The sequence below is a fragment of the Bombus terrestris genome, chromosome 9 (assembly GCF_910591885.1).
Source record: "Bombus terrestris chromosome 9, iyBomTerr1.2, whole genome shotgun sequence".
Taxonomy (NCBI): domain Eukaryota; kingdom Metazoa; phylum Arthropoda; class Insecta; order Hymenoptera; family Apidae; genus Bombus; species Bombus terrestris.
Genome location: NC_063277.1, coordinates 9,493,172 through 9,723,817, shown reverse-complemented (window position 1 = coordinate 9,723,817; position 230,646 = coordinate 9,493,172). Strand labels below are relative to the sequence as shown.

Genomic DNA, 230,646 nt, shown 5'->3' with positions numbered 1-230,646 from the left:
CATAATTTTACACAATGCATTTATATCTAATAAAGGTAATGAACGAATATAATATATATATACCGCATATGCATATACGATAAACGACTATTAGCAATATGGCGAAAAATGTTTATTACAAATGTTACTAAAATTCATAACGCATCAATTTTAGATTCTCCTGTATATTTTAATGATTTACAACATTTTAATTTCATTGAAGAGTAAAACGTTTTTATATTTTTACAAATATTTTCATACTAATTACGCGATAATTTTTGTGCTATTTCTAAAGGGTTTGGTGAATGTAAAAAGTTAATTGTGTAAGCGTAGGTAGTAGTTTAAAAAGCCTCGTTTTAAGTAAATCCGACGGTCGTCTTGAATTCTCGAGTCTCATTAGGCGGCCGTTTTTCTTTACAATGGAAAATCGGCGAGACTTACAAGCAAGTTACGAAGCCCAAGAGCCTCAGTCGCCGACTGTTCCGCAAACTTCATTTTGTGTCGCGTGGGAAAAAGTATGTGAGATCGTAGAATGCGAGTCACGATATTCCCTCAGGATTCAACGACAGTTTCGTCTGGAGTATCTACGGTCGGCGACGAACGAAAAAGAGATCGGAACTTCCCTTTTTTCCTTATTGTCTCGTGGATGCGAGAACTTACAAAACGCTAACTGAAAGAATTTCTGACGATACTTGAAACGCTTATCGCTTGTTATTTTCAAGTATACAACGATTCGTCCAATCTGTGTAAACACGATTTATTATACATTTAATTAAAAAGAACAAATTTGTTATAGGTATGATATCAGTTTATTATTTATTTATCAATTATTTATCAATTCTATATTTGTACGGATAAAATTTTATTGTAGGAGGATATATGTAATTTTCTTAAAAACTAACGAGAAATTTAAATTTTCTTTAGTTTTAAACAATTGTAAAACTATGGAAGTAAATACCTAATCGTTCTTCTTGTCTTTCTATCTTCCTTCTATTTTTACATAATGTTAGTTTGAAATAGAGTTAGCCAATTATTACAACACCATAATGTAGCGTTCACTACATCACTATTTCACTAGAATCAAATTGATCTGACTGCGTGACGTTTGAAACCCTACATTAAATTTAGCATCACGATAATGCGACTTCCAATTTTCAGTATGAAAAAATAATAAGATTTCATATATATATTTTCAATTTGTTATACGAAATAAATGTTAATAATTGGATATTTAAGATTTGAAATTTATAATATTTATATTTAAATATTTAAATATTTAAAAGCTATAATTAATTTTCACATAATGTAATATTTACACACAGGTATTTCTAATCTGTTATTCTATTAGTATCCTACTCAATATAAAATCCTTGCAATCTGACCAATTTGGTGAAAATTTATTATGCATATTATTTATCGTCAATCATACCTCCGTTGATCAATTTTTTCCTCTCGCCGGATCATCCGTTTACGTTTACTTAAATCATCACGTAATTCCTCGTAATGTGTACACAAGACGGCGTCTTTTTTCGTATATAGGTATATCAGTCTGTGCACACGTTTTCGCGTGCAACCTGAACGTTTTCCGTGAAAACGGAAAATCCGCGTAGTTCCGTGGAACTACGATGGAAGCCCTAAGAGCCTCGAAGTCTGAGGAACCGTTCCGCAAACTTCGTTTCGCCTCACGGGGGTAGGGAATGCCGCGAAAAGTGTGCAAGATCGGCGAATCCGAGTCACGATATTCTCAGGGGAAGTCGCGGCGAGGTCTCGATTATGTACGTCTGTGCCATCGCGATGAAGAAAATGAGATTTCACTTGATTCCTTTTTCATTGAAATTCTAGCCAGATACACGCCCATTCTGATTCATAATCTCATAGTCATTACATCTTACTATCGTGCGTTATTACGTTTTGGTTTATTCGTTAACAATATATAGATCATTTTCTATTTTTTCTGTACATTGTTTTTAGAACTCTCTCTTCCTGGAAAGATTAATTGATGTTAATGTTAATTAATTATGTTAAGGTTAATTGATTAAATGATTATTTATTGAAATGTAAAATTTTGATATACGAAGACATTAAGACACATAAGTCGTGTTTTTATTCTATTGCCAAAGGAGTGTCAAAGAATATATTTCGCGCAATCTTTTCTCCTATCAAAGATCTCGTAAATATACCATTTTCTAAACGTTGTACTATTTGCCTTATTAATTATCGTAAGTTTATTGCATCAACTTAAAAAAACATTTGCCTTACCACGTTTAAAATAAATCTTGCAATTACTCTCCGTTTATGTTACTTCATTTTTCACGGAAAAACGAGGTAAAAAATCTGCGAGAACGAAAACATGCAGTACCTACATGCCACAACGAAACAAAGCAGGAAATGTACGGAGAGTTACTACTTGTAAGATGTCAAGACAATTGTTTGCCATGTTACCAACAATCACAAATCCTGATGATAATTAGTATGTTATACGTAAAAAAGAAAGAGATCATTCTAGAAATTTTCCAGAAAACTCCGCACAAAACCACGATTAAGAACTCTGTTATGAAGGTTTTGTGGATTAAAAGAATAACATTGTCGTGACACATTCGAAGTTAAGAACAAGAAAGTATAATGTGAGGTAAAAGTGCACAGTTGACATACCAGAGAAAGAGAAAGAGAGAGAGAGAGAGAGAGAGAAAGTCTATTCATCTTCGCCGGCCGTTTTGTGATCCGTATAAAAATAAGAGGATTCGCTGGAAGATTGTTCGTGAAAATAAATGCATCCGCGTAGAACGTCGTTGCGTTTTAATTACCTTGCGCGGAATTTTTTTCGTCTGGTGATAAATGTACGAAACGTTCCTTTTGAAATAATTTTAACGAGGAAACTTCGCCACTACTTCTGCTCGTACGCCTAACATAAACAATTAATGTCTGTGTACGCATATTTTGCTTGCATATTTCCCCACTCTCTTTACACGAGAACGCACTAAAACGCCATCCATGAAAGCTTCCATTTAATTTCGCTAGTGTAGAAGTTAATTCCCGGCTGGGTCTGTTATTGTATCGCTCGTTATTTCGATTTCTTCTCTAAATATTTCATGTGTTCGCGTATAGTCTCTCTAAATTTTCGCTGAAAGTTCTAAAATAATCGAAAAATGGAATGTGAGCGATGGAAATATTAATTATGAAGAGAATATAAATTAATTACATAATTTTAAATAGAGCATTAGTTTGGAAGTGGAAAAAAGTAAATTATTCTGTTTATAAGGCGCATTTTTCTTTAAGACGAGAAATATATTGAATTAATTAATTTAGGAGAATTTAAGAATTGTAAGCACTTAGCATTTCAATTTAGCCAATAATAAGTGAAATTTCAGATTTTTTATCCCAACAACACGCTAAGAGCCATGCAAATCTATTCTGCCTGATTTGATATTTAAATCAGGGCCCTCTTGCGCAGTAAGTTACCAACTAAAAGAATATTAATGAATTAAAAAGTTATGGATTATAAACTTTATTTGATGCCAAATAGTATATTGATTTCTAATTTATAAAATGTAATTTAATTAGTTTTATTATCTTATTAGTTTATTGTTGTTATAATGAGAAATTAATTAATATTGATAAGTTATAAACTGGACACCAGACATATGCAATAGACTTACAAGTGCATTAGTCTAAGTTTGGCAAAGAGCCATAACTTTACTAACTTACTTAATTATCACCTAAGGTAGCCATCATCTACTTAACATTAACAATTTATATTCGACAACAACACTCGAAGTAACATAATGAAAAGTGTATAAGGATAAAGCAACTGCTTATTACAGCATTGTTTTAAGAGTATCTTCAACACTGTGCAAGTTAGTTTACTTAAATCTGATTAGCCTGAAGTATAAGGAAACTGAGATTTCACGATAATGACAGGAGCCCCTTGTGGCAAATCTGTAGAACAAAGAGACACTTGTTGACTAATGAAGAACACCGTGTTGGCTAGTAGAAGAACACTTTTAGTTTCAGACTCCATCTCCTGGTGAACTTTGAGTGATGCAACAGTTGTATTGTTTTATACCTTTCGGACTTTAGCGAGAAGAATTCCCTGAAAGTGTCTCTATTTAAATACTTCCCCTTAAGATTCTATTCACGTTTAACAAATCGCTGAGAGGTTCATTAGAAGAATTGCGATCTGCAATTCTTACAGAATGCGAAATATTATCTTGGAGTATACATATTAAATTCCAGTAAGAATAATTACTGTTTTATAAAATATAAACAATATACATTAACTTTGTTACATTAATTGTAGTATAACTTAATATTCGAATAATTAATCTTGTTAATAAACCAATTATTATTCCGAAGCATATAGCAGGATAATACATAAATTTGTCGATCGGTCCTTGATAAGTTGTAAAAAAAAATGTCGCCTACTTGTTTATAATACACTCTTGGTACTATTTTATCTGCGAGGGAAATTTAGCGTAGATTCGCGCGGTCTACAGAGTGGAGAATTAAATTTCTCTGGAGTGGTCAGAACAGGATAAAATTCGACTTTGAACCGAGTTTGTGTCGCTGTCGGGCAGAAAATTGGACGATAACGGTGAGGGAGAGGGTGAATTTCTGTATGGTTGACAATACAGTATGGAAAGTTGGAGCTCGGCAATGTTTCATCTCTTTTGAAATACCGGTAATTGAAAGTCAATTCCTACGTTAACGAGTAGGTTGTGCGTGTGGTTTTCATGCCGCCGGCCTGTGTGCGAACTGTTTTCACCGTCGAAAAGAGCACACGGTTTTTTTTCACCGTGTGCCTCCTCTTTATCTCCATCGTCGAGTAACCGTTTTTGTAAAAGCCCCGGCGGAGCATCGCGATAACTGGAGAAATTATCCGGGTCCGTGTGAGCAAAGCTTTCCGAACGGCGTGTTTCAGATTCAACGTTGGATAAAGTGTCCATTCATTCTCGCGAAACCCGCTCCCGGAAAATACACACAGAGGCCAGAGAGGAGGGTAGAAAAAAAGACGAAAGGAGACTGAAAGATAGAGAGAGAGAGAGAGAGAGGGAGAGAGAGGGAGAGAGAGTGAGAGAGAACCTGGAAGAGAAACGAGAAACACAGATCGACGATCGTTGAATAGCGATCCGTAGTTCCTTATCGGAGTGCGTTTCCTTTCGATATCTCGTGAACGGGATCTGGTAGCTAGTTCCACGCGAATGGTGCCAAGGGAACGACAAGCTAGACGAGTCCTAAGCGCGAACTACGTTTCCTGATTTTTATCGTCGCACACAATTTACGGGACAGAAAGCGAAAATGAGCAAGGGAAACGGGTAATTTCTATGGACGTATCGACGTTACCTTTTTTTGGACACGTCTCCGCGTGAACGTCCGGATAATCAAAACCCCCGTATCGGTGACTATCGGAACGCTAAAATGTAAGTACTTTAACTTCGACACCTTCAATGGCTTTCACGAGGTAGATTTGTCTCTTTGATAAATTGAAAAAGATAAAGGAAATATTCGGTCCGGGTTCGACCGGACTTTTTCACAGTTGGTATAAAACATCGGAATACTCGATTACCGTTTATTCGTCCTGTAATTCAATACCGATCCCTTTATGGTGAATCTCCGATTTGATGGACAAATTCACTTCTCTGAGCTGTTGTACGATTTTTATAATAAAATTTCTTGTAACCGTTCTATTTTATAGAGCGTTTAAAAAAAATTGCAAATTAGGACAGGGAATGAAAGTAATATTTTTTGAAGAAAAAAGACGTATACAGTACTTCTTATCTGTGGTAACGAATGTTTTGAAAATGTGTTTCTGAGCGCTTGTTAATGAGGAATCCGATATGCACTGGCCGTACTCGCAAAGTTGCGAAGTTTTGAATAAGAAATTGTATATTGCTTAATGGGAAGACTGTCACGTCTAAATTGGAGTTCTTAAAGTGAATTATAAATAATCATTTCACAAAATGCTATTTTAAAGTTATTGCATTTAACTGCCAGAGGAGAGTAATCTTCTACAACACCATGCAACTTGGAAATTCTATAGAAATGTATGTGTGTCTATATTTTGTACATTTTATATCGCCTGCCTATTTATGCGTAATTTTATTTTATCACGAATTATTTATATTATTCCTAGATTTCAGATTATAACAAACCTCCAATCAAGTATGATCTTTCTTTTTTCGAAAATTGGAAATTCCAATAAACAAAATTTACCGAATCGGCATAGGTTTGAACGAGAAAGAAGAAATGTAACATTTTCTCTACTTATACGCACGAGACACTTCGAAATCGATAGGTAGCAAATACGTTTCGAACGTGCTAATACTTCTAAATGCTTCATTTTTCCAGCCATAAATGCTTCGAATTGTATTAAACGAAAACAAGCATAACAATTTCTATGACTAACCATGTGTCTCTGTTAAAACGGAAATGGGATGCTAACGAAGAGGTCAAACTCGCGAGCGATCGGGCATTGCATGAGCAGTTAAACCGCGTATTCGATATAAGTCGTTTATACCTTTTTCTCGAATTGCTTTCTCGTTTAGCTGTTCATTGCATAAAGCTTCTCCTTTGAAATATAATCAACAAACATGTAGACGTTCTGCGATTAGGGAGAAGATATTTCTCAGTAGAGTCTTTATGCGCCGCGCCGCGCCGTCGTGGAACGTGCAATTGGACGTGTTGCTAATGAGCTTGTAAGTTCGCGTGACTACGCGTCAAGTAAACTACTTTTATGTTACTTACTAATTCGGAACGATTGCAGTTCATAATTGCTTAAGTAAGTAAGCAAACATAATTTATGCAATTATTAACTGTTTCGAGACGCCATCTTCTTTATAGTAATTACCAATTTAATTGGCATATTTTTGAAGAACGTATATTTATTTTTATTAACGATTATTACGTCTGCTTATTATTTTTATCTAATACAACAAATTTTTATCGATGCAAACGATACAATATTATTGGAACTATAATAATACAGTTACGTAGCGAGAGCGTTAATTATTAACTAATAAAGTTCATTTTAAACGAGTATTCGGAGTTTGTGTAGATATGTGAGCTTACAGATTAAAAATTCGTGTGCTTAATATAGCGTTAATTATACGTTTCAATATCTATGTACATTTTGGGTTTCTAATTCGCATGTGGTCAGATTGACGAGTAAGTACAGATATATCCATATTTTAATTTGTGTATATAGACACCAAATTATTTAAATATATTTAGCCAAGTAATTTGTGGAACAAATATACATACAGCTTCCGAAATTTCCATGTTACAGGTAAAATTAACTAATTCCAATCTAATTTCTCTTAACTATATTTACACATTTCGTTAGGATTTATAATTAACCAATAACAAAACAGTATTATTAATAGCAAATATGTGGTTTCTTCCATAGGAAACGAATACTCATACATTAAAAATTGTACGAATTAAGTTATGAATACGTTAATGCACGTAGTATAGGTTTATTCAAATATACGTAAAGTAGAGACATCTCTTAAGCAGTATTTATTTTTTCTTATACTAATTTCTTATAATAATTCTTTGGTCTTAAAATTTTATGGTATATCGTTCAATATTCATTGTACATATACATATATATACGTATAAAATGAGATAGATATAGTGAGAGTAGTTCCACGCAACTGGGCCATGTCGTACCTCTTTTCTGGTTATAATCGGAAAAAAGTGTTGGTGAAAAAGCTGAATGGTTGAAAGAGCTACCTTTCCAAGACCATATCATTTTTTGCAACTGTAGCAGTACGTGTGCGTGTTATAGTTTCTTACTTTTTATAGATAGAAACACAAGTAACAGAAACTATATGTACTTTAAAAAGCTATGTAACTATAGTTATATAACTAAATATCATGTGATCCTAAGAACATAGTATTCTTTCAATTATCTGTTTCCGATTTTCAGTTTTTCAGTTTCAGGTTTTCTTCAACACCTTCTCCTAATTATAACTAGAAAAAAGATAGAACTCTCTCACCTGCAAAAGTTATTCTATAGAATACGCATGCCAGGATTGTTAATTGTAAGTTAGGATCATGAGTATTAACATTTGGAACAACCAAGGTACAAAGTTTTTACAAAGCTATTAAAACTTCTGACGCGAAAGTAAGTGTTGCACATCAAGCTCTCATAACTTTTAACGACGATTATATGTTACACGTATCATTCAAAGTTGAAATATTTTCGTGGAAAGTAGCTTTACATGAAAAGTATCTGTCAACTTAACAAAGTACATACCGAAGGATAGACTTTCGAGATGATTATTGTTTCCAATTCTTTTGGAAATTCTAACGAGTCTCGCAAAAACTTACACAACATTCTACCTCGAGACAATATTATACAGTTTATCATTTTAATTAAGTTGGTATACAACGACGATTGATTATTTCCAATAGACTCAATGAACATCCGTTTTGTTCTTAACCCTTACCTAACATAGACAACGAAGATTCTACCTCATGCACATCTATCTGAGAATTAATACAAAAAAGATACAAATCGTACTAATTGTAAATGTCGCCTCATTTAAAAAATTTCAATAACAAGAGATGTCTCTTTCAAAAATAGAATATGTCAAGTATCTGTATCATCTTAAATTCTCAGAAGAATAATTTAAGCTCTGACATTTAGAGGAATCACCCAGTACATACATGGTACGCAGTAGTTAATGCCATACAGAATGTGCATCTTTGAACGACTTTATCAGTTCGGCGCCGTGGTTGCCGACGCCGTTCTGCCGCCGCGGAATGTCTTGAAAGAGTGAGAGAGCCAGCCCCTTGATGCTACCTCGAAACACTCGTTAATCTCGTTGGTCCAGAAGTGGGAAAGAGAAACGGAAAGGAGAACCGTAAGCTCTCGCAAGAAATCCTTTGGGAGACTCTATTGACCCTCGTCCCTTTCTCTATATAGAAAAGCAAATAGGTACACCGGTAGGGATGAACGAACGTGATCGGATCGCCTTTCCTGATCTAAACGATGTCTTTCAGAACCCGCTACGCATATGTAATGCGTGTTCACAGAGTTTATGGAATCGTAATAGAGCAAAAACCTTCATCGTTTGAATATCAGTTATTTAAATGCACTCATTTGTCTGATCGTGAAATGGTCTTGGAAAAATCATCGTAAATATCTGAATCGTCAAAAACACCTGGACAGAATTTATCTTGACATTAGATGATTGAAAGTTTCAGGTTATTCTCGAGTGATTTTTTCAGATATGCAGCGTATAGAGATTTTTAAGACGACAATCAGATTGAGATCATAGCGGGACTACGATCGTGGTATGATTAAATTACAAACTTGGATTCCCGATATTAATGTTTTAAGTTAGTCACCTCTTGATTTTACGTTATCTTTTTTATGCATAAGAAACTTTTTTCTTTTCGCGAACTAGGGACTTTTGCAGTATTATATATACATTATCGACTTCTCAGGTCGAAGCTTCCACAATCCACGCTTTAGTCTTTACTCGGTTTTCCACTACGCTCTTTACGAAATTTATTATCCACGAAGCCTACCTCTGTTTCGATTAAAAAAAAGGACTAAAATTTCGCATAACTACCATGCACGAATTCTTGAGTATTCACTTTTACCTTTGAATATAGACCGGAATTTAGGAAAGTTCTCGGTCCGCCGCTGTATCACTCGATGTCGTATAATTCGATCGACTTTGCAGGTGATATTATGCGCGTGGAAAACCTATTTACCGTGGCATGGAGCCACCAGCCCGTGACTGTGTTTACAGTCCAAGGAGATTGTGTCCCCTATGTCTACCTCTTCGAAGGAAACGCGAAAGTTTGCACAGTTCGTTCGAGCGAAAGAGGGGGAAGGATGGACGTGGGTACTTGGCCGCCTACAATAGGCGCCTAACAATGAGTTTACCGGCGGCAGCCGAGAGACAATTTCAAGTAAACTTACAGAACGATGGGATTCGTTATCCCAGTTATAAGCTGTGCTGCTGCTGCTGCTGTTGCCTCCGACGCCGTTGCTTCTTCTTACGTTATATAGGGGGCATTGATCTACAGGCCGTAAGAGACGGCAATAGCGTAATGGCTTGATGATTTAAGGACGCAATTAGGCAAAGTGGAGGGTTTCGTGGAAGTTGAACGTGCTCAACCAAGTATCCCTGCGTGTTTTCGCAAAGGCACTAATTATCCTCTCCCGGGCCGGTTTTTCCTTCTACCGGTGCGCGACAACCGGTCGATTTTGTAACGAGCTTTTTCCGCCCGCAGCCTCGCGAAGATGGCAATTGCCAAGTCCCCGGTGAATATGCATATTTTTCTGCCGTATTTCTCTCTTATCCTCGCCTAGTTACCCTGGAGACCGCGTTATCCATTATCATTCGTGCGATATAGAAAATTAAAATACATACTCGTGGCTTTTCGCCCGCCGTGAAACCGTTACAGCCAACGTCAGTTAACGGCTGTCACCTTGGGCGAACATTTTTCGTGAAACGACCATCACAGACGTTGTATTTAGCGTAAAACCATTTCAGCCTGTGGTGGTGCTCTCTCGTTGCTCTTGTTTGATAAAGAGATCGTGGATGTTCATGCAACTTTGAAGCTTTCGAAGGTATCTAGAGAAATCATAAGTAAACCAATCCGTTGTGAATTTGCCAGAAACAAAATTTGTCGTACATTCGGAATGTACATATCTCTTCTACACAGTAACAAATGTTGAAAGGAAGGGACGAGAGAGTGAGAGTGAAATAATTAGAACTATTTGTGAAACGATTTGCTTAAGGTACGATGCGACAAAGGGGATGCAATTCCGACGAAGAGGAACACTGAAACGCTCTAGCTCCAAGTAAACATTGACTCCTATACCACACAATTCTAAATTGGAACTTGTATATTTGATCACCGCTATTCGTCGTAAGGATTTTCAAAACAATTTCTGAAATTAGAATCTTTTATTATTCCAATTATTTTCTTTCTTCCGTGGAATAAACATCGTGCGAAGGAGATAATAAAACAAATACTAGGAAGGAAGCAAAAGTGAACAAACAGAGCCGACGAAAGAATCGACAAGGGAAATAATGAGTGAGACGGAGACAAACAGCAAGTGTAGAAGAAGGGAGAGAGGTTGAAATAAGGTGGAATGAAGGGAGAAGGGGTCGTTTGAAGCGGTTTTTTCCGAGTGTACGTAGGTACAGAGCAACACGTCGCTCGTTGTGTGCTGGGAATACCGACCCTTACACGATTAATCACTGCCATCCACGTAGCCCTGCTCCACGTACGGAAAGAAACGAGAAAAGCTCACGAGAAGAGAGAAAGAGAGGACGGCAAAGGGAGAAACGGGCGGATTGTATATATTTCGACTCGTATACCACTGACACTTTGGACAGGAGATGCTTTATTGCCAAGCGAGTGCGGTTCAGTCGCATTTTCGTACTGGACTAGCTGGATAAAGCGCGAACGTTTACCGGTCTACCGAAGAAACACGAACTGACGTCGGTGAAAAACGTACGAATGTTGATGGAGGAGAGAATTTTCCGAATATTTTCGGTCTTATCAAACTGTCATATTTTTCCGCTTGAAAAATGATTATCGACCATACGATATTATATTAAGTCTAAGGTAGTCGTGGTTGTTCTGCTGCATATATGTAAAATCATTTTATAAATATCTTGAGATATTTTATAGATTTTCAAATAAAAGTTATTAACATTTAGTTACCTATTTATATATCTTCTGTGCAAGGATTTGCGTTGCAGCACAGATTAACAGGAAGAAAAATCTCTACTGTTAGTTAATCCGAATGTAATTTCGTTGCATATTACTGTGTTTTGCTTCCATCTCTTTCAAGAATGAATCAAATGTACGTACATACTGAGCAAACTCTTTATTATATATTTTAGTCTTTTGTATTCTTCTTCCCTACGATTCTGTGAGTTTTATTCTATTCTACAATTTTGTATGCAGGTATCTTTTGTATGGAAAGACGTATTAGCTTTTAAAAACTGTGAAACGTTTTATAAGAGAATAATAAAATATGTTTTTAATTCAGAGAAAAAGATAGATTTAAAAAAAGTATCTCTAAGGAAGATTAATTCAATCTTGTCGCGAATATATCTTTAATATTGTACGAAGTAGATAGATTCACAATATCCTTTCGTTCTAATAAATTTAACTTATTGACAAGACTGCATCTTCATTTAAAAATTACACAATCACGAATGTAAAACTTGCAAAGACAAATAAACTTCATGTAAATTAGTTTTAATTTATATTTCATAAAAAGTAGGAGTTATCTAATCAAAGAAATCATCGTCTCTAAGAAATTGACAATCTCGGCTAACAGGTTAATAAAGTAAAAAATTATTCGTTCTCTTATTTTTCCTATTTATACGATGTTTCTCCTCCATGCAAACCAACTTTCTCATCCCTCCCATAATTATCGATTGTCCCTTTAATAATTATTCACACTACGTAAGTGGAATTTCTCCCACATAATTGGAATTGGAATACACAGCTATTGACGATATTTAAACATTTCATGTCATGCTTCCGTTCCAAGCTATAGGAAAGGCATCAGCGGTAGCGCGGCACGCGGAACTCTTGTCATTGAGAAAAGGAAATGAAGTCTCCGCTTTGACGTAGCGTAACGCCGAGGAACAAGACAGGCTTTAAAAGCTTGCCGAAACAATTTTCGGGATGAAGCGGATGACGATAAATCGTAAACGCGGTACAGAGGAACACCGTGGAAAGAAAACAGTCTCCCAAGCATTTGTTATTCCAGCATCGTACGCCCGGTATATCTATAAAGCTGCGTACATCGAGGGAGAATGCCACTTTCAAAAGTGTTGTCGCATTTTCCATAGTTCCAACCCTCTTCCTCCGCCCCTTGTTCAACGTTAGAAAGTAATTCGCGTGTGTTGAATGCACGTTCGATACTTTCGTCGTATTTCGCAGCGGCTGTGTGCAATGTCTGAGAATATATTTTCATATTATACACGCGACAATGGCGTAACGACGGCGGAACGACAAAAAAAAAAAAAAAGGAATCACGCGTCGCGACGCATATGTCTTCTACTTGCTACTTTTAATTTAAATTGAGTTTTTGCTGGGTTTTCCTCCTTCCTTTCTTCTTTCTTTTTATTTTCCACCCCTTCATGCTGCAATTTAATTGAATGAATTTATTATCGTGCACAAAGCTAAGATTATGAAAGCTCAAACATGTATTACGTACATCCTTAGAAATCGTATTTGTTTTTTAAATAATTTCGTTCACATGCTTTTGTTGGTACGCCGTGTATTCTTTATATGGTTACACGTAAATTAATTTCGTTGGTCGGCGAACGTGACACGTATTTTTACGAGATTTTCTGGAATACCCGGTTGAAATGATGACTAGTGCTGATATTTCTTTAATCATGACTTTTATGTGCTCAGACAATTTGAGAAAATAAATTTGTAGGCATTTTGACGTCTATTATTCGTTATGCTCTTTGTCTATCTAGCCTTGTTGTTAGTTCACGTATATGTGCAATATACAACGCCCCGTTTTTCTTTTTTAGGATTCCTTTTCATGGATATAACTCAAGAAAGCTTGGAAGTAGAAAATCGAACGAAATATTCTTTCAATGATTATTCAGTTTAATATCCATAAATAATGTAATAAAAACTAGTGAAAAATAAGTTTTTATATTTATTAAAGAATTATTATTCTAGGGGCAATGTGTATTAATTTCTTTTTTGAAAATTAGTAACTGCAATACCACTGACATGGTGAAAAGTCATTGGTGAAGCTGGAAATAATTAAAGGATTAACATTCAAATTGGAATAGCTACTTCACAATTGAATAGAAGCAAAAAAACAAAGAATTCGTATATATTGTTGCCGTTCTCTTTGTACACTGACTGATTAAAAGTTTAATTACTTGAGTAACCTTCTGTGCAAGCAGTGAACTTATATTTCTTTAGAGATTTCCTGTAGAAACTATGTTCAAGTAGATTCCTCGTATTCTCTCGAAAAGTAGCTTTTCGATTAGAATGTACATTTACCTATGTCCTATATGTTTCAAATAGCCTTTGCGTAAATTATATTGTAAATTATATCATAATAAAATACAATAACCTTTTTAAATACGATAAATTTTATTAGATACTTTACAAATCGCTGAAAATGTTTCCCATTGTGTAGAATAAAAAGATTTCTATTCTTCGTATTAAATTTTTTTCACTAACATTTATTGGCAAAATATTGAAAGATAATCGTTTTAAAAAACTTAGAATGGAAATATTTTATCTTATGTTCCTGACTTGTTTTCTTTATTTCGTATCAGTTTCGATATAAAAGTACGAGAACGATAATAAGATTTAAGGTACACTATTCTGACAGATTCAAACATAAATAAATAGATATAAATGAAATATTGTGCAATCTTTCTTAAGTTATCAAAGTTGAAAATTAAAATATCATGAATATATCATAACAGGAAGTAACATATCATTATCATTTGTCTTTTTGAAAATTAAAGTTAACTTCTTTGGTAAGCGTTTTGATGTAAGTTATAGTCTGGCGCTTCTAAAGTGGTACTACATCTTGTTATACATCTTATCTCGACAAACTACAGGCAAAAAACGTCCTCTCTTCGAAGTTTCACGGTTACGTAACAATTGGTGCTTTTTTATTCCCTTCGTTTTAAATATCCGGCTCCCGTTGGTACACTGTGTCAAGCAAGGGAAGCTGCCAGTGTTTATCTTTCTCCTTCTATACAGTCAGCAAAGTGTTAAGAGGAAATATATCCAAACAGATGTGTGCATGTGATTTCTCTTGAAATGTTTCATTCGTGTTGATGGTTCGAAGGAACGGAAAATATACAAATTGTGCAATAAACTCATGTGAACGCCATAAAAATCGCGCCGTGAATTCCTTATGAAAATATCGAACAAAGAGAGCAGCCATGCAAATTTGGACAGTTAGAATTATATTAAAAACATAACTAGATACCTTTTATACCATTCTATCGATAAAAAGATAAATTCTATCGCGAAACGGTCACGAAATAACCGACGAATACTTGCGTATCGATGTTTTTCATAATATTCGATAAGCAAACCAGATGTACTGTTGTTTATTCTTCGCTACAGTTAGAGTTATAGGTTCAAAATACAATTGAAAAATCTGCTGCGCAACATAATTCTTTTTATCGTAATGTTAGTATTTCGAAATTATACAATATACGAGGTAATAGATATAATTATTATATATTTATTAGACATGCTTTGAGTACTAAGATAAAGTCTTCATACGTACACTACACATTATTATCTAAATGTTGCAATAATACAAGTTATGGTTGTTTGACTTAGTTATTGTAGGATGGGTGATAACGTGTTTGTTTATACATACCGCGGTGATATGTTTGTAAACAAAAATTGTAGCTGTTTACAGATGCAAATATTATACGCCTCAGTTAAATTAACTGGACCGTACTCCAAGCGGAATGAAGTAAATGACAAAGATGTCAATTTAAAACTATCAAGTAGTTCATTGTTTCAATAGAAACATTTTGTTTGTAAATTATATCGAAAGGAAATAAAACATCTTAACGTATGATAGCTTATATATTGCATAAAAAAAGAAAAGATTGATGTTTAATGGTGATTTAACGGCATGGTGCCATCGTCATCACCGTATAGTACATGTGATAACATCTATATCACTTTGAATATCACTATGAATTTATTATGTACTGCGTCAGCCTATTTTATTATTTAATATATTTGAAAGCGTGTTTTTATAACAGAAGTAAGAAGTGATGTACTGTGACAATAACTTGATCCCTTTATATAAAAAATGTTAAGTGTACCTATGTATATATATACGCATGTATTAAAAGCAGAAACAATTTCATTTGAATATAAAATACGTCACGAATACTGTTATTTTTAATAAATATGTCATATTAAAAAACAATTTTGTCTAAATTGTTTAAATATATCTTCTATCTGTACACATAATGCGTTGATCTAATTCTACAACCGATATCAACCTTTCTTCTTTACTTCCTTGAATAAACTAATATTTTGTTTTGTTCCTAATTAATAACGTAATTAAAATTACACTGTGTTAGAAATTTAATTAATTTACTGTTTACCGTTGTAATATTTTCTTTTTATAATAACGAAAAAAATAATTCCATATTTCTGACACTAACTTGTTGCATTCGAACATTGTTGCATCGAAAACGTCGATAGATAAACTCTTCTTATACTTACTAAAACTTAAAATTCGCTTCACTATTGACATATTTTTACATCCACGCGAATACGACGGTTTCTTTTCCCTATCCGAACTAAATATTATGATTTCTAACTCCTCGAATACCTTTTTCTTGGCTCTCTGTCCATTAATCCTGTTTCTTCATTCGCTCTCTTACATACCACGACAAATTATAATTTCTACTAAAGCATGATGGATATCTAATGAATATATGGATGAATACATAATGGGATACAGTCATGTATCTTAGAGTAGGCTAAAATACGAAGATCGAAAGAAAGAAACGCGGAGAAGAGGGATGAAGGGTAGAAAGAGAAAAATTGGACGGCCGCTGAAGTGCGTAACGGTGCGTCGTTCAATGCTTCTGGCGAGACGATCCACTACGGCTTTTTACATATTACCCTCTTTTTGCTCAAGTCCGTTCCCGACTCTCGATACTTCTCGATGGTTCATGCTTGCGCTCGTAGGCGTTCACATAAGTTACACGTTTTTGAAAGTATACATACCGCCGTCGTAGGTATCGTGCATATTTTTCTCCAGGTTGCTAGACGTTCCACGTGGGTGTATGTACAGCCCCATCCATAAGTCTTAGGATACTAAAATACATTCTGTGTATTACATATGGCCATCGCGATTTTACATTCGTACAAGATAACGATCCAACAGTTTGTAAAGACTATCGCAAGAGGAACATGATGAATTTCTTTAACCTCATCCTTTAACCTAAACCGCGTGAAGAATGTTATATAAATTTGATACGAAATTCAGAGAAACGCATCGAAACCCTGAATTAAAAATTGGAGTAAGAACAAATATGATGGAAAACTTAATAATACGAGTGTCAGAATTGGTTAAAAATCTTTAAGTTCTATTCATTTTTACGTTCGTTTCAAACTAGCTCATAATTCTTAAAACTTTTAATAATTCCCAAATAACTCCTGAGATTTATCTCCTTTCTTGTAAATATCCTAATATGTATGAACGAATTCTTAAAGATTTTAATAATCCTGCAATCATTTCCGAGATTTATTTGACTTTTCGTAAATGCCTAAATACTTATTACCGAGGGTGTACATGTAACCGCGCGCCGTTCTCGTACAAAGGACGACACGTGGAAAGAGGAAATAAGTAACGTGCGATAATTCAGACGCGCTTGCTTCCTGTCTTCTTGAAACTAATGCCGTGTTCCCGTGTTCTGTGCAAGAAAAGGAATACAGTTTTCGCCCTTTTAGTCCGAGTTGTCCTATTAAAGTGCGATCTTCCGAATACCGTAGCGGTAGCGTAGACAGAGATCCAGACGTGAACCGCTGTGAATGAGGATGGAAGGTAGTTTTATACGTTCGAGGTGGAACGACGATACGGATAAACGACGCAGCGGTAACGAATGATGTCTTCGTAATATTTCACCGGCGTCTTGCTGCCTTTTGCGCGCTTCTCCCCGATCCCCTCTTCGCTTCTAGGCACTTCCGGGGTCAAGATTCACGAGACATGAAAAAGGAAAAGGCGGAAAGCGAAAGAAAGAAAGGCGACAAAGGCTGAGCGAAAGAACGGGTCAGGAAAAGATAAATTGGAATCGCGGATGTGCCCTCGTAAAAGCTGCGCTTTGCTGGCCTTTTTGCGATATTCCTAATGAATGCGTGCGTATTTAAGCGGTAAATTGTTTTCTGAAAATTCGAGCATTTCGAGAACAAGATATGCGCACCTACTTTGTAAGATCGTTTGTTAGATCTTTCGGCGTAATAATTGTGAGAAGTGGGCTAGCTTGCTGGTTTAGAAGCTTCTTATCTTCTTGGTTTAGAGAATTTTATAGGTAATATTTATCAAACGTTCTGAAATATAGTTTAGAATAAGTAGCAGAGATATAATGGATGTGAAATCTAACATTTAGTGCATATGATTCGTAAAAACAGATATGTTTATTATTACAGAAGTATTATGTTCTTTGTATAATTCCACATATCTGGTTTGTATTTATACGTATATTACACTTATATTACACGTACGTATCATACCTATCATATGAAAATAGTTTATATACATACGTACGTATATCAACTTATGCTATTCCAACCTATATGATAATCCAAATTCGATAGCTCGCCTTTATATTACTTTTAAATTAACAATATTTAATAGAATATTTTCTTCACTATGATAATATTCAATAAAATATATGTCCTGCGTTATTTCTATTAATACGAATTAATTACAATTCGAACTACGTAATTCAAATATCTTTCTTTGTGATTTCGCAATATAGAATTTACATTACAAAGCGAGTCAGATGTGCTTCGAACAATATCCCTGGAAAAATCTGGAATTCTGTCCGGCAGGATTTTCAAGTAGAGTGGCTAGATAGCCACGAAAATCCGGCACGGTTAGTTTATTCGGTCATAAATTTCGCGACGCGTAAATCGTGCATAAACGTAATCGCTGAACAGACAGGATACAGGGAACCGTGAATCCGTTACTCATCGAGCACTTAGATTTCCTAACTGTCGTAGGTCGACGTTCACGTCCTCCTCTCGAACTTCGTGAATTGCGTTGTCGATGTGCCTTCGAGCGAGGGATCAGCATACATATGTTGTTACACAGTTCGACACCCTGGCGCCTGCGGACAGCTCAACTGATGCGAGACGGACAAGAGTGTAATGCGCGTCAGAGGGATATCGTAGCTTATGGATAGAGTACGTTTGCGGTTTGCCGAATAGCATTCAACGTCGCTTCGGCCGACCGTCGACGGAGACGTTACAGGCGCTAGAAAATATAGTATAAGGTCTTGAGTGAGAGCAAGAGGAGGAAGCCGTGGCTCGACAATGGCCCTAATGCGACTGAATGATGATACGTAACAAACCTTATTCAACAAAAAGTTTCGGTCGGCAAATTGAATCCAGAGGGCTTGGATTCTCTTTCTCCCTCTCTGTGTTCGCGTTTTCGTCTCACCCCGAAAGGAGGTGTGGAATAAGATCACGGCGCGACCCGTTGATCGTGTGCGTGCAGAGAGGGCGAGTGGCGATGGTCTTCGTCGAACGAGCGCAAGCGAGAAACGACGCAGAACGAAAGAGACGCGCGATCTTTCGGATGGTTCGGGCGAAGCGCAGTGGTGGGGATAGAAGGGCGGTCTGCGCACGCGCGGCTCGCGGCGGAACAGCTTCGCGCGGCGACGCTCAGTCTCGTCTGTCGCAATCCAGTGCAGATATACGTGCAATTACCCTGTCAACAGTGCTTAAAATCTCTTCTGGTGCTCGTGGCGTTGCTCCACAAACGGTGATCGATAACGTTCGCCGACCGATACGGCATCGATCGTATTTTCTGTTCGCGCGTTACACTGCTGCGAGAAAGAGTTTGGATCTCGCGTGTCGCGGCCACGTGAAGGAAAAATTAAACGTCCCTCCGTCTCGCGGTTCACGGCGATTCGAATCGCCGCTGTCGCCACCGCCGCGATCCTCCGGCAGCGTAGTTTCGCGATCAGTCGGTACCGCACGCTGCACACGGTGAGTTTGACGTTTCGTTTCGGAGACAACGTGTAGTGACGAGTTTCGTTCGAGCAAAAACGGTGGCGTTCACCGCCCACTTTGTGTACCATGACTATCTCATAAGACTGCTATAAATCAATTGTCAGTTTATAACGTACATTGATGCATTGCCAAAGATCCTCCACACTTTCCATGTTTTCGTAATCAACGTAACGGAAACATAAATACGCGAGTGGTGTGCTAGTGTGAACAAAAAGACCAGTGATTGAGACAAAAAAAAGAGAGGTTATCCGCGAATTCGAGATGACTCGCCACCTGTGGCTAAAAGCAGCATTCGCTTTCTTCGTGATATCAGGTAAGCTGTCGCGAGTCGCCATCGCGTTTCATTCGTATTTGGATAAACATACGGAAGTAGAAAATACATATGTGAAACACGATGCGTGTTGAGTGTGTGTTGGCGCGTGGGACGCGAGTAATCGCGTCTAATGTGACAAAATGACAAGGATCATCGGCTCTCTCCCTCTCGTGCCGGATGAAACATTGTCGTGTGACACGGTGTCGTTACTTTTTTTCTTAGCACGTTGTCCGGCATCTCGCCAACGCGAATCAGGGGGCGTCGTCGTTTCTTCCGTACCCTTGGTCAGCTGGTGGTCCCAAAAAAAGGAACGTGACTGAGCAAAGTCAGAGAATAAAATGGCGGGGAAAATATGTCTTACGACGACTGTTGACACTATTTTGTTTGGGCTGTCGCGGGAATCCTTTTTTCATCGTTATGCCGGAAGCGCGAGGCGAAGAGGCAAAAGGAAATACGCTGAGCTCGCGAAGCTCCGTTAAGCAAAGAAATATTTTTTGCTTCTGAAACCAAGTGTGCAAAGGAGTTACAAGGAACAATGTTGAAAGGAGCGTGGCTTTGTACCTTTTCGTTAATGTCCCAGCTGATTCATTGAAATTGTTCTCCAAGGGAGAACGCGTGGATCTTGTGCTTTCTATCGTCGAGATATAGGTATCGAGGTGAAATTGCGAAGGAGATGTACGTTCATTTGCATCGAAGGACAAAGAGCGTCGAAGAACCCTCTAGTGGCCTTTCTCCCGTGTGAATCGTACGAAGAAGAGGCTAGAAGAGATACCAAGCCACATTGGTCCACGAACTTTGTTGCGGTAATACGCTGGTGCAGTTTACCGCGTTCGCAATTATTCTTCGTTTTTTATTTCAGACGATATACCATTCGACATACGTACTGTATATAATACATATGTGAACTACGATTATATCCGTAATGTGAAATTGCTCGATGATTTCGTACGAGTAGCCTGCAACGACCGAGTAATGACTTCGAAATTGGCAAAGGAAATTCCGGTGCTCCATACAATCAGAGTTCTTTGGAAATGCAAATCGATTTCATTTCTCTTTGGAACGATTTCTACGCGTAGCGGTGCTCTTTGTCGTGGCTCGATATCTCGGTGCACTGGCCTCTATCTTCCTCTCTCCTTTGCTCACTCTGTCCCGAAAGCGAAATATCCTATCTAATAGACAAACCTTAACGAGTCTCTTTGCAATTAAGAAACTATTGCGTCGGCATTTATCGAGTTTTCTCTATCGACGTTCGATGAATGATCCCTAGGAACCGTGCGCTCATTTGGGGTGTTGGCTCGTTTGCCTTTGGGCGGAAATTCAAATCGCAGAGAAGAAGGTTATCCCTTAGCCCGTGTGGCAATTCCCTTCTCACCGTGTTTCTCGATCCCTAGCTTGATTACACTCGCGAAACTTCGTTGTCGTCATCGTCGTTGTGTAAACTCATTTGATTCCGGGGTCTTGCTTTTTCGACGATTTGCCACGGTTGCAGTCGCCTCCTTCTGGAAGCCTCGCTCGTCCCATCGCTGTTAAACGAGCTAAAGCTACCTTTTCACGGTACGGATACTCGAGACTAGGAGAATCCACGCTCAGCCTTGTACATTGTTAAGACCGGATACTTGACTAAGCTGAACCAAGAGAGAAAGAGAGAGAGAGAGAGAGAATCACTTTTGACTGCCTTGGTCGAGTGTAATCTCTGTGGTTGACTTGTGCACGGAGCGAAAGCAACGATTTACGACACATTAACGGGCCACGGCTGTACCTCTCTCGCGGAAACTTTACAGAGTGACTTAACTGAAGCGGGCAACTCTCTTTACTGCCGACGCTGCTTGAAACTCCTTAACGCGTGTATTAGCCAAGCGAACCCGCTATCAGTTTCGGTAATAATCGAGGACTGCCTTACCGATCTTAAGAAAATGACACAAGTTAATCCACGAGTACGAGAAACGTCAAAGTGGTTGCCGGCAACTTCACTGGTGTGATAGATGAGTTCGGTCTAGCAATCATAAGTAAGAGTGTATACTCGATTGTATTCTCTGGCAACTTGCTTCACAGCTGATGGCTGTAAGAGCGAAATCGATGTCGGAATTACATAATGATGACACGAGGCTGTTATAATTAGCTACTTATAATTACTGTAATTAGCTTTCTTATATAATTGTTTACCGATAGATAATATTAATGAATTGGCAAACGACAGGTTGTAGATTATAAATTTCTATTATACAAACAGTCTTCATAATGTCTACGTAGGATGGGATAATCAGCTGACTTTGTACTTTGTAAAACTTGTAAAATTTTCTTATCGAATGTTACTTTATTACCCATTTTATTATTATCACGTAAGGGGATCTATTAATACTGATACCTAGGTACAGTTCTGTGAATTGTAAAATTTCATTCATTATATTAACTCATCTTTGAAATGAAGAATTATTAATTCTTCGATCAGGGGTGGTAATTTTATTATTTTATCAAAGAGTCATTATGATCCCTGAATTAATTCACATGAAAGAGTGGCTGAAAATAAAAAGTAATATCTTCTTATTGGAAATTTCGTCTCCAATTAAATCGACATTAACAATTCATGGAATATAGTACCTATTCATCGTATTATACGATGAAAGACAAATAATAAAAGAAACATTTGCCACTGGATATTTGTGATCCATGTAAAATTAATTGAAATTATCTTTCCTGATTTTTGACGTAATCGTATTCTACGTATTACGTCTGTATGTAGGTTGTGCTCAGTAAATTTGCAACATCGATCGAAAACAAGAAAACGAGAAAATATTATTCTACATTTCCTATTCATTGTTTTATATACAATTACCACCTTCTGAATTAAAGTACAGTTCGTTCCATTGCTATACTAATGAATTTGTATTATTGATAACGTGTAATATTGTACAATTGATTGAAGAAGTTTCATCATTTTTAGCATCAAACATTGTTAGTTTTACCAAACTGGACACGTTAACGTTATTGTTACGATATCGTTTATCTTTAGCTACAAACAGCTGGATTTTAATTGGAGGTAACCATGTCTTTGTAAATTACGCTGCCTGTTCACGTCACGTTGCATATTCTCATTTGACGAGCTTTGTTTGAATGCCAGCTGGTGCAAAAACTGTATACATAATTTCTTTGATGTTTATAATTTATTCATCGCTGTCGTTCTGTTTTTGTTGCTAAGCGAATTTCTGAAGATCGTTAGCTGTTCCTGTATGAGTGTACTTTTGTAATTAACGTACCGTCAATTACATTTGATTGTTCTTTGCACGATGCCGCGTCGAAGAAAGGAGTTTTAGCTTGAATTAATGTAAATGACGTCGAATAATAGCCAGGCTTTTTCACTCTCACGGATATAAAGCTACATAAAGGAGCAATAAGTCCACGTTCTCCGTGTCATTAATAATCCATTCGTTTTTCCAGTTACAAACTTTTAGAATGCTATTAATATTTTTTAAACTCCGCTTTACGTTTCTACGAATAAGAATAAGGTTACACACATAAAGAATCGACTACGTTTATTGGAAACCTTTGAGAATTGCTTCGTGCCGTAGAAATCGGAAACACTTTGCTATACTGCTGTATAGTTAAGAATATTGAATACGTTTCTCCTATATAAAACACCAACAGCGACACGTATAACGTACGAATTATTCTATTAATCGATTCTTTATTGGTTCAAGTTCGATGAAACTCGAGGTCGATAATTGATTCGTTCATTCGACATGTTTGAATGAAACATTTTCGCGCCATGCGTAGGATATATCGTTGAAGAAGCAGCAAAGGACGCACCGCATATGATTGACCATAAAATATATCAGGCATATGACATTGCATAGTACAGATTATACGGTGTCCAACATCTTTAAATTCAATCTTGAATTTTACGCGGAACAGTCAAATTTGTTTTATATTATGAGACACCACTAGTCTTTAATATAACGACGAAAGAATGAGAAGATATCATGTGTCTCGTTAGGAGTCAGACTGGTTAATTTATTATTTGTTAATTCTTAGATTTCATTACATAGGTGTGTACCCATTTTCGAGGAAACGTTCTTGAATGCTCGTGAATTCGAATTTTTTGTTTTCGTCAGAGGATCAAGAGCGATTAAGTGGTTCCAAAGACCACGGTGTATCACGTACTGTCAATCTTTGATCGTAATAGTACAAGTTATCTCGTTAAAGCGGGAGAATATTCTCCAATAACTAGAAAACTCCTCTTTGAAACTCTGTTCAGAGGCGAGGGTTGGCTTCCGTTGAAGATTAAGGGCAAGCTTTTTATAAGGGTAAACGTTCGCTCGGAGCAGCGACCAAACGAGTTGAAACGAATGCCTCTCTTCGTATGTATGAGCATCCGAAAGGATGGAGGATCACGGGAGGACGAAGAAAGCGAAGGTAGAGAAAGAGTTGAAAGAGAAGCTGGCAAAGATAGAGAGGAGAGGTTAGGCCAGTGTCTTTCGAGTAGACGGCGTGACTGTCGACCGGAACCCCGGGGGGGTGTAATTTCATCTCGCATTAGCTAGGGAAAGTCCCTGCGGGATACGCTGAATGCATCTTACGGTTCGCGGACTTCTTCGGGGCAAAGAAAGAGGAAAAAACAGCCGAGCCTTGAATGAACCCGCCGGCTTTCTTGAATTTCCATTGCGGCGCAACTGCGCGTCACCACGGCCTGCATAGCGACCACGCCAAGGGCCACGATATCGCAAGAACTTCTATCGTGCGTAGTTACATTCACGCTTCACCCACTCTATCTTCGCCTTGTTCTTTTGTCTAAAACGTAAACGAAGATCACAGGAGGGAAATATCACAGCTTGAATACAAAAGTGATGAAACTCGAAAAATTGTATAATTATTCTTTTATTTTGTTAGAAGAAAATTTTTTAAGCGAATGTTATCACTATGCTAATAAGAGGAACGCCCTACTTTATAATTAAATAGAAGAATTTTTATGTAACATAATGGAAAGTGAAAATGAAGAAGTTGTAAATTACTCTCCAATATGTGAGTATTATGATGAGCAATATTCTTAAAACTTTTAATTCGATGAAAGAAAAAACACGTTTAACTGCAGAACGAAATAGAAAGACAATTTTGTTAACATGGCATTGATCTGACATCGTACTAAATTTTAAAACTGTTTTCTTACGGAGAATACGAAATTATTCTATTCTTTACCTGTAGGCTTCACATGTATAAGGTATGCAATGTACTATAATAATCTGTGGATATATTGTATAAGGATATATAGGAGTGGGAATAACCGCGTAACGATGAGAAAGCGAGGGTGGAAAACAGAAACCTAATCGAAAGTTAGTGGCAGGAGAATGACTTCGATCCGTCGAATCTTTACTGGATGAGACATTTAGGGCAGGATCGAATTTTTATACCAGTGTAAGGTGATTCAGGATGGTTGGCGAAGCAATTAGATGGGCGAGGTATTCTTGCTGTGAATTACGACGTTCTATTAAGAACGTACTCACTACTTCCGAACGTAATTGTTTGGTTAACGCAGAAGTAAATGGAAAGTTTTCTGAAAGGAAAATTGTATTATAAATCGGCGGCATTTGACGTTGTTTCTTTTCTTTCTATTAAATGGAGTTAAGCATAATTATCTTTCGTATCTTATTTTTGTGGATATATATAGGGATATAGGAATACAAGGTTTTGAGTAATTAATATTATTAAAAGTATAAACATATTTTGTGACTACGATGAAATCTTTATATGGAAATCAAAAATTGACTAATTAGATGTATATTTTTTGTATAATACAGCAATTCACTTGATAAAGAATAAAAAAATGTAGATTTTGCTGCTTCAGATACGTTTGTATATACCTACAACAAATTATAGGAAGGTTAATTGAAATTAAATTTTTACGATAAAAACACCTATAGATACGTATTATGAATAATATTAACGCAAACTGGTAAAAAACTATAATTTTCTAATAAATCGATCGTTTAAATTGCCCGTATAAACAGTACAAAATAACTTCCTCGAATTTAATAGAAAACGTTGTCTTTAAATATCATATAAATATTCTGTAATTTTAATCGACATTTGTTTCGATTTTTTTTTTCATGAATCAGTTTCCCTGTATTAAGTACTACATATAATCACAGCAGTCCTATCAGACTATAATAATAATTGATTTTTCTATCAAGTATTTGTATGTTTCATTAAAAGTATGTTTAGTATTTGTATAAATGTACGTTGATGTGTATACGTTTGGAATGATTTATTTTAAGAATGCTCTTTACAGTGAATGAGCAACTGTATACGTAATTAAAAGTTTCGTTTATTGCAGGTTTCAATATTTTCATTTTACGTTGCCGTTTGTATTGATTGCAAAATGTTTGTGAGTAGAGAAATGTTTATTCAACGTGATATAATAAATGTGTACTTATATCTACATATATCTACCCCTGTATAGCCTTAAATGTGTTACATGAAATCGAATTTTATTTTATGTCCTTAAAATTTCTTTATTAGTTGAATTAATTGGAAACGAGAATAATCGAAATTTTGTAGCATTTCACAGTCTCGTACAAATTTCATTTATTTTTGTATATAATAAAGAAATTGCATATGATGGGTTAAAAAGAAATTGTTTGTAGCAAAAAGCCAACAATTTACGAATAATCATTTTTTACGAAATTAAAGATAAACGTTATAATGTCACTTTTTATAAAGACTTTCTATAATATACATTTACGATAAAAAATAATTACTAGGCTGCGGATATTTATGTAATCTTATATTTTCTTTATATAGCCAAAGAGATGGAATTGTAGAGATTTTTTTCGCTCATTCGAAATATTATAAAGAATTGTTTACCCTAGATATTTTAGACATTACTGTATATCTAAATTTCCCATGAATCCATAAAAAATCCTGTTATCCGCGCTGCGATACGTTAAAATTATACCGATAAGGAATAAAAAAAAGGCTGGTAAATTTAAATTTATATCTACAGAGTGAGCAGCACGGTGTCCGAAATAAATCTTTCAATATCGTTCGGCACACAGCATCGTCGAACATAACCTCGTTCGATAAATACACCAGCACACGTAGATGCAAATAAACTGACTTTGCCGCTATCATTTAACACAGTTGTCAAAATTACACGTTGACATCCATGAAAGGATTTATCGCAAAATAATATGCGTAACTGTGTCGCTTTTGATCTACGCTTTTAGAATCCGCGTGCTGGAGGTATTTAGCGGGGTTTCCACGGATGTTTCAAATGAAAACGCACGTGCGAACACGCGGCGGAATGCTAGCAAGTGGATACGAGAGGGCCGTAAAGAGAAGACTCGGAAAACGAAGTAAAGGGGAGATTGCCGCGTAATTTTAGAAACGTCCGTGAACGTAAAGAGACGGTGCGCCGTACATCGAGAGTGAAGATGGTTTAATAATATACACAAATGTCCAACTGGCGCGAATGCGATAATAAACGATTTGACGTGTATGAGCGTGCACGCTGATACGACACGACATTCCTAGCCAACAGTGAGAGATTATTATCATTAGAATCTCGAACAGGAAATCGCATCGAGGGCTTTGTACGGGATCGTCTATGATCACCCTTTCTTCTGATCCTTCATTCGGAAAGTGCGTCGTGCCATTGAAATAGATAGTCGCTGTTTCCTTTTGGATGGAAATAGAAATGATAATTGAAGGTCTCGTAACAAAGACGACCGGGAGAGTAAACGAATATTTTAGCATCTTTAATTTCGGCTCGTTATAAATTTTCGATTTCTTAAACAAAATGTTCGTTATATTATATAAATGTAAGTATATTTGTAACTATATCAGAGAAGAACTATATCTAATTAAGTCATGAATTGTCGATGCTCAATTGGTATTGGTGGTAATGATTTTTATAGAACCCGTTACTTTTCATTCGACAATAAGTTATGTTTATAACATCGATTCGATGTTGTGAATTGAGTTGCATTATTCTCGACAAGGTAAATAAATTTTAGATTTAAAGGTATTGGTCGTTTTTGTCACGTACTACTCGATTGATTTTAAATGATTTCTGTATTTAGCTTCTCACGTGTGTTGTGTTTCTAAATATACTCGTGGTAGAAATAGGAAACATTAAAAAATTAATATTCGCATTTATTTGGATGGACTAGGTAAGCAAGAAAGTTTTCTCGTTTCTTTTATGGCGGGAGATGTTGAAAACCAGGCTGAGTCTCGTCAGAAGTCAAAATCACGAAATGTATTTGCGGTTCACTGCTTTCTTCAAAACCTTTTACTAATGCACTGTAATTGGGCATGGTAAACATTCGAAGAGATGAACAATTTTAGCTGGAACCCACCATACATCTAATCTTTTCAAATCTAACAATCGTTTGGAACACCAATAGTTTAAAAATAATGAGTTTAGAACAGAAGTGATATTAAAGACTTTCTTCGCTTTCTAACATTGTAACGATTTAATAAAGATTTACCGAACTCATGCCCTTTCATTAGAAAATTAGTAGAAGCTTGTTTCTTACTTTATGGAATAACAAAATTTTTGGTTACGTAACTTTGATTCTTAATTTATGGAAGAAATGATGATTATGTGACAAGAATTTGAAAACTAACACAAATGAAAAGTATTAAAATAATTGACAAACACATCTTGTATTTCACAAGTACATCCAGACGGTTATATAATATACATATATTCGTATAAAGAATAATAATTTGCATTCCATAATTCTGATACAATTAAATTCTAAATGGTTTCATTAACTATATAATCGGATCTTTGTTTTATCCGTGGAATATTCTATTTGCTTTGAACCATTATGTTCCACTATTATAATATTTCGGAATTATTAGCTGTTTTTGGTTGCATTTAATGTAGTGCGCTCTCTATTCTATTAACATTTATTGAGAAACAATATGTTTTCGTACAATGTCCATCACGTCATAATTACATTTGAAACGTGTTTATATAGCTTATTATATCATATGTTATTCATAATTATTGTATAATCCATTTGTCATTTAACTACTGTATAGCTTAATATTCATTCAGATCAAATAATGAAGTATATTGTTATCAAGTATCTCATTCGGTGGTTTTAAGATCATTCAAGATATTTTTCCGATTGTATAATTTTCTAAAACATTTTGTTATCTCATATAATTGTTGAAAGTCATACAAGAGTATACAGTATAATGGATCTTTTACATTTACTGCGCGTCATATCCTATTCATTTCTACTTTCATAACATATATAACATTTTACTAGTTTCACAATCTTCAACAACTATTTATACTAAAACTAACTTTCCCGAACACTTCTCAGTTTAGTATTAATTAAAAACTTTCTCTCGTTACGTTCTTATATTTCTTCCATAAGGATTTCAAACGTGCACCTAAAAAGATAATTTTCCTGGAGATTTAAAAACTTCAAATACATACATACTTCAAAAAATATTCTCCGTTATATTTTCTGCCATCAAAAAACACTACTTATAACGAAGTAGTCTTCCCATGCATGTATAAGAAATTTTTATCGTTTCAGAGAGTATTCCCTCTTTCTCTTTCCTTTCATCGGAAGACAGCACCTATAACAAGATAATCTTTATGGAGAAACTTAAGAAATTTTAGATATTTCAAAAAATATCGCCATTCTTCTTTGTTAGAAAAATTCTAGCTATGTCGAAATAGCTTTTATTGTACCGTTTGTGTCTCTACATCAGCGTTCCCTATCTCGTTTAAAACACGAGGGACGTAAATCCCACTCGTTTAGTATATTCATCAGACAATGGTGTTTACTCTTTTTATCGAAGATGTCCATTCGCTAGTTTCCCGTATAGCGAACAGTTTTTGGAACCGCGAAACAGAATATATTTTAGCCGTGTCAGGAGCACCAGGTTCGACGGTGGTTGGATATTACCTCACTTTCCGCATACTCGTAGCATTTCGCCGCATTATGAGTCCGCCTACATGCGTAATGATTGTCTCGCTTGTAAAAATGCTCCCGTAAACGAAAACTTGGAGTCTGCGGTTTATTGGCCAGGCTTGTGACCCGTTATAACAAATGCGACTACCGTCAGACCATCCGAATGTCAGGATAGTTCAGAAACTACGGGTCGCAGTTGCGGCAAAAGTATGACGTGATATTTTCGCGATATAACCTGCCACGCGGTTCACAGTACTTTTTATTGGGATACTTTAGCGAATTTCGGACGAAACACGTATCGCGTGAACTCTACTGGTGCACACGCGTTTCGTCGTTAGAAACAACCGTGCACGTCGACATTTGAGTTGTTCTGAAACTAGACAGTTTGGTCAACTCCATAAATTGAAACGTGGAAAAAAATAATTACTTGTAGAAAGTTTATTGGTAAAATAAGCCCGTAAAATTTGACTTGTAAGTCAAACGTATACATTCTCATGATCTGAAAAATATAGTGAATTTTTTATAACCATAAACGTAGAACATTATTTTTTGAAGAATAGCGGTGAATTGACTTGTATCACTATGATTCTTAGCCATTTGTGCCGCTGAATTTCGGCAAGAGAAATGATCAGCTCCAGATCTCTGACAGAGAGAAAGACAGAGGAAATTCTAAGCTGAGAACTTCTCGACGCGCACGTTTCGTGTGTTTCAACATTTTCTGTTTGAATTCACAGTGTTGTGCGAGGGTTTACAGCGAAGAGATAACGAACACATTATATCAATGGTATATAGCACACCCGTGCTATTAATTTTCAGCGTTTTGGCCATGAATAGATGATTTGCGTGAAAAATAGAGGAGAACAATGTCTTTGTATCTGCTGATGATTAATACGTTGATCTGAATAGGTTTTGAAAATTTTTTACATTTTCGTGCAATGACGGGATCATTTTTGAATCGATAGCTGTAATATGAAAGCTATGAATAACTATGATATCATCGAAGTAGTAATTGCTAATACTATGTTATTCAATGCCGCTGAAATATAAAAATAAAGAGATATTTTGTAACTTTTAATAGTTTTTAATTTAATACAATTTTCTAGCCATTTCCGATGAATGTATTGTTATACGATTTCGAAAATATTTATTTCATTTTGTATTTTTGTGATATTAGATACTATCATGTTGCGCGTTGTAAAATAAGCAACATTACGCACATATTGATTTACAGAAAAATTTAAAGCATGCTAGTGAAAGTATAATTACATTAGTAACGCTCTACACACATGTCAGTAGTATGTTAGGGAATTAATTATCTTTTGTGTTAGCCATTACTACATGTAATCAAGTTGAAATGCAACCGCTGATTTAATTGTACTCTGTGTGCTTCTGGTAGAAAATTAATTATGAATACAGTTTTCATCCGCATTAACTCATTCTTCTATAATGAAAATCACATTTTTTTACTTCTCTTCTACATTTCTTCTCTTTATTGCTTAAATTAAATCCTTTCTTGTATATTCCAGTGAATTAAATCTTTATTTTTACTCTATCTATGGAAAATTATCAGAAATATCTATTCCTTAACTTAACAATATAAGATTCTAAATTAACCTTAAAATGCAAAAAGGGGAAGAAATTTCAAAACTTTTCTAATATACTTAACAATATAATAATGATTTTATCTCATATACAGAATTTCATACGTGTACTCTTAAAACCACATGCCCTTTAAAAAAGCCTCCCTTCCCGCACTCCCAAAAAATCAATTTCCTTAAAGGTTCACGGTAGAATACCTCTTTAAATCGTTTTGAGGCAATGTGCTAGCCTAAGAGTAGCATGGTCGATTCTTTCTCTTGGCTAGGTATAACTGCGAGAGGAAATATCGCGGTTGTTGCGGTAAAACATGTTCTCTTCTGACGTTATCAAAATTCCATCCATCTCCTACTTTTCCATGCAACCGGTTCGCCTCTCTCTTTCTCTTATTCACCTTCACTGGCACGGACACAACGGTAGCAGTGTTCCCACGCGTTTTTCAAGGAAATACGAGCTCAGGATGGGAAACCCCGTGTGCATAATTCGAGAGAAAATCCCGCGGGGCGGAGGGAAGCATTCGTGACTTTCGAACAACGAGAGGTTTTCTTGCCGTCTACGCGCGTTAATTAATCCCCTTTCAATTAGGAGCCACGCCCTTCTTGCTCCGACAAAATCCCGAAGCGCGAAAGCTAATGTCTACAGGGCCACTTACCAATGTGGAAGCGAGTGTGAATTCGAAACGGGATCGTCTTGCACGGGCGACATCGTTTACTTAGTCTCCTCTATGATCGTAATAATCGGGGTTAGGAGATTTGATAGCGTTCCTACTGCGATGAGAAGTTTTAGACGGTGTGCTGGTTAAGAAATTGGGCTAAAGATAGGCCATGTTCTATTGAGACGAGATACCGTGATATAAGATATGATTAGCAGTAGCTGTTTTTCTTCTTCCCTGCATGTTGAATAGTTGCTCGCATTGAAAGTACGATATAAATCTCTTGAATTTAATTGAAATGGAAAAATCATGGATTTTGATAGACGAATCAGATTTCAGAATACATATTACTATATGATTACGATTGTTTCGTCAAACTACAACAATAATAATTCATTCTTATATTAAGAATTTTTGTATTTCATTAAGGATGTGTTTTTATACGAGTGTTCGTAATATAATGCGAGGTTGTGACGGTGTATTCTTTAAGAAGTTGCTGGAGATGGAGTATGTTCTATTAAGAGTATCGAGACAAGATACCATGGTGTAAGATATGATACGATTAATAGAAACTATTTATTTTCTTTCCTCGATGTAGGCAGTATTTTATTTTACTATACTTCCGTGCACAACCTCTTAAAGTTATTTTATAGAAAAGGTAGGTTAGTATATATGCAAGAGAAAATTCTATTTCCGACGTAGCTTTTTGTTTCGAAGTGTATAGAATTAAATTAGTCTTTACTTGGATACGAATATTTATCTTTATCAACGAGAAACCTTTGACAAATCCTTTTAAAACATTTAAACGTCATAATAGAGAATTTCGTTATCCATGCAGTGGTTATTTTGGAAATAAATAAGAATTTTAGTACAGTATTATTCGTATACATTTTTTTTTAAACAGCGTGAATAATTTTCATTCAAAATATCTACTCGAACAGAAGGTTATCGAGGAATATAATTTCAGTAATCGTTTCCATGTATTTTTTTGCCATACCCTGTTGAACCCCTGGGTAGTTTAAAGCTTCAAAGGATCTCATTTCTGAAACTTCAATATACCACTATGTATTTACTCCGTCATAAGAGATTTGAAATATTTTCGTTTCGTAGAAGATGAAAGAAAGCTTTTCATGATAGATCATGCAGAAGAATAACTATTTTCAATCTGGAATATTTAACCAGCGTCAAGTTAGTGGAAAATATATTTCAGAAATATCAGATACTTCTCTAATTTAATTGAAATTTGAAATTTCTCAGTATCCGGACATCTCAAGGGTGTGATCAATTTTACTATAAAATAGATCAATAATCCTGCAACCTTGTAGTAGACAATCCACTTGTCAAGAACGTTGACAATTTCAACGTTAATTGAGAGTTGTCGTCGCCAAGCATATCACGACTGACCTACTGGGATTTCATTTGACAATCATCGAGCATATTGATATTATAGCCCTAATTCGACACCGTCAAAGCGACTTGCTCGCAAGATTAATGCGCCCATTCAAGGGATTCACGTACTTACACTTACAAAAGATTTTACTAGAAATTCAATACATGAATCGATTCTATTACATTCTTCGAATAAATACAGAAACATAATGATCCTAGAATCGACATGTATGAAAATTTTAATTTCCGAGGATTCAAACTTGTAAATTGCAGTACGCTCTGTATTTAACGTCGACTACACGTTATTGTTTTTCAATACTCTGCTTATACAGCAAATTTGTTATCTTATTCCGATTTATTGTTTTATTCGTATTCTACAAAAATATACAATTGCGTTGGTATTTTCTGCCAACTTGCAGGAATTATTCAGAATATAGGTTCAACATAACTGCTTTAATAACCTAAATTGGTATCATAACTATTTTCAACCCTTGCCAAAAATACTTCAAAATTTTGTTCCTCATAAGATACGACTATCGTTTTCGCTATAATGGTAGTTCTGCCATACTAAAGAATTAAATATGTATATATTATACGTATATTCCTTCACGACGAAGAAAATTTCTTCGGACCTCATTAGCCTTGCATGTAATGCTATAATTATTGACTAAATCTATACTACAGTCCTCGAAGTGTGTCACAAAAATGGGTGACGGATCTATATTCTATATATTCTGCACTTCGTCTACGATGCAATACTCGTTACTGTTATCGACAGTTGTAAATCTTATATAAATGATTAACCAAGCACTAAATACGAGATTATTTATCATTGCATAAGGATATTCGATTCAAGCAAACGTTACAGTTTGTAGTAGACCAAAGAACCGCGTTGATGTGTCTTTAGTATTTCAGAGAGGCAAATTTCAGATGGATAATTTAAGTTGCGTAACGGTAACGTTTAGACAATTATCAAGTCGTTAACAGAGGCAACTCATCGGTGAACGTATTTTCTTTAACCCCAAAGCTCAGTTTATGTTGCTTAACGGGCTATAGTCAATGTTTGCTCTACGAACGTGGAGCGTAGTCTGCTCTTTTATCGCCCGCTTACAAATGGATCCAAACTCGTATAGCCGACGAAGAAGGGGCTGACTGTCGGGAACTAGGGGAGCCACGAGGGTTCTTATGAGAATTAGTTTGATGAAAGATTTGTATATACTTAAACACAGATAGATATAAGATACTAGAAGCGTATCTTTCTGTGCTTAATTTTGACACGTTACATTAATTTTATATCAGAAATGTATAAAACACTTTGTAAAACGTTACAAGACATTACAATGGAGATTGTAATAGGGGATTCATTATTTTAATGATTTTTCGGGTCTATCTTTAGAAAATTTTTGTCCTCGCTTTTTAGGTTTTCCATTTTTATATGTTAGAATTATTATTTTAGTTTTATTTGCATTTATACGTAGGGAACACATAATACGATAGATTTTAAAAATATTTAAAATTAATCTAATCATGTAGAATCATATTAATGAGAAGCTTTTTCATATTAAATAAACTATCTCAAAAATAACATAATATTATACAGAAATAATATTTTCCATGTTTTCAGTTTCACAGTATTAAACAACGTTATATACTAAATATATATAAACAATACACCATCGTTATTCAGATCACGTTAATTTGCTTGTATGAACGAAATAATTGAAATAATTTACGTTACTTCACATAGTGTTTTTAGATTATTATTATCCGGATTATGATTTCGATATCCAAAGTTATTTGGAAAATTTGTGTAGGAGCTTTATTACTTTCTAATAAAATATGTGTCAATGAAAACAGAGAATGAAAGAGATAAAGTTGATGCAATTTTTCAAGTATAACGAGGTGAAGATTCTTATTAATTTGAGATCCAATTTTTCCCTATGAAATGTCGCGAAGTAAATTTTTCTTTAAAGATTCTAAACGAAGATTAAACTTCCGTATTTATACACCGACATATAAGTACGCATCTGAAAAGAATATCTAATAGCAATTACGCAAGCGTTACTGGTAACGTAGCGTACACCTCTTTTAGATATCGAAGTATTTTATGGATGAGATGCAGCAGATGCTGTTCACAAAGATCAAAGCTCGTGCTTTGATTCAATTTACCACTAAAATAAAACATCTATAAATATGGTTAAAATTATCTGAATTAATTCATATCGTGAAACCCTAATACTGTTAAAAAATATAATTAAAGTACAAGTGGTATTCGAAGACAAGTTGGAGATACAAATAGGATGTTCACAATAGAAAAAAATTGTTTAACATTGTAATATAAGAATTGTTGTTTGTTCAAAATGTATAAAATTAGGTAGAAGAAGAAATTACGAGGAGAAGAACATGAAGTAAATTCTTAGAACTCTCTTGCATAATTATAAAGTTAAATAATAGAATTGAATAATGTAAATTAACTGAAAAAGAAAAAGTTGGAAATAAAACGTTACATTAATCCAATATACAGGTCTTTCAGAAGTTAGTAGAATTAATTCGAATTAAAATGGATAAAGAGAAATTTAGATTTTCCTAGTACAAGAGCAAATAATTGAATATATATATCTCTGTCATTTTATCAAATAATCGTAGATCGCCACAGATCGTCAGATAAATGTGGTTTCAATCGAATGATTTGCTTTGAATTGTATATATTGTTATTAGAGATTGTTTGGAGGATATCTACTGAAATTAATCAAATAGTAATAACTTGATAGTCTCTGTAGATTCCTATAATATTTAAAAGTATCGTGCGTACTAACAATTCGGTTAGTTGTAATGGCACGTCAATTTGATATTTTCACATACATAGGAGTAATATTCTACCTCAAAGGATTCTATCTCAGTTATTCGCTATCGTATGTTTGAGGAGAAAGTAACCGATATGACGTCTGCATGGCCAATAAATGGTTTCTGCAATAAAACATTATCATAGACAATGTTTATAAACACGAAGTCAAATAAAGAAAGGCTGGTAATAAAAAACATAACAATCAAATTGTATTCAGTCGTTTGCAAATTTTATTAATCTTCAAAGTCGATTTCTGTGAAAACGAAAGTTCCAATAAAAAATTGTATAGCAATTTTCTTATCTTTTCACGAAGAATCATCTTCTTATACTACGATCACCGCTCCATCCTATACCTTAAATCGTCGATCATTTATGAGCATAGCTATATATTTGAGACTTTTCGGAAGGGAAGTCGAGGGAATTTCAACTGGAAGACCTTTGTTTTCGCGCAATTTACGTTGAATAGAAGGCAGGTAAGCCATTTGAAGTGGCGGAACAGAAAAACCACGCGGTGCTCGGCTGGGCTTCATTTTCAGACCTATGTTTATCCTGAACTTTAAAACACTCTTCCTAACTGCCTGCATGTTCCGGTCAAAACAGAAAACCACCGCGAGATTAAACCTCCCTCCTTTTCTTATTTCTTCTCTTTTTCTTTACTTCAATCGAATAAACTGCGTTTCGTTGAGCCAGTTCCGAACGAGGAGGTCAGATCATCTTATCAAAATTGTTAATCGAATGAAACGTGTTTATACTTTTATACGAATCGATCCGAGTGATTGGAGTATTTAATCTGGGCTAGCAACACCTTTCCACCGTGCGGGTAATTGATTTTCCTTGCTGCCTCAACATCCACGATCCATCGAACTTTTTACACTCACGGGCATGTATGCGTCGATCAAGCAACGTTTCGCGAGCAGAAGAACTTCTTACCTTAAGTGGTAGCGATTTTCCTCGTGCCTGTTTCCTTCGGAAGCAAACCGGAAGCGTAGCGAGTAATGGAGCGATGAAGGGTAAGAGAGCAGAGAAAAGGTCAGAGCAACGGGGTTGAAGGGAATAATTAAAAAAAAGAAGGGGCGAAGAAGAGGTGAAAAAAAAGCGAAAGAGTCGACCTCGTTTGCCCGTAAATCGTAGCACTCTTCGAGATAAGTTTCCTCCACGTGGTGGAATTCGCAGAATTCGTCCCCGTGAACTATGGTACCGTAGATTATAAAGTATGCAAATATGCAAGGGATGGGACGGATGGTGGGGAAAAACCCGGGGTGAACAGAAATAGAGGAGGATGGAGAGATTACAAGTATGACAAGGGGTGGGCTGAACCCAGCAGAGGTGAAAGTGGAGGAATAGCAAGTGGTGTAAATCCAATTTGCGCAACATCGGGGGTTACAGCATTTCATTCATTAGCCCTTATTAGGCTGCATTATGCAAAAATGAGTCAACCTGTGCAGCGAACCGGAAATTAGGCGCGCACCACCACCCACTCCGCTGTTTCTCAGCTCATAGTCTCTCATCTTGTCGCGTTAGCTTTCGTAGGTGGATCAACGATAGCGTTATCGTTCCACGAACTACTTCGCTAAGGTTACAGGAAACTTCTTTGTGTCTATTATTAATACGTTGCCATATGTTTACTCGTGTTATTGCTGTTCAACCTCTTGCTACTCGATGCTACAGGAAAGTACATGGAAAGCGGAACAAGCGATAACGAGCGAATCTTCTATGCAGAAATAAATCAAAAAGTTTTTTACACGTTGCCATGTTCCAACTTTGGATTTCGGATATATAGAAGCGTTTAAAGCGTTGATATAGCGAGACAAATGAAATTTACATTAATTTAAATATGAAAGAACGCGTAAGTATTTGTTTGTACAGAGTATTACTCTTGATATAATTGTTTGTGAAAATTAATGGTATATGTTATTACTGATTAAGCGTAGCTGTACCGAGAAGATTTTAACACGCGTAGTTCGAGTATAGAGACGTTTTATTTGTAATTTATTCCTTGTCAATTTACGTTATTAAGTTCTGTTTTTTAAACAGGGATCCCAAACACTAGCTGAATATTCTATTTATCGTCCTTTCATTTCTATCTGGATACACAGTTTTGTGTAGTTTATAGAAATTGATATACATTCTTATAAATATGATATATCTTTCGCAATTTGTTGAATATTTTTATTTTACTGTATTATGCGCAACTTCATAAAAGAATATTATTATGTTTTACATGAGTTTTACTCGTTATTTCACTACTTGAACATCGATAAATTAAAGTAAAAACACATCAAACAATATCTGGGAATTTAAACATTTTTAAATGCGCATGAGATTTTACTTTAAAAATTACAATTTTGTTCAGAAGGTATAATAATATCCTTACATTATAGCATCATATAATGTGTTACTATCGTTACCTGTAATAAAAGCCTGATAACATTAAGAAAGGTCATTACTGAAAAACAGGAAAGTGGGTAATGCATCAAAAATAAAATTAAATTAGTCTGAGAGGCGAAAATCGACTTCAATGACAGAAGTAAATTAATTCATTTCATATAATGGAATACCTTACTTATAAAAGCTTTATTTTCATTAACTTATAACAACGGTAATTCTCTTTATGGATGAAATATATAAATATGCTGATCGAATATTGAATAAATGCAAACACATATTCCTGAGTTATCTATGTATTGAAACGCATATTGACAGAAGTTATATTTCGTTATAATAATAATTATATACGATGTATGTAATTCGAATATTAATGTTTTAATATCGCTTGTAATTTTCTCATATCAATTCTGTATTAATAACTAATAATATCTAAAAGAATGTATAAAATCTAATTTGCATATTTTTTGACCTGTAACAAGGTAGGAAGCATGTTGATAGGAAAAATAATTATCGTTCCAGAAATGACAGTTTCATATACTTTGAATCATGTTTGAACCTATTACTGTCTTTTTTCTTTGTAATAAAGCAGAAAGTGAAAGTAATTTAAAAATATAGTAGCCCGAAGATAGGAACGAGTATATTCATAACTGAGAATAATCTGGATACTTTTATAAAAGGCTAAGGAGATTAAAGGACTTCAACCGTAATGTTGTTTACGTTCTGTAGAAATTTTACAGAATTTTACATTTCTAGAGATCGAGAAAGAAGCTAATTAAATACTACAATTAATATGTAACGCTTTCGAAAGGATGCTTTAATAAAAGTAGTTCAGTTTGAATAAGTCACTGAACGATCAGCTCTTTGTGCATTTTTATATAGAAATTTATGATCTCCCTTTCGAACAAAAAGGGACTCCGTTATTTGAATCTGACTTTCTCAAGGAGGGCATAATCACCCACCTCGCTCTGTTACACTCTCTTATTTTGTGTCACCAATAATTATAATCTTATAATATCTTGTAAAGCATTTGGTTTGTTAAAGAATTTATGGGTTACCATTGGGACATTTTACAGTTACAGCACAAACGGAATTTATGAATGGTTGAGTCTGTTCGTACAACCATGTGGTCCGTGTTCTATTTCATATTTCCACCGAATACATTTTCCCTGTGTATTGTGAAAAAGTGGATTTATTCTTAACGGATGTGTTGATTTTAGGAGACATGGATTTTTACCTATTTCTTTCGTTTCATTTTCTATGTATCCATTTAGAAGAAAAGCGTACACTTTTGTTTATATATTAATTATTAATGTTATAAATTTGTAAACCGAAGAGTTTCTATGTTTTAATATCATAAATCAACGTGAAACGTGTACAGCGTAGCATTCCTAAAAAAATTTACTTAAAAATCTGCTTTGAGAAACGTGTGCGTTTTACTTCATGAATTTTAATGCCGTTTTGAAAGTAAAACACATGGAAGCATTAATTTTTATTATATCCCATGCAAGAATTTAAGGAAATAATAGGAAAGTTTTGTCATGCTTTGCAATAAACGTGCAGATAAAACTTTCGGAATATTATATCGTCGAATGTTACATTTTCGTTTAGCGTGAAATAGCATGGTTATTGCTAATAAACGTTGAAGGCTACGGCAGTTGTACGTAACTTTGTAATATGTCTCTTGAATATCAGGATTTTTTCTACAGGAACGGGTAAACTATACGTAAAAAATTAGCACAGGTTTTGAAGCTTGAAAAGTTAGCTGTGAATGGGCCATGAAAAGTGTTTAAGTTTAATCCATAAAAGGTGTGCAGTGTTGTACCATACGTTGTAATTTATTGGAGTACGTATTTCGCAGGAAACTTCGGGATAGAGTTAAATCTAATATCGTCCTATCTGTAGTGCCATATTTATCAACATTTTCATCCTGAGAATACTATATTACCTCTCATAACAGAACGAATTTAGCATGAATATACTAAGGTAGAAGGCATTTTTCGCGCGGAATATAGATAGAAGCTATTTAAATAGAACCGTGGCTCCTTTTATATACCATTTTGCTTATTAACAACGAATTATTTGTGTTAAATCGTATTTAAATGATGTTCGCATTTAAAATATCTAGTGAGTATTTCTACGCGTTTTTAGGGTAAAGTGCCGTCATTTTTTTAATTACTGGTTTTGTATTTTTATTCTCTTGTCTAATTCGTCTTGACTAAGAACCTTTATTGTCCTTTTTCTTATTTTGGATAAGCAAAATACGCAGAATCATGGAGGCTATAAAACGATAACTTTTTAAAATTTTGATTATTTAAATACTTTCAAAGAATCTATATTACTAGCTAAATTATAAAAACATGGATAGATATATATATATATATACAATATATTGGCAGAAATATTTCTATAGTTTTCTCTTAGAAAGATTCTAAATGAGTGATTTTTATACTAAGATGTTGTATTAAATCTGCTGACAACTGCTGATATTCTTATACTGGACGTTTGCTTTCCTAGGGACTGCTCTTTTCGTATTCTGATATATTTCAAACGATATGAGATGTTTTACAGAGATAAAGGTATAGAAACGATTCCGGAACGGCGACGCGGGGCACGTAGGAAAATCCTATGCAATCGGTAGACCGATCGTATTCCAAGAGGGTAAGAGGACAACGGCGTTGACCTCATTCCACACATACCGCAAATCGTACTTTGTTCTCGGGGTAGTCGATTTCCGTCACTACAAATTGACCAATTCGAAAAAAAGCTGCCAGGGTTCATAACCACATTTTTAAATCCCGTATGTTTCGAGCATGTCACGTTCAGGATTTGCAATAACTGCACGATTCGTGTCACGTTGCATGAAACTTTTATACCTTATTGATTTTATTACATTGGATTACGTCATATGGAATTGCGTGTTATTTTATTTTGTGCAAAGGACAAAGTAATATTTCTGTACTTTGAGGGATATGCCATATCCTTAGCAATAAATGTTATTGGATAAAAAATATCACAAAATGATATTCTTCTCTCTAAGATAATACAAATTGTTATTCTGGTACACTTCTACTGATTAGGCAATGACAATAATCTCGCACATTTGTATATATTCTGTTACTTTGCTTATATAAAAAACACCACCCTCTCTTCGTACTTCGTTTAACAGTACAGCATTGTAAATCTGAGCATAGTACAAGTGGTCAGTAAGAGCTCAAAGCTCGCCCTCATTCAACCGAGAATGTTTCGTGGTTCAACATCGAGATTAGCACACTATTACCAGTTACTACTTCGAACTAGCAACGAGCATCGTCATCGACGTTAGTGTCGGTCCATTCCTCGTTTTCACCGAACCTAATTAACAGCTTTTTTCGCATTTTCTGCCTCGTTCCACGAGGCTTGCTTTTAAATGCATGCTTTTTGCCCCGAGCTCGTTACCTCACAGTCAATGAAGCGTAAGAAGTAATTAACGTAAACGTTCCGATGGAATGTGATCAGTAAACGTAGCCGAAACGAGATCGATCCTTTCCATTCCGGAGGATAGATCCAACATCTCGTTGGGATTCTAAGTTGTTATTTTCGCGAGAAAGTATTCGAAAGAGCAAGGCAACATTGGTAGAACAAGAGTTTCGTGATCTTAAAGCGAGAAGCAAGCCGGCATCCAATAAGATGGGAAATCGTGTTCTTCTGTATAAGCGAATTCGGTATTTTCTTGAATTCCCTCCGCTTTCGCGTGTTTCCCAGCTTTTTGTTCCTCCTGAAATAGCTCTACTGCAACACGGATTTCGTTTAATAGTTAGATATTGCCGAGCACGGATTTTATTTACGAAAAAGGGATAGACGTTCGTGTATATATATACTAATAAAATGAATGTTGTATACAATGTAAGTAGGTACGTGTTTATTGAAATTAAATGTTCCTTCTTCATATTTCATGTGTAATAAGGTTTATAAGGAATGTATACGCATAAGAAATACGAATGAGACAACGCAGTTTGTAGAAGACATCTGTAGATAGAACAGAATCAGCTAAAGATTAAACACAGCAGCTGAAGATTGTGTATTTAATTCGTTTTTGGTGCGAAGTACGAAATGAAACGTATGGAATATAGGGCGACTGAATTATGTGAGCTTGTAAACTAGCAACAATTATTAAAATAATTAGTAAAAATTAATAACAATATATTTCAAACGTTACATATGTTAATCAAAAATAACTTTACGCGTGTCTTTAAAGTCATATTTAGTATTATTTAACCCAAATATTATCCTTTAAATCACATCGAATGAACATTTAACGAAACAGATAAATCGTAAAAATGACAAATTTTGCTGATGTATAAAATACATATTTGCCTACCCTTGAAAGCTTCCTACTGGGAAGAGAAATAATTTTATTGTGCGAAACAGTCAGCACGTTTATTTATAAGGAGAAGACGACGCTTTTACTCGCTATAAATAAAGTTCCTGACTCGTTAGACGATGCAAGGGAATTTCGTACGACGAGAAAGTACGAGACGATTTTTAACTTTTCCAGATGTGCTAGCGCTCTTCTCCGACACGCCCTGGCTGCTTATGCTCTTCCGGGCAAACGGCGAAGCGGCAAGTCCAATTGGGAATGATTTAAAGTCGAGCGTATAAAAACGGGATGGTTTACATAAGTACATCGTTGTCATTCGCGGTAGAGTAGAGGAATCTTTTCAGATCCCATCGTGCGGCCTCAGATACCAGTGGTGTCTCATTAAGATTTTTTGTTAACACTAAATGAAGTAGTAGTAAAACTCGCAGACTGATTTCCTTTGTGATATATGAAAAAAACCAGTCTGTACACGAACGATAATATAAATAAATTTTTGTTCCATCAGTTAGTACTTCTCTGAGTTTTCTACTTGTTAAATATTTGTTAAATTATAACAAGTTGATGATAAATGTTCGCGGCTTAATTACAGTGGTATGACAACTGATAAAATAATTCAGGTTTCTTTCGGAACTTGAAGCAGAACTTTGGAGGAAGAATTGGAAAGAAGCTAATTGAAAATAAATTGGAAAGTAATACCTATTTCTTTTGATGCCTTTTTCCCTGCTTTCTTTTCCTTGCAGTTGCAAACTTTTACTTTGGAAACATTTCCGAATAAAACTCTTATCCTAGATTGAAACGTAGATAAATTGCTTGATCGGTTATCAAACGGCTGATCGTAACTGAAAGCTATAAATATTTTATGTTACCTGCCATAATCAGTGCTCATGATCAATAACAATTTTGTATATCTACAAGGTATGAAATCCTCAATTAATATTGTTGGAGTTTAATTAAGTTGGTTACTTAATATCGATATTTAATTTTAAATTCGAGTATTATATCTTATGTTATATCTCATATTTTAAGTTAAGTTACTAACATTCGATCATTCAAAATTCTTAGTGTATAATATATCTCATTATAAAAAGAAGCATAAGAAGATAACGTACGGAAAACTGGGATAATATAATCGATCATAATATTGTACCTCCTATTTTTACATTGTTGCTTTAAAAAATCATCGGAGATACTTTGAAACTACTTCCAACTCTTATACCAACATCCACAAACTACATCCAGAAACTCACCACGGAATTCGAAAAATTATAGTAGGATAAGTGTCGGAAACATCTGTGTAATTCGTTTGAAACTGGATGTCGGACGATCGCCCTCGCCGCGCACGCGGCTGTATTTAAAGAATAATGAAGTTTGTCCAGAAAACAAAAAAATACTTGATGTGAAGAACGATCGTTGAGCCGGCAAAAGACGGGAAGAACGCGCTCGAAACGCTTTTCCACGTGCACCAGCCCCCTTTGTTCTCGAGCCCCGTGACATATGTTTCGAACCCTTGAGGCCCTTTCTGTATCACGACTGTAGTGCTAACGGTAGTTGAAGTAAAAGGCTCAAGGCACTAGGTCACAGTCGACGTGGCATTCAAATGCTGAATCTCCAGTCGAGTTTGCTTTATTGTTAGCTGAGCTGAATATTTTATCGGTTTTTCGAGCGACAGGAAAGTTTTGCGGTAACATTGGTTATACAAACACCTCGAGCTACTTGTTTCACCTCGGCTTACGGATCTTACCGACTATATTTAACAAAGCAAACGAACTGTTTCATATCCTGTACCACTAGTTTGAATTGTTTATCTGCCTGTTTGCTCTGGACAATCGTTCGTTAAGATTTTTTCGAAGTCATTATTGGAGCAGCCAATCGGCGTTCTTTGTCTAAACGTAAGAATAAATATATTGGAAGTATTGACAAACGCAATAAACAATTACATAGATACATACTAAGTGTAAGAAGTGTAAGTTACTAAGAAGTAATCAGAAAGATTATGAGTAACAAATGAGAGTGCTTTGGTTACGTTGACCGCGTCTAGTAAAATATTTTTCAACGAGTATAAAATTTTTAATTTCAGCAATAACAGTTATGATCTCTCAGCATAAATAAAGTTACACCGCGCTACCAGAAATCTAGCCAAATCTTTGGAACACGGAGATTGTCCTCTACTCTAGAGATTACATGTTATAAATCAATTCCCGACCTTGTCAATGGCTTCTAAAAATATCATCGCATACACCTAAAAACATGGGGCTGAAGTGTGTCGAGTCTGAAGTAGCGAGTATACTCGACGAAGCAACGATCTTAACGCGTCGCCATAAATACGTCGTGACGATTTGTGAAAGCAATGCTGCTTTTAGAAAAATTGAGCTTGTCAGCCCTGTAAAATTTTTCTGGCACGGAAGGCGCGAGTAATTGCTTCGAAGCGCATTTTCGCTCGCGCGTTTCGTTTGTGCATCAATTCTCGTACACGGCTGCGCGATTGATACGAGAGCAGGTGCGCTTATGGCCGTCATAAATTTTTTAGATTACACAGCGGATAAAATTCAGGAACGAATGGAGAACTCGCCTCTGCTTGTTGAGTCGAAGTAATATCGAAAATAGGATTATTCTTGTCGATATTAACACGTATTAGATCGTGCACGTTGGAAATTTCAATTTTTAATCGATTCGTTTTACATTGTAGAAACCTACATATAATATTCTCGTGTGCGAATTAAACCCTCGCGAGAGCTCGTTACACGTTTTAAAAAATTCGCGATACTAGCAAATTTTCCGTCAAAGTATAATTTTTAATGCGCACTTTTGTTGCTCGATTAATTCAACTGGCAGGAAAATGGATTAATACCTTTGGAGGATATAGATATTTCGATTAGAAAAATGTTAAACTAACGTTCAACGTTTTAATAGAATCAGCTTTGACAAACATTTACGGTCAAACGGAACGAAATTTGTCCCGAGCGGGATACGTTCCCGATACATGTTACCCCGAGTAAAGCTTGAAATCGGTGTATTATATTTGAACGAGTGGGAACTATAAACACACAGTAGTGTGGGCGAAAATGGAATTTCAGAAATCAGTATTTGAAACGTTAGAACGCATATTTTGTTCATCTTCAATTTCCCGAGCGTTTAATTGGAACTCGCTTTTGACCGTGCTCATGCTAGCATTTGTTAGAAGAGTGTTCCAATTAATTCTCCTCATCATTATTTCATTCGCGTTTTTTCTCTATCCCTTTCTACCTTTTGGAAATGACTAATACAATTGCATAGCTATATTTCAATTGTCTGGCAATGTCGCAAAGTCCACGTACCCCCGTTGAATTGCATAACAGCAAGCGAATATTGCAATATGAGTCGCCTTTCATTTTTTTTTTTTTTTTTTTTTTGCATTTTAACTGTTAGTTTTGTTCTTGCTTCTTGGGTGAGAGATTTATATAACGCTGCAATTACTTTTATATTCCGCCTGCCGATGAACTATTTTGGTTTAAAATGTATGCAACGATCTCTATCGCCGAATAAATAAACTCGCCCTGGCTCTTCATTATTCGATTATGAAGATTGATTAACGAGTAAGCAAATAACGAAGAAAGTACTGTTCCTTTTATTCGGAAAGAATCGATTGTTCAGTAGTTGACGATTAAACGTAACAAAGATTCAACGACATTCCTATGAAATTTTCTTCAAGAAAAGGGTGAACATACGAGGGTTAAGAATATAATATTTATTCATTGATAAGTAGGAATGAAAATTTCAATGCAATTTGTTTAATTTTTAGTGCTGCCAGGATTGTTCAACTGGCAACTGGAGAACAGCAATATACGTTAAAATAATTTGTAGTAAATTGATATAAACATTTACGGCTTACTACTTTTGTTATGCTTTAACTAAAGGTAATGAATACGTGACCAACTCTTTTAATAGACTAGGTAGCATATTTTACAGTAGCTGCCTTTGGATTAAAAGATCTGTATTAATATTTTTAGCATTTTTAAATAGAATTTACCATATACTTTTATCATTTTTTATAATAAAACTTTTTTTTATTTATCATCGAGACTTTAAAGATATTGTAAAATTATACAAAGCAGAGTGATATATTTACAAAATATGATTTGATATATTCGATCAACAAATAATATCTTGGTAATGAAACAACTTTCTTGACAATTTTCTTATGTCCAATCTGCAATTATTTTGAAAAAAAATAAAAGCCAAATAACCTTGCGAATATAAAATAGTATAAAAGGCATGAAATGTTATTCTTAGCAATGTTACCAAAGGTTACAGTCAACTCGTTGGGAATTCACTATCGAAAATTCCAGGAATTCGAGATTCGTATTAAAGGGCGATATTTCCTTCTATCATTGTGGTTTAGGAACAAAACCATAAGAGTTATATTTTATCAAGAAGAAAAGACTATTAAACGTCATATAATATTTTAATTTGTTTAATACACATCACAGGGATTTTTAATACCCTTTATCACAGAAATTTAAAAATTAATATTAAATTAAGTTTAATTTAATCAATTAACTGTTACGACCTCCTTGGAAAACTTGTACCTAAAATATGTCGCAAAAAGTAAGCGATGACGAGTATAATTGTCAAATACAGAATATGTGTGACTGTTATAATATAGATTTAAGTTGTAATGAAATGACTGTTTTACTTTTTAATTTTATTACTGACAGGACTCGTCATAGCACAAAATATTGTCATTTCTTCATGACGAGTATACTCGTCAAAAACAGCTATTCAATTTCAAATTCAATTCAAAAACAGATATTTTTCTCTTAAAAACGAGCATAGGCCTAGTTACATTTTTACTATGACATTGATTTTTCATTTTGCCGTATTGCTTGCAATAATTATTTTCCAATAGCAGTTACAGTTCATACTTGATCACGCTCACTCAATTTTTCGATTAATAAATCGTACACACTGAAATTCCATTTTTTCCGCGACTGTTTAACTAGTTGCTTGAACATGAATCTATCATATTAATACGCGATAGAAGTAGCTTAGTTTTGACATATCACGCTACACTATGTCCATAGAAGCAGCTGCTTCGTCATCGTACGTCACAAACAGATCAATAACAAATGGTGTCGAAATGACGTTGCTAACGATAGAAATTCGTCGAAAATCGAAAAGAACCATGTCGAATAACGAAGTAGCTATTATTTCGAAAATTTTCCTTCTTTTTCGAGTGTAATTTTCCAAATATATTCAAGCATCATACGATCTTCGTTAGATTATCTCATTTATACGTTTGAATGTTTCCTTGTAACATGTTACTCCAAGATATATACTCAATTCATCATTCTGTTCACGAACTTTATTTTTTCAGAAAACTCGCCCTCTTAAAACCTATTACTTTTACTTTACTTTATCCTTTTTTCCTTCGTCTGACCCCTTTCGACTTATTCCCCTGCAAATTCATAATCATACGTCCCACGCAACTCTTTCAAACATTGTACCAAATTTCCCCTGTATAAACGTCATTATATAGTACGTCACAACATTTTGGTTCACGTGACAACAATCAAAACTAACTTCACCGCAATGAAATGTCGTAATTTACTGTATTGTCATTGGAAACGTAGTCTTTGGCGTCACGCTTCTCGATTCTGTGCAAGACCTCGGCGTAATACGATTTGAGGTTAGAGAGGTTAGAATGTTCGTTCTCGTTTAGGGTCTCTAAAGACCACGAGTAACGGTGTTTGCCCCGAAAGAAGCAAACGCAAACGTGACACGTACTTGCAACAGTCTCATTAAACAGAATTTTGGATACGGTAAGCCGGCACCTGGAAAATGGGATAGGAATAAAGATAGAGAAGCCCAAAGTTGGATGGAAGGGCGACAAATCAAGCGCTAATTGCATCTGCATTATACTGCATCCGGCGCACAGTTCGAGCAAGTACAACAATTACGGACTTATCGTCCTGCAGCATGGCGACTCCGTGCAAGATCGATCAGTGAAAATACCAAGGCGAGCCGGATAGAGAGAATTCTCGATGGATTAGCTCGGTGCCTCTCCTCCTAGAAGGCGTTAGTATGCCTCCAGGCGCAGACAAGGCGCGTTCGAAATTTCGATCGTTCATTAACGAGCCTTTTGCGCCCGTTACGGCCTGTCTGCTGCTACTAATTACTCTTTCATATTCTGGCAGATACGTTGTGGCGCCTACTGACGCTAGAGCTCTAAGTACTGGCTGTCTCAGAGCCGAGTATTAATCTGTAAGGGGATATGACACATTTATGCAGCGGTTCTCAATTTGGAGAATGCTAACTTGGTTGATCCTCTGGGTAGTCGGAAATACCAGTATTGTAATGATTTATTATTCCGATCCTACGAATGTCTTAATATATATGTACGAAGCAGAATGCATTCTCTTGATTTATAAACATATACAGTAGCATATACGTTCGTACGTCATTCCATTTATTACAGCATTTACATTTTATAATTAAATAGGTTCAAATATATTTCATTTTATGTCATGTAATTTCGTACCTATACACTCTCGTATGGCTACAAAGATTTGATATTACGAAAATGAAACGTAAAACCATAAAGGTAATATAAGAATAAAGAATGAGTGCATGGGAAGATAAGATTATTAACAAATACTTTTTGTGGTCAGTATATAGTGACGTATATGAAATTAGAAAAAAACTTTATTGTTGTAACTTACGAAAACTTGTTGTATTATTGTTATGTGCGTTTAACACGACTTGCGATTATCTTCACTGAGCGAAGCTATTTGTTGCAGTTGAGTCTTCTTTCCAATTGGAATGATGCTTTTTAATTCAGGTAACTTACGTCGTAATTAATGTACGATATATGTCGTTGAGTTTACAGGATTAAAAGGATGTTTTCAGCAATATTTATCTCTTTCACCTAATTTATTCTGTAGATTGAACTCATCTACTTGAAACTTCTCATACCGCACTGTTATATTATGCGTTCTGGGATGGGCTCGTATTTGAAATCCTCACATAACTTTTGAGTCGTGATAGTTTTATTGTCAGGTTCCTAACAATAAGCTTAGCTTTCAAATCATAAAAGATACAGTGACGTAAGTGCACTTTATCTGCTGACATCTTCACTTGTGAATGATAAAGAATGGGAGTACCTTTGTATACTTCTAGTCCATTTAAAGGTCTTCCAAGATGGTGTAATAAGAATTTACCTTGCAAGCAAATACATAGAAAAATCAGATAAGTCACGACAGAAAAATTCGATAGCTTCTTTCGATTTACTTATCTGAAATCAAAGAATCTCAAATTATACTTTGAATTTTACGTTTCTCGCTCTCGTGCCATTACCAGATTTCAATATTAATTGTCAATGCATTAATTTATATTAAATACAAAAAAATAGCGAGATATTAGAAAATAAAATCTTTTCATATCGCTTAGAGCTTCATATATCGTTCAAAACTTGTCTCATATTCCTCCAACAATTTCGATTTACAATAACTATGTATAAAGTTGTTTACCACTAACTATATAATCATTGAATAATAACATATTATATCAATAATATGTTTAATAATATTGTATAATTTATTATATTAACAATATACATATTTTTGATTGTGACTTAATATCACGTTAACTACATGATTATTAGTAACACTACGAGAATACATTATTCCGAGAAAATTTGAACAAAGCACGGAAAAACATTTCTTCCCTTGAAAGCTAACCGCACTAGTTAATAATTACATTCGTAAGTTAAAACAACAATTGTGATCAATCCCGTTAACGACCCAAAATCACCCTTCTCTTATCCTTTCAGTCTTAATTATTTCTCCAAAAGTTTAGTGTCGTTTATTCACAATTTACTCACAGAAGCTTATACCAATTTCGCTACACACCCCCTTACGATCGCCTATATGGAACAGTCTAACGTTTTAATAATTAATATATGTTTTGATCGCAGCCACAGTAGTAGAAGCATATGAGATTCTATTCTAACAAGGGTTTGACCGGCTAGTTTGGTTCATTAATTATTCCTTTGCCTCTTTATTGCTCAGGTAAGCTATCTTTCGGAGTAAGTTAGCTTTGACCAATATATGCGGATACATTTCACCTATGAATGTAGATGACTCGGTTGGCGGGCCATATACGAGGATCTGGGTGAGTAATGCGAGATGGAGTGTAAAAGAGCGTGCGTACATATGTAACGGACACAAGGGACCTGGTTACAGAATAGCCACGTGACGGCAATCAAATGGCTAACATTCCCGCTCGCACGTTTGCCTGTTTGGCCGAGTGCCTTTACAATGGATAAACGGATATCCTTGCACCGCGTACATACTTGTATCTCCGTTGTATTGACGTTGTAGCCCCTTTTCATCGGGATGAATTTGTTCTCAGAGGGGCTTTTACGGTCAGCCACTTGATGAGGCGGTTTACGCACGCTTCTAATTAAATATTTCGCTACTCTCTGGCAACCGTGGGGCTTTCTGTTCACCGCGGTTTGCCATGAAATTTTTATCGTCGCTTTAACGCTGCAGAAATACTGCCTTTCGCGAATAAGAATCGCCATTCCCTGAAATCGTTTGAGCTTTCAGCTGACATTTGATGGGCTATTATATCAAATTATAAGTCGCTTTATCGGATATTGATTGCTTAAAAATTTGATCGAGTAATCGATGTTTGAACGTTATTTGTCACGCTACGTTAATTACTTTAAAAGGATTTCGACGAAAATGTAATCTTCCAATCTCCAGAAGGGAAAATTAACGGGAGTATAATATAACGGGAGTCACGTGAAACGCAGAGCGAATTTCTTTCGCTGCAACAACAGCTTTCACGTTTTTTCCACTTGTTCTTAGTGTATGAAACGAATCACACAAAAGTTAATTTTTTATCTTGGTCTTTTGTTAACGTAGTTCGAGAGCGCGTTATTTTTATATTATTTTATATTGTTTGAAAGGTGTTGTGTTAAAAATTGTATAAAGTAGCTATATACGTATATCCAATAATTTTCGAGATAACACGAAGAGAATAAAGTTTGGAAAAGTTATAAACACATGACATTCCGCTTCACAAAGAGACATCGATAATTGCATTAAACGCCAACAATATTTCTTTGAACACGCGAATAAAAGTGTATGGCGACAGCGAGAACATGTCACAGAACCTCCGTTTCATTTCATAGAAACAGTGGCGTTTTTCCAACGCTCATTAGCGTGACTAGTTCGTTCACACGATTTTGATGTGTTCGATTTTCATTTCACGGCACTTAACAATGCATTTATGTCCAGTCATGATGTCCGAAATATTGCCATTGCAGACACGGTATTTACGTTGCTACCATGTTAACCGTAGAATGCGAATTGCCTGTTAGTATTCATGTAGATGGCCGGAATGGCTTACGTTATTGACCAGTGGCCATTAATAAAAGCGTATTGTTAATGGTAACATGCGAAATTGTTTTCGTATGGAGAACTGTATTATTGGGACAAATAAAATAGTATGATAGCAATTATACTATTTGGGTTATGATAAACACACATAGAGAAATACGGATAAAAGAAAGTTCAGAATTTATAACTACATTAGAAAACTACGAATTTCAGTAATATTTGTAATTTACCATGTTTGTAAGAATCATTTATTCTATGGTATATATTATATCTATTCATTGTTTTCATTAAATATAAATCCATTTTGTATAATTATATCTATTCATTATTCTCATTAAATATAAAACCATTTTGTAGAATTACGATGTCTGTATATTCGACGTTTTATTACAGAAAACTTTTATATGTACATCGTACGTGATTCCATGAAACGTTTTGCCTTAACGGTGTAACCAATAACGAGACACATCTGCCATGATTACTATATTGATTAAGTTTGGAACCAATCTGTAGATGTATATAGTAGTTACGAGATGTTTAGATGTATAGTCATGGAAGTAAAGATTAACGAATACAAATCAATTTCAGCTCATTAGGATAATTAAATATAATATAATTAATTTTTCACAGAAGTGAAACGACAGATAAATAACATGCTCATTAGAGTTTCAGATTGTTTATACCATTTCCTTGTGAGAAATAAATTAATAAAGATAAGTTACTTCTTTTTAGAGTTGTCGAATAATATAAATTTGGATAATTTGGATAATGAAATAGTGAATTTTAGGAGGAGTGGAGTTGATCAGTTTATCTTCTGATAGCTTCAAATGACAAATAGCAGATAATACCAAAGGTTATGTAATTAGACTCCTATAGGAGCAATATATGATACTAGTGCATATACATCACTGGCGCAATTAAAGCTGCCAGGTCTGTTTGTATAAGTATCAAGCGCGTAAGTTACCAGGAGCTAGATTTGTTCTTTTAAGCCCATTAAGAGTTATTTATGATTACATAAATTCAGCGCGGTTAATCAGGAAACAGCTATTGTCTGAGATCAATCGAGCAATTAGCAAACACTATTGGTTTTTCCTGAACGTAGTAGTTTTGAACAGCTGACTTTAGATTATTCTCAACCGTTGAATTAATCCAATTCTTTCTGCAATTCTTTCTTAAATACAATTCTTGTCTATCTATATGAAATATTCCTTATGTATAGCACACAGCTGTGGATCGAATCGTGACATCGTTCTGCAAATAGCGTAGTGTTATAAATTACCATTTAATCTCAGTTTATATCTCAATTCCGTACCTTATTTTTGGTGATATCTGAAAATTGACGATTTATTTGATACATCACTCTTTAAATCGAATATATGTCAGAAGTATTTCAAAATATTGATTCTGTCCTCACCAACAAAAGATGTAACAAACGAAAAAAGTTACCATATAAAGAAACATGTGTTTAAAATCCATCCTCTCAATAATTACAATCTTCCATTCAAAAAAATTCCACCGCAATAGTATATTGAAGTCACCAATCGATTTTAACAAACAATTTTTAAAGCACAACACAGTACCAATCAATGAAATACATCGCGAGATATATGAGCACAAAAAATGAGAAAAATCGAATCCCGTTTAAAACCATCCAAAAGTTTTCCAAATCGTAGCAGAAAGAACCACATACGGTTGTTCCTTAATACACATCGAGCGTCGTCGCAAAATTCATTACAAATCACTAGTTACCGACATTCTTTAATATTTGCCGAGCACTAGCCGAGCTCTTGCCGAGGTAGCTACGTACAATTATGCATTCAATCGGGTTCCGATTGAACGTGAATCGGCGAGCGTAGGAGAATAGGGACAGGTGATCAATGAGGTGATTCTGCCCGGTTCCAAGGGAAATCTCTCTCTGCTCCTTCAATTTCCAATCCTTATTTTTTCCTTGAATGGCGGCACGATTCATCCTGGGATTCTGATGTAACGTGAAAGCAGGAGGATGTGTACACGAAGAGCGAGAAATCTGGTAATGACCACCACGGGCAAAGAAGTAGCGACCAAACGAGAAAAGATCGGTGTTCGTCGTTTGATTAATTAAATCCGACAGCGTGTTCCCGAGGAATCGTGTGTTAGCCTACGCCCGGGGATCAATGGGATTCGTCCTACTTCGAGTCCCGTATCTCGGTTTTCCCGCGTGTGATGCAATTTGTCGAACTAGAAGAGTAGGGTTTCTCCGAAATTTCCTCCGGCGGTTTTCACAAAAGCGAGGAAAAGCTCAGTGTATCTTCGCCTGGTCGAAGAATCTTCTCTCAAGAGCCGCCACTCGTGCGGTTCCGCGTTTGTTGTCCGTGCACACATACAAATCTACCTGGATACATACTTGTACTAGAAGCTGTCCCTGGAGTAACGGTCTCTCGTTAAGTACGATGAAAAGAGAGGCGAAAGATTTTTCACCGGAAAAAGACCGGTGTATTCGCGGCTGTAGAGACATAATTGCTTCTTTCGCTCTATAAGAAAATATTATTTTCTTGTTAAGTGGCTATGAATATCTAAAGCGTATCTATTCCTGGTTTCATAGAGTTACGTGCAAACCAACATTTGAACCAATTTTGGCCGAACCGTGTACGGTTATCCACTCCAATAACCCTGTGGCTGTTGATTCTGCCGGAAATTCGTTTGGATAGAAATTGAACGATAGATGGACGATTCTACCGTAGCTTTTGACCTATTGCGCGAGTAAATTCTTTTCCTTTGTGGAGCTTACAGTAGAATGGGGATTGGGAATGATGGATTCGGTTATTTCCTTTTTCGTAAACGTGGGCGCAATATCGTGTTAATCGCGTAATATTGAATGTTCTATCGTACGACGATATTTTTATTCGTTTTGTGTGTTGCAGTACCGAAAGTTAGAAATTGCCCATTATTTGAGAGTTTGGAGATTTTTGGTGAGATTGTTGTTCACACAGATGCTAGTAATGATACAGGGTGTACAAAAAGGTCGTGACTAAACTTATATCACGTGTTAACGAACTCAAAAGTAGGTAAAAAAGTTCGTATAAACTCACGTGCGAAAATGATTTATTGAAGAATTATAAGCGTTCATAGATTTCCAGGAATATATCTGAGAAGTAAAAATGATCGAAATTTTTCAGATAACAGCGATAATGAAATATAATATTTATTGCCGTATTTTGGATTCAAGTGAATATTTGATAGAAACTAACAGAAAGTTAGTGTTTTACATGATTTACGATATTTTTATTTTTCATAGTTTAGGAAGTAATTCACTGCCTAATTGAAACTTAAGAAACGTTTAGCGACACTAAGACTTCAACTGTGCGCACGTGGTTAGTATCAAATATGTATATTTGATTCAGATTTTTGTCACAGCCAATCATTTATAAATAATTAAAGACAATTTGAAATATTTGGAAACTTTTACGTACATTTACTTCTATTTCAATATTAATATTTATACATTATGTCTGCAAGTATCTCAACCATTTTTTCATATCCTACGAAATAATTTCTGCCGGATAACGAATTTAAACCGATATTACGCTTATGCTGACAATGAGATTTTGACGCTCTGCTCGTTTTCCGTATTCATTTATGAACGTACCTTATTATTCACGGTTACTAATGCGCGTTTTCTTATTTTAACGATTCTTCATTCGCGAAACGTTCGCGTATGAAAAGTATTTATTTCGCTAAGCGTATTATTATAATGAATCATTCCGTTCCTTAATATGTCTAAAAAATTCACCAACCTCTTTCTCGTGGATGAAGTCTTGCATTTGCTGACGCAGGATATAGACAGAAGACATTCCTGTTCGTAAGACAATATCTTACGAATTCCTGTTAGTAAGATAATATATATATATAGAATATATATATCATGTGCGAGTACAAACCTATAGAATTTTGAGAATCCTTCCGGGGGATGAAGTTTTCGTTAAGCTTTAGCCTCGTTTTTTGAAGGAAATTCCATTTCAGTCTGAGGCGGAGGATATAAATCGACGTAGAAACGCGTCTGTGATAAGATTAGGCCGCTTTTCCAACCGCCAGTCGAATCATACATATTCGATACCGTTCGAGGCGTGAGAAGAGCATCTGGGAATACGCGGCGCCTTATTGATGGCTGCTTCCGCTTTTGTCCTCTACCTCTCCGTTCTTTATTTTGTATTTTGAATACAAAGCCAATTACGCGGCAAATAGTGTCTTCATGCTGCAAGCTTTTCCTTATCTTCTCTCCTCTGAACAAAATTTTAACGTAAATTCCTTTCTATAGATTTAGCTAGTTTTCTAATAAATTTAATTACGAACATATCAAGCAATAGTAAAAAGGTGATTTGAAATGAATCACAATTGATAAAAGTTGGATCGGTTAGAGTTAATATGCGAATTTATCATCTTCTTGCTTGGTTATTTGTAATAATGGAAATTAGTTCACGTTTTCTTTTCAAAGAAATGAGAGATCCATAATGCAGATAGAGCGCACGAATTTTTGTTATTAACCGTAATAGCATTCTACGAATGGAACGTGTCGCGATCAAATCGTGTAATAGCAAAATAAAATCCAAGAATGTTATTTGCTATGACCATTTGATACAAGTTTTCGAACGATATGATCATTCAGCTATTGTGCTATGGTTTCCAAAGATATTTGAGTAGCCGCTTTTGTCAAAACTTTCTTCAAGTTTCCCGAATTTTTATAAGAAATTCTATAGAACACGCTCCCTAACTTTGTCTTTTGTTACAATGGTATGATTTATAAGTGTTTTTTGAAATGTCTGTTATACGAGATGTTGACAGCTTTCCTTTCTGTCAAAATGCATCTAACACTTTGTATCAGAATTGATGGCAGGACTAGATATTGACCTTTAAAGGTTGAAAAGACAATTTATTTGTCGTATCGTGTAACATTATTATATTACCATCTTCTAATAAGAAATATCAGCTTAGAAGACGTATTTGGTGTGTTCTTAACCAACGTTTTTCGTATAAAACAAACATTGAAATCGTAATGATGGCTTGAAAATTTTTAATTGAAATTACTTATCTGAATTTATGTTTCACGGCTAAATCAAAGTATAGAGAGACTATTTATATTTATCTTTCTTCGTGTTAAGGTAAATCTCGTAAAGAAAGAGTTCATCTATTCCATGAGCCTTCTTCGCGAATGCAATTTACTTTTTACTTTATTTGCTGTGTGGTTAGAGCAACGAAATTTTTAGATCTTCCCTTTATCGTTAATAAAAAGTTTATTATCAAGACTTCGCTTTATATAATGTGATAAAAGAGTCAGTGTTTTCTTCGTTTTTTCTGAGCAAAGCTTGAATGAGTTCCTTTCTCTTAAATACGATTTTAGATTTTTTGCTGTTAAGATATCAGATTTTTATGACAACAATTCAAGATTTCTGCCACGTTCATTTCACATTTTACATTTTTATACTGTTGAGTCCGACTGCATTAATTTTGCTTCACAAATCTACTTCGTAAAAAATCAGCATTGTATAATTTCGAACATTTGTGAAATGCTTTATTTAAACACATTATTTAATAATTACTTAAATTGAATTCGTCACAATGATTTCTGTGACATTATTTGATCAATTTTTTCTGTTATCCAATTGAACTCGTGACAACTTCATATTATAATTTTAACTCCATTAGATTCATTCAAGTGGCAACGTTATCCCGACCTTGACGGTAGAATTCCATTTGAAACACGGCGCTCACGTGTATATATAAACTTACAAACAAAAGAATATCTAAACGTTTGCAGCCGCCTGGTATTTTTTTCTGTTTAAATAATAAACAATTGAAATATAGGTTATAATTTTGAATAATTCCTGTGCATCAAGATTTAAAGTGCTCTATTTTCTGATTTTTCTAAATCAAAACCTGCACACATTTTGCTCCGTGAACTATACGTATATTTGTTCCAAATATTCAAAAAACTGAAAACTGACAAATTTTTGTATACCAGTTAAATCCGCTACAAGTGCCTTTCCAATATCAAATTTATCTTCGTAATACAGGAACCTACGCCGGCTATTCTATTTTATTTTCTATTTTATTTCTTTTACACTCAACTATATTGTTTTGAAATATTTGTGCGTGAGTTTTTTTTTTTAAATGCCTGTCTCTTCTCTATCTAATTGTATAGATAAATACGATTTGGAAAAATTGCAGCGAGGTTTAAAACTCTCGGCAGGAAAACGCTTTTTTCCGGTCCTACAATCCGCATTTTGTTTTCCAACGGCTTACGTGCACGCATGCTGGGTGAATTTCACGTGCGTGAGTAGAATGGATGAAACCAATTCATTGATTTCGTCGAAACTCGCCTTTCGGTTGTATACTGAACCAGTTTCATAAGTATCGTACACTACGTATCAGGTTTTTTTTACTAGCGAAAAAATACAATTAATACTGATATTAAATTAAGTAATTTAATATTTGGTAATTCTTTTACCAGTAGGATAGTTTTACACTATTATCGTTAATATTGAGGAATAGCATTTATTTCAATTTATATATAAATGACGATGTTTGTGAAACTTTCAGTTAAGTTTCAGTTCATAGTTGTGATAATCTGATACGTTAACAAAATATCGTTAACAAAATTTATTTGTTATTCCTGTGCTATTACATTTTACTGCAATATGTTTTTATACATAATTATTACGTTATAATTTGAGGACTAACATAAACATATATCTGTTCACAGCATTAGTTACGTCAATGCAACATTGCAATATTCGTAATTATCATATTATGCGTATATAATTTATTTGTTTGTCGTGTTATCAACGAAATTACGTTTGATAAAATATATAACGTAGAGGAAGCGTTGAATAAGCTGGATTTAAAGTAACGTAAATTCATTTGCATTTTCATTTTCACAGAAATGGCACAAAGATTTTTGCCTTCTACTTCTTCTTTCTTTAAAATTTAGTCTTTGAGGGATGTTTATAATTGTCGAGTATTCGTACATTTTTTATTTATAAGTTGTCCAATTAAAATTCTAGTAAGATTAAAGATATTAACAGATAATTTAAAAAGCAAGAATTAAAAAATGAATATTATTTTGGTAATCGATGTATCACTGTTAATTTTATTTATTTGTGAGTTTATATCAAACTGGTCCCATGAACAGTAAAGTTATATTAATGTTAATGTTTCTATTAAATCCATTCACATTTATATTACACTTTAGCAATAAATTTCAGATATTTAGTGATGTAAATGTGTTCGTTGCTGTTCTTTCTTCTTTCATTATGAACTTCTTGCGCAGAGACGCTTAATCGCGTCCTTTTGTGTAAACGAAAATAAAAACGAGACCATTTGAACTGCATTAACGCCAATTTACTTAAATGGAATGAGGCCAAAGGAAATATTACCTATTCCAAAGAAGAAAAATGCAGAATAAAAGTCAAAACACATTTCATGGTAGCTTACAATATTATAGAAAATTTGTCTCTTAGTTAGAATTAGAATTTAGAAAAATGGTCTCTATTCTATAATAGTTTTATTAATAGTAATATAATTTCCGTTAAATTTACTTTTCCATTTCAACTAGAAATATATTTACATGTCCCTCGATGAAATAAGAAAAATTTTATAAAATTCTCGCTCATTATCGTAATATAATTCTGAAAAAAGTTTATGTCGCCACGAGAAAAGGAACCGTAAATAAAAATTAGCAGATTATTAAATCCGGATGGCCATATTTCTCACCATGGCCATAATTGCATTAACAACTTCTGCTAGAACTAAAGTTTTCTAGTTTCGTTGGACCTGTAGCTTGTTACAATTTATCCAATTTATTTCCTTTTTTTTTTTTTTTTTTTTTTTTTTGAAAATTCATTGCGCGATTCCTCTTATTTTATTCGGGTTTCTGTGAAACGGCCGTGCGTTTCGATCTTATCGCTACGTGTATCCCTTGATGTTTCCACATTTTTTTCTATTTGCATACAGACAGCCAATACTTTAAAAAAGTCGATTTTGTCAACTTGCCTTTTATCTCTGAGTTTTAATCCTCTAACCACGCTAAATCAGATTTATTTGTCGCGCGATGACCATTCGGTTCTCCTTTTTTCCGTATCTTATCGATACTCCAAGAGAAAGAAGTTTAAGTCACGGAGGGTTTCCTCTGATGGTCCCTTGATTTCTTCCTTACTTATCTCGTCGAGAGAAAGAAACGAAAGTGGATTGAAAAATCATCCAGCCGATGGGAAGTCGATCTGACGATTAAATACCTAACTCGTGAAACTGAAACGCTTAATTCGAACGTTTAAAAACACGATTCCGCTCACAGACATTACCTTTGGAAATTTTTGTAACCAGACTTCGTGCGTTTATGGGAAATCTAATGGTGCAAAAATGCGTAGAACGCAAATGTAACAAGCTTATGACAAAATGTATAAAATGTAAAAGCGGGGTATTTCTATACGTACACTATATATATTACTTATTCCTTAAAATAATATTTCTCGTAATATATCATAATTTACGTACATTTATTTATAAAACAAACACGAAAGAGCATTAATTAAATTCATAAAATGTCTGGATTAAGAATTCTGCTTTCCAGCATCGTAAGAAACCGCTAGAGCCGGAAGTCTAAAGCATTCAGCACTTTCGAGACATTCGAGTTTCCCAAGCTACTTAAGTGTTCTTTAGATTTCAAGATATACAAGAACTTCTAATTTCGTATAGCCTTTCGAATAACCTTTATACGATCGAATCTTTCCAACATTTTTCTTCCTATAAAATTTTCTACCTTTATTTAGGTACATATTTATTCACCGCGAACTTCGTTTAAAAAACGGAATACCGATAGACATTTTTATCGTTTGTAAAATGTAGCTACCTGTTCGGAAAGAAAGTTAATTAACGGAAAGCAGCAACTCTTAAAAATCTTTATTATCTTTGATGGCTCGTTATTAAAGCTAAGTACACCGTAATGCTCTTACATTGTCGCTTCTGTGAATCTCTTTTTTTCCCCTTCATCAACTTAATCTGCAGGAGTATTCAGGTTTGCGTGTGTAGAGTAATCGGATTATACTGAGTCGATTATTGCCGTTATAGCTTTGTACCGTAAAGTATATTTCTCTCGGTTACCCGTCGACTGGTCAATTATGGCCGAGTTTTAACTTCGCTTTTTGGAATCGTGAATGTGGCCACTGAAGAGAAAAGAAACACCATGTCGCTGAATATTAACGGCCAGCATAAGACTTTAGTTACGGGTAGCTTGTTTTCTTTTTAAGTTTGAATCGATCCTTATAAAGTAATCGAGGGAACGAAATTCTATTCCCGGGATTAAATTGAAATAAAATAATATGTATATACGAAATTCTTAATAAACCTTTTAGTCTCTCCCTTATTACGTTATATTTTCATGTATGAAAAAATATATTTATAACGTGTTATATATTTCACGTATAAATTTGCAAGAGAATCGATGCTTCAGTTTCATTGTTCCTCGTCAATGTGAAAAATAAGAATTCGAAATTACGCTGACAGAAAATACGTAATATTTTTCAAAGATTTGCTTAAAAAAATAATTACACCAATCACGATATATATAAATATCATAATTTGATGCTTGAATTTCCAGTCTCATGTAATTGTGTTAATTAAATTAAAAGATATTTTAATCCCTAATGAGCAATAGACCAATTCTACGCCAAACTACGTATTTTCTAAACTCGACTTAAACACAACGAAAGCTGCATACATGGAGAAGGATGCACAGGATGTCTTAAATCACGTCAAAACGATGTCAGTGTGGATACTGGTCAGCTTCCATTTGCCGGTTCTCGCGTTACATGGCGAAAGGTCGATTTATGTCGGCGTGTTTCCATATACGGCGTCTCTGGCCGTGCAATTTTTAATAGAACTTTTCAATTTCCTCCCGGATGCGTCCCCTGCCCTCCTGGCACAGTCATCTTTCACAGGTTTCACTGTTACGACTCCCGCGCGCGGATTTCGGACGCTGGACGATCTAAGGTGGTACGTGGAACTCGTGATATATTCATAAAACTCGTGGCTTACCTTCTTCTCCATTCGCTATGATCTTCAAGACGGAACAGACTTTCGTCCCTGGGTAGCAACTTGGCTTTTTGATACGCGCTACGTGACAACCGGCGCATATCGTATTCCAGGATCTGTCTATATTGCATGATTCACATCGACGATTCGCGTGCCGTGTACTTCTGAGTCGGTACATAAGTTATTGCTTCAGTTACATATCGGTGTTATTAATATACACGGTGTCCTGCCAATTCTGCACATCTCCGATATTTCCGTTATTTTGAATAATAATAAAAAAATAGCAATTTAATACAATAAAAATTAAAGTATTTAGAGAGTTCGAGCAGAGCTTTCTTATGTAACAATTTATCAACAATATTCTAATGTTAGTAGATTGTATTAGATTGTCTGAAAAGTTTCTTTCGTTTGGTGATAATAGATGAACAACAATTTCTGTTTTATATTATTTTATTGAATTAGGTATGATCCATTTCGTTCTATTTCTATTATTACGTTCGTACATAATTTAATAAACTAATATAAAACAGAAAATATTGTGCGTCTATTATTTCCTCATAAAACGAAAGAAACTTTTCGAACAACCTAATATAATGACTGTTATACAACTGTATACTCAACGTAGTTTACGGGCTACATTGATATATGACAATACATAGACTTGAAAGGAAAATTTGTTTAAAGAAGAAGACTTTGACATAATATATATTTCATTTTCCCGTGGAACGTGATATCTGTGTTTGTATATACGTAGCTATTATTTATCTGATAAGTTAGAATCTCTCGCATTAAGCTCCCTTTCTTATCTTAAAGGATAACATTGTTCTGTTTGCGAATAAAGCATTATAACTTAACTAGGCGCAATTAATATTTGCATGGAAAAAGTCGCGACAGTCCCACGGTGGACTATTATTTAGATTCTGAAACTGAGAAGACCGCATTTATTAGACGCTATTATTTATAGCTAATTTTTGCTGAAAAGTTTCAGTTCAAAAAAGGATTAAAATGCCATTAAATAATGTTATGGCGCGTTATTATAATAAAACAAGATGCTTCAAATAATTATTTGTGTTATATTAAAGGATGTTGGCAACGCAAATTGTTAACAACATTGGACAAGATTTTTATACTTAATAATTATAAGTGTTATTCTTTATTCAATTTGTGCGTTGCGTATTTTTTACTTTTTCTGAAATTGTTAGACAGATCAATATGAATGATGGAAAACAGAATGAAAAGAAATTAAATGCAGATGCACTGCATCATTTTTTATGATAACATTATTGTATCATAACAAGAGACTTTTGTTTATTTGCTATGTTCTAATCATATATTCAATCATATGTTTAAGAAAGAAGATATACAATATCTTGAATATACGTAAATAAAATATGTGGAATGCGTATTATAAAAGTATACATACTAGTAGAATTCTCATTATTTAAATATGAATTTAAAAATCTGATTATAATTTAAGTTCTAATAAACTATAATTAGTTTTTAATTGATTATAATTCGATATCGGTATAATTTTGATAGAGAATTATTTCAATTTATTCCAATATCGTTGTTTAACTTTCCTGGGTTCTCCATAACTTTACCTCTTGAACTCAATTCGCGATATAGTTTTCAAACGGGAATTTCTCTTCAAAACTACATTCCCAATTATACTCAGAAAATTTTTTCTCGGTCATTTAATAATTATGTCGAATCACTATGAGCAATTATTTTATAAATAGAACGTTTATGCACATTCTTACCTTTACTAGATAAATTGATATTCGAGAGTTTAATAAATAGCATAGAATTTTGTAAAATAATTCCATACGTTCTTGTATATTTTCTTCAACGAAATGCAAAAATACAAAATGTATGAAACATTGTATGAAACTGGATAAACAAATGTCCGAAGTTTTCAAAACCTTTTATGCATAAAGCAAATTTCTATAAAATTTTCTGTAAAAATATACACTTTTCTGTAAACACCATCGATCTAATTATTATTTTCATTATATTTCTTTCTACAAAGAATTTTTCCCATAATTAAAATTAGCATTATATACAATGCAATGATATTCAGTATCCTTTAGACACATTATATTACAAGGTAATGAATAGCGTAACAAATGAGATTAAAACACAGGTGAAACTCTAATAACTTCAAATTAAATCACACGTAATATTCTAAGTGATAACACCAGGCACACATACATATATTAACCTATAAATTTATCTGGTTGGAAGTAACATCTCTGCAAGAAACGAAAAACAAAACTTGTAATATCAAGCTGAATAAAGCAGCGACTGCTGTACACTGCTGGGACGCATCCTTCTTTTGCTTTTCTGTTTCATTGACCTCAGTGGCAAGCATAAGTTGGTGTCCCAGAATCGTGGAATTTTAAGGAGGTCGGAACTGAAGTTGAATTTAAATTGGAAAGTTTCCCTCCGATGAAAAAGCTGATAGGTATTGAACGAAGACGAGACTTCTTTTTTCCTTGAAGAAAAGAAGGGAAGAGGTAGTAGCGCTTCTATCTTCTACATTTGTGGAAAAAGGTTATCAATCGTGTATTGCATTGTATATCGTAAGATCTCGCATAACACGATCAAAAAATTCCTACTGCCTTCGTGTAACGCGATTTAGAAAATAATAACGAAAGCGAAATATGCTTCTTAAGGAAATGATACTGAAAGAAACGTAATATAGAAGAAACAAAGAACACACAGATTCCGAAGTTGAAAAACATTCAAAAGACGAAGAAATCTTATCAGCACCCCAAAGGCGATGTTGGTGAAAATTCATTTCGAGCGATCGTGGCAGTGATTATTAGGTTGTCCGAAAAGTTTCTTTCGTTTTATGAAGAAATAATGAACGCACAAGGTTTTTTATTTTATACTATTTTGTCGAATTATGTACAATCCATTTTGTTCTGTTGAGATAAACACCGCGACATTTCACAGACTTGGTTTCACGTTTGTATGAAACTGTTGTAAAAAACACTTTCCGGACAACCTAATAGATTTTAGTTTAGCTGTGCTTTTATTTTAAGTCCACTTACTTCTACTACCTATTATGCTACTCTAAGTAGATCGAATTTTATGTCATTTTGTAGTACTTGTACATAACTATAAAAGTTTGATACTATGAAAATGAAATGTAGAACCTAATAAAAATACGCTTCATTGGGAAATAAAGATAAGTACTAATGCTTTCTGTAACCACTGTATATGATGTAGGTTGAATTTAGGTGCCTGTACGTAATTCAAGCGTATTATTATTAGAAAAAGAGAAACAAGATTTTTATCACATGATCACTCACGAAGAAGAATGGTTCTTGTGAGAACCACGCTGGTATATTTGGATGTCTGAGCAGTTGGCTTTCTCGCATCTCCCGCGCCTCTTCGGAAGATTTTGGACGCGAAAAGTCGCGAAACGTATATCTCCTCTCGTTGCACCATAATCCTAGATCAGCCCAGAAATACGATCTCTTTTCCACCATTCTTCTCATCTTCTTCCGGAACTTAGCGATACACGTTGCAGTTTCTCGTGATTTAAGCGATTCTCGAAAATACCCACCTATAATATTTTTTGGTTTGTTTCACCGCCAATCCTTAAGCTTGCAACTACGCGCTCTCGATATCCATTTTTGCTGTATCAATTCCTCATTTTCGAACGTTTTTTTCTCTTGAAAAATATGAATTTCATTCCTTAGATAGTATTTTACAAGATGTGATAACGATTTATCAGGAAGAAACGCTATTGGGTTCCGTAAATTGAACGATAGAGAACAATAATAATTATTACATAATATTGTCTGCTTTTTTAATTTATCTTGAAACGTACGATTACTTACGCCAATTATGGAAGCTATTTCCGATTTGGGGAAATTTGTACATTGATTTATATATTTATGGGAAATTAATATTCCAGTTTTTTAATGTCGTGCTATGATATTACTCCACAGATTTTATTAGATTTCATGTAAATCTATTAGTTGATAATATTATTCTTTTTTATAAATTTGTTTGAAACCCTTTGATTGTAGATATCTCGATCGATGAGGAATTACGAATATTATTGTTTGGAAATGTAGAATGGCTTGATATACATTTATCCAATATTCTTTGTTTATTGATAAGTATATCAAGTGTAAAATACATTTTTAAAAATTTCGTCCTTTCTTTTATAATGAATTCACGTTGGATTATTGGACAGATTCCAGAAGTCTTTATCTTGAAAGTTGAAGAATCTTATTTTTAAGACTCAGTTAATGGACTTTGAAAGTTTCGTATTAAAAGTGGGGATAGCAGTTTTATATATATATAAATGACTATATCGTTTCAAGCATTGTTTCAATATTTAAATATATTACAAGTTTTCAAGTAAATCAATGTCACAATTATAACCAACTGGTGGTAAAATCATCAAATACATACGCTGTGATAGGTTCTACAGAAGTATGTCAAATACCATTTCTATGAAACAATATTATTATAATCACGAATGGTTCTATTATACAGTAAAAAGTCATTAGTGAATTCTAAAGCGTGTAATATGTATGAAATTATATTAAAATGAATTAAGAAGTGATCGTCATACTCATTGCTAAAATATTAAAAAGAACTTTTAAATTTAATTATGTTAAATTCTCTACAATTATAAAAATTTTGAACAGAAAATAGCACGGACATATAGAATTTAATCAAGAATAATTAATTTGCGAAAGTGCATATAAAAAAGACCATTGCGACGTTGCGACAATCTGACGGGCTTTATATAAAATAATTTCATAGAACAAGCAATTTGTTTACAATATTGTTAGTTTGAAAAGAAGCTTAAGGATTGATTAATAATTCACATGACGTTCAAGTACTTCGCCTATACAGCAAGATATTTTGATGCAATGAATTATTTAACTATTCCTTCCAGTCTTTCTATACATATAATTTTTAAAGATTTCTCTTTTATTCATAGGAAAGATAAATTTTGAGAATTCATATTTCAGGAATAGCTTATGCAAAGATACAGGTAGATGATGTCTTGAAAACGTTCCAATGTCAGTTATGGGAACGTACAATAAAAAATGTAGGTTCTCGTTCTCTGAAAATTCAGTCCTGACTTGCCCAGACCTTGCTAAGATAATTGCAATACCAAATGCATGCCAGTATCAATTTTGTTATACTTATAAATCGAAAAGTTTCGATTCTTTTGTACGTTTCAAATAAAAAATGCTAAATGCATCGTATTATACACTTCCGCTCAAGAATCTTAAAATATCTATATAATATAGTATTTTTAATAAAACTTCGGTATTTGATATCAATTATGAACTTTAAATTATACGTTAGAGCTTTTGTAGCTACATTGGCATTATTTACTTTCTTTATTGCATAAAGTATCACCGCATAATGTTGCTATTGCTTACATTTCGCAATTGAAATTTCGAGAAATATACCATAACTGTCTGATCACCTCAAATTCTCAATATCAATAACTTGAAAAAAGAGATACATACATAACTCCATTTATCAAAGCGACAACAAATTGTGAGCAATAACCACGACAAATTAAACTTTCAAAGAAAGAAAAAAAGTTCTCTATTTCCTATACAGTCGAAATAGGAGCAGTCTAGTGGGAAGCCCAACGATTCAGACTCAATAGATTCGTTATATTGCTTGTCCAACCCCTGTATATCATATCGCAACACGTTACCTCCTCGCTATTCTGCTTGTCTTATGGGTCATTTGCCGCCAACGGTATCAATGATTTATCTAGCAGCCTCTACCTTTTTTCCTTGCTAGGGAAACCACGTTCGACCTGCGATTTGGATGGAATGGTTTAGGTTTACCCAATACCGTGCAATGTTTGAAACTGATTGTCTGCCTGTGAGACAGTCATAATTTTGATCATTTTCTATTACCTAATTTTTGTATTTTTTTTTTTTTTAAGTTTCTAAATCCATAAAATAATCCATAAAAATTCCTACTTAAAATATTATTTCACTTGTAAAAATTGTTTAAGTAGGTTACATATGTAGAAATGATAGGTACAGAAAATTTGATGATGTTCCAGAGTACGTAAGAGAGTAACTTTTGAATGCGCGTAATTTAATTTTTTAATTGAAACTGTACGAATGGGTGAAAATTTCACCGTCATCTTATACTTTTGATTTAATTTTTTAGTTTCCGTAAGAATCACATGCTTTCCTATCGTAATCCTTTGCAATCCTTTTGTGATCTAATTTTAAAATTCGTAAACGCTGTATACATTCTACACACTAACATCGTTTGCTTTCAAGTACTCCACTTACTATATTATAGTACATCTGCGAAATACTTGTAAAGCAAATATATTAACATGAATAGTTAATTGTTAGACGATATCAGTCTTCACAATGCACCATAATTTTTTCGCGATTAGAATCGTGTACACACTGATCCATAGAAAATTTTAGAAAACGCGAGCGTGGACGAACAGCGCATGTAGCTCGCTTAATATTTCTCCAGAGGAAGAACCAGCGACGTATCTGCCAGCCTGTGCAGCGGTTTTTACCAGCGAACATTCATCAGATCGTTTCGTATTACGCGCATCCGTCTCCGGATAGAAGAAAGATAACGTACATCATGAAACTATCCCCGAGTTTCACCCTCCGTTTCGATTTCGAGAACGGGGCCGCGGAAAGAAGCGATTCTACTCTGGATGGGGTTAGACGAATGGTTGTTTATCGCCATTGAAAATATTCGAGTAACCGGCTCCGTGGCTCATGGATAAATGCAACTGGCAGACTGCTCGACCCCTTTCTGTCCAGCCGTACCGGATTTCCGATGCGCTAAGGGCGGAGTTTAATGCGCGTTGCCTCTTCATCCGGACATGGAAATAATTCAAGCGAGATTGTGACAGACATACGTAGCTGTCATTCGATTTTAAATTACGACCGCGATCACATGCACTGATCTCCAATGTTTTTAGGATCCTGTACGACCACCGGCTTCATTATTACTTGGTTTATTTTTGCTGGTAGAGAAATATAGCGAAGTCTTGTAGTGGGATTGTCAGATTGATTTATCGATAGATTCGACAGTTCATGTGTGTTCATTTTGTTTTTACCGTTTTTGTTGTTTTTTCATTGGCTTCAGGTACTGTTGGTTTACAAGGGATTCGTAATTTTCTGTCAAATTGACAATTTGTCTGGTTAAGAATATTATCTTAGAAGCATTTTTATCGTTTTTATTGTCGTCAGAGATTTACAATTTATAAAACATTGCGGAATAAAGTAATTTTTTGTAAGAATGAGAATTCATCTAGTTGAGAAGATTGGAGTTAGGAAGTCTTTTCGAGGTAAGAAGAAATCATGCCATTAATGTTTATTTATATATCTTTCCTTCCTTTGGTAGATAAAATATAAAATGTATAAACGCAAATATTTACATCTAACGTAATTTGAAAATAATAATAATTTGAAAATGCAATTTGTAGCTCCAAGTAATTGTTTTTATCAGCCTACGTTCAAGTATGTTAATTATCCAGTACTTTTTATAATAACGAGTTTCATATATGTAGCGTGATGTAATAATATACCATGTACAGAAGTTTGAATGAGGGAAATAAACTGTAGAATAACACGTTCTATATGCGAAGTTTCCCAATAATTAAATAATGCCAATTAAATTATTTCATAACACTTCGCCATCCCCAAGCCAAAAGGAATGTTTCCCAAATATCAAACCAGAAATCAGAAGGAAACGCGATATTCGTAGTTCATCCATTTCTTTTAGAAATTTTCTTTATTTCTGCAATACCTGCTTCGCTATTTTACCTTCTACACATCGCGTATCGAAAACGAGATACATAGCTCCGTAGCATATCGTACAGAATACAAATACGAAATTCAACAAGAAGAAATAACGAAAGCAAAGGGAAAAAGAGGAAGAGAAAAGGGGAAAGATACAGGGATTGTGTTACGCGCGGATACTAAACGTTTTGTGAAAAATGGGAACACAATTTCTTTTCGAGGAATAAACACAGCACAGAATAAACTTTCGACGATTATCGAGAAACGATATTGACGTTCGAGCAACAAACTCTTTAAAAACGTAGTTCTCCGTTTGATGGGAGGGCCTCGTATATTAGCCGAATTCGATTTAACGGATCGTCTCCCCTTCCGTTTCCGGCCGCGGTCAAAATCCTTGAAAATCCCCGGAGGAAAGCAGAGCTTGAACGATGAAGAGGGAACGATGGAAGAAGGGTAAAGGGGTTGAAGTTAGCGGAAGGGGATTGGAAAAATCGGCAAGATAAAAAAAGGGGCACGTTACACGGTCCTCGGTAAACATGCTGATATTCCATTTTCCTCGTTCTTTCTTTCTTCCTCTTTCCTTTTGTTTCTTCGCCTCCTACAACAGCCTCTTCCTCACCAGTGTATACACGTTCTCGTATACACAGGGTGGTTCACGAATCTGTCGCCACATTTAAATTGGTTCTATTTCTTTTGATAAGAAAATATTTCCAGCGAATGTTCATTGATATGAAACGAAGGATTTATTATTTGATTTATTATTATACAGGTTCGCACTGCCTTTTCCCTTCAACTCTTCTTATTCGATTGAGTAACAGGATTTAACTCTTAGGATTTCTACTATATTTTCCTGCACAGAATTTTCTTAAATATAATCGAGAACGATTGTATATATCAATATATTCATCGTAAGGTGTATGTATAGCTAAAATTATGCCAAATCGTAGTTCAGACGTTCAGCACTAAATTGCTCGTGTAAACGAGATACAGATAAATGAAGTACTACTACTGTACCAATGTAGAAGGAACATTCAGAAGCACCATTTCTCCGTAGAAACGTAGAGATGAAGGTTTTTATTAAATCAATAAATTCTTCGTTTGATACCAATGAATTTTTCTTGGAAACATTTCTCTATCAAACGACTAAATTAAATATTGTGCGACCGATTCCTGGAGCACCCTGTATATACATGGACATACGCAGGCGAAGTCGAAGTTCTCTTCAGCCCTGTTCTCTATTCCAAGAATGCTTTTTTCCCAATATAAAAATAGACGGCGTAGAGGGGCGTGGCGATACGTCGCACGGGAAGAGAGATCGTCCTTTCGTAACAAGCAGCCACCTCGCGTCTCTGCCACCCTCCGATTCTTTTCTAACGGCTGAAATTTTCTTGTTCCCCTTCGTGGGCTCGCAAATAAACAATGAAGTCGCGTATTTATGCCGGAGCCAGCGTCGATCGAGCCATTTCGCCTTTTCGCATTTCAGGAAAAAATAAAATGAAACAGCGATACCGGTGCTGCAGACTCTCGCGCTACCAAATCTATATCCGCAATTTAACCCGGGGCTCCACCTTTTTTTCGTTCTCCCTCCTGGTTTAGCGATGTACGTAGGATTCGAGACGAATAGCAAACGATCGTGAATAAAGTATTTTCGGTGGAAAATATATAGTGAGGTAGTAAAATGAATCTTTAAGCAGGGTCACCAAATGATCTGGCTCAAGCCACAGTGTACATATAGACAGCTACATTGGTTCTTTTTGGAAATCGTTTGGAAATCGAGGGCTCGTCGATGATACACAAAATCGCAGATTCCAGGATAGGAGTGAGAAACGAGTTATAGCTAGGCTGCGGATTTTCACGCATTTATGGGAGATTTCGAAAGTGAAGTGAGATGTATAGGATACATTTAATATGCAAAAGATATATAAAATATTCAGTGTATTTAAATATCGCAAGTATAGTGCACGTTATAATTTTGGATCGATAAAACAAATCTGTATTTAAATAGTGATGTTCATAAGAATACAGATATTTATAAAAATTCACAGTCTGGCTTTAGTCATCCTCCTTATATAAACTGTTACGCAATAATGGCTAACGATAAGTATTTTAAATTGAACGAAGAGAAAGACAAATGGCACGAAGAGAATGATAAAACTTGAGTTGTGTTCAGTTTCGAAATGGTTGCCAGGACATTTTAACTAAAGATGTTAGGCTTGTAAATCTTCTACATAATTTTTGAAAAAGTAGAAGAAGAGTATGCGTTTGCCTTTTTTAGTCGCGTCTCATCTCTATGGATTTAGTTCATTAAATAGCATTATGTTTACTCAGCCGACCATTTACTAGATGGATTGTATAACCGCATTGAATTAGCAACGGATGGAACAAGTTGTATCGCTACCCAGGCGAATTAAGCGTAACGCGCGCGGTTGTGGCCCGCTTATAATTAAAATCAAAAGATAAAACGTAATACTCTTTACGCTGTTTGCTCTTTGCGTAAAGATAGCCAGTATTTGTAAGGACGTTCGTATGAAAGAGAACGGAGATCAACCGACCCGAGGCTTCGGTGTTGAAATAAGAAAATACAATTTTAATGGAATTTATTAAACTCGAAGTTTAAATTATATTATACTTAATCTTTTCAAGGTATACTATTTTAGTCATTTTCCTTTAAATATAACGCCGTTCTATAATGAAAGAATTTCTAGTAATGGTAATTCTACTGCTGTTGCTTCGAAAAGTCTATTTGTGCCTCAGCACTTATTCTCATAAATTCTCATAATTTAGATTAAAATTTTTACTTAAAAAAAAAAGAATAATCGAATATTTTGTTAAAAATTTGGTTGTTACAATATAGTACATGATATGGCAGAAGTTCAAAATAAAGATCAGTAAATGGAGGAAAGAAGATTCAATCGGGATAAATCGAAAAATTAATATTTTTAAAATCGTGAACACTAATTTTGAATTTTTTCTTTTTTTGCCAATTTGTTTTACTGGGAGAATGTGGGAAAATTATTAACAGATTATTAAGAAAAAATATCGTTACTGAGAAGATGATTATTCGAATATAACATCTGTTTCTACAATTTCATAAATATAAAGTACAAATCGATATAAGCTACGTACGTTTAAATATTATAGTTTTAAAGTAGATCCTGACGTATTAGTAATCGGTATTCGAAAGAGAAAGTATCGATACCAAAGCGTTTTAGTCGCAAGAGTAGCATAGCAGAATTTTCCTTGCACCAGTCTGGTTCCCATGGGTATCTAGCTTTTAAACTCTTCTATTTTTTATACGTCCGTGGTTTCTGTACAAGGTCTAGAAGAGTCAACCTTCTCCTCTTTTTGTTTAAACGGAGAATAAGCCGCATAAGCCTCGAGTATATTCTCTGAACCTCCGTTTTTCCACATATTCCGTGATAGCACGAAATCTCACGGTTCTCGCGAATAACTGTGAGATTCCTCCCTAACAACGGTTCGCTAGAACTCTGTGAATCATCGTCTAACCCGGTTGTTATAAAGCTCGGAATTAATCGAATTGGTATGTAGATTATTTAACGTTCATGTTCGTCCAGGTAGTCAATAATTATACGCGTTTACGCATAATTATGTACACGTTTGATAATTCAATTTTGATATTAGCATCGGTAATTTTGAACGACATCCTCTTCTTCGTACAGTAATCAGGTCAATTGCCAGTCGATTATTTATGTAATTTGTCATTAATTTGTATTGTTCCGTTGCTATGTGTATCTCCAATTATTTATTTGCACACGCACTGTTATAACAATTTACCGAAAGTCCATTCTCGACAAATTGCAAAGGTCCTCAGAGTTAATAAAAACAAATTATTCGTTTAACCGAAGAGCATTTCCTTTCAGATATTCCTTTTTGTCCTCCTTCGATCTTTTTTAATAAACTAACAAAGGATCCAGGTTGAACGATTACAAATTTTAAGACCAGTAATTTTTTTTATTTTCAAAATTTATTTCATTTCAGATGTTAAATACGAGAGATACGTACTTCCAATTTTTTGAGGAAAAAAATTTGAGGAAAAATTGTTAATAATTGCTTTATTATATTATGACACGTAAAATCTGAAACTTATCATTCGAATATTCGAATAATAATGGTATGCCTCATCAACCCTATACTTACATACATAAGTCGATCATAGAGCAGCTGCTTCGCTCGAAAAGAAATGGAGTATGAAAGAAACTCGATCTTGCGTGGTTCTTTCATCTCTCATTATCCCCATCACAATGGTCTCTTAACACGAGTAAGGGGGCAGTTGTGACTGCTAGATAAAGGCGGTAACATGGCGCCTGTGTCACCGTTTAAATGACTGTCATCCCTTGAAAAAGATAGAGAAAGGAAGGGATCGTGACAATATTGTGTTGGAAGTTCATAGGTCTGGCCTCCCCCGATTCTTCGGCCGACTATTTGTTTGGCATGTCTGAGGTTTGTATCTTCAAAGGGTCATGCACGCGGCCTCTCTGCTTCCACCTCGTTTTTCCTTTTGACCGTATGGGCCCATATGGCAGCGAATGTATAAATAACGCGATTCGTTCTATTGTGGGATAAGTAAACTTGAAGAATACCCAAGAAGAGAGACAAAGAGGCAAGAAACATGTATGCAAGAGGGTAAAGTAAGTTTATTTGGATTCGAAGGATATTTGAGTCGCGCTTGCACTTCTAAGTATAATTACTTAGTATTACTAAGTATAATTACTAGCTAAATATAATTACTGAATTTGTCTACAATGGTTATGAACGATTTTTCAGCCACTTGCGATTGGAGGCTACAGGGGAAGAACATTTATAAGTTACGTGTTAATAAATATAAATATAAATAAATTTTTTAATTCCATGCTGACTCACAAAATCCTACCATAGCGTTATTCGAATTATTTTCTCGTTTTCGATATTTTCTTTTGTTGGAACTAGAGCGCGTGATATATTTTTATTCCTTTGCTATTACGTTAAAGACTGATGGTGCCTCGCAAGGTACAACTGCGATTATTCTGCGCGAAATTCCAGGTCGAATTTAAAAATATTGGAGTTTACGTGAGTCAAACAGCCCTATTTTACTACATATATAGGTGAAGAAAAAGGAGCGGTCGGCCGAAGGGAAAGTATGGCCGTTGGTATGGCTGACACGGACACAGAAATGAGAATGAAAACGTAATACCACCGACGGAGAAAATTGGCGCCAGGTATAGAATGTGGCGAGTATACGGTAGATATAAAAGGACGATGGCGATATGGAACGATGATGTATCGATATTCTCCCGAAAAAGAAACGCCATCGGGGGAAATGGCGAGAATCATCATCGCCGCGAATCGTTTTTAATCGATACGATAGATGAAAAGTTTCACGACAGTCTCTCTCGCAAAAAAAGTCGATAGAAGGATGTGAGCAAAAAATAAATCGGCTCTTTTCGCTCCCTGAATGTCTTTTCCGATAGTTGTGTACACTGTATAGCGTGTTTCCCCGCTTTTTAAGGCGTGCAACGATGATCGCCACTGGAGTGCTCAACGTTCTTGTGCCGCAAGAAACAGTTTCTTGAAGTAAATTGCGGTTTCCGATGTTTTCTTGCGTGTTATTGTTGCTGGGTAATGTTTTTAAGCGACAACTTGCGAGATTGTCTGACGGCTCCATTAGCCATAATACATCATATAAGTAACATTGTATTGGTATTAAAATATAGTATAGTATGTAATGTATATCCGGTATTATAGGAATAAAGCGTCGTTGAAATGGTCCTGCGTTTCTTGTTAACGTAAATCGAGAGCTTTCGCCAAATTCCGTTTTAATGAACCTGTCGCGTTTACGTAGGTTTATATTTATACAAAACGATCTTGGTACGATGACAGATAGATAGACCGGTGTTTCATGGTTTGAATCTGAAGATTAGAGAATCGTACGATCGTAGATGGTTTAAATAAAGGTGGGAAGCAGAGCAATCAGGCAAATGAATTCTAAAGTGGTTATGTTAGCTAATCCGATATGTATTGTTCGCCAGATGTCCATAATCTTGTTGCCAGAAACCATAATCTTATTCGTTCATAATCATCGATATAGGCTAATAAAATTATTAATTTCTTTGAATTAGACTATTATGCTTCATATTACATAACAACGAATATTGGCCTTAATCGCTAGTTTCCTTAAATGAGGTCGCATATTACCTCCATTTTTCCGTATTTGGAATTCTTTCTGCGAACGTGGATTCGAAGACAGTAGATTCAACTTATAGATATTAGGCGTGACCAGGTTATATGAATACGTTGGCCATACCGGAAACCGTAAATCACTGGCAAGGCCTGGAGGGTCGGACTGCACGAGATTCGCACTTTATCATAGCGAATGACGAAGACACAAACGATCTGGCTGGCAGGAAGAATTAACGTTGACAGCCTCTTCTTCTAGTCTAGAATGATCATCTCCATCAGCTCCTTCAGAATCCGAGGAATTATAAATTAATTATATCGGCGAATAGCGAGGTAGCTTGGAAACCGGAACGCTTTTTCGATGACAAACACCGAATAATTGCGGTAGTTAGCGAAAGGAAGCGAACGTTTCTCTCTTCCTCTGGATAAATTGATCGTTCCATACCGTTCAAATGCAGAAAGGGGCGAGTCTTCATTAAAAATTTCAGACGCTGCTACGTTCATTAAATACCAGCTTCGAGCCTGTCGCGTTGTTGCGATTTAATTGAACAGTCGAGTTCCGTTGATTAGTTTGTATTCGTTGCGCGAAAATTAATCGTAATATAACAGATTGCCAGAGGAGAAGGAAAGAAAATGGGATTTCATCACGCGATTTTATCATGTGAATTTCGATAATGGAATAACGTGTGCGTAAACAATGGAAGAAGAATAATAATTTCAATGAACTTCGAACGAAGCAAGCTCTTTTTAATATTAATTTAGTTGTTTGATTGCGGTTTATGAAACGAGTTTCTTAGCTTCGGAGCGATGTAAACTTATTATGGAGTTATGTAGATGTTAAACTTTTGTTAAAGGTTCGCGAATTGTTTATCTTAGTAGTTTGTATTAGTTAGCAATATCAATTAGTTAACCGTAATAATATTTAGCAAATAATTTGTAGTAGCACATGAGTTAGAGAACAATTCAAATCATGTTGTTATTTTGCCTCGGTATATCAAAATCGTTAGGATACACGTAATTTAAGAATAAATAAACTCTGAGCAAAACAATGTCGCCGCTATGTGCAACCATCGAACAAAGATGAATTTGAATTTTTCGACTCTCCCCCGAGCAGTATAAGTAAGCGGACGCGATCGCAAGGAAATGAGTTACAGTCAGTTATCGATCAGTTATCAACCAGTTATCAACGAATTATCAGCGATCTAATTAACGAGTCATTAGCGATTCTATTTTACGACTTATACTCTGTCTTAGCGAATCGGTTAGTACGAGCGTTTTTGCGAACATTATCTGTATACTAATTTATTTATTTATTTATTATTTAATTTAATTATATTCGACGGTTTCACCAACGAGCAATCTCACCCATTAAACCTCACCGACCAACCACCTTCTACACATAAACCTCTACAAATTCATTAATTATTGAAACACTGAATGTATTCCGTATTTTATCAGTGATAAGGAAAGCATGTTTGACATCTTCCTTTAGAAAGAGCAAAGTTATAAGAATATTTTCATTATCGCAAGATCCATTTAAAAACTCGTGTCATTCGATAAAATGTTACACGTTACATTCAAGCTTTTCAGTTATCTTTCTATAGCCATAACCGTGAACAGCGAATTTCCATGTTCAAAATCTCTACATGCAAAAGAACATCTACAACAACTTCTCCAACTGTCGAAACTGCAATTTGCAGTTTGCAACCGGAGTACCGAAAAAAGAAACGAAAAAAGACGAAAATACTGCGAGCGAAGTGGAATCGGGTAGATTGAAATCAATATCTCCAACATTTTCTACATATGCACGTACACATATCAAAATTTTATAACATATGTAAAGCAGTTCATACTTACTATACTATATATCGTTACTATATATCGTAACTCACCAAAATATTTGAATGCTTATAGAAACTTTTTAGGAATGTATCTTGTACGTTATACGAAACATTTTGAAATTTCACTTGCACTGTAACGAGGCACGATTATCACGATTATATCTATAAAATTTGGAAAAAATCTGGAAATGTATATATAGAAATTACAAGACATTTAGTACAAGTATATATATGTATTTGCAGAGATCACAAAAGTGTTTAATTGTTATATACTACGCTTTTTACTAAATTTATTTATGTTCGTGACAAATATATATCTCACAACTTCTATATATTTTTTCTAATCAATTTCAAATTGTATCAATATAATTGTAACAATTCTGTCTCGTTACAGTGCCAATGAAATTCCAAAATGTTTCATGGAACACGCGCGATATATTCGCGAGGCACTGAAGATGTCAATAGCACTGAGTACGTCAGACAGCATTCAGAAATTTTTGAATATCATGTGTAATTCGACCGTATTTTCCAAGACATGCGAAAGACTTCTTGAAACTATCCAGTCCGATCCTGGAAATTATACTCGTGAAGAACGTCTCCGGTAATGCGATCAGCTGTGCCGTATGACAGTGGCATTTTTCTTCTTGGCCAATTGCAGGTCACGTAGATGCTGCAACGCTAGTTTCTCTCATCCACGTATGTACGTACGTATCGCACGTACATTTTTGGCACGGCCGAGAACACGGTCGCCCTGCTTACGGTAAAGACACGTACGCGGCCTTTACACGTGGGCTACATCTCCGCAACTCTCCGACTGGCTCCGCTTCTTTCGAAAAGAGACACCCTGTTCTCCTCGACAAATTTCAACGTGATTCACGACGATACCGAGACAACGGACATTTTTCATTTTGCACCCGGTCATCTCCTTGCAACCCTCCAACATGCTACATACGTGTAACTACTGTTTCTTGTTTGAAACTTTTGCTACAAAGTGCTCCTATTTCTCATCGGCTTCCTCCTCGCGACGTAATAAATTATTACATTGTTAGCGGATCTCAAGGTGAACGAGCCAGTGAATATTTGTCTAATGCGATTTTCAGTGAAATTCAGGCGTCGCTGGGTTTATTTGACGATCGATTTTCGTATGGGCGCTCGGATGGTACGCGGAACGATATACTTAAATAGAAAAAATTAATTTTCTATGAAAGTTGTTTCAGACAAAAGGTTTGAAGCAAAAAACCTAATAACTGTAACACTTGCCTATTTAAATATAGAAAATATCTTTTTGTATACTGCGTCAATTTAATTATGTATCAAGTAATAGGTCATTCGAAATCACGTTACTTTGTACAATAATTTTGTTCTATTCTCTGGCTCTTAAAATTATAATCTATAATCAGTTGCGTGGGACTGCCAATATTATCTACATCCTCTACTCTCTAATTCGCTACTTCAATGACGATCTGTCTTCATTACATTCAAGATATTTGTAATATTTATTTAGGAAAAGTGGCACAAAATTTGTAGTATGTGACCTTTTTTAATTAAAAGAACTACACAGATTCAACGTACGCGATATCCACAGTAGATCTGCGAACAATTCAAAATATAATCGTACGAATTGTTCACAATGGTTGCGTTCGCGCTCTGTGCAATCAATAATATTTCCACCCAAAAACATTTATAACATTTATCAGAACGAAAACAGAAATGTTTAACATACGTGATATCCACAGCAAACCAGCAAACAATTTAAAACATAATTACATCAACTCACTATTTATGCACGTTATGCATTTATACGTATTCACGCCGTGCGCTATCAATAATTAATAATATATAATTCAATAATAAATCAAAAATATCGACAATATCGATGATATTGACCAAAGAATGATCCCAGAGAATTGAAAAAATCCACGATATACACTAGGAAAATAATCAATCAAACTAATCAATTCAACCTATAGAGTTACAGAGTACAACCTATACAGAGAACAACCAGCTCCGAACATAATTGTACCCGGTATCCGATAGCGGTGTTAGGGCCCTGTGTGCAACCAATTATCAGAAATTAAAACAATTATCCGGTGCGTGCACGATTTCGCGTAGGACGATTGATTTTTTGAGTTGGTCTCTGAAAGACAGCGATCGAAGAGGGGTTAAATGAATTGGCACGCATGTAAATAGCACACGAGTTCGATGCAGTAGCCCGTTAACAAACGATTCACGCAATGCAAATGAAAATCTTATGCAGCGGTCGGGCGCATCGGTGAAGTGTGTTCACGAAGTCCGTTTTCGAGAGCGCTGACTGCGTTAAACGTGACCAAATGGGACCGGTGGCCGATGAAAACGAACCGGGTGCTTGTGTCCTAACACAGTCCTGTTGACATTGCATTAGCCTCGGAATAATTACTCGCGTATCGATCATCGTGTCCGGTGTAATTGGTTTCGATGTGACTGACCGGCCTATCGGCTACTTAAATTGCACTGAATCGCTGGCAGAACATCCTCGGGAAGAATTGATTCCTAAACCTAACCGCCTTCGATTTACCCTCAGCTGAATCGAACGTTGCGTTTTACGGTTAGTGCTTACCAATTCGTCGACCCTTGATTTTCTAATTGAACGAACCGATAACAATTATTTTATACCTTCAAAATGATGTTTCGAGTCGTCTAACTGTGTCATAATGAATCTTTTATACGAAGCTTGGGAAATTGTTATGATTAATATACATATGTAGCTTAATCGTAAATGTGACGTATGTAAGTTTAATTCGAAGAAAATTGATCGATTACGGATGTTTAGATATTTTTAAATGTGTAAAAGTGTACAAGATATTCCAAGAATATGCTTGTTATTATATTTAGAGGGTGAAACGAATTTCTACTTAGATGGTGTTTCTTTAACTTTCTAGTATCGGTACTGCGGTTATGAATTAAGATTATGCTTTCGTTTATGGAATATTTATTAGCTACGAATGTTTAGTACCAGTATCAAAAGATTTCGATGAAACGAATTGAGATTATCACCTATATCGTTATTTTTTTATAAAATTAAGCAGAATAACAGGTAAACATATATCTTGCATATTATTTACAAGAAATAATTTTAAATTGTTTAGAATAATATATTGTTCTAAGGGTTGGTATGTTTGTTTGAAAAAAAGGGCGAATTTTGGAGCATCGTGCGTGTAATAAATGTAGCATATCATTTCATCGACAGAATTTATTATACGGTTTACGTAGGGAATTTTAAGAGGGGGAATAGCAATTTTGGGAACGTACACGGAATAATAATCGCGTACAATCTGAAATAAATATTTATCGAATTATAATTTCGAGGATATGGAAAATAAATCGGTTTATTGACACGCTTACATATATTTGGTTTATATATTTTGAATGATTAATTCGCGTAATAATTATTTCCTTTTAATAAACAATAGTTACGATTTATTATTACTTTTTGATTAACGATCCGACGTGATCTCTGATTTTTATCATTTACATGCTCGTTTCTACTCTGCAGAATATTAATGGAATTTATTGTCATAATTTTTATTTATTCAAAGATAGTATGTAACGATCGGATGTTCCTATCTTTTTCGCGATACAAAATAATACAGAAACGACAATATTTAGCAAGAGCTCGACACGCAATATGTGCCATTTAAAAGACAAATTCATTAACTCTGTTGTTTGAAAATTGATTTATTTTAATATCGAAATAAATGCGCGACTAATAATCAAGGAATTCATTAGAAATAAATGGATCAATGATTCTCTAATTGCTTTGAGAAGTGTTATTCAAATTTACAGTCTACTGAATCTATAAAAATATAGTAGATGCTGTTTCTAACTATTAATTCACTATTAATTTCGATGTATTAAATTTGGTTATTAAACAATAATAATATATATACCATATACTGTAAAAGTATATATTCATATTTAGGTACTGTTATCATAAATCGACGTAAATATCTGGATACTTATAGAATAGTACGAATAGTAGTATATATACGTATATGCAATGTACATGCAGGGAATTAATACGTATTACATGTTACTGAAAGTTTTATTCCTAATGCGGTATGTAAGCGTGCGAGTACGCCTGTTTTCATTCGCTACTATTTGAGCGGAGAATTTCGCGTTAATGTTTGCGATCCACGTATTTAATAATTGCGATCATGGTAGTCATGCGTGCTCGTAAAGAGGTCGTTATCGCGAAGAAGCACGTGATTAATAAAAATGTTCCGTTTGCTACGTGTTGCGAATACTATAGTCCTTTCAACGTACGCTGAAAACATCGAAGCGCGGAAGTCTGACTGCTGGTTTTATTTCCTCGACGTTTTTAAACTCGTCTATTCACCCTCGACGCAGTTTTAAAGGTGTTATTACGGTTATGAGAGCTATTTCCTAGAAATATGATACTTCGCTGGTATTTGCATGAAAATAGTAAAATTTTGTTGTTCAAAATCAAGAAGAAAAGAAACTCGGTATTTATTTCGCGGTTACACGTGACGTGAAATTACAACGAACATGGAATTTGTATTATTCTTATGATTGTTATTACACTGTTATTCGTTCACATAATTATAGAGAATTTTATTATTTTTTGTAATGGTACTAGAAACTTTGAAATTTCTAGTTTGTCAGAGGTTTTCATTTGCAATGCGAATTATCATAGAAATCGCATAAAAATGAGAGTAGTTGGACGGTGATACGAAAGTTCCAAAAATTTGTCAAACGAATTGCTTGCTTCTCGATAATTACTCTCTGAATTTAAGGGAACAGACTTTTACTGACGTTTGAGGAATAATAATCAAGTGCAATTGAATCATTTCGACAAATTTGTATATATGAAAGCACATCGAAGTGTCCATTTCAGGAAACGTAGTATAACATAATCAATCTCGCAAATTCATATGCCAATTTCCCTGCTAATATATGTAACATGTCAAATCTCATCAGCGATACGTTACATCAAATCCTACATTGCTGGTAGTACTATCTGTAAATAGCGAATATTCCTCATAGTTATCGAAAATGACAGTTTAATTAATACTCTCTGCTGAGCGATAGAGCAACATGCATCAATTGGCACAAATCATTAAATATTGCGTGCTCGCCTGAAGCAATCGAACGACTAACCCGATCAGTAACCTTCCGGATAATCGTAATTCTTGCATAAATATGATGTAACAGTGACAAAATATAATCATACCTTTACGTTTAAATTTATTAATAAACTCTTTTATTTAGCTTTAATTTTTAGAATTATTAATGAGATTCAGTTGAATAGTCTAAATTATACAATTCAATTTAAACATAGAACTTATGTTATGTTAAGTCTTGCTTAATTTTAATTATTAGATCTCATTTTGCAAGTGTTTAAATAATTCGGTATAAAATGAGATATCATCTGATTTTCATTATTACGATGATTGATTATTCAGCTACCTAATTCTTTAAATCGGATTATCATGAGCATATATAGACGTTGGATTATTATGGACTCGGCTGTGGTTATTTTTCAAGCATATATTATAACTTGTAAAGCGGAACGAAATGCAAATAATGATACAAACGGATGAGCGACAGGAAATCGGGTGTCTTTCGACAGGATGTCACATCGACACACCAGAAAGTTCTTCTGTGGAATTGCAATCCCAGATTATTACATCAACGTCATGATAGTGTCTTGAAATCTTTCTCTGGACTCTCAATCTAATCTGCAGAATAATCAGATTGTGTATCTTCGGTCTGGACTTACAATTCAATTTTCTTGCTAAGATAAGGATTTTCAATCGTAAATCCGAAGAAGTTTAAAACCGCATCGTGGCTTATACCAAATTCTATCGACTGTGTATCAAACTTTCATTGGAAAAAAACTTCAATAATCGAATTTACGATTTCTCTGTAATCGTTTCGATGAAATTACTTTTCATCAGAAAATACGTTTTCTTATTGCCAGTAAATATGATTCTTTCTACTGTTACATACACAAAATGCGTGAATAATCTCCAAGCGTATAAAAATTACAATTTAATTAAAATCCTCGGTATATTTATTTTCGTGACATTCTAATTATACAAATTTATAAACAATATATTAAAACATACATCAAAAGCCACTAGTTCTAGCGTTAAATTATATTCCATAGAAACAACCAATTATCTAAGTACTTTCTAGTAATAATGTTCATAATACCGAGAATATATTATTCTCGGAATTTACTCAGGTGTAGAGACTATTAAACCACCGCACACAATGTTTTATGGAGCGCATTCGTTTTTCCTTGAGCTCGGTATTTGCAAAAATTTGCTATATTAAAAACCAGACTATAAAATTCACATTCATTACGCTCGTTCAACATTGTTGGACTAGAGTCAAACATTTGGGAAGTTAACTGGGATGCAAGATGCAGCGTAAAAGAGGAGGGGCAAAAACAGGTATGAGAAAAATACTCTTTGCGCTATTACACGGATAGAGGCGAACACCCAGGATGCATGTAAATAGCAAAAAGAACGACATTTGGAACTTCTGCAAGCTGTTCATGCAATCATCGAGCAGGAGATCCCTTTCCCCGGCGAAGATTTGTTGAAAGAATCGTCTCGACTGACTACCACCACGGATCGAGCGAGAGATTCTTCCTCTTACGAACTTTCCCGCTGCCGAGAGTGCCTCGCATAACAAGGAAAAACTTTGTACGTGATAAGATCCAAAAAGGAATAGCGTACCCCTGCTTTTAAATTTAACCAATTGAGTCATTAAATTTAGCTTCTTCGAAGAGACTCTATTGTTGCTAAGAGATCGACGATATTAATTTGAAAAATTGTTTGTCTTGAATTTCGATACTTAAATTTTGCGGGAATTAGCATTAGTATTAGTGGTACTTAAGTCCAATTTGATATAATAATATAATAATATAATATGATATAATAATAACAATATATTATAATATTATATTTTCAACTCCATAAATATTTGGAAAGTATTTTAAACTTCCGATGTGTTCTTATATAAATATATAAACATATAAATTGTGAAATGTATAATCATTTAAAAGTATTGGATGACATATACCTAATAAACCTAACTGGTTTATTTATTGATGTCTTATTAGAGGCATTAGAATATTCAATTCGATCAGAATATATGCTATTGAAACAATTAGATTTAATTTATGTACTTTACTTGCAAACAAGACCATGCACAATAAGAGTAAATGGAATCAAACAAATACTGTAGCTCAACGTTCATCTCGATGTAATAATTTTTCTAAACTTCTGCCTTATTCCTCGAGAGACGTAAAGCGAACGAAAGCAATTAAAAATTGGCCAACTGTAAAAAGTGAAACGGAAAATTTCCCAGGGGAATGTTCTTCGCTGCATTTGCTTTTTGCCTTTTCAATAGCTATGCACCGGTTCGTATATCTGACACGGAAGAAAAATTTCTTTGTGCTGTTACAGATCCCTGCTTTAATTTCTGTCAAAACGATCCTAAGTGGACCAAATATTAGTAAACAACAGATAAAACTAGCAATTTGTAGGATATATCTATTTTGTGCCATGAAACAATAATGTATTGAATAAAACTTCAAATATTTTATTAGTATGGCTGATTTCTGATTTCTACAATTTTATAGCGCCATATTACTTATTCATTTGGTCAACTGCAGTTATTTTTTGGGAACAGTATTATAAGGAGTCGTTCAAATTTAGACACAATTTAAAAATGGGCATTTGTTGCTAGAGGAATCGATAGAATTCCATTATAAATTATAATATTTAATATTTAATAAATAATAGAAAGGAGTAAACAGAACTTCTCGTCTTATGAATCAATCGTGTTAAAACTAATAAATAATTGGAACTAGTTTAACGTTAATCGCTATTTATGTGGATTATGTTTCAGTTTATAACACTAACATCGACTTACCTTTCTATCTACTAACCATGATTTTCAATTTTATTTCAAAAGTACCCTCTTTCTTGATTCCAAATATGACCAATGTGCTCGTTACAATCACGTTCCTTTACAGTACTAATGAAATTACAAAATGTTTCGTATGACACATCCAATATGGACATAGAAGTTTTCTACGGTAATTACTTAAATACTTCCATAAGTTACCATGATATTTATACAGATGAAACACAAAATAAAATTATCATTATACGTAGAAGAAATGCAATGCAATTTGTAAGACTGTTCCGTTCGTTTAGCTGAATACTACTTGTAGTACTTCTTCTCTCTACCCTTTTTTCCTGAGATTTTCGCTGGCGAATCAAGTCAACACGATGAGCAAGGAAGCACAAGCGAAAAAGATGGATCGTAATTTCATCGGCAAACGAGCGGGCCCACAAGACGAGGATGGCAAATAAACTGCGTTTTCACTGTACATTTGCCATGTTCGGTTAGACCGCGGTGGAAACTCCGGTTTATTTGTTAATTATCTCATCTATCGAAATGTTTCCTCGTACGTACTCGACGCAAGTACTCGGCTATTCAAGCGAACAGACTTGGCTGAGTTTTAACGAGAACGCATTGGGGGTTTTCAAAGATTCCTCGTTAAAATCGCAGCAAACGTTACCCACTGTCTCTAGACTACTGATCTTCGCGCATCACGAAGCGTGAACCTTCTAATGATGGATTTAATGATGAACTTTCTGTTACGCTTTCATATGACTATTCAGGTTCATCGAATACCGAAAGAAAGTTTTGTATGCTGTTTGATTTTATCGAAGTACTTGGTATAATTTATATTTTTAAATAATATTTTTTTTATGTCTTATTAATTAATAGCACATCAATTAAATTTGTACCACAAGTACTTTGTGAGTGTCTTAGAAACAAATCGATCAATTCCACTTTTTACTATTTCCTTAGTTTTGCTACATCACGTTAACGTTACTGTGCAATATTTCAAAACAAATTACTTCTTTACACGTGTTATCTTATTGCAAAAAGGTGACATAAACGATAGAAAATCAGCAGATAAATTTAACAAATAGAGTTTGCATCACGAGATACTCTAGTTTAGAAGGAAATTTATGAAGTTGATTTATGTGACTCCTGAACGGATTACATGTTACGTAAAGACTGTGACTATTACTATGTAAGTTACAGTATATTCACAAAAATAGTGTCTTTATGATATTAGTGTTATTTTTAACAATATCACTATCGACATTAATAATTGCCATTTAAATTCTACACACAGAAAACTATTCTGTAAAACTAATTCTACACAGAAACTTACATAAAAACATACGACCTGCTATTCTATATCATCCACTCTAAAAAAATATAAAACTAGCAATAAACTCTAAAAGCTGAAACACATTATGCAAAAATAGCAACCGAACGAACTATAATAATTTGTTAATTTTCCTCCGAGAATCTGTTTTCGGTCAGTTTGGGAGAAACAAGTCTCCATAAACAAACAGAACCAGACGATAAAGTCAAGAGTTTTCTGCGTCTTAAAGGGAACGTAAATATCATAAAACGAGAACCGAAAAGGATATAAAGAAGAAGATGGAGAAGACGAAGAAAACAAAAAAAAAAGAAAAACAAAAAAAGAAGAAAACTGGTAACGAGCATCGAGTTATAGCAGTTGAATCTTTATCCAGTTGAAAGAATAATGTTGGAGCGGCATAATTAGAGGAGAAGTCTGGCTTCGATACGCCCGCAAGAGAGGTCGATTTCGATGGCGATTCTTAAGTATCTTCGTTCAAAGTTTCGTGGTTTCTCTACAGTACTGTGAACGGTAACCACCGATGAGAAGCGGAAGAGGGAACGATCTCTTTCCGTCCTGCTGAATTTATCAGGCCAAGAGACTTCGTTACTGTCATTATATTGTCCCGCCATGCGGCTAGTAATTTTACTTCGTGTAGGAGATACATCGTTCTCATACAGGCTAGCACACGCTTTCCTCTTCATGGAAACTTTGACCGTAGAAAGAAAGCTTGTACGTGTGTGTTACCCTCTTACCGAGGGTCTCAGCTTCGTTGAAGAAGATAGACGCTGTCCCGGGACTTGCTACAGCTCTTCTTTGTGGTAGTTTTCCGAACAAAGAGAGACGTTCTCGGTGATACACACGTCTGTAAATTTAATTCGTTTAATTAACAACGTTTTAAAATTACGGGACGAGGATTTTTCCCTTCTGACGGTTTCAAACGGATGAATCTTTGTTGTCGTGCAGGTTTTATACCGACTGTTCTTGCTTCGTAATTTATGTTACCGCTTGCAGCATCACAACAGTTTTGAAATTAATTCGTTATACGAATATCTTTCTCGTAATTAAAAACCGTGCTACTGTAAGTGTTAAAGATGGATGCTAACGCGCGCCCTACGTTAGAGTTTTTGTGTACTTTCCTATTATTTCCAGTTGCTAAGTGCATTAAAATTTTCCAGGTAATATACACAGATGTGTTGTACGAAATGTCTTGAAACTTCATTAATTCTGTTGTGAGACTCGATTATTATTATTATATTTGCAAAGTTTGAAAGGATTCTGAATTCATTTGAATATATTTTGAATGGATATATCTATGTGGAAATTGCAAAGTATCAACTGTTGCAAAAGATCACACACTTTATGCAGTTAATTATTTACAATATTATAGAAATAAATCTCGACATTCGGTGGGACTATATTTAATACTTACATATTATATGGTTAAAATGATTATTTATATTGTATACTAATGTTTTATTAAATATATATTTGCAACAAATATCTTGTAATTTCTATGTAGATTTTCAGATTGGTTTCAAATTTGATCTATACAATCAAATAAGTTGCGTTATAATGCTAACGAAATTTCAAAATGTTTTATATAGCATGTATAACATGGTGATAAAAGTCCTTTAATATTTTCGTGAGTCAGTGCAAATTTGGAAATTGCATTCTTAATTTGGGAATTTAAACGGACCTACATGAGGATGAAAATGTGCGAAATTGGATGAAGAAATTTATTAGATATGAATTTCTGATAATTTTTTCATGAATTTTCAGGACAAATTGGTATTTATGTATATAATATGAATAATTTTTCTACGAAACGTGTTACACATACAATAAATTTGCCAAATTAACAGCGGCGGTTTGGACTTTTAAATACCTTTGTAGTTCCAGTTATGCTCTGCGTTATATTACTTCGGATAAAGTTTTCAATTTAAATGAAATAAAAAATAATCAGACTGAAACGAAGTTGTTTTGCGTGCTGCACATGAAGCTAATGAGATATATCTCTTTTTTATTTGATACACGGTTATTAATGGTAAAGTAATCATGAACTGATCGAGTTAAACGATAATTACAAAATCGATATTGGGTAATTGGCTTGGAAGTGATAATGAAATAATAACATAATATACAATAATGTAGTTACGCAGTGACTGATCATTTTAATCTCGATTACTAATTTACACTCTTCAAAAAATTGAATGAGCACAAATGGAAATTGACAATTAATGAAACTCCTATACGGACAGAAGCTTCACGTTAGCATTACAAAAAACGAATGGCTCCACATTTTACACAAGCTGGTTGTAATTGGAGTGCAGGATACTCCATTGCACAGTAGAATGGGTACTTTATTACTACGTTTTAACGATCTTAAAGCAAGACTTTTCGAATCAAGTGTTTACTGTTCATGTCGTCAATAGCTTAATTTGCCATTATATTAGGTATATTGTGGTGTAATTAAGGGAAGAAAAGAGAAAGAACGGAAGAGTAGTGCGTTTCGGTCGTGTCCTCTTAATGGACTCATCAGTAAGGCTACCCAGTACCAGCTCTGTACCTTAGATACCACTTAACTAGTGCATGCCAGGTCAGAGACTATATTTGTAGATTAGTAAGGACTTTCAGGAATTACTTTTTCGATGTTCATGTCTCTGGTTACGAATGGGAGTATCGTTACAGAAGATTATTAAAAATTATCGTTGAAATGTTTACTGTGAAAATTATGAAAATTTCTTGAAAAGTTTCAAGATATTCATATTTAGAGATAATATACAGTTGGAGGTTCGTTAGAATAATAGAATTGAAATGGTAAATGTAGTGTAAATGCCATAGAAATAAAAAGAAATGACTCGTTTAGTGGGAAAGGATGTAGGCTTTATACAGAATATAATAAAAGAGTTACAAGTACTAGAATATTTAATCTCATGGGTTATGTATTTTGCACTATTTACTTTCTTTTATGCCTGTTGTGAAATAGAATTATAACAATAGCGTACAAATAAATAAATTTGATATCTCTCTTTCTCTAAATATGTAACAGTTGTAAATATTTAAAGTCATTTTCAATAAAAAGATATTCCTTTTTCCGCACTGATATCGTCTACCATTCCAACTGTTCAATTTCGACGCCAATAAAGGCAGATCACCTTCTTTATTCAGCTGTGGGATTAGTAAGTCTTATTCTATATTGCTGGCTCTTTTGCAAAATTGTACTAATATTTTTAGCGAAATTTTACAAGTTGCAAATTGCAAGTTATTATTATAATTCTTAATAAATTCTTTTCAATAAATGGCACTTATTATTCATAAATTTTCCTACATAGAATTCCGTTTGTTGTGAAATTGTACAAATAAAAAATTCATTAATGCTAATATTTGGTAAACCATAGTGTAAGAGGCCTCTGGTGAATGGTATTCGTCCCAATATATTTCAGGCTCATGATCTAATTAACCATTTGTTGGTTAAACAAGCGCAAACAGAAACTATCATTTTCGTGTAGATTCTAAAGTCAGCACTTCGTTCGTTTTCCATACAAATTCAAGGGCCTATTATAAGACTGATCTCGGCATAAAATTTCTTCTTGTAATCGTTCGACGAAATTTCATTGTAAGATCGTAAAAGCTGCTACGCGAGGTGTAGAGAAGTTAACAGATTTACATGGCGGATCTAAGCTGGTACGAAGCTGGTTGAATTCAGTCGCAGCGTTTATTCGTGGCATTGCGAATGGAAAGTGCTTTGTTTTAAACGTTGCCGCGAGCAGCTCTCTCGGTGTAAAACGACTCGTTCTTTCGCGGCATATATTATGACTGGGACAAAAAATATCATCGCGAAGCTAGCGTACCTCCGCGTTACCGAGAGAATACAAAACGTGGAATAGGAATTCTCAGGCATCCCTCGCGAACCACCTCCATTGTCCCGTTTTAATCGAGACTGAATAGTCCGGACGCTAATTGTAAATTAAATGATTCAATACCTCGCGAAGAACTGAGAACGCTACAACGCGAATTTTGTTTGCTAACGAAGCTTCTCTGAAAAGATACTCATTTCTGCAAGTCTTTTGTCTTCTTCGTATTTATTGTTCCTATCTTTGTTCTTAAAATGTGTAACTACAAAGGATTAATATCAGGACTAAAAAAATGATGTCTCCGTATCCCTCTTTTTTGCAATTGTTTGTAATTAATAATAACATATGGAACATGTGACGACAAACAATGAAATGAATCTTGAGTTTTATCGAGCTTGAGATATCGAGGTTAAATTTTAATCATGACTATTTACATATAATATAATCAGATATTCGTTAATGATTACGATGTTAAATATTAATTGAGAGAATAGACAATTAAAACACCAATCACACAACCAAAACTGCTTTTTTTATTAAATTTGGTTATGAAATCCTCTCAAATTTCAATCATCAGTATATCAATACATCAAAGCTATTGATTTCTTTCAGAAATATTCGACATCGTGATTTATTATTACATTAAATATGCCGTTAATATCTTCGCAAAACTTAATAAATTTGTCATTCACTCCTAAAAGCCTTGTACTTTTGAACTAAATAAGCTGTTCCTATAATATTTTTAAATATGTTATAATAAAATATATCCTTTTAATCATCAAATAACATAAAAATCATAAAATCAACAAAACTGTACTTATCATATTTTTCTTCTATAATATTCATGTACAATCGAAAATCAATAGGATGAAATATAACTGTCGCAAACAATGTTTAGTCACAGTTCAGTATCACGCATTCTTTCACCTCCGTGCGCATTCGTAAATTTGCTTTTCCTGGTGCGTTTGAACGTGTCGCGTGCTTGCACAGCGCACAACGTGTCGAGTGCTCTTATTAGCGTGTGTGCACACACGCACGCGCGCACTCTGGTCGGACACTGGAGTGGTTGCATTGCACGCAACATTCGTCCTCCTTCCATTGAATTGTTATAATCTCCCTAGGGGAGCACGCGAGCCCGTTAATTGCTACATTTTCTCCATGAAATTACATTACTGCGACAGCTGTCGTGTAACGCTTTCTTGTGTTTCCCTGCATGTAATATTCGGTTTCTGAGGCGAGCCACGATGTGTTTCGCTCTCTAAATGCCTCACCTTCACCAAAATAGACGACCCTTTAACTCCTTCGCGCCCATTCATCCGACGTACTATTCCGAATGACCGGTGTATCTTTGTCACGTTCTTCTCTTTACGATCCAGCCATTGTCAAACCAGACGTTTTATGTGACAGCAGCTTAGCGATGATAGTCGTTATTATTACGATACGTGCGTCTTTTTATAGGTTTCTCCGTAGTATCAACGGAAGTGTTTAGAAGAATTTATAAGGATTTTCTAGAAATCTTTTATCGAAATATAAGAAAAACTTTTACTATTACGTTTCTCTGGATTGTTGGAATACTTTGTCAATAAAAAATAATTTTATGATTTGATAAATGATTTCTAATTATAATAATACAAACTATACACCTAATGCAAATTATTATATGGTAAAAATCAATATTGGTACGTAATTCAATAATTACTTACACGAAAATTATTCGCTAAATCTATTGCGAAAATTCACAGTATCTGCTAATTTTAACGTTATTAACAAGCATAATGCCACTTGTAAAGTATTAAATGTACGAAGTCCAGTGTATTGTCAGCAGCGATATAATGAATTATCAATAAGCAGAATATGTTTGTATTGTTGAAGCTCCAAATCGGATATACGGATTCACGAATGAACGGTTAATCTACTTTGTAATGTTTCGTATCTGAATTTAAAGTAATAGAAATGTACGAAGTGTCGATTAGAATGTTAATGCTTTACATATTTAAACACGTTTGGGTTTGGAATCGTAGTCAGCGTTCATTTTTAATCTGTCAGAATCTACTTACATTTTGCCTGCGCATGGCACGACCTATTCTACTTGAACGCGTGAGAGAATGTGACGTATACAGCAACTATCTTTCGTCTTGTTACATATTTCATTTTTTCAATCGTAGAGCATGAAAGTTAAGTGTGGGAGTTTAGACATAGACTAGAGAACCAATTTTTCAAACAAATCCGTCTGGTTCGGGAATTATATTTAAAAATGCAGAACTCTCTAACGTTTGGAGTGAAAATCTTTCAATCGTAGCCATATTTTCATAGCTCTAATGCAATTATTTGTTAAACGTAATTATGTATTTCGATGCAATTACTTGAACGTGTCACATTTCCAAAATATATATTCCCTAAACTAAATTAGTCTTCTATTGTGTGAAGTTTGTTATAATTCTGCAACAGTATTAATGATCTGTAGATAGCTAAACATTTGTAATTTTTCAAATTTTTTCTATTAATGAGCTTGGTATGATTTCTTTAATATTGTACAAAACAGAATAAGATACTGAATTCAGTGAAACAGACATGTAGTGCGATTCGTACATTATCCTGAATTATTACAAATCGTACATATACGGCATTTCCATTAGCATTGATTGTAGGTGAAATACATATCTGCCATTTCCACGTTGAAATAATAAACGCGTATTGATTTGGTTGTGCACTAAATCCGCTTAATGAAGCGAATGAGTATTAATAAAAGTTACATTCACGTCCACTACACGCATCTGCTGCTGTTCAGGTTTTATTATTATATATGATTCATTCATACATTTATTTAATTTGAACATGTAACAAATACTAATTCGACGTTAGATCTATCATTAATTCGGTTTAAATAATTGGTTGATCTAAAAACTTAAATTACTAATAAAATAATTCTTTTTCACTAATATTATTGGAAGAAAAACTGAAAAATTCAATTACAATATTTCATCTTCTATTGATTAATTAATTATTAATCTACATTAGAGAAAGAGGAATCTCTCTTTCTTTTTTGTACGCTTGTTTATGTTTATTTTGCTATTATATCATTGTATTAAGAGTATCATATTCTATACTCTTATATTGATACTATGCAAAATATTCAAGAACATTGTTTCATTTATATTTTACTAATCTTGCAACAAGAAACTAACAAAAGTTCTCAGACATAAGAGTTCGCGTATAATTATTATAATTTCTTTATTTAAAGTGATTAATTAACGGAAACAAAAGAAATCATTGCACGAACATAGCATAGCATAGCATTGTACTTTAGTTACTTGACTGATTCTTCTGTATGCAGTGAACTTATTAAGTTTAATGACTAAGTTTAATGACTAAAATTAGTATTAGAGAATTTTGTCAATACACATAGATAATTGACACTAAGCAAGTAATGAATGTTTTTTTAACATTAATGAACTGAAAGTAGTGTAGTATTCAATTATTATTTACTGTTTAGATGGAATTTACGGTTATGTATCTTTACTACTTTCTACAGAAACAACATAGATATTATAGTCGAATGTTTGTGCGTAAACGTGATACACATTGTACACTACTAAAATAAATCATTTTTACTGAGAGCTTCAGCTTCTATTTGCATTGTATTTTAATCTCGTACTGTATAAAATTCGTTTTAGCTTTTTCCTCAAAAAGTAGGGTTTGGAACTAACCGGAAACTTTTGGATTTACATGCAGAGTAAAGTTCAGCATGGCGTTGCTTTACGCCGAAAAAGGGACGTTTTTCCGCAAAGTGAAAGCATTTTCGTTACGTAACAGCCAACGGCTACCAATTGTTTTGTCGGGGCTAAGTTGCGTTCTCGTGTATTTGCAAATGTTGTGAAAAATCACCAGCTCTCTGACATAGAAAATAGTTAAATCGCGTATATGTTATATTCCAACAAATATTTAGATTTCCCTTTGATGCTCTTGATCGATGTTAATATCTTGTTCTTTTCTTTTTTATTAATAAAATATGCATATTTTCCGGAGAAAGTTTAATATAAAAATCTTACGATGTACGAGGCTATTCAAAAATTGATTATATTCTCATTAAAGAAGTAATTTCTTTTTGATGAAAAGATTTCAACGATTTTAATAAGCAGGAAGTTACCTTTTATTTGAAATCACTATTCGTTCAACTTGTACACAACTTTTCTCAACTTGCAAGCTTAAATTAGTTATATAACATAAATCTTGATATAAAATTATTTAAAGTTTGAAAAGCACCATCGTTTTTATGTAAAAATCTATAATTACGATTATCGATTAAAATCTAAAAATAAAAACGTAGTCGCCGAATATTATAATAAACCTCTTTTTCCATACTAAGATCTTAGGTGTAACGTACATTAATTATATCTACAATAGTAGATTGTAAAATTTGTTTATTTAGAAGAATAGAATTTTAATAGATTATCAAATTTGTTTGCATGCAGTAAAGTTCTAAGGTCAATACTGTATTTAAATCCTAAAATAATTCGGTAGCTATATCCGAAAACCATTTGACGGCTGTTCATTATGGAAATTCCATGCAACTCGTTTGAACCCATATGTGTGTACGATAACTACTTTACCAGCAATTTAAGGTTGTCAAGTCACCAGGTTCGTGCTCTTCATTAGATTACCTGGCTGTTCATTAATTGCCGCATTTTGCTCGCAAAACCAAATTATCCTGGAAACTGATGCGACTGACTTGTATGTAATGTATGCTTGTGTGTGCTTTCCATGGAAATTGTATCTTTGCCACTAACGCGATTTAAACTGCATACTGAAAAACTCCTTTATGAATTTTTATACGCTTTCAAGTTGAAAAATTGGAAGCAGACTTTTACGGAATATTTTCAGTTAGTAACGCCTTGCAGAGGAAATTGTTTCTACGAAATTATTCATGAGTTACAAAACTGCGCTATTTTTATAATAAAGACTTTCACTTGATTCTATCAATCAACTTTTATAATAATAAAAAGAAAAGAGATGTTATTTCGAAGGAGGCGATATTTGGAATATTAAATCTTGGTGAATCTTTTCCATAGATTATATCACATCTACAATTATCATGAATATTGTTTGAGAAAGCGTTTGAATTTTTTTCTGAAACATTTTCTTCATTTTTTAGGTCCTTTGTGGTTTCTGACGGTCACAATCATCATAAGTACCCACATTTTTATCGTCGTTTGATATTTTATGTAAATTTATTTTTACAATCGTCTAATGATTCTTTTATACTTCATATTTAAACGATTTAAAAAGGAGTTAGCAGGAAACTTTTGTTTTTACTAATTTTCTACAAAATAATAATTTGTATCATTACGTAAAAAATATAAGACATATCATTACCATTGTGTACCGATACAATGCGAAAGACGACATATCTCACAATTCACTAGCAATAAAATGGGCAACGGGACATATGTTGATCCTTCACCGATAATCTCCAATTCCCATGTCGTACACTCTATTTCCGTCGATAAAGGTATGCCAGATATAATAGACGTATGCGACGACAGCTAATAATTCATTCCGAACGACAATTCCCATTCACTTAAATTTCATGAAAACAGCTCGGGCGGAGCTTTTGGGAACAAAAGGAACGTCAATAAATGGATCACGATCGCGAGATCACGATCTGGATATTTATTTATTAACGCATAACATTGCTTCAGCTTCGAGATCTGTTAATACGATCGACCATGAAATTCATCGAGAATAATACATTTTAAATATAATTTCAAATATAAAACTTTCCACTTTTTCACAATATCTCAAAATAATGTATAAACATTATTTATTATACAATATATAATATATAATAATTACACGATATAAGTGTATCGCAAAGTTGTAGAGAAAATGAGGACAATATTGCTCTTCTGGATTCGGGAACAAAAATAAGAGGATAGACAGTGAGGATAGGTATCAATAAAGTTTAATCGAACTAGTATTAACATTACATACTCAAGTTTTATTTATTATACATCCTTAAAATACACAGATTATTTTGTAATTAAATGAAATTAATATTTACATTTCTGCGCGAATGAGTCGTATATAACGAGGCTTTGTTTACCTATTTCCATTACGAAATTTTTGTCCTCGACTGGATATATCTAGCGTATCGATAGATTGTCAAACTTATCAAGGAGTTTGAAAAAAGAGAAAGGAAAATGATAAACGAGAACAGCAGGAAAGTAACTGGCAAATGACAGAGACTTCGTCGTGTTCCTGCACAGACCATTCACCGCATGGCGATTTATCCAGGTCTATATACGAGTATATCTCGCCGTGGCTGCGGATGCTCGCGAGCATCCATCGAGTTGATCCATCCACCATTGCAAGAGGATGGGTCCTCCCCCAGTTCGAGCGAAGGGCGGAACTCGACTCTGCTGGCTGCAGCCTGAATTGCACGACTCGAGCGCTATTTTGTTTGCCCTCTTCCGGCGTTTTAATTCACAGCGCACAGGCTTTTAAAGTTCCAAAACCACGGAAATTGTACTGTCGCACTTCAGGAGCTCGACGACGACGCGCGCGCGCATCGGAGACGTCGTGTAATAGAAAATTTCGATGGACCATTCAGGGCAACGATGAACGAAGCCCCGTATGCTAGCTCCGGTCTCGAGGTACGTTAGTCCTTTTTTCAACTCTGCTCTCCAGTGGATGGAACAAAGACGAATTGAAAGTCCAAGGAAAGTTAATTTCAGTTTTACAGTGGTTCGTGAAAGTATTTGAACGCTTGCTATGAAAAACTTTTACGTATGTATTATGTGTCTGTTATAGAAAACATTTTGAAATTGCGTTAGCATTGTAACGGCACTATCGCGATTGTATTGGTAAAATTTGGAACTAATCTGAAAACGTATGTAGAAGTTATGAATTATTTACTGCAACTGTACTTAATAGAATGTTAGTATAAAGTATAAGCAACTACTGTCAGCATGTATTAAGCGTCAAATGTTTGAGACGTCCTTTTTGCAAGTGAAACTCTAACTATATGTAATTTCTTTCAAATATGATATAATTACTATTATAATAATTCCTATAATATAATGGGACTATATGGTAAATCTTTAGAAAAGTACATTGAATCATACAGAAATTTGAATTCGATTAAACATGCATATAGTGCCTTGGAGAAACCATGTGCAATTGAAAATTTATTTGGGAAAAGAATTCTTCAAATACACCAAACTAAATATCTTGTAAGTTCTATATACATTTTGAGATTCTGTTTCAATATTTACGAATATAATCACGATACACTACGTACAATGCTAACGAAAGTCCAAAGTGTTTCGTGTAATAGACGTGCTATTAAAGATATCTGAACATCGTGTTAATTCTACTTGAGTTATATCTGTAAGTGAGAGCAATTGCTCATAGTATAGGTATCTGTGCATATCTACGCTCCTGTCGGTCCTCTTTTTCTTTTTTTATTTCTGTTACTGTGATTTCGATCTTCCCTCTCTTCGTACCTTTGAATGTTTCGTGCTATCAAGTTTTAGCTGTGCAGCATAGCACGTTGTCCTGCAGCGTGAATAAATATTCGTTTCTTTTTTCTTTCTTTCATCAGTTTCTCCATTGCACGGGTACACGGTACAAGCTAGTTTACGGTAGAAGCTTCGGATAACTGAAACTCGTTGAAAGTTTCCAGAGTACCGATAGAAGACACTTTTTAAGTGCTATTACCCAGCGACGAATTTCCACGGGTCCCTGCATGAACACTCAGCTGCAATTAACAAAGATACAAAGGAATAACTTCGTTGCGAACCACTTTCTGGAAATACATTCGTGATATCAGGACTGCCTTCTTTTATCGTACTGCAGTCTATAACGAGATCTTTTGTGCTTGGCAAAGAATAGTAAAGAACGTTTAAGTTTCTTGCAAGTAGCTTGGAACAAAATTATTGGCGTACTTGTAAATTCGTATGTGCTCCTGAAGATCTTATTAAACGAAATAACTTTACAACAGCTGTACGTTTAATGTAGGTACAAGGAGTTACAATTTAGGAGATTTAAATTTTAGAGAGTAGAGAAGAGATTTGTTGAGGTATTTTAATTGTTCTGGGCAAGAGGTAATTTGGATTAATAGGAATTCTGAGAGTACTTGGAAAACTAGTATCTTAATTTAATAATTTCATGGCTATGCGTTTGATACAGATTCGTAGTTACTTCCGAAGATCTCAACATTTCAAGACATTAAATTTTTAATGAAGTAGTTCAGTCTTGCTGTAATACTACTTACAACATCTTGTGCTACTGCCGAGCAATTGATAATTTTCTGTTTCAAATAGAAAAGTTAGTTGAACAATTTTCCAGGTATATTTTTAGTTTCAAATTATACAAATTTGAATAAAATGCTATTCGTGAAAGCGCAACATTGAGAAAATTTATATACGTATATCAAATAAGACAGTTCTATAGATTAAAGATTAAAAGGATATTAAGAATCTTCTTATATAAAGGAATATGTATGTATATACTGTGTCATGGATTGATTAATTTTCTTTTAAAGAAAGCTTGCAACTCTTGTAAATTCCAGTTTTATAATCCGGTGAATATCTTTGGACAAAAACGATATTTCCCTTTGAAATGTTAATAATTTATTGCACAAATTGATATTATGTACAGGTATACAATTTTATGCAAGGGATACTTGAAAGAACTTTCTCAAGATTTTCTCGAAAATACGTGTATCAATAATCAAAAATACGTGCATCAATAGGCAACAAATTATAAAAATACAAGTTTCGTAATCTCACATTCTAATTCTCCGTAGTAATAATTCGTAATATTGGGGAGACTGATCATTATCACAGGATCGAGTTAACAGTAGCTGAGTATGATGCATACACGATCTAAATTAGCATGCATGGGACCCTGATTTAAATAATTTCGTATTATGGTGGAATGGATATCCTAATATGTACTAATCATCTGTTATCCGTATCACGAACATCGTCGTACCGCGTTGTATCAACATTTACTTGTTTAAACTGAATGCCTGTCCAATTCGGTAGTGTAACCGCAACAGACATACACTGTTACACATTAGACATGTTAATATGATAAGTCATACCAATGTGTTTGCAATTCTTTATAATTATCGCAACTTGTAACTTTATTCGTTCAAATGTCTTAAAAATATTAGAAAATATAATGTATAATAATTGTAATTTGTTTAATAATGCATGATGTACAATGTACTGCAAAATAATCTCTTTATAAAAATTTAAATTGTTTTAGTAAAAAATTCAAATCAAAATTCAAGATCAAGTAGTTATCAAAGACGCATTACATTAATGAAGAATTTTAATAACATCGATGTTCTGTTATAAAGATACATACATTTTTCTTGCAATTTGCATGAATCCCTATAATATTTATATTACATGATTAGAAAAATTAGTTTTGGACACACAATCTCGTCTAATAACCACATTCCTTTTCAAGGTAGGTTCTCGCTTTAAATGAACTTCAAACATTTAATATGACAAAATTTTATGAGACATATATTACGAGAAGTTTCTTCTTCTTTCTAATATTATCTCATCTCATAAATAATAGATTCCTTCGGTGCAATATCTATTTACAAGTATGTACATATTCGGTGAAAACGAATAATGATCTGTTAGTAATTTGTCAATGTTGTATGTTTTCCTTTACTTTTTACAATTTATCATTTTTCTATTAAGAGCTCTAGTCTTCTTTTATACTTCTTTTATACAATTTTATACAATTTTTCTCAAGAGAAGTTCCATTGTTCCGAACCGAACTCTCAGAAAAACTGTATAACTTATGAGACGACCTAGTATTCCTTATTTCTTAGAAAGGAAGTTACCCGGACGTTAAGATACTTTTGAAAAAATAATGGTTCGAGGTTATAGGAGTCGACTCCTAAGAACTGTGAAATTGGTGTCACTCGGCCGGAAAATTCAATATCGAAGAGAAAAATGGCGTCAAAATCCGTCACAAACAGCTGTGAAAATAAATATAAATAACTTTCTGCCCACAATAATTTCGAATAGAAACGGGCTGTACATTTATTTATTTATTTATATTGCTTACGAAGAATATTTACTAACTACTATATTTTAAAAACGTTATGATAACTTTTCTTGTTAAAAACATTTGTATAAAAATAGTAGGTTCAAACAGCTAACTCATCTGTACAAAGCTGAATTTGGACGATTTTTCAAAAGTTACTAAAATACAAACATTTTATATATGGAGGAGGTATATATATAGAGAGTATACAATAGGTCGGATTTTTCTACATTTTATAGGTTAAAAATTCAGTACATTGTCAATCAATTCCAACACTACTAAAATTGTATTCTTTAAGTATTACTTGTCTGAATAATTATTGGCAAAACTTTGCAAGTTTACCAACTATGTATTTTTAAGAAACTTAAATCTGTGAATCTACCGCCGTTTTCTCTTCCAATTAGGTACGTCATATTAAATTTCTCATATTAAAATATCATAGAAGCCAAACCTGACAAGTACATTCTTTTTGATTTTTTTATTTTAGTACCACTTTATGATTGAAAAGAAATATTTTAGTATGACATAGTTGAAAATAGAAATAATCTATTTAAGTCAAAGATGAAACCTCTCGAAAGTAGCTAGTAGATTGACAAAGTTTTGTAAAAAGCCAAAGGTATCAAGAAACAATATTTCAATATTATGGCAAGCAATATTTTGAAAATTGCAAAGAAATTGGGAAAACGTACGATCAGTCTCAAAATAAAAAACAAGTGTATAATTTTCAAAACTGAAACATGACTTATCGTCGTCGTCTTCTTCTTCTTCTACATTCTTTAATCAGAAAATCAATAAAACTGTACTTCATCTTCCTCCCGTGATTCTCATATCGTGTCATCAATTCTGCACTTCGATTAAAGATAAAAATAAAAACGCCCGATCGTAATTTTCGCTTCATTAAATAAATCGTAAAATGAAGAAGCAAATGGTGCAAAGAATTGCTGTCGACCGTTAATTTCTATCCTGTCTCGGTAAACACAATTCAGCCGAAGTCGATAGGTCTTGTTCTTGACAGACACGTTAATGTTCTGTTTCGTCGAGTGCGAAACTGCATCGGCAAATTGTTTTTCTCTACCGCGTAATTTCAGAATCGCTTGTATGGCGAAATTGTCGCGTTTCTCGATACAATACAGCTTCGAATCGAACGCCAAACTGAACAGAGAAAGATAAAACAAAAAAAAAAAAGAGAAAGAGAGAGAGAGGAACAGGGACAGAAAGGGGAAAATTCGATCTCACGATTCTCTTATAATTCGGCACGGAGCGTAATATAGAAGCGCCACTCTCAAGTCAACGATTACAACTTTGAAGTGGAATAAAGGGAGGAACGTCACCCGACCGCAAGTTCGCTCAACCAGTTTCTGCTTTTAAACTACTCGAAACTATTGTATTTTCTTATGACCAACGAACTAGAAGACAGTCTCTTCGTCGCTTCGTTCCCTTTTTCTTCTATATCGAGCGAATGTCTCTCTTGTTTTCCAGCGGCATCTTCCTTTCTTTGTAACGGAGTCACTTTAATAACTCGATAAACGTTGATCTTGGCAAAAATCCTATCGAGATTTGTAGAATTTGAAAAAAGAAAAAAAAAAGGAACTTACATCGTGACAATCTAAACCGTGAAACTTTTGCTTTGTCAGATACGCGTTGATGTAACTTGGAATTGAAGTTTGCTGTATAGGTAGGATGGGGAAGTTCGATATGGTTTCTTTGAAGTGGTCAAAGTAAATTACTTTACTGGTTTAATTTCGATTTCACTATTTGTAGGGTGAATTGCAAATTATGCAAACATAAATGAGTTGAGATTTGATAAGACAATTTACTCTTGGACAATATTTAGGTGAATCGGATTGCATTTGATAGAATTTAATACTAATTTATATCCAATGTTAAAAGAAAAATAAATGAATAATCGATGTCATTGATCATTTGTTTTAATGTTTATTGTAAATCTTCATATTTTGTTCGATGTCGGATATTTCTTTGATTTAAGCACTCTTTTCGATCCAAACCAACTTCTCTCTGCGTTGATAACATATCAGAATCCCTCGTGCGTTTGATAAAGGGTTAATTTACAATGCAAGTACACATGATTGTTATGATAGCTATTATTATTATCGGCTGTTTATAAACTGCGTTACGATAATGTGTTACGATCACTATAACGTCGCTATACTTCGCTCGACGTTCGGAAATATATTCTCACGCTCTTTCGCAGTTTTCTAAGTTTGTTGCTTCATGAGTTATCGTACGTTAGTTTGACACAGGCCACAAATATCGTATTTATTTCCTATGCGGATCAAGCTGTTCTCATATGCGTGACGCATATCTACGTTTCGCTTCGCACACTTAGATTCTATAAACATTGATTAGCATACGCGTTACTGGTTGGCGCAGTCGTTGCATAATTCAAAGGAAACTGCTTAATGCGGTGATCATGATGCCGATATCTTCGGAGAGATTTCTGGGACACACTCAGATGTTCCGGAAAAAGAAGAGTATCGATTTCTGTCAGATTTCCGTAAACCTGTGTCACTGTATTGAGAGCTTCCATTTTTAAATTTCCATGTTGACATAATTTTAATTAATAGAGATGATTAGAAGAAAACTTTTAGATCAAAATAACTTTCGCTAATTTTATTGCACGAAAGAATTGCACGATATCAAAGATACTTCTAATCTTTCATTGTTATAATTGTGTAAATCTATTACATTAATATCATAATGTTCCTAAAGATATTTCAATGAATCCGCATATATCTTCTTAGTAGTTCGATATATATTAAGATAATTATTATTGAATAGGTAATTTTATATAAGTGTAATTTCTCTGTAATCGTTCATAATATTAAACGATATTAAATTTTTTTACTATATGTGTTACTCAGCTTCAACCTGTCAATATTTCTTCCACTTTCAATTTCAATTTATACATACGTGTGTACATTTACACCTTTTGAATTTAACAGAAACAAGCTTTATCCAATCTGGACTAACCTTCGCGTTCAAGTAGGGTTCAAGTGTTTTATTAAAGACATCATCCTTACAGGATGATTTTATCATAAATCAAATCTGTAAATGCGACGTATGTGTGAGTCATTCGATACAAATTTTCTTAGCACAAATTATTTCTGTCTACATACATACATACATATACATATATATATACATTCTGCAATAGCATATCTTACACTGACGCAACCGAGCCTCGCCGCATTAAAAGGTACCAATGCTTAAGGGTTTCATTTACGAGCTCCGATTTCTTCCACTGTACCAGAAGCAGTTGCCAACATTAGACGGCGGTTTACTTCAACGACGAAGAATCCGCCAGGCTGGCATTTTTCCTCCACTTCCGACTTTTCCCGTTTGTCCCCTTAATTGAGTTTTTTTCAAAGAGCTGTATATCAAGACGCGTGCTGTCTACGTATCTGCAGTACAAGCAGCAGAAACTAGAGGATAACGAGAGTGCTGCAAAGAAACGGGCCGCTAGTAAATTATCGCGCTTCTAATCTCAAGTATATTTCGTTGCGGAGGTGGCAACCTTGCCGACGAAACATTTCTCGAGTTTACTGGCGGTAGAAGAAGCGAGTCGCTTGCCAGCAAGAATCTCGTGAATTGCGTGGCTTCTTCTTCTTTTTTATTTTTTATTTTTTTTTATTTTTTTATTTCTTTTTTATCGACGCTTGACAGGCGAAATAAATGTAACGAGGTGGTGAGTTTAAGTAACCTTCCTCTGGACGATGCCACCGGATGCTTACGCGACGTCGTTGAAAAAGATTTTATGGTACTCCCATCGCCGTGTATTCGTTTTTATTCGTTTTGTTACGGCACCCCGCGTTCAATCCATTAAGGACCAAAATTTGCACCGACGTAACGTTTCATTTACGTCTTCTCTCGTTATTAATTAATTGAGGTTATCGAAATTTCGTCCCTTAAGGTTGTAGTTATAAAAGAGAAACCCAAAGATTTGCTTAATAAAAGAAAATCTTCTAGAATTCGAACGCTTATAAACACCTATTATAACTAGTCATGAATATATCATATATATTGTATGAGACGTTTTGACATTTCATTAACGCTGTAATGAGATACGACTGTCGTGATTACATTAATCAAATGGAGTCCAGATTTTTATGTGTACTTGACAGCAAGCACGAACATTCTCTTTCTATGAATATTATAAAGGATAATTTAACATCTATTGTTCAAACTTGTAACTTTATCTCGAGCTGTCATTTATTCATATTTATTTTCGAATAGAAATACAAGTCCCAGATTGATTAATTACACGTTCCTGTACTCGAAACTCTATCGCTCATGAACAATTTATCGACCGTTTGTTAATGTATCTAGTTAATCCCTGTCGAATCACCTGTAATATATAACTTCGTCCAGATATGATCGCGTCGATTCCGCGCAAATAGCCAGTTATGGATGCGTACAATCGTTAAACATGGAAACAGCCAGTATCCAAATGTCGGAGTTCTCGTGTAATCTTAATAATTCATCGATTTCGACGATAAACGGTGTCAGAGCGCGAAATCGTTCATCATGTTTTCACGGTTTACGTTCGAACCTTTTTCCTTTTTTTTTTTTTTTTTTTGGTCCTTGTACCCGTAAAAAGAATCAACTTGAAGCAGAACGAATTTAAATGGTCGCTAATTCTATTGTTCCTACAACATCATGACTCGTGTAATTTAAATCAAGGCTAATTAGCTGGCTGGGAAAGTCTCGTGAGACGCGTACTAACCTCGTTCGTACTGATAGGATTTTGGAAGGTTGGATTTATATTAGAGTATTATAAGTCGATTATGGGAATTAGGAGTTTATACCTGTTATTCATATACTTATGGATACTACATTGTTCAATCCCATTAATCGCTTACAGTGTTTGTAAAGCGTTAGATAACATTGAGCGAGAAATTAACATTTCATACTTTAAAGCATTTTCCTTAGAAGTTCTTGATGAGTACACCTGCATTAGTCTCATTAAGATCTTCCATTAATTACCTTGCTCTACGCGTTTCACGTTACACAAACTTAATTTTTGCGCGTTGAAGTACACGTATAAAGGTTAAGTGTCGAGGAAAGAAGACGTAGTTGAGCCAAAACCTTGGAAGTTTCGATAAGACTCCCGATGGGGCTGAAAGTTTGGCCAAACTGACATAATAAGTTTTGATTAAGTATCACGAAGGAGTTCCCTGTTCATCAACAAAAGGGCTGTCTCTTGCCAATGGATCTCTATGTCAACGCTGGCGACGTTCCTTTACTAACATCGATGCACGGTTCATCAACGTTCTTCTAAGAGGTTTCTTGTCGATTCGCAATGTTTTCGAAGAACGCCTACGAAGGGTCAAAATGACGATTCAAGTATGTTGAAAAAATGATGGTATATCGTGCGGAACGAGAAATTATTTGTATGTTACGCTCGAGGAATATAAATTGCCCATTTTGTAAAGAGAGGAGAAGACTCGTGTCTGCATTTTTGTAATATAAGCTGGAATATTTTCCACATCATTTTTTATCGATGGAACAATATATCTGGATAGATTACTTTTTTTATTACTTACCTCTGTCATAAGTTTTGTCACAAATACTTAGGTATACGGGATGATAAAATGCAGAGTTCTTTCTAATGTTGATTAAACGGCAGAAAGTTATCAGTGAAGTCGGTCTCTTAGAAATATAGGACGATAAAAAGGGCAAAATTACACAGTCTCCAATGATCGATGAATTTCATCAGCAACAACGTAATTTTTTTCTGCAATATCCCTCTTAATTTCATTAAATTGGTTATAAATACATTATACATCACTGTACACTATATACGTCATGAATTTACGGAATTAGATTCAAGGATTTATAAAACCAAGAATGTTAAAATTGAAAATGTAGAAGTATGTGACAAAGTGGATATGTAACGACTATTTTCATCAAATTAAATTTGGCATAAAAATAGGCAATTGAATATAATGTAACAGAAGACATAGAATAACATTGAAAATTGTCATTATTCTTATTTATTAAGACTGTGTTGATATACGTTGCAAAGTGTCAGCTACGGGTCTTTTACTTTCGTGCCCCAATAAATGGAAATTTATCGTAGGAAATACCTTCGCCTATACTGTTGAAGTTGAATATGAAACGTTCTTCAATAAAGATAAACGAATCGGTCTTTATCAATAATACCTTGAAAACGTCTGACAAGCTTGACTACGAAACTTTTACAGGAAACAAACACCAGATGAACACGAATGAAAGAAATCGAGTAGAACTTATAAAAAAATTTCGCGACATATGCGAAATGTCCCATAAATTATCAATTGATAACAAAATTTGTAGATACCAAATTTCATGATCAAAATACATTTTATTAATTTCTGTCAATTTTTGCGGTTCTGAATTTTAACTGAGATTTTTTAATTTTTTTGCTTGATTAGATGATATGTGGGAAACTCTGACAGTTTCTTCTTTTAATCAATTTTTTCTGACGGTAGAATATAAGAAATGAAATTATATATTATTTTCTTAAATTTATTTCAAGGGAAAAGGAGACGTAGCTTTTATTGTTTCTAGGTCTTGAAATTTGTACAGCTCTTTCACTCCAGCTCTTCAATGTACATAGCTCAAGTCAAAATTTTCGTCAGAAGTTAGATGATCTCGAGTTTCTTTCTGCATTTAATAGCAATCGATGTATCCTAAATTCGCAAAGTTCTTTCAACCTGAAACTATTCCGAAAGTTAAGGCTTCTCGAGTTTCCAAGTTGAAAATAGGAAGAACATCTCCGTCTTTGTGTGACACATTTGTACAAAGAATATGCAAATTTCGGAAGAAAATACCAAAACAGATCTCTTGACTTCTGTTTTTCCCTACTTTCCCTTAAGGAAAGGAAAGTACTTGGAATATACAACAGATCAATTTTCAAGATATCTGATTTCTGCTTTAAAGTCCGGTGAAACTGAAATTTCCAAAGATTTGCATTTTTCAGTGGAGCTACTATATCGAAATTTGTTAAATTCAGTTTTCGAAATTGTAGATTTTGAGCGGTTTTTAAAAGTCTTTCGTCTTGTAGAGCAACTTTTCCCATATCAATTATTACAGCCAAGTGGAAATTGTGTACTTGGAAATAAAAGCTTACTTTTATTGTAACAAACATAAAAAATGATCTCTTTTGTACGTACAGAAATTTGTATGGTTATTGTATTGTAAGTTGGTAAAACATTGCTTAATACATATTCTCGGCACGTCTTTGATATTACAAAGCACGAATTTTAGTTTTCATATTTCGCCCCTTCGCTGGCGCAGTTTCCATTACGCGTTCCTTTGCAAAGCCTGAAGAAAAGCACCGTAAATGAATTTTCAATCTCAAAGTCATTTTAAAATCGTTAAACGAGTCCTCGAAAGAATGCTTGCGTTTAGTTTGAGCTCTTCTGTACAACTTCGAAGTAAAAACAAAGCAACAAAGTCAACGATAAAATAATTATACTTCTCCAACAATGTAGTTTTTTTTTATTATTTCCATTGCAATTAATTTCTTCCATTTTCTTCGTCTCTTCCGAATTGTCCTTTCCGAAGCGTCCTTTTCCAAAATATATAAAATCTTCAACCGACAAATCATCTTTTTGGAGTTTCTTCAAGAAAGTATGTGTTTAATCGAAATAATTTCTATAAATCAATGAATTTTTTTAAAAATTAGAATGTTTCATATAAGACACGTGATATATTCATAAAAAGTATCCACAAGCGATCGAACACTTTCGCGACCCATTCTTCATCCTGCCGGATAGAAATTCTTTATGTTCTATTTGTAATTATGGTTACAAGTTGCCATAATGAAGATCTCCATAGCGTAACGGTGCACGATCGGTGATTTTCCTTTCTCGTAAATCACGAAAACTTATCGAGTTTTGTGCGCGAACCAGCCCGCAACCATTGTCATCGTGTTTCGCCACGGTAGTTATTCTGATTATTAATTAGTTGGTTCATCGACGAAAGACTGAACGGAGAGTGACTTTTTATCGAGCACACTCGCTAATGAAAACTCATTGTCGCGAATGTTTTCGCCGACAATAGACGATCTCGTCGCTTTGAAAATAATTTTTCCACCAGACTGTAACCTGCAGCCTGAACCCCAGAAACTTTCAGCGATGTTGAAAGTTGGCCAGGTTTTTCCGAAAGAATCGAGGAAAATAGCGCGAACGCTCTTCCACATGCAAATGTGGAAATGTACGACGAAATGAAACGAGAATGAGAAGGGAAATTGCAACGCTCTCTGTTCCAACTAATCTGATGCCATAAGTAATCTTACGAGTAACATTAACTTCTCTTGGATATACGTACCGGCTTCTTTACGCCGTCGCGAAATCAGTTTCAGCGATGGAGGCTGCGAGTTCTATCGCGTTGCTATATTACAAGATCCTGGAAATAAGATAGCGAGAATACTTCGCAAAGTTTAATATTAATGCATGATTATACCTTGATATAATCGTCGATTCTCTGCATGATTCCTACGTACAAGAGACAATTTTGTACGAACGTTTGCAGCGAATGAAATGGAGTATATTTGCAGATATGCGGGAATGGAATAGGTATGCATGTGGAGTAGATTGGTTTAGAAGAGCAGTCTTGGACTATAACATTTTGGACTGAATTGAAATTAATTGTTAGTCTACATGCAGTGGTTGGCTTAATTTCATCTGAAGTGGAGGTGGAATATTTTTGATGAAATTTCTATCTAAACATTAATTTGAAATATTTATCACTTTATTTATTATTATAATTGCTTAGTTTCCTACTAGTTCCAGTGTAACTTATGTTAGCGATAGACAGGGTTTATTTTAAATATGGTGAAGATTAAAATGTATTGCGATATATGTTGATTTTTAATCAGATTTATGTTAGACGAAAAAAAATGATTAAACGACAATATTTTCTATTATAAATTTGTTTAAATGAACACTACTTTTTATAGTATAAGTATTTCGATACGCTAAGTGTCTTAATTACAATGAAATATTCTATATATGACAATTATCTATATGTATATCCTTTCTATACAGTTACATATGATTATTTGCATATTTGCAAGCTGATTGATTAATTTTGTTTCCTCTATGAATTGTAACGCATCACAGGTTTGTTCATGCTTTTATTATATCCCAACATATACATAGAAACTATCCACTATTTCTACCTCATCATACACGTACAGTATAAAAAATCTACAGAACTTTTAAATCTCGTAAAATCAATACCACGATCCATGTAGCTTTATCATGGTCGAAAAATTGCAAACATTCCACGTGCTAAAAGAACGTCGTGTTTCAACAATGTCCAATGGTACGGTTGTACGCTTACTTTGAGAGGATATACCTGAAAGAAGAATGTCCTAATTTTTCGCATGGTCAATTTTAAACGGGCGTTAACAGACCGCGCGTTGCCGCATCGACGTTAATGGCTCGCAAAAGAAGAGGAAACAGGCCGCTATCGTCACTTATCAGTGGTTCAGATTCAATTGGCACTCGTTTTGCGAGAAACGATATTATCCCCTTTGCAGTACGTGTTCCGCATTCTCGAAAAGCAATAAAGCGATACCGTGTTACCGGATCGAAAGGGAAAAAGAAACTGAGCGGAATGTGGGAACCCTATACATTTTTCACTATAGCCGGTGCATCGTTAACGTTCATTAAACTTGAATTCCGCTGGTCTGGAGACACATGTGCGTACCGCAGCTGAGAGATAGTTATGCTCTTTGTGCTCCTTTTTTGCATTTAAGTGGCCTTCGTCGAGCTAGGGAAAGGAATGTTTCATTGAGAAACTCCCGGTTCCGGACGCTGCTTCTGTCACCTTGATAAAGAGCATACGTCGTAGACGTTTGTTTCCGCACGTTCGAGCATCCGACTAGAATGATGGTACGTAGAAGAATCGCGATAGGGGAATTCGTACAACACGATTCGGATACGTGCGGTTGTCTGGTGAAATTGTAAACTGGATTCGATTGAAATATACATGTAAGTGAGTGAGTGTTAAGTTCATTGAGCATTCAGTTTTTTGTGTTCTTTAAAAGGAATCCATCATTTTAAATGAATATTTTTTTTTTATTCTTCGATTATGAAACATATAGAGAAAGAATTTTCTTTGTGGCGATTAAAATGTTCACGAAAAGATAATTTTGCGGTATATTATGTTTATGTTCTCTATCAATTTTTGAAAGGCTGTAACTGAATGATTCAGTGGAGTGATTTATTCGGAATTAATTCAAATAAATATAAATAAATTTAATTTGCCTCGTAACGAAAAAGAGATTTCATATGAATCGTATGTATCGAATATTAAACTGAATTAGATAGTCCTTCTGTGTTCTGTAAGGCAAAAAATAAATCGTTTTAACGTATTTAGACCGCCAGAATTATTGTCCGTGCCGCTTTTCTCTCACTGTACATTTTATATCGAGTCATTGGCGAAGTAATGAGTTTTTCGGTTTTCGTGCAATTACGCTATTTTCCGGAATTTTAGATGTCCGAACGACCAGTCGACCGTCACTACATTTTCATTTGCCTATCCATGTGTTACTCTCATATACACACCTGTTTCCAGTTCGTTTTATCTCGTATTTTTTTCCTATTTTTAACCGCTCCCTTTCACACTCGTTTTTCTATTTTTTATTTTAATGCACTTTTTCAGTCTATTTTCAACGTCGATATCAATAAGAGAGCCCTGTTCACTTGTAGATAAAATCTCAATGTAAATTTACTTTTCAACTTCGTCTATATATCAAAACGGTATCGTGGAAACGCTGTTCCTTTCGTATTAAATATCTCTGTTATAATAAAAGAAACGTTTAAATGTGTTTTCAGGAGCTTTTAAAACGTTGAAATCATTTAAACATAACATTTCTTTAATGAAACGAGAAAATAAGGAAGAAATTTGAACTTTGTAATCTTTTTTTGCATTCTGATTCTCTGTTTGAAGTTCCCATTTGGCATATTTTTTTCTTAAGTCTTCGGCAACATAGTAGTTAAAAAGAAACGGAAACTAGAGCGATATATATCTTAAAAAGAAACTTTTCTTTATACTTTTTTCTATGCTTTTAAAATGGTATAAGTTTAAACCGTAGGGAAGCTTTTCAGTTGCGGGTAATTAGAAGATAGTATTGCATGTTTTCTCGTTAGAAAGAAACGCAATGTAAAACTGTTTTACCGCTAATAACATTAAAACTACTTTAGGAACGTATTATGTACGCTATTTTTTGGTTTTAGACGTAAATAATGTAGTTTTAACGTAGTTGAATCTAAAGAATGAATAAATAAGGTATAAAATTTTCAATGAAGTAATGAACTAGAATTAAATTGAATTCAGTAAAATAGAATATAGGAAATTGTTTCATCTTTCAGATGAATTATTTATTTTCTAAAATTAATAAATGAAATGGCTATCTTACGCGTATATGATTTTTTTCGTCCTACCATCTACACGGTTCTGTTTCAGAAGTTCCATCGTACTGATGCTTTTTGTTCATCTCTGTAATCCTATCAGGTTCAGAAGATCGTACTGCGCTTTAATCTCACTGTCACTGCAGTCCGTTTTAAAGATCATGGCATTCTTCTGAAGAAAATATAAAATAAATTCCCGGCACTGGTAGATCTTCTAAAATGTTGATCGTTGTTTCATTATTCTGTCTCGTATATTTAGGTATGGCCGTAAATGACTTAAATGTTTATTGTAAAGTAGTAAACTTTTTAGTATTTTTTATTATCATTCAAATATAGATTTCACGATATAATATTGCACATTATGATTAGAATATTTAAGCAAATAATTAATAGACAATACCTGTTCTCCATTTAAATTATGCATATACATTAATGCACATAAATGTGTATATTACTTAATTATCAATTGTCTGATATGTACTATATATTAAATCAAGTTTTAAATATACAAGAAATTTATATATCTTTTAGCATTTATAACGAACATATACGACTATCGTTTCAGTATCTATTCGATTTGGTATGCACAAGCGCAAAGGAACAGCTCTACACGATACTTCGAGAAATTTAATCCCTGTCACAGGAAAAATCCAAACCGATCCAATCTGTTTGCATTCAATGTGGTACGAAGAGATTTTCTTATAATATCGAGTTCTCTAAATACAAATGTAAATTCTACATCGAATCCTCTCGATGAGAACTGTCAGCCGCTAAGGAACCCCTTGTCTTAGAACCCCTTTATCCATTATCATCTTGCATTATCGGTTAAGAGCGATTGTAAATACTACCAGTCTTTTTTTTTTTATTGAAACTGAGCTTCAGAAGCGATATTTTTACAAAAACCGTGCGTAGTTATGCAATTTTATATTTTTATTGACACAATTAAAGGAATGCAATTTGAAATAAAAGCTCATTTTACATATTAAGTATTATAACAGCAGACTGCGATTATTTAAGATATTAAGGGATATTTAAAAGTACAAATATACACTATTATATATAACAATGTGCGCATAATACACCACAGTTTAGCTTGAGTCTCAGTTTTAGTTTTAGTCAGGAAAATGTGAATACAAACATTTGTAGTATACACATTAGGTGCATCACTTTAGATATTTTATACATATATTTTTGTATATTTCGAAACATTTGGTATATTCTTTCATAAATACACAATCCTTTACAGTTCATACATTACGTATAAAATAAGCTAATAATTATATAAAACGCCATTCATAGGCCAAAGCAGTTAAACATAGTGCTCGTAATATAATTTCATCAATTTCTTTTACTTTCTGTTCTGTGAAGTTAGCCGATTTAACAAATAGCTAGCTCGTTTCTTCTTACGTATTACGCTTCTATTCGTAACGCGATCAACGCAACACAACCGAAGGTTCAAACTTTCCCCATCCAATCTGACACTTGCGCAGGGTGCTAAAACTCTACTACGTGTACAGAAGTTTTCTTTCGAAACAATATGATACATCTTGCCGTATAAAAAACTGTCGTCTGTTTTGTTGGCGATTATGGAATCGTCGGGTGGAGTCGGCGAGTTCTTCAGCGCGGAAACGTGTACACGTGAAAAATCGTGATGGCGTCGCGGCACGGCCATTGTTGGCCCGTTTCGATCGAACCGCCAAACTTCCCGTAATAACTCAAGGAATTCGTTAACTTGTCCCTTGTGCGCCAGTGTTTGTGACATACACGAAAAACCGTGCTTTTTCAACATGTGCTAGCCAATATGGGGCCACGATGCTAAATCTGTTTGTTACTTCCGCTTGATTCACTGCGACTAGCGTCGCGCCAGTCTCAAAGTCGAAAGTTCAGTCCTGTGGAACGACAATAAGCCGCTCGTATAGTATCGAATTCCTCTGGGTACGATCGAATCTTCCACTCGTACTTCCGGTTTCTATCTGTGGACCGGCAGATAGAGAAGATTTTTTTTTGCGAAATTGCAGCTAGGAAAACCGACGTTCATCGTGCTCAGCGTTGCGCTTGTTTTGTGCTTTGGTTGAAGCGTACTAATACGCTTGATACATCCCTGCGATGGAAAATGGCCGGCAGAAAGAAGATTATCTTTTCATCTTTTTGCCGAGAAGTAAAATCTATAATTTATGGACGGATTGTTAGTAAGTTTCTGTTAGTTTTGCTTGCCTTCTGTATGATTTTGTATTTCTAAAAGAATAAGTAGTAAAAAGTATAAATAGACTAGCTATTCGTGTAAATATTTTAGCGTCCGGAAACGATGTTAGTTAGGTAAGTTGATAACTAATAATTGTTTATACAATTTTATGATACCTCTCTATAATGTTATAAATACGTGTTAAAAGATAGCAAAAAAATTAATCAAATGTAAATTTTAATTAGCAAATTCTAACTTGAAGACATTTTAAGTTTAAGAAAGTTGTGAGAGATTAATGTCCTTCCTAATAGAGTGATTTAAAATTTACAGATGCAGATAAGGAATTTTAACTTTGGTGAAAGAATGTTTTATTCTCTAAATGCAATAATGCAATGTATCGTAATAATTTACTTTCCACATTTTATATAATTTTGCATTTGTGCACATTTTTGTATTCCATTACATTGATATTTGCCATAAACGCATAAATATACACAGTGTAATAATCACTATAACTAAACAATATCGACACATCGCCTATTTGAGAGCTCGGTTCTATTAAACCACTTTATTATTCATTATTTATATTAACATTTTGATATTAATATCATACGTATATATAGGATTAATTCTAGTAATATCACCCTTGATTGCTATTAATATCACAGGTAAAAGCTGAATATCCGTAAACATACAATTTTATCCCACAAAATTCAATTAATTCTATCACTTTGAATAGCACCATAGAACTTCTTTAATCCGAATATGGACAAAATGACAGTTGAATCGAAATTCAAAGTCTTTTAACTTTTCGACAGAAACACCACGCCACACGAATATTTCCATAATCGACATTGTTTTATTCGAAAGAGACGAGATGTTTCCAGGTTCGACATAAAGAAACGAACGTTTTCAACGTGTTACAACCTAATAAAACGTGGCTTGTGGCGTGGTGTATACGCGCGTTTATTTACGACATCAGGTGCATGCAGACTTGTAAAATATATCGTGGAGGAAGAAAACCAGGCAATATTCTTCTCTGGCTGTTTCCCCGGAAGGAATTTTGCAATTCTGATTATAGTTTGGAGCTTGGTGTGCCGTTTAATTTGCGTAAACCATGTTCGCGGTTGTATGGTCGTTGTAAACCGATGGTCGACCACGCCAGCGTGAACAACCTGTGATAAAAAAAGAAAAGAATAAAAGCTGTAATTGATCGATTTGTTCCATGGCAGGGCTTTCGGATTGGATGAAAATGTCAGAAATGAACTGTTGGCCTGGTCGACGTAAAATTTATCGCGCATGAAACGTCGAATAGCCATTCTGCACGCTGAAAATTTAGATAAGACTGGAAATTGCGTGATTTTAATTATCTCAGTTAAAAGCAGTCAGCTTCCATAAACCTATCCGACCAAATGGAAGAATACAGCCTCGTTATTGGCGTCCAATCCGGATTTTTAAATGTGAAATAGAATGAAAACGTATGACAAATATTTATCTAGTAGAAAATAATTGCGCATTCTCATTCTATGAAACGATTGTGGACTATAAAGGCGAAATAGATATGTAGTTGATTGATATTTAAAATAAGGACAATTAAAGCAATTGATATCATGTGCGAAAAGTATGGGTTATAAGTTCGTATCGGTGGCTAAGGTATAATATAATAGGTGCATTTATATTGGGATTTACTTTCAAAGTAATTTGAATTCGATAGACCTTCTAACTATTTATAAAGAGCTGTCACACAATAAGGATTAATAAATTATGTAGAATAGCCTGTAAATTGTAGTATCGTTGTATAAAATATAATTCTTCATTATAATTTTTCAGGCAAGATTTTATTTTTTTTAAGACAATCAAGAGATATATGTAGAAGGTCCATAAAGTTATTACTTACAAATTAATATAGAATTGGGGTATTTTTAAAAAGAAATCTCTACTTAAAAAGATCTTATTCTTCCTTTTTCGCTATTGACAGTATTTAATATTAATGTTCGTATATAATTCGTTGAAAGATAAATCCTTTCAGTAAGCGAGCGATTTTATGTTAGTTATGTTAAACAATATTAACTCAGCGAATAAAAATTGTTTACAATGCAGTAGAGAAGTGAAAAAGAACACGCAGAGGCAAAGCTAACTGGATTCTACAATTCTGATAGCGGTCTTTCGCGGTCAGGAATTGAAGCTTAGTTTGCTGAGTGCGCGTTCGCAGGTGCACTGTTCGCTGGAAATATCAGAATGAAATGGTAAATAGAAGTCTTTGTCCGTTAGAGAAACACTGGAACTTCGACAAAGAGAGAGGTAACCGTGTTTTCGGCAACTACTATTAACGAATGTGAATCCTACGACTGAATTTGTTTAACTATTCTCGAATTCAGAAAAGAAAAATAGTCTCTAATAGTTTGTTCGTTTACGATACACTACTATTGCAAAACTGATTGAGAAAAATGTGAATATATTTATTGTATTACACAATTAATTTTGTTATATATGAAAGACTCTGTGTTTTTAATTTTGTATTCCATATGTGAACAAATCGTCTTTTCTCTCCGTTTTAGCTCAATAAATTATTGAAATTGTTAAGAAGATTTACTATACTCTTATATCTAATAGTTACATGTGTGAAAGTATCAGATATTTCTGACACTCTTATGTGATATAGGCTTTCAAAGACACTCCTACAAATCACATCACAGTAATTGTCTGACTAAACAGTCTAAATCTCCTTTGAAGAATCTGATACTTTTACTTGTACGACATGTGACTAAAGATCGACCAAATTTTTTCAACAACTTCAAGAACTATTGTACTCATTGCATTTTATCGAATGTCATTGTACGTACTGTTAGTTATCATGTTTTATTAAAACCAGAATAGTAAATGATAAAAATTAAGAATACTCAAATCACTAAAATTAGGAACGCTAAGAATGATAATATATCTGAATTTAACATAATTTGTAGTAAATTTTAAAGCTAAAAACACAGAATTTTATTTACATTCCAAAAAAATTAATTTGTATAAGTTCAACTGATACAATATTCTTATAGAAATTACAAACTTATTTTACCGAAATTTGCAAGAATCGTACTATGTACATATATATGCATACCTATCGATATCTCACATTGTGGTCTGCAAATAGATTCGGTTTCCGAGCTATCTTTTTATGCATCGAATAAGCCAGCAAAAAAAAAGAAAAAAAAAGGAAAAAAGAAACCAGGAGAAAGCAAACGAAGATTGAGAACATCGCAATCCTCAAAAGCAGTCTCCAGAAACTTTCAACATACGCCATGTAGGTACCTGTCTACATTTCCTAGAATTCCTTTCAGTTTGAAATGAAAGGAGAAAATGCTCCTCCAACTTCGCAGCTTTTGGCTTTTGTGCGCAAAGAATTTTCATTTATTTTCCCTATACTAGCTGCGGCAAATGTCGCTAGGCACTAACGTCGATGAAACTGCGTGAACGTTAATCGTTGGACAATTTCTAAAAGATGTTACTTCATATCTGTTTCTACTGTCCCTACGAAACACGTTTCAGAGTCTGTACATTTTTTTTCTCAATAAAACTTAATGGAAATTTCTGAATCTAATAAAATGTTAAATGATAAGCATTAGTATCGATGAAATCTCGACAAAAGAAATCTCGAAAATCTAGGAAATTGATTATCATTTGGAATAAAATTTTAATTTATCAGAAATTGCATTTCATATATGCTTGTACATGAAATATGTAGAAACTTCCAAGCGATATGCTACCTCTGTAATAGTAATTATGAATTTCTAATTGTGTGGCGTCCCTTATTCTGCTCTCGTAGGATGTATATTTCCTCTTCTAAAAGATTTTTTCAGAAAAATTGTAATTGGTGCTTATAAGAGCGTAGAGTATAAAGGAAAACCACGTTCCCTTGACTTTTATATTTTTCTTTGCTTATAATTACATAATAATTCTAATCAGAATTACCTGGAACGAAATGGCAATCTATGGTTCTCATATTATTATCATACACACATCTAGCTTTTCATTATTACATAAGTCTTAATCCTTTTAATCTTAAATATTCTATAACACAGAATTATTTCTATCTCGATTAATATACAATCACAATGTAATTAACAAATAATATAAAGTAACTGAAACGTTTAATTTTCTACATTATTTTTCTGTTCTGAAAATGTGCATACACGAAGTAAATGTTAATTACATACTCTCTCATTAGTATGTGTGATATGAGAAGACACAGAGTCGAATCTGATGAAAAATATTTCTTCAAAAACGTAGAATATTATAGCTGTGTACCTACTTACTGTTCGTTGATCACTCTCAACAAATTAAATATTATAAAAGAAAGAAAAGAAGAAATATAAGGTGAAATATTTGATAATGCTGTATGAATAACATCGAAATTTAATCTGTCAATTTAACTGCCACGTCATTTTATTCGTAACAATACGTGATCTCGCGTAAGAGAATTTCGATGGTGGAAAAATTAAAACGAATCTGCCATAAAAAGCTGATTCTCTGGTTCATAATTCCACTTTTTAGTTTGATTATACACGAAATACACTTTTCATACCTTTAAAGTTGTCGAAGTCTCTATAACACCAGGCGCGTTAGTATTTATTTGTTGACGTGTAATCGAATGACACAAAATCGATGAAATATTTTGCGGCGCGATTGCAGCAGTGCGCAGTTTACATTATATATCACATATTGAGGCCACCATGAGTACTGGGAATGCATTTTACAAAACATTTTCGAATTACACTTGATAGCTCGTAGACGATAAAACTTATATTTTCGCGTTAACTTTTACAACAGTCGTATACTAGGATAGCGGTACAAATTGTTTCTACAAGCGTTAACATTCCGTTCTATAAAATCATAAAAAATATCAAATCTAAACTACCGGAAAATTAATAACGACATGGGTAACAAATATAGACAATTTAAAAACTCATGAAAATGTATTCTTCGTGTCGAATTCGGTGTTGGGAGCTTGTAATAAAAACAGTAGGAGAGTGGACTAAAGTTTATTTTAGTTACGTTAGAAAACTTTTATTCTACGTCGAGAAAGAAATTTCAACTTTTATAGTGTTTCATTCTAGTCACGTGATCAACAGAGAAGAGCATCGAGTTTTCCATTTGGAACTTTTTGTAAAAAGAAGCTTTTTCGATTTCCTACCAACGTTTCTCATAAATTATTGCTGAGTGAATGTAACTTGAGAGTGGTAGTTGGCTAAAAGACAATTCTGTGTGATTGACGTGATAAAAATATTCTATACTATTTTACTATTTTACCAGTAGAAAGTTTCGTTGTTGTAGCTGTATGAATTCTAACTTACGTAAAGTATGACACACAGGCACGTATCTTCAAAACTTTATATTAAGCCTATGATGGAATTGGTATATATAGTCAGTATAGTATAAAATTCAATGTGTCATGTCACTGCTATACTATTAAAAAAAACATAAAACGATTTTTGGAAGTAAGAAGCTGTACAAAATGTTCTATAAAACTACCAGACTAATTTGTTTGAAAAATCACTAATTCATAATTTTTCACAGATTCAAGATAGTGTACATCTAGCAATTTTAACGATGGTCCATAAAATGTACTTTTTCCTTGCATTATATATTTTTGCATATACCTTTTATCTAATAACCGTTCTTCGATCGTTCGCAAAGCAAACATAAGCACGAGGCAACAACATGCACCAGTTAATCCCTGAGGTAGGTCGTGTCGGTGTCCCCTTTTCCGTGGCGAAAGCACACAGGGCTTGATTTCCGTGGAAAACATAATGCGGCCAGCTAAAATATCAGTTGGATGTTTTTCACGTTTCCTGAGGGGTAAAACCAGCCCACAGAGTTTCGTCCCTATTCGCGAGGGCTCGAGCGACGTCTACCTACTTCCGTGTAGCCGGCAGCTAGCACGTAATAAGAGGTCTCATCCTGCAGAGACATCAAGAAGCAAGCAAAAGCTCGATTCTGTTTTAATATGAATGACGTATACAGTTCAATTCCTCGGGGCTTTAATAGGTCGAATCGTCGATAATCCGAGTGAACGGAACGTCAGCGAAAAAATACAGAAAGGAAAGAGGTATATATGTGTGTTTGAGAAAGAGAAGAAGCCTGGTGAAAAAGATGATGAGGGGAAGAAAGGAAGTGGTACATTGACTCACGGAACTGTTGGACACTTAATATGGAAAATTTTTATATGCATGTCTTACATGTTATGTAAAACTTGTTGAAATATTGTTAACATTCTAACAAAACATTTCTTGTGATTATATATGTACATATACATATATTAATTAAATTTGAAACCAGTTTGAAAATGTATATAGAAATGGCAGGATATTTACTATAAACGTACTCATATATTTAGTAAAAATGTAGTATAGAGCAAAAGTAACCACTTTAAGTACATAATAATTAGTAAAGGTGATTGCTCTAATTATTGAGGTTCATTAATATATTGGATAAATGACTATTTAAACACTTTTCTGATCTCTAGGAAATACGTAGTGAATATCGAATATAATATATTATAAATTATAACATAAGATGTGTTCACAAGTGTTCGAATATATTCGTAAGCTTGTGTACGTTGATCGTAAGAGTGCGTAGCTCAAGCGATGGGGTGGATGACAGGAAAAACGTGAAGAAAAATTGTATGCTTCTGTCTGAATGTGTTTGTATGTACATATGTATAGTATGTTGATGTAGATGTGTACGGTTGAGATAGAGGAAGACAGAATGGGTTAGGCGGAGGAAGCGAGAGGAATTGTCATTCGGTAGAATTGCAATTTCTCGCTGACGCGTGCTGTGCAACCTCCGGCGCGAGGAGTAAAAGCGGACTAATGATGCACACTAGACTTAATGCTCCGTTCCTGTTCTCATTTCCCACAAAGGTGCGAGCTGCCTGCGGGATGTCAGCCTAGAAGTAGTTCCGGAGGTAGTGCAACGTGGTCAGAAGGTGATTCTGCGCTGCCATTACGATCTCGAGGAGGCTCCTCTTTACTCCCTCAAGTGGTACCGTGGCAGGCACGAGTTCTACCGTTACACACCAAGCGAGGAACCGGCTACCAAAGTCTTCAACATTACCGGGATTTACGTTGACGTAAGTGTCAATACACTTTTCTTTCTCTTCTTTCTCTGCCTTTTACGTGTAAGCGCGTATCATACCGTGGAAGTAGGATATTTCCTCGAGAGCAATTCATGGACAGAGATAATAGAATCTGGATTAGTTAAAACTATAGTATAGTATTTTTTATAAATAAAAAGTATTTTGGATCTTTTATAATAATTATATCTGTTGTCGATAAGAAAATTCTGTATATATTTCTTATAGTATGAAGAAATTTATTGATAGTACAGATATTAATTTCACAATTTGAAGACTGCAATCAAGACAAATTATTTTATATACAGTAGCGTTATGATGTAATATTATATCATAGTAGAATTTCAGAATTTATTTCGTTGTTTAAAAGAATAATAAACATGATGGTCTATGTGAACAAACTTTTTTAATTAATCAACTTTGGCAGATTTAGTAGCATTTCAAGTCATTTATGCAATTTATTTATGAACTTATTTCTTTGATTACTCTTTTCCTTAAAAATTATGATTTCTATTGTATCGAACAGCATTATATTCTTTCACAATATTGCTTCGATCGTGAAGTGAGAACAATCGTGTGCAATAATTTGAATCAATTAACCATTTAATTGCTGGTGAAAGTATCGGTTGCACATGTTTAAGAGAATAAATCCAAACAATTAAAAGATTAATGCACCTATTCAACTACTATGCATTTTACATGTAGAAGACCATTAAATAATTGGATTATTAATATTTATGAATTTCTATCACTATTATCCAGTAACTTTAAACATCTGTGAAGAGTTGAATGAGATGAATAAATAGAATATTAATATGCAAATACAGTTATTACTGTAACTATGGAATGAGAATTTCACATGTAAAAGTATTAGAAACGTGTAGAAGTCCAGATTAAACAATTTAATAATGTACGATGGGTTTTTAATGAAATTGAAATATTACTTCCTACCAGAAACGTTTATCTAGTTTGAATATTTCATCCACCCCCTAAACTTTCAGTTCAATTTTATAACTCGAAAACTAAAAGTTTTCTCTGCGTTTCACGATAGAATGAATGTCTTACGTAGCCTGTCCTAATGAAATTTGGATATATTTATTCGAGGAAATTACAATATTAGAAATTGAAACGCGCAGAAAAATTGAGGTAAAGACGTTGAAAGTTTCAAAGGAATATTTTACTGGAAATTTGAATTTTTACTATTACACGAAATATATATTGACATCTTTATTTTGATCAAAATTTGTAGCACACGATATGTTTCGTTAAGTACTTCCTTCAAGCGTGGAGAAGTCAACACTTGTAATGGATGGTTCGTGTAGGAGTTTACAAATATGTAAAATTTCAAGAAAATCATTTTTGGATAAAGCAGAGATTATTTCATTTCGACTCTATTTAAGGTAGTAACAAACTAAAACTAAAACTAACGCGATTCGAACCACCTAAAAACATAGTACACAAAGATTTACGCTCGACTAAAAACACCAGACAACCCAATCCTTATTATTCAAATAAACGAAGTAAAAGCAAATTAACGAATTTTCGATAAAACTTATCGCAAGGGACACTCGACGCGAAAGGATTTGACTAAAATAAGCGAATCAACGTGGAAAGCAATGCATTGTTTGCGATGCAATTTAGAAAGGCGACGTTCGTGCCCGCATCAATCGTCGGAACAACAAACAACGATGAATGTCAAGCAGAATTAGCATTCCGGATGGCCAGGGACGATCCAAATATGCGGTTTTATCACATGATGCCGGGCGACGCTCGTTAACAGCATCCTTGACCGCTGTAATCTCCGTAAAACAGGTCGCTTTTATCATCGTTCGAACATTTCCGCGCGAATCTCCCGCGTTTCCGTGCCGCATAGGTTTCCAGAAGAACCGCTATGTGTGCACGCGTTTACGCAATTGAAAACAAGCTCGTCTAGCCTAGGTTATTCTCTGTTCCATGTTTTGCCCATTGAATGAACAATCAATTGAATTTAGACCATTATTTTTTATCTTTCTATGTACAATAATAGTAACTTATTATTCTTAGTAAATCTATGATTTGAGCTTTTCGAAAGTCGTACTAATCAACTCCACTATTTTCATTACATAGAAATATCCGATTAATATTCAATTCTCAAGAAACAAGTGATTTTCTTTCTTAAGTTTATTGATCGCAAAAAGACGATATAAATAATAGTAAACTCTGAGATAGACTTAAAAAAAGAACGAAAGTAGATCACTAAACTTCTCGAATATTTGTGTTTTGAATATATTGAATAGAAATATTTTACGGATATCTTATGTTATAGTGAATCGTAATGAAATTCGACTATTGCTTATAATAATGTAGGCAATCAAGGACAGTTTGTGTGTGTGTGTGATATGAGCCGCTTATTTGTCAAATCGGTTAGCTCCATAAAATAATATATCGACAAAATTGATGCAATTATAAAGACATAGTGTCAATGAAGTATCCTAAACTTCAATATTATTCTAGTACTATATTCAAGTATTATATTGGCAGAAAATTTCAAAAAGTGGAGGGAAGCATTTTAGTTTATAAACGGCTCATATTATAGCTAAAAGAATAAATCCTAATACGAAGCCCAGGGAGTATAGAAGCACCACTTTTTCGTTTATCGTTATAACGCGTCTGTATTTATCCTTAGTTACCCGCTAACCGACAGTAATGTGCAATGGTTGCGTCACGTGTCGGTAAAAGCTCGTCGACACCGAACGAAAAACATTGTTCAATGCGAAAGAAATATCGTTAGGTTCTATCGTTCGATACACTCTGCCATGAAATATCGTTCATGTTAACGGTATCATCGAATTTTCACCTTGTTATACACTGTATCGTCGCAACGAATGGTTTTGTTTTCTCGTTTTTTCTTCCTTTTTTTTTTTGTAGGTGGATAACCATTTTTCTCTTTTGCAAAGGTCCGAGCGTTGATATAACAAGCGATGTGTGGTCTATTGTTTTTGTATATTTGTTTGTTCGAGTTCTTTCTTTTTTATAGAGCCACATAGTGGATCCGTATGGTTCTGGAAAAATTGTTTTTTACATGTTTTAAATGTATCGTGACTGCGACTGGAAGCGAAGTTTTGCCAGTGAACGCTCATTTCGCGTTACTGGCTGCATCGTGCACTGAGATAGCTTTATAGAAGATTTGTTTCAATATTTGTAGAAAGGAAGGATTACTTTTTGAGAATGATGTGACTGTAAGCCGTAAGGTATTATGTTACTGGCAATAACCTATTACATCGTTTTGTGTATCACATTGTTGGTTTTCATAAAAGAGTGACAGAAAATCAGTTGCAAGTAAAATATTATTTAACGATGAAAACATTCTTTTCTTTGACAATTTAGTCAATAACTAGAACTACGATAAATTTAATGAAATAACAGAACATTTTGTCATAACATGGAACACTAGTTTTTAGTATAAGTAGAAATCACGATAGAGATCTGTGGATAGTAAAGACGTGATATTAATAATATACATATTGTTTTAGAAAAACAAAGATATATAATTAGATGCATAAGAAATTGTACTTGTACTGTAAGTATACTATAATCATATTTTAATAGAAAAAGTAAACAATTAATTACAAATTTTCGTAACTATGACAAAGTATACAAATTTTGTTCAAGATTATTCAAATTACCCAAATTCGAAAAAAGTAAATTGAAACAAGTGACTTGAGGAACGTAAGTGTGAATAAGCGTAGAAACTTGAAAGCGTATTTCGTGTCAAGTAAATTTAGTAAATAACATATTCTCTCTTTCTTAATTTTGTCCATCTTAAACCAAAGATTCCGTCTGTTCCAATATAAAGAACTATCTTAAGAATTTTTATCAGAATTTATCTTACAAAATTCCTTCGGAAATTCTTCAAGCAAAATCGGATCACAAGAAAATGATTATACATATTCGATCGCTAATAACAGCTTAATAACATCGAGAAGAAGCACGAAACTGTGTAATGAACAGTTTTTCCGTAGCATCTGTCGCGTGCATTCTAACGCACACAAATCAACAAGGAGATGGTGGAAAAAGCTGTGCTCTTTCTTCGGATTCATTTCTTTCGTCCTCGTTAAAAGCCACCTTCCCGTCCCTTCCTCTTTTAACCGCTGTCTCCTTCACTCTACGGCATGTCTTCTTGCTTCGTTATTTAAATTCCGCTAATTATGCATATTTTGCCTTTGCCCATTTCCAATGAAACGATCCTCCGCCACTTTTCCCTAGGGGATGCTTCAGCCCCGCCTTCGTTGCTATCTTGCTCCTGGTGTCTCGGCTTTCGCGCGCGTTTCATCGAGTCAATTTACTCGAGTGCGGGGTAATTCCTGATAAGATGACGATTTTCTCGAGTGTTGCCTCTTCACGCTGCCCGATCACCAGAGGAACATTTAATAAGAAAAAAAGAACTCGTGCTTTTGGCGCGTTACGGTCTTTGACGAACATTTACCTTTTTCTCTTTGTATTTATAAGGGAGCACGACGAATATTTAACTCCCGACTCTTTTACCACTACTGACAACATTTTCTGCCATCTTTTTATTTCACTGTCATTATGTGATAGTTAGACAGTGAATTTTTATACAAATTCGTATTTTTATGGAGGCAACTACATGACAGATTTCTTAAATGAAATTGTTTCTCTTCTGATTGTTTAAGCACAGAGATGTTTTTACAAACACGTATAAAGAAAGTTAAATATGCTAAATATATTAAATGTTTGACGATGATGTAAAAATTCAATAAAGTACAAAGTTATAGTACGAGCATAAAATATTCTTATGAGCATACGATATTTATATATGTACAGTATTTTATATATACACGTGATGTTAATTATATAACATTGAATAATCTTGCATTAGATGGAATCTTACGATTGTCATTTATAAATTTAAATATAGATGTTTTATTCTTATACATAGAAATGTTATCAAGGAGTTGATGTATTTCACAGTAGCTGTAAAGGGGAAATATCTAATGATTTGAGATGTGATAGATGTCTCTAGAGGTAACAAATTCGAAGGGTATATCTGGATGTTTGAGATATGTAGAGCAGTGATATCGATTATTACGCTATTGGGGAAAAATATGTGAAATCGTTGTCATGAAATTTTATATTCGGAAATGAAATATGTAAGATGCATTTTGCGTTGGAAATGATATTGTTCGATTTTAGGTAACATATATAAAGCCCGAGTATTACGGTAATAGTATATTTTTGTAAAAGCTCCTTACTCTAGCGAATACAAAAGATTATGTTGTACAAAAGTTATGTTGTGTTTATATATATATATATATATATATATATATATATATATATATATATATATATATATATATATATATATATATATATATATATGTAACATAAATTAGTAACATATAATTGTTTTTCGTAATTATTCTACAATTTACAAAGACATTGTTTCTTCCTACGGAATATTTTTCATCGAAAAAAGAGTCTGTAATATTATATTTTTAAGATTCCTCTAATATTAACTTAGATTTTTAGATTATATGTAGGTAGGTATAAAATTTGTATAGATCTTTTGTGTGGAAGCAAAATTACTACTTAGGATTTCCGCATCATTTTTGTACACTACTTTTTACTTTAACATCAATTAGTATAAATAAACAATGTTCAACCATCTTCGGGTCACGCGTTTAACCTTATCAGATTGAATCATAGAGTAGTAGCATCTAATAATCAATTTATATTGCTTGAAAGCTTGTCACGTTCTCTATACACTCGTGAACGTTTTTCTCATTTTTGCAATATTAGTGAAAAAGCTTTCAGCTTCGATTTATTATACAAAGGAATATACATACAGCGTGTTGTTAATAGGTAACTTGTGATTTTAATTGACTAAAACACGTTGTGCTATTATATTACGTTAAATGTAATTTTAGAAAATTAAAATTGAGGTTTGGACAACACCGCAATAATTTTTAATCTCATAGAATAGAATAAATATAGAATAAACGGTATTGCACAAAAAAACAACAATAGCATTAAGAAACTAATAATAGAATAATTGTTCTCCGATTAAGTAACGTCATCAAAACTGTTAATTCGGCACGCAAATTGCAACGAGCAAATTGAATTCTCATTGAGCTTGTGGTTCGCTTTAAATAATACGCTTTTGTTTGAGAATTCCAATCATCCAATAACGGCAACCGTTTCGAGGTATAATCATTAATACTAATTTATGTATTAATAGTCAGTGAATACGTGCTTATTCGTACAGGAATTTCGCCAGCAAAAAATCGTTCTGAATAAATTTGTACGTGTAATAACGATTTATATGATTTTATCTCATTGACAGTTTGTACAACAGTACGTTATTACTGCAACAATAGAGAAATTTGTAAAACCGGATTAACGTAATATTAACAATATCTATACTCCAGGCTTAGTTGCTAATTGATATTAATAACGTGAAATGCTATTGTCTCTTCGTTTATTGTCATTAATTATACATAAATCTAAAAACAAATACCATTTTAAATATGACAAACAAAATTAGTCCGATACAATTTTAATTACTTGAACAAAAATTTTCGTTCTGAAAATTTGAATTATGTTCGAAATTCTTCATTATCACTAATACTTATAGCTAAAACTGTTTTCATACATAATTCATAGAAGTAAGAAATTAATGATTTACCAGGGAAAAATTTGAAAAGAAAATCGCTGAAAATCCAATATTTATGTCTGACAGACATGATATATGATATTGCATAAGTTGGTACGTTCAGCAATACCATGGAAGATCTCTTGAATTGATGTGTACACTCTGAAAGTCGGATTTCAAATGTTCTGCAATAAAATACACCAAAAAGATTTAAGGACAATTCGTTTCGTCTCTTGATATTTCACTTTCATTATGCCAAATTATGAGTTTAAATGGGCTTAACAATTGCACGCTATACACGCAAAGTAATCTATGTCTTAATTGCTTCGAGTAAGTGCAGTCTGAAGGAAACCTTGGAAACTGCATTCATATCAATTATATCATTGATAGCAGCATTGATATTATCCTGCATTGATGAAAATATAAATTACCAACCTAAATTATAGAAAAATAATAGAATCATAGAAATTGAAGAATTGGTATCAAAGTAACACTTTCGCACAATAACAAAAAAATGCGAGTCAATCGAATCAACATTTTAGTTTAATTTACCGGTTATATAAAGTGTTCACCGATGTCTTTCATCCGGGTGAGTCGCGAAAAGAAGGCAATGAACCGTGTGCTCGAATCCTGTACGAATGACGAAGAGACGCGTGAATAAATTCGTCAGTCAATCGCATCCGGTGCGGAAGTTTAATTCGTGTTATAACCGGTCCAGGTAAATCGAGTTATTGTTAATCGCAGAGAGCGAGGGATTTTAATGTTCCGATGGCGGTAGGCGATAACACGTGTTGCCGCAGTTGATATCCATTTGCATTCACTTTGCACACACCTTTGGTCGTTGCTCTGTTTCAGCACGAGAACTCGAACAAGAGCCAGGTAACGCTCCGCGACGTCGACTTCGCTCTCTCGGGTATGTTCAGTTGCGAAGTTACAGCGGACGCGCCGACTTTCACCACCGCCTACGTCTCCAAGAATCTTACGGTAGTGTGTAAGTACATGCTTCATGACATTACAGAGTATCGCGGGAAGCTCGACGTATTCAGCATGCTCGTGTGCCTACCCTACGACGCTCGTTGCTCACCACCCTCCACTCCTTTCTTTACCAATGCACGCGACTGACGCGTGTACAGCATCGTAAGTCACCATCCTCTTCCCAGCTATAGGCTCTTTCACGTGTTTTGTGCGGAATTTCAAATCTTTCATCGAATTTTATTTAACAGATTTTCTACAAGACATTTTTTCGCCTCGTATTGATATTTTTTCTTGTTTGAATGGGGTACGAGGATTTTTAAGCGTTTTTTTTTCTTTATATGATTAAATATTTTATGAGTTAATTTTAATTCTTAATGTTGACAATTTCTAACATTGGACTGGCAATTGTCGTTCAACTACAAACGTATATTGAGTAGATCTTAGAAACTTTACGGCTACAGATTGTTTTATGTGTTTTGTTCGGAGTTTGGAATATTTTTTCGAATTTTAACTGAGTTTCGAGGAATTTGTTGGTATCGGGATTGGTGTTTTAATTCCTTCTTTGCATGGAAACATTGGAACTTTTTTTAGAACTATTTAATATTCGATTTGTAACACTCGAGGATTGACAGTTATTGTTGAGCTACAAATGAGTATTGATTACTGATTATATCAACTCTAAGATGTTTCACGTTTCGCGTTTCGTTCGAATTTTGGGATTTTTATTTCAATTCATTTTAATCAATTTTCTAACGAGATTTTAACAATTCTTTTTAATCTTTTAATTTCTCCTTCGAATAGAACGTGTACTCTCCAAAAAGGTTGAATATGTTTTTCAGTAAATTACAGCTCTTAAATTTTTTCTTACGTATCACACGACATGAATAATTATCTTCTCTATAAAAAATACACTATTTTACCTGGAACACAATAGAGCCACATTTCGTACACGCATTCGTATGAATTGTTAAAAAATACAGAGTAGGTAAAATTCAGTACACGGTGCAACATTTCGCTTTAAATTCTTTCCCCACTATTTTCCAATTCTTTTCACCTTCGTGTACCAAGATCTATAGCTTAGTTCGCCTTCTAGAAGCATCCTGTATACGAAACACACTTCACAAGCCTTACATATCAAGGAAAGTTATACTGCAACAATTCAACATAACAACGCCGTCTCTTTTCCATCCATTTTTTCATTTGTTGCATTAAATTATTAATTTCGTTACCTCCTTTTTTATGTTGCCCTATCGTGAAGAAATGTTTCCAATTTGTGAAAAATACGACAAAATCATGAATATGCGTGTTTCGTTGTTTCCATTTTATTTTAAAGTCTTTCTCATACTGTTAAAATGTTTTTTCATTTGGTGAAACTGATAATGCCATACAATGTTCTTTCGAAAAATTCTTACAATACCGTCTTCATATTATCGCCTTACAATAAACAAATTCATATAACTAACTCAATTATTTGATTTACCTTTTCAAAATATTCGTGTCCCCATAGAAACAAAAAAACGATTGATCAATTTATCCTCCAAATGATTCTAATATTCTTCTCAAAAAAAAAATTAGATAAAATCACGTACAATTTCCAGATTTAGAATAATAATAAGAAAATAATGAAAAATTTCTTAGCCAGCTAGCCTTAGCTTAAGAAATACTTGATATTTCGTGCGAAATCAAACGAACAAGAAAGATGACCATAGTATTAAAGTTTACCCTGTAGATTCGCATTTTCCTCTAATTGCACTGCGCGCGTGCAAGATTGAATCGGCTCGAGTTTCCGCGACAGCGTGCGTACCTCGAAGAGAAAGTTTCTCCTTGATGGTGTCATTAACTCTACTCGCGTTTGATCCGAAGCCAGTCGCACCCTTCCAAACCGGTGAATCGGCTTCGTTGTCGCGAACGATTTCATGCACAGCCGTCTGGCTGCTATACGTATGTACGTATACACGCCGTGAAACTAGCTCCCACGTAAATTCGCGGAGTGTTTCTAATTTCCTCCTGCACGCCACGGTGAGATCAAAGGAGCGCTTTTGGGGTTAATCAGTGCACGCCACAGAGTCGCGAGTACGTTAACGCGTTTCTCAAATTCATAGCGATCTTTCTCTCGTTGCTGTTTCCTTTTTTCTCCCTGCTTGAATGCCAGAAGATTTAATGTCGTACGTGTATCGCCGAAATTTGCCTCGTTCAAGGATGATTGTGTGTTTTCAAAGGTAAATTTCTGTTTGTGTGTAACTATTAGACTGGTGCCGATGTTTACGCAAGCTCACGTTTCTATGGATAGGATTGAGGAAATGATGGCCAAGCAGAAATTTGCTTCGTCTACTACGCCTTATAACGAGCAGTTTAGTTTGTATGTTATATATATATTCTTGAATATCGTACGCATTACTAGCATTTTTGCACCTGAGAAATTGTGTACAAATGCAGAAACATCCGCACTCTGTGTAATATTTAATTACATTGAAAGTTAACAATGAAACGTAGAATATAGATAGAAATATAGATAAATTCATTTTATCTATTTCTTGACACATATCTTCAGGAAAATGATATAAAAATGTGTATACGTGGATAATACTTTTAAAATTTGATGCGAAAGTTGAACATTCTTAGTAAATTTATATTCATACACAATGTGTATGATTTAAGATTTAATTAGATTCCGACTCCAATAAATTAATTTTAACATTATGAAGAATCAAGTAATTCATTAGAATGCCTTTTTATACATTTAATATTTCGATATTTTTAATACGTTTAACTTTCATTCATTTATCGAAGATTTGTCGTTTTTTCAGTTAATTAATATTACATTTCCAACTTAGTGTTACACGTTTTACAAGCTGTAGGTTGTAAATATCGACAAGAACCAGTTGAAAGTTTGAAAGTTTGATATTCACGTTTCTGCTACGTCGATGTTCTGTAAAACGAAGAAAAAGTTGCATCGATCAGTAACGGAAATGTTCGTTAGTTGAGTTCCGTTACTTCTTTCTTCTTTTTTTTATTTCTCTTTCTCTTTCTGGCTCATGAAAGTTGATTGATAATTATGGAAAAGTTTTAACCTGGATTAAAGCAATTCGATATCGTTGCTTCATTATTTCGTAAGAGTGAAATAGCCACGTGTCAATTCATTCATTGTTGAAGCTTAGTTAAAACTTCAAATCAGAGAAGTTAATAGAAACTTTCCGGCTGAATATTGCGTGCGTAAATATTAGAGCAGAGTTTCGTGGAAACGAATACACGAGGACTAAGAAAGGCTAAAGTTTCCCAAAGACAGTAAATACGAGAAGACTCACGAAAGGAGCACTGTTTCAGACTTTCCAAAGAGTAACAGTATGACGAACGTGATTTTTGAAAATACATTTTCGCCGCTAACTGCATTCGAAATTATAGTAAATTCTTCTACCAGAATTACATTTTAAACATATTATTGTAAAGATTTATTTTACAAAATTGGACCTGAAAGAAATTAGTAAGAAAAAGTTGGAATTAATAAAATAGAGCAATTCAATCTGATAGATTATGTGATATATCGACGAATAAAATATAGCTATCTAATCATAATGAGCCTACTTTAGTCAATCAGTATTTCAGTGTATCGAATTCAGTTAGACAAATTCCAAGTGACTTGATTCCAATGAGTCACTACGTTAATTAACTCATCTTAGTTTCTTAGCTAATTAGTTAACAAGCTGATCTTAAAGCTTCCTGTAATAAATAAACTAGTCAGGGATTTAATGTACCTATCTACTTAAATTAATTTTAATTTTAATTTAGCTATATACTATTATGTTAATTTTCTACAACGACAAATGATACATAATTACGTATAAATTTTCGTTTAATATCAGAATATTTTCAGGAAACAACCTAAATCTAAAAATGAATAATTAGAAAATTACTAATTTTGGTGTCGGTATTATTAAATTATTATTATATCTGTTGCTATTTAGTGCACTTTATATTATTAAATTACTGTTATATCTGTTGCTATTTAGCTCGATATTTACTGTGAATGATCTCATAATTCAGACCCAAATCATGGACAAACTTTTTGAAATCTTATATGTAATTTATCGTGTATAAATTTTTCAGTAAGGAATTATGAAAGCAGAATGGTCAATTAATAACACACTCTTCAGAGCTCACTACTACTCTGTAATTTCTTTATATGATTTTTAATAAATAATTCACGAAATTTACATTTACAAATGTTCTCAGAAAATTCTATATTCGTGAAACGAACATTTTATATCTCGTAATATTTAGAAATCAAATATAATACATTACGTATCTCATCAAATCATCGACATCCATTATTTTATTAAACGTTACATTCTTCCCCCTTTTTTTTTATTGCCATGAAATTTTTCTTTTTCAACAAATATCATCAGTCTCCGTTGTACGTTTTTTTTCTCTCAATTTCTGTTTGGTGATATCAAAGAAAGTAGCTTTGATGGTTACTCACGTAGCCATCGACCAAATACCATTGCGATTTTTCGTGAAGTCGATCGACGTTCCTGTTTATTGGAGGCCTCTTACGCCAGAAGTCGAAACGAACTTCGATTTGCCAGTCTGAGCGAAAGGTCCAGGGGAATCTTGAATTTACGGTGAGTAGTTCCGATATTGAAGCCCGAATCTCTGTGGCGCGCGCGTTTTCGATTCCTCCCGTCTTGAGGAATTTTTCACGCGCGGCCAATTGTCCCGGTCAAACTCTTTCATATTTTTTTCTATCAGCCAGCTTACAGGTAACGCGTTCTGAGAATTCATGACGCGAGGTCCGTGACCTATCGGTGGCGTGTTGCCTATTTTGCAGAGACCTGGTATAAATCGAAGGTTGGACGAATATACGTTGAAATCGTGCAAAACGTTACTCGATCCGAATTTTTGTAGGAGATGCTGTGAACTCGTCTTGTAAAATACCACGTGTCTATCCAGCTTTTGCGTTTTCAAAGGTAAAGACGTGTTTGGAAAGCTTTCACCTATGCAGGGTATCTAGAACGTATTGTTATTACTATTTTATTATAAAAGCAAACTATGATTTTTGATATTTGCCATTTTGAATTAGCACTTTTTTATTTCTTTTAACAGTAGAAGAAGAATACATCTGAGATGTACTGGAAACTTTTAGATGGAGAAGCAATAATATTATTTTTACTGTAAGAGAGCGGAAGAAATTGTTACAGCAAAGAAATGTAGAAATATCGCGCCAAGTTTATTGTTATCGGATTTTTTTCTTCCATTTATCACCTTCCGAAGATTAGAAGACTCTCTTAAACCAAATTTCCGAAATAAAATTTTTAGAAATCAAATTCGAACATATGAAAAATGTGTATTCAAGAAAAATATGTATCATTGTTTCTTTAAAAAATTATCGATTTCTGCTACGTGGTATGAAACTTTAAACTACTGGCTGACTGTTAACTGATTTTCAGTTGCAGTAATACAGTGCAGTGTGACATGCATAAATGATTGCTTGGAATAGCTTCATGTTAATCTAAAATGAAATCATGGACGACATTCTGCAACGCGTTTACTATTATTACCATGTTAATTGATCTACAGGCAGCTATACATTCTAACGTCACTACTTTACACGAAGTTCGTAAGAAATCTTTTAAGCTGTAACAGTTTTATTCCGTCGTAAAGAATAGGCTTGTTTATAACAAATACAATATTAAATCCAACTCCAGTTAAGTTCATAAATGTATGAATTTGCATAAAAAGTCTAGTAATGATATTACAAGCGCTATTTTTCAAATTTATTAAAAAATTCGCTATTATTTGTGCCATCTTCTTGGGATAAACGAAGTTAACAAATTACGTTATTTGTTTTTTGAGAATTGGCCACTAATTGCATTGTGTAATAAAATTTAGGTTAATTAAATTAAATTTGTAATTAGACGAAACGAAATTGACATATATGTAGCTACGAAGGAAATCGTACCTAAATCGAAAGTGAATAATCAATTATCATTTAAAATTTGAAAACTAATTAAAATCTGATATAAATCTCAGTAAGATAAATCGTATTATATATAATTGAATTGAATTACATTAATAAACTAAATTACATGTTTTTCATATATTTGGGACACTCCTACACGTGTTGCTAAAATATTAATTGCCAACACGAGACTATTGTTCACAAACAAAACAAGGAATGCAAGATAGAATAGAATGCATGGTTCTTGCTAGGCAGCTGCCCTAGAATTTCTGTAATCCAGCAATTTGCTGGGTCCGAGTACAGTGATTTCGTAAAACGCACGATTGTAGTCAGCCTCAATGAGAGGAAGACTACTTCGTGGAATGTGAAGAAATAATAGAATAATAAGAGCTTGACGCCCGTTATGTTTAGAAATAAATTGTAACGCACAAGAATACGTACTTCATATTCTGTTAAAATATTCTAAGAGAAGAAAATTTAATAAAACCAGTTTGAAATGCTAATTAATTATTTGATAATCTACATTACTAATTTTTATTAATTTATATAGAATGAAAATTAATACTAATGCTAAATATCGAATTGTTAATCAGACACTGAGAAAATATTTTCATCTATTTTATATTTAAGATAGTGTTATATTTATATGTATTTATTTAATTCAATATACGTGTCTCATTACTTTTTACTCTATTGTGTATGTCTCTATCCGATTTGACAGTCTGATTTAATTCTACTAAAATCATTTTTTCACTTCAATAGGCACGAGTGTTATTAATCAACTTTTATTCTAAAGTAATCAATTACTGTCTAATTGAAACAACAAAAACCTTCCAAAAATATAAAAATATCGTATTTTCAATATTTACACAGCAAAGGTTCCAAAATCTTCACAACCGTAGCCGTTAAAAAATTCGTTTTCCAAATTTTTCAAACCTTTTTTCATTAAACAATTTTTCACGCATGTCAACCAATGCAAATATCGAATGATTAAACGAACCTTATATTATCAAACCCATTTTTCACATTTTTCAAATATTCTGGTAGCATATAAAATTCATGAATACGTTTAGGCAAGTGTGTAGATGAAGAAAGAAAATGGCGAATTTCATCTTTCCCATCGACTCAATAAACTGTGTGCATCAGAGCTCTGAGATGCATTTATTTGACCGAGCGTTTCCATCCATCCGAAAGAGTAGTTTAAAGAAATAAGGATCAGGAAATGTATGATAATTTTGATGCTTCTTCTTGCTCGGTTCTTCGAATGGCCTATGAATTTCAAGCGTGTGCGGTAAGAATACGAACGTTACCATGGAAAATATTCTCGACTACATACGCTTGGAATACTCATGTGAGGTTCTCTCGTCTCACGGCACGTGGATCGGCACTTTTATCTCGGATTTCGGACATTCTGCAAACAATTACGCGAAATTGATTTTTATTAAATTCGCTGTCCACGTCCCTTCATGCAATGTATTCGACGTAACGAATGAAATTGCAGCACCGATTTCAATTCGTCAGAAAGTTGCTCTCATACAAACGTTAAATCGTGCGAATATTAGGATTTCAAACTTCGCGAGCTAGTTCTCAGAGAACTCTATATCTAAGATTCTATGCATTTGAGCACTAGATAATCGAACTTTGATAACGTAAAAATTAAACGCTGTCTGATAAAGATATGTTTGACAATAAGTTGCGAATAATAAAAATATTAAGAAGTGATAAAAGTAAATGTAAGATAGAATACATAGTGAATTTTTAATAAATATACAAACTATACACTTCCGTGAATTTTGAAGAATTATGTTAAAGTTGAAGGTCTGAGGAATAAATTCCTCTGTAACATTTATTACATTTTGTTTAGGCAATTTTATTTTATGTAACTCTGTTTATTAAAGACATAAGTTTCATTTTTTAATTTAGTTGCCTTTACAGTGTACGCTATGAATCATTTTTTAAAGAATTAATCCATAAATCATAGAGAAAAGAATTATAAAAACACAATTAAGGAAATGAAATGCAAATAGAGATTTGTGCTGTATCTTTTAAATACTATAAGGAGCGTTTTTGCATATTAGATACAGTTTCTAAAAATACCTAAATATTCTACAATAAATGTGTTTGTTATCTATATATATATTTTTTTTTTTTCGTACTAGAGGACTGAAACTCGAGAGATAACTAGAGAAATCGATGGATGTCTATTAACAAATAATACGAACTCTTGCAATGAAAGCAATATAAGTAGTTGAACGATTTCTGGAATCAGCAAGCATTAGAAAAGAATGACGGTGCAGCGAGAAACTATTCCTTGCGTGCGCTCTGAACTTTAATCAATTCTCATAGTTCAGGTTCCGAACACTTCTTGGAACGAATTTCAAGGAACCAAGGGAGACCAAGGGAATAATTAAGAGTCGAAAGAATACATTTAATCATTCCGTTTTACAAAGAGAACATTTTCTTTTCACTTGCGTATGTATTATTTAATTTAACAATGTATTTTAACTTTAAATTAAATTTTCACTGCAATCTTACAATTTTTGCACTGATCCCTTTTGCGATGACGGCACATATTTTTTTTAAACAAGACAAGACACGTTTTACATAGAAAGCCACACAATGTCGTGTAATATATTCTTAATTAAAGCAATCGAAGAACGAAGAACAGTAATAAAGTATCTAAGATTCTTTTGTACAATAAGCAACCAATTAAAAATGGAAGGATACATAAATTTAACTCAACTCCAGTTAATTCTAAAATAATATAAATATTGTAAATTATTTAATTCAACAAACTTACCCTAATTGTTTTACCTATTTCGCACATATTTTTCTAAAATGAATTTTGTTTCGTAGAGTTCAGGTTCACCCAATTTTATCAAATATCCAACCTTAAAAGTACCACAAATAGTACTTCGAACGTTGCATCTTAAATCAACATGGATACATAGAACATAAAGTATTTGAAAAAGCTTCATTCGTCTTTCTATCGGAAAATTTAAAAATATTCTTCAAGTAAAGTGTACTCTTTGGAAAATTTTCATTATCCTATCAATTATACAGTGACATAATAATATAACAAGGTGGATAATGCAATATAGAGCAATTTAAAACCGTCTGAACAAGGTGCCTGTTCAAACAAGACGTCCGTTCAATTTTTTGATACAATAATGTTATAGTCTCTTTGTATTCAGTCAACTGTGCAATCACTCGGGTTCTATTTGATTCGTTGACAGTGTGCGAGCGAGGTGGAAGGTTTAAAAACCAATTTTCGAACGATTTCGTTGATCGGTCGTTACGTTTAACCGGTCGATAAATACGTTACGACATTTCAGGTAGGAGGTAAAAAAAAAAACGGGGGAAAATTAGTTAATGCAATTCCAAGTCTCCGCATCGTACAGCCAGGCACGCAATTACAAGTTCACACTCTGACGAGACAAAAAACGAATTCAGTCGACAGCTTCGTAATGAATTAACTGTATCCACGTAATTGATGACAGAGAGTTGTTTCATCGGCGAGAAATATCTCGTTCTCTTTCTTTTTCTTTTCCTTTGCTATTATTTTTTCTGTTCCATCGAAACATCAACAGAAATGACGCTACAATTAAATGGACACCGTGATTATGATGCGACATTTACTCGGCAATGAACGTATCAAAGTTAAACAACGTTTCTGTTACCATTATTCTAATTTGTTCAGGCTATACTGATACGTATAGGTATATAATCTTATATTTTTTTACTATATAATAACGCCGCACTTGACTATATTAATACACTCTTCTTGTTGTTTCACCATTTTTTAAGTCATAAATACCTTTTTTGTAACGTTCTTTACATTTAAAATATACCTACCCCCGTATTCTCTCAGTACCATAGAATATTAATCGACTTTTTTACGCTTAGGAATAATCAAATAATAAATACATCATCATAAACACGATAAGCTATTTTGAAATTCAATAATCAGTTCCATGTTATTAAATTGTTTGTTACAGTGTTCAATTGTTCGATTCTTTACCAGACCGATTGATCATTTATTTCCAAGAAACCTATATTTGTGAACCTACCAAGTCTTTTTCGACTGTTTCAGTCAAATGATACCGAGATCAAAAAATTAACATACACAGTACACTTGTTTATTAACATACACAAGTACACTTGTCACTTCTCATCATATCATATCATTTATACATCATATCATACACAAAGTATACGCACACCATGTATCTATATTAAAGCTTTCCTCTTTGCATAATTATTGTATAAAAAAACGTTTACAACTTTTTCGATTGGTACGTTCATAGTTTATGTCATTTACCATTACATCCGGTGTAGATTAAACAGTTGTTGACCAACATACATACGCAGAACGTAAAGAGCGAGAGCAATTTTGAAATCGGCTAGCGATAAGCGAGCAACAAGATTGATGATCGAATGATACGCGATGCCTGTCGAAATCCCGGCGAACCGTGGCCCATTCAAATCCGCGGGATTCATGGATCGTTTGTATCGAGCAATATTCCATGGGCCATGGACGAATTCGTCCGTATAAAACACTTTCGGCGACACAAATTAGCTGCAACGCGCAACCCCCATCCTCCGATCCTGTCGACTAAGCGATAATGTCGCGATGTGTACGCGAAATTCGGTTGCGTTACGAAACGAAACGACCCTGTATAAATCCGCACGTATTTCGTTGACACACGCATGCCTGCACGTATACGTATGTGCACAATTTCGAAAGAAAGCAGAATAGCTAGAATGTTCATACGTTGTTCGAGAACAAAAATACCTGCAAAGGTTTCAATCGCTCCGTTTTCTAATTTTTTCCCGACTGAATCCTCAGTTGGTGATAATAAATCAATGGAATGAACGGATAAACAATTAAATTTACTTTTTCGTTGTAAACTCTTTCGTCGAATATGAAAGAATGAAATTCCCGTATACTCAGTCATAAAATTATACAGTACTAATAAAACTCGGTTTCCTAGTTTTATTCTCAATTTACTTCTCATTTGGTGATAAATTGATACGGTAGTAAAAAGTCAAGTAAAAAATGTAAATTGTTGAATCTGCGAATTCTTTTGTCGAAGAGGAACAATGAAGTTTCTGTATATTTAGGAATACGACCGTTCGCAACTAATAAAACAATTTATACGGCATATCGCTGTTTTACATTTATTCCAACTTTCCAAATCAGCATAAGAAGTGCATGAGAATGAAATAAAATTTTACGAGATCAGATTACAAATGTTTTTTATTAAAATCGAAGTCTTATTGTGGTATTACGATTTATAGAGAGTTATCGATATTTCTTATCGAATGGGAAAGGCATAATCTGCGCATAAAAATAAGAGGACAGTCTTATTGAAATTGTAAGAACTGATAGATTAAGACACTTATAATAGAATAATAATCGTTTTGAATAAATTGTCTTGTATACATTTTATTTACAGCGAAGTAAATTTCTTATAAAACCTTCTACAAATTTTCTAAAAGAAAATGTTTTCTATACGTTCCATTCTATGTTTTAATAAACAAAATTACATTCTTTTCGTCTGCTACAGTGTCAGATCACTTGCACTCCCCCATACAGTACCGCCGTAACCTGCAAAATTATAATTTATGTGACTTCAACAGCGAAAAATATTGTACAACGTACAGTAGTACTGACTTACAAGTAGTATAACCTTACGAATTCCGCGATCGTGAAACTACCATAAGAAAATATTTCCAGTAATCTTATTTATTTAGAATAAATTTCGAAATAAATTTATATAACATATTTACTATTGTTTTAATACTCCAATTCGAGGACTTAATATTAACGTCCTTATCAGTCTTCAGTGTTGTAACAACAACGTCTGCTGAAAACTTACTTATGATAGTACGCTTAACTGTCTTAGTAATAGAGACCAGGGTTAGGTAGATTATGTTCTAATCAGACATGTTAAGCATATTAGACTGGATTAGGTTTTGGGTTGGTTAAGGCAAGATTAGACTATATTGGTTACATATGCCTTTGACTGTGCTAGGTTAGTTGTACACAATGATATTTGAAGCACAATCAACAAATTTAAAATGAAAATACATATACATGGTTAACGTTATTAATAATGGATATATCATTTTACTAGTTAACATTTATGTAAGTAAAAAAATACAAATATTATATCTGTCAAAGTGATTTAAAGTTAGAAAAGTATTTTAGTATTACCTCAATGTTCTTCAAAAGTAAAGAAAAAATTTTAGATTTAATTCATAATTTCGTCCATTTTTGATGTAATTTTAAAGATGTAAAAACATATAAAATATTCAAAGTGATGTAGTAAAGTAGTTATTTGACTTTAAAAAAAAATGTTTAAGACTTTGATTATCTTATAAATGTCTGATAAAGGACACATGTAATTTGATAAGATTTTACTCGACCCTCACCTGTTTCTTACGCAAATCTGACACACTGCGATAAATATAAAAAAATATATCTACCTAGCTGAAATCATATTCAGAAAAATTATGAATAATTATAAAAATTACATAAATATTCGCGGTTTAATAATCGTTAATGTCACCTCACAGTTGAACGTGTAAGACATGACATTTCAGGTTTTTGGTGAAAAACGTTATCGTCGACGGGAGAATAATATCCATAGAACGGGTTCTTTATTAGCAGCACTTGGGTCTAAGGATAGAAATTTTTCGCGCTAGACGAGGTAGACTTTGCGCTGGTACGGATATGAATTTCATATTTTACGATAATACCGTGGGATGTTCTTAAAGTAAACGAATCTGGGCCTGCTGCAGTTTTCACGTAGTCGAAGAAAAATTGTACTTTCTTCTGAATTCCGTGGAACGTCGATGAGAATGACTTTTATATCGATTAGTACTATCTGAATTCCATTCATCTCGTCGTAAATATCGAAGATTGAAAAACCAGATTGCAGCTTAAATCATAATACGCTGTTTCATCCCTGCGTCAATGAGAATTGACTTTTGATATTAATTTCCGTATCTCTCTGAAAATTGGAATTAAACTCAACCGCATTCAACCGTTTATATATTCCTTTGATCAACTGCTATATGTCGACCAGTTCCATGTCAAAAAATTAATTCGTGTTGATGCAAAAAATTCTAAATGTAGAAAGTTATAAAAAAGAACTGTACAGAATTCTAATTTCAATTAACGACGGACATAAATGAATATATATATAAATAATTGACTTTTAGGTATTTTATTCTAGTTAGTATTTAACATCTATTAATCATGTCTAGAGTTTGCATTATAATATTATTTGATTTGCTATACCTTTATTGTTTCATATACTATATAATAAATTTTATTGTAATACGTTTCATTAAATAACTCTATATTTAGCATGAGCAACTCTATATTTATCTGTCAAGATTTCTATAACCCTAAAACTACATGTCAAGTTTACTGCTTATATTATTATATTTCATTGTTAATTATGTATTGCCACAGTATACTAACTTAATAATGCAATGTTTCAAGACAATCTTGTTTCAAACGGCAATCGAAAAGATTCGAAATGAATGTAGCGATGAATAAATACAAATCGACTGTAGATCAATGGAAATCGATTTGCTTGCTGAAACGCGTGTACTAATACTGGTTCCGCAAGTTCATCTGTTTCAGTGAGAATTGGTCAATACCATGATGCTCCCTTCCATTAGCTTAAACAGCGTAATTGGACATTGTCAATTCGAGAACATAATTCTCTCCGTAAATAGGGACTAACGATTATACTTAGAATTCATGGAAATGGAGACGCTGCATTTTACTGCAGGCGTCAATTATAATACTTGACAAGAATATATACACTGATTAGATAATTTTAGAGGATTTACTGTTTTAACCAAAGAGCTTAAAGGGAGACATGAGTTACCTTACTTTTTTTATCGGGAATGCGAGATAATCGATGTTGAATTTCGTAACAAGACTTGCAATCATATATTCAATTATCAATTAAATTATTGTGTACAGTAATCCCAAAACCAACTGCTTTTTCATTACGCTATAGTCACACACACATACATGAAATCTTCACTACATTTTATGCTCATACTTAATCTTTGACGTCCATATTTTTACCATACTATACCCATTTAATCTCTCAGATTAGTAATTTTGTTCATTAAATTGTTTCATTATGTACTTGTTCGTTATGGCTCTTTGCAATTGAAAAAGCTCAATCGTTGGGATTCTGAAAATTCTTTACCACATTTCAGCTAAGATAAAAATTCAAACTTCTGTCAGAAACGAGTAGTCGCAGTTTAGAATTTACATATTTATACATATATTACATACCACAAACTGACACATAATTTTCATACAAAATTCAGATTTATATTTTTGCATATACACTTTATCCAAGCTATTATACAACTCATGCCAGAAAATTTCATAATTTGCAATTTGCATTCGATTAGCACGATATCACACGCGTATCGTAAAATTACATGGCAAATCTGATTGTCAAACATGTTGAAACCTATAATTAGGATATTGAAGCGTAGGTAAATGTTAAACCAATGTAGGCAAAGTTTTCTCAGTTGAAACAGATCCATCTTCTTTCTTTCTCTCCAATTTTCTACGAATCCCTCCGTAAAATTTGTTTATATTTGAAAATGTGAAATCATATTTGCAGTTGCTGTACAAAATGGGCTTAGATTGGTAGTGGCTGTAAAAGCAATCAGGTTAGAACAGCAGTCATAGACGGAAGACGATAACATAACTGAAATTCGATTAGTCGTTCTATAGTTTTGCGAATCACCGGTTTATCACCGACAAGGTGAGAGGAGGGTAAACGGTTATTTCCCTCGCTTCGGTTCGCGGTAATCGGTTCTAGTTTCAGCTGTCGTTCGGGTTCTAGATAAGTGAGAGAGGTGGCGGCGTGCAACAACGATCTTCGTGCGTTGTGAATTCGCTCGATTGTAAAATTAAATGCGATAATAGCCGGTCTAAACTCCCTACTCGTTAGCTCGTTGAAGTGGCGTGTGCATCACGAGACACCAATTAGTGCTCGGTAAAACGAGTGCTACTAACGTTCTACCATTTTGTATCCTGCAATTAATTTTGGAACAATTCCTATTCTCTTGTGGTCACTCTTGTTATGCTAACATTTGACGAGAGTTGGTTCGTATGTGATATACAACAATCTTAATGGTATAATTGTAATAAATAATTATTTGGTTAATATTGGAACTTGCGATATGTAATTATAATCCAAATGGTGCAATATCATTATTATTATTATTATGAGATTTAAGGTATTTGAAGTTATGTTATTTTCAAAAGTTTGGTAATTTAGGTATTACACGCGTTTTTCTAATTTTATTTTATACGTCATATAAATTTGTTAAGAGAGTATAATAATAATATTGGAATGCGCTACTTATTTGTTTTCGTAATGCTTCAATGTAATAGATATAGTAAAATCTCAAAGATTGTGCGCTATATATTACTACATTTATAACCTCCTGTCTAATTACCTAAATACTCATCTAAAATATCAAAAATGTTTTTTCTACCTTATCGTCTTCCTCTCCTTAATTAGTTAAAAAATTTCAACGCAAATTTCATATTTTTGAAACGAGCACGTGCAGATGACTCTCGACTAACATGATGCTATTGTACATACGTTTTTGATGTAAAATTTGCAGAAGCTTTCAATTAAGGTGGTACTTCGAAAACACGGTTTTGTATCGAATATTGTCCCAAACCGAAGTTGTTAACGTTGTTTGGCAACGTATTTCCATTGATCAATGTTGAATGTTTTATTCAATGTGATTTCGATGTAACATGTTACGGACATTCGTTCCAAGCGATAGTTACCTGTTCCAATCCGCAAAAATGTACGAAACGATGACATAAAAATATAATACATATTGTATCTGCGCAATTATCCACGATGTTACGAAATACTCTCATTTAAAATTTCAAATGAAATAATTCACGGTTGTATCCCAACCATTCTCAACTTCTAAGTTTATTGTCACAATAGAGCCAGTACATAGGGTGTCCCGCAATTTTCCCATAAAACGAAGCATTAATTCCTAACAAGTCCTTTCTTACTTTTAGCTCTTTTATGTGGAAGGATTCCGTTTTAATCATAAAGCGATATTAAAATTAAAAATCAGCAAGTATTATATTTACCGTGTCTTTTCCTATAGTCTTCGAGCGATAGTTTAATTTTGACAAGAACTTGGGACACCCTGTATGTACGATACCGTACATATGTCGCCAGGAGCCACGATTTCCTCGAGCCGTTCTTGTTATTCTTCCAACACGAATGAAACTTATATCGTTAATATTTTGTAACAATACCACGACCTACTTTATACCATTATTCGGATTGTCTCGAAAGATTTGTCGACAGCGTTCGAAAATCCAATATACTTAATGGAAAGTCGAATGCGTGCGGTTGAACTACGAAAGGTCTCGTTTATTTCAAATCAATCGATTCGAGATTCTCTCAGTGCGCTCTTCTTTTTCGTTCTAGAAAATCTTCCCGGTAGTGGCGAAATGCAGATTGTTACAACACGATTCGTTTAACCCGCAGTGGAACGCCTTGTTACAGAATTAAATCAACGAAATGGCTGTGAACAAGATTAATTCGATCCGTATCCACCGGCATTGCTACTACCCAGATGTATAATACATAATATATTCCATCGCCGTTAGAAGGAAAATAGTTGCACTGATTCTCGGGTGTAATTCCATAATTGTCTAAAATATTCTGATTAGGATGATTCGACTGTACTTCGAACTACTGCGATATTAATCTTTTCAAATATTTTTTTTTTTTTTTTTTATAGAATATATGAATGTCCATGAAGAATTTAACAATAGAGCTATTAGAATGGTCGAATTGATCACTCGGATCATTCGTTATACATATGTCATAGGAATTTTAGAAATTCACAATGCAGATTCTAGAAATTTGGATGATTGTGAAATATGCGGATTGAAGTTTGCTTTTTCTGATTGCATATATATGTATATCAGCTTCCTCTGTATATATTTTATATCTTAATCAATATGTTCGTATTCTGAATGCATTTTTAATCCCTTTATAATGATTGTACAAAAATTATCTTCAAAAATTGAATAGAGATAATTAATCAAGCTTCTATTTCATCCTTCGGTTTTCTTCTTCCGCATGCAGCTACGTCGACGGGAAATATCATAAAACTAACTACCTAATCTGTTCCTCATAGCCGCCTGAATATTGGATATGTTGCTTGGCTAGGTAGCAAAATGGCGGTATAATGTCGTTTGTATCGTTTGAACGAGGCACGAATAACCGACCTGTCGACGATGAGTAGAAGAGATACACTCATGGAATTATTATGTTTCAGTTCTACCCGAAGGCACGCCCATTATCGTATCGGAACGCGAACGTTACGATGCCGGAGACACTTTGAGGGCAAATTGTAGCTTACCACCCTCCAAACCACCGGCTCATCTCTCATTCACTCTGAACAACGTGGCGGTAAGTGATACCTATAATCCACGCGTCATTATCGAATCCGCAGTTAAGGGAAACCCGTGAAATTAATGGTTTAGGAGCGTTTCTACACAACCTGCAGAGTGTCTAACGTTATTGATTCGAATGTTCATTCGTATGTATTGTTGTTGATAGTTTGGATGATGGATACGTTGATTCGAAATACGCTGATGAATTGAAGTCAAATTCTCTATTTGTTCTTTATTCGTTCATTAGAAATCTGCAGTATAAATCCCTTATTTTTATTTAGTCCAAAGCTTGTTGAGCTGTTAATCACGTTCCATTTAATTCTGTAAACTTAATTATTTCGTTCCCAATTTGTTCTTTTATGTCATAAATTAACGCCGATAGACCGTTTGATGCAATGAAGCAGATTTTTCGTTTCTCTCATGATTTACTCGTATTTTATAATAACTTTTATGGAGATCGTAAATAAATCATACGAAAGTTAAGCTTGCATTCCTTGAGACTTTCTCAACCTGATTGTGTTTTTCTATCGTTAAAAGATTTTCTTTTTATTTTAAGGAGAATGTAAAAAACGGTTGCGATGTGACATAATTAATGTAGTATAATTTCTTGTTTGAATTTTATGATGAAATTTCTTTTGAAACGTAAAAAGTCCTTTATTTATTGAAACTGAAACCTTCACAAAAAAAAGAAATATATTGGAATGATTTATCAAAATGAACTTATATATGAAACATACATAAGAGCTCCGAAGTTTGTTTTATTTCAATGATATTAATCTGTAGATAATAAAATCTACAATATCTGTAATTCTATAATAGAATAAAATTCTACGATATTTATGTTTATCTTTCCAAATTTTTGGATATACTATCAACTTCCCATTTTCTATAAATCACTAATGACTATTCGTTACATTACTAATACATTATTTGAGATGTGAAAATTCCATTAACATGCATTATCGAAGCTATTCTATATTCGAGATTGTAGCGTTGAAGTATCCATAGAAATCGATACGGGCAGATACGACGGTACATCCTGAAGCGATCTCGAAATTTCACGAAGTAAAGCCTTCCCGCGCCGTCCGCCTTCCCCCTTGCCGAAGAACTTTTTCCTTAAACGCTTTTCCGTGTCATCGAAAATAATTTTCAATGCTGACGTTGGATACTTTTCTGTGTGTATACGTATACACAACTAAAATAATTGCATGATATACGAGGGAAACGTAGAAGTTATCGTAGTATGAAAGTTTGAGAGGTTGGTCTATAAAAGTTAAAGAGGTTAAGCAAAGAAGAAGAGAACTTTTCCCCTTGAAAGATCTTCCGGGGCGTACTCTGTGTACATTAGTCTCAGTGCCTACGACCGCCAAAGATTTGTTTCTCGTAATTTTTAAATTCAATCTCCTTTGAATGATTACCTGCAAAGAGAATTTTCATCTACCGTTCTTAATATACAGAGGCTCACGAAAATATTTCATAGCTTATCATACAAAATATTTATATACGTATACACGTATGTTGTGTGTGTTGTGGAATATATTTTGAAATTTTATCACCACTATAAGAACATACGTTTATCGTATTGGTAAAATTTGGGATCAATTTTAGTAAATGTATATAGAAGTTACACGATATTCACTGTAAATATGTAATTAGTAAAAGAAAATTAAAGTAAACGTGAATAGCCATCTTCAGCATGAGAGAATGAGGAATCTAAAGAATTCGAAGCAGTATTTCATACGTTATAACGCAATATAATAAAAATCTCTAATCTACCACAAACTTAAACTGAGAAATAAATTTCCACGAAACATTCTTCCGTATTGGAACTTCATTATCCTATATTTGAATTCATAATGCGTTAGAAAGAGGCCAAGATCAATAAATACAGTTTTAATAAAGTACAGCTACATACCAACGGAACACAGTGAATAAACTTTCGTGAAATTTTAGTCGCGTGGAAGTTAGTTAAGCCATATATCGCTACCGCTGCTGTACGATCCAAATGCGAGGAACATTTCATTTTCTAGATGCACGTATTTAGCCATATCGAATAATGAGATCCTACGTCGTCATCCTCGGGGACTACGAGCAATACGGTGGCAGCGAATACACGCTGACTTCCACGTTGATGAAAGTTCGCTGGTAACATTTTTCTCGCTGCGTAATTCAATTTTTGCTTTGAATTAATTGATTGCAAAAAGTTTTCATCAAATTGTAGCCGAAAAAAAGGAGAATGAGAAAAAGAAGAATGGCACGGACTACACTGATTCTCGAAAGCGTTCGAATATTTGTGGACACTTTTTATAGATATATCATGTGTCTTATACGAAACATTCTGACATTTTATTAGCACTATACCGAGACCTGACTATTATAATTACATAAAGTTTGTAACGGAACTGAAAACGTATATGGAAGCAACAAGATGCTTATTTCAAGTATATATTTCGTAGAATGTTGATTTTTCAGTTTCTGCTTATCTTTCATTGAATATTTGTAGTAAATATCTTGTAACTTTAATACAAATTTCCCGATTGGTTTTAAATTTGACAAATGTAATTATGATAGTCGTGGCTCACTATAATACTAATTAAATTTCAAAACGTTTTACACTGACTACAAAATGTATTATTTTCCAATGAAGTGCTTTTTGTTTTACTAGCTTTCACATTTAATTTTCATAATAGGTATTAAGTTTTTGTAGTCATATGAAAGTAATATGAAATTATATGAAACATAATATAATTGGACTTAATTAATTAATATACGAATGTTGTAATAAATACAACGATATAAAAATGTTTTTTATAGCCATTGCACATAATAAAATGTACAATGTGTATATAAAAGTTTCCTACAGTAAGTGTTCAAATACTTTGGCGACTTTCACTGTAGGAAGAAACTAGACATCGAATAATTTCGTAAGCTACACGACAGAAGCCAGCAACGGTCGTCCTCTGCCTTTGTCAAATTCCATTACCGGTGGATTTTCATGGCGGTGGCGAAGGGAGGACACGGGACGGGGGAAGTATGTTATTTTCTCGAACACGCGCCATTGTAAAAAGGGTCGCCGCGACGGAACAACGTACGGTTATGAAGAAAATCGACCTTAGGTGCTTCACACGATGAGACTGAGAGAAAATTAGTAGTACGCGTGCACACGAGATACCTTGGCTTATGAGGAATTGCGAGGTTGGCAGGTGAGAAGATTGGTTTTGCTGGTTTTTACTGGTAATACCATTTCGAGGAATCCGTCGAATTTCCAGAGAACATTTCGTACCTCGGCAAGAAATAAGTCATTTCGGTAACAACGTTTCGTAGACTGTTCAAACCAGTCGAAACTAAGTACACCCGCTTCGGAACAGATATGTAATTTGTGCGCTTGCATATTTACAGTGTTGACGGAACAGCGTGTTCATTCGGTTTCGAACAGTCAATTCTGATCTATTACTTGTTGTTGATTATTCTCATTGTTGAGCAGGTTTTAACTTAATAATATGAAATGTACGCAATACACATAGTAGGAAGAGTACACGTTATAATTTTTGAGAGATTATATTTAATATCAATATTTTGCTGGAACACATTTTTATTTATGCACTGTTCTTTTTTTTTTTTTTTTTTTAATTGTGCTTATAAAAATATGAATTTATGTAAATATTCGCAGTTATGACGATGCATTTTATTTCGTCAGATATAATATTTAACCCTGTATGTAACGCTACGAGATAAATACAAAACTTGTATTTATATTTCTACCATTTTCTCTTTTTAAATATTTTGTGTCATTTATTTGATATTACGATTTTATACTTTATTAACGTTACATTTTGCATTATTTTACTTTTATTATGTATTAGTCATTAATATCATACTATTAATGATACTTAATGTTTTAGATGAGAAATTACAATCGATTATAATCTTCTTTTGTTCACAAGTAAATATACGATCAAAGAGAATTAAAGATATGTTTAAAACGATAATTGTAGCTTTCTCGAAAACGTTTCCTAAACAGTAAATTGAATTGAAAGGTATTAACAACCTAGAATCTTCCTTCCCTGTATATCGATGACAGTTGCCATTGCTAAATTATTGGACTTAAGGAGAAAAAAATCTATCGATGGCCCGGATTGCTCAATTGATAGAGCAGCGCTTGGTAAATGAAAGATCTGGATTCGAATCCCGGACAAGCAATCCGATCGGCCTATTTTTTCTCCTTACAATAGAAACTGCTGAATGCCACCGCAGAACATATACGACATTAATTGCAGACCATCAGATCAAACTTCTATGTATGTATTTTTTGTGTCGTGTATTGCTTTCATTCAGAGTCTTAAATCATTAGAGAACTACGAATTTTTATGCATTTATAAGAAATTTAAACATGTAAAAGTACACAAAATAAATGTTCAAAAATATTCAAAGTACAATAATAGTTAAAATATTTAATACACGAAACAAATCTCTGTTTAAATTTAATTTCTTTAATTGTATTTAAGAAATATGATTTTGAATAAATATCCACAACCTTGTCATTATTTTTCAAAATTTTTATACGAGTAATTTTCAAAACTTTCTTGCCACGCTTCGTAATATCAGCCAATATCAGTTTCTTAAAACATTCCTTCAAACAGTAACGGCATACAAGTAGCCGCCTTAGACGGTATTAATTGTCAAAGGGTAAAGTTTAAGTTAATTGTAAACAGTAAGCGGATCTCAAGGGTATGTAATGAAGTACAGGATCCTCTTTGAATTGCGCATTCTCGAGCATCGTATACGTCGTACTTTTTAAACAATTTTAAAGTAGTACATCGGCCCTTGTTAAGGAGAATACTTTGAATGTGTTGTTTGAAGCCGTATAAAGGAATGATGAATGAATTATATTCTTTAATTTATAAAATAGTATCTTTCGATAAACTCAGAAAGGGACAGTCACTATTGGATATTAGATGTTTCGAAACTCCGATAATATTTTATAAGTTTCACATAGATTTTTCTACGATCTTTTTTGACATCAAATTATCCTTTTTTAAGGGGTAAATCAGCTTTTGATATTATAAATATTTTTACTCTTTTTGTTTGTTGTAATGGGTTATTCAACATTGAATTCATATATGTGTCTATTTTTATATTTTTTTATTCACCAATGACTTTCTTACATATTGCCTGATTTATGCTTGACATATTCTACTTATTGAATTATCTTTGTTGTCTATTATATTTATTATATTTTTTTGCCTATATTTTTTATTATTGTATTTGTTTGTCTATTTGTTTTATTATTTATATTACTTATCGTACATACTGCAGCAATAAAATGCAAAAAATTCTACGTTTCACTTAAGCGCTTGTAAAACGTGACACACTATTTACTTCTACTTTTGAACAAAATTACGATTAACCGCGGGGAAACTAACTTTTAATGACGAAACTTCCCTCGCTACAACAAATTATTACTTTCAGTTGTACTTACCGTTTTCAGAATTTTACGATTGGTAATGAGGCTCGCAGCATACAAATTACTGGCAGTTTACTTGAAAATCAGTGACAAGAACGTTTCAACAATAATCATAAATTAATCAAAGAGGAAAACAGGAGCTTTATATAGGAATCGTAAAAGCAATAGAAAGTAAATTTGCGAAACTCATGATACACAATGGTTTTCCTACTTCTTATTAATTATTTACATTTTCATTTTATACTGAAATATAATATATAATCGATATATATCGAAACCTTTTAGAACAACGATTAAAATATATCGTAGATATTAGTGAGATTATAATTAAAATATTATATACACTGGTCCTTTACAATCTGAGATTTCAAATAAGGTAGTAACAAGAATTCATCTTCGATTGCTTATCGTAGTTACACTTTTCTAATTTATCAATTAAATCACATTATCATTTCGTTTTCAACATAAAATAAAGAACATAGTAATTTCAAAGATCTTATAAAAATGGATAACATTAATCAAAATCCCATTCTCTTTCTATAAATCGTCAAACCGTGCAATTAAACGAATCGAACAAGAGATGCAATTTTCAATGTATAAGCAGGAAAATAGCTGGTTCCAGGTCGGTACACGATATTTATGGGATAGTAAACGTTGCACGTGAACAATTGAGTGGAACCACGTGAAATGACAGCTATCGCTAGGCTAATAGCGCTCTTGTCGTTCTGCTTGCGTGTAAAATGACGAAATGACGCATTCCTGTTGCGATGGTAAACGGGCATTTTTAGAGAATCGTAAAACAACATGAAGCCGAAGGAGGTTTCAGGAAACCAGTCGGGGTTACGGAGCAGAGAGAAAACCCCTATAACGTAGTCTCGTATCGACGAGTTACGAGGGGCTATGTTTGTATGTTTGTCAGGAATGTGAGATGTGTCACAAGGCAAATACTGTTTCCACCTCGTCGTCAAACGTAGTCGATGGACCACGAGCATCCGCAATTTTTATTTCCACTTCTTTCCACCTTCACTCCTCTACTCATTCCGTATGAATTGTACATTACACACAGCGCTTTTAGTAGTGTATATGTACTGCGATACTTTCTTCAGTATCATGACTACTTGCTTATTTATGTTCTTTACGTACTTGAATATAAATTAAACCTTTTCATAATGATCTTTCTTCGTACCGCATATCAATATCGATGGAGAGTTTAAAATGATATGATATGTTCATATTCTGTGTTTGGCCTCTTTATGAAAACCGTGAACATAAATTACTGGAAGCTCTGGTTATTTGATCATCTTACATTAATAAGTGCATATATTACTTCAGGAATTTTTTCTTCATTTTTACAGAAATATTGTATATATTTAATGAAACAAATAGTAGTTTTATTATTATCAAATCTCAATCTTGCTCACTTGATGATAACCAGAATGCTTATAAATTTAATTTAGTACTAAACCATAACTTGTGTGTGTGTGTGTGTTTGTGTGAATATTAATTTTTACATTATTTTTACATTTTAGAATTTTTATATCCTGTCTTTATGAAACAGCATATTTTTCAGTTTCCCTACATTTCCTGTTCTCTGTCGACATTTTCTCTCTTTTTAGTGGAGAACCCACAGTTATAAAACATTCCTTAAAAGTATCCTCCTATTACGGAGCAGTAAGTTATATAATAACCCAATTAATTTTAGATTTCCACGCTCAGATGTCTTCATTATTGCAATAGCCTTATTCTCTCCGACAAACCACTATTAACATTCTCTCTCTCTTTCTTTCTCTACAGAGCAAAAATTATACTTCTATCGTGTCTTATTTTATCTTTCTTAGGATTTCAGTTTCTATCTATCTTCCTAATCTGCACGAAGCAAAAAAATAAAAACTACATCAAAGAGTTTTTCTACATTGACAACGGAACGTATATTTGTCGGTGTCTTTCTCGAAACTGTGTTTTCCATTTCCAAAACATATTTACTACTTTATTTATACCATTAGTTATTATGTTTCACTATAGTCTGTACTTCTCTTGATGAATATTCTAATTCCTGTATTTTCTATGCTGTATGTCCTCGAAGTAATAATTTCTAGTATTGTTCACTGAGATGTGTTTCCTCAATCTTCATTTTACTATGATACATGCTTTCCTTGATACGACGTATATATAGATAGGTTGTCTTATTCTAGGAAGATTTACTTCCATTATGTTCTTCATAACTGTTGCATGATACTGTTCACTATCAAAGTGCAAATTGTTGCGATTAGTAACAAGCGTCAAATAGGCGTGTTGTTGGTTAAGGCATTGATGATTTATCAAATAAAATATATCTTTCTATCTTACATATTACCTCCATGATTTAAAATATAAAAGATTTTGTCAAATGTCGTATATCTACAAATAAACTTCGTTGTGTATCGAAATATATCTTTATATGTAAATATATCACTTGAAATGAATTTTATATATATAAGTTCATTTCAATAAATAAATACATATATTCAAAATCAACCCATTTACATAATTTAAATAGTAATTCTAGAAATCCTTTTTTTTAAATATTCGGGGAATTTATAATATTACGTTTCCTATCTTATAAAATAGAAAATATGGTCTACTATGTGTACAGTACAATAGATGAGATTCTTGGTTAAAAGTAATTGTGAGTCAATCTGTTTGAATCCTTCTACAGAACACATCTCCTAATTCATAAAATTGGAGACAAACTGCAATACCGATATTTCCTGAACAACTCAAAGTAGAGACCTCTGTATGCATCCAAGGAACGGTATCTAGAAACCCACGCAATGACAACTGAATAAAAAGAAATGAATCCGTGAATTGTCTACCATTCGTAACGAGCTTACGGTTGTTACACGACGATAGCACTCAGCAGCCGTTCCGCGAGGGATGAAATGAATGAAATGAATTTGAACATTAGTAACTAGCACGTCTAGGCAGGGAAAGCTTTCGTAACTCGACAGTGGCTTGCAAAAGGTTACACGAAGTTGGATTCGTGTGCCATTCGTACAATTTAATTGGCTTAAAAACTAAGGTAACTTTTACCAATCAAATGCACACCCCGCGGGAAGAAAGATCGTGGTCGCAGCTGCACAAGAGGCGGCCGAGAAGGGGGTGGAAACTTTATTGGATCGTAAGTTGCCACCTGAAGGTACCGTGGCGACCGATGCCCGTGCACTCATTCGCTTCCCACAGCCGAGGAAGGGTCCGAGTATTTTCTTTCACTTGTTCACAGGTGAAACTCCATTGTTGTTCTTACAACCCACGACGAATCGTGTTATAAAGCACAAAAACGACCACTCGGTCCTGAGAACTCACGAAGAAACATCCGTGCCAGTTTTTCTAATATGGCAAGCGGGATCCTTCATCCGGAAATTGAAGAAATTATAAAACTCGTGGTTGGACTGTGTGAAACGCTGTCGTGATAATGAAAACACACGTAGCTTTTTCTCGTTTTGCTCAAATTTGTTGTGTGTGAGAGCGAGGATGAAATTATTCGGTTACATGAGATATGAAGAAATTCTATCGAGCAAAAAGGAATGTTTAACGAAGGAAAATATTAATATTCGACCTTTCTTTTTTAATTTAATCACTCCGAAAATATTCTGATCAACTTTATAATTAAAATCTTTTAGTATTTTTTTTTTAATTTACTGTATTCGTTTATTTGAGTAATAAAATCAAGAAATTCATAAATAGTTGAGTTGATCAGTTTAGTTTAAGAAACACTTGATGGTTTGCTGTATGATTAATAATCTTCGGGAATATTGATTAATTTGCAAAATTTTTAATAATTGCCATTTTTAATTTATTTAGAACATATTATATAAATTATAATATGAGAGAAACGAAATTCTCTTTGCATAATCGCTCCTGATTGATACGTAACAAATTAATCTTGGCATTCGTAGCATTAAAAATGAAATTTGTATTATAGAATGATGTGCAATACACGCAACATGTTCAACAAGAGCGATTTTTACCCCTCATTTCGTCTGAATTGAACCAGATCGTAGAAATTCATTTCCATGTTGTATCGACGACTCAGCGAACTACGAACGACACTCGTATTCAAACGAATCGTTCGATCGTATTGTTCTTACGACCTTGTGAAATGGACTAGATACTCGATACCCGAAAGAGTAATATCGTATGAGAACACGTAATAGAGAGTTATATCATTATACTAAATTGCAGTCTTTTTAGCATTTCTCGAGTTTTTATCGACTTATAGAATAAAATATTAAATAACATTAATCTTCCTTTCCTTTACGACGCGTAAAAATTATTCCCTGTCAATTATTAAATTAAAGCTCAATGAGTAGCTAAAGCCATGGAAATTTACAAACGTTACAAATTTTACAGTAGCTCCACTTTCATAGAAATTATTAATATTACTCGTAAAAAGCTTATAAATTAATATTGTTGCGTTTTACACATTTAAGAAGATTTATTATACCTGTACTTATTCCATTTTTGTATTTAATATTCCGTTTAATTATTTTAATTGTTTAAAAATTTTATCAACAAAATGTAACTTCTAATTTTTTACGCGACTTCAATCACAATTTGATATAACTTTCTATGCAGCAAAATGATATGTCTCATATTTCCTTTAATATTTTAATAGAAAACACTACAATTAAATTGCAAGCATAATCAGTAAACAGTAGAAGAATTGTATTGGCAAAGTGTATGTTTTATACGCTTTGTACACCTTTTATCTCCACAAGAGTCTTTTTTCCTCTAGATCGATTGTGTTTCAGTTCTATACCTACTTGTAAAGACTATCGAAATTCGTTCGTGGCAGCTTCGTACAATTGCCCCGAAAACCTATTCTAATTGAATTTCAAAGAGAACCTAACCCGTTTCAACCTTTTAGAACTTACATTCTACGTGACCGATTTGAGTCCTTGAATAGATCCCTACAACACACAATTGACGTCAAAGCGAGCAATTACATCTGATAGACAAAACAGAAGGTTTCGTTTTCTGATTCCGTGAAATTTCGATATCCAACTGTTTAAACAGGGCTGTGTCTGTGGGGATTGGATCGTTGTTCATTCGTTTCTATTGTTTAATCTGGTTTTTACGTATAATATTTAACCCATTGTGCAAATCAAACTTCAACGTTCTACTGGAGCTCGTTACGCTGCTAGAATCAATAACGAAAAACTCAAGTTCCATCATGTTTCCTGTAATATTAATATCGGTTTTCTATAATTCTGCAATATGTAATTATAGAAAAATCGTTATTATAATTCTAAAAACTTAGCTTCTGTAATTCCATGTATGATATAATACTGCAACTTTATAATGTTCGATTATAAACGAAAATTATGAATTATAGAAAATTGCTTTGTATAATTCTATAGTGATATATTACATAACTATAATAACATGATCGATAACATGATCGCCAAGACATCCAATACATATTATGTACATTTGTACAATACACTTATACAATAAGTAATGAACAAGATAATAAATTGCCACCGAAAACAAATTACATGTTCTGAATTAGTGTCTACAAATGTATGCAGTGGTAAATTGTACCATATTAACGAAACTGGGAAGGCAATATCGTCCATTGTTTATGTGCAACAGGCCTAACGAAACGTAGGTAACAAACTAAGCACGACAATGATCCACTTCAATTTTGTCCAACTATATAAGCTCATAGGTACATGTTTATTACTTGCGAACATTACAAGATTAGTAACACTAAGAATCGCTTAGCTAAGTAAATGGTTGTTTCTTCGAGTTATTACGTCACATTTAAGTTAATCCTAGACCACTAATACGTGAAGTAACGTGGGTGCTTCACAGCTGATTTTCATTTACTATTAATCTCTCAAAGAATTTTCTTTGCTCTCAAAGTAATGGTAGTTTAATTGTGAACATTTATAAATTATATAAATATACATTAATTAATTTATATAACGGTCAGAGTGTGTATATATTTTTGATTTTAAATTGTATTGATAGTCACTATGACATAAATTAGATTTTTAAGACCAAATAAACCAAGATAGTCCTTATAGCAATGAAAGCATTGGATTTTCACAAAAATTGTCATGAAATATGCTTGAAAATATCTTCTAATAATTATCAGTTATTATAATCTAAATTATTGCCGTCTAAAGAAACAATTTTCATTATGTAAGTTCATTTTTCCAACTATGAATTACATAAATGAAACTCGTGTAGATCCCCTACATATTTCAGCTTTTATCACGTATACGTAACAAATATGGGTGGAAGTTTTCTTATCTATGGCTATTTTTCTCATTCCCTTCTCTTTGCGACTCATATATTTAATCCCACTGTTCCTTGTTCGTACATTTATTTCGCCGGAATATTGTCCCTTTCTTAATGAAGTGCCTAGATGTACTGTGGAAGGAAAATATGTAAATATAATGGAAACTATATAATGCAAAAGCATGAAACATATTTGCCACTAATTAAAATAACATTCAAGTTGTAATAAAGTAGTAGTAGGAGTAAAATTCTGACCGTCTGGAAAAGCTTTTAAATATTGTGCTTATATTTTACACAGTCTCATTATAAAGCTGGACAGATTGAATTTCAGTTGAGCAAAAAATGTGATTTTTAAATTCAAACAAAGCTTTTCAAAGCAAGTTTTTTTTGAGAAAATTGGGTAAAATAAAAAATGTACAACATGCAATAACATGCAGATCTCTATAATGACTTCATTATCTTTCCATCCAAAATGTATGCAAAGTCCTGAAAAGCTTGAGTTGTAATATTTGAAGCATACCTGCAACTTTTTTAAACATGCATGACAATCTTTCGCGAATCAATCATCAAGATATTGACGTATCAAATTTCTAACATTTCGAAAGCCAGATGAACTGTTCTTTTTTTAGAAAAACACTTTAAGGTACTTGTATGATTCCTTTGTGTATTTATTAAAAGATATGCTTACAATAAAATACAATAGGACATTATACATATTCATTTCGTGGAAATAACGAAGTACCGAACCGTACAAAAATCTCATCATCCTCACACGTTCGAACCCTACGATTTCGTAACGAGCCCTCACACGGGCGTTACTCGTAACAGCCGGTTTGGCCTCCAATTTTTTATTGATCAAACGAAAATCAGGGTCGGAACCGTCGAGCTCTCCGCTCGCCATTCGCCAACAAAAAAGAACGGTTGAAAAAGAGAAGAAAGTCGCGACCGCGTGAAAACGTCGAAATGAATTCCCGTGATTTACGACTCAGCCGCGTGCGAAAGTATGAAAAAGATTATAGCATTTCAACACTACTTTCATTCTCTATGGTAAATAGACGGGTGTCTAAAGTGATAACGCAAAGGGATTTTACTCAGCCACGATGAATGTTCTTTATTCTCTGCGTATAGTCTTGGAGTCTGGGGGTACAGTGGCATGCACAAAGAAGCGCCCACTTTCCCGCGTGGCTTCGACATAATGAAATGCATCGTCCTTTGAGGGTATAATCCAATGCAGATTAAAACCCCGACTGTGTCCTCCTCTCTCGCTTCCACTGTTCCGTGGACTCCTTCGTCTCCGCGATACAAATTGCAGAGCAGCGCACCGACGAGGAGAGAAAAGGGTGTCGAGGCTAATCCAACGAGAACCTCGTCACGACTTTATGGGCGAAGCCGACCGAGCGGAGAGACATCCTTAGCAGAAAAAATCGAGGTCGACGAAGGGACCAGTTTCCCCATCTTCTCTTCCTTCCTCGCCAGTGATTCTTCCCTCGTTTCTCTTCTCTTGCTTTTTTCTCAAGCTTAGAATGCACAGCCAGTTACGTACGCCTCTTTGCGGTGTCATCGAATCCATCCACGGCAAAAGTTTGTACTGTTTGTAGCGGGAGGAAGAGAGCAGAGAAATCGGTTAACGACCTGGCTTTAACCATCCAAACTAACCCATCGACTCTTCTTTCTCGCTCTCTGTCTTTCCTTTATATTCCCTTGTTGTCTATCTCTCTTCCTTCTGCGCAACCCTCTCTCTTTGGCCGGCTTTCACCTCCTATACGTCCTTCCTTTCTCACGAAGTCTCATTCATTAAATCTCAAGAACGGTCTCGCAATCTCTATAGGGTCGTCGGTAGACGTGTACACGACGTGCCGTTTGTTCTCCACTGAAACTCGAGATGTCCTCCTCGAATAACACGCCCGCGACCGTCACTACTCTCTCACAAATACGCCCTCGCCCGATATACGAGTATACGAACGCAGTCTTTCGTCAACCGGCGAAACACACTCGCCGGGGTCTATACGAACGATGTTAATAAAGTCTTCATCCTGAAGATAATGAAAGATTAGAACCAAGCCGTGACCTACGACCAGATGACGAAGATTTCGACATCTTTTCTGTTGGCAATTGTTTTAAGTCGAAGTTGTGATGGGCGCGTGATTTTTCTGCTGTTTCTGAATTTTCGATTTTCTACACACATTTTTACTTTATAAAAATTCAATATTATTGGAACGATCTAAACTTCAACATCTACAAATTCAGTCTGGAAATTTGCACGGATTAATCAAACTTGTATATTATGAAGCGCTAGCAGCTTTTGATATATTTAATGAACGAATAAGAAGATATAGCGTTCACGAAGAAAAGATATAAGAAGCAAGGAATTGGTTGGAATAGATAGAAATGAAATTTCATACACAAAAATAGGCAGTCCTTAAATAAGAGAATTATTACGTTCAAAGCAATTAAACAAGATTATTATGTTCAAGCAGTGTCTTGAAAAATTTATATTCTAATTCTATGAAAATTTAATTAATCTACAGTGGTTTGTAGGAATATTTGAACACTTTGAATATTTGAACCAGCGAAAGCTTTTATATATATATTTTGTGTGTATTACACATAGAAATATCATCTTCTACAAGTGTTTCTATTATGTTTTATATACCAGGTATGTAAATATGAAACCGGAATTTGTGTATAGAAAATACACGTTTATTGTATGTAAATGATTAAAAATACTGTATTCGAAATATTGCCCATCGCTAGCTATACATTTTTCCCACCTGTCTGGCAATTGGTAGATGCTACGCCAAAAAAACTGTCGCTCTTTTGAGGCAAACCAGTCATCGAGCCATTTTCGTACATTTTCGTAAGAAGTGAAGTGCTGGTCGGAAAGTGCGTGTCCCATCGATGCAAATAAATAGTAATCGGACGAAGCCAAGTCTGGTGAGTAAGCCGCGTGCGAAAGTATTTCTCAACTGAACGCTTCAATCGTTTCCTTGACCGGTTTTGCTGTATGTAATGGTGCATTATCATGAAGCAAAATTACTTTGTATTGCCTTTTTTGATATTCTGGTCGTTTTTCACGCAAAGCTTGATTCAAATCGATCATTTGTTGTCGGTAGCGCTCAGTATTAACGGTTTCGCCAGGTTTTAACAGCTCATAATAGATCACACCCTTCTGATCCACGTTCTTCGTTCCTCACGTCAAAATTGCCACTTCTGAATTTTTTAAACCACTCAAAGCACTGTGATTTACCAAGAGCATGCTCACCATAAGCTTCGACAAGCATTCAATGCGATTCTGCAGCAATTTTCTTCAAATGGTAACAGAAAATCAATGCTGTCCGCAAATCGTACTTTCCAGGCACAAAATTCGACATGTTCAATGCTATTGCAAACTATGCTGTTGTAGAAACTTGTATTGTTCTGAGTCGAAAATGTTTGTGAGATGTTAACAAAGACTTTTGGCATTAATGACGCAGTTTAGTGATAACTACATTATCAGCTAGGGCCATCTATAGGCAAATTCCGGTTTCATATTTACGGACCTGATAATGTTTCTATAAATGTTCAGATATTTTTGTGAACTACCGTATACTTTACTAGTCGTACAATTTACGTTGTGATTTTAAAAAGAATATCGAACTACACACGTGAGGATTCGCGACGCAACACCTTCGGCGAACTTTTAACAATTGGATGCGAGGATCGATCCCATCAGATACACCGGCAATGCTCGGTCATCCCCTATATCCGGCACGCGTGCACGCGTGCACACGTTCGAACATCGAATTTCAACGTTCCTAGGCACGGACAATGTAATCACGTTGTTTGCTTGCCGGTCCTGTCATTCGGACACAGAAGGTGGGCGTACTCGCGGCTCCAATCAAGGCCCGGCGCTCCCTTTGATTCTGTTCTTCAATTTGTCACTGATGAGGTTTCTTCGAATTTTCGGCTGACCAGGGTCAAACGGTCTGGCACGCGATGAACAAACGTTCGACCTATCGATTTGCATATCGAGGTTCCAGTAGATGGTTGTATAGTAGATAATTGCAAAGTTTTCAGCTGTTGAGAGTCCAGGCTGTTGGTGTTTGGGTTTTGTTTGAACGATACGTTTTAATTGAAATTGTTCGATGCTGTGAAAGGGGGTAGAAGGCACATATCTTTTTTGATGTGATAGTAGACCAGTATGTCATGTAGATTAATGTAAATTATAGTTTGACAGGATTAGAATGTTTTACAGTTTTCATCATGCGAATATAGATTTTTAATCTCTTGAACGTAATAATTCTTTTATTTATGGTTTTTATGTTACTTTACGCAGCGTTATATTCCGCAAACACTCATTCAAAGATCAAGTATATCATACTTACATCCGTAAGAACTGTAACAAATCTGACTGAAATTGATTTGTATCTATCGATTTTAATTTTGTGTTTATGAAAGATGAAGTTTAGATTTTAAATATCAGGATTGACTGATTTAATGAACTGGTAAAAATTACTACCTTCGTATTTAAACCTTTTACATCCGATCTTGCGTACACGAGTTATCGATAAAGTAAACGATAACTGTATTTGTTGTCTATAAAATTGACTTTAAATATTAACGTGTTATATCTTCTTTACAAAAACGGCAGAAAAGATATATGTCTGTTAACTATTAATAAATAATAAAATAAAATTCTTTAATACAGTATAAATATTTACAGATACAATTTTCGATACGAATATTATTTAATTTAATATGTCTATATGCTTGTTTAAACTTCAACGTCACGAATGACAGTACATGAATTACAACATCAAGCATTAGTATACTTAAATTGATACAGCTACAGAAATCACGATCGATTGATTTGAAAAGCGAGTTACATATAGTAATTTAATCGGCGCATAAATAATTCTGTTATACTAGCGTACATAATGTTTTAGTATTTAATGATAAATGTTGACAATCAACATTGAATATTTACGTACATCTCGTATAAGGTACAATATCACGCGGCGGCATGCAACTGTTGTTTTGCAAATCTCTGCAAACCGCTGGACGTTCCGCGCAACGTAGGTATCTCGTGAAAATTATTACCGCCATCCGTGAATGTAGAACGGAAATTAGATACCCGGTGTACATTCAGTTGCCATCAGCATAGTTCGTAATACAGGTGTCGTGTAGATCAGAGTAGATTGGAAATCGTCACGTTGTACGGTTATTTGGTAATAAGTTGATTTACGTATACATCTGTTCGACATTTTTGAGAACGATACACGATATATCTCAAATGATATACGCGGATTTTCAAACTTTCGAAACTTGATACGTCGCATAAAGTTAGAGAATCTCTGATGATATTCGACATATTTCTTTTTATTGGAAGAAGTTTATGTTTAGGAGATGACATCAGCCATCGATACGAGAATGCAGAAAAATAGCAAAGTCGTGTACGAGTTTACGTAGTTTTTCGTGAAGAATATTCTGAAATACACAAAAATTTGTGTAATATTATAGATGGTCATATAAATAGAAAAAATATTTTTTTTTTAATATCTCATTTTTATTTAATTTCTTCTTTAATCATTTGGCTGTTTTAAGAAACCCTATATATGACATTAAAATAAAGAGTTGGAAATATGTTCTTAAATAAAATCTGTTGAATATTAATAAAGAAGATACGCAAGATTTTATTTTTCTAATTTTCTCACAATTTTACAACCGATTATTTGGATAAGCATTCGCAAAACAGGAAAAGCAATGAAAGTAACAAAATGTCTAAATTATTAAGAATTTTATATTTGTTTAACCCAGTTCTGTATGTTGAAATTTCATATTCATTCTTCTCAAGAGTAATTTCAACAGAGTCTGCTTTAAAAATAGGACTGTCAGTAAATAATTTATTAGTAATATCCTGGCGGCTTCCTTTAATACTAAATTCTTTAATATTAACAAGGAAGCTCATAAATTTAATCTTTTTTATAGTTTCTTCTCTCGAACATTTCGAATATTTTGCATGATACATATTATAATTTATTCCCATGAAGCATAATACGGGGTTAAATGATTACAATAATATTTCATACACAAGCATGAAGCTTAAATATTTGATTTAGTTTAATATTTCATATATAAAGTTTGACGTAAACTAATGACAGATGATTAATTAACACAAAGTTACAAAGCATTTATTGGTTTATTTCGTGCAAATTACTTGTGTCGATGACATGTAATAGCTAATCTCATCGCCAATAAATTTCCTGTGCTGCGATGAACCAATACTTCTTCTAATACGTTACACTATTATTCCCGGAACGGTAGCGCGTTAGCTATCAAGTCGATCCATCACCTTGCAAAAGGAAAAACGAGATTCATACAAAACGAGCACTGCCCCATAAATATCACCCTCACTTGGTAGTGAAGTATATTTGCAAATGGATATTTACCGTCGCGTCGGTCAATTTGGCTGATAATTTCATTAAAAAACGCTGCAGATGCAATATATCGCTTCACCCAAACCATTAATCTTCCATAAATCGGATAATTAATACGATTCATGTTAGATGAAAGATTTTTTAATTAAAACAATATTTCAAAGATAAAAAAAAATGGGTACGTATATGATCTCATCCGATAATAACGAGATTGAGTCCTTTATATCTGAAATTGATAACTTCGTCACAAAACAAATATACCAGCACGATGTATGAAATTTTTCATAACCATTGTAATTATGCCATGGAAATATATTTCTATATTCTCCCCATAATATAGACTTAAATATATAAATATGGATGTATGCTTAAATACAATTTTATATATAATTAAATATAATGTATATATAACATAGATTTGAAGATATACTTCTTGTAATCTGAAGCACTGTAAATGTCATATTTTCATTTCGCGTACGACTATCGACAAAGAATAGAAACAAATTCTCCATGAATGTATTACAGTTCTACTTTCAAAATAATCACCTTGACTAACGAAAAGAAAAAAATAATCTGTAAAACCTTTAAACTCACGTTACTATCAAGCGCAGAATCTATATTTAAGCCATCAAACATTAACTCGTTATTTTAAATCTGACACAGAGGCTCTGAACATTGTCTGGTCCCGGCTGCCTAACCAGATTACCCCTGTGATCTACTTAGCCCATCGACCTTTAACAAAAGAAAAAAAAAAAAAAAATAGCCAATTTTCTTTGCGGAATTACTTTGAACGGGGCTTGTTAAAAAATGTCCCTGCAACAGACTTTCTCCGATAACTTGTGTCACCGTTTTGTAACAAAGGAACGCGGGTTCTTGACGCGCGCGGAAAACTGCTCAGGATTTGTGTAATCTGGCAGAAATTGGGACCCTTTGGGTTACCGTACGCCAGCTTCACGGCTCGGCTTTCCCCTGCTGATTAAGCTCCGGTGACCGTGTGTGGATCGATGGAATCGCAACCGCCTGATCTCGTATTCAACGTTCGTGATCCGACACACGGTCTCGTGCGTTAGGCCACGAGCTCTGTGCACAACCCCGTGTGCGTCTACCAGTACCTCCAACCGTTCGTAGAACCTGCCAGGAGAGCACACGTAACCTCTGTACCTTTCGGTTCGGCGGGGAGGGGCGGCGTTTGGGGGTAGCCTATTACAATTTACACGCGGTTATATGTAGCTAAACGAAGCAGCAGGCCTGCTAATTGTGGTTAAGTTTAATTCGCGCCGACGTGCGGGCTTGGCTCGAGCGGAATGGTGGCAGAGAGATAGAGAGGGATAAAGATACGTATAGGGTGTTGCAGAAATAGGTGATTTAACTTTGGTATAATGGAGAGCTGAGAAGTTAACTAGGTAATGGAATGCGGGTCTGAATGGTTATTTCTGACACAGCAGATGGGATTATAACAATGTGCACGCATTTTGACCTATAGCGTCGCATATATAAATAAAACCATATAGTAACTCTAATCGTCTTTGCAATTTTACACAGTATCATATTTTACATTTCCTAAAGATGAAACAAGGTCATATAAATGTAGGTGAAAAGTTTACATTCTAGAAAATCTGTGTAAGTGTTTGACTGGTTTCGTAAGCTACTACATAATAGCTACTATATTAATGGCTACTGTATAAGCTAATTTCTGATTAACATTATAGATAGGAAGTTATTCTACGTACAAAAAGAAGTAAAAAGTCTTTTCGTGTAAGGCCTCATTTTCACGAAAATAGCGTTTTGACATGTTTGTCAGGAATTATCCCAGTACACGTGTACTCGACAAATTTCCAAACTTATCTTTCTTGAAGTTCCAAATGAAAGAACCATATTCCACATTTTCGACTTACTTTTGCACGAGAGATCATTGCAAATTTTCGGTTCACCGTCTATACACGGTGAATGGGGAAAGGGGAAAGATCGTTTCGTTTGACGTGCGCTCGCACAACTAACGGGGATGATATCGTCGTTGTTGCCACCGGTGCATCCGACGCGCACCTCCTGTGTGCACGTGTAAGCCGGGCGCGAGACGATATAGGCTGTATATATTCGCGCGTTTATCGATACCGCAAGGTTATTGGCCAATAATGCGGCAGAAAACCAACGTGCACCTCTGCGATCACCGGACGGATGCATTCTGCTTGCGCCCAGGTCTTTACACCGGCGACTGCTATTATAGGCGGGATCTATCGACAGATACGCCAGCCGAACGATGCAGCCGAAAGAAAGGGTAGAACGAGGAATGAGGAACCAGGGATGAGAAGATCGGGGGATGGCCACTTACTAAATTGGCGATAGACAAGCACGATCACTCAGCGTCAAATTACCACGGACTCGTGGCGCATGATGGAGCGAACGCTCATAGATGCAGATGGATCCTATTGTTTCTACGGCAAGGTCCTCCACCAGAGAGGGAGAGATACGCATCCGGACTTTTCCCTCGCTTCGTGTATTATCTCTTCCTCTCTATCTTTTACTCTCTCTCCCTCTCTCTCTTTCTCTCTTTGTCTGTCTGAAAACCCATCACCCATCGTTTTGGATCTTTTCTACGTCGATTTTGTAGCGAAGCTCCTTTTATCTTCTTCTTTCGTTACGCCCCTTTCACGAAATCTCGATGCTCGTCGCATTTAGGTCCTTGTTCGATTTGTCGCACGGTCTTTTCTTCGATTAGGTTTTCCTGATTGTTCTAACCTGGTATCGATCAGGCTTACTTAGTTTGTTGAGGCTTGGTTAATTTATTTGGCTCTAATTTTATCGTTATGTTCGCAGGTGCTTTATCGAACTGCGATTTATTGGGAATTTTGGATATTTGAGAGTACAACTTTATCGCTTCCTTCGTTTCAATTACGTGCTGTTAGGTTTTCAAAAATCCACGTTTGCTTTGGATGTCTGGAAGGTTCCAGTTTTGCAACGAATAATTAGCTTCGTTATCCCAAATTCATAACAGTAATCAATCCTAGAATTCAATAATTTTTTGAATAGAGTTATCAGTTTCTTTTCAAATAATTTATACGTTATCGCAGGTATCTAACAGAGTTATGTTTTTCACGTAAATTTTCGAATGAAACAGAATACGTCTCCATTTTCATTGGAAAGATATACGAACCAGATCTACTAGTAAATTGAACCTGATACCGTACAATCAATTCAAATGGTTGATGAGTTTATGGGCCAGCTTAGTTGTTGTCAGGTAGCTTTACGCCTGGCCGAAATGCTAGGGTCTACAAGGGGTTGAGTGTCACGCACTAATACCATCCATAGCTTCGGGCGCATCGTCCAATGGAATTGCTTCACGGCGAAGAAAGGGCTCTGGATCGTGAATCTATGTTATTCCTGAATCTTAATGACGTAACTGTGACATGGCACAAGCGTTTCACGATGACTAATTCATCAATGACGAAGCAATTTTCTTTGATTGCTGATGATAATATAAAGATATTGGGATTGTTATACTTGACATGGGTGAAAATTGGTTGAGGTTGAAATAATTTAAGAAAATAGACGGTTCAAACATTTTTAGATTGTACATTTTTATGATAAATATATAATAACTTTATTTTCAAAAACGAAGAATAAAGATGATAAAATTAAATTTTCTTGATGTTAATGAAAGATAATACGTTACGTCAAAATATTGTAACATGAGTATTTTATTACATTGTTAAACATTTTAAGACATCTTCTGGCATACTGTTCATTTTACATTTATAATATTATGATATACATACACAATGTTCATTTTACATTCCAAAGTTAATTTTCGCACGCTGGAATGCAATTCTAATTGCAGCGTAGGTTCGACTGCGATAAAGTATTTTACATAAATTAATTCATTAAGAATTAAAACTCGTTAGACAATAATTTAGAGATATCAACAAAATTTTCATGACTTAAGAAAGATATATCATTGATAAAGTACTTGCTTCAGTTTCTCTGGCCTTCATTTTCATTGAAAACCGAAACACACAATATGGTCTTATTGTCATAAATCTACTACACTTTACAGACGAACTACGTCTATTTCTATGTTAATACGAAAAAATTTACTTTTGTAACTTTATGATACTATAATCCTTTATGACTATAACGTAATATAGCGTATTAAAAATTTTGCCGCACTTCTTACGCGAGATTCCATAAAAGTCAAAGTACAATAAAAGAAATATTTTTACAGAACGATACGATCAACATTCCAAGTAGAAACATATTTTACATTCGATCGGGTCTCGAATTCATCGAGAATGAAACACGTTTCTAAAAACGTCGATCGGTCGTTGTTACTGGAAGCTCGCAGCTGAAAGGCGAGCTATTGTCAAGTGGCGGAAAGCTCGAGCGACAAAATCGAATAATGGAAATTTTATTACTTCACCGTGCCATTCAGCGCGATTCTAACATCGCGAAGATAAATTTGAGGCAGGAATTTTCAACGCTGGGAAGGTTCCGATTTTTCCGTGGAAGTAACTTAAAAGTCGCAATTCCTCAAGTTTCTTGAACTCAGCAGTAACTGGAATTTACTACGAGTCACGGATGACAGGCTAATACCAGTTTTTCGTCCCAGGGAGAAGCGTAATCCCGTCGATGGGCATCGTTGCTAAGAAACTGCACAGCTGGCGCTTCCAGTTTTCAAAATTCCTTCTTTGGATCTCGACAAGTTAAGCCTCGAGCCTTCATGTTAATTTGGTCCCTCGAGTTACACTACCGTCCTTAAGTATTTAACCAACTCATATAATTTGATAAGAAGCTTGACATTTTTATTATATCTTCAATGTTACGATCGAAGAATTCTTTAACTCATGTCATAAGAGGCTCATAAAAGTATATAAACATTTACCGTGCAAAATTTATATTTGTGTATTTTGTGTGTTATAAATATAAAGCTATGGGTATTAGGAAAATTTGAAACCGATCTAAGAATTTTTGTGTAAATAACAAAATATTTATTACAAGAAGAAGAATTCTTTAACTCATGTCATAAGAGGCTCATAAAAGTATATAAACATTTACCATGCAAAATTTATATTTGTGTATTTTGTGTGTTATAAATATAAAGCTATGGATATTAGGAAAATTTGAAACCGATCTAAGAATTTTTGTGTAAATAACAAAATATTTATTACAAAAATATGTGTAATAAAAAATTAATATACAAGATAAATAGCCATCTTAAACATATAATAAGTGTTAAATATAGTTTCACTGAATATTAACATTTCTTAATATACTGAATACTTAATTACTTAAATACTTTTGTAATCTCTGTGGAATATATACCTACTCGTACTACACATCTTGTAACTACTATATATATTTTCAGATTTGTTTCAAACTTTAGGAATGTAATTATGATAGCCGAGTCTCATAACAGTGCTAATGAAATTCCAAAATGTTTCGTATAACACACATAATATATTCATAAAGTGTGTACAAGTGTTGTAATACTTTCGTGAGTTTGTGCACCTGCATCGTTCGAGTTCTATGTTTATATAGAACAGTTGATAAAATCTATATAATATATGTATATGAACTTCTAAAACGTGGCTGGTAACACGTGTTTCAATCGTTCTAATACCCCAAGATTGAACAAATTTACATTTAAAGTCAGAATCAATTCTCATCCGGTCTCAATTATTGCTCTCCTGTTTTTTACTCGAAATGTTGCAAACATACGTGCTTTTGCGTTATAATCAGCATCGAAACTGTTACCAACACCATTATAAACAAAATTGTCCAAAAAATATACACATTTATTCCATTAAATCTTAAATAACGGAGTAACACCTATTACCACTGCTAAAAGTTTAAACAATTATTTTTGAAAAACTAATGAAAATCTTCAAATTCAGTTAAAGCTATTTGAAAGAGTAATTCTTCCCCTGCAAAATGCTTCTCATTTCATTTCCATCCGACTTCTCGTTCCTGAGATATCATCGTTTAAAGAGAATGGCATTTTTCAATAATTCTCTATCGCTGTCTCTCTCGAACGCTCGGATCTCTCATTTCCACCACGTTACTGACCAATCACAACCTGGTTAATAGCGCGCTGGTCAGTGACAGACAGCGTCTACGTTCTTTACCGTTACTACTACTACGCGTACGCATTTCCTGGAAAAAATATAGGTCATACCGTTCCAGGCTGCCATTCATAATTCTACGGATTGAGATACGTTTATTATACTTTCTAGTCTGCCGCTATATCTTCCGAACCAATTGAGATATCGACTTAAATCAAAATGCGTTATCAAGGAAGTACTTTTGTCTATCTTCCAAATAGTTAATACTTACAAATTTCGTAATTGTTTTATATGTATTGTTTATAAGATGATTTATCATTCGGTGACATGATATTAACTATTGTTTCCATAAATATTTAAATATATTTTTCAACTTAGATTAAAGAGTTCCATTCGAGGTATTCTATATATAGTGACTCATAAAAATATTCGAACGCTTGCAGACACTTTCCAGGAATGTATTATACGTTTTATACGAAACATTTAGAGATCTCGTCAGCATTGCGATGAGATCTATCATGATTATATTGGTAAGGTTCGAAACAAATTAGAAAATATATAATTCTTCGCAGATGTAGTTTAAGTAATCTATTAATTCACCGGTGAAAGAATGAAGTCGATATTGTCGGGAACGGATCTCAGCGTCGTTGTACGTTGCTACAAACGATTCATTCCAACGATCGCCTTCGACAATAATTACACGGAGTTGGCTTAAAAAAGTAGTTTAATCGAGCGCACGTGAAACGCTTGTCGTTGAAGTCAATTAGTCAGAAGACTCTGAGAGACTTTTTATTTAAACGGCTTAAGAGTCCTCCACTTTAACGTTGAACGTGACTAGCTAGTCGCTAATTATCTCGTCTTCTAGTCTCCTTCGCGATAACACGCACATTCTACGGGAATAGTTTTTTAAACTCGGCATAAGTATTACGTAACTGAGATAAAATAGAGTACAATAGGGCATTGAGTATTGTAACGAAGATGTCGTCATCGAAGTAGCGGACGTTTTAAATATTTGTTAATAGAATGGATGTTAATGCAAAAATTTTTGGTATATCGTATCGAAAATAATCGAGGAGCTTTCTGGAAAGAGGCAACATAAGACAAAATAGTGAGTTGCATAATTTGGTAATTTTTTAGGTTTTAGATACTGATTACGTTCGCTGTTTTTATTTTTATTATAAAATTTGCAAAATGAATTTTATAAATTTTATATTACTTAAACTATTGGACTAAAAAATATATACTTGCTATAGACTTACACAGCTCATTTTCGGAAAGCTTCCAATGATTCTGCTTAACAAGCTACAAAAGATTATACAATTATAAAGTAGGATTAGATTGTTCGAAAAGTTTCATTCGTTTTATAAGGAAATAATAGACGCACAATGTTTTTTTGTTTTATATTAGTTTATTGAATTATGCACGAGCATAATAATAGAAATATAACGAAACGGATCATACCTAATTCAATAACATAATATAAAACAGAAATTATTGTTCATCTATTATCATCTTATGAAACGAAAGAAACCTTCCGGATAACGTAATATATATAGTTATCATGTTACAATACAATGGGCCTATCTCGACAGAAAGCAAAATCTCTCATAAGATTCCTTTTGCTCGATTAACGAAATAAATACTTTAATTGAACTGTCAGTTTTTCGTTACATCTTTAAAATACGTCTCATCCATAATTTCCCTATATAAACAGCTGTTCCGTATACTTGATACTTGAAAATAGTGAAGTCGTACGTATATACGATGCATGATAACTATTTTAACACATCGATAGCACTGTATGGAAGATAATTAAGATCCTTGTTAGTTAATGTTGTTCTAAAATTACATTACACCCAAAATTCTAAGTATGACTGTCGTTACATGTATAGCACACGTTACGGTAGTTCCCTTGCCGCATACAAATAAGATGGCGATGTTCATGTCGGCATAATCATACAGTTTCCATTACTTTCGTTACGATTTCCTTGCGCACGCTGTTTCGAAACTCTGATGCTTTAGGCGGTCGTTATCCTGTTAAGAACACTCCTGTCCCGATACGTTGGAATTTCTTTGTAAATGGACGCGCATGCCATTCAATGTATCGGAATGCATACTTTCTTTTCTATAAGGTAACATAAAGGTAACATCGTAGTAAGTTATTTGTTCGCAAGTGAAGCTTCAGAAATAATATGAGAGCAGTAAGGTATAGTATGGTATAGTAAGGTAAATATGGGATCGAAACAGAATATACAAATATAATTAGTGAATCGGAATTATTGTTGTGAAACAAAATTTATGGATTTCAAATGTTTCATCTATTTTTAATAAAGTAATGTATTCGAAAGACATTTTGAAATTTACTTCGAGATATAAATTAAGACGTATCAGATAGATTTCAGTGATATCAAACGTGAATAATCAGACACGACGTAGGTATTCGATTCGATAAGTATTCGATCAATTCATATATCTATAGTTTGATAATCCGCTTAAATAAAAAGATTTTTTTCAAACATTTCATAGATGCTCATTTTTTGATCATTTTATTTCTGCTCTTTTTCTTTGTAATTTCTAACGTTCTTTCAAAATTGTTCTATAACGTATCAATTCTAGAAATTTTCTCTCTTAAGAATAAAATTTTCCGATCAATTCCTTTTCATTCAATTTCACTAAATTGTGAATTTTTCCATTAATTGAATAGAAATTCCAAGGTTTTCGAACCTGAAAATTGAAAATTGCAACTACTGCTAAACAACTACTAAACTAAACCCGGCAGGAATTAGTTTCTTAATTAATTTATATCAATGTAAAACGTGAAACTTTACTTAAATCTCGAGTGTCTATTTGTCCAGGTTGTACACCATTGGAGTGTTGAATAGCTCCCTGTGTGATGGTTAATTTTATTGTCCCCATAATTTCGTGATGCCACACATAACGAGCTATGCGTAGTCGATCAAACTAACCTCGGTGAACCCATCCAGAGTGGAACTTTTGGTGACGGTTTATGCGTTAGTCCGCGTTTTGGGTTTCATTGAAATGTTACCATGCCGGTAATCAAACGTCAAATGGGCCGCTATAATTCGCGCAGAAGCGCATTAATTGCTTCCATAAATCTAGACGTTAATGCACGGCGGCGCGACTAATTGCGCGAAAGACCGTGCCAGTGTTTGAGATCGCGCTGCAGAACACCCCTGTCGAGCAATCTCAAGGAATCTGACGTCCGCTTAGTATTTCACATGAAACACCGTGTTTAATAGTATATAGAATGGATATAAAAGCTATTGGCGCATTTTTGTATTTATTATAGCATTTATATGATAAGTAATTAGGCCCAAGTGTATTACATTTCGTATCATCTGTTAGTACTTTCACATGAACGTAAGAATTCGATATAATGAAAACGAAATGGAGAATCTGAGGAAAAATGCTTCGTTGGAAAATAAGATATGGATATGGACTAGTTTACACTTTTCCTAGTCATACGGTTATGCGGTATTTCAATTGAAACGAAAATAGAAATTAAGGTGGGCGATATAAACAATAAAAGAATTATTAAACGAGTATGATAACATAACTTAAATTATACTACATACGTATACATATAATGCATACTGACGTTACGTAAATTTGGATCTACCGGAAGTTTTCTCTGTATCTCTAGAAACAGCATATACGAGCTGAAAATTATAGTTACTTGATCTGTTCTACACATTGTTAAACATTTGCTATTCATATGTGACATGTAAAGACTTAATCAGACGTGAATTGTAAATGAAGAAAGTTATACTGTATACATATATATATTATGAAACCTTATGTTATTTGTATGATATTAACATGTTGCATAAAGAGATGTCTCGTGTTTAGCAAACCTACTACTGGCAATGAGTTGTGGATGACGTTGGAAATGAGGTTGTGTTCATATATCAAATTTATCGCTATCGTTATCGAGGCTAAACGACATAAGAGAACATAAGATTGTACCTGAAATCAAATATCGTTAGAAATAAGCAGAATTTTGATTATGAATAAAAAGATTTAGGTTCGTTAAAAGAATTTGCAAAGAAATTTTCCTGATCAGATAATTTAATTGATTCAAAATTAAGAAATTATGTACGTACGAATATAAAAATGCTTTATAAATTATTCTATTGTTTCTACAATCAACAATTCAATTGGAAATGATTATAGTATCTTTGATTAATATGATCAAGCACGAAGCGTTAAGAAATACGTACTACAAATTGCTAATTTATAGTATTATCTCCTATTGCGTATTAGCAAAGGAACCACGTGAAACGTTACGCACTGATTTCAGTGAAACATGGAAACTGAATCTGTCGTAAATGAGCACTTCGACACGAAATGCATACTCCTAGATCAATACGTTTGCTTGCTAATGAGAATACTTGATTATACTGTAACGTTAATGTCACACATCCCTAAACCCTGAAAAAAATGAATTATTGTATATTTGTTTCAATTAAATTTGAAACACCTGGTATCCAGGAATAAATTAATTTACTAGGAGGCTTTTTATTTGTTATTATTAATTACGATTATTTATTACTTAATTAAAATATATCCGCTTTTAACAAAATGGAATTTCATAGTGGTACAATTAAGAAAACATATCTTTTATAACATCGATTTAGTTTCTATAATAATTATTGTAGGGATGATGGAACAGATGACTATCACGGGAGGTTGAACTATTATTTTATTACTAGATCAAAAGAGACGTTCGCTCACACTCGCTGGTCCGTTCGTTTACACTCGCTGGTCCATTCGATTATACTCGTTGCAAGTACACACACATATCCCTTTTGGTCTAAGCCTATGTACTTCACAAGAACTGCACGTGGCCACCAGTTATCGTCATCGCCTGCTGACCTTAAACCTAAACAGACAACTCCCGTCGGTCGATTCTCATCACCGATAGCTCTGTTCTCTTAAACTATCTACAACGTACCACTTATCCCAACTTATCCACTAACACTGCATTGTTATACATACATAAAATAAATTTTAAATTCTCTATAATAAACTTTTTTCTATAACGATATAAGGATATAGACCATTTCGTTAAACTATTATCAACTGCGTAAATTAATAAAATCTTACGTCTAACGTTGCGTCTAATACTATTGATTCCTATCTGATACGTATCTTATACTTTATACATATGTACAGCACACTCTGTGTATACGTGTGTATATTTATATTTAGTAATAAAAAGGAAAGGAGTATGATTTAAATGATATGTACACTGACAGTTTGCTCCTAGAAAACAAAACTATTTATCAAACTCAAACTCTCGACCAATTATACTCCTTTTACATATTACGTCAAACATTTCTTCATCTCTTGCAAGCAACAATTTCGTCGTACAATTTTCTATTAAATCGTTTTAGTAACAGTGTCAGGATGCTTCATATACTGAGAAAATAGCAGCTTATATTACCGTGACCCGAAATGGCGGATTCGTAACTGATCTATCTGTCCCCGGAGGGGTGGCTCGTTCGTTTCTCGTTCATTTCGCCTTTCGCAAGGCTGCAAAACAACTAAAAAACGGTAGAAACAATGAAGAGGGCAAAGAAACAGCGTCTTTATCGCGCAGTATCTACTGCAAACAGACGACGTCTTATTACGAAAAGGTCGAGGAGCTTTGAAGTCGGGCTCGGTGACTGGAACGAGAGTAGAAAATACAGGAGAAACAGCGAAGGAAGGAAAGGAAAGAAACATCCGAAAAAGGGCGAGAACGAAGAAAAAGTGAGAGAAAGAAAGAGAGAGGAGAAGTGGAAGCAACCACGAGGAAGTTCGAAGACGAAGAAAAGCGACGGAGTCTCCGGAGTTTGTTCGCTTTGCAGCATAAAGCGTCACGATGAAACACATCGGCGAGGAGGTGGGAGGAGAGAAAGATAGAATGTCGCTTAAGCGTTGTCGTGACCAATGGCCCGGAATGCCTCTTCCGGTATCGGGGCAAACGGCACGTTACACGCTGATGCCGAGTTACATGTATTCGTAATTTTTCGTCTCTAGCTCAAGGGAAATCACGCTTGTGCTGCCCGGATAACGTGTTTCTTTTCTTCCCCTCGATTGAATAACCGAGTCGCCATTATCGAGGTCTTTCCTCTTCCAAGTTGGTTTCGGTTGGATCAACACCGCCAGACCTGTCACCGCTTCAACCACCACGGTGCATCGTCGCGAGGATGTTTTAAGAATTGATGGATCGGTGGGTTGCATCGACCACACCGTGAACTTCGATGGAACGATGAAATCATCTGAGAGGTCAAAACACTACGAATAATTTGATCGGGAAGATTTGTACACTTCTGGTTAGGAACATTGAAACATATAGGGAAATCTAATAAATTTGAAGAAATATTAGAAAGTTTCACAATATAGAGAAAAATTCAAGCAAGTTGTTAAATATAGTACTACAAAAAGAATTTCACAATGTACGGTTTGAAAATAATGCTGAATATGTTTCAGAAGTTCGTGCTACAATTATTCCTTCAATTTTAACAGAAGAGAGATATTTTAATACGTCGTGTTTACGTCAGCTAGAAAATGGTAGACAGTTCTAAAAAATATTTATGATTTATCATATAGAGATTTGTAATATTATTGTAATTGTTTATAGATTGTCATTTTAACCATTTTAGTCGAATGCACATTAATCCAGATTTTTAATTAACTGGTTCCAAATCTTATAAATTTTTTTTCAGAGGTTTGAGATATTTTTGGAACGCTATTTGCTTTTACGTCACGTTGAGAACTTAATCACATTTGTATTAATAATGGGCTGGTAATGGTAATGATAGAAGCTAGGCGTTCCTCCAGAAGGAAATCCTGCGTGATGAGCACGTGTGATGACATATTGGATAACTTCGCAGATTCTTGATGAGCAGACAGTTGGTGGGTGGATGGCGGATACAGTTTACGTACATCACACATTTCTGTATGGATGCAATCCATATTTTATGTGAAAAACAGGGCGTACATATGAAACTGAGAATGTCAAAAAAAGGAATTCATTTCGGAAGAAAAATTCATATATGTAGCATAATGAGTCCATACCCAAAGAGATGACGAAACATTCATTTTCCATTCATTGTTGTTTAATTATTGATGTTTTTATTGTAAGTTTGCAGCAATATATATGCATGACGCATAAATAATGAAAGACTGGTTATTAAACGAAAATGAAACTGCAATAGTATATAATATTTTTCTATCTTTGTGAAAATAGAATGAAGCTAGTTTTACTTTTATAATTCCATTGAAGAGATTAACGAATATTAAAGCTTACTTAATGAAACTTAGTGTATCATTTACATAAAAAGTACAAAAGATTTGCTTACATATTATGAAAGATTAGATATATTAGATATAAAATCTCATCCTAAAATATCATTTATATAATTCCAATTTATAATATAAATTTCAATATCTTTATATCTTCAGACTTAAGATATCCTATGGTATCTTCTTCATATGTCCAATATTTTTATGAAACCATACTGCGTGGGATATTTTTTACACAAAAATTTGCTCTAAATTTCACATATTTTGATATTTGGAAAAAGTGTTCTCGTTCCAATGCTACGTTTCGCAATTAATCGATAAAAAGCGCGGCCTCTCTTCTCTTTTTACTCGTTAAATTACGAACTAAATATGAGACGAGTGACGCGAGCAATCGTACGATGTCGTTGTTGAATATTACTGAAATGCGGCGCGGATGTTTCTTTGAACTCGGGAATTTTTCGCCACGGAAGAGTCATCAGGTCTGAAAATCGGCCATCGTATATATCGTACAAAGACTCGACCTATATTTACCATACAGCCGGGATACTACTCGTGCTCGGACAATTCTGGAACGCGCGTACAGATGCACACGTTTGAAATATCGGCGATTAAACTTTACCAAGCCGATTGCTTCGAACGTTGTGTGCTCTTTTGCTGGCCAACCGCCGAAGACAGAAACTAAAATTGCCGAAATTATGTTCACCAGATCGTCTTTATATTATTGTGCTACCATCATTCAAATATCTATTTATAAATCCTCATTCCGCGCAGATAAAAATTCACGCTCGCTATCTTTCCTCCTGTCCAATACTTATGATACGTGTTGATTTGTTGCGAAATAACAAAGCGATAATTTTGCTCCTTTGAAATATTTCTACTATTATTGTTTGAATTGTGGAAATATTTATTTGAGAAGACTTTAAGAGATTAAGAAAATTATATTATATTACCGTAGTGTGTAAATTAGTAACAAATTTAATTTAATATTAAAATTACTATTTATATTATCTTTGGTTAATAGTTTGATATACGTTTTATTTAGTTGATAATCGACAGTCAATGCACTGTAGAAAAAACGCGTGTGTTCTATCTATTCAAATATTGACCATTACTCTGGTTATATGCTTCTTCGCCTATACAAATATTGTAAGAAACCTCGTATAAAGTTTCATATGCTATTAAGTATATAATGAGAAACATATTGTTTCAAATTACGAATCCGATTACTTTATAAATATTTGAATCCTAGAGTTAATAATGTTTATTATTTATCTCAAACCTTCTTGAATTTCTCATTTATTCACTTTGATTGTAATTAAAAAAGAAATCGTTATTGATAATATTATATTTTTTCATGAATATAAACGAAGTTACACAAATCAATATAATATTTTTTATAACATAAATGAAGTTAATCGCTTTATATCACAAGTGGTAGTTACAAAAACTACAAAACATTACATAATAATTTGCCAACAATTATCAAAATTGTCCCTGAATTAAACAAATTACCATCATTCCTTTACAATTCTGCGCAACTTTTCGAATCGCTATTGCTTAATTTATTTCCACGACTGTGTTTCTTGCTTTGCGCAGTAATTTATAGTTTCTCGCATCAATTCCTTTTTGTTTTAGGGTTTCCGGTAGTTCCTTGCCGTGTAAACTCTCCGCGCGATAATGGCCCATAGATTTTCTAGCGAAATTCGGGTCAGGGCTTCTTGTTGGCCACTCCAAGCCTCGAATTCCATAGTCGATAAACCGCTTCCTTGGTTGAGCCTCGAGCATTGTCGAATGCACATTGTCCCGTTGAAAAATTATCTCTTCCTTCGCCGACCCAATAAGTGCCAGCAATTGTATTTCCAACTTTCCATCTTCCACGAATACGCATTACCGTCGTTCCTTTCGCGCGTACCTAATATAATTTATATCATCGTTCAAACATTTTGATCGATTTGAAGCAATAGTGTACGAATTTTATGCAAATGTTCGAATTAATGACGAATTAGTTATTAGAAGAAGCATTTACTATATTTTTATAGGAGCTCCCCAGATTCTAATGTTAAACTGCTTATTAAGAAACATAGTAATAATATGTATATTTTATTAATTACTATATATATCTGTTATTTAATTATCACTGGTTGTATTATAATCAGAGCACTTTCGTTTCTATCAGTTTATAACGCATTTATAATACTTTGTTCCATCATATGATCCGAATATTAAAGGATCCGAAAATAAAGAATTTTCCAAGAAACAAAATAGTAAGGTTACAGGAAAAGAATGATAAGCATAATTTTGTTAATTTTCTGATTCTAATATTATTTAAAAGTTAAAACAATGTATCTCAACGTGACGTAGGGAAGCAAACAACCTATCTAGCCCAAACATATAAGTCTTTTAGCAATCTGTGACAAATCCACAAAGTATCATGAAAAAAGTTAACGACATATTTAATACCTACGACATAAATAATTTAAAAAACTGCTATTTTGCGAAAGAATCGAGGGAAATGAATATTTTTGATGCGAACATTTTTTAAAAGAATTCCATGAATTAAAAAAAAAAAACAGTGTTGGTAATATCTGATTAATTGACAATTGATTTAAAAATTCCTATAATATGAAAAATAAAAAATGTGACTTATCATGTGTACTACCAGCTCCATTATTGCATAGTGATCTCAAAAATCAATTTAATCAGCTTGTAACATACCGTTACACGTACATTACGAACGGTAAAATCACTGTAGTTTCATTCATTCATAATTTCATATTTACAATACAACTTCCCGAAAAGAGACAAGTACCAGGATACCTTCAAGCGTTAGCGTGTGCAATTTCGGTATGACTTCTCGCCCCTTCTTTCTCGTCGTGTAATATCGATTCTCAATGACATCGAAGTGTCTAGATTCCAGAATCCATCGTTGAGAAATGGACGACGGGATTCTCGATGGCCGCGGGCGGTATTCCCGAGCAGCGGCGAATGAAAATTTCTCCTGGATGTACAACGTTTGGCGAAGATGAGCCGCACCGATACGAAAATTAATCGAACACCTGAGAATTGAAAGTAAACCTGGCCCGGTGGGAATAGATATTCTAGATATAGGCGGCTGGGTTGCCTTTAATACACGATGGCGGTGAGAGAACGGTTCTGGGAAGCAATGGCTGCCAGGTTTACGACGACGGAGCGACGATAATGGATGCGATCGTTTGTTCCGCGACGTGACATGTCCGCGTTTTTCTTGTAATTTTATACGTTTAATGACCGCGCGTGACGGGCCCCGAATCTGTTCACCCGGAAAAAAGAATAACCAACGATTGTTTCCCGAGACGGTGATTTATTCATTTTCGAAAAAGAATAATCCTTCTTCTTCCTCCCGCCCCAACCTTCCTTTCGGTATCCTCGAAGCATAGAAGGAAAGGACGCGCATCACGTGAAACAATATTTGATCACGGGGTCTGTACGCGCGCGTTTGCTGTTTTATACCGAATACCGCTTGTGCATCGATCTTCATATTTCTTGAAACATCAAAGAATGTCTTTTATATATTGATGCGGATACTTCACCTATTTGGTTCCTAAGAAATAAATATAAGTTCTTATAATTTGTTTGAAATCGTTCGAGCACTCGTGTGCCAACTCGCGAAACTAACGAAATGGATTGAAATTTAATGCAATTTACTTCCGGCGAAAAACGTTGTTTGTAAGCTCGCCAACTTTGTAAGTTTATAAATTTGTTGATTCTCAGTGAGAGGTATCGCGAAGTAATTTCTTGAGAAATTAATGCTAGCGCACTGCTTCCCGTGATTACGTAATTGGTATTGATCATGAAAAATGACGAATCTTTTGTAATGAGTTGTATAAAAACGCAAGCTGAAGGAATATGATAGGAATAGAGAGTACGGGAAGTTTTATAAGTTCGATCATTTTATCTAGACATTGTCTAGTATTGTAGATAATAAGATACTTTGCAAGAATCTGACTTGGTTCTAGTGACTACTCTATTGTGCCCATCGTTCTTCGTACAACATGGGAAGCTCAGAGGAAACTATGTAATTTCATAGTAATGTAAGTTACATGTTACATCTCTGTGGTTTATGGTATTACTACAAGTACTATTTTATGGTATATGCTGCGACACTGTTTCAAAATGAACGTATGATTCTATGACTCGAACGAACAACGATAAAGAATGACTCTCGTGAGACGTAACATAACTACAAAAGAAAATTGATGGCTTGATGAACGAATAATTTTCAACGCAATTTTGAGGATATAAAGATATGATTTTAATAATCAGTGAAATATCAAAACCATCATAATATTACAACAATATGAGAATACAACAAAATACAAACAAAGGAGATATCGCTTCCAGAAAGATCGATCAAAGAATATTATTTTCGCTGACTATTTGATCAATAGTGGAAGTCAGTGACAGTAGACAGAAATCCTGTCGATCAAGCAGAGGATAATATTATTTCCCATAACTATTTGATTGAAAGTAGAAGCCAGTGACAGCAGATAGAAAACCTAACTTGAAGTACGCGTCTGTCAAGGTACAAAGATCGCTGGAAACTCTCGAAGAACGTCGATATAACCTGGCGATAGAGCATTGTGTGTAGTTTTTACTTGCCAAGCAGAGTCTTCAGCGAGATTCCTTAGACTGCATATTATTTATTATAACTGGTTCGTGCCATAACCGTCTTGGCTGCGTTATAAACGGCACTATATAGCGGTGGAAGCTCCATGACGTATCGGGAGACATATTTACCGAGGTAAATCCCATTCGGACTATTTACTCGGCAACTCCTAGAGTAGAAGCCTGGCACCACGTGTACATAAAGTCAGCCTTACAAATGTTTAAACACGGTACGCGTGAGAGAGCCTGTTACCGTGAAATATTATATTTCTATTATGGTGGGAGTGTCGTTCGATATCCTCTAACGTAGTTGCAGCGTCACGATGAAATGTAGCACGCGAACCATGCGATTTCAAACGCCCGACGCGCGATATTCAATGGACCCCTTTCTGACAGAGAAAATTGTATCCACCCGGAGACGAGATCACTTTGAAAGTTAGTCAGATTTTACAAGGCGGATGGAAATTTTTCAGTGAAACCATGAAAGTAGGTTTTGTGACTGCAGTGGAAGAAATACACTGTACTGTACTTTTGTACATTCTCTAGGATATTATAGCCGCAGTTTAGGGCTTTATATATTTCCTACGTTTTTAAGGACAAAGAGATGTATTACTTAAATTCATTGCCAAAATTGGGGACTGATTTTTGTGGGGAAATTTCGTTTGAAATATTAACAAAGCTTGACAAATTTTAACAAAGGTTTGTAGAATCACGTTATGTTATATATATGTATATACGTTGTACTTGTGTCTGTTACGTTGTATCATGATCTTATTAGTAGTTTTATATTTCTTACCGCACTTGAAATTTCGAAGTGAAGTTATTTAACATTGGGTAACTGAAATTGTTTTTTACACTCGGTGTAATACTGTACTTTAATTAGCTGTTCATTAAGGATTCACATTTATTCAGGGCATTAAAAGGTTGAATGCATCGTTAAAAATGAACATAAATTGCAATCACTTTTGCAATATTATTTTTCCTCCCTGCAGCATAAAAAAATGTCATAACGTTTTATAAGCTATTTTTTTATGTGAAAAGTTGAAGGGAAGGATCAAGAAATTTTAATTACTTGTCAAATAAATCTACTTTTCTTCATTTGCGTGCAACACATCAAATGTTAATTATTCCAAATATTATATCATACATTGCCATAAAAAATTTATGATCATTTTTTAAATCCTACCTATATTAAATTACCTGTTAATTTTTGTATTAATTCGAAATTAATATCACAAATAATAATAATAATAATCTTACAGTTTTACATTGATAAAAGCTGTTTATGAAAGACATTTCTGAAACAGCAGAAATCTAATGGAATAAGTAGTGGTTTCAAGCGTTTTTCTGACAAGGAACATCCTTAACCACTTAACATATATGCCAGTAATGTACGGACGTGTATACAAGCAAAGTTCACTTTCACTGTAGCTAAGTATTTTATCTATTGACCTTTATGAATCCAGGCTACATTTTATAAATTAGCATACTTAGATATCTGACAAAAATATATTGTACACCCACTTGCACTATTGGTTGTCTTTTATTGTAAAGCGTGTAATAATTTCCACTAATACGTTATATTTGTAAAACCGTATAATTATAGTCAATTTATAATTAATTAATTATATCAATGATACTCATTTGAATAATATTGTCATACTCTAAAAATATATATAATCATTTCTATTAACAAATGGAAGAGAAATTTATATCTTAGTAAGTTAATAAAAATCGTAACATTTCTCACTGATTAACCTTCGAATCTTGGGGAATATATCTCGATAAACGATTTCTGTCAACGAAGTACGCGTACGGATGTATTTCCAACTATCGACAAAACGTCCGTCGGATGTCAGAATCATTCATAAGCGTTACGAATTGTCCGACGGAGGAAGAAATGTGACGTAGCGAAGAGTGGGTTCGTTTTCGACTTTCAGCAGAGAGGGAACGATTCCTCTCCATCTGGCTCCGATATTCCGACATACTTCTCCTTCGCGGCTGAAATATATATCTTCCAACGGGTAAGCTTTGCAATCACGCGGGAGGTAGTATCTTGATTCGAATAAATCTCCTGTAACTCGAGGATTCTGCGAGAACGCGGGAAGAGGTCTTTTCGTGACAAGTACACACGTAATGGGAAAAGCTTTACGGCGGGTCTAGATACGCAGTATATCCCAACGCCGCCCATGAATTCAAAACAAGTCCCGATCTCAGCTACGGATAACGTAATTATACGCGTACCTACATATACGGCTATTCGCTTTATAACTTTACGATCTAAAGCGTACAGCGTCTAGGGAACTAGGCCTCGTTGCGCGTCTTTTCCATTCGCTGTAACTCGATGGCGTTGTGATAAGATTTATTGGGTTAGCTACTAAATTCGTTCGTGTTTCTTTAAGAGAATTTGCCAGGAGTAAGTAGTTTTAGATGAAATCTGTCCTATTTATTAGATGTAATAATCGCGTCTACATTAGCATATATGTAATTAAAATATTGCAAGTGATAAGACTTATTGGGTTAGGTAATGAATTCGTGTTTCTTTTTGAAAAGTTGCTAGGTATAATTAGTTTTTTTATCAGATCTGACAAATTTATTAGATGTGACGATTATATCTACATTGGTATAGTTATAATTAAAGTTACAGCTGTATTAGCTAATGTGTGATTACATTTATATGCAGTTGCAAAAAATGAGTTCGAGATCTGTGATGAAATATTTTAATAAATTATAAAATCTGAAAAATCTTTTCTGTAACCTCCTTTAAGTATAATTGGTATCTGATATACTTATAGACATAATTACAGATATATTAGTAGAGATATAATCGTGAAATTTAACACTAGCTAATCAATATGTAGCGACTTATGAAAATATTTGAACAGTTATTATAAGAAATTTTTATGCAGGCTTTTTATCGAGGCTTATTGTATTATAAATAACATGATTCTAATATATGTTAAATAAGTAAAGGATAATTTTGTTTGCAAAAAATGAACGTAACGAAACATAAATAAAAATTAAAGTCCAGCAGCTTACGACAACTGTTGTAGAAAATTATTTAGTATGATAAAACGTATAAAATACAAAAAATATAATTTTTTTGTGTCTACACTCATTTTTACAAAATGTTGCGGAAAATACACGGGCCACGCGTGCTTTTGTTAGAATTCACTATAATGGCTGTCACTACAAATCTTGACAGTGTTTGCACATGCAAAGGGAAAACAGGTCGGCTGATCGGATTACGAGACCACGATTCGAACTTGGATCTCTCGCTTGTTAAACGATTGTTTTAACTATTTCAGCTATCCAATCAGTGGCAGCCTTTCTTTTTTATCATATCACTCTAAATGGCTATAGTGAAATACAATTTTAAAGAATCAAGTTTCGTAGTCATATGAAAATTAGTATTTACATATTGGTATTTCGTATTGGTATTTACGTATTGGTATTGGTATTAATCGATTGGAAATACTAATCGATGCAAAATTTAAAGTACTTATGAGCCCTGCTGATTAGCATGTAAATGCTATAATAAATATGATGTGCAAATATTTTTTGTAGCTACTGTACTTATTACTCTTAATTAACATGAATATAAGGAAATATAAGAACTCCTTCGCAGTTTGAAAATCCTTTCAAACGTATTTCATCTTTCGCTAAGAGACTTCTCTAAAATCAGTGTATATGAATTAAGCGTAATCTGCCGAAGCGACTAACTGCTACTCTTCGAATCGTACATATGGATTGCAGATAACCACAAGTTAAATCCCTCCGATTGACGAAATCTCTATCCTTCGAGTCTTTGAACTTCGAAACCGGGAACATTCGATATTGGTTTTGACATCGATAACTTTGTCATCGAATAAGTAATCAACGTGACCCAGATAATACGACTCCATTGTGAATACGCTGTAACTTCTTCGCTTAATCGCGAGCAAACCAATCTTCAAACTGCCACTAACGAATTGCACGATTGTACAATTTTATTATTTTTTTTATATACTTTTGATTTTTCCGTTTAAATATATCTTATCGTGTAACATTATGTTTAATCATAACAACGAACTTTCATATTGATGCATCAAACTGCAGTTTTCGTTCAAGCTGAATTTACTGTTTTTACGGTTATTAATTGTTTTTGAATATGCAAAACGCAAACAATTATGTGAATGGTTATCATGAACGTGGCTATTATCGAATTGAGGAAAATCGTTTCATTTATAGATTTCATTTATAGCTTGAATATAATGCATATAATGTTATGCAATTTGTATGGGAAATAAATCAGAAATGTTGGCAAAATATGCTTCCCAGTTAATTGATCTTCAAGCATAAATATGTTTCAGTATATAAATAGAATTACTAGTGTATTTATATTAAGCATAAATACGATACATCTTAAATAACCCTTTTAGAACCGATCTTTTTCAACCCTTTAAAAATATTTTACCGATTGTTACGAAATGTTTTTTATTATAGAAATAATTGATAGATTTACGAAATTTCATAAACATTCAAGAAGGGAATTATTTCTTTAATGCCCGGTAGGGTGCAACAATATCGATTAAAAGAAGAATTTTGATAACACAGAATTGATTGTTAAATATTACAATTGTCTATCATTAAATATCATGTTTTTATCTGTGACCTTTATACTAGAACTCTTATACATCAACAAAATTCATGAAATAAAACTTTCGATGTAACTGTCTCTATTTCTACGCTTCATAATCGAAATCTACTTCCTCTCGGCTGATACGATTACTATTATAATGTAATATCGATACGCCAACAGTCTACACGGATGCCACAGTCGCAAACATCCGCGAAAGAGCAGTAAAGAGTTGGAAATTCGTGTTCATAACGTTGATACACAGTTTCTATACCGTACACGTTGCCATCGGACGATCGCGTACATCGAACTTTATCGTTCGTCGTCGCATCCAGTTTGTTCCGTACTCCATTTCCAATGTAAATGCGGAGCGGTTCGGTCGCGGAGAAAGAAAGTTGCTTGCAGCAGGCGTTCTAACCTACCGTTGACTCTGTTATATCCATTTGTATGATATTTATTTCAATTTCTTAACCACTTAATATATACACACACATTTTGAACATATACTGTTGAAGTAATTACTTCAAGGAAAAATCTACATCTTTTTCTTCTGTATATCCGTAACCTGGAGACCGCTGTTACGAAGAGAATAGAATTTAGTGAAAAAATTCGAAATAAGGAGAGGTCCATATCATTGTGCCCTTGAATATAAATTGTGTTTTGTCTAAAAACAAAGGAGCTATAAATATATGAACGTGCTCCCTATCATATCTTCTTATTGTATTGTAACACTGTAAAAGTGAGGATCTGGATCAGCATACACTATAGCTGTACTTATACTTATACCTATACTTATTTCAATATATTTTTCTATTACAAATTCATCCACTCGTTCTGCTATCAGCCAATCTCAACATATACGACTGTTGGTTTGATTAGTTTAATCATTGATTATTGGTTATAGTATATCCTTTGAATTCAGAATATTTTCTTTTATCATTAATACAAACCGATATATGAATACATTCTTGAGAATCTGTTTTTAAAATCACCTTGCATATTTTTATCGTAACGGTCTGTACAACTGAAACAATTAACAATTAACAATTCTTCCAAAAAGATGATCGCAAAGTAATTTTATTGTATCTCGTGATGCCTGCAACGCTGTTTGCACGGCCTAATATTCTGTAGGGTGTACAACTATTTTTTTAAAAACTGTTGAACAACAGTAATATAAAGATTCCATTAATACATTCAATTTAAATTCCAAATAGAGATAATAAAAAAAACATCGTATTACTTAAAAAAATATCACGAAAAATGAAGCATATTTCATTAATATGGAATAATAAATTATTATTTTTCAAGCAGCTTGTAAAAGATATATCATGGCCATTCTCATTCTCACCACGACTTATCTTTTTACTATATGATGATTTAAATTATTTGCTACCGGTGAAGCAAAGAAAAATTCCTGCGTTAAGAAGTTAATCTTCCCCGCTGTCTTTTCCATTCTTACGCAGCATTCTTTAACAGCGGTGGCGTCGGCGGAAGCGAAAAACCAAAGTAGAGGCTCGGAAAGAAGAAGCGCTACAGAAGCGTACTTCTTTGTCCCGAGTTTTTCAGCAAATCTTCACACTAGAAAAGCCCCCGCCAGCAGCCCTTTGTACGGCTGCATAAATTATTTTTTTCCCGGATTTTCGTTACAACACGAGGGAAAAAAACGAGGCCTCTTTCGATCGAGCGTGATTCAGCAGCGAGAAACGTGATGCGCCGACGAAACCGACGCTTGATGCTAGTCTGAATGTTACCTTGATTGGTCTCACGTTACGGAAAGCGCGGGAATTTATTTTATCTCTTCTCGTGATGTTTGTAGATTTCCAAATATCGATACGCAAAATGACTCATCGGAGAGTGTCGAATATTTCTTTGGCTTGGCTTGTTGCACTTTTTTTTTATAATAAAATGAAAGATTTGAATTAGATTGTAACAATATTTATAACTAATTTGTAGAAATTATTGACTAATAGAAAACATGTTTTGATTTCTTAGTTCTACGGTTAGGACATTGTTGTTTGATAATTCTTTTTTTTTTATTCTTTATGTAGTATTACGAGACTAGTTTAAAGAAAATTGTATTAAACATTTTGAAATCTAGTTAGAATTTAGAATTTATTCGTTCGTAAAAAATGCTGAGATGAAAGAAGAAAATAATTTTCGGATCATAAACCGATTTTATGCGATTCACCTTATCAGTTAGACGATAAAATCCATGAAACGCGCGTTTCCTCACAGAAATAAGTAGTTAATTCTGCTAGTCAATTTTAAACGAGCCCTCCAAGTGTCATTATATTTTGACAGAAAGATACCACGAAATTTGTTTTTCCTAGAAGCAAATGTATAATAATTTCTTATCGTGATCATAAACTTTCGTGTGTGAGGCATTCATATAATAAAACATTGATTCAGCAATTGAAAGCTTGTTTATAATTTCTTTGATTGTCTCTTTTGGAACGTTAATTGAAATTTCAATGCTTCAATGTTATTTCCATGACAAAAGATATGAAGTTTTAGATAACGAAAAATATAACAGATTTCGCAGATTACGGAGAAGAAAAAAATATCAAAAGTAAGTAAACTATATTGTGACACTATATTCGTACTGACTAGGCCGAAATAATATTTTGAAAATCTAGATTCTAATAAAAAAGTATATGTATAAAAAATAAATACAGAATATTGAATTTACAGTTGCCCTGTTATTTTTACCTTATCTCAAAAAGGTTAGTTTTATCATTACAATTTCAACGTATTGTATTTCTCTATCATTTCAAAAGTATCGAATGAAACAAAAAAGCTTCGCTGATATATCGATTGCTATAGAAATACATATTAAATTTAGCAAAGTAAATACAATTACACATTCTCTATGAAATTTGTTAGGCAATCATACAATATTGGTTCATTCATTCATTACGATAATTAATATATTTTTTATCATTGTTATAAATTTATCTTTTATGGCCTGAATCCGTTTAATTTCGAAAAATTTATGTAAAAATCTTATGAGGAATCAGATGTTGATAAATTTCCTTGATGTTTGTATTTCCCGTCTCTACTGTTTAACGATCTTGGAAATGATAGAATTACAATTGTGATGGATGTTATATTGTCCTCGATTTTCCAATAACTGATTGGAACTGGAATACTTTAACAATGTATTAAAATTCAAATTTTTCCTCGTCCGATTCGATATCTCGTTCCGCCATAACTGCGTCAAAAATGAAAGGGTTGGACGGGCGATCGTAGTTAATGCGAGTAATTTTACGCTCTATGTTTAATGCATGCCACCGATTTAGTTTCTGCGTTTAATCAATGCACGGCGGTTTAATTTCTATAATTAATATAACGACACAGGCAACCGTACAGGATACTAATCGTAACTCGGCAAACATAAACGACATCAAGTGAAATTTCATTTGCCCATTTATTTGGAAATGAAATTAACAAAACGTTTGCGATGCTCGAGTTTTCCTAGCCATAGTTTAAAAATATTCCGTATATATATATAATAGTATATAAATATATATAATATATATACGTCCTTATTAATATTCGCAAATGTTCCAACTAATTTTAGCTAATCAAATTGTTTCTACTATCTATTTTGTTTAAAATGTAGGAAACATACAAAATGAATTTTTCAAAATCTTATGTATTAGTGTCTTTGATAATAGAGAACATGTAAAGGAATTGCTAAAATATATATATGTATGACATTAATATTATTAAGGCACGTATGATTATCTATTATTTTTATATATCTTATATTAATATATAGTTAACAGTTTTAATTGTACTAAAATTTCTATAAGAATTCTATAGCGTGCACCAATCCTGTATGACACTAACTATGCACTATTTTTTCGCAACTAATTCAAATCCTCCAGGTTTAGCAGGTAACACTATCACGTTTCTACGACGTGTATTGTACCACGTAAAGAATAGAATGAAATATAGCCGAATGTTTTTCTATAGGTACAAGTTTTTGTTTTCGTGATCGAAGGTATACAATTGAAAATACCATTTGAGAATCGGGCTTTACGAACTTTCAGAATAAACTTTGATGACGTTCGCGTATGAAACGTAAAAGATTTCACGTTTGTATAACTAAAAAGAAATATATAATCCAATCTATGCTTTTCACGCTTCGATAATCCAGTTTATAGCCTTTCGAATTTTCTTTGTATCGATTACAAGTCAAATCGAAAACGATGTAAGTTACAAGGAAATTTTTTAACTGTATCATCTGACAGAATAACGAAGTAAAAATTCTTTCCCGAAATAAGATTTATATTATCCAAACATCTGTAAATTTCCATTCATCAAAAGGTTATCACTAACAACGAGTCAAATAGTCTGTTGAAAGATTGTTTTTAATCGAATTTGCCGAATTATAAGACGAATGTATTTTCCTTGATTCAAATAAACCTATCTATACCTCGAAAATTTTATTTTGCATATTATATACAATTTTGTACCATTAAATTTTTCATACGTCAATAAAAATCCGCAGTTCAGTAATAAAAAAATAAAACGGTCCTAAAACTTTTATTTGACAGTGTACATAATATGTCACATATGGTGAAACGTCCTAAAGCTGCGTTGACAATCTGTGCACTATGATTGATCGGTGATTAGAGGAAACATATGTATCCGCCGTCCATACAGAAATACTAATCTTAACAGGACAAACATGTTTACTGTAAATGATGCTAGATTATGTAATCATCCGATTGTGTACGTCTACGTGAATAGGAGTAAAACAGTTACTATACGATATGTAATTACATACATCAACCACACGACTAAGGAACAATGCTAATCACTTCTGTGTGCAATCGATACAATTGTCAGAGTGGTGCATACGTATCATTGAAGTTAGTTGTCGTTCACAGGTTACTGTTAATCCTGACATATTGATCAGTGGATGATCCAAGCCTCCTGTCTTAGAAGTAACACTAGTAATATTTATATTCCTTATCAACGGAGATCGCTGTATTATTAGAAACTTTATGATACTTCGTATGAGGTACGTGTGTAAAATTAAAAAATAGAAAACAAAAGTGGAAATTATATGGAAATGATTTGTTAACACATGATATGAATAATGAAAGAGATTTCAACATATTTTATGATTATATATTTATCCTATATAAAATTACATCGCGGATGAAACTTTATCATATTGGATTAGAAACTTGACTATTGTTGAAGCTATTATATCGTAGATTTCATTAAACCGATTTTTCAATTTAGATGTCATTTAATTGATAAAAGAAAATATTTTAATACGACGAAGTTGAAAAGGGGGACAATTTTCTAAGCTTTTAAAAATAACGATAAATTGACGAAGTTCTAAAGAGAAACTAAGATCATAATTAATATTATAACGTTTAATATTTGTCATTAAAATTTGTTAAATACTCAAATAATTGACAACAACGTACATTTAATTTCAAAATCAAATAGGAGGACAATTTTAGTAATATTTCATTGAATTTTGAAAGTGTTGAAGTAATTACTTACAAGAAAAACTCTACATCTTTATTTTTGTATATCCGTGAGCTGCGGACCGCTGTTACACAAAAAATAGAATTTAGTGAAAAAAAAAATATTCTAAATAAAGAGAGGTCCATATTATTGTGCCCTTGAATATAAATTATGTTTTGGGTTACAAGGTCTAGAAACAAAGGAGCTATAAATAGATTTCTATTTATGTTTCTTGTAGCCTTTAGCTAGAGGCACAAGGTTAACTTTTTTGGTAATATCCTTTGCTATAAATCTATGAACGTGGTCCCTATCGATTCTATTGTATTGTAACACTATGAGAGTGAGGATTTGGACCACCATAAACTTATACATTATACTTATATTTATACTTATACCTTTATTTATTTCAATATATTTTTTTATTACAAATACATCCACTCGTTCTTCTATCAGTCAACCTCAAGATAAAGCAACAATCGTGACTTATCATATAGTAGTTTTCATATGAACTCTTCTGAAATCTCATTGATCAACTCCAGAAATTGAAAAGTACAAAAAGATGATGATACTACGAAGATCATGTTTTTTAAGTTTACTTAAAATTTACTATCATTTATATCGCTCTCTTGCGATAAATCTCTAATAATCTTCTCTTTATTCGCTGGCACAATTTAAGAATAGCAGAGCTTGAAACAACAATTTATTTATTACCTGTTTATTTCTCCCGTCTCCCTCAGTTACGAAACCTACTTTTAACATCTATAAATACACCAACTTTGTTTGAAACAATTTTATACAACAATTTTTATAGATTCCCCCCGACAAACCCTTCTTATCAAAAATCCTTTGAGCTTTACACGGGCTTCTCATAAAAATCATCTCGTTTATCGGTACATTATATCTGGATCGTTGTTTACGAAACATCCTGTGCGTCAATACATCACAAGGGAAAAAGGAGGAGCGCGCGGAAAAAACGGCGGGAGACAATGGCTCGAAGTTTAATCTTCCACGCGAGTTCAGTTCACTCGTTCAAGCAGAATGAGGCAGAGAGACGGGAAAGAGAAAAAGCGAGCGCGGGGAAATAGTAGTTTTATGAGAGGCGTTCTTAATTTTCCAAGTGTCACGGGTCAGTGTAGCTCAGCAAACCAACAACGACTGTCACTGCAGGATCATCGATCAGATATGCAAGAGAGGGAGAGAGAGAGAGAGAGAGAGAGAGAGAGAGAGATACTAAGTTTGGAGAGAAACTGCAAGCGCTTGCCATGGACGTTCGACCTGTTTCGAATGGCATACCGCGTGTTTCGAGCTCATATTCGCTATGATTTATCGTATCCGCGTGCGTTGCCATATGTGGAAGCGTCAGTGCAATCGTTGGATCAGATCTGGCTCATAGATTATCGATGAGAACGCTTGGACGTCGAATAACACAGCTCCAGATGAAAGTTTTCGTGGATCCATAGACAACCATCAGAAAATGACGTCCAACAGAGAGCAACCAGCGAATTGATTTCGAAGATATCCTTTAGATATGACGCTAACCTTTCTTTGTTAGGAAAATAGCAGAATAGAACCGTGTGCAATCGATTTGATGGCAAAATTCTGTCATTTGAACTCGAGTCAAACAAACTGAAACCCCGATCCTTTACTCTCTTACAGAAACAGTTTCAACTATAAAATAAGGTGTTCCTTTCCTATCGTTAATTGGCCGTGTGAAGGATACTTCAGTGGTGTTTCGGTTGAAGGATGGAGCTACGTTAAGAATCATAAAAAATTCATGTTAGTACTTAGACTGAGCCAAAATTCGTATGAAAGATATTACAAACATAAAGATATGAAGTACAGAAGATGATATATGTAGGAGTGGAGCTAGTTTGACTTTATTGAATAATAGATTTCTTACGTGTAACACGAATCGCGTGTATTCTCGAGGTTGAACTGAGGTAGGACTGAGTTATTTAACACTGTTTTATTCAGATTACGAAACGTTTGATGTGAATCTGGTTAAAGGGAACTTGGGTAATTCTGTGATACGGATAATGTCATGTTAGATTCCATGAAATTATATAGAAATTAGAGGAATTGTATAGGTTTATACTACGCAATTTGTGAGAATTTTGTACCGGAGAGCTGTATTTATCATAGCATTTTCAAACGATATATATTTAGTCCTAGTTCTAAATAAAAATGATAAAAATTCCCTACTAACAGTCAAATCACTTGAAGCTTCCATTCAATACTATACGTATAGGTAGACACGTCATTGAAGCAACTTACCAATACAATAAAAGAAAATTACATAGAGCTCGAATCGGATCAAGCATAACGCCTTATCTGTCTAGTACTGTGGATTGTACCTTGGCCGTAGTATTTAAGTCCGTTTAATTGAGATTTCGTTGGCGAAATCGTCGGACAAATTGCAGAGAGCCACGAATTTCGATGGCCGAGTCCCTCTCAAACAAAGTGAAGTCCGAACACGTCGGTCGATTCGAAAGCTGCAAGCAGCTGGCTAACCCTGTAAAAGGGAGAATGGAAGAATCTTATAGGATCGATTCGGGTGTTCGAGCATCAGCTTTCAGTTTCTTTCTTCTGGTACAGTCCGTTTCTCTGCTCGTTCCCCACTACCTTCTAGACAATCTCTTCCCTTTCCAACAGTCTCGATCCCTTCCCAACCCCTTTGGCTCACTCGATACCAGCCAGGCTATACCCTGGGCTCTTTCATCGAGCGTAAGCGCGCTTAAATACCTGCTGAATCTCGACGAGGCCAGGAAATCACGGACGAGAAGAGTCTGTGAAAAAGGAACGTCTAAAAGGCAACTGCGCGAGATGCCACGGCTCTTTCTTTTCATTCCTCTCCTCCATCTTTCTTCCTTCTCCTTTTTTCTCTACCTTGCTTTCTTTCATTCTTCCCACCATTCTTTCTCGTCGTGTACGCGCGCTGTAGGTTACGTTCTATACCTCTTACACACTGTGCACGTACCACCCCTCGATTGCGGTCAAAATTTGCATGCGAGTTGCGCGCGATCTCCTTCGGGCAAATTTCGAACCTTCCAACAATCTACGTGTGTACGTACCCACCCTTTCGCCGACGATATCACCCTATATATGAAAAATTAAATTGCTGCCAATGAACGAATCCTCCAGGTATTTTTCCATGAGGCACGTGATGCTTAGTTGCTAATGAAACTGTGATGTTCTATAGAAGATCTAAAGTAAAGAATTTACAAGGCTTTTCACCGCTTTCCTTCTTTATGAAAAGAATAACTATTCTTTGCCAAGCTTTATGTGAATCTTCTGTACGTGTTATATGAAACATTTTAATATTTCATTAGCACGGCAGTAAGATACGAGAGTTATGATTGCATTGATCAAATCTGAAACAAATCTGAAAATGTATATAGAATTTACAAGGTATTTCATCTTAAAAGCTATAATTAGAAATTTTGAGAGGAGGTGTACAGCTTTTCCTCATTGAAAAAATCAATTCATGTTCTTTTGGATTTATATCATTTGAACTTTGAACTCTTCGTTTGCTTCTATTTTATATCTCATATTTGAAACATATAGTATAAAGTTGCAATCAGTATAATAGATGTATAATCGATGAATAAATATGTGATTAAAAAAGAATTTCAGTGATATTTTTTAACTATCCAAATGGACTTTTTCGAATTCCAACGACAAACTAAGATTAAAGCGATCAATATACTACAGTGACATAGGATTATAGATTTTCGAGACAGTGCACTGTATTTAATCGCAGAAGAAATAGTGGAAAAAGTAAATTCCCTTGGTAATACTATGCATTGAGACTTAACGAAGATTGAAAAAGTATTGAGAGAGAATTGGTTCTGCATAAATTGCCTATAGTGAATCACATTCATTTCTTGTTAGGAATAGATCGTAAAATATTATTGAAATATCAATATAATCCTTTTCCCTTGTCCCGGTTTTAATGACACTAAATAAAAGGAGTTATAATCTTAGAAGTGAAATGTTGTATTAAATTTTAGTACTTTTTAAAATAAAATGTAGAGTATGTAAATTATTTTGTAGAAAATGAAACAGATATATATGGCCAATAGTAATTAATCAGTAGGCGGCGATCATCAGTGTATACACATAAAATAAAGTAAATTATTATTCCATTTTTTTTAATCATTATTAATTATAACTTTAATTAATATAGGTCTGCTGTATAGGATTGATTAATATTAGTATTTACACATATATTTTCTTTCAATAACGTAATAAAAATTATTTGACATAAATAATAAAATTTTAATATTATGCTAGAATTGACCGGTAACAGAAATATTACCATATTATATTTGAAGTAAAGTATTATAAATATTATTTGATGTAGATAAAATTCCAATGCTTTTCGTTCAATATTTTATATGCTTCCGGAAACAAAATGTATTCATTCGCAAAAATTCGAATATTTTTAATCACCGAAGTATTTCCCCCTCATTTCTCTACAAATTAATTACGTTGCTCTAATCCAATTTATAAATTTCTTACCACCATTGGCATAATTCATAAATATTTTAAATTATAACAAAATCTTCCATAAATTTCCGATATTTGCATTTTTTACATGCAATATTCATTGCACTGTCCTGTCATTAACAATAAAACAAATCTAAAAATATGTATGATATGTATTTATCTATAAATATAATAAACGTACAAAAATTTAATGCATCACATAAGCTATCCTTCGTCAGGAAGTTTTAAAACATGTCCGTTTAAAAATATTCCAAAACTATGTATCTCACATTTGTATCTGACAGGTCAACCGTGACCTCCATTGGGTTAACAACAACGATAAATTTTTGTTTATTCAACATGACAGATAACTGGAAGAAAAATTCAATGACGCGGCTAACGTGACGTTTCAAAGAACTCGTAGGTTGCAAAACTTTTGCGAAACGGGGGCGCGCGATAAAATTAATAAAACTGTCACAGAAAACAGATCGATATTCCAATATCGCGATGTTCCATCCTCACGAATTAATGGTAAACGTTTTTGTACATTCCGCGGGACGTCTCTGTCGCGCGTGTGTAGCTTCAAATGCAACCAAATAGCAATAATAAAAATGGGAAAGCTGGCACGTAACAGAAAAATAAATCTTCTGGTCGGAAAGAAGGCGGATAGAAAAATGGTTTAGGGGGAGGGGAGCGGATAATCATAGAAAAATCCTTCATAGTTGCGAGGTTTGCGGCTTTTCCACCAATTGTCGAGTAATAATGTGTCAAATAACATTAAAACAATATCGTTGGGAAACGTCGCTGCGGTGTGTCGCGACAGAGAGGTGTATTTCATAGCCGCGGTTAGCCTGGAAACCGCCGAGAGAGACACTTCAAAGGTGCCAAAAAGGCTTGACGTTTACGTGCGAAATAACGGTCGAAAGTATCCCATTCTCGGGCGCCGGCAGCCACGTGCATAAATTCGTGGGACAAACTGCCATTGCAGAGGTTTCGCATAGCTACGCCCTTAGGTGCAATGCATAGCGCGACTGCAGTACATTTCGGGATATAAGCCCGCACGCCGTCTCGCTTGTATACACAGTGTCACAAAAATTTCCATTAGAAGCTCGTATCCTACTTTTCTTATGTAAGGGAAAAGCGTAAATATTGCATTGGTTTGGAAATAAGGGACTTTATGGAATTTGAGTATTCATTTTGTGAGATAATAGGAGAAAAGGCAAAGGAATGTAAAGGTTTTTGTTCACTGCAATATGAGATTGGAGTTTTCAATTTATAGTGGATTTTTTAAATCAGATATATAACGATAATTTGAGATATAATTTTCGATAATGCTTTGTCGTAATAATTATTAGGTCCTATAGTACATATTTATTCAACGATGAAAGTTCAAGCAACTATAAGATAACAGTAGTGTACGTTAAATTTCCAAAAAGAAAAATGAAAATTGAATACGTCAAATATGGGTAGTAATAAAATGCAATTTCAAAAATGTTAATTTCAATGAAATATTACGACGTAACATAGTATTTAATTCTCGAAATGTATGTCATATCAGATGAAATATTGAATTTATAACTTCATAAACTTCATACCAGTTCTATTCAGATTGCCAAGCGGTACGATTAAATGTAATATTAATAGTTTGCACTAATTTGTCCTATTTGTTAATTTCATTTGCTCTGTGTATACACAACTTTTGATATTAATACACATTGATGCAATTGGCGCTGCTTTTATAAATATAGAATTAGCAAATTTTAAGTAGAATACATATTATGTGGATCTATTGAAATCTATCAATTTAATTTCTTTTAATTCATTTTTATTTTAACTTCTACATTTAAAAACATTAATTACTGACACCTTCTATCACTGACTTTTAATGTATATCATAATCAAATTATTATCCATTACAATCTATACAAGCAAATATATAGTCCATAACTTTTATTAAAAGTAGCATGGTAGTAATTTCTATTAAAAGTAGAATGCAATTTTGAAACTATATTGTAGGAAGCCAAAAGCATTCACCTTCATGTGTTATACATTGTAACGTTATACATACATAATTCCATTTGAATTGCAATAAATGCACGGTGAAACTACTCATATTCATCACCACAGAAATTTTAAGAGAATTTATATTATCCTTATGGAATTTCTATCTCCCGCTTATTCCGTGTTTGGTCATTGATTCACTTTACATACTATACTTCGCAATTTCATCTTAATCATTTCTATTGAAATATCAAAGAATATTCCTTTGAACCATCTTCTCGTCGTTCTTCTGCATTTTCTTAAATGATATAATATCTAAGATATATTGCAAGATATTCTACATATGAACTTCCAAGCTTAACAATGTTATAACTATTTCAAGGATGTAATCCATAATCAGTGCCTTAGTGTGCAAGAAGGAATAGACGTAGCTGGTCTACTTGGAACGATTAAGATCTACTTGACGTAATGCATTCGTCATTCTAATTCACACTAGAACTAATTTAAAGTCTTTCTCTTTTATCATTTTTTAATTCACGAGATATATGAAGAAGATAGAAAGATCAAACTTCAAAATGCCACCAGTTTTTTAATTACTGACTTTCTTCTTGCATTCTGCTACCTGCTATAGTCAAACTCATCCTAATTAAAAACGTCTTCAAGAGGAACAGTGAGAAGATCTTTTTTGTGAAGCGATTGCTTTGAAGGACCATCGTCAATTTTACGTATTCAATGATAACTTCATATTTGTGCTTAAAAATTAAGAAAAATACCTATATTGAATTTTCACATTCATGTTTCACACTTGATCAATATAAGCATGAAAGTCGTGTCACGTTCCAGTGCCAATGAAATTTTAAAATATATTATTTAATATGCAAGATATATAGCGACTCAAAGAAATTATCAGGCTCTACATTTCATGTTTATAGTAACAAACTCTCGTAATCATATAAAAGTACTACAAAAAGATACGAAATTTAATATATCAAACTTGCATTTAATTATGCTATAATAAATACAATACTTCGTCTAGCCACTGTACGCATACAAATTTTTGTACGATAAATGTTCAAATACTTTCATGAGCCACGATAGTACACGTAGCAAAATAGTTTGGAAATTTCCATCGAAAAGTCGCAAGCACCGCGTAGAACGGACGTGGTAAGCGTTAAGTCTGCCGCGAGGCGGTCGTATATACCAAATAGATACAGGTGTGGAGTTATAGCACGAGCAATCGTACGTGTGTTTGCGTACACACTGTTGCACTTTGTCGTCGGAGGTACGTCGTAAACTGTATCGTTCGCCAACAATCGTCGTCCCTGGACGAGAAACGCGCTACACTGGTGTCATCCTTGTCGCGACCTGGTAATCCCGCCGCTGGTTTTCAACCGACCTCTACACTCGTGCACGAGGTGATGTCGGGTCTTCGACGAATACAGAAAGCAGGTGCGCGAGACACAGACCCAGTTGGAGCGCGTTTTCTCGGTTTTCTCTAATTGAATGGAGCGGTTGAGGGTTTAACCCCTTGCTCTTGGTGTGTACGTTTGTTTGTTTCCGAGCCTACGTCCGCCCCCTGTGTGCTCCATCCTTCGTTCTCGAACTAATTGCTTATGACCTTCGTGCTGCTGCACTTCTTGCGCGAATTCAATTAAAGTCACGAACCGATACGAGGGTACCGAGAGTCGAAAGTTGCTTTATCGCGAGAACGTGGCCACGAGTGACCTGCTTGGATTATTCGAAAGCTTCAATTATCGCTGTTCGATTTAGTTAGTTGGTTCAACTTTGGAAAATTTAGATTTTTTGAAGTTCAGATATGTGTTTTTTCTTTTTGTTTTTCTTATTATTTGGAATCGTATCGATTGCCAGGGTTGTTGGAAAAATAGATTCTATGTTCAAATTCATTTGCACTGCATATCTACATCTATAGAAACAAATAGACTCTAAATTCGATCCTATCGTAAGCATTAATCGAAAGTAGATTGCTTAAACTGTGATAAAGTGTCATAAAAAAATATATAGAAAGCAGTATCGTGCAAACTCTTGCACTCCACTTAAATAATAGTGCATTCATTTATCTAAGTAATATTTATACAATGTCAACGTGACTCTAACAACCATTTCGTTCCATCAGCGTGTCTGCGCCATTGATTTAAATCTGCGATAACTAGTTTTATTATCCCATTGATTGTATTGATACACATATACATACAACGAGGACACAGAATTTGTGGAAGCGATATGTAACAAATTCGGATAATGTCGGCTGAATTAAAGCGATATCGAATTTTAACAAATCTCTACTACTCTTAAAATTTTACCGCTATTTCCATAGATTAAAAATAAATATTCATTCGCAACAAAAAACACGTCGGTATCTCAAATTAATATCTAAGTCAATAACTTGTTTAATATTTCTGTGCCCGACCGAAGTATCTTTTCCAGCATGTAGAAAAGGAAAAAGACCAACCAGGAAACAATGCAGCTTCCACCTTTCCATAATTCATAGTCGATTGTAATCTCTTTTAACCCATTTCTAGTCCGAATTCTGAAAAGTAGCCGCCAGAAGGATAGAATCTATTTATCAACAAGGCTCGATCTATACAATGGCTAACGAAAGTATTTGAATACTTACCATAGAAAACTTTTATGCATGAATATGGTACATTCTGTATAAAATGTTTTTAAATTTCAATAACATATTAATAAAACATGACTCTCATGATTACATCGATAAAATTTGCAATCAATAAAATGTATATAGAAGTTGTTACGAGGTATTTACGGCTTGTTATATAATAAACAATACAATCGAATGTCAACATTATTGCATGTATTTAAAGTAAATATCTTGTAGCTCCCATGTACATATTCAGATTCATTTAAAGTATTACCAATATAAACATAACAATCGTGTCTTATTATCGATGAAATCTCAAAATATTTTATGTGAAACGTATAATATATTTCTAAAAAATATTTGTAAGTATTCCAATACTTTCGTAAACCGCTGTATCTTACAAGTAGAATGATAACCATCAACACTGCACGACCATTAATCATCGGGATTCTATTTTTTCGTCTTAGACATACAACCGAAAAGGGTGTGAATTGCATAATTTTTCAACCAAGAAAATCCCAGTACCGGTGCTTACAACGAGTATCCAACGCGTACACATTTATCTCTGACTGACACAGATTTGACAAATCGTTAAACACTAGCGATGTACACACGTACTCGTTGGAAATGAATTTTTCCGTGTTCTGCTTTTCCGCCATGTTCCACGGCTGGAATTAATCGATGGCAATCCTTAACGCGTTACGGCGAGAAAAGTTGGAAGAAGTTTGAAACGCGTACACCGTAAAGTAGAATTCGACACGAATCGTTGCTGGTACAGTCGAGAACGACGTTCTTCGTCGACAATAAGCTAACGAGGATTCTTTTCAAAGGTTTCGAAGAAATGGCTTCTGCCGATTGTCTATGATCAAAGTCCCCACAGATGTAATTTCACGACGGTAACCCTGATTCTTCATTGTGGACTGCGATTGCTGGCGAAACTTTTTCGGGGTAACTGTCGCTGGGCTTCGTTACGCTTGCGGGTATTCCTGTCGTTCGTTGTTTCTATCATTATTTCCCGGTAATAATAATTCAATAGGCAAAAGTGTAATCCTATACGAAAAAATAAGGTGAAAACATGGAGTAGAATTCTTTTTATGAGACTTGGTTTTCGAGAAAATCGAGTTTGAAAGTTTATTAAGTGTCTAAATTTAAATTAAAAATAAATCAAACAATATTTGTTCATATGTTTCGATTTTAAGATAAATCGAATTTAGAAACTTGTTAAATATACATAGTCCAATTATCGATTGAATACCAATGAATAATCAATAAGAGGTTATTATTCAGGTCAAAATAAGTAAAGATGTAGAATAAAATTGTTACATTTAAGGTCTCATTTTCAAGAAAATAAAGTTTGTGAATACAGTATATATGTTTAGTTAATGTAGATAAATTTTCAAATTGAATTTCCTTGTACACTAGTCATAATGAAGTAAATGATGTGCATAATATTAATACAATATATAAGGTGCATCTATATGATATACTTTATTCATTTAATAAATTTGAATTTCACGTCCTTTTCTAACCCGTTATGTCGCACCTATATACGCGAAGTTTATGCCACACGCCCTGCGCGACTAGTGAAACAAGTCAAAATCAAAGAATCGGTCAGAAAAAGAACATAAACATACTCCTCTAGCAATCCAATATAAAATAATGAATTTTAATGAGCGTATCGATAGAAATGCAAGGGTATATTCGAAAAAACCACCGACTCCCTTCCATTACAACAAAACAAAAAGGGAGAAAAACTCGTTACAGAAACAGAATACAATGTTTTCTCTGACTTTCCTCCGCTTTTAGCTTTCATTTATGCAGCTTTTGTGTACCCCTTCTTTTTTTTCTAAATAAATTCCACCGCAGTTTCTGAATTCGGTTTCCTACACCCTCTCTTGCAACGAAACACGAAACAAATAAAAAAAAGAGCGAGGGAGAGAGAGAGAGAGAGAGAGATGAACGAGATGCACGAGACGTTGTTCGGACGCTCTTCTATTTCCTTCCGTGTTTTCGCGCAATTCGCTTTTCCATTTCCATGGTTACTCGAATTTATGAAGAATGTTCATCGAAATAATAATAAATCGCGCAGGATAGGAACGTTTGTTACATTTAAAAACGCGTTACTCATCGGTCGCGAACACGACAGAAATGCCCGTGTATTTGTTCTTATACAAGTGCTGGTTGCGTCATGCATTACTCGCAACGCGTTATAGCGAAACATTGATTCATACCTCGAACCGGATTTTAAAGCGATGTTTGTTAAAAGATTCATCGGAATATCCGGTACACTGAATTCAATTTGTTTAATTTGCGTTCAGCATCGATTTTATAATGTAGTATCGTAAGAGCAACGTCATTCCGAAAACATTCCATAAATAACGCGCATATTCGCGTGCCAAGTTACGTTATGGTTTTTGTAAATAATGTAAGGTTCTTGTTTAAATTAATTTCATTATTATTGCGAGGCAACTTTGTTTGTAATTTCTTTATTTGTATAACAAAAGTAATATTTCTGGCAATTTTTGTTGCCCTCTCTTTTATTTCGCGTATCACGTATTTTATAAATTTTTGTTTTACCATGATGTAAAAAGTCACATTTATCATCGGTGACTCGTGTCGTTATATTTTTGTAATTATTTTTAATTTAATATTCAAAATAAAAAATTTTACTTTTTAGTGAAATACATTAATTAAATCAACATTATAATGGAAGTGGAAAGGAAATGGTAAAAAGTGTAAAAAAATTTACGAAGGGAATGGGAAAAAATTTACAAAAGGAAAGTATCTTGCTCTTTAATCCCTAAAAAGATAACTTCCTGCCTTGTGTACTCGTTTCGAATAGAAAATGAAGATTGCACGGCAATGCAACAAGAAAAAACAAAGTTGTAACAATTTCTATCTCTCTTGCAAATTACAACGTAGCTTGGTCAAGATTAACAATAATAACTATCTAAACATAATAACCACAAGTTCTCAGTAATAGATCCAAAACGTTGTACAAATCGAACATTTTACAGTTTGTAATCAAACAAAAAGCTTTATAGCTAATAAACTATTAAATTATAAATGATAATGATTAATTAACAATTTGATATGATGTTAAAACTAAGATACTTTTATGAATTATACTTTTAGTATATATTCTTTTAGTAAACAGAACTCACTAAATAATAATCTATAATAATGGCAACAACAACAACAACAACAACAACAACAACAATAATAATAACCAGAAAGATAAACATGTCAATGATAACAAATTAAACTGAGAGAAGGATGTTATGTTATGTTTCTTTTACTCTAAATTACGATTTTCTACACACTCGATTGTACGAGAAACATTAACAAAATTGTTCGTTTTAGCATATCGAAGAAGTGAATCATTAGCGCATAATAGTATCTCTTCTGGTAACCACCGATTCCTATCAGCTCGACGAAATCCCCGCTCCTCACAGATTCCATCCTAATCATCGACCTACTCAAACTACCAGCATATTCCTAATGCTGAATGTTTCCATATCCAAAGAGCAGAAATACTCTAATCTCACTGATGAGTTCACTTCTAGGTCTATCTCCGCTTATTAACCATACTATCCATTGTTGCTTAACTCACATAAGCCTGATTGCTCCGAGATATTTTCCGGTTAACTTACGTAAATGCTAATTACACGCGCAAAGATCGCTCATCTCATTCTATACCTAATATTTACTTTGCTAGAGTGTTTCGGAGGAAATGATGTAGCACATAGTAAATTGATCAATGTAACAAACATTCAAGTATGTCACATTACCTTCAAATAAATTTGTATTTAAGAAAAAGTATTGAAGAAGATGACGGAACTCTGAATGAAATTTTATAAAGATCGCAGATCAAGTTTGAGAAGGTTTGAATATTTATTTAACAGGCGGACTGCTGATATTTATATGCTTATGAGAAACTTTAATGCGCAAAAGTTTACAGAATATATATATATATATATATATATCTGCGATATTCAAAAATATACAGAATATCCGAGGCAGAGTATTTGTTTCTTAAAATATTTAATAAATGGAATAAATCTGCAATGTAACGTAATGGTTCATGTTAGATACTTATATGGGTTGTCGTTTACTAATAGTTTCTGACACATTCTCATTCACATTACGTTCTATGGACAACTATTATGATCGAAACACATTGAATGTGTTAAATCTCGGAAGAATAATTCTCGAAGCTCAAACTACCATTAAAGCCGTTAAAAGTGCGAGTGTACATTGCTATGCACGTTCAGGAGTATCAAGAAACTTGTCAGCATCTTTCCTCGCTGGAAAGTTTTAAGTAAATCTTAGCCGATCCACTTGCGATTCAACCCGCCGTGGGCCGCTCAACCGAATAACTTACTTTCAACGCCATCGCCAGTTCTTAGAACGATAATGATCCATTAAGAAACTCGGAACTCGGGCATTCCTTGTGAATATTACGAGTTAGCTAGAGGGAGAAGCTTCTCTCACAAGAGAGACGGATTTAACAGAAGAAAAAACGTTAATCGGAGGAACACGAAGGTGCCGGAAACGGTCGCCGAGTCTTTCGACTTTTCATCGAACTGGAAGGAGTCGTCTTTGTGCTTAACGGCCGGTACCAGCATGCGGTACTAAATGGAGTGGGGGGGGGGGGAGGTGGAAAGGAAGGATCGAACGAACGAAACGAAGAGCTCGCTTCCCGATTCCAGATGAACGGATTTCGTTAAAAGCAGATTTACATTTCACCGGCCACTCTCTCTTTCTCTTAACTTCTTACTATTTCCTTTTTACTCTTTTCCTGTGTAAACCGTTATTCTCTCTATTCCTTTGTACTTTCACGTTCTAATATAAAAAAAAAAGAACAAGAAAATAACATCAAACCATCGTATGTATTATAGAATTTACATATTAATTAATTAGACCCAAGTATATTAAATTTCGTGTCATTTATACAGGTAGTACACATATAGCCAAAGACAAAAATAAGTGAATAGATAGTGGACAAAATGTGAATATTAATTTCGATTGTTTACCTCCTTTTGTTTGATTCCTCCCGTGATGCCAAGATGAAATTTCATGATGATTTCTCTCTGTCCAGGTGGAGTCGTACACGAATCATCAGCCACAGCCGTATCCACACCAGAGGTGGGATCGTAACGACGCTTCTTCGCCCCATACCGATCAGACAGAGAATCTTCAGTGGATCGAGATCAGGGTGAATCTTCAACCGTTCCATTTCTCGAACGGCCAGTTGAATTTACGATGCAGCGCTCAGATTCCAGGCATATATTCGGCGATAAGCGAGGTGCAGCTCGGTGCTGGACTGCGTGAACCTGTGCCAGAGAGGGGTAATACGAATTTTATGCTGACTTTGAATGAGAAATTCTGAATATACAACACCCGCGCACACAGACACCTTGACATGTAAAATTGCCCAACGTTTTTTATTTTTCTTCTTCTCTTTTTTGAAAGAGAGAGAGAGAGAGAGAGATTTAATCTCGCACGATGCCGCAAAGATAAGAATGATGAACGAATTTATTGTAAAAGCTGCACTCTGGTAATTTTTCAGCGAATTCGGAGGGCTTTAGAATCAAGATTTTCGAGACTGCTCGCTGTTGGACAGTTGAACATTCTATTTTTAATGATTCAGTGAGGATCTACAGTTAGTGATAGGGATTGTAGTTGGTTATTCTTGAAGTTCAAATACTTTGGATTTAAAATTCGCGCCTTTTTTTATTCTTTCCTTTGTTATGATTTTGAAATTTATATTTACACTTTCTTTACGTATAATATAAATAATAGAAGAACCGCAATATGAATTTGTAAAGAATTTAATTTTTGATATCATAACAGAAAATATTACTAGAATACTACAGAAAGATATTTGTCAACATATTTGATATGAAAATATTTTTACACTTTTATAGACTGTCTATTATTACCACTGATAACGGAATAATGTAAAGCTACCACCTTGCATGGTTCACTATGTGAATTCTGTAACTTATTCCAAACCGTACTGTGCAGTAGATATCAACACAAGTCGCACGATTCGAAACTACAATAGTCTACTACCATTTTAACGTTCTCTATTTACATGTACCTAAAAAAATGACAAAAAATACAGTATTTCAAAAATCCCCAACAAATGGACGATACAACTCTGGCTGTTCTCTATTATTCTCTCATCGGATTATCCTCAATATCTACAGTTAATGCGAAAATATTCACTGAAACGACCCCTAGCAATACAACCATTAAAGCCTCGGGGAAGAACATTGTTCCAAAAGCAGCGAAAACATCTGAACTAACAGAGACACGTAATACACCCGGTAAAATTGAATCACTTAAGAGCCTCTATATAACAAGCCAAAGCGGAGAATCCCCCCTATGTTTTTGAGCTACTGTTTACGTTTCATTCGTATTCCCGACGAATTCCCCTTCGTGGCTGAAATTCCGCATAAATCTCGAAACAGGTTGTTTGTTCTTCGCTTTATTTTCTTTCTTTTTTTTTTACCCGATTTCAACACGATGGACGAACAGACATGGCCCACGAGGAACCCGCTTGTGGTTGTACGCCGCGGATAATAGTTGCACGCTCGGGCTTACCAACCCGAAGATTAGCCGGTCGGTCGCACAGGCTAATAAATTTCGAGAGTTAGGGTCCACCCACTCGAAATCGGAAAGGAAGCCTCCGGTGCACGCCGCGCTCGCTTCCTGCACGCGACGTCGACGAGATTTAATTGACCGGCCACGGCTAGAACCGAGACTCCTATTACCTTTTCCGCAGCTCCTCCTTTCCCTCACCGTTCTTCTTTCTGGGCGGCCGAGTACGTCGTTTCCAGGGGAGTATATTCAACCGGATTTCCTGTCGCGACTAACCTGACGTCTTATGACGACGCATAGGTATTTTACGTACAATGAGGCACACAATGCAATTTACAACTATTGAATACGAATAATCAATGCTCTTTAATACTGTACGCTCGAATAATGTTTCTTCTCTACCCTGGTCTTAACACTCAATGTTAATAGGCTATCTAAGTAGTCCTCGATATCAATGTCATCTAAAAAGGAAATTTTTCAAATTCGATCATCAAACATTGTTTTTCAACAAGTTCACGTTCAATCAGTTTTACAAGGTTAAGTATATTGTGTAGACTTTTCGAACCGTAACACGATCATGTTAAAAAGCTACTTTTGAATGAAAAATTTCATTTACTGCAGCATGTGGGTGGATCCCGGTGAAATTTGAGTTTACTGTTGTAGAGTCAATAAAGTTTCATTTCACTTGGCTTTTGATTACTTAAGGTATGTCATAGAGCGAAGCTTTTAAAGAGGAGTAATGGTACGAAAGTTGCCCAAATTGAGACACACAAGTAGAAATTTCGCACCACGCCCGACCTTCGCCTGTTACTTATGAAAATAAGTATACTTACATACGTGTAGTATACTACAACTATACTATGAGTGTAAAGATACATATATTATTACGTCGCTCTCAGGAAAAAATTCTAAAAGTATTGAGAATATCTAATAGTCACTGTTGAAGTAACTACTTCAAGGAAAAATCTACATCTTTTTCTTCTGTATATCCGTAACCTGGAGACCGCTGTTACGAAGAGAATAGAATTTAGTGAAAAAGTTCAAGATAAGGAGATCCATATTATTGTGCCCTTGAATATAAATTTTGTTTTGGGTTACAAGGTCTAAAAATAAAAGAGCTATAAATATACGAACGTGCTCCCTGTCATATCTTTTTATTGTATTGTAACACTCTAAGAGTGAGGATCTGGATCAGCACATACTATACTTATACTTATACCTATACTTATTTCAATATATTTTTTTTATTACAAATTCATCAACTCGTTCCTCTATCAGTAAGCCTCAACAGTCACACACACAAGGAATAATTGATCAAGAGTTGTGAAAAAAGATTACTAATTTTCATTGCCACTGTTCATTGTTCGTTAAAGTTCTAAAATATATATATAGAAATTATAATGTCATTGTTCAATGAGCTTTTAACGAATAGGAATATATAAGAATATTTAATGGTAATATTATATGCTCGTTTTTTATTATTATCTTTCAATGCACTAGAAGAGTTACAAGTATAACACATTTGATCTTTCCTGAGAATTAAAGACTCGCCAACAATTAAATTACGTGGAATGGTATAAATATTCAAACATTTTGCATCTTTTATCATAGTAAAACGGTATGAACGCAGCATCTGTCAGAAAGAAATTAATCCTTTTTCCTTAATGTTATCGTTAGCAGAAAGAAAGTGTAGAAAGTAAAAAGCAAAGATATTAATGAAGGCGATTAAGCAATGTCGGAGAGTGTCTAGCAGAGAAAAATATGAAACGTTTTCGATTTTTCAACTAGAAGAAATTTACAATTCAATTTCCTTAGTATTCTGACCAAGGTGAGAACTGTACTCAAAACAATTACAATCACGTTTTCTGATCGTTGTATATTTAAACCTTACAATTAGCAGTGTAACATTCCTACAAAATATTTATATGAATTATCAATGTACAATGTTATCATGCCATTCATATTATAACAAAAAAAAAAAAAAAAAAATGAGGAAAAAGGATGTTAGAAAACGCTAATGCTTGCAAACTTTTTATCAATCCCCTAACTTTTGCTTAAATCAAACAATTTATGAACATACTTATTTTAAAATATAAACATTTCGAAATCGTATAACTTGCCTTCGCCTACTTTAAGAATATAGAACGAAGCACATTTAATACTGTTGCTAAATTTTATTCCAGATATTTAAGAATATAGCCAGATTTGTCTAATTTCTCATTCGAACATTAATACTTGAACAGGAATTAGTCTCCGTGCTGTTTTATCGCATTGAAATTCTTATTATCTGCAGTGCGGCGTTGCGCACCGGTTTCGAAATCGAACTGAATACGATTTCCGCACGATTGAAATAATCACTTTGCTGCCGTGGAAACGTGGAACTGTATCATTCTCTTAACAAAAGGCAATGAATTATATTCCATCAGGGCAGAATATTTATCAACGAAGCATGCTGCAAATAAAAAAGATCTTAAAATTTCATCCCGTTTTTATCGACGAGTCCCGGCCGCTCCGCTGCTCGATTAAATTGAATTTTAGCGCATGCAAGTAGAATATGATGGATGGCGTCAGACGAGCAGCTCCGTTGTCGGATTAAAACGCGCACAACTCACTAGTTTCTTGCGTGAAAATCATTTCGCAGTTAGGTATTCATGGCGTTCAGGCCTGTTATTTATCTTTCAAAGATTCAATTGTTTTCTCAGAATTATTAAACATCTTAAACGTTTCTTTTTATTTCGATATTACGAGGAAAGGTGATGCCATGTTATTATGCGAATATTAAATTATCGGTGCATAATTAATAGACTGCAGGCTTTCGTGCAAATTTATATCTGTACGGAAACAATTAAAGAAATGAAATTTCAGTAGAAATTCGTCTTATCTATTAAAAATTAAAACAAGTACTTCGTCCTCTTTAGTTATCTGTGTTCTTTACCTTTTAATCAAAGCTCTATTATTACACTGTTATGAACTAAAAGCGAAGAGCGAGAAGATAGCAATAAAACTTTAGTTTTCTTCAGTTTCAGAATGGTAGATGGAACTCTTTAATTAAACAGGGCAGTATTCTACTTTGGATATTTTATAGATTTTTCTATATTATATGCAGTCTCTACCTTTACATTCTTAAATTTTCCTTAAATGCGCAAAAATCCGAGTTATAATAATTACTGCTGTTAAATTTTTCAAAATTTGTTTATAGACTTAGGAGTACCTTTCGTAACCTATCGCATGAAGATAAGATATCCGAAGTTATTGAACCACCCTATAAATATAACAAGAACTATATTTTGTTAATTTTTGACGAAAATAGCCATTGAAATATACGCCCGAAATTAGCTAATCATCATTGTGTTAAGTTAGAATCTTTACTTGAAATTGATAAACTGTATGCTAGATATATAAGTGATAGTTGATTGAAATTTATTATTATTTGGAGGATGAATATTTGAAAATGTTATTTTTTAGATATTGGCGCTGTTTAGCATTAGATGTGTATCACTTTAATCCATTGACTGCTACAGAATCATGCTGTTTCGGAATAGACAATCAGCTATGCAGCGGTAAACCAGAGTTATTTGGGATAGGCAATCAACTATGCAGTGGTGAACCGAGATATCTCACGTGATGCGAAGGGAAAGTACGTATATGGGTCAACAGTTGCAGGATACCGCGTTATTGTGACCAGTGTATTGCAGAAAATCCGGAATTGTTGGAGTATCGGCACATCAAACATTTTAGTAGCCGTATTATACTCAAAAAAATTCTACATATGTAAAAATTGTTATGTCACGTTTGCAATGATACGAATTACTATTGGTAATAATCATATTGTATTATTCCTAATATGTTTCAAATATAGTATAACGTTTTCAAATGAGGTTTCATGAAATACATTGGTACATTTATATGACACACTTGAATTTTTTGAAATACTAATGACAAAAATACTGCATTACGTTAATTTATTTTTTTTTCTCTTTATCTTTCACGGAATAAAATTTAATTCTGTAATTATACAATCTTTTACACTGACTTTTAAAATATAACAAGGAGACGATGATTTTTCTAGAATTTTCCAGGATTTATACGTGCGTTCCCATTCATCTCATATTTCGTGAATATTTTAATGGTATTCGTTACTATGTTACACTATTCTACATGAACTCGAACAGCATAGTTTGCGTCATATGAAGCGGCGTTTAGATTTTAATTGCGAGTACTTGATTCATATATGAAAGGTTTTGTGTACAAGATGTTTTACATGAACGCGATCATAGCTCAATAGTTGAAAATAGAAATATATAACATATAAATGAAAGTTAACTTAGTTAAATACTACTAGTTGCATTCGCGTCAAAGATATTTCTATCAATTTATAAGACTTAATCTAATCTGACTTATAATTTAAGAATTAACGAATTGGAAAATAGAGAGATGCTTATCAAGCGTCAAAATAGTTCTACAAGGTTTAACCACAAGAAACCACCAATTTTGTTACTGTATATTTGCTTCTAAAAATTAATTTACCTATCGTACCTATGGCGATTCTACAGAATAAAGTCCTTGTGAATAAATTTATCTATAATTTAACAATTCAATTAGGACCTTATCTAAAGTAAACAACTGTCCAGCAAAAACCAAATAATCGCTATATCCTCTATGTAGCTCTCTTTCCTACTCCAAAAACTAAAATAAACTTAAATAAAAGAAGTCTATCTCAAACTCAAGAACCACATATCGATCTTAAAGAAACACAAACTTAATTCGATCGAAATTAAATTACTATAACAAGAAACGAAGTCATCATTGGACAGCAATCTAACAATTTGCTATGTTACATCGATATCGTCGTTTCTTGCAACTTTTCTTTATCTCATAAAAAAATCCAGCCAGCGTACAAGAAGTTCACAACCAACAACAGTGGAACTCTCTTCGAGTTTCCTATATATATATTCTCTTTTCCAATAGAACCGTGGCCACGTAAGATTCAGGCTCGTTGAGAAACTTGTCCCGTAGAAGATGCCGACTGTCGAGTTCTTGGCGTGGTCGTTTCGAAAGTTCGCCTCACCGTGTGGTCCTCCTCTCTCTTGACCCCTATAAAACCACTATCCCTCCTTGTCGGCTAAGCTTTCTGTCTCACTCGTGAACCCTAACCCTCGAGTCGCCAAGTCTTCATTCCACTGGCTTCGCGAATCTTTTCCGGAATCCCCGGACGCTGATCTCACGTGTACGACGATCAACTAAAAGGGGGAAAAAGCTTGAACATCTTTAGATCTCTCTTTATAGACCCTGAAGATTGCGCGATAAATCGTTAATGGTTTTCAACCGGTCGGTTACATGCGTACGTGAGCCATTTTTTGCTCTGTAATTCTCTCTATTTACAGTCCTTCCGATTCCTAATATCGCGATTCTTTCACTTTTTTCCTCTTTTGGGAAGAAGAGGATTTTTATATGTGATACATGCGAGTGAATGAGAAATATTCGTCGATTGATTTATAACGCACAATTGAGCTTCAAATAAATAAAATACATTGGTTGCGATAAACAGAGGAATTGGTCAAGGTGGAATGAATTTGATTTTCCAGACGAATAAAATATAGAAAAATTCGAATTCAAATTTACAAGAATTAAAAATATTTGTTCTGTCAAATCTCTGTAAATCTCTTCGATCGTACCCACCATCGTATTTACTGCACTATAATGTAAAAATAAAAATCATTAAAAATACAACGTACTTATAGGTACAAAAAGGATTTGAAACTTAAACCAAAAACACGCGAAAACTGAAAAAACAATTCGAAAGTGGAAATAAAATTCATTCTACTAAACAAAGCAATCAAAACTTTTACATACTCCTTTCCACTATTAAATATAACAAAACAATTAAAATGAGCAAAAACGCGATATGCGTAGTATCATAAGAGTAAAGCTTTTTACCTTCGTTCGAATGGCAAATGGTCTCTGAAAAGAGCGACGAGTATCACGATAACGTGCTTCAGGAACGCATGCTTATTTCAAGGGTTTGTGATAAGTTTATTCAACATACAGAGGCATTCAACGAGTGGCGTTCGCTATCAGACTTTGAATACTTGATTATTCAAGCCATTTTGCAGCCATATGCATTTCGCAAATGAAGCAAAGGAAGCTCACGAAAGAATAATCTGTCTGTTAATTCCTGTTGTAAAATATCAATCCATTTTCACAGGGAATTTTAATTCTCAGTATTATAATGAAAATTATTATATCTCTTATTTTCATCTATTTTGTATAAATGAAATCGTCAATCAAAGTCAGGGTAAAAATAATAAAAATAGATAATAAAAATTGCAAAAGTTCGGACAGTTTGTGCTCTTCTACGTTGTTACAATAAGCTGTATTTCATTAACGTGTCTTCGAGTAAACAAAATCGGTAGCCATAGTACTCATAACGACCAAACGCTCTCCGATCGACAAACAATCGTGCAACGACAATATCGGCTACGTTCGCTTATCTGGAGAATTGCTTCGCGCTATGTAACAACGGCCATCGAGAAGCAACCGCAGACAGATACGGAAATATCCTAGTGCAAGGTATCGTAGATACGTGTCTAAATGCTCGTGTCAGTCCACTTACAAGCCGTAGGCTGAGAACGCTATCGCGTGATTGATCGGCGATGCTTAGCGTCCGTGATTATCGGAAGTGTCTCCACGTCGATTATTTTGACCGATGAGTCAGGGGATATCGAAAGGAATCACTTTTAGGGGTTACTCGAACGTGAAGGAATCCTCGGCCCGGTCAACCTGAAGAAAAATCTATATAGGGATTCCCTCGTTCGGCCACGTCGCTCGAGTAATTGAGGCATTTCTCTTTTCCTCGAGATCGATCTTTTATTAGCTTGATGCGCTCGTGATTGATCGAACGAAGGATGGGTTTCTCCGTGCAGGTACTGAGGATGTGTAAATTCGCGATATATCGATTTCATAGATTGTAATTATCAACACGATTTATCGATTCATGTTACGTTGACTGATGTCCCTGGATCTAACGATCGCAAGTTTATATCCTGGATGCGTTTTGATTGGCGAAAGTTTGATAGAAGATGAACGACTCTCGTAGGGAATCGTGAAAGGTAATTTGTATCCGTGTACTTAAGTGGCAATTTCTGGGCATATATTTGATATTTAATATTTGTAGATTATTGGACAATAATATTTGATATTTGGAAAATATCTGAAAATTGAGATAAATAATACTGAACCAGACATTGTACATATAGTTGACAATAAGCCAAATTTTCTGTGTCAAAACCATCAACATCTCTGCGAATACTTAGACTGAATTTTTATCGTGTATCATCATTGAAGCGCTATAAATAATCGTAATTTTTTAATTCGCATTTCAACAAAAATATGTCCTACAAATTCCATATATCGTGCACAAAGAATAATGCAACGCAATTTCAGCAAAGTCATAGACATTTCCCAATTTCTATCCATCATAAAGGAATCTAAAAGGTTTTATTAAAACGGAACCGTCGATATTCGGTGCTGTTCAAACGAAATAACAGGAAGGCTTATACAAAAGGAAAAGCGCAGAGTGAATACGAAATAAGACAACGCGCATTTGGCGCTACGATGGTTCCATAGCAGCGTGTAAAATTGCAGACCCGGTTCATTCTGAGAATCTCATTCCAGCCTTAATCCCACGTAATTTGCAAAGTTATACCTTCATTGCAACCGTCTAAAGCCACCTTTTTTCTTAACTATCTATATCTCGCGAGATTTCCACCCGCTTCTCTGAGAGGTGTACGAACAGGGAAGCTTGCGTACAATACACGCGAACGTGTACGCGATAGCAACAACCCTTTAGTCCTTTACCCCATATACTTTAAGTAAATCGTTTCTGTAAAACTTTCGAGGACTCGTGTCACGAACTTTAGAATGCCGGGTCATGAAGTTGTCTAGAGAGTTTTTATATCAAGAACTCTCCCGGATTTCCCTGCAACTTAAGCTTCGTGCACTTCTCAAAACGCACGGTCACTTGAATTCCACTGAAAAGCTCTTACCGGAAACCCATAGAGCAATCTTGCAAGCTGCTTTCACATGTACATTGCATTTTTATACGTTACCCCGGCAATTTCACCGACTACCCTTGAAAATTTTTCCTGCACGCTCGACGCGGCCGGAAATATTCCACCTCCGATATCGAGCTGCGTAAACAGGCGAAATTTTCTACTTAAAAACTTGTAGATAAGTTAGACCCGTTTGGGTGAAAATTTGTTCGATATTTATAATTATTTTTGTTATTAATGTAACAGAATGTTTAAAATATACGGGATACGTTATCCTTTTTTCTACTATTTTCTTATTTTAGAAGTTTCATTTAGAAGAAGAATGTGAAATTTTAACTAACAATGTGTTATATTTCCGGAAACGAACACTTTAAACCCTTGGAGCTCTTCATAATAGTGGAATAATTTATTTTTATATACTGTTCAAAAGCTTAAAATGAAAGTCCATGCATGACATGTAAATTTTTAACACTCACAGAAATGTAAAATTCATTATTTCATTGCATTAACATCTACACGTACGGATATATTCAAAGCATGGTACAGTATACTGCCGTTAAAAGGAAAGAGGAAAACCTGTAATTTTTGCTTATACTTGAACGCACTACTTTTATTTCTTAATGGTTTTTTTTTTTATCATACAATGCAAAGATACGTAATTTCGTGTAATTTAGCTCAGAAGCAGAATTCGATACTACTGATTAACATTTTTAAAAATTATTAATTAAAAAATTAATATTTTTATTAACGTCTCGTTGTAAAATATTTTTTTGCATTATTTATGTAACTTATTTAGTATTCTGACACACTATATGTCGATTGTTTACGCTTTTTAATATAACATCTTCTGCTTCGATTACCTACGAATGAATAGCTTTCAGAATTTAATTAAATTTACTAGCATTTAGAGTTTCTGGCCACTCCTTAATAGGATTATGAATTCATGAAAAGGACAGACGTAAGACCAGAATTTAAGATTATAGGCGGATTTCCTAAATTAAACGTCGGTGTTACGTCCTCGCCTAATTTCCCTACATGTTCCTGTGTAGCAAGTTTCTACAAAACATATACAAAATTTGGAAAATTAGTTTAAAAATACTCGTTAGCGTTTCGATGTTACACACCTACATACTCAACCCATCAGCCACTTTTTAAGGAAAGAAATTTAAATTTAGATGGCATGTTGCGTTAACTATTGTGGAAGAAAGAGTATTTTTAAAGACTTTCGTACAAATTATAACTTCTGTAATCTTGAAACTTTCGCAACCTGAGAAAATTTTCATATTTTACAAACTTCAGCGAAATTTATAATATTCCCAAATTTCGCAGCAAATATTGATATTTCTTTCGCGTTTTAAAAATAATGGCAAGCTTGGGAATGATTCGCTCGACTGTTTATGAAACAAATTTTATGTATATAATTTCCTCATAAATCGTTAAAGCAGTAAACGTGTATAAGCGGTAACATCAATTATTTAACAAACGTATGCATATGTATTCGTTAATTAAGAGTTGCTGATACGCATGAAATCTTGCAAGACTAATCTCCCAATTTATTCCTGAAAATCACATTCATACATGTGATATTTATATAGGATAGAACACGGATAGCGGATTTCAATCACTTTGAAATATGTTGTCAAGGTTAATTTCCTGACTCTTGTGTACACTCGTTCATAAATACTAGAACACCTGGTGATCTCATACAAAGCATGGTAACTGAACTAGATTATCGCATAAACGATTAATCGATCAAGATTTTGCATTCATGCAACGATTCATTATAGTGGTTCGTTATAATCTAAGTTACTCCTTCATTCATTATAGTTTAAGACATCTATTCATTCATTAAGATTACCGTTCATTATAATTTAAGGTTTCACACGAGGCATTAAATTTTTAAACCGTTATCAATTTCTTAATGACACTTCTAACTTTCAGAGTGTTACAATACATGTAACTAAGAGTATATATTTGATTCTACATTTGAATATCGATTAACATATTCATTTTTGACGCATATTGCGTTTTAAAGAGGAGAGGTTTTAAAATTCAATATATTTCTCAACCAATTCCACATGAAATCTGCTTTTTATTTGATTTCGGGATTAAATATGAGTTTGTATCACTTTCTCGGACATTTACAGAATATTAATAACTTTAGTTATATATGCAGATCAATATTAATAAAATTAAACTAACATAACAATTGAACTAATATTACTCTTTCCTTTTACAAAACATAGTGGATTTCATATCTATTTTTATTATCCATTACATTATTCACAGATTACTTCATATCTATATCATATCTAATTATTTTTTTTCTTCAACTACTCTATATTAAAGTACATTTTTTAAGCCAGAAAATTAAACAAAAATAGATTCATCATATTCTTCTCGCGTGATCCTCATTTACTTTTATCTTTTTAAGTCTTTCGTTGAAATACACAGAAAGAAGAACGCAATAATCGCATTAGTAGCATTGCTCAAAGGAATAAAAACGACGCACCATATGCGTCGGTAGCAAGAAAAGTCTTAGTATTAACAATGTAAAGACCTTGTTCGTAATTCGTTTCCTTATTAAACGCAATATATTTACGTTCGGATCGAGCACGTTTCTCGAATCCGTTCAAGTAACGTAAAAAGGTATCCATTAGGAAGAAGATTGATACGTTAAGAAAGAAAGCGGGTTAGCGTCTAATTCGAAAGCAGTCGAGCTCGTTCCTTTCGGGTCCCTTTCCCATCAAATCCCCGGCACCGACGTTACAGGAATTCGTTCGGCTTCTGCAGTCGCGGTAATTTCATTTCGTTCACACCGGCTCTATTCGCAGGCTGCCATCGTGTTCGTTGACTCGTACGTATTACTTCGTGGTCTACAGAATTGTTTTTACGAAATTGACTTTTCCCTCGGCCTTCGGGCACAAAGCGGCCAAGGAAAGAAAATCTATTGGCGTTCCGTTTAATGCTCGTCCTCCGCGACGCTTTCCACTTCGGCTACCACCGTTTATTACATTTCAATATTCCGATGTGGTTTAATCACATTACCGAACTTCGAACCGAGCAGAAATTTGTAGAAAATGCTTTTTGGATAATCTCCTGTAACCATTAGCATATGATAATGCAAACCAGCGCGAGCAACGGAAAAAAACGAGAAATGAAAAGGAGAAGAAAGGAGAGCGCGAGCGTTAATGGTCTGATCTGATGAGGCTCTATGACAAACTCTGCATTACATACACAGATTCTCTTACACTTTAATGTACATTAGTGCTTTCACGTGATTATTCTCGATCGATCTATTGGCACATCCTTTAACAATAGCAAGTTTTATTTCGGTATGTTTAACTGGAACCTCGAATTCGTTATTTTAACTATCTTTACTTCTTGCTGAATTATTTCGTGACTGTTGAACTGAAAAATAATTTAGTATGTTCCATATTTTCGTCGTTATTGTGCATGCTAAATATAGTAGTTTAAGAAATTACGACCCGGATTCTTTTGCACAATAATTTATTGACTAATAATAGTGAACTGAGACAAGTGACAGGTTGTGGATTATAGACATTAGATTCTTTGATTTTAGCTTGTAATTTATAAAATTAGTTTGTATTTCGCAACTACTGGCAAAGAAATATTTATATAATATATATTATTAATCTTTTATTATTTTCTATTTTATTTTATTAATATTTATTTAATATTTGATATTTCGTCACTATTTTCATTAATTTTTTATTATTATTGTATCATTAATCTTTTCAAACTATGACTAATGTCTATTTATTTATATATCATTAATATATATTTCTTAAGGTAATTATTTTGTCGTAGAAATTTATTCTACAATCGATTTAAGGGTAGTTTAGAATCAATATAGCAGTAGTTCGATGTACATAATCTGAGCTGTTCGTGAATACGCTTAAAGGAATTAGATATGGCAAGTTTGAAATGTCATCATCCTATGTGTCTCTCCATTGATCATTTCATCGTCAGCCTCTGATGATACCAGCGGAATGCCTAGTACATATTTGATTTTCGTATGCATCACACAGTAGTTCTATCGACATGAAAATCCACCAATTACCGTTTCTATCGACGAACGCAATATCTATTCATTAAGTTTCAAGCTTTTCCAATAGACACGCAGTACGGTCATACTACCAGCTTCTGCATTTGTCAGTTTCGATTCAGTATGACTCGTATCAAATCTATTTGTTAGAAATGGATTGTTCTATATAAATCATTGTACAAATTAATGAACAGAGGAAACGTTCAATTAAATTAAATCAAAATATTATAAATTGGTTTACGATATATCGCTGTCGTCTGTCTCTGAAGCTTCAAAATAATCTGTTTTTAGTTTTAAATTAATATTATCATAAAATTTCCCACGAATAGATTACATAACAAATAGTATAAAACGAAACATATAACGTAACGCGGAAGATTCACGTAAAGGTTTATACAACCTACGCTATTTTCAAAAAATGGATGGGAACAATACATAAAGGTCTGTAGTGACATTTTGATCAAAGTTGAATTAACAGTAAAGTACGGTTTTACATTCGCTGTGGATGGTTTTAGTGTGTGCAAGTTGCATACATTTCATCAGAAGATAATGTTGAACGCAAGAAGCAGCACGCTAGATATTTGAAAGTTATGGAGTAGTATTTTAAAAATTTAATTTAAAAACCAAAATCCAAAATATGCGAAATGTATTTTAAACCCTTATTCGTTTCCGTTCAATTTCCCGAAATCTAAAAGGCCGTTCAGTCAACTCATCACACCCACAACAACCAGTTTAGATGACAAGTACACACAATAACCGCAAACCACGAGACAAGACAACATAATAACATTGCGCGTAACGTGCATGCGCATGTGTGTTCCAGTGACCTCCGAGAACGGAAGCGAAGCTCCTACGGCCATCTATTTGACGATGCTGATGCTGTGTATGCTCCAGCTGTTCCTGAGATAGTCACGATACGCCTGAGGCCACGGAAAGGGAGTCCATGGGCGCCGCACCATAAACAGCGCACTAGTCAAAAGGAGGAGCAGAAGGAAAGGGAAAGACAGCAGTTTAAGGGCTGACCGAATCGGTGGCGGGAAACCAAATAATAATATTGTTGAATCGGCATTGGTATCACGTGTTTTTTAGCGTATTCGGTTCGGTTTCGTTCAAAGAGGAATCGAATACCATCGCTTTCATTGTTACATTTTACGTCGTATTTCCCCGATTAAAAATCGTTCATCGAGATCGTGACGATGCAGGACACTACACGGTTTATTGATACGCTTATCTCGACTTATCGGATAATACCATCGCGATTTATTCGAAAACGACGCGACGTCGTGAACCGGTTCTCGATTCGAAGTATCATAGAGAAGGGCTGATATTCAATTTAATAGCACAGAATGAGATCAGTAATTTTCAGTTTTCAATGTATCGATACTATTTTTTTTTATCGATATTATCGATGTATCGATATTAGAATTACATCAGCGATTTACTGATAAGCACCATTTTGTAAAGAAAAGTATGATATATAGAATCTAGTATCGAAAAAGCGATAGGAGTTTATGAGAATTTTATTATCATTTGATGAAAGTGAAAATAATATTAGAAGAAGTTATTGGATACATAAAAGTCTGCAATTAAAATCAGTTTAGTCCTGAACTGCAGATATCCATATTTTTGTCATTCATAAATTCCTCGTTAGATTATAATCATGAAATAAAAATTCAGAATTTTAAAGATCAGTAGTTTGTACAGTCAAAGCTCCATTTATCCCAGCTCATTAGGCAACATCATAATTGATATAATATTTCCCATTTATAATTTGTCGTTCCTATAATAATAATTCATTTTTCCACCAATTCTCACTAGTTAAAGTTTCGTTCGAATAAATGAAACCGCTATACCTTTATAGTTAAGGATTACATTTAACGTATATATAATATGAATATAAGTACATCAAGATTAGTCTAATATCACATACTGTGCTATTAAATGGACAACAGCCTTAACACACGCAGCACGAGCTCCTCGTAATGAAAAGACAGTTATAATGTAATTCGTGTTCGATCGACAAATGCTCAAACAAATTCTGCGTCCGACAAGTAACGAACAACCAATTGATCGTTCGAGGACAAGGTCGAGAGTGGCTTTGAAGTGAAAATCTTTTGCTTGCGTATCGCGTTTCCGCTTCAAAGGATCCCTGTCACAGATATTCTATTCCGGTTTCCATCACGAACGTTGCAAAAAGAACACGTAATTGACGACGAGACATAGACAGCCTGATTGGCGAAATATAAGGTTCCAAACAAGGTATAGTGGTACAGGAAAATATTTGAACATTTATAGAAACCTTTCATAAATATGCTGTATGCATTGTGTAAAACGATTTGAAATTTCATTAGCACTATATTGAGACACGAATGTCATTATTATAGCGAGTATGAAACCAATTTACAAAATATATGTAGAAGTTATAATACATTTGCTATAAACATATATTTAGTTAAAAATTAGTATATAGCATGAATAGTCACCTTCGACACATAATAAGTGTTAAAGATGATAAATAGATATCTTGTTAATAAAATGGATAATTTTATTTGTTAAGCTTGTTAATAAAATGGATAATTGACTACTTAAATACTTTTGTGGGCTTCGCAAAACATATATTTACACTAATTATCTTGTATCTTCTATGTAAATTTTTTCATTTGTTCCCAACTTTTCCAATATAATTATGACAACCGTACCTCACTATAGCACTAATAAAATTTCGAAAGGTTTCGTACGACACACATAATTCACGTAATTTACATAATTCACACGTATTCATAAAAGGATTCTACAATTTATCGAATACTTTTATGAAATACTGTAGAAATGGTGTTCAAGCACTACATCATCCTATTTCGTCCTTCGATGAGGGAGGACAGACACGATCGAATGTCCTGCCATTATTCTACCTAAAGATGCGTGTCATGCCGCGCTCTACGTCATTCTATCGTGTTTATTGAACCATTGTCCGTAGACCAGGTGAAGGGCCGGAGATGGATGCTATGATTTTGATGCGAAGGGACTAGTCAAGTGGCGCTCGCCAGACTCCTAACTTTTCCTTTCCCTCTTCTCTCTTGCGTGTCCCACGTAGCACAGAAAAATACCACCTACCTTCGTTTCACGTCGTAACCATGCTTCCATGCGAAAATATTCGCGGTACAAGGTATTCACGAGATGAACACGCGCGTACAATAACACACATGTTTGTTGATATCGTGCAATGTGTGTATGTGTGTGAGAGAGAGAGGTATTTTGGGAAATGTGTAATAATCGAGGTTAATTGATGTGGTACAGGGAGCTAGGTCTTAGTTTGATTTATTTCTGGGAATATTTTATGTGATGTTATTGATTTGTTATATGGATTGATTGAAAATTGCATTTTGGATACATTGAAGAAGGTTTGTGTTAATTGTTTTACAGCTTTTAATAGTACTTTATATTTAAATAATTTGATTTCTCGATGAATTGTGAGAATAAAATTTCATGCTATACGATTAAAGGGATCTGTTACAAATGTTATAAGAGACAATTACAAATATTATACAGATGTGTTAGGAATAGCCGGCGATAAGTACCTCAGAACTACAAATTTTTAAATACAACGTAAAAATTATTAATAAAAGATGTTAAAGTAATTGAAATTATTTCATGCTTCTATAAATGGAAATACGTTTTGTTTAAGAAGAATACAGGATTCTCTTCTGCGTCTGATATCTAGTGTTGATTTTACATTTTCGCTTTTGGATAGCGAAATGTAGGGGAAATATATATTTGTTTATAGAAGGCCTATCATTCTTCATAAATTAAAATTTTGTTACGTTCAAAATATCTTCTCCCTTGATCTTTCTAGTATCTTTTAATCGCTAATTTTAATATTAATATTCAGTATTTTAAGGGGAAATTATATTTCGTTTAAAAAAACATCATTTTCTACGTTCATTAGTATAATATTTCTTCCTACCAAACAGTATATATTTACGTCTATTTCCAATTTTTGCCTTCAAAAAAATTTCCAATCAATCTATATATCGTTATTGTCAAGCGCGAAATAAAGCGGTTTTTACAAATACTGTAAGATCTCACTAATATTTGCAATTTATGCTATAAATATTTCTTCAATTTTAACAGGGAAGCGAATATACCAAATGATAAAGTTACTTAAAATCCTGTATAATACTAGATATAGAACATAGAAACTAACGAACAAAAGATAATTAAACGAAACAAAAGCGTAATTATAAATCACATTGAAAGTTGCGCCAAGTATCGCGTAATGGTTATACTAAACGAAGAATTGTTACAATATGGAATGGACCGTAAGACAAGGTTTGAAAAGTATCCCAAAAAGCGCAATATTTTTTTATATACCTTTCGGTGCGTTAGCTCGAACATTTTCCGCTTGCCAACATATAAGTTGTATCAACAATCAAGAGCTTTCGTTTCATGCAAAATGTTTCGCAGAATACGGAAATTCGAAAATATAGTGACTCTCGAAAATATTTGAACATCTATTATGGAAAACTTTATGGGTATAAAACATTTTGATATTTCATTAGCACAATAATGAGACGCGATTGCTATGATTATATTACTAAACTTTGAAACCGATCTGAAAATGTATATAGAAGTTACAAGGTATTTATTACGAACATATATTCAATAAAAAAAATTAGCGTACAGCATGAATAGCTATCTCGAACATACAATAAGTAACAATAAAAGATAGTCCCATTGAGTATCAAGACTTGTTAATATAATGTGAACAAATGACTGTTTAAACACTTTAGTGACGTCTGCTAATGAAATTTTAAAATGTTTCGTGTAACGCATATAGAATATTCATAGATGTCTACAAGTATTTCAATAGTTTTCGAGTCACCGTATCTGGTTAAGAGGCGTCGGATCGATAGTTTGATTGTAGAAAAGGAAGCGGAATTTCAAGGCTGAAGTAGAGACACAACCCCCTCCCACATGTCTCCTTTTTATTAAAGAAAGTCTAAAATCGCTGAAGGATTCCATGCGTCTGTAAAGCGTCCACGTGCCGCGTGTTTCTCCAGCTTGCGGATAGGAAAATCGTTCGTGTTATTCCATAGACATAGAAAACGCTCCTTTTTACCTACGTGCATATGTAACCAGGCCGGATCTTCGACAAACTTCACCAAGCATTTACGCGGGATGTTGATGTAAAAAGGAGAACCGGTATACACAAGGATAAGGCGAAAGAGAGTTTTATTCTTCGAGAGCAAGTGTATCGACAACAGCCAAAGCTACGCGTATGTAGTGTCAAGCAAGATGAATTGACGTTAAGCATGTAAATTCACAACTGTATATAAAGCATTGGAAGAATGTAGCGCGGTCGACAAAGGTATCGTGAAAATTGATGACAGGGCTACGCGTCAAAATTTTTCAGGGGGAAAATATACTTGCGTTTTCTTAGAAATTTCTATAGATGATCACAGGCATATGTATTTTAATAACTTTTGGAAATTTTTGGTTCGAAAGTCGCAGAGGAATATGTGTAATTGTATACTGTGTTTCGTAAGTATAAAATCATCTAAAGACCTTCAACTTTTATATCGTCCTCTAGTGGTAACGTCATAAGGTAACAAAATTTACTACGTTTGAAATCGTACTGAAAAATAATGTAATCTTTTCTCCAGGGAAAGCTACATTACGTCTCTCTGTAAAGGAAAATGATTATTTCACTGGAAAACTAGGTTATTCTCGTTTCATAAGTATAGAACCAAAAAAAAAAAGAAAAAAAAATATTGAAGTCAAGATACCAGACACATAAAATGAAATTGTAACATTGTTAGTAAGTATGGATACCTCTCCATATCCAATAAGTGTTATCGTTCGATTTTGAACACTTCTTATCAGATCTTGTTGTATTGTACCTTATGCTTTATACACATATAGGAATCGAAGATTTAGCAACACTGAAATGGTTTTATAACTCATTCGTTATGAGTCACAGTATAGATGGAGCATCTATTTTTTAGCGACTTGTATAGCGAAAAATTTACTTATTTCGCTTGTTTTATCAGGAGAAAAAGGTTAGTCGCCGGATAGAGCGGATTGCGAGTGAAATACATCGGATAAAATGATCCTTTTTATATTAACCGACAACGCGGCGTTGTGCTTACACCGAGCGCCATTTCATAAATTCTGTTCTCGTTTGTACACAATTGTATCTTTCGTCTACCGGCCGTATCCCCGGTACCGGTCGGGGGTTACAAACGTACACGACTCTGTATAGGGTTTCCGGTAGATCCCAGCGTAAACTTAACTGGTAGATATTTTTCCGTGTGCAAGAACACGGTTGAAAAAAGTGAAGAATAAATTTTTGTAAGTGTACATGCGGCTTTCGAAAGAGATGACGGCGAACGCGAAGCAACTATGGATTTAACGGAAACAATGGATAAAATTTGTAGAATAGATATACCAGAAAAATACTCTGATGTACGTTCAGCTTACGAAGAAGTAATGCTACAATGTTGTAACGAATAGCTGCCATGTTACATATTTGAAACGAAAAGTGAAACTTTACATTGTAAAATTTCGTTGGAAATATCATTTATACTGAACAAAAAAAAAAAAAAAAAAAAAAAAAAAAGAGGGGAGAAAAATCAAATACTCGCGTTTGACATTCAACCAACGTCTTAAAATACCAAAGAGATATTTGTTTTTGCATTTTTATTACGTAAAACGCGTTATTTTTCTTTTTTCTTTTTTTTTTTTAGCGTAAAGAATTACTTTAACATGGTTGTATGTATTATAAGGAAGAAAGATCCAACGGTTTCGATTAAAACTGCCATTATTCATAACCTGAATGATATATTTCCAGTGACAAAGTTAACGCATTTCGTGTTGTATCTATTATTTCCGAAATTTGCTTAATCGTCGGTGAAACTTCCTGTATTTCCATTTAAAAGATCTAGAAAAATTTCCAGAATTGAAGAAGTATTTAATATTGATAAAAAAAAGATGTACTTTTATCGAAATCGGCGATTAAGTGACAATACAAGAGAAACGCGAAATGCGTTGACTTCGCTCAACAACCATTGTTACAAGTAATAACTCCCTGTATAAATACACTACTGCTCGAATGTATTCGGACACTTGCTTATTTTTAACACGACGTTTTATGTAATTAAATTACAGATCAAAAGAGCAGTTGATTTTATCTATTATGTTATTATTGTGACAGCTATCTTAGAACATTATGAAACGATAAAATTGTAAATTTGTCGTAAATTGTACATTTGTAAAGACTAATATGCGACAACAGAATTGGTATCTGTAAGTATCAAACTCTATAGACCGCTTTCGTTATTTGAGATGTTCTTTATCTTTAAGTTGTTTAGTTATTAAGCTATAGACCGTATAAAAGAGGTTCTTAATTCACATGGTAATATTTAAAATTGGATATATCGATGAATTGCATATTTAATTTGAATAAACTGTTGCTAAATTTTTAAATAAATAATTTAAATCTACACGATCTTTCTACTAATTCCATAAAATGATAATAAACATGCCTCTGGCCACTATTTTACTTCTAATTTATTCACTCAACTAACACTTACTGTTAGCTATACATTTATTTTCTAATTTCAGTTGCCACAAATCGTCGAAGTATCCAGATACTAACAAGCAGTAGTGTACGTCGTATTATCCCTTTTAAACCTGCGTATCTGCCAGAGCAAATTTATTTGACGTTTGTTGCTCGTTCCCTAAGGAGGGATTTACATGTTACCGATTACGATGGCGATTCAGCGGACGCCCGGTATAAAATTGATCCCAAGGAGTAGAGCCGTCCGCAGGCGAAGGGGCCACAATTAACTCAAGCCAGGATCTCTGTACCCTCTAGACATGTCGAAGCTGCCAAACTTGCGGAAGGAAGTACGACGTCTGCTGGGCCAAAGTTTGCAGGACGAATACCGTGCAGGTACACTACCTTTAGGATATTGTGTACTCTCCGGAGCTGCCTCGGATGATTGTGTCCTCTGCAATTGTACGTATATACCGCTATTAGTCGGTCAACGTGTATACGTGCATCTGTTTCTATGAACCAGAATGGCTTCCATCCCACACACAAACACGACAAAGGAAACGACCTTTCAGTTACCTGAAACGTCGTCGCCGTAACAATTACCACTGCTGCCTCTCTGTGTCTTCTCTCTTCGCCACATCCACTATTTTCCACCGTGCCACATCCTCTCTTCGCTCGGTCCACTTCTCTCTCACAGCTCTTGCTCAATGCGCTCTTCTTTCCTACGTCACTTTAACCATCTGTCTTTCCACGTTCCGTTTCTCTTAGTTCTGCTCCTTTTTGCTACTTTCTCTATTCTCCTCTGGCCTCTCACGTCTCTTCCTGTTTGTCTTCTCCGCAGCTGCGGAGAGCAACACAGGTGGCACCACTACCGAAAGTAGTACCAGGAGTTGGCGGCGTGAAGCGACTTCGTCTGGGTGACTGGTGCAAAATAAACTTTGTTTCGGGCTCCGCTTAATATCCCTCCAGCCATCAAATACTGTTACGCGAGAACACCAGCCCGTATACTCATTCCCCAGAAATCCTCTTCTTTGTCCGCCACTTCGGCCACAGCGGAGAAGGAAAACCGCGAACCTGTCTCCTCTATCCGCGTTTCGGTCTCGTTATGAACATCTTCAATGACGCCGGCTGATACATTTAGTTTGCGTGTCCTGAATTAGATACGCAACTCTGCTCTCTCTTCAGTGAGATGATGCATCGCTGCGTTTCGCCACGTTCAACAGCGAGAACTTTCTAACGCGCGGCAATAACTCTCTTGCTGAGAGCCTCTTTCTCGCCTCGACGCCCTAAACTCGTACTTTTTCTCAGAACTGATACCAGGTTTCTAACTTCGAAATCGCGTGCTCGTCTAGGTAAATAGTACAAAGCATTTTATACGGTGCAATAAATGGCGAATGTAAATTTCGAGCTCGGCTAACAGGTACCCAACACACGAATTCTCAATGTGGTACGTGCGAGTTTGACGTTTAATTTATTACCATTGATTTC

The 230,646-nt window shown here is 34.1% G+C and overlaps 1 protein-coding gene across 1 annotated transcript; it reads left to right on the top strand.

Moving 5' to 3' along the window:
• The first annotated feature begins 19,397 nt into the window (after nucleotides 1–19,397).
• Nucleotides 19,398–223,781, top strand: LOC100645202. Its single transcript, XM_003397572.4, has 6 exons — nucleotides 19,398–20,059; nucleotides 122,172–122,380; nucleotides 129,891–130,026; nucleotides 147,352–147,485; nucleotides 207,973–208,222; nucleotides 222,424–223,781. The coding sequence occupies exons 1-6, from the start codon at nucleotides 20,008–20,010 to the stop codon at nucleotides 222,507–222,509; spliced, it is 867 nt and encodes a 288-aa protein (XP_003397620.1). The 5' UTR covers nucleotides 19,398–20,007; the 3' UTR covers nucleotides 222,510–223,781.
• Nucleotides 223,782–230,646: the final 6,865 nt, after the last annotated feature.

Bases quoted from the DNA above. Each gene is read 5' to 3' on its own strand.
- LOC100645202 (XM_003397572.4), top strand. From the start codon at position 20,008: ATGACTCGCCACCTGTGGCTAAAAGCAGCATTCGCTTTCTTCGTGATA. The intron at 122,381-129,890 runs GTAAGTGTCAAT...GCTCTGTTTCAG, and splicing joins TTACCGGGATTTACGTTGAC to CACGAGAACTCGAACAAGAG. The intron at 147,486-207,972 runs GTAAGTGATACC...CTCTCTGTCCAG, and splicing joins TCACTCTGAACAACGTGGCG to GTGGAGTCGTACACGAATCA.